Source organism: Castor canadensis, chromosome 11, assembly GCF_047511655.1.
Source record: "Castor canadensis chromosome 11, mCasCan1.hap1v2, whole genome shotgun sequence".
NCBI lineage: Eukaryota > Metazoa > Chordata > Mammalia > Rodentia > Castoridae > Castor > Castor canadensis.
Window position 1 is genome coordinate 45,901,889 of NC_133396.1, and position 240,983 is coordinate 46,142,871.

Consider the following 240,983-nt stretch of genomic DNA (forward strand, 5'->3'; position numbering starts at 1 on the left):
ATAACATTGTTGAGTTACTATGATAGCTTAAATTTTTTTTTATTGCCCTGGGATCAAACCCAGGGTCTTGCACATGCTAGGCAAGCTCTCTACCACTTGAACTATGTCCCCAGCCCTACTTCATTAAGTCATGTGCTTTGTCTATAGCCAACTTTCTGCAAATATGTGGACAGAAGATAGCTGGTGAGATTTGGTTTCCTTTGTCCTCTCAAGTCTTATTTTTTGAAGTTTAACCAAGGTTTAATTTTATAATAACAAGATAAAGTAGGGAGAAGTCAGGGTGGGGGGGAAGAGAAACATCTGTTTCCCATAGAGGCAGTAAAGACTCCTTCCTCTGAAGTCTTTTTTTTTTTTTTTTTTTCAGTACTGGAGCTTGAACTCAGCCATTTTTTGTGATGGGTTTTTTTGAGATAGGGTCTAATGAACTGTTTGCCCAGGCTGGCTTCGGACCTCAATCCTCCTGATCTCTGCTTCTTGAGTAGCTAGGATTACAGGCATGAACCACTGGCACCCGGCAAGTCTTCATGATTGTTGCTTCTGTTCAGTGCTCCCTCATGGAATCGACCTGACATCATGATCTGTGAAAATGGTTTTGTTTGCAGTGCTAGGGATTAAATCAAGGGTCTCATGCTTACCAGCATCATGCTTATCTCTAACATTGAGATATCCCCCAGCCTGAAAATAGTTTTTGAGGAAAAGTCATGCCACAACAGACCTGTTTCTTTGAAATGCCTCTAAGAACTCTACTTAAAAGAAAGAACTACTCTGCATTCTATATTCCCAGCCACCAGAAGCAACTGTTGTACACTGATGCCTCTGTGGTTTGGAACTTGCATAGGTCAAGGGTGTGTTGTGTTCTTACAAGAAATCTCACATATATGTACTTAAACATTGTCCCATACAGATTTCCTAGCAGAAAACAAGATTAGATAAAGAGTAGTTCCAAGAAAGTTGTAGTTGCTAGGCCTTAGCAACTACATCTTAGGTCTCTCAGAGGCTGGGATTTTGAAACCATCTGCTCCATTGGTTACCAGCTGCTACCTTGTGATGCATCAGTTACCTTATCACTATGTCATTGAAAGTTTGGCTTCCCTGAAAACATTAACTTCTTGGGGTCTGCAATTCACTGAGGGTTTTTGGGTTTTATTTTTGCTTTCTGAAAGACAGAGTCCCTTTCCCCTCCGTAGTGTTGGGTTATTGGTGAGTCTGAAGCCCCTGAAGAGATACTAGTCCAAGTCCTCAGCCTCCCCTGAAGAGATACTAGTCCAAGTCCTCAGCCTCCACAGAGACCACTCACCTCCAGCCTTGGACATTTTCACAGTATGATATACCCCTTCCACACACACACATCCAGACTCTTCTACTGCCAAATGTCTACATATGCTGTGGGTATACCATTCAAAACACACAGAAAAGCCAGGCACTGGCGGCTCACACCTGTAATTCTAGCTACCCAGGAGGGAGAGATCAGGAGGCTAGAGGTTTGAGGCCAGCTCAGGCAAATAGTTCTTGAGACCCTACCTCAAAAATACCCAACACAAAAAAGGGCTGGTGGAAGTGCAATGGCTAAAGTGGTAAAAGTGCCTGCCTAGCAAGCATGAGGTCCTGAGTTCAGACCCCAGTACTGCCAAATATATATATTCAGAAAGCCAATTTGTTGGACACCTCTCTAGGATTTTCATGGTCACTGAGTTTCTCCTTTTCAACAGCAAGACAGCCATTCTCATGCAGTTTAAGGGATTTATTGATGTCTCAGCTAACCCTGCTACCCCTTCAGGACATTTCAGCCATCAAGATCTTTTAAGAAGCCCATTCCCTACCACAGGAGCCATGCTACTTCATTCTCTGCTAAACTGTCCTCATCCAGTGTCTTTTTTCTTCAGCTCCTCCACTTTAGTAATGTAGATCCTCATGGCATCCATCTTGGACATCCCTTTATTCACATTCCATGCCTCCCACTTAGCTTTGGCTTTCACATCTGAGGCTGGAGGAGAAGGGATGTTGCAGTCGCCCTGAGTGGCTTGTTTGTAAAAGCTGTACACCAGCAGTTTCTCCTCATCACTCACAGGACCCTTCAATTGCTTGATCGCAGCGCAAGCCAGTTCAAACTCCACTTGGCACATTAAGAGTACCTACCGCAGGTAGGGCTCCTCTGTCCTTCCTAGGTGACAACTGGTGCTAGAAGCTGGGGGGTGGAGAGTTGGAAACACATAGGCTGATTATTAGATCTTGGGAAGAACAGAAAAGGAGAAACAGTGAAGAACAATGGGTGTGTGTGTGTGTGTGTGTGTGTGTGTTATAAAGTATGGATTGCAAACTAGGGGTCCACTGGACTGGATCTGCCCAACTGCATTTTCTGGGGAGCACTACCCATCAAAATTTCAAAGGTGCCTATGATCCAGGAAAATTAAGGATCGCTGCTGCTGTCCAAAGGAGGCAGTGCGGCATGAAGAGTGAGGGCAACCGTACGGTGCTGGGCGGGAAGCGAGACCCGTGGCTCCGCTGAAGAGCGAAATCTCCCGAGTGTGGCGGGTGTGCTGGTTAGTGGACAGCCCTGGGGAAGGGCACCGGAGTGCGTGACCTGTGTGCGGACGCTGCCGGGGTTCCTGGGTGAGGCTGAATGCGGGGCCAGAGGCTAATGATCGGATCGCCTGCATCAGGAAGCAGGGCTGGGCAAGGTGGCCCTGCACAAGGTACCTGCTGGTGGGCGGCCGGGAGCCGAAAGGGGGCGCTGTGGGCTTGGAGGCCTGGACGCCGCGAGCTCGTTGGCGAGGAGCGCGCGTGCGCGCGGAGCGACGGGCAGTCTGCGCCGGACGCCCGGGAGGGGGGACTAGGCGGGGTTCTGGGCTCCGCCCCCCAGCACCGCCCATTGTGCCGTGGCGCCTGCGCCGCGGTCACAGCTTCGGAGTGGGAGGGGCGGCCCCGCGCCGCCACCACGTCGCCGCCATGGACCTAGGTGGGTGCTCGGCTCCCCTGCCCCGGCCCGCCCGGGAGGCGCCTCGAAACGCTCAGCCTCGGCTGGGCGCGGCCTGGCGCGCATCTCCTGCTGCGCACGCCCGTGCGGGCCCCGGCCACAGAAAACCTCCGGGTTGGGGAGGGTTTGGGGGTCTGGAGGTGTCCTTGGAGACCGTGGGTCGGGACGCCGGGCTCCAGCCGCAGCCCCACCGCTCCGTGGCTCGCCTTTCCCCCACTCCTGGCCCCTTAACAACACGGGAAACTCCCTAGCGGCGTGAAGTTGGATCCCTTGAGACGGGGCCGGTGCACGTGCTTTGGGAAATGCCGCGCTCCGAGGACACCCGGAGGAGCCACGATGTCCCGATGGCCTAGTTCATCGAACATGTACTAAGTTCTTCAGCACGTTGCTTAGACTTCCCGGCCTCCTCGTCCGTAAAGCAGGGCTATGATACCGTCTTCCCCCAGAGTTTTGGGGAGTTTTAATAACAGTTCTCTGCACACCGCGGCGCTCGTCATGCTCTCAGTGTGGGGAAGGCGTGCAGCAGCGGAGGTGGCACTTTTTGAACCTGATCGCAGCTTGGTTCAGAGTCCTCATAGCAAGGTCTGGGAAAGGAAGGGCGGGGCTGATAGAGATGGAAGGCCCCTTGCTAAGCCTTGCCACCCTACTGTGTGCGTTCTCAAAAAAGGGTAAGACCGGGAGGCTGTGCTGGAGAGCTGCCTGGAGATGGGCCAGTAATAGGCTGTGGAGAAGTGTTGTGGTCCCTGTCCCTTCAGTGGTGGGATGGCATTTCAAGTCCTACCGCCTGGGTGTTTCTGTCTCAGCTCTACCACTTTGTGATTGAGACACCTTGAGCAAATTGTTTCTGAGCAGCCTCCCTTCTCTAAAACAGCAATAAAAGTCCTTAAAAGGTTAATTTGAAGATTAAAAAGATTCTTATAAGTGTACCTCCTAAGCACAGCGCCCGCCAGAGTAAGCAGTCACTTAACAAATGTAGGAAGTGGGCACTCGGGCTGGAGGCATGATTCAGGTGGCAGAGCACTTGGGAGGCACTGAGTTCAAACTGCTGTACCGCCCAAAAAGAAAGTGGCACCAGCTGGTGATAAACTATCATTAGTGGGTCGGAGGTGTGACTTAAGCTGAGGAGCATCTGCTTGGCAAGCTTGAAGACCTGAGTTCAAAACCCCAGTCCCCCACAAAAAAAAAATTATTGATAAAGCACCTGGGGTTTCTCCCAATTTTTTTTTTTTTGGAACTGAGGTTTGAACTCAGGGCTTCACATTTGCAAAGCAGGTGCACTGCACTACTGCTTGAACCACACCTCCAGTCCATTTTGCTCTGGTTATTTTGGAAATAAGGTCTCCAGAACTATTTGCCTGGATTGGCCTTGAATTTTGATCCTCCCAATCTCAGCCTCCCAAGTAGCTAGAATTACAGGTGTGAGCCACCCTACCCCCAGCTGTTTTTCTCCAATTATTAACTGCTTGTGGGACTTTTCAAGCAGTATGTATACATAATGTCTAGAATGCTGGTGTTGGGGGTCACACATCTCAGCTGAACTGGTGGTGCAATAAAATTGAATTTGCATAGTCAAGAGGAAGTGTATTTTGGGGCTCTTGGCTAGCAGCCTGAGCCAGAAAGAAGGGCCCTAACTCCCAGAGAGACCCTCTGAACAAGATAACCCTGGAAGTCTGACTCTGCACATGAAGCCAAAATAGATTGCCTTCACAAATATTGCACAGGGGTGTGATCGCTGGCCTTTTGTGCCGTAATTGTCAGTATTTTCTCTGCTGACTCTTGGCTTATGAACATGGGCAAGATGTGCTCTTGTGAGAATGAGTACTGAGGGAGGAATAGCATCTCTGGGCCTTAGAAAAGGGCAGAGGAGTCAGGAGCACTGCAGGGTGAGCAGTGTTTGCACTCGGGTTTTAGCTTCTAGGCCAAAGGAAACATATTTGATAAAAACTATGTCCTGTCCTTTTGTGTTTCTACGATGGGGAGACAAAGAATAGTGACAAGAATCTGGTCCTGCCAGCAATGGAAAGGCTTTGGGATAGCAGTACTTATTAAGCATTGAATCAGGCTCTTAAGAGCTGTATCTTAGTTAACCTTTTACCCTCTCCCATGCTTGAAATATGGGATCCAGAGACAACAATCACAACCCAGTTCCAAGGGCGTGACTTGTATGTCATTTGATTCTCACAGCTATGCCTTGATGTCTGTATTATGCTCACATGTACAGAAGGGAGGCTCACATTACTAAGTTCACTTTCGGGTGGCAGAGTTAGGATTTAGATCCATATCTGACTAAACTTCCCAGCCTTCCTTAAGTCTCAATTCATAGCTCACTGAAGGAGTGATTTTACTGTCTTACCACAGCATAGTACTTCTTGTATCTTATCCTTGGTTTCTGCCACAGAACCAGGGCCGTGAGTAGTTTGTCCTCTAACCGGAAGAGGCTGTGGGGTGAACTGTTCCCTGAGAGGCAGGAGAGTGTTTGAAACCTGTTCTTGGCAAGGCTATGAGAAAAAAGAGAGGTCAGGGATACTGGCCCACGCCTGTAATCCCAGCTAGTTGGAAGGCAGAGCTCTGAAGGATCATGGTTTGAAAAGGGGTGGGGAAGTTCTGAGACCCCCCATGTCAACCAGTAAGGTGGGCGTGGTGGTATGCACCCAGCTACAGGAAAAGTGGAAATAGGATTGTGACCCAGGCAAAATGTGAGACCCTATTGGAAAAATAACTAAAGCAAAAAGCTCGGGGCAAGGCCCAAGTGGTTGAGTGCTTGCCTGTCAAGTGTAAGGCCCTGAGTTCAAACCCCAGTACCACCCTCCCCCCAAAAAAAAAATCAGGGAAGGCGGAGTTGTTTGATTGCTTCTGAGCCACTGGCTCTGGAGCCTGTGCTCTCCCTAGTCTCACCATCACTGAGAGCCTCAGCTGTTAGGTCTTCTGATACATATCTGGTGGCCCTGTAGTTTGACACTGTCCTTAGGCTGTCTCTTTTCTTTTTTTTTTGGTTCTGGGATTTGAACTCAGGGCTACACCTTGAGCCACTTCACCAGAATTTGTTTGTGATGGGTTTTTTTTCATAATAGGGTTTCGCAATCTGTTTGCCCAGGCTGGCCTCGAACCGCAGTCCTCCTGATCTCTGCCTCCTGAGCCACTGGCTCCTGGCTTAGGCTGTCTCTTCTAAGCCCTTTTTCCCAAATTCTCAGCCCTTTGCTGGCGGGTCCAGCCTCCACAGCCCAGCTTTTCCTTTCACACTTTCTGAGGAATTGTATTCACCTCCTTGGTTCCAGTGAGCCATTCTGGGGAGCACCTCCCAGGCTCACTTTTCAGGCCTTTCTTCCTGAACTTCCACTGCTGGAAGATACCTGTTAATGTTCTACCTCAGGCTCAGTAACCTATATGACTTGTCTTCCCTGTTAACCTGTTCTGAGTCTATCCCCTATTTCTAATGGCACTTGTTATCCTTCCAGCTCTGCAGTAGCTCTTATCACCACCCCTTCTTCCTCTCCTACTGATGTCTTTTCAAGCCTTATCCTCTCTAATCTTGATAATGACACCTAGCCTAATAACTGCTGTCTCTCTCTAACCTCTGCATATTATCTTGAAGACTTTTCACCACACTTTTACTCGGTTTCTCTTTGTACAGGGCCCTTGAATATCTGTGAAGAAATGACTATTTTGCATGGGGGCTTCTTGCTGGCTGAGCAGCTGTTCCGCCCCAAAGCACTGGCACAGTTGACCAAGTCTGACTGGGAACATGTTGGGCGGCCCATTGTGGAGGCCTTGAGGGAGATCTCCTTGGCTACAGCCCATTCCCAGCCGTTTGCCTGGAAGAAGAAAGCTCTGATCATCATCTGGGCCAAGGTCCTACAGCCCTCCCCTGTGACCCCCTCTGACACTGAAACTCGGTGGCAGGAAGACGTATTCTTCTCAGTGGGCAACATGATCCCTACCATCAATCACACGGTTCTTTTTGAGCTGCTGAAGTCTCTGGAAGCTTCTGGACTCTTCATCCAGCTCCTGATGGCCCTGCCTACCGCTGTCTGCCGCACAGAGCTAGAGCGCTTTTTGGAGCACATGACCATTGACACTTCTTCCAAGGATGTAGCTTTCTTCCTTGATGTCTGGTGGGAGATGATGAAGCACAAGGGCAATCCGCAGGACCCCCTGCTCTCACAGTTTCGGGTAATGGCCCATAAGTACTTGCCCTCGTCAGACGAGTTCTCCCACCCTCCAAAGAGGTTTAAGTCAGACCCAGATGTGTGTCCAGCCATGCCCCTCCTGGCCATGCTGCTCAATGGACTGAAGAAAATCCAGAAGAGAATCCTGTCTGTGGGGATGAAGTGCTGTGCATTAGCCAACTTGGCAGACATGCTGACCGTGTTTGCTCTGGAGGATGACCCTCAGGAAGTGTCTGCAACCATGTATCTAGACAAACTGGCCACAGTGATCTCCGTGTGGAATTCAGACACCCAAAACCCATACCACAAGCAAGCACTGGTAGAGAAGGTAAAGGAGGCAGAGCGGGATGTCAGCCTGACCTCACTGGCCAAACTCCCCAGTGAGACCATTTTTGCGGGCTTTGAGTTCTTGCACAGCCTACTGCGAGAATGGGGGGAAGAGCTGCAGGCCATGCTCAACAGCAGCCAGGGGATGAATTACGACAGCTACCGGCTGTGCAACAGTCTGACATCTTTCAGCCAGAACCTGAAGCTGTACCTGGATTCTACCAGCTTGTCCAAGGAGGAAAGGCAGATGGTCTCTGAGCTGGCCGAGTGTGTCAAAGACTTTCTGAGGAAAACCAGTAGGGTTCTGAACAACAAGAACTTTGACAACATCACTGCTTCCATCGCCATGGCCATCATTGAGCAGAAGATGGACCGGCACCTGGAAGTGTGCTACATTTTTGCTTCTGAGAAGAAGTGGGCCTTCTCAGACAAGTGGATAGCCTGCCTGGCTAATAACAGGTCTCTTTTCCGAGATCCAGACTTGGTTTTGAGGCTGTTGGAAACAGTGATGGAAGTCAGCACAACTGACAAAGCCATCCCCCAATCTCAGATCAAGCAGGTGATTAGCTTGATCCTGGAATGCTATGCAGACCTCTCACTACCAGACAAAAATAAAGTCCTCTCAGGTGTCTTACACTGCTGGGGACGAAAGGGCCTCACTGAAAGGCTGTTGGCTTACTTGGAGGGTTTTCAGGAAGACCTCAACACAACATTTAACAAGCTCACACAGAGTGCCTCTGAACAGGGCTTGGCTAAAGCTGTGGCCTCTGTGGCCCGCCTGGTAATACTGCACCCAGAAGTCACAGTGAAGAAGATGTGCAGCATGGCTGTGATCAATCTTGGCACCCACAGGTTCCTGGCTCAGATTCTCACTGCCTTCCCTGCCCTTAGGTTCACAGAAGAGCAAGAACTGAATTCATCCACCACGTTCTTGGTGTCATGCCTCAAAGAAACTGTCTGGACAGCAATCTCTACACCCAGGGAAGAAAAGCAATTTTTGGAGCTCCTGAGCTGCCTGATGAGTCCTGTGAAGCCCCAAGGGATTCCAGTCGCTGCTCTTCTGGAACCAGACGAGGTGCTGAAGGAATTTGTCCTGCCTTTCTTGATGCTAGATGTTGAAGTGGCAGAACTCAGTCTGAAGATCTTCATCCAGACACTAGAAGTGAGTGCAGAGGAGTACTGGCTCCAGGCCTGTTCCCCGTTCCCCCTTCTCTTCAGTTTGTGCCAGCTCCTGGATAGCTTCAGTAAGTACTGGCAGCTCCCCCAGGAGAAGCGATGCCTCTCTCTGGATGGGAAGGATCAGGTGATCCGCATCCTGGAGCGCCTCTGTGAGATTGTATTAGCCAATGCAGAGACATTCTCCCCCGACACCTGGATCAAGTCCCTGTCATGGCTCCACCGTAAGTTGGAGCAGCTAGACTGGACTGTGGGTCTGAGACTGAAGAACTTCTTTGAGGGCCACTTCAAGTGTGAGGTGCCAGCCACACTTTTTGAGATCTGTAAGCTTTCTGAGGCTGAGTGGACCTCCCAGGCCCACCCTGGGTATGGGCCTGGCACGGGGCTTCTTGCCTGGATGGAATGCTGCTACATCTCCAGCAGCCTTGCTGAGCAGATGCTATCTCTCTTGGTGGTGGATGTGGGCAATCCTGAGGAGGTCAGATTGTTCAGCAAGGGCTTCCTGGTGGCCCTAGTGCAAGTCATGCCTTGGTGCAGCCCCCAGGAATGGCAATGCCTTCATCAGTTGATCAGGAGACTGTTGGAGAAACAGTTCTTACATGTCCCTTACAGTTTGGAATACATTCAGTTCATTCCCTTGCTCAACCTGAAGCCCTTTGCCCAGGAGCTCCAACTCTCCATTCTCTTCCTGAGAGCTTTCCAGTTTCTCTGCAGCCAGAGCTGTCAAAACTGGCTTCCTATGGAAGGCTGGAGCCACGTGGTTAAACTGTTCTGCAGCAGTCTGACCAACCTCCTGGACTCAGTTAGGTTGATACAGTCAGTGGGCCCCTGGGCCCAAGGACAGGACCAGGACTTGACTCAGGAAACCTTGTTTGTATATTCCCAGATGTTCTGTCATGTTCTGCACATCATGGCCATGCTCCCTCAAGGAGTCTGTGAACCACTCTACGTGTTAGCCTTGGAAGTACTCACCTGCTATGAAACCGTAAGCAAGACCAACCCTTCTGTTGGCTCCTTGCTCCAGAAGGTAAATGAGCAGTGCTTCTTAAAGTCCATTGCTGAGAATATTAACCCCGAGGAGTGGCGCCAAACCCTGCTTCAGAAGATCAGCAACTTCTGACCTTTGCAGGGCAGAAAATAGTTGGGCCTCAACATGGTGGTTCTGTAGGCGTTAGAGCTAAGAAACACAAATTTCAGTTATGTGAGTTTGTACAAAAGATTGTACACCACAGTAGTGGTGTAAAGAAAATAGTTTCTTAGGCATTTGTAACATACAAACTATAATAAAAATTCTCTTTTGAGTCTTTCTCAGCAATAGTCTGGGATTAAATTAGTTGTGTGTGTGTGTGTGTGTGTGTTACTGGGTTTGAACTCAGCCACTCCACCAGCGATTTTTTTTTGTGATGGGTTTTTTCAAGATATGGTCTCTCAAACTACTTGCCCAGGTTGGCTTTGAACCATGATCCTCCTGAGTGGCTGGGATTACAGATGTGACCAACTGGCACCCAGCTAATTAGGTTTAAATTGCTTTTAAGATCTAGTACGTGCCTGTAATCCCAGCACTCTGGAGGCTGAGGCAGGAGATTGTGAGTTCAAGGCTGGCCTGTGGCTACATAATGAGACTGTCTCCAAAAAAAAAAAAAGCAAAACAACAACAAAAGCAATGAAGACATGTTTGTAACTGAAATTCTCCACCATAGATTTTGATAAGCCCAAAGGTGGAACTACCAAGCAGAAAAAAATAGTATGTGTGTTCTTTTACAATGAGACTCTTCAAGAGTCAACATTTAATCTTTTTCACAAGGTATCTTGGAAAGGGTAGCCCAAACTATTCCTCTGATTGGCCTTATGATTTGTGTGCTGAAGAGGCCTGCACCTTTGTAACAAGAGGATTGAACCAGGAAACACAATTTTAAGGGGCTGGATGGATGATCTCAAGAACTGCATGTGTTCTGTGGGGAGGACTGCCATTGCGGCCCTAACTCCATTGGGGGCACACAGAATGACTAACCCTAGGGCAGGTAAACAGATGTGTGCTTAGAGGATGGGTATAATTACCTTCTGCTTGGGGCAGGGTTGTCCTGGATATGATGTATGAGTAGGATTGGAGAATGGTGTGTGCAGAAGCAGAATGAGAATGTAAGGTTCCTAGGGTATTACAGAACTGTAAGAACTGATTGGGGAGGTATTTTGGGAGACGAGAGGGGAAAGATAGCCCATCACCTCCTCCATATCCACACCCTCATTCAAAATGGGGTACTACTCAGGTTCCCTCCCCCACCTAAAGTAAACTTGGCTCTGTGAACACAATCAGGATTCACCTATGAAGAGAAGAAAAGACCTAAAGCTATGTGTGACCACCAGGCTTGAACTCTGGGCACCTTCAGTATATTCCTGGGACCTGGAACCAACATGTCAAAGTAGGAGCAAGGTCCTGGAGGCTGAAAGCATCAACACAAACTGTCAGTTACATGCACAGGAACTTCACACAGCATCCAGATTGGGTCAAAGGATGGTTCTTACAGGAAGTCAGTGTTGATGTAATTTGGGAAATTAGTGCAATTTAGTCACCATATGGATGACTTACAAAGATACATTGATAGCAAACAGTAAAAAAAAAAAAAATAGTTATTTTGTTTTTAAAATGGCACCTGTTAAATGCAGTCAAAATTTGAGACTTACATAATCATTCAGTCCTTTTAAAGTTCACGGACAATGAATTATAAGGCACTTTAAAAAGTCTAGCTTTTTACTACCACTTCAAAAAGCCCATCCTAGTGGATAAGGAATGATTAGTGTTGGCTTCATAGGTTCCTATTTGCAAACAGGTGAGGGTGTCGGTCCATAGAACATGCTTTGGTCAGGCTGGCTGCCCTCTTGCTCTCCAACCTTTTGTGGCTAATTGGCAGTATACTCAACACAGGAACCGGCCTGGCTTATTAGGAGGCTCAGGGAAAGGCACTCTAGTCTAGATGAGCCACCTCCTGGTTTGGAATGGAGCAGTCCATTTCCACTTCATATGAAAAGGACAGCGTCATAGTGGGGTTACAGTAAACAGCTACTGACACTGTCATTTCACTTTGCCCCACAGTTACATGGAAGCAACGTATGCATGTGTAGATAGAGAAGGGAGCAGTGCTTGTGACTGCTTGCAATAAGCTCGCAATTTTGATAGTGGCTTTTTTTTTTTTTTTTTAAACAAGTCACCCTGCAAAGGTGCTGGCCTCTGTTGGACTCCTGACCTAACTCAAGTGCTTCAGGTTCCCAGCCCTGCCTCCTGCCCCACCAGTGAGCCTTCTGACTAGAAGTCAATAGACATGGAAGTTCACTGTTGTCACTAGATGAGAAGATGAGGCAAAGAACCATTAATGAGCTATCTAGTACACAATAAAAAAAAAAAAAACAAAAAACTACATATCCACAATGATTTTCCCAGGCCAACAATGCAAGACAACATTATTTCAAGAACCAAGTCACCACTTGCTTTTACTGGCCCACTATTGTGGATATTTCCCTGAGTGGTTGGAAAGGTGGGAAGCCACCAAAATTTGGGCCAGGTGTGTGCCAAGGCACTTACCACCCTGGTCCACCAACCTCCACATCCCATGCTTCCACCTCCCGAGCTCTTCAGATAAGGCTGAGGGAAGGAACCCCAGGCTTGTATTAAAACTACCTTGCTGCCAGTGGAGGTCTGACAGGATATAATAGTTGTTACCAAGAAAAAAGTGCTTTTGCAAAAAGGCAGGTTAGAAGAGGGAGGTAACAGAAATATCTTTTTTAGAAAAACAAATCCATCTACTTATCAAGACTCAAAAGGCTAAGGCCATCCAGGGCACAATTTGGTCCATAGAATACTGAGTAGAGGCAGCTAGTGTGAGGCGGCAACCCTCATTGCCTAATTCCTGCGAACAGCTAACTCTCCTTTTTGGTTTGGGCAGTGTCAAAGAGCCGGACCGCCTTCTTGCACAGCAGAGAGAACCAGTAGATCTGGGGAGCAATGAGGAAGGCATTGGCCACGTTGCAGTGGAAAGGGATATTGAATGGCACTTGGAGCAGGCTTAGTCCCTGATGTTGTCCATAGGCCCAGTACATGAAGGGGAAAAGAAGGATCCGACAGCAGAGGAAGGTGGTCAGCGTGAGGATTCCGTTCACCTTGTAGAGAAGTGTGTGCTGCTGCTTTAGCTGCAAGGGAAAGGGAAGGAGAACGGAAGGTCACCAAGAGGATGGGGCATCAGGGAGCGACTAGCCCAGTCTTACATCAGGAAAGGACAGTGGGCACATGTACTGACCAAGGCCTAGGCTGTCAAATTCTTTGACTTGCATACTTGTAGAGAAGATTACAGAGCTCTGTTGGATTTAGACACACATGTGGCCTCACAGTTTTCCCAATATTAGGTTGAATTTGGTCTAAGTTACCCATCTGATGAGTGTAGAAAGTGGATTAGAGAGAATCTGTAGCTAGGGAAAAAATACAATCTGTATTAAACATACAGTTTCATCCTCAGACTGATCCTTAAGTCTGTTGAAGGGTCTCTTATCCCACTATTCTTAGCCTTAAGGGATTCCTCCATACTCCACAATCTCCAAAGTAAAAGTGGAGTCTATTCCATCCTGCACTATTTCTGCCATTTCATTCATACATGCCTGAATTAGAATTCTGCCCAGTGACACAAATGGAGTGCTCAGTTCTGCCGTGAAGATGCAGCCAACGAAGAAGTCCCCAAGGTCTCCCCGGAGCCTCTGCAGGTAAGGAGAGGAAAAAAAGGAAAAAAAAAAAAAAAAGGTTAAGAAATCCCTAGAAGGAAAATTCTAACTAGGGTTATTGAAGGGAGAGACAATGAAGGGAAAGAAAAGTGTTAATAGGCAAGCACAGACCCAGTTACTATTCTGCTGCTTCCATAGCAATACCACTTTGATGGTCCAGTCCCTAGGCTCCAGAGGCAAGATCCAATATGCTCACTGGTCACACACCAAGCTTTCACTGAATTTCAATGACAGCTGGAAGGAACTCTACTTTTGTGTGTATCTTAACTTAGTCCTGCCAAAGGCCCTGAATCTGTTCAGCTCAAAAAAGTATGTACTAGATGGTAGAGCCCCAAAGCAATCAAGAAAGACTCCTTTAAGAACTGGATGCATTCTACCTCACCTTTTTTTCTTTTCAAGAAAGCAATCTGGGGCTGGCAGAGTGGCTCAAGTGGTAAAGTGCCTGCCTAGCAAGCGTGAAGCCCTGAGTTCAAACTCCAGTACTGCCTCCCTCCCCCCGCCACCCTGCCCCGCAAATAAAAGCAATCTGGCATAGCAGGACACCTGTTCTGTCACTGAGTATCACTGAAAGATCAGTAAGATCTTTGAGCCCCTGTTTCTTCATCTATGGCATAGAGCCAATAATTTCATTTAGCAAGCTATGAGCTTTTAAATCAAGTGCCTGGCAGGCACTCAGGAATTATGAGCTTCCTCTCTGTATTCTCATGTCTCTTCCTTGTTCATAGGTTTTTAAAGGAAAATGGATCTGGAAAGAAATCATTAGGCTATAGACTGTCTTTCTCTCTTACAAAATTACTCTCTGGCACTGTTACATTGTTTCATATTATATTTTATTGAACTAATATTATATTGAACTAAAGTTACAACCTCTGACAAATGCAAAGAAATTACAGAAGGCTGGGGGACTGCTAAAAAGAATGCTGTACGAAGTGTCGTGAACATCTCAGATTTGATGATTTTCCTCCGCTATTCGCACATGGAATTGACCTGCTGAAGCATGGTAGAAGAGCAGAGGAAAAGAGGGACTCCTGACTCCTAAAGAAAGAACCAAACACCCAATTCTACAGGAGAAAATGAGTGACCAAGACTGCTGTCCTGCAGGGCCATACCTGTGCAACTGGTACAAGGACAAACAAAATGACCATATGGTGCGTGATCATGAGGCGGTTTTGACTCAGGAAGTTTCGAAAAGTGAGGGTACGTCTGAGGTTCTGGTCTTTGGTTCGGCACCAGTCACAGAGGTACATGGCGCAGGAGTCATAGATCATGTACGGAATCAAAAACCAGACATATTCTCGGGCGAGCCAGTGCCTGAAAGCATAGAAATGGTCTATGAAATAATTATGGTTGTCAGTTACGAAGCCAAACCCTTCTCAAACGTGTTCCCTTCGGCTTTGTACTTAACCAGCAGTTTTTACCCTCAAATGTTTTTACATTGAAGATGCTGAGACTGAGAAATACAGACAGTGAACAACTTTCTCTAAATTACAAGGCAAATTCATGAATGTTCAAGGCAAAAAGCAGGAATTCACTCTGCCCCATTGTTTAAGGAGCTTCCTTATCTATAATAGATTTCCAGCACTGTTTGATGTAAGTTGACTTTGATAGAGATAAATTTACAAATGATTCAACAGCTCCACCAAGAAAGTTGTTAGAAGGTGTTCCAAATCACAAATCCCATAATTCCAGTTCAGCTCCTCAGTTGCTCAACAGTTGGGAGTTTACAACTGAAACTCCTGAATCTACGTGCTTTCTCCTATATCTGTAATGAAATCCCATTTTAAGCACAGTTTCTGGGAAGCAGCAGAAACTGTACTATAGCTAATAATTTTTCTTTTTGTAGCACTGGGGTTTTAACTCAGGACTTTGCACCTTGCTGGGCAGGCACTATACTGCTTGAGCCATACCGCCAGTCCTTTTTCCTCTGGTTATTTTTGAGATAGGCTCTCACTTTTTGCCCAGGCCAGCCTGGACTTCCATCCTCCTATTTTGCACTTTCTGCCATGGCTGGGATAACAGGCATGCACCATCATGCCTGGCTTTTATCCATTGAGATGGGGTCTTACAAACTTTTGCTTGGGCTGGCCTGGAACTGTGATCTTCCTGATCAGAATCTCCCACATAACTTGGGAGGACAGGCGCACGTCACTGCACCCAGCTCCCACACAGTTCTATCTGTTAACAAAGGTATGTCTGGGAATGAGCTTGGAGTTCAAGGACCACATTACAGCAATTAAACACAAGAATAGGGGCTGGTGGGCATTGGTGCCTCAGGCCTGTAATCCTAGCTACAAAGGAGGCAGAGATCAGGAGGACCAAGGTTCGAAACCAGCCCGGGAAAATAGTTCCCGAGACCCTATCTCGAAAAAACCCTTCACAAAAATAGGGCTGGTGGAGTGGCTCAAGGTAAAGGTCTTGAGTTCAAGCCCCAGTACCACACACACACACACACACAAAAGAACAGGGGCCCAGACAAGAGTCCAGGATCTCATTTACTTGTTCAATGGGATTGAACCAATATGTGCTGAGTCAAAATAATCATTTATTTCTGTCCTAGAGTAGATTAGAAGGAAAAAGATCTGTAATGTTCTCCTCAAATGATAAACAAGCATTTTTATAGAAGCTTTATGAAGGAAACATCTACATTGAAATCATATAGTATGCTGGGAAGGATTTAGAGTCACTGAGCACATTTTTATTGAGTGTCCATTAGGTAGAGGAAAGGGATTGTATGGTTCTCAAACTACCTGACTATCAGAATCACTTCCCAGAAATTCTAAATTGTACATGTAGGGCCTCAAATCTCTACTTTTAATCTTGACTCGGGTGATTTCCTAAGGTGCCAGTCCACTGAACTGGGAATATTCCGAGGGTGCCACGTGAGTTTCTGTTCCTGAACGACTCACACTTACTACGGAATAACTAAATAAGGAATAAAGTGACATAGAGGCAAATAAGTAGCTATGGCACATATAATACACTTGCAGGTGAATTAATTAGTCAGGCTCCATTTGAATAAACAGATGCCCAGCTATGGTCTCATTTGCCTTCTTGAAGCAATTCCAAATAACTATAAAGATTGGCTGAAATCTAAGTGTTTTTCTCTCCTTTAGTGGAACATAGGGTTTTAATATTTTGTACCCAGTACCAATTCAATAAGGTTTGAAATTGGTGACTCTTAGGGAGTACTCCTGGAATATTTATTAGCAAGAGATCTAGATTATCATCTTAACTACCAGTGGCCTGTGATTTGACTTTCATGAAGATGACAGTCCTTGTCTTCCCTGGCAGAGTCAATGTGAGAATTTAAAAAACTTAAAGTATGGAAGTTCTTTTAAATACGAAAAGTACTATCCAGATGTAAATGTTCCAATTGAGAAAACTGCCTAGAACTATGACGTAGGCCTTTTAGGGGTCTGGAACCCTGTAAGAATCTGATGAAGTGGGCACTGGTTTCTCACACCTGTAATCCTAGTTACTCAGGAGGCAGAGATCAGGAGGATCATGGTTCGAAGCTAGTCCAGGCAAATAGTTCAAGAGACCCTATCTCGAAAATACCCAACACACACACACAAAAAGGGCTGGTGGTGTGGCTCAAGGTGTAGACCCTGAATTCAAGCTACAGTACTGAAAAAAAAGAAAAAAATCTGATGAAAGCCTTGACCCTATAGCACTGCAGTGTAAATTTTGGGGAATTTTATAGGTACCTCCTCCTGTGTATACACATTCTTTATGAAGCATAAATAGAAGACATATAATAGAAAAATATTTTGGTGTGCAATCTGTGAGTCCTGAAAGCCTTTGGAAAAGACAATCTAGGTGCCCTTCATATAAACTTGTGCACCCATGTAGAGATGGAGGGAACAAAAAATGTGATGTCTATCTGTTTTCCAAACAGAGAATCTGAGGCATAAAGACACATGAAGGGAGGACTCTGAAAACCAAACATAGGTCTGCTACCCTGCTCAAGCCACTAAAATGCAGGGGTTCTGAGGGAAACACAACCACGGCAGCATGGAACTGTAAGTTAATCATGTGAGAACATCTGAAATGCACAGCACTTGCTCAGTGCTCACCTTCATTAACTCAAATATGAGACCACGTTTGTCTCAGCTTTGTCTTTGCAAAGAAGGCTGGTTTCTAGTTTTACCTGACACACTGTGGGCAGTGAGGGAGCTTGCTGCATGATCAGAAAATGCTCAAAATAAAAATTGGGACTGGGGGGTGTCGCTCAAGTGGCAGAGCAAGTGCAAGACCCTGAGTTCAATTCTTAATACTGTAAAAATAATAAATAGGCTACAGGTGTGGCTCAAGTGGAAGAGCACCTGCTTTGCAAGTCCTGAGTTCAAACCCCAGTCCCTCCAATAAAAATAAATAAATAAATAAATAAACAAAATTAAACTCAGCCATGCAAATGCTGTTAGCCTTTGGTATATGCAATCAAGGTCATTTGGCCTATCCTTTCTTAAGCATCTGCAATTCATTGCCAAGAAGTGGTTTTGCTTAAAGAGGCATAGGAAGAAAAGCATGAAAATTGTGACAGCTGGATGAAACCAATTAAAATTGCAGGTCACAGACAGGCATCCTACAGGTGCCCCACAATTTCCTGTCTCAACAGATGAGGAGGAGGACATTAGTAGAGTGGATGTGAGAGAAGAATCTGGAAAGACTATGCAGCTTTCTCTGCAAATCTGATCATCACCCTTCAACTTAGCTGTGAGAAAGTAAGAGTGGTTCTAAGATGACAGGTGAAAAAAATGGATTAAAAAAAGTGTCACCACTTCCCAGGTGTAACTACTAAACAAAATAGACCACTCTAGTCTTAATTTAGGATTTGTCTCACTGAAGTTGCAGATAGATGCACATTTCCTGACCTGCTTTGGGAATGACTTCTACAAAATGCACAAGTCAGACTTCTGAAGGCACCAGAAACCTCATTACCTTTAGCAAAGCCAAAGGAAACACAAGAGGAGCATCTACCTGCAGGGAAGCGGGGGTGGACTGGCTCCTGCCAATAGGAGAGCACCACTAACAGTACATATCTCCAATAATGAGAACCCAGTGAGATAACTAAAAGAACCAAAAGCCAAACTCCTGCTTGTAAATAGTTTTCACACTTGTGAAGAACTTGAGTCAACAGCCACAATGTCCTCTAACAGGTCACCTAAGTCAGCCTCAGACTCCTGCTATCCAGCACGTCTGCACTTACCCTTCAGTTTCCTCGCTCCTCAACTGGGGATGCTAAAAGAAGAGAGGAGAACAGGAAGGCACTAATGAGGGTGCCCAAGTTTTTCCGCTGGTCAGTCATCTACCTAAAAGTATGATAAAGAACTAGTACCTGGGAGCCACTAAAATGTGAAACCTTCACAAAAACTGCTCAGCCCTACTATTTGCACTTCGTCCACTTGGAATGGGATATTACCTGTCTGAGACCACGTTGCTGCAGGAGCGAATGATGACGATCCCTGAGCCGGTGGCCAGCACAGCCTGCACTGAAGAAACCACCCTACCGCGGCAGAGAAATGAAATAAAGCGCGCTTAATCCAGAACTGCGGACAGCACAAAGCCGAACTTCAACCTGACTTTTCTCCCGGCAGAGGAAAATGGCAGGACAGCCGCCGCGCCCCGAACCCCAAAGCAGCTGGCAGATGTGGGCAGCAGGCTGGGGGAGATGCACACGCCCTTCCTGCCCCATCCCGACTCTCCTGCACGGCCCTCCACCCGTGTCCCCTCTCCCTGCGCTCAAAGGGTCTTCGCAAAGCTCTGGCCAGCGCGACGAGAGGGGCAGGGAAGCGAGGGAGGCAGCCCCCTCGTTTCCTGTCGCCCCCCTTTTCCGCCCTCAGCCTAGCGCAGGCCCGGGCGCCGAGCAGCCGCGCGCGGCCGGTGGGGAGGGCAGCTCCCCGGCCCTGGGCTGGCGGGCTGGCCGCACCCTGTACCTGGTACTGATCATCACGCAGTCGGCATAGGTCCATTCGGGCCGCGAGCGGCGCAGCGCCCAGGTGCTAAGCGCGAAGAGCCCCGGGAAGAAGAGCGAGCCCCAGGCCAGCGTCAGCAGCATGGGTGCTGCGGGTCCGGCCGCCTCGCTCGGCGCCGCTCGGCGTGGCTCAGGTCGGCTCCGCGCAGCACGGCGACTGGCGCGGCCCGCCCGTCCCTATTTCTAACCTCCACCCTCCGCCCCCGCCCCGGCCCGCCGCGACTCGGGCAGCCGCTGGGCACTGGGCGCTGGCCGCCAGCCCGCAGCAAGGCCCTCCGCGTGACCAGGCGCGGCGGCCGCGATAGGCGCGGGCCGGCCGGGCGGGGCGGGGTCTCGCCGCTGCCGCCCCTGGGCCCTGAGGTTTCCCCGGGTTCCCCCGGCCGGGCGGCCGACGGTGGGCGGTGGCCGGCAGTTGTCCCCGGCGGTGTTCTAGTCTGTGGACGCTGCGCCGTGGACAAGCGGCACGCGAGTGGCCGCGGGGCCGACGCGGTGGCGGGAAGGGCCGAGGCTCCCGGGGCTTCTATTCCGTCACCGCGGACGCCGCCGCCTCTCCGCGGACCTGAGGTCCTCCCAAGCTCCGGGCGAAGGGGGCTGCTGGGGCCCGGGCAGAGAAAGCGGGGCAGGATCGTGCGCTCCGCTGGGACCTCCCAACTCCAAGAAGTGCCTTCTGAGTGCCAGCCGTGCGGTGGGCGTCCCTCACCGGGCACGAAAGTCTTGGACAGGTGGGCTTGTGGCCATCTGCCCGCCTGGCCTCTTCTACCTAGCACTATTGCAGCTAAATGGGAGTCCTAAAGAAGTGGCTTTCTGCACGTCAAAGATGTCTCCAGAGGGGATCGCCCAGAAAGCATGAATCCAGCGGATCCTGTCGGTACTGTGTCCTTACTGCCACTTGGCTTTGCCTTCGGAGTTACTGAGAGTCTTGGTAACTTGTTGTTGACTGCGTGTCCTTATTTAAAAGTTCTCTGGCCAGATTCCCTAAACTTGCATGGATTGGAATCTGCCTCATTCTCACTTAGCATCAATCACACGGGCCAGTACAATAATTCCACTGTTACTGGCTTCTCTGCTCTCGGGACAGACATTTTACTTTGGTCTATATCTTCCACCTAACAAATGTGGAGGCCAAATACACTTCACTTATGCCTAGTACAATCAAAAGGTACCGTGGGTCTCTTCAAATAACCGGCATACAAATTGCTGACCAAAGTTCCATTCAAAGGCTTTGTATGGAAAGCCGGGCTCTCTGGGCCACGTTTCCTCAATTGTGGATTGAGGAGGTGGCTGAATTACAAGCGCTTCAAAGCTCTTACAGCTCGAAATTCAATCTATGACCGCTATTTAAAAAAAAAAAAAAAAAAAAAAAGCAGATGGTCATGATACCTTTTGATTGTACTAGGCCTAGTCAGGTGTATTTGACCTTCATCAGGGTTTGAAGCCAGCCCCAGAGAAATAGTTCGGGGGACTCTATTTCGAAAATATCAGTCACAAAAAAAAGTAGTGGAGTGGCTCAAGGTGTAGGCCCTGAGTTCAAACCCCAGTACCAATCAATCAATCAATCAATCAATAAATAAATGCAGCTACCGATACAGAGATATATAGAGTGAACACAGCTTTTGATTGTTTCAATTTGTGTTTAACTATTGAGTCTGACGTTTCTCAAGTTTAACAGATAATCTTCCTTTATTATTAACGTTATTATTAATTAGCCTTTTAGGTGAAAACATCTTCATACATGTTAACACATGTATGAAGGGATTTAGTCAACATTAAGATAGCAGAAAACCCAAAGAACCCTGACATTTCATCAGCTTAGGACGTCTCTAACTCCCATATTCACAGCTTACATATTTGGTGAAATGAGGAAGCCACTTCATCTTGGCATCAAGGTCTCTGGTAAATAGGAGGCTTTCTGTATTTTCACATTTGTATGTGGACAAAGAATAGCTAGCTATCTGTAAACTTTCCATTCTTTCCAAAAAACCCACATCTTTCTGCACTCCACTTCCTATTTCCTATTTCCTATTTTCCAGAGAGTGACAAGTGGTTACTAGTCTTCCCTGCCTTCCAAAACCCTGAGAGATTGGCAGCACGCAACACATATGCTAACAATTTCAAGTGATGGAACCAATCCATCCTGCACATAGAACCTGTTTGTACAGCTCTCAAGGTGTCTTTATGAAATGGAAACAAAACAGCAGATGTTTCATGTATAGAACTAGCAAGTGAGATCAGTTTCCAACACCATGCTAATGAAGTCACCAGAATGTATAAGCTGACTCACCGTAAAGCCAACAAGTATAGACTTGAACCGTGGCTTTTCAAGTAATCAAATCCCTGTGGGCAAATGATATAGCCGAATCAAAAGCACCAATTTCTAGGGGGCAGTGGGGGCATTAAGGCTTTATTATGTTTTTGCTTTTGTTTTTGTTTTGTTTTGTTACAGTATCAAGGCAAAAAAAAAAAAAAAAAAAAAAAGCCTGATGCCGGTGGCTTAGACTGTAATCTTAACTACTTGGGAGGATGGGATCAGGGGGATCACAGTTCAAGGCCAGCCTAGGCAAATAGTTTGGGAGACCCCCAACTCCAAAATAAGCAGAGCAAAATGGACTGGAGGTGTGGATCAGGTGGTAGAGCACCTGTTTTGCAAGTATAAACCCCTGAGTTCAAACTCCAGTTCCATCAAATGAACAAACAAAAACTTCTACATATCCTTCAAAAGATTTTTTTTTTTCCATGCTAGGTATCCAACCTAGGGCCTTACACATATTAGTCATGCACTCCACCACTGAGCTATGTCCCCAGACCCCTATAAAAGTCTTGTGTCAAATGTTTCCTCCTCCAAGAAGGTTTCCATATCTCTAGGCAGATTTATAAATTAATTTGCTAATCTGCCATTGCATTTGAGTAGTAAGCATCTGCTTCTTATTCATATGTATGTTTTCCCCTCAAAGTTAGCTTTTTTTTTTTTCTTGAGACAGAGTCTTGCTATGTAGCCCAGGCTGACCTGAAACTATTCTTTTGCCTCAGCCTCTCTAGTGCTGGAACTACAGGTGTACACAACCACACTCAGCCAAATTTAGCTTTTTGAAACAAAGAGTTATGTCTTTGCATTTTGTATCATAAGTTAGGTCTGAATCCTTTCTAGGATTCAGTAAATGATCCTTTTTAAACCTAATGTTTATTGACAACTTACTATATGCTAGACACTAGCATCAAACACTTGTCTTGTATTAGATCATTAAATCCTCACAACAAATCTGTTATCTTCACTCAGAGAGAGAGAGAGAAATGAGATTCAAACTAGAGCAATTAAAAAATTATTGCAGGTTACATTGTTGGTGGCAGAGTTGGGATTTGAAGTCAGTACTTTCTGCCTTCTAGGTCAATGTGCCTTCAAATCTGATAAGCAAAGAGAGAGTGATAATCTTTCACAATATAGCTTTGGGTTAATGGCCGCTATTCTTAGTTGTTTACTTCCAAATATAAATGTGTTGGGTGGAGTGTACTGGCTCTGATGCTGCTATTAGCACTATTTTACATTTATACGTAACTTTATCATTTTTCAAAGCACTTATCTCAGTTCTCAAAGTAACTCTGCAAGGTAGGCTGAACATATTAGCTTCACTTTGCAGTTGAAAAACCCTAGGTGGCACCCCATGGAGTGACAAGGCACAAATTAGAACCTGGGCCTCCTGATTCATGTTCTAGGGTAATTTCACTACTTCATGTCATAGTGTTGAGATTTAAGGAGTTTGTCATTTTGTTGCTTGTGTGGATTTCAAGAGTGAAAATTGGGCAACTAGCTACCAAGTTAAAACTCATTTACCAAATTCAGAGTCTCACTTCTTGAACAGGGAATTTGTAAGGCTCCCAATTTGGGAGGGCTATGAAGGGACTCTTCTGAGAGGAACTTTTTCTGAGAAAAGTGGTCTTACTTTTTGGTCCCATTACTCTAGGCCCTACTTTGGACATCATTAGGGGACAGGATTCAGGGACTCGCCACATGATTGCTCCCTGGTTTCCCCAGCCTTAAACTGAAAATACTGTATTTATTACTCGTGAAGTACTTGAGAATTCTCAAGTGAATAGCATAAAATATGATATGTGGTTACTCCCCTTGATTAAAGACACTGTTTCCCCACGCCAAAAAAAAAAAAAAAAGCTTCTACAAGGAAAACAACCAAGGTTCACACACAAAACATTTTCACGTTGAGCTCTGGAGAATTGGAAGTCTCTAACCATTCATCTACTTAAAAACTCCTAACAGAGAAAATGAAACCCTATTCTGAAATAAAACGTTTTTAGGGCCATACTTCATTTCTGCATTAGGGACAGTTTAAGCAGAAACAGAGTAGGAAAGAGGACAAAAGAGAAATGAAGTGATAGGAAGAGACTCGAGAAAACTACAACACAGGAAGATGATCCAATGAAAGGACCAAAACAGATGTAGTTCTAGGGAATAAAAGGACCAAGATCCACCCTGAGTCACAGAGACACAGAGGTATAGACAGACCCAGAGAGTGGCCTCACGACAACGGAACAAGAGGAACAGGATGGAAAACATAGAGAAAGATGGAATGAGGCATACAAAGAAAAAGAAAGCCACAGCTATTTATGGAACATCATTCCCTTTAGATTAGCACCAACAAAGCCATATTGCATTTAAAGAAACATGGTACAATAAGAAGCTAACTTGCTCTTAGGACTGAGGAGTGGACAGGAAGAAGGTAATTACCCTCCTCTTAATTTCTCCTTCACTTACACTCACTAAAGACCTGGTCATCCCAGCCCTGCACTTTTATGTGCATGTGTTTCCCCAGACAGTAGGGATGGTCAAGGAGGCAGCCATGGCAGACAGCGCTGAGGATGGGATCAGAGAACCTGAGTTCCTATCTGGCTCTGCTACCCATAAGCTGTGTGAGATGGAAAGAGCAACTTAACCTCCACTTTAAAATTGGGGGAGGGGGGATTCCTTTACCTGCCCTATAGGGTAGCTGGGAGTTAGGTGAGAAAATATTTTTAAAAATACATGTTAAACTATGCACTGGGCACAGGCAAAGGATTATTATTTATCTTGGGTCCCTGTTGTTAAACTTCCCCATAAGTATTATGGTTTGGATGTGGAACGTCCCCTACAAGCTCATGTGTTTCAAGGCTTGGCCCCCAGTGCAGCAGTGTTGACAGGTGGAGCCTTTGGGAGGTGATTGGATCATGAGAGCTCTAACCTCATCAATGGATTGATTCATTGATGGATTCGTGGCTTAGTGGGCTATTGGGAGGTGGTGGAAATTCTAAGAGGTGGGGCTTAACTGGAAATAGGTCGGTGGGGGCATGCCTTTGAAGGGCATATATTATCCCTGTCCCCTTCTTCTGCTTCCTGGCTGCCATGAGGTGAGCAGCTTTGATCCACCTAGTACTCCGTGCCATGATGCCTTACCACAGGCCCAGAAGCAATAGTGTCAAATGACCATGCACTGAAACCTGTGAAACCATGAACCAAAAGAAATCTTTCTCATTTAATTTGATTTCCTCAGGTATTTTGTCATAGCAACAGCTGACTCATACACATCTATTGAATTTAAGGTACCCTAGGCTGCCCTTAGCTAGCCAACCTCCAGACTTCAGCTTTTTGAGTCTCCTAGACTATTTGCAAAAGCAAAATGTGAGTCTAATAAGCATAGTCACACCCAGCACATGGTTTCTGCAAACAGTGACCACAGCTGCACACTACAGGGAAGTCTTTGCTTTTGTACACAACGGTAACAATCCTGTCGATAAAAACCATAACTTACACAAAGAACTGACTATATAGTGCTTTCTTTTGTGTGTTGTTTTGTATTTTCCAAAGTACTTTCACACACACACATTTTTTTGTGATAAATGTAAAAAATTAGCTTGTTTGCCTATGGTCACACCTATTAAAATTAAGCACTTCTAAACTCAGATTTAAAAAAATTTCAAGGACATTGAACCAGTAATGAAATTACCTTTGAAATGAGCCAGTAAATCCCTATGAACAAACTCAGTGCCTTCCCAAATTATCAGAATAATTTATGGTATCTTCAAGTATCATAGGTAATTTCATAAAAGATTAATTTTGCTTATTCAAGTCAGATGATTTCTTTCAGTTTTCTGATCATAAAAGAATATATTAAAAAGTAAAATATGCCCACTATGGAAAATAATAATCGCAAATCGTGCCATCACTGAGAGATAGCACTGTTAACATTTTGGCAGAATTCTTCCCAGTCCTCTTTTTTATGCATTTGTTATATATTTAATTGAGATGATGTTTTAATACTTCAGTTATAAGCATTTTCAATGTTATTAAAATTTTACAAATTTCACTTTTAATAAAATACAAGTAATTTGATATTTGAATTATAGTTTATTTTTCAAGGAGGAGAGGGGAGTGTAGGTTTCTACTTTTTCTTTTTTTTTTGAGATAGGGTTTCACTGTGTAGCCCAGACTGGCCTTGAACTCTCCATACTCCTGCCTCAGCCTCCTAAGTGTTGGGACTACAGTTGTGTACCACAACCTGGTTTCTATATTTGTTCACAGACCAACACAGACAAAGCCTTCTTTTCTGGCAACTTTAATCTTAAAAATATTCAGAATTCTATCCTTATTAGCATTCAGTTTCTGTCTTTAGAGTGAGCATTATAGTAGCTATAGAAACCCAAGCTTCTATTTAAGTATCTAGTTTTTTCTTTATGCAGGCTAAAGTTCATTAATCCCTTTAGTAAATAGTGCATTTATTTAGGCACTTGGTATTTATTTAAGAAATGAATGAAGGAAAGCCATTCTTTGTGAAAGAATTCATTCTTTGTGAAACTAAGTCTATAGTGGTAAAACTAAGCACAGCTAGTTTCAACTCCAAGTGTTATTTCTCAACAAGACTGTAAGTAAAACTCAAATGACCAGAAACTAAAAACAATGCAGAGAAAGCCAATGAGCTACAAAGACTTCAAAGCCTTATTTGGAAAGAGATGTTCATTATAAACAGCAATAAGGACCCCAGCCCCAAGTTCATGCCCTATGTGGCAGCCAAATGTCACCACTTCTTTCTAATGGACCTCAAGAGTTATTAATGGTCAGTTTAAAGTCTGGAAAAACTGTTGAGTTGTAAGCCAGGCTGAAATACATTTACCCCAGAGGCAGCCAGGTAGTGTGATGAGCTGCGTGGTAGAGGTCTCAAAAGGTTCAGAAGGCTTTAAATAATATTGGTGCAAGATGAAGGCCAGAGAGTGCTTGCTAGTCAAGATGCCTTACCTTCTTTCTTTTATGTGTTCTAAGTCCATCGTTTCCTATGCAGTATCTTCCGAGGCTTGACTGCTTTGTGCTCAATGTTTTCTACTTAGATTAAAATCTGCTACCATATAACACTATAATTGGGCCCTGGCCGATACAATAGTACACACATAAACTCTGAAGACATGTCAACATTGGAAAGGAAGAGAAAGCTCTATCACTATTTTCTGATAATATACAATATTGTATGTATATTCATCAGGAAAAATAAAAATCAATGAAATATCCATTAAAATAATTTGTGTAAGGTGGTAGCATATAAGATCAATATACAAATATAACTGGCTTTAACTATGAGCTATGGATATCCATTAGAAAACATCATGAAAAAAGAAGACCACTTATATGACTGGTTTTATACCTAATGAGAGATATACAAGACCTATATGACTTTACAAAACTTTGCTAAAATACATAAAGCCTAAAAATGGAGAGCATAGACCTATAAGGGAAAACACTATTGTAAACATGTTGATTTCCCTTAAATTAGTCTATAAATTCAATGCAGTCTTTTTTGTTTGTGTGTAGGGGGGCAGTTTACTGCCGATTGAACCCAGAGCCTTGTACATGCCAGGCAAACACTCAACCACTGAGCTATATCCATGGTGACTCAATGCAATCTTAATCAGAATCCCAACTTGTGTTTATAAATGAACTCAACAAATTCCTTCTAAAACTTATGCAAATTAGAGAAAATGTAAAAGAATATTCAAGAAATATTTGAATAAAAGCACACTGGAGGAGGGGAGAAACTTATACTACCATCCATCAAAATGCCCTACAATTTACTATAATTAAAGCCTGACACCAGTGGCTCATGCCTATAATCCTAGCTACTTGAGAGACTGAGATTGAGGGAGATGATGATTCAAGGTCAGCATGGGCAAACAGTTCGAGAGACCCCATCTCCATAGTAAACAGAGCAAAACAGACTGGAGGTATGGTTCAGTGTTAGAGAGCTTGCTTTGCAAGTGCAAAGCCCTGAGTTCAAAACCTAGTCACATCAAACAAACAAACAACAAAAATAGCATAGAAGAAACAAAGAGATCAATGGAACAAAATGGAGTCCTGAAACAAACCTAAGTTTTACTTGTGGCAAGTATATCACACTTCTGAGTAAAGGAAAGACTATTTCAGAAAACCACAGAAACCATTAGTCTTCCACTTGGAAAAATTAGAAAGTGGAGAGTGTCCCCCCCCACAACTCATGTCCACCCAGAATCTCAAGATGTGACCTTATTTGCTTATTAAGGCAAGAATTGAAATGAGACCATTGTAGGTTAGGGTGGGACTTAAATCTGATGAGAGACAGACACAGACACACAAAGACACAACGAAGAAGTAACATGAAGATGGAATGAGAGAATGGAACGCTGAGTCTACCAGTAAGCCAACCAATGCTAAGGACTGCTGGTAGCTACCAGAAGACCAGAAGCTGAGGGAGAGACATGGGAGGATCTCCCTCAGAGCCTCTAAGATAGAATTATCTCCCCAACATGTTGATTTCAGACTTCTGGTCTCTAGAACTGTGAGGAAAATCTCTTTTTGTCATAAGCCACCTAGCCTGTGGTAATTTGTTACAGCAGCCTTAGGAAATGAATATAATGAATACAATGTCGTACCACACACCAAACAAAACCCCAGAACGAGGGAAGCTGAAAGGAGGATCACAAGTTGGAGGAGAGCCTGGGCTACAAAGAGAGACCCTGTTTCAAAAAACCAAAACCAAAAGGCACTATTAGGTTAAAAGACATTCATAGTACATAGCATAGTAAGGGTTATTATCTAGAATAGTCAGATGTTCTACAAAGTATTAAGAAATGCAAATAACCCAAAATAAGTATTCAAATGAAAAAACTCAGAAAATACAAAGAAATGCAAAAATGTCAATAAAACTTTATAATACTTAAATAACATATCCAGTGTGCTTCACAAATAAAGCCAATAGAAGATAATATGTACTAAAAGGATACAGTATTTATTGTTTGTAATAGCAAAACATTAAAACAACCTAAATATCTAGTAATATAGTACTTAAAGGTTTTGCAGTATGTTCAAACTGTGGAATACTATATAGAGTTTAAAAAGAGAATGAGGGCTGGGCTTGTAGCTCAGTGGTAGAGCATGTGCCTGGCATGCATGAGGCCCTGGGTTCAAACCCTAGCACTGGAAAAAAAAAAAACCCAAAAAACTAAGAAGAACTAGATCAATAATGCAGAGAAGGATCTCCAGAACATATTAAGGGAAAAGAACAGGGAAAAACCACATTCTTGAACAATAAATACAGTGATGTATATATATAGTTTGTGATCTTAAACAACTAAAAATGTGATTGGTAATATACAGCTATATAATCACACAAAGAAAAGTTTAGTGTGAAAAACTCCAAATTGCTAACAGGATGGCCTTTGGGGAGAGGAAGTGTGTATGTGTATGTTTGTTTTGAGTGTGTAGATGGAGTGACGGTAATAAAGAATGACTTTTGCATTTTCCTCCACCTACTTCCACATTGCTTGAGTTTTTCCAATAAAAATGACTCATTATTTATTATGTAAGTAGAAAGGAAAAACATAATAATCACCTAGAAAGTAATGGCACTGAGTACTCTACATCTGTGGGATGCTGTAGAATACTGTTTAGTACTGTGTGCATGTAAGTATTTTGAAATATGTTAGAAAAAGACTTTTTAGTGGTTCCCAGGGATGAAACCCAAACCCAGAACTTTGCACATGACAGGTAAGTGCTCTACCCCTGACCATCATACCCTATCCCACGGTTAGAAATAAAGGAAGAATAGTCTTGAAAAATACATAAGAGGTAAGATTTTAAAAAACACAACATGCATATAACATGCTTTTGGCAGCTTCATTTTTTGAAGTGTCAAAGCATCACTTAAGGTCTTGGGAAGCAGTTGATTTGTTTTTTTCAAGCACTATGCAACAGGATGTTAAAGGAGAAAGAGCAAAAGTGTTCAAACAGGAACACAACAGAGAGTGGTGTCAGTCTCCTTGTTCTACTGTCTTATCCAACCCAAAGACTTCGGTGAATACTCAAAATAACATATATGGGAACATTTATCCATGCACAAAGTACTACACAAATCCACTGTATTGTATTCGTGCCAAAACCATCCATTTTCATATAGTATAGTAAGTTACTGCTTTAGCTCACTGAAAGCAACGCGTAAGTGTTCTTAGGCCAGGGCAGCGAGGAAAAGAGAAACTGAGAATAAGTTAGAACTTTCACAGGTAGTTGAAAGTGTGTGACTGGCCCTAAGGAAAGAAATCCAAATTTTGGGATATAAAAGATTTGAAAACTAATGATGGCTTGTGAGAGTTGTCTCTTAAAGCAATGAATCTTGGTAGGGGATGAATTGGGGTAGAGTAAGTTATCATAATCTTAAGCAATATTAGGAAACACAAACATTTTACTGTTTTTTAAAGTAGACCTAAAAAGGTTTAGCTGGACAAAAATACTCTTGACTGGCAGAGAAAGAATAGCATTGATTATATCAATGATTATGAAATTAGAGGGATGAGGATCATGCCTCTTATCAGAGCACTGTGTGTGAGAAGATTTGTTCCCAAGATTTTTGTGCTTAACAAAGGTTTGGCTAAAAACAAACAACAATAAAAAAGTTCAGAAATATTCAATCCTCTATTGAAGTTGCGTGCAAATGTAATGCAAAAATTTCTCCCCTGGAGAAAAGACTTTTATAAGACCTATATAGAGTTATTCAGCTCCTCCACAGAATTCAGGCTAAAAAAAAATCTACTGGCTGGGGGTGTGCCTCAAATGGTAGAGTGCCTTCTTGGCAAGTGTGAGGCCCTGAGTTCAAACTATCACACATATACACCCACAAAAAAAAGTCCCCTACTGGTTTAGACTAGAAGTGTGGCAGCTACAGACTCAGCTCAGGAAACCTGTCAGAACTTAGCAGCCAGAAGTGGAACCAAACAAACAGGAAAAGCGGGCTCAGAATGGCTGCAGTACTGTTAAGATACTTAAAGAGTTTTAGATAGCTATACTGTAATGGTTGTATGAGTTAATATCAATTTTATGAAACAAATTGTCACATATGAGACTTGCACAAAAAGGTTTACCACTTTGGACTATATAATTGTCACCTGGCTGAGTAAGTGATGGGATTATAGAGTAAAACCCTAATGTCGCCAATGGGAAGGGTTTTAACCTAAGAGCATGTGGGAGCCAGCACCCATACATGACTGAGAGCCTCAGCTATGACCGTGGGAACAGGGGAACTGCTGAAGCTAATTGGAGATTACCATCTGCTCTGCAAGAATGAACATGCATGGAGAACCAGAGTACCAATCAAAACAAACTGGTGCCTTAGATACAGGGAACATTCTGAGCCATCCAAATGTCAATCAAAGCAAATGCCACTGTCCAGGATATTCAGAAAAGTCAGGAATGAGGGACAGCTAAAGAACCAGTCATCATGAAAAGCCAAGTGCTAAAACAGTCCACAAAGAAGCACCGAGAGAACATTGTGAACATTTCACGTAGAAATTAAACTACAGGGAATTCTTCTACCACAAGATGGTCTGGGAGTTTTTACCACCCAGTGTGACAAGAGGACTTAAATGTGGTTGTGTTGGAGAGCCTAAGAGAGCATTTCGAAATTTGTGGGGGCTAGTTTTTGCTATATCAGCAAAAAACTGAAAAGGAACTATCTATGAGCATAGACCAGGTAATTCAGACATCCTGTAACTGTGTGTGCGTGTGGGGGTGGGGTGTGTGTACAGTACTGGGGACTGAACCCAGGGTCTCATGCTCTATCACTGAGCTACAACCCCAGGTTGCCTGCAATTTTTTAGTAAGAAATTTGTAAAAATGAATAAATAAATAAATAAATAATTTAAAAGCCCACCTATTTAGAAGGGAAGGTGAAATGGGATAAAGACACTGTCTTGCTCTTATAAAAAGAACATATTCTGCACATTATCTACTCAATCTATTAAGAGTATAAGATACCTTAAAGCAACTGAGGCCAATAGGAAAAGGGGAACAGGTACTAGAGAAAAGGTTAGATCAAAAAGAATTAACCTAGAAGGTAACACCCACGCACAGGAAATCAATGTGAGTCAATGCCCTGTATAGCTATCCTTATCTCAACCAGCAAAAACCCTTGTTTCTTCCTATTATTGCTTATACTCTCTCTACAACAAAATTAGAAACAAGGGCAAAATAGTTTCTGCTGGGTATTGATGGGGGGGGAGAGGGAGGGGGCGGAGTGGGTGGTAAGGGAGGGGGTGGGGGCAGGGGGGAGAAATGAACCAAGCCTTGTATGCACATATGAATAATAAAAGAAAAAACTAAAAAAAAAAAAAAAGAGTATAGCTACCTCAGAAACAGCAAAACTGGTTGCAAATTTAACAATAGCTGAGACTCTTTTTTTTTTTTGTGGTGCTGGGGCTTGAACTCAGGTCCTTCACACTGAGCCTCTCTACCAGCCCAGTGTTTTGTGATAGGGTTTTTCGAGATAGGATCTTGTGAACTATTTGCACTGACTGGCTTTGAACCTCGATCCTCTTGATCTCTGCCTCCTGAGTAGCTAGGATTACAAGTGTGAGCCACCAGTGCCCGGTTAACAGGGTTAGAAACACTGAAATTTTTTTTTCTTTTATTATTCATATGTGCATACAAGGCTTGGTTCATTTCTCCCCCCTGCCCCCACCCCCTCCCTTACCACCCCCTCCCTCTCCCCCCCCCAATACCCAGCAGAAACTATTTTGCCCTTATTTCTAATTTTGTTGTAGAGAGAGTATAAGCAATAATAGGAAGGAACAAGGGTTTTTGCTGGTTGAGATAAGGATAGCTATACAGGGCATTGACTCACATTGATTTCCTGTGCGTGGGTGTTACCTTCTAGGTTAATTCTTTTTGATCTAACCTTTTCTCTAGTACCTGTTCCCCTTTTCCTATTGGCCTCAGTTGCTTTAAGGTATCTGCTTTAGTTTCTCTGCATTAAGGGCAACAAATGCTAGCTAGTTTTTTAGGTGTCTTACCTATCCTCACCCCTCCCTTGTGTGCTCTCGCTTTTATCATGTGCTCATAGTCCAATCCCCTTGTTGATAGTAAATACCATTTTTTTTTTGTCTTTTCTTTTTTGGTGCTGGGATCGAACCCAGGGCCTCACGCATGCTAGGCAAGCGCTGTACCACTGAGCTACATCCCAGCCCCTAGAAACAGAGGGGCATGACATTTAGAGATCTCCTGGGATTTCATAAACAAAGGCTGTTTAAATTACTTAATATTTTATTTTTATATCATTAAAACCAAATTGAAAAAAAAATTTGAGACAGGGTCTCCCAATACAGTCCAGGCTGGCCTTGATCTCTGCAATCCTGCCTCAGGCTTCTGGGTGCTGGGAAGGAGTCCTTTTCCAATTCATCCTTCTTCCCTTGCTTTTTAAAGAGTATGGTCTTAGCCAGCCAGCATGTGAGTCTATAATACCAGCTACTGAGGAGGCAGAGATTGGGAGAATCATGGTTTAAGGCCAACCAGGGAAAGAGTTAGTGAGACCCCCATTTCAACCAATAAGTGTGGCGGCATGCACCTATGGTCCTAGCTACATGGGAAACCAGAGGGCTCAAGGCCTGGGCAAAAAACACAATACCTTATTGAAAAAATAACTAAAAGGGCTGGGGGTATGGTTCAAGTGGTAAAGCACCTGCCAGCAAATGTGAAGCACTGAGTTCAAACCCCAATACTGCCCAAAAAGAAAAGAAAAAGAGTATGGTCCAAGGTTTGGTTTTGCTTTATTTTAAAACATTAGAAAACTGATGTATGCCTTATGTGGTGATATTTTAAAGTAAAAAATATAGTGGGGTTGTTTTGTTTTTTTGGTGGTACTGAGGTTTGAACTCAGGTCTTCGTACTTGGTAGGCAGGCGCTCTACCACTTCTACCACGATTCCAGATAAAATATGTTTTCTATAATTCTTTGTCATCAACTCCACTGCCTTGCAAAACAGGAAATTCTTTTCTTAAAAGCCCAACTCATAAGAATGTCAAATGCTCCTTATTTTCATATCCAAATTTCTCATATCCATAAACTTCCACATTGTATTTATCTTTGTATCATTGGGGCTAGCAGAGTGGCTCAGGTGGTAGAGTGTCTGCCTAACAAGCATTAGGCTCTGAGTTCAAACCCCAGTTCCCCAAAAATAAAAGAGAAGTAAATAAAGTATATCATCTGTTTTTCCAGGTTTCCTCATGTTAAAGGTATCCTCCTTTTTTGCTTATCATAAATAGTTTAACTTGTTATTGTGTATCCTAAAATAGTTCTTTTAATCTAGTGTTTACCTGTACTTCTACTCTTTTAATTCCCACACTTGTACTGCTTAACTCTCTTAAATGCAAACTTACCTTCATTAGTTTAGCTACAAAGAGAGAGAAGGGATATAATGGAGGTGGGAGCTTCAGAGAAAGAAAGGTCTTGGGTATATGGGAAATGCAAGTTACACTTGACAATGGATGTATAAAAGGATAATCAGTGATTATCAGATAGCATGAATTTGTACTGGAGATAGTCACCCTGCTTTCAGATTCTCCACAATAATGCGGGCAGCTCAAAAGCAGAGAGAAAAATGAGGGACCAGGGCTGATGAAAAGCATGGGGAACCTAGTCTCTCCACTCTCTGCTAACAATCCTGCAGAGGCTTTCCATTTCTCTCTCTCTCTCTCTAGAGCTGTGGATTAAACCTAGGGCTTTGTGCATGCAAGGCAAGTGCTCTGCCAGTAACCTACATCCCCAGCCCAAGGCTTTCCATTTCTTTTTGTTTTGGCAGTACTGGGGTTTTGAATTCTGCTACTTGAGCCATGCCTTTTTTACTTTAATTATTTTTCAGATAGGGCCTTTTGGTGGGGTCCTACCTGTCTATGCCTCTCTCTCTCTCTCTCTCTCTTGTTTCTTTCTCCTCCTCCTTCTTTTTTTTTTTGGTGGAACTGGAAGTTGAACCCAGGGCCTTGTGCTTGCTAGGCAGGTGCTCTACCCACTTGAGCCACATCTTCAGCTTTAGTTATTTTTGGGATAGAGTATTGAGTATCAAGTTTTTGGCCAGGCTGTCCTGGATTTTGATCCTCTTATTTATACTTTCCAGATAGCTAGAATCAGAGATCCCAGCTTATTGATTGAGATGGGGTCTTGCTGACTTTCTGCCCAGGCTGGCTTTGAACCTCGATCCTCCTGATCTCTGCCTCCCAAGTAGCTGGATTACAGATGTGAGCCACCTCTACCATCTAGATCTTCCTAGTTCTCTGTCCTCCTCTCCCTGACTTTCAAAGCCCCATCATCCTGGTCAATCTCTTTCATCCTCCTGGCTTTTGCAAGGAGGTGTTCCTTTGCTTTGTCTCCTATCCTCTAACCCTTCCTTTTGCTTTAGCTTAAAATTTATCACTTCCCCAGAGAAGCCTCCCTGACTCCCAAGTCCAACATGTCTCAATACAATTACTTAACATACATTTTCCATGTCTTTCATTAGCCTATCACAACTATATGTTTATTTCTATGGATATCCTTTTGTTTTTTAGATGGACATGGCTTTGTGGAGGTGGCATTTGATCTATGTTATTTATTGCTCAATTCCCAGCACTTAGCCTAGTGCTGTCATTAATAGGAACAGGTGTTGAATGAATGGATGGATGACAGAAAGATAGCTATAGCACCTTGGGCAAGTTTCTCTCTGTTGGTTTGTTTACTTTAACTAGATCTTCATTTCCTCATTTGTTAAATTAGGATAATGATAACTACAGCCTCAGAATTGCTGGGTAGGTTAAAAGAGACAATGCATATAATATGCTTGACACAGTGCTTGGCATATAGTAAAGGTTAGGAAATTTTAGTTATTATCAACGTCATTAAAAATAAACTCTGTGAAAACCAGGCGTGGTGATGCACACCTGTATCCCAGCACTCAGGAAGTGGAGGTAGGAGAATTTCCAGATCAAGGCCAGCTTGGGCTACACAGCAAGACCCTGTTTCAACAACAACCACAACAACTCTATGAGAAACCAAAATTCTTACACATTACTGGTGGGAATGTGAAAATAATAGGATTTGAAAAACAGTTTACCATTTTTCTTATAAAGAAAAATGCCATACCATATAGCAATCCCACTTCTCAGTACATACCCAAATGAAATAAAAAGTTATATTTGCACAAAAAAATCTACACACAAATGTTTACAGAAGCTTTATTTACAATTGCCAAAAACTGGAAACAATCCAAATTTTTTAAAACCATGCATAAACTGCAAATTACGTTATGCTAAGTGAGAGAAGACAGACTCAAAAAATGACATATTTCATGAATTTATATGGAATTGATATGACATTCTGGAAAGTCAAAACTCTATAAAGACAAAAATCATGTCCGAGGTTGCCAGAGGATGAAGTGGGCATGAGAGGACTGAATGATGGGAATACCCTGGAATGTATTTTTATCAAAACTCATGGCATTGTAAACTTAAAAGGGTGTATTTTACTGTATGCAAATTATATCTTAACTTAAAAAATGAAAAAATATCCAAGGCAGGTAGATAAACTTGCCTTTTCCTTTTTAAAAATGGCACTTATATATTCTGATTTTAAAAGTCCTGCATGTTCATTGTAGACAACTGGGAAAATGCAGAAAAACAATTTTTTTGCAATAATTTTTTTCTTTTTTCTGTTGGTGGTACTAGGGTTTGAACTCAGGGCCTTAGGCTGGTGCTCTCCCACTGAAGGTACTCTGCCAACCTATTGTTATCATTTTTATAAGAAGATATGCACACATACACACACACACACACACACACACACACACACTAGATCATGCTGTACATTTTTGTTTCTGAATTACATTGTGCACATTTTCCAATGTCATTAAAGAATTTTCAAAACCATTTTGAGGCCAGAAGCAGTGGCTCAGGCCTGTAATCCTAACTATTCAGGAGGTGGAGAGTGGGAGGATTGAGATTCAAGGCCAGCTGGGGCAAAAAGTTCACCAGACCCCATTTCAACCAATGGCTGGGCTTGGTGCATCTGCCTGTCATCTCAGCTACACAGGGAAACACACACAGGAGGATCCCAGTCCAGGACACACAGGCAGAAAGTGAGCTCTACCTCAAAAATAACCAGTGCAGAAAGGGCTGGTGGAATGGCTCAAGTGGTAACAGACATGCCTAGCAAGCACACGGCCCTGAGTTCAATCTCCAGTACCACCAAAAATAATAACAAAAACCAAAACTATTTTGAATCAGTATTCTACTGAATTGCTGTTGTGTGTGTGTATATATATATATGTGTGTGTATATATATATATATATATATATATACACACACATATTTCATTTTCTATGAATAGCTGATTTATATATATGTATACATATTTTTTATTTTTATTTATTTATTTTTTTTCCTTTTGCAGTTCTGGAGCCAGAATCCAGGACCTGGGGCAGGTTAGGCATGTGCTCCACCACTGAGTCACACTCCTAGTCCCTTGATTCATATTTTTTGTGTGTTTGTTTTTCTTGATGAGTAATTGAGTTTATTAGGGGTTACTTAGACAGTGATGGATAACTTAAGAATGTCCAAGCCCTCCAACAGTGATAATTTCACCTAACTCTAAGTCTACATCAGAAATAATGCAAAAAGTTATGCTTACACGCCACGAAGTAGGTGGCAATGCCTTAACCATATGCGTGTGGTGGGGCCAGAGGAGCTCTTCCATCCTTGCTAAGGGGAGTGCTAATCTTCCCTCCTTTCATACAATACTGGCTCATATTTTTAATATCCCTTTGTGGTTAGAAACTACATCGTTTACACTTTTTTTTTTTCAGTACTGGGTTTGAACTCAGGGGCAAGCCACATCTCCAAGCCCTGTTTACACAATCATTGCTTGTCAAATTAAAAATAAAAGTTCAATCCCCAGCACTACAAACAAACAAAAAAAATTATATTGTTTACATTTTTTTCTTTACAATAAGCAATTTTAATAAAACCATAAAAGCTCAGTGGGAGCCAGGTGGGTGGCCCGCAACTGTAATCCTTGCTACTCTGTAACCCTTGCTACTCAGGAGGCAGAGATCAGTACGATCGCGGTTGGGGCCAGCCCTTGCAAAAACCTCTAAAAAAGTTCAGGAGACCCTATCTCAACCAATAAAAAGCAGGGCGTGGTGATGTATACCCGTCCTCCCAGCTATGCGAAGCAAAAATAGGAGGATCCCAAGCCAGACAACCCCTTTCATAAAATCGAGATCCTATTCTTAAAGATAACTGTAGCAAAAAGGGTTGGAGGAGTGGCTTAAGGGGTAGAGCGCCTACCAAGGGCAAGGTCCTGAGTTCAAACTCCAGTACCAAGACAGGTGTGGGGGAGTACTTCTATTTAGAAATTACTGGAGATGAAACATTTGGGGAAAAAAGGAAAAAAAAAAAAAAACCCTCAATGTAGCAGGATGACCCTCCCATCCTGGGTTTTCACAATGTTGAACAGGTAAAGCTGCCCTTCCCTTGGCTGCAACTCCCTCATCGTTTAAGTGTCTGCAGGAAAAGTGGTTCCACAGGTGACCTGGCTTCTTTCTCCCTCTGTGCTGTAGAAGGATTAGATTACCTAATATTTCCTGTATTACGAGTTTCAATTTGCATAGCGCTTTTAATTTTCACTCAATGCTTACAGCATCCCAGGGCAGACGGAGTAAGTCCCACACTTACTAGGAATGCAGACAGGGATCTGGCCCCTCCCCCATTATTATTCGGTGTCAGAAAGTAAACACTTCCACAGTGTTAGGACACTGCCTCTTTTTTTTTTTTTTTTTTCCCCTCTCCCAACAAGGGAGCTTTGGTCACCCCTAGAAAACCTTGCCTAGTGACCTGGCACACAGGGAACTTATCTTACCAGGTGGACACTGCCATCGTACAAACGGCCTTGGCAACATCGCCACTTACCAGCCGGGGTCATTTCACACCTGATGGTAGGGGACACCTACTGCCACTGACCAAGGGGGCCCAGGGAGCAGAACGAGCGCCGGCTTCGCGGCCCGGGGAGGTTGCGGTCCATCCGTCATGACGCTGCTGGGGCCGCCACTCGCTGGGGCGTCCGTCTGAAGGTCACTCTGTCCCGCGACCCCGGGACGTCAGCGGAGGCGGGGGAGGCGTGCCCCAGGAGAGGCGAAGAAGTCCCCCGCCATCTTAAGAACAATCTGGAGGCAGAGGGGGCCCAAGGCTAAAGGGACACGCCAGGACAATCCAGGAACGTGACAGGAGTGCATCCAGAGGCCAGTCCTCCACCTTCCCAGAATGCCCGGGTTCCCGGAAGTGCCCGGCTTCCCGGAAGTGCCGGACTGGCTGTCAGAGCAAGGGCGCTGCAGCTGCCGTGTTGCAATTCTGGAGCCTGCGTGACCGTTGGGGGTCCAGGGGCGTTGGGGCGGGGTCAGCAGTAGGCTGAGTGGCGGAATGATGGAGGAGGAGGAACTGGAGTTCGTGGAGGAGCTGGAAGCCGTGCTGCAGCTCACTCCTGAGGTGCAGCTTGCCATCGAGCAGGTGAGCGTTCCGCCCCCTCGCAAGCGGCGTGCGGAGGATGCGGTGGCGAGCGGTGGGTCTTGCGGCCTTTGCCTGGGAAGGTGGGAGCTGGGCGGAGAGGGGAGGGCGAAGGTTTGGGGGAGGCGGAGGTGGGGTCGGGTTTCCCACCCAGGGAGGGGAGAGCGTCCTTTCTAGGCCTGGATTGTCTCTGGATGCTGGCGCGTCCTGGTGGGTCTGTGCAAAGAGCTGTGTTCTTGAGAGGACGAACCTAGAAGATGGGACTCCCAGAGCGGCAACCTCAGATTCTGGGGTCTCATTCATTTACCAGGCCAGTGCTGTTTCTCTAGCTGTCCTCTTGTGAGTGGCTTGGAATTGGCAGGGGGTAGACTTTAATTTCTGAAGCGAATGGACAGACAGAGGGACATGTTGGAAAATGACACTTTTTTCCATATAAATGCTGAGGATTCCTGCAGTTTGGGTTAGGTTGGAAAATATTCCTAGGAGTCCCTTCTTCCCTGCAGAAATTCTTTAGTTGACTAAATTCCTTTATCAAGTTTATAAAAATTTCAAGGGTAATGATACTGCACTTTAGTGATTTAGGCCTTGGTACAGGGTTTCGCTCATGATGAAGTGAGAAAATCTTCCTTAAAGTAATTGCCATGGTGTTATGATGTAAGAAAAGGAGGGTTATGCTTCATTTAATGGGCACTGGGAGATCTTCCTAGGGGAAGCATTTCTTCTACTAATAACTAGCATATATTGACTGCTAATACTTACCTTGGGTCTGCCGTTGTACTAAGTAATGTGTTTGTACTGTTTTATAGACTTGGTTGTGTGTTTTTCAAGGAGTGCTTTGCTTACTCATATATACCACGTTTGAGACACACTGAAGATGCCAGACCACTGGGCAAAGCTTTCAGTATTTAGGCCACAGTGCTCTGTCACCCACCGGCTTTTGCCAGAAAAAGGCATACATTTCAGTTGCTCTTTGGATCTAGTGGGCTCAAATGAGAGAACAGAATACATTCAGTTACTGGTCAACAGGAATTTCAGAAGATCACATTATTGCTCTTTTTATAGAATATGTCTGGGCTCTAGATATTTATCTAGTAAGGAGACATCTTTCTTTTTCTTTTTTGTGGTACTGGGGTTTGAACTCAGGGCTTCACACTTGGAAAGCACCCACTCTACCACTTGAGGCCCAACTGCCCATTTTGTTCTGGTTATTTTGGAGATGGGGGGGGGGTCTCTCAAACTATGCCCTGACTGGCTTCGAACTACAATCCTTCTGATCTCAGCCTCCCAAGTAGCTAGGATTCCAGGCATGAGCCACTCTAAATGCTTGGATAAGTAGATATCTTGATGTCTAGATGAACTTAGAATTTTTTTTACTTTGGTAGTATAAAATTGAGTAAAATTCTGCAAACAATTATACAATAGCATACTTGTAAAGATTAGTGATTGTAATGAGTTTGAAGAGGTTGAAATAATGGAATCATATTTTACCCATAGATTAAGTTCCAAAATCATTGCATAAAGTGAACATTTCTGTAGATGCCCTTATGCTTGAAATTCCTTAAATTGCTCACAAAGTACAGTATATAAGTCTCAGTCTCTCTCTCTCTCTCTCTCTCTCTCTCTGTCTCGATGGTGCTGGGGATTATACCCAGGGCCTTGTGCATGCTAAACAAACACTCTACCACTGAGCTATGTGTTGTCAATTTTCTCCTCAGCATTGAAGCCAATCACTCTTTTTGTAGTTATCATTGGATGAAGTAGTTGTCTTGGATTAGGGGCTTTGTTTTATGAAAACACATTAAACGTTAGAATAACACCCAGGTTCAGTAAGAGGAAATTGAGACCAGTTTAAGGAAATGGATAACTCACATCTCTTACATCATGTTCACAGTGGGGCATACACTCATGGCAGGGACAGTTCCCAGCACTCCCTCTGCTGAGGGCTTATAATTGAGATTTTGTAAATTACATGTGCAATGCGATATATCTCTGCCACAGGTGTATATTGCAGAAATAGAAGTGCTAAACATTTTAAACAGACAACACCTTCACTTCCTTCTCACCTCCCTCACCTTTGCCTCTCCTCGACTTCATGGAAGTCCTAAACTCTTCTATCAATTGTCTTTAACGTCTCTTAGGAGACATTTTGATTCTTTGACATTATATTTCATTGGATGGCTTCTTCTATGAAGAAGTAGTTTTCCAGAATTATAACTATGTTGAGCTGGTAAAATCAAGTATCCAGGGGATTGTTTGACTGATTCTGTAGTCCACCTTGTTACATGTTCTTCATGTTGTGACTTTTGAAAGGACTTAGGTGTATTTCTCAGAAGGTGGCTGTCTTTATTCTGTTAACTTGAATGTCAGCTTTGCATTTCTTTATACTTTTTGTTTTTTAGTGGAACTGGGGTTTGAACTCAGAGCTTCTCATTTGCAAAGGAGATACTCTACTGTTTTCGCCACACCTCCAGTCGATTTTGCTCTTGTTATTTTAGAGGTGGGGTCTTGTGAACTATCTGCCCTGGCTTGTCTTGAACCACAATGCTCCCGATTTCAGCCTCTCAAGTAGCTAGGATTATAGGCATGAGCTACCAGTGCCTGTCCTCTTCACACTTTCTGAAGCATAAAAATTGCTTCAATGTGGGCTGGGAGTGTGGCTCAGTAGTAGAACACTTGCCTAGCATGCACACGGCCCTTAGTTCAGTCCCTTGCACCATTAAAAAAATGCTTAAATGTGTTATGAATTCTGTTGCTGAGACATCATTGAGACATGGCACATCAAGGCTTCCTTAATATAATGATGCCTCAGTCAGTTTAGACTCATACTACATAATGCCTGCTGACTTTTCATTGTGCCAAGATGTCAAAACTACAGATGTTGAAAATTAAAGATTTACTTTAATAGATGTTTTATCGAGCATCTGTTTCTTTAATAGTTTATCTATTATGTGTGAGCATTATAGAGTGGAAAAAATTTTTTTGTCTTCTGGGAATTTACTACCTAATGCAGGGGAAAGAAAGAATACATAAAACAAAGCAGACAGATCATGCTTACTTTTAAATCCCCTGTTTAAAAAATTGTTTTTTTAACTCACAAAAATTATGTATAATTATAATGTCTAACATGATGTTTTGTATATAATCCCCTGTTTTTATACAGGTATTTCCAAGTCAGGATCCTTTAGATCGAGCAGATTTCAATGCTGTGGAGTATATTAATACCCTCTTCCCAACAGAGCAAGTAAGTATAGAGTTTTAGGTTTCCTTCATTTCAGAGGCTTCTGGCTCATCCTAAATGTTGTGATCGGTATATTATACTACATAATCTAAGGGCCCTTGTAAACAAGTAAATGTTAAATCCAAATTAAACTCCACTGTAACCAATCAGGTCAGTTAGTAAATTGAGTTAGAATGAAATTCTTTAGTGAGCGTACTATTAGTTAGCAATTGTAATCTTAGATTGTAAGAACCTTCTCACCCCCTTACCCTCCCCACCCCATCTCCTATCAAATATTGAGTTATAAATTGGAAAATGGAAAAGATATTTTTTTCTTTTGTGGGACGGGGGTTTAAACTTAGGGCTTCGCGCTTACAAAGCAGTTACTCTAACACTTGAGCCACACCTCTGGTCCATTTTGCTCTGGTTATTTTGGACATTGGGGTGGGGGGGCATGTCTCATGACCTACTTGCCCTGTCTAGTCTCAAATCATGATCCTCCCTATCTCAGCCTCCCAAGTAGATAGAATTACAGCCATGAACCAGCCACCAGCTCCCCACTAAGATTTTTACAACATAATAAGGAAAAATGGGAGTGAGGCAGGCGGGATAATCCCTGAGTCATGATGCAACTTTCAGCCCTATTTCAAAATGTAAATTTTTACACTTTCTGTTTTATATTGTTTTGTTGGATGATTTGCCTAGACAGATGGGTTTTGCTTATAGTATACCAGACTTAGAAGCAGCAGAGCTGGGAGCAGGGCGGCTAGAGTTCTGCTGAGTTTTTCACTTACTCACTCAGCAAACTTTCAATGGGCATCTGCCATGTGTTGTCAGTCACTGTCCTGGGCATGAGGATACAAAGATGAATTAAAACACATCCTTTCCCTAAAGGTGCATGATCAAGTAGGGGCATACTGGTGAATGCTGTGAGAGGATATGACACAGTGCACTAAGGACTAAAAGAGCCATTCTCCTCAGGAAAATCAAAAGCTCAGGTAGCCCTCTGCCGAGTCTTGAAGGATTCACTTATTTCTTCATTCAGTCAAACTCAGCAGTCACCTTTTTTTTTTTTTTTTTTGTGGTTCTGGGGTTTGAACTCAGGATTTTGTGCTTTCAAGGCATGCGCTCTACAGCTTGAGCCACTTCTTCAGCCTGCCCATCACTGTTAATATATTGATGTCCATCCTTTCAAACTTTTTCTTCTTTTGAATTCAGTGACAAAATTATTTCTTCTTAAATGCATTTTGACATTTAATTGACACAATAGTATCTGTACATATTTATGGAGTATAGTGTGACATGTTAATATAGACATACAATGTGTAATGATTGGCCTATATATCACTTCAGACATTATTTCTTTGTGTTGGGAACATCCAAAATCCCCTCTAATACTATTTAGAAATAGACAATTAATTATTGTTAACAATAGTTATCCTACTGTGCTATAGAATGTTAGAAGTTATTCCTCCTATCCAATTGTACCCCATCCAAAATTTTTCTTATAGACATTAGTTTTTAAATAGTTTTAAAGTGATATACTACAGGATTGTCTTTTTGGAGATTTCACAAATAGCCTTTTTTGTCAAAGCAGAATGTGAGGAATTAGCCAGAGGTAGACATTTGGTAACACCTTGCATAAAGCTAGCAAGTTTAGCTATGTAAATGTTTCACTTATCCCACCTTGTCAAGAATTCCAACTCAACAAAACAAAAATAAGGGTTAGATTTGAAACCTACATAGGAGACCACCAGGTTCTCACCTTCTCCTGAAATAATTGTGTACATATTTGTTTTTTAAACTGTTTAAGGAAGCACAAGACATTTATTGTTCCAAAGACTCCATTATATGTTTTATCTAATTATGCCTCTACTAGGCTTTGAGTTCAAACCCCAATGCCACCAAAAAAGAGAAAAAGAAGGAAGAAAAACAAGAATAGGTTTAGTGTCACTTTCAGAAGAGAACTATGGATGGATGTATTTCTGTTGAGTGGCAAGTGCTTGTGTGTCTGTGGCTGTTGGAGACTGGAACAGGTCCCTGGATGTCTCTCTTTCACCAGGTTCAGGTCTGGAGAGAGCTCAGCTTTATGTACTTTTACAGAGCTCCTCAGGAGGTGCTGAAGAGTAGTCAGGTTTGGAAATAATGATTTTGGAAACCTTTTTAGTCTCCTGCAAGTAAACTGAAGACAATCATTTGATGTTTTCATTGGAGATTTGATTAAGGGAAACTAGATGATATTTTATGAAAACCTAGTATAATCCTAGTCCTCAGGAGACTGAAGCAGAAGGATTGCTTGAGCCCAGGAGTTAGAGACCAGTCTGGGCAAGTGGATAAAACCCAAGGCAACAAATTACTTATCATTGCCACTCCTCCCCTTTGTTTTTTTTTTTGCAGTGCTAGGATTTGAACTCAGGGCTTTATATTTGCTACCAGGCACTCTATTGCTTAAACCACACTTCCAGCCTTTTTTCCTCTGCTTATTTTGGAGACAGGGTCCGAATTGCTCAGGCCCAATTTATTTCTTAAAAAGCCATAAATTTTCATAGAATAGTAGAATGTAACGAACAAAAATACTAATAGTGGTTGTATGCTTCTGGGACCATGGGGTGATTTTACTTAATGTTTTGGTTTTTTTTCTGATAAATGTGAATTATTATTAAAATTGAGGCAATACTTTTCCATAATGAAAACATTTAAAATTTTATGCAATTAAAACTGTACAACTCCATTACAACTAAACCAGATAGATGAGTCTTAAAGAGAGGCTGCATCACCTCCACTTAGGTATCCATCTGGATACCCACAGAGCTGGCCCCAACTCCAGGGGAAACCCTCTTCCATAGTTGAGGATTCCTGCCATAGGGCAGCACTGAACTGATGGGAGGGAGTGTGTCATATCTGCCAGTGTTTTGAGGTGCAGAAGAAGTAGGTCATGAACCATCGCCATGAGAGGTAGCATGGGAAAGGAAGAAAAGCAGAGACCTTGGAGTCAGGCAGATTCCCACTTACTCTGACTGCCATGTGTCATCTCCATGCCCTTAGACAAAATGTCTGTACTTCCCAAATCTCAACTTGGAGGGAGGTAATATTGTGTCTCATATGACTGAGAAGAGTAAGGGAAGTGATTTCTGTAGTGTCTAGAACAGTGTTGCATAATGAACCCGTATTAAATGTTAGCACCCTTTCCCTTTTGCTTCCCCAATAGAAAATCTGGAAAGTAGAGGGAAAGCAGTCAGCATGGGTCTACCTAACAGTCAACAAATGCTAGAATTATAGGATATTTCTTTTTCATACTTTTAATAACCTTATTACTGGAGTGCCTGAATTTTCAAATGTTTCTCTCCTGTTAGCAGATATCAAAGCAGTCTTTTTTGTTTTTTTAAAACCTCCTTGCCAGTGTCTCCATGGGTGGCAGAATGATCCATCAGATAAATATGGGCAAATTTGCTTAACTTTATAGGTATTTAGGTTGTCTCCAGGTCTTTGCTTTTTGAAATGCAGTTAAACATTTGACTGCATAAATATTTGGAATTATTCTTGGAATAGACCTTCTTGTCTAAAGATTATCAAATGTAAGAAATGATTACTGTACCACTAACAATATTCACTGATGTGGAATGACCTCCAAGTTACATTGCGAAGTGAGAAAAGTACAGTACTCTATGGATGTGCTTTTAACACACAGACTGTATCTGAGAAAGTAGAAAAGAAGCGGCTTAGAGCCTCTGCCTCTGGGAAGGAGAGCTGGAGTCAGGCAGAACAGAGTGAGAGGAAGCCCGGCATTTTACTATATGCTCTCCTTTACTATCTGAACATGTATATGTTTTAAAAATTTTATAAATATTTTTGCATTTGCAAAAATATTTCCCATATTCAGAAAAATAGTGTAGAGAATTCATGGCCGTCCTTCACCCAGATTTCCCAAATAGGAACATTTAAAAATAGTTGTTTAAAGATGCACACACAAACACACACACATTATGAGTTCCAAAAGAGATAGGCAGGTCAGGACCCGTTGTACCCATTTTGCATATGAGGAAATAGAAACTCATTTGTGATTTAAATTATACCTTGCCCAGCTTTGAAGTGACGTAGTCCTGACAGAATCAGATTGTGTTGAATCCAGTTGGATTGGATTCCTCAATGAAAGTCACTTCTCCTTTCTGAGCATTATCTTTACCTCAGACTGTTCTTGGATGGATCTCTGACTTGCTCAGAACACTGAAGAAATGTGAAATCCCAGTATGACATGTCAGGGACCTGTTTCTCTACCAGAACTGCTCCTGGAAGGATCCTGGCCTTCTCCTGCCAGCAGAGGGAGCCAGCAGCATTTTATTAGCACAGTTCCTAAACCACCTCCACTTCCTTCTGAGGTTGAATATCTGTTGTTGGAGAGGAAAGATTTATAAAATCGTATTTTAAAAACTTTTGTTAAAATAGTGCTATTGGATTGTACTTTCTGTCTTCCAGTAGGGGGCACCATCTCTTCACATTTGCCCATCTCTAAGGTTGGAAATGGTCCATTTTTGTCATTAGCTTACAAAGAAAATCTTTATTATAATTACAGTAGCAGTACATAGTCAAAATAAAGTAATTAAAAATACTCATAGGCAAAAAGAAGAAAACTTTGGAATCTCTTCATAGATTAAAACTACTAATACAGATTTCATAAATTTTAGCCAATAGTATATTACAACTATTAGCGTGTATCCTTCTAGACTTTTTTTCTAATGGATCTATGTACATAAAAATAAATTTATTTAGTTGTTGAAATATAACATAATATAGAAGAGTATATAAATCTTTTTTTTTTTTTTTTTTGGTATAGCCCAAGCTGCACTCAAACTCACATCTTCCTGCCTTAGTCTCTTGAGTGCTGGGCTTAGAGGCATATATCACGACACTCAGATTGAATATGTAGATCTTAAGTGAACAACCTGATGAATTTTCACAAAACCCAGATCAAGAAATAAAACATCAGCAGGCCTTCCTTGCTTCTTCACCATCACTATCTCCCCTAAACATAACCACTATATTGCCTTCTAACACGAAAGAACAGTTTCAACTATTCAACTGTGTAGATATACTCATATAGTGTATATCCTTGGACCTGGCTTTTTTGTTAATAAGATTTATTCATGTTGTATGTTCTAATAGTTCATTTCTTTTCTTTGCTGTATTTTTATTGTATTATTTGTCACAATCCTATATAACAGGGCTTAGCAAACTTTCTGTCAAGGTCCAGGTAGAAAATATTTTAGGCTTTGTAAGCCTTGCAGTATCTGTTATAACTCCCCAGTTCTGCTCAAAAGTGGCCATAGACATATGAAGTGAATAGGCCTAGCTGTGTTCCAATTAAACCTTACAAAAAAATGGTTGTTGGGCTAGATTTGACAGTAGTTACCAACTATTGCTTTACTTTTAAAAGAGAAGGTAAACTTGGTATCCTACTGTGAGATTAAACTTTTTTTGAGATTTCATAAATAAGCTTTTAACTCATCATTTTCCTGTGAAAGAGGAATTCCAGGAAGTGAAATAACAGCTGGGCACTCTTTCTTCTTTATCTTAGTCTCTGGCAAATATAGATGACGTCGTGAACAAAATTAGACTGAAAATAAGGTAAGTAATACCATGTGATCATTAATTAATGAAAAGTATATTGTTAATTTATATACTTACATTCTGAGTCACACTTTTCTATGACAGCACTGAAATCTCAAATTAAAAAAATATAATAGCCAGGTGCAGTGGCTTGATCCTTGTTACTCGAAAGGCAGAGATCATAAGGATCACAGTTCAAGGTCAGCCAGGGCAAAAAGTTATTGAAACATCCCCCCCCACATCTCAACCAATAAACCAAGCGATGTGGCATGCATCTGTGATCCCAGCTATGAGGGAGGCATAAAAAGGAAGATCAGAGTCTGAGACTGGGCTTGGGCAAAATTTCGAAACCCTACCTAAAAAAATAACTAAAGCAAAAAAGGTTTGGGGCATGACTTAAGGGATAGCATGCCTGCCTGTTCAAACCCTAGTACCACCAAAAACAAAACAAAACATAATAGGTGGGTATGGTGGCACATGCCTTGTAAATCCAGCACTCAAGAGGTGGAGACAGGAGTATCTCTAGTTTGAGGCCAGTGGCCTCAAACAAATAAATAAACAAGGGCTGGAGATAAAGCTCAGTGATAGGGCACTTGCCTAGCATGTGTAAGGCCATGGGTTCAATTGTGAGCACAGAATTACAGTTAATTCTTTTATGAGTCTTGTGGCAAGGAAATTGATGCTTTAATAACCAGTCTTTAATTATTCATAAAAAAGGAAGGAGAGGTATAATAGAGTCAGTTCAAAATAGTCAATTATAAAAGGAGACAAAAACTTTGCTATGGTATTTTTAATGGTTTTATTTTTTGATAGATTTATATTTTTTTGTATTCTGAAAGCTCAGATACCGAGCTGGGCTTATATGAGCTGGGCTTATATGTATGTCCTTTAGTTACCTGTTGGCTAACAATGTCAAATCTGATGGTGGACCTTGGTGGTGGCCCAGGATTAAACATTGTAATTAACTTGGGACGTGATTGTCTAGGTTGATTATCAGATGTCCTCCTTGCCCAATAGCTTTGTTCTGGCCTATTCTTGTCTAGGTTTATGATTTTGACACATGGTAGGTGCTCAATAAATATCTGTTCATTATTTTAATACCTCAAATATAGTTTTAGGTTTTTGTGTTTGCTTTTAACTTTCGATGAGGTTAAAAGCAAAATGAATCCATTTTGAATCCAGCATATGACTTTTTTTTTTTCCTACAATCTTTGGGTTTTTCAGTGCAGGGCTCTGCCCATGAATATATTGTTTCTTTGGTGCTTACAGAAGCACAAATAAGCCTCCTTATTGTTTTGTTGGACTTAAACTGTAACAGTTCTACTAGAGACCATAATTCCAGTGTTTGAATAGAAAATGGAAATTCCTGGTGATACAAAGATCACTTGTGGAGCTAGGTATTTTCTGCCTTTCACTACCTTTAATGGATTCTTCAAATGAAAACTGAAACTTACTGATACAAATTCCTCTGGTTGAGGTGCTATTAAAAGGATTTGTCATTCCTGCGGTGTTGAGCCGCAAGGGCAAGAGGATCTGGAAGTCATAGATCTGTCTCACACACGTACATGATCAGGACACAGAAGGCAAGTACTGATTGCATGTATTCCCCTGGCTTCTGGATCCTTTTAAGGTCACTACTGAGGAAGGATTTTGTATGGGGTAATTTGAATTCTCTGACTTATTCTTTGTTTTTTGTAATGGAGTTTATTAAAAGTTAGGGAGGGGAATTACAAAAGGGATCATGGTGGGGCCAGATGGAAGTTGCAAACAGAGCGTCTTTTTTTCTTTTCTAGGTGCTTTTAAAACTTATGCTAGCCCATGGAAAGGGAAGAACCTAGTGATTCCCAGCCAATAATTGATGAGTGGGGAGGGGCACGGGTGGTCCCTGGGCCAGGTGAGGGCAAATTGAGTTGTCCCTGAGCTAGGGTGTATCCCTAATCTACACACATTTGCAATTGAAAAGAAGGCTCAGAGAAAGAGAGGAATGTCTAACATGAAATACATATTTTCTAAGAGTCCCGAACTTTCCCTAACTCTTGCCTCGATATCACTCCCTCAACCCTGACTTTAGATTTGGCCTGCAATGTGACTTAATGTTTCATAATAAGATTATTTCATTCAGTGCTTTATTCCATGTGGAAAAGCCAAGGTGCCCATCCTTCAAATTCACCCTGTACATTCACTTTCACCAGAAGTAGAGAAGGAATATGGGTCAAGATAACACTGGCATGAGAGATAGGGAAAGTGGGAGAAATAAATATTTTTAAAGTCTAAAGATTTTACTTGCTTTGGTAGGAAATTGATTTAAACACTCAGGATTAGTGGGCACTTTATACAGCCCCTGTGTTTTGGAGAAAACATGAACTGAATACAATTGTATTTAGCCCATGAGTAGAGACTCTACCAAAGAATATCATCTTACTGGGCGTGGTGTGGTTCTGAAAGCCTGCAATGCCAGCTCCTTTGGAACAGGAAGTAAAACGATTTCTGTCCCAGGCCAGCCCGGGCAAAATCAAGAGACCCTATCTTATTTAGACTCTGAATGTAAGGATGGGAGTACAGCACAAATGGTAGAGCACTTGCCTACCAAGCATGAGACCCTGAGTTCAATCCGCAGTATTGCTTAAAAAAAAAAAAAGGCAAAAAGACAGAATTTCACCTTACCTTTCCATAAATTTCTAAAATCTCACTTATTGATCCAAGTATTCCCACTTAGGAAATTTTAGGAAACTCTTGTTTATGATCATAATTCTTAACCTTAGCTCTTTGCATTCAGTAACAAACATGAAAACTACAAACAACAGTGTCTTGAGGTTACTCAGCTGGTCTGGGATTTGCCAAAGACCCTCTGCAGTAGGGTCAGAGGACCTCATCAGCTACTGGTCTATGCAGTCTGCATGGTAGATGTGCCTACAGGGCAAGTCGGATGAAGTCGCCATAGATGAACTCTATGTGGCAGATCACACACACTGGCCCCTCCTCCTTGACTCCCATTGTTCCCTGGTAGCTGCTCTAGAAGGCAACTTAATTTAGCTTCTTAAATCTGTTGCAGGCAGTTTCCCATCCTCCAGGACCAGGGTTGGTGATCTGGGCAGAGTTCTGAGTCATACCCTATACTAAGGTCAGACAACACAAGGCAGCCAAGTCACTGTCACCACTATGTAGCTCAGTACATTGTTCTCTCTCAAGAAAAAGCCTCTCTGACTTAGTCTTGTAAAACTTCTGTAACTTTGTCATTCTGGATTTACTCCATTAAAAATACTAAAATTTTATTGGTCCTTTTGGACAGCTCTGGATAGTAAGTAAAAACTGCCAAGTTTTTAAATCAAGACGACTTACTAGTCTACACTAGGCTTACCTTCTTTCACTTTTGTTGTTGCTCCCTGAGTTCAAAGCCTTATTCTCATATTGCTCCAGTTTGTTTGATGTTCTGGATAAGTAGGTGCAGTCTGCAGAATTTTTAGACAACTTACTAATTTTTTCTTTTGGTTCACCTAGAATAGAGATTATTTAAATGATTTGTGTCCTTTAACTTTTTTGCTAGGAGACTGGATGACAACATTCGAACAGTTGTAAGAGGTCAGACAAATGTGGGGCAGGATGGAAGACAAGTAAGTAATTTATCTCTCTATACAAGTAAATTCTCCTAACATTTTTTTTTTTTGGTAGTACTAGTACTTGGGCTACTAAGCAGGTACATTATCACTTGAGCCACACCTTCAGCTCATTCTAACTTTTGGGGGAAGGAGAAAGGACTGGAGTTTGAACTCGGGGCTTTGTACTTACAAAGCAGGCACTCTACCACTTGAACCACACCTCCAGTCCTCATTCCCCTAACTTCTTAAAGACCCACACCAAGTGCTCTCAGAACACTTTCTTAATGATCTGTCCCATATACAGTAGGAAATGTGCATAACCTGCCACCCATATAGCAGGAGTAGACTACCCAGGCCAGCCATGAACTTTCACCCATTGCCTCTGAGACCAGGATCATTCATAGCTCACTCTAGATGGGGACTTGCAGGCTGCAATGAGCAAACTGAAGTGTCCTTGTCTTTTACCTTAGTCTCTTTTCAGACATTTCTTGTGCCTTTATTTTGAGTACTATGGCTAAATAAAGTTACTGCTTTTGTCAGCTAAGTGTCAAGGTTACTGCAAAAGTAACCTGATGTAACTCAGTTCCTCATACCTAGATTTGCTGGCCAACAGGTAACTGGGTTCATTTCAGAGTTTTATAGTTTTTTTTTTTTTTTTTTTTTTTTTTGATCTAGGACTGTTGAGAGGGGATGGAAGGTAAAAGAAGCATGTGGGAGGAGATATTTGTCAATGATTGAAGGGCCAGATGTTATCTATTAGCCATTTTCCTTTTTATTTGGATTCTGTTCTGCTGTTTAGGCATCATGTTTCAGAAGTGGCTGTCATAACAGAAATGCTGAGCATGCCTTCCAGCCTTTCTCTCTACAGTGTCTGGTCCTCCCTTTTCAACACAGATTCACTTAGGTCAGGAGTGTGTTGTTGTGATGGTTCCAGTTCTGTTATTTGTCCTTGTTGACATTTTTTAGTAAGCTAACTTCTGAAAACATTCATCTTGTTGTCCAGATTTAGGGTAGGGGAAGGCTGTAGTCCTATGTAGAAATTTCCTCATCTCTAATATCCATATTTCTCTGCTAGTGTATTATAGGATTTACAAGTCTCTTTCTGTTACATTTTTAGTTTTACATCTTTCTTTCTGTTGATACTAGGGTTTTGTTTTGTTTTGTTAAAACGGTACTGGGGTTTGAACTCATGCTTGCTAGGTAGGTGCTCTACCACTTGAGCCATGCCTACAGCTTTCCATTTCTACATTATATGAATTTTTTCCCCACTCTTAATAGTCTTCTATTGTCCTTATTAATAAGTAGTTTATCTTTTTCCTTGTTATCATAATCAGTTTTGTTTGTAGATAGATGAGTTTCCTAAGGTAGATTCTATTACCTGGACTCTTCCATGGTCTTAGTCCTTATGGTCTTAGTCCTTATTCCTTTGTTTTTGTCTACCAAGGTATCTCCATGGAGCACAGTCTCCTGGCAGATGGAGCCTATGTAAATGGGGCATGTACAGATAATGAAAGAGGTACAGAGTACCTTGTAGACTACTACATCCATATTCTGCTGATTAACTTTCCTAATCTATTTTTGATCATGTCATTTGCCTCTTCAGAAACCTCGGTGCCTATTGCCTTACAGTGAAATTACTTCCTTTGCTTGCCATTCAAGACTTCTGTCTGCCTCCCAATTTTGTCTCCTCTTGTGCTATATCCCTACTGAAGACCTAGAGCTCAACAAGCATGCCCTGTGATTTCTGAACCCGTACTTAGTACTTCTTTGTGCCTGAAATGTTTTTTCTTTCCTTTTTCCCAATAGCTACATTCTAAATCTTACCCATTTAAGGGCCAGCTTCTTTTATGATGTTTTTTTTTAACCTCATCTGGATCACACCAAAGGAAACAGAATTTTAGGACTAGAAAGGGACTTGGAATTCTTCTAGACCCTCCTCTTCTATAGAGTGAAAATTGATTATAGGCATTATTATTCAATCAGACATGTGTCCATGAATTCCCATAGCCCTCTGTGTGTGCCTTGCCTTGGGTTTTGTGGTCTTCTTTGACTTACTGGTGAACACATCTTGTCCCTTTTATTGGTTTGTAAGCTCCTTGAAAGTAAGAGACACTCTTTGTCTTTCCTTTTTTTATGAAACAGAACTTGCTGTGTGTTCCAGGCTGCCCTGGAACTTGTGATCCTTCTGCCTTGGCCTCCCAACTGCTAGAATTGCAGGCATGTACTACCACACTCAGCCTTTCTCATCTTTATATTTCAGTACAAGTAGTTCACATGCAATAACATTTTAATCAACTGTATTGCATATTTAGTGTGCATAAAATTATTAATTGCAAATAAACAAAAGTTCTTGTCCATAAAATATCACTTAATCAGTGTTTGTTTGAATAGTCCTGTAAAGTAGTATAAAGCTTGATTTGTGTATGGGATTTTTTTTTTTTTTTGTGGTGCTGGAGATTGAATCCAGAGCAAGCACTCTACCACTAAGCTATGCCCCCAGTCCTTGATTTATGTGTTAATAGTCTTAGTTTACTACTATTTGGAGTAGCACTACTTTTTAGTGTGATTCAGCCTATATTACAATGGCTCACTAGAAACCTTAAAATACTTGAGAGTCTCAGATGTTTAAAATTCTAAGAATAGCTGGGCGATTGTGGCTCACACCTGTAATCTTAACTACTCAGGAGGCAGAGATGAGGAGAATTGTGGTTTGAAGTGAGCCTGGGCAAATAGTTTATAAGACCCTATCTTGAAAAACCCATCACATGAAAGGGTTGGTGTAGCGGCTTAAGGTGTAGGCCCTGAGTTCAAACCCCAGTACTGTAAAAATAAATAAATAAATAAAGCAAATGATTCATCAGGACTATGTAGATATATATTTTTGTTGCTTATGTTTTTAACCTGTGGGTCACTGAGTAACAGTAGTGGAGAGTAAATCAGACCTAGAAGTGGGTAAGCTCAGGAATGTAGCTCTCCCCACCTTCACCTGGTAAAGGGTTACAGGGTGCTGCAGAGAGCAGGTCATATTTCAGAGAGCAAGACCACATTTTCAAGAGTGTTTAGATAGCATTTCAATGTGTGATGGAATTTTGTATTCGTCTCCTTAGAATCCAGACAGAAAGGAAGCCCAGAAGAAATAATTGCTTTTCCTGCATGCCCTTCATCTGTCTTTTCCAACAGTTTGTAATGCAAGCTAAAGTGGAGACGTTTTTTCCAAGGAGCTTTTGGGTCCTGTCCTTGTCAAGTCCTAGGGATGAAAGCTTTACTCTGGCTGGTGGTTTGCTGAAGGGAGTCTCCATTTGACTGGCACAAAATTGGGAGAATTATGGATGTTCCAAAATATTGAGTTTTATAGGTCAAGAGGCCCGTGTTCCCCTCTTCCCTGGAACACAGGAAAAGTTTGCTTTCAAACTTGTTTCCTCAGCTTCTGAGTAACACTCAGGAGGAGAGCAGCAATATGGACAAAAGGAAGTTTGCCTTTCATAAATTTAATCTTGGTTGCATTCAACCAAACAGATGTGCATTTTTATCTGTGTGGATAAGGGACACATGTTTACTCATATTTATATCTTAAAAGACATTTTTAGCAGAGAAGTTCTTTTTAAAAATTATTTGGAGAAAGGGGGATGATTTAGAAATTGAAGATACAGTGAGGCCATTTCTTTAGTTTCTTGAAATTTCTGAAATACCAGCTGCTTGGTTAGTACTCTGCTAATCATTTTGCAGTCTTTGGTTGTTGACCACTTCTTATATGGTCGAATTTGACCTGTCTAATCTGTGACTTCTAACTAAAAACTGATGTTCTTGCAGAGTTAATATGGCACTGAGTCCTTCCCACCTGTTGAAGTCATCAGTCTAAAGCTTTAATTAAATGTCCATATGTTTGAAATTTTGTGGATAAAATGAGTCAGTTAAACAAAACAAGTACATGATCTGATATATTATGAAATTCATCCAGCTTCCCAAGAAGTAAAATGGACAGCTTAAAGTGAGTAAAAGAAGAATGGGTTAAAGGAGGAAAAAGCTGGCATGTGAAATTTCAAGAGGGGCCAAACTTTGACCAACTCCCAGTTGGCTGACTGAGAATGACCATGACATGTCTGCCACTGGATTTCTGTCTCTTGAGTAGAGAACTTAGCTGCAATGTGGCCATTTCTTTGATTGGACCATGATTAAAGTTTGGAAAGAGAAGAGCATTATTACTGGTCTCTCTAGTTCTGCACACTGAAACTTTTGATTTGGAAGAAGCTTTAGATAATTGTAGTGCAAGCTTCCTCCCAGCTCAGGAATTCTTTTTGTGATACTGGGGTTTGAACTCAGGGCCTTGTGCTTGATAGGCAGGTGTTGTACCACTTGAGTCATGCCCCCAGACCTTGGGAATTTTTTATATAGCTTCTCTAACATTTCATTATCCTGCAGAAGCTTGGATACTTACAGTGATGGGGAGCTCATTACATCATTTGCCCATGGGACAGACTATTCCAGTTTTGTACAGTTTTAATTGAAAGAAACTTCTTTCTTAGACTAAACTGAAATAGTAAAATAGACTTCATTGTAACCCTCATTGGTCTTAGTTCTGCCAGCTGGACCAGTGTAAGCCTAATCCCTTTTCCTTATTACAGCTTCTGAAATTTAAAATGGTTTTTATGTTCTTTCATAAGTATTCCTTTTCAAATCTAGCTATTCTAAGTTACCTTAACTTTCTAATATGATTTCCAGGCCTTTTATCATCCCAGTTACTTTGCTGTGGATAGTAGTTTGTCAGCATCCCCCCCTTAAAATGTGTTTCCCAGAAGTGGACATACTATGTGAACAAGGAACAATTTACTTCCTCGTTAGAACAAAGAGGGGTCTTGAAATTAATTGTAAATTGTTGTATGGATAGACCTATTTCTAAAGAGAAGACTTACTGATTTTTCTAAATTCTCTTAGGAGCTTAGGACTTTTCAAAAGTTCAGAGCCACTGGTTCTTCCATTACCTGGGATTTGGTGTAATTTTTGGCAGCTGTATCACACCATTGGCCTCTGTTAAGGTGACAATTACCTGCAACCCCCAGGTAAAGTGTGGCAGTGGATGCCCACTTAAGCAGGCTGTTATGCAATCCATATCCATCTGCTGGAGGAGTGAATGCCATGTCTAGAGGTGACAGTCACACATCCCAATTGTTGTCATGTCTGAATGCAGGCCTGAAGTTGCCAGATCTATTGGTTTTTCAAGAGAAGCCAGAAATACAGACTTTTATGTGCCTCTCCCAATTTTAAGTGTTGGCCTAGTGTTTTTCACAACACTGCAAAGGCCAAACAAAATACATCCTTAGGCCAATAGTTTTCAATAATGCCCCAAGTCTTTTTCATATGAACTTCATTTAAACTTTCTCTTCCTTTATTTGTGCAAGAGACTGTTTGAAATTAAGCACTAGACTTTATGTGTCTTAGTTTTGGTTTTATCTTGCTAGTTTTGCTTGATTGTTCTAGCCTATTGAGACCTTCTGGTATCTTGAGCCACCTTCCTGTTTTATCTTTAGCAGATTTACCAGACATACCTTCTATGTCTTCATTCAAATTGTAGATGAAAAGGTGATACGGGATAGGTTCAGAGCCATGTGGCATGCCATTAGAGATTTCCTGTTCTCTCTTCCTCATTCTCCCTTTAGTACAAAGAAAACACAGGATTTCTACCTGTTCTTAGGTACTGTCCAGGGCCATGTTTCTTAATCTTTCTGTCTCGATTTTCCCCAGAAATGGAGGCCAATAATACTTGGCTGCTTCATTTTTCATAGAAATATTATAAAGATTTGTGAAATAAATCAGGAAAGCTTGTTGCCTTCCAAGGAGAAGGTATAAGCTGCTTTTCATCATAAAAATTAGCACATCATCAGATGCAAGCACAGTGTTCTACAAGACTGAACTAGGCAGGTGGTGGGACCGCATACCATAGTGTTGACCTTCATTATGTGAGAGCTTCATTATGTGAATTTGTTATTGTCAGCTCACTTGTAGGATGGTTTATATTCTTACCCTCCATCACTTTAAATTTATCCTTTCTCTCATCCTCTTTTGGGAAAAAAAAGCAAAGCCCATTAATTAATGAAATTAAAGAAAATAAATAACATTAGTTTTAAAGACACTACAGATAATTCTTTTAAAATGGCAATTGCCACTTGCTTTCTCCCCCTAAAACAAATTGTCTTGAATGTGATTGAGCTATTAAAGTATCAACTTAGCCAGGCATGGTGACTCATTCCTGTAATTCTAGCTACTTGGGAGGGTAAGATTGGGAGGGTCACGGTTTGAGGTCAGCTTAGGCAAAAAGTTTGCAAGACTCCATCTTAGCAGAAAAAAGTTGGTTGTAGTGGTATACCACCTGTCATCCCAGCTATATTAGGAAGCCTAAAATAGGAGGATTAAGGTCCAGGCTGACCTGGGCAAAAAGCAAGACCCTATGTCAAAATAACCAGAGCAAAAAGGGCTGGAGGATTTGCTCAAGCACTAGAGCACCTGCCTAGCAAACAGGAAGCCCTGAGTTCAAAAAAAGTATCAGCTTATGTTTTCCCATTAGTGGCTGAGAATAATTGTGCCTCCTTCTTGCCTCAGCCTCCTGAATAGTTGGAACTAGAGGTGCCAACTATGCTCAACTGTGACTCTGTGCCCAAATGCTGTCTTTTCCTCTCCTCTCCTCCTTTCTCCCCCACTCCCTTTTCTTCCCCTCCCCTCCTCTCCCTTCCCCCTTCCCCTCCCTTCTCCTCTCCTTTTATTATTATCATTATCGTTATTATTATTATTTTGGTGGTACTGGGATTTGAACTTGGGGCCTCACTGCTCTACCACTTGAGCCACTCCACTAGCCCTGTTTTGTGATAGGTTTTTTCAGGATAGAGTCTCATGAACCATTTGCCCCAGGGCTGGCTTCAAACCATGATCCTCCTTATCTCTGCCTCCTGAGTAGCTAGGAGTACAGACCTGACTCACTGGCACCTGGCTCTACCGTTATCTTTATGTCTCCCACTTCTTGAGTCAATTTCAGTGACTGTAGATTCTGGTTTTTTTTTTTTAGTGGTACTGGGGTTTGAACTCAGGGCCTCAAGAGTGTAGATTCTTGAAAATAACTTCATTCAGATCTGTATCATCCTATGTCTCCATTTCTATTCTCTTTACGTTCTTAATGTTGTATTTCCTCTTTTCCCCCACATTAAACTGGTCACAATTTTTTAGGCCTTTTCAAAAGACTTGCACTTAGATTTACTGATCAGGGCCTTTTGTATGCTAGGTAGGCACCCTACCTCCGAGCTATATCCTTAGTTCCATTTCAACTATTTTTAAGTGTAGAAGTGACATTAATTACATTCACAGTGTTGTGCAACCTTCACAACTTCTATTTCCAATGTTTATATTCATCATACCAAACAGTATGATGAATATTAAACAATAGCTCCCCCAGTCCCCTCTAACCTTTAATTTCCTTTCTGCCCCTATGATATGCCAATTCTAGGTACTGTATATAAATGGAATCCAACTATATTGGACCATTTGTTTCTGGTATATTTCACTTATGATGTCTTTAGGGTTTACCCATGTTGTAGCATGCATCAGGACTTTATTCCTTTTTATGACTGAATAATATTCCGTTGTGTGCATTTACTGCATTTTGTTTTTCAACATTCATCTGTTTGTGGAGACATAGGTTGTTTCCACCTTTCAGCTGTTGTGAAAATGTTGCTGTGAACATTGGCATATCAATATCTATCCCAGTCCCCACTTTCAGTTCCTTTCATTAAATACCTAGGAGTGGAATTGCTGGATCATATGGTAATTTTTAGTCATTTTAATATTTAATCTGTCTGGAAACATTTTTCCATATTGTGATCTTTAATAGTTTTATCTTTTTGTTCAGACACAAATGCATTAGTGTAAGCATATTTCCTATTTTGTCTTCACAGTCCATTCAGACTGTGTTTCAGATAAGCTGCAGAGTCTTAAGCTTTTGTATTTATAATAATAATAGAGATGCTCTCCCCACACCAAATAAACCCTCCCTGAATTTTTCTTTTATTTAGGTAACAAGTCCAGCAGTTGGACTATCGTCTTCCTGACCTTAGAAACACAAGTCCCACTTATCTGTAATGTGATTATTGAAAATAATTTTAGGAATATAGTGTGCCAAGAAGGAATACTGAAGTTTATTAGTCTTCTGAGCCATCTCCATATAAATTGGCACTCCTCCGGAGGCAGGAAAGGAAGGTCAAGCATAACTTTTTGCCATCTCCTTGTTTCCATGTTAAAGGCAGTCACACATTTACACTGGAGTCTGCATCTACAGAGGAAAATGCTATTCATCACTGCTGTAACTGCTCTGGCTCTTCCCCAGGTCACTCTGGCTTTTGATTGCTGGTAGTTAGAGATGTAAGGAAAATTGCATCCTCAGCTTGAGGTTGTGCATTAGAAAATTGTAATATTTCTGCTGACAGGGCAAAATTTTCCTGGGTTACAAGCCCTTGACACAAGAAGTCATTCAGATGTGTTAGAACGATGGGTGAGAATTTGAAACCCTGCCTTCATGTAAGAACTTGGCCTCCATTTTCCTCTTCCTTCTTTTATTCATAGAAATACAATATTTAGAACAATAGGAATTCAGTGCTGCTGTTGTCCTGTCAGCATGTCAATTAATAACTCCCGGTGTTCAGGAATCTATAAGAAAGCTATAAAATTTTATTTGCTTTAATTTGGAGTCTCTCAGGTCTCCTATGGAAGGAGACTAACTTTGCAAAACCAGAGACAATGCTTTTTTAGTCTGCTTTGGTTCATTGTTTTACAGTCATCACTATTAAAGCTTCAAAGTACACAAGAAAGTTCTCATCCTCAATGTAGTATTGATTCACATGCCAGGATTCTGATTTATTTTCACTGTTACAGTGTAGACTCTGAACAGATGCTGGGTACATCTTTAGGTATTGTTGTGATACTTAGAATAAGGATGTTAGGCAAAATATATTAGTGCCTCTCTCATAATAGCTTCCAGTTAATAGGGAGACATTACTTCTGCAGGTATACATACTGAAAAGAAAATTGGATGATCCAAACACTGTCTTTTATAAAACAAGAGAAGAGGTGAATTGAGGGGTCTTTATTCCAATTCAGACCTTACTACTAACTCTGTCTCCTTGTCACACTTGAGCTTTTCTTGCTCCCACTTACATGGGAAAATAGCTTCCTGATAGGATAACACCATAAACTAGGCCAGGTACTGCTTCTGTTAATTTAGAACTGTATACCTTTTCTACTTTTCATTGACAACTTGGAGATTCTGAACTTTGGAGATTTCTAGTGACTAAATAAGCCTCTTGTGGGCAAGTTCCAGTGCTACTTGTTAGCTATATTAGTCTTTTGTGATTAATTTACTATAAGCAAAGATGCATTTTGAGTTGCTTTTATAGAACATACATTTTGAGTCATTTGTCTGGATCTGTAATGCAAATGTTTTATTATAATACCCATATGTCTATCTTGCATTCTCCAAGATGTACTTTCATATATTGCTTGGTCTGATCCTCAGAAAGCTGTGAATTACACCATGTAAGTGTTATCCTCCCCATGTTACAGATGAAGAAGCAGGCTCAGATAGCATGTTCTTTCTGTGACTTGCCCAAATTCATACTCAGAGAGTTAATCATAGCCCCAGGTTTTCTTAGTCCCAGTATGCCACATTTTTGTCCATACCAAATTCTTTTCTTTCTCTCTCTCCTCCCCCCCACCCTCTTTTTCTGTCTTTCTCTCTCAGAGGTGCCGATAGAACCCAGGCCTTCAAGTGTGCCAGGCAAGTACTCCACCACTGAGCCACATCCCTAGTCCCAAATTCTCTTTTTAAACAGGAACAGATGCTTGAAAGGGAAGCAGGGTGCCCCTTTTACTCACTGTAGAATCTGAAAAGTTAACTGATTCACAAGGGAATCCAAACAATGGCAGGGAGAAATGGCTTTATTCACTAGCTGGGTCTCTCCCAGAAACTGGACTAAGAGAAGAACCTGAGGATGAAAAGAGAACTCTGTGCCACTGCACAACTGTGGTACTGAAAATATAGGAACTATTGGCATCTTGAAGAAAATGAGTAAAATTGGAAGAACAGATGATTCAGATGAAGCCCCAAGGAGATCCATTCCCAAAGGATGCTCGGTACAGAAGGTTTCTCTAAAACTCATCCAGATGTGACCAAAAAAAGGGTGTCTTCTCCTGAATGGAGACCCACTATACAGATGAGAATTACTAAGAATTAAAATTAGAAGTAATATTAAGAGATGGGGAATTTAGAATGAAACAAGTAACTTCTGACTTGGCAGAAGTCTTAGCTATTTGTGGGAAGTAGTCCTTTGTTAAACTTGGACAAGTTTTTCTTTAAATGTGCACCGTTTCCTAAAGTATTGAATTTCTGTGCCTTTTATTCAGCAAAAGCAGCTGAGGCTTGAGCTTAAACATTTCCTTCTCTTTTGCTATTTGGACTTGCTGCCTGAGCCCTCATCCTTAGGGGCCGCATTCCATCAGGGAAGCTGCACATCATGACTTTGCCACTCCCAGCCATTTCAGGGGTAATGTTTTTGAGCTATGGGTGATAACAGATATAAGCAGAACTTTCAAATGTAAATGTTTAGTCTTGTTTGGGCACTGCTGAATGTGTGTCCCAACTTCATGTTGTTATGTTAACTTCTGGCTTGTCTCCTAAAGACAATAAAAAATGAGCTCTTTGGCTCACATTTTCAGTGGATGTGGTTTGCAGAAATCATAAATAAAAGTAACTTATGTGGAACAGAGCATTTTAACAAATAAGGTGAGAATTACTCCCTTTGCTCCTTACATTCTTTTGGTTCACAAACTTGGAAAGAAAGCCATGCTTTAAATAAAGCCTCATTATACTCTAGGTTTCTAAATGAGCTGTGGAGGAATCTGTATCAATACCAATGAGTGTCATCTGATGGGCACCCATCTGGCATCTGACTAGAGCTGCCAGACCTAGAAGGAGCTGGTGTGCTATAGGATGCAAGGAAGCACAATTCTGTATACACACAGCTAGCTGTTTATGGCTTCGAAATTTCTGTAATCTCTACTGCTGTTGGGCATCATCCATGGGGAACTGGCTGCACTGTTACTATTGCTGAGGCCTCTGAAAGCGTCTCTTCTCCAGCTAGAGATGCCCTGTTTCCATAGCAATGGCCTGGATGGTGCCTGGGTGGCCACTAGTATCAGAATGGACTTTCCATAAATAAAAGCTACTTAACCTTAGGTGTCTACCTTCAGTGGATGTCATTAGGGCCTCTGTTAGGGCTCATCAGGTGTGGTAACCCTCAGCAGTTTCTCATGTCTTGAGAATTCTCTTGCTTACCGAATGATGCTGAATGATTCTGTAGACATACTTCTGCATACCATTGTATTTGTTTGCATTCATTCATTGTGCCATTCTTATCTTACTGATCTTTAAAGACATGTCCCCTAGCCTGGCATGATGGTGCATGCCTGCAGTACCACCACTCAGGAGGCAGAGATCAGGAGGATCTCGGTTTGAAGCCAGTCCCAGGCAAATAGTTTACACAAAACAGCTAGTGAAGCAATTCAGTTGCTGCCTAGCAAGCATGAGGCCCTGCGTTCAAACCCCAGTACTGCATGGAGGTATTTCTGTTCTAGAAATTATGAAACTATCCCTTGTAGAAGTCAGATGACTTGACAGATTACATAGTTAAGTGGCAAGGCTGCACCTCAAATCCCAGTCTTCTGGCTCAAAAATTCTTGCTTTTAACCAATTACAGTGTGTCAACTTTCCATGCAATAGAAAAGGGAACCAGCAAGTAAATGTAAAGATGGAAAATAGAAATGATAGCAGAGTGTTGGAAAAAGTGGAATTTTCTTCCCAGTAACCTTGAATATTAGCACCTTATTTTTATAAAGAGCAGTCTAAAGTCATGCAAATTCTTCTGAAAATGAACAACTTTTTCCTGCAGTGACAGCAAAGGGAATCTTAGCTTAAAATCTCTGAGAGACTGCCTGTGGGTTCATAGAGCCAGAAGGGACATTTATTTCTAAAAGCATTTCCATTGGGTCAGAGCCTCTCTGTGTACACAGGTGGCAGACAATAGGTCTGCAAAAAAGAAAAAGAAACAAAAGGGAAAGAAGCAGTAGAATGAGTTCCATATCCCATACTGCTTCTGTTATGTATGTGATCTGGTATGGCCTTGGAAGCCTTTCTACTTTAGGAAGCAAGGAAAATTGGGAGTAACAGTTACAGTTAGTGATGCACAGAAATACCTGGATATTTTAACTGGTTTTTGAGTCTAGGAGGCTAGCTCAGTCAGTTGCTTTGCCATGTCCTGATTATAGACTTTGAGTTACTAGAGAGAGGACCACTGTAGGTAGTAACTGCTGCCCAATGACACTGTCAGATGCAGGCTGCAGCCATGCTCCAGGTCTTAATTCAGAGACTCCGGGCAGAGGGAAAAACTCAACATGGATTGAAAGCAGACTTTTTGGGGTGATTAGTTCTGTTTTTAATCCACATACAGCTTGGAATGGAAAAGTAGCCACATTTTACTTTAAAGAGTGTCTAGGGACAGTGCCAGAATCTTTCTTTTAGCACATTTTCTGATTGCCCAGATAGTAAAAGTATTTTAGCATTTAAAAAAAAAAATCCCTTGGTTCTTCTAATTACAAGTTGCTCTTTTGACTGTCCTATTGATTTTAGAGGTTAAATATCAAATATTAGTCTATATGTTGGGAATAGACTTGCCTGACAGAGTAAATACTTCAGAGGAAACTTTTTTAACTCTGGAAAATGAATTATATTAAATTTCACCAACTTTAGTACATCATTATAATGAGCAAAAGTATTCCAGCCTGAAAAAAATCTGGCAGACCATTTATCTCTCTTGGAGACTGTGAAATGTAAGCTTGTGTGAGTCTTATTTGTTTGCTGGAAGAAAAAAACTGGTAGATTCAGGGGAGATAGTTCTGGCAGGACACTAGCTTGGGAGGAAGACAGAACTAGGGATAGGAAGGAACTCTTTCTCTGGGAAAGGACCATGTGAACTTCTGCAGATTAGATCTCAGGATAGAATGTGGCCCTTTTTGCCTTCCTTGCTGAGTAGCATTTGTTTTTTAGGGTATTTGGCTGTGTTTTCATCAGCATGTCGCCATAACATGACCTGCAGCATCACAGAATTCCATGCAAACCATGCCAAAGAAAGTCAGTCCTTTCTGGTGGTCAGTTGCCTGCAAAGCATCTCTGTGGTACTTTTTCACACCATGGCCCCACAGTTTTTAGAAGCCTTCACTGAGCTTAGGGTTTACTGACTCTGGTGCAGCATCTTGGGCATTAGACCCCACATTTGCTAAATAGATACTCTCATTAGAAAGCATGATGCTAAGATTTTGAACTACTGATTGTAATTGAATCTGAATTTAGGAATGTTACATGCTGGTGTGAAATGTTGCAGATTGAGGGTTCTTGCCTTCACAGGCCAGAGAACTGGCTTGTGAGGCAGATTGACTCATGAGACAAGGCCGGTACACAAAGTAGGATTTATTAGAGAGAAAGAAAAGGCCACAGTTAGAGCAGTGCAGCGGAGCCCAGCCGGGGGCTCCCTGTTCAGGTAAAAGCTTGGGCTTTTTATGGACATTAAATCTGGGTTAGGGTAAGGGTTTGGTGGGTTTTTTGCATTGGCCGTGGATTCACGCGTGCGGGCTCTCTTAGATGAGCTGGTCTGTTTGTCCCAGACCAGTCCTTTAGGTTCCCAGACAACAGGAAGAATGGTGGGTGTCAGCACACCTCATGCAGAGCAGTGGTCTCACTCCTGCTAGTCATGTATGTGCCTTGTGGTATTTTTAATCAGTCAACAAAGATTTGTTGAATTTCAGCTTTGCTCTAGGTTTAGGTGAATGTTGTAGGTAACTCAGGGAAGGAGGGTATCATAATTATATGGAGATAGTAGTCATACATTGGGATTGTCCTCACTAACTGAGTGTGGATTTTTGTCTTAACTATAGGGCACATGAGAAAGCCATTCATGCCCTTGGTCCACTCTTCAAAGGACACATATAACCCTCATAGACACCTACACACTAAACAATTCAAAAGCATTATTTTTGAAAAGGCCTTCTGTTCTGTAACTATTCCATTAGCCCCTCCCCACACTCAGCTTCTCTCCCTTCTACTTAATCATTTGCATAACAGACATGGGCAAACACCTCTTTATTTTTTTTTCTTTTATTCATATGTGCATACGATGTTTGGGTAATTTCTCCCCTCTTCCCCCCGCCCCCTCCCTTACCTACCCCACCCCCTCCCTCTCCCCCCCCACCCCCTCACTATCAGGCAGAAACTGTTTTGCCCTTATTTCTAATTTTGTTGAAGAGAGAGTATAAGCAATAATAGGAAGGACCAAGGGTTTTTGCTGGTTGAGATAAGGATAGCTATACAGGGAGTTGACATGTGTGTTACCTTCTAAATTAATTCTTCCTGAACTAATCTTTTTTCTAGTTCCTGGTCCCCTTCTCCTATTGGCCTCTGTCACTTTAAAGTATCTGCATTAGTTTCTCTGCATTGAGGGCAACAAATGCTATCTAGTTTTTTGGGTGTCTTACCTATCCTCACACCTCCCTTGTGTGCTCTTGCTTTATCATGTGATCAAAGTCCAATCCCCTTGTTGTATTTACCCTTGATCTAATGTCTGCATATGAGGGAGAACATATGATTTTTGGTCTTTTGGGCCAAACTAACTTCGCTCAGAATGATGTTCCCAGTTCCATCCATTTACTTGCGAATGATAAGATTTCATTCTTTTTCGTGGCTGCATAAAATTCCACTGTGTATAAAAATACCACATTTTCTTAATCCATTTGTCAGTAGTGGGGCATCTTGGCTGTTTCCATAACTTGGCTATGTGAATAGGGCTGCAATGAACATGGGTGTGCAGGTGGCTCTGAAATAACCTGAGTCACATTCCTTTGGGTATATCCCCAATGGTGGTATTGCTGGATCATAGGATAGATCTATGTTTAGATTTTTAAGTAGCCTCCAAATTTTTTTCCAGAGTGGTTGTACTAGTTTGCATTCCTACCAGCAGTGTAAGAGGGTTCCTTTTTCCCCACGTCCTCACCAACACCTGTTGTTAGTGGTGTTGCTAATGATAGCTATTCTAACGAGTGAGGTGGAATCTTAGTGTGGTTTTAATTTGCATTTCCTTTATGGCTAGAGATGGTAAGCATTTTTTCATGTGTTTTTTGGCCATTTGAATTTCTTCTTTTGAGAAAGTTCTGTTTAGATCACTTGCCAATTTCTTTATTGGTTCATTAATTTTAGGAGAATTTAGTTTTTTGAGTTCCCTATATATTCTGGTTATCAGTCCTTTGATGTGTAGCTGGCAAATATTTTCTTCTACTCTGTGGGTGGTCGCTTCGGTTTAGAGACCATTTCCTTTGTTGAGCAGAAGCTTTTTAGTTTTATGAAGTCCCATTTATCTATGCCATCTCTTAGTTGCTGAGTTGCTGGGGTTCCACTGAGAAAGTTCTTTCCTATACCTATTAGTTCCAGAGTATTTCCTACTTTTTCCTATACCAACTTTAGAGTTTGGGGTCTGATATTAAGATCCTTGATCCATTTTGAGTTAATATTGGTAGATGGTGATAAACATGGGTCTAGTTTCAGTTTTTTGCAGACTGCTAACCAGTTTTCCAGGCAGCTTTTGTTGAAGAGGCTGCTTTTTCTCCATCGTATATTTTTAGCTCCTTTGTCAAAGATAAGTTGGTTATAGTTGTGTGGCTTCATATCTGGGTCCTCTATTCTGTTCCACTGGTCTTCATATCTGTTTTTGTGCCAGTACCATGCTGTTTTTATTGCTGTTGCTTTATAATATAGTTTGAAGTCGGGTATTGTGATACCTCCAGCATTGTTCTTTTTACTGAGTATTGCCTTGGGTATTCGTGGCCTTTTGACAAACACCTCTCTAAAAATTCCTCCCTTCACCTCATATATTGTCCCATGTTCTTGTCTTCTCATAGCAAAAACATTAAGAATCTATACTACGGTCCAACATACTTTTTCTGTTAAAGGCCACATTGTAATTTTTTTTTGTCTTTGCAGGCCATGTGGTCTCCGTTGTAGCTATTCCTCACTGTCACTGTATGGTGAAAAGTAGCCATAGATAATACCTAAGGGAATCCGTTAGGGCATGTTCCAAAAAACTTCATTATTTACAAAAACAGGTGGCAGACTGCATTTGACCCTTGGGCTGTCATATCCTGGGCCCTGCTCTCCATGTCATCGTGTTTTCATTGTCTACTCCCATCACGTCCACCCCCCGACACACACACACTGAATCTGCTTTTGGCACTGTCATTAGCAGCTCCCCTTGCTATCAGTGGCGACTCTGTCTTAATCTACATGGGTTTTCTACAATGTAAGACATGATTGCTCTTTTCCTCTTGCACTTTTGTTTGGCTTCTGTGATACACTGTTCTTGGTTTACTCTCATGACTCATGTTAGAATGCCTGAGGGCTCAATGCTGGGCCCCCTTCCCTTTCCTTCCCCTCCCCCTCACTTCCCTCTCCTTCCTTTCATTCCCCTCTCCTCCATTTACCTCCCCTTTCCTTCCCTCCTCCCTTCCCCTGGTGTATGGCATGTATTTGCTACATACTTGTTGATGATTGAAGGAATAAATGAAATGTTCACTGACATGACTGACACTCAGCTACCACAGGAATTCAGAGCAACAGTTCAGCTATAGGTCACCTTCAGTACGGGACCATGAAGTACATGTGTCCTACACATGTGTAGCGTTAGCATCCTCCCATCTCCTCTCCTATTGCTGCCCCTCCTCACAGAAGATACTGTGGATTGTAATACTTTTAATGCACAACATCCATCTTTGTAGCTTTTTATTTTCATAGAAACATTTGACTCACCTTTAGCTTCAAGTATACCTTTCTGACTTCATTTCATTGGTTTCCAAGTGGGACACTATAAATGTCTTAAATTTATAGTCTTTAAAACTATAGAGTCCCCATACACAGTCCTGAGTTTTTTGAAAGTACAGTTTTTTTGAACTTCCTTATCTAGAGCTTTCCCTAATTCAGAGCCACCCCTGTCTCCATAAACTTTGATGGTTATTGTGCACACACACAGAGAGACAGATGTGTATGTCCTATTTATTTCTTGTCATTGATAACATGTGTAGTAATCACAAAGATAAATAGTTTTTAAATTAAAACTTTATGGTGAAATGAAAATTGGTAAGAGACTGTAGTATATGACCATGTCCAAATGCTGGACTCTAACTTTCTCCATTATTTTGGTACAGTAAAATTGTTGGCATAAGTATAATGAATCAAGAGAGCTTTATGGTAATTTTCTTTTGAGGCTGGAATTGATTATAGTGTAGTGACTGGTGCTGCTTTGCATTGCTTCTCATTTTTCACTTACTTCTTTTACTCTAGGCACTTGAGGAGGCCCAGAAAGCTATTCAACAACTCTTTGGCAAAATTAAAGATATCAAAGACAAAGCAGAAAAATCAGAGCAAATGGTGAGTTTAGTTTTCTTCCTAACTTTTTTGTACCCAAAGAGGAAGTTAGCTTCTCATCCAGTCATAGTAATTATGGGCTTTTCCTCCCACTTCCTGCCAACCACAGTCATCCACATCTCTAAGCAAGTCCCTGTGAGTACATTCCTGATTGATTCAAGGGACACGACTGACCAGGGTGACTCACCAGTCATGCCGCATTACATTTGCTGCCCTGTTTTCAAATAAGAAAACTTTCCTTTTTATTTTTTCTCTAAAGTAGTTTACTGGTCATTTTGGATGCAGTTCCTTAGCATTTGCTTACATGGTGTGTTTCTCAGTTATGATAATATGCTGCATAACCTAGAACATGAAACTGGTCCTGAGTCTGGGAGGTGGAAGGTATTCTGGCCATGATACATGCATATGGTTTTGACTAAGTTCTTGCTCTTCATATTGGTGACCCCAATGATATACTCAGAATGCCATCCTGCCAACCAGGAATCCAGCATTCACCCACTGCTGCTCCAGGGGAGGCACTGGGGTGTGCTGGCAATGTGTCCAAATTCCAGTTTCTTCAACTATAAAATAAAAATAAGAGTGTTTCCCTCACAGGGTTGTGAGAATTAAACATATGAAGAGCAATGAACAGAGTTTTAGGGATTCAGATCTGTGGTCCTTCCACAAGGATGCAGCACATTCACCATTAACCAGGTGTCACTGAAGTATCTATCAGATTCAACTTTTTTTTTTTTATTTTTTTTTTAGAACAGGGGTTGAACTCAGGGATTCATGCTTACTAGGCAGGTGCTCTTACAGCTTGAGCCACTCCACTAGCCCTTTTTTGTGATGGGTTTTTTCAAGATAGTGTCTCACAAACTATTTGCCTGAGACTGGCTTAAACCTTGATCTTCCTCATCTCCTCCTCTTGAGTAGCTAGGATTACAAGCATGACCCACCGGCACCAGCTCAGATTCAATTTTTGCTAAAGTTTATTGTGTTCAATTTTTTAGTGATCAATAACCTTGAGATTCTAATCTGCTATTCTGGACTATACTCCCTCTTCCAGCCAAGGAGGGATGTGATAATAGTTTGAGTAAGCTACTTCTAAATTTTACTTTAAAGCAGTTTGCTTTTCTGGACAGTGAGGGAGGAGCTGATAATTGTTGAGGTCTCTTAATGTGCCAAGCATGATGCCAGTTCCTTTATACAAGTGATCTAGTTTATTCCTCTTGACAACCTTATGGGCTAGGTTTTACTATTGTCATAATTTTTATGATTACTCTTTGTATACATGAGGAAACTGAGACTTAGTGAGGCTAAGAAACTTGACCCTGACAGAGTTGGTAGATGATAGAGTTGGAATTTAGCACTAATCTGCCTGACTCCAAAACCCACCATGTCATGTTCTGTTCTATTCTGGATACCCTTAGGTGACAACTGAGGTTAATTAACCAGACAATCTGTTCTGCAGAATAGTCTCACATAAGTTTGACCAGAGCACCCTGTGTATACCCTACCATTTAAAGGGTTTCTTTTTGTGAAGAATAACAAGTAGTTCTCTAAAACAGTTTCTCTAAAGCAGCATAGGATATGTGATAGGAGACCCTGGAAATAAAAAAGAGTAGTCATGCCTAGCGTAGAGCAGCGAAGGCCTGAATTAGGAGTAGAAAGGATGAATAGATTCTTGAGCTGGGGCAGAGAAAGAACATTCAGGATATAATGGCTAATGGATGCAAGGAATGAGAAAAGGCATCGATGACTGTGACTTTGTGTTTATGTATATATGTATATATTTGTAGTACTGGCGATTGAGGCCAGAGCCTCATGCTTGCTAGGCATGTGCTCCATCATTTAAGCTATGCCCCTAGCTCTTTTGTTTTTATTTTGTTTTTGAGACAGGGTTTCATTGGTTTTTTTCCCCCCCATAGCGTCAAACTCATGATTTTCCTGTCTTTTCCTTCTGAGTAGCTGGGATTATAGGAGTGCATCCCCTCCTCTGGTGATAATTGTGACTTTAAATACAGTGGTTAAGGCCCCCAAGGTTAGAGCTGGGTGTGGTGATGTGCCTCTGTCATCCTAGGTACTCGGGAGGCTAAGGCAGGAGGATCTCAAATTCAAGGATAGCCTGGGCTACATAACAAGATCCTGCCTCAACAGCAACAGCAATAATAACAAGGAAAAAAGCCCCTGAGGTTAGGACTGGAGCTGAGGAAACCAGAAGGAAGCAAGGGATTTTTTTTTTTTTTTTTTTTTTTTTTTGGTGGGAAGTAGGATGATTCAGTGCTATAAGTGGGTGATCAGATTTCAGGGCCAAACTCCTATTTGTGGTCTCTTAGGCCACTCTTGATCATTTTGTGCCTGAGCTCAATTACTTAGTAAGGTGGTGGGCTCTTAACCTTTTTTTTTTCCCAATGGAAAAATAGGTCTGGGGTGGCCTGAGAGTTATGGAGGGAAGGCAGGCTTGATGGAAAGTACCAGAGAAAGAAGCTTTGACTCCTAAGATCCAGGCCAAGCTTGCAGGTTTGTAGGCATAGAATGGAGCTATGTAGGCCACAGTCTTTGCTAGAGTGGTCAGACTCTGAAAAATCAGGTCACATGCATTTAACTCACTACCAGATTTCTCACTTTAATGAGAGATGTATATATTCAATGACTAGAATATTTATACCCGATATTCAGGGCACTCCCTTCCTACCAGGTGTCACAGAACCTGGGAAAGCAATTTCCATTAATGTTTCTTGGTTATCATGGACTCAGTCTAGCGGAAGAGTTCACCTACATGCTAGTAAAGTTGCAGGACTTTCCAGACTTTTCTGTTGAATCTGCTTTCCCAGTTACTGAAATATGCTTGCATTCCCAGATAGAATTTCGCTTTCTTGAACCTGCTGGAGCAACAATGTCAGAATTTTACTCCCCAGATTGCCTTCTAGCTCTGGAATACTGTTCCTTTCCTCTTAGATATTGTTGTAGGACAGCTCAGACAGAGAGATGGGGCACCAAAGCTTTTGGGAAGCAAGTTTATAAGCATGCTTTCAGCAACTCAGCGGATTCGTATCCAAAGGCTGAGTCCCGAGAACAAAGGGGGCTTTCCTTATATACCATTTAGAGTGGGTTACAGAAATGGGAGGTACAGCTTGTCCCATACATAGTCACATACTGTTTCAGTAGCCATTTTAACCTCTGGGGCTAGGTGACCCTTCTCTGGTCTCACCCCAGTTGACATTCCTAAAATCCGGTTTTTTTGTTTGTTTGTTTTACTGTTGCACTCATTATCTCTCACTATTCCTCATTATCTCTCATTATCTCCCTTCCTCCTCCCTGCCTTCCTGCTATACTGTTACAGGGGTCATTTTAGTCTTCATGAGATTTGAGAAAAAGTCTTTTCTTTGCTGGTAAACAGGCAATGAACCCTGGTTCCATTAATAAAGACCATCACAATTAGCTGACTAATACTATCCATTTCTGCTGAACCCACCCTTTTCTGACCTTATCAAAGAGATGTGTTGGATTTTGCTCCTGTACCCTGTGTGCTTAATACTGCATTAACTATTTGGATCATTCCATTGAGGGTGAAAACAAAATTCATTTCTTTCTCATAACCAAGAGTTTTGTGACCCTGGGTCAAGCCTGAAGAAATGCCAAATTAATTTTTTTTTTCTTTTTTTAAGACAGGGTTGCCCTCGAACTCATTGTGTAGCCCAGACTGGCCTTCAACTTGGCAATCATCCTGCATCAACCTCCTGTGTCTGACATTATATATGAATGACCCAAATTAAATTTAAAGGGACTGTTGGAAATTGTTTTGATTTTGTAAGAATGTTTGCATTTTGTACAGGAGCTAAACTGAGGTTTTTACTCCCCTCCCCCTCTTTCTTTTTTTTCTCTTTTTATTCATATATTCATATGTACATACGTTGTTTGGGTCATTTCTCCCCCCCTTCCTCCCTCTTTCTTAATTGCTTCAGGCACATTATCTTTTTGTGGAGCAATTTGCACATGGTTCTACATGTTTCTTAACCTTTTTTCTCACTTCTGCTCTTTCTCAATATTTAGGTGAAGGAAATCACCCGTGATATTAAGCAGTTAGATCACGCCAAACGCCACCTGACCACCTCAATCACAACACTGAACCATTTGCACATGCTGGCAGGGGGCGTCAACTCCCTTGAGTAAGTGATACGAACTTTCTTGTTGGATCTACAGGAAATCCATCACATAAAGAAAATGGCTTTAAGCTGGAGGCATGGCTCAAGTGGAAGAGTGTCTGCCTTGCAAGTGTAAAGCCCCAAGTTCAAACACCAGTTCCACAAAAAAAAAGAGAAAAGAAAAGTTCTTCACTTTCTATCAAAGAAAGCCTCACTATCCTGCCCCACTTTTGGCAAACTGGCCACAACTGTTCAGTCATTTTTGCTTTATGCCTTCTGGTGTTGAAAACTTAACAAAAAAGTGAGGTGCAGGTAATGTGAAGGGGACTCAGAAGCCACATGAAGAAATTGGTCATTTACATGTGGTAGATCTATGCTAGACAAGGTGACTCAAGCCCAGAATCACTTCCCACAGCCTGTGCCTTGGCAAGTTTTCTTGCCTCCATTGGGCTGGGTTGCACTGTAACCAAAGAGATTATTTGAAACAGATCTTTAATGTATCACTCAACCCACTTTTTAAAACCCCTTGTTCCTTCCTATTATTGCTTATACTCTCTCTACAACAAAATTAGAGATAAGGGCAAAATAGTTTCTGCTGGGTATTGAGGGGGGGAGCGGGAGGGGGTGGAGTGGGTGGTAAGGGAGGGGGTGGGGGCAGGGGGGAGAAATAAACCAAGCCTTGTATGCACATATGAATAATAAAAGAAAAATGAAAAAAAAAAAAAAAAAAAAAAGGAGGGCGAATATAGTCTATACATATATGAATACGGAGCACTGAAATGTGTCAAAGTCACCCTAAGAAAGGAGAGGGAGGGAAGAGGGAGAAGAGTGGAGGGGATGAGCCAAATGGGGGTAATGTATGTATATATGGAAATGTCACAACAACCCCTCCTGTACAACTATTATATACTAATAAAAATGTTTAAAAAATAAAAAAAAAAAAAAAGAATTAACCTAGACGGTAACACACATGCACAGGAAAAAAAAAAAAAAAAAAAGAGTAAAGCAAGTGTAAAGTTTATTCAAAAGATCAATCCACTTTTTTAAACCTATTTTTTTCAGCCGGGCACTGGTGGCTCATGCCTGTAATCCTAGCTACTCAGGAGGCAGAAATCAGGAGGATTACAGTTCAAAGCCAACCTGGGCAAATAGTTCAAGAGACCCTATCTCAAAAAAAACCCTTCACACAAAAGGGCTGGTGGAGAGGCTCAAGTGTAGCCCCTGAGTTCAAACCCCAATACGGCAAAAAAAAAAAATGTTTTTCAAAGATAGTAGCTTCCTGTTTGATTTATCGAGGGAATGATACACGAGCACATTAGAATAATGTTAAAAGAAGTTGCTAGTTATTTACCACAAAACCCAAGCCTCCTTTGCTAGCATTCCAGTTCACCTCTGTGGTCTTTCTCAAACTGAGGATTTGCCCTGCCTAACCTCAATGTAATTGCACATATGGAGAGATAAAAAGCATCTTCACGGAAATGCAGAAATGGTGGGAGTGGAGGAATGCACTGAAGGAAAGAGGAGAGGGGCAAATCCTTCCTAAGCTCTGCTGGGCATAGCCTGGGTATTGGGGTCTGTGGTCCATTCTCCTTTGAGGAGCAGGGCAGCAGGCTGGTGGAACTGAAAGAGCAGTCTCTCTTGGTCCTTCTCCAGGTGTTAGCAGGCAGTGGTAGCAACATCACACTTTGGCTTGAACTTGGTCCTCTCTTTTCTAATGCCTCATAAGGGAAGTCATAAATTACACATTTAATGTGTAACCCCTACCCTAATGAAAAATCTGGACCTAATAGTTTGTTCTTCCTTGCTGTGTATAACTGTCGATTTTTTCAGCATCTTTAAGCTTCATTAACTTTAGCAGTAGGGAATGAAGACATCTCTGACAGAGTTGCTTATCATTGTCTTAAATATGTACAGATTTGAATGAATATGCAGATGCATGCAAATGTCCCTTGTTGTATCCTAAAAAGATGGTTTGCTTAGATAGTAACATCTCTATCTTCATTCTCTGTCGAAAGCTTGCTAGTCCTGTAATACCCAACCCAAATCCATTATTGCCCAGGTTCTCCTCCCCACCCAGTGAAAATCCAGCACTCACACATTCTTTTATAGCCTCCATAACACAAAACTTGTACTTCTATTTGGAACTTAGTTCATCCCTCTTGTTATTAGTTAGATGCATATTTGACTCTAAATAATAAATGATGTCACCTTGAGGATTTGGGCCAAGTTTTATTATTTTCTCCCCTCGGGTACATAGCACCATATGTATTCAGCACTTGGTAAATGTTTATTAAATTGAGTTGATGTCTGTTTTTTAAAATAGGTTGTTCCACATCTGTATCCTTAGTGTTTTTCTAGAGTTTCCAATGTCTTATTTCTTTGCAGAGCCATGACCAGGCGCAGACAGTATGGAGAAGTTGCTAATCTCCTTCAAGGCGTAATGAATGTTCTGGAGCACTTCCACAAGTATATGGGTATTCCACAGATCCGGCAGCTTTCTGAAAGGTAAAATGTCATTGGAGAAAATGGTCTTTTTTTTTTAAGAAAAGATGTGCCAGGATGTGCTTCAGTACTGAGCTCAGTATTTCTGTTGTCCTTTGATTGTAGGAAGCAGCTTCAGATGCTATCTGATCCCACTGTATGTACAGTACCCCTTACTCTGTCTTCGGAAGCTACATGTGTGAGACAGTTGTAGTTACATGTATGCACAACTATCAGATGTCCACGTGTATGAAGGGAACTGTTCCAGTTATTTCCTTGTAACAAAACTTGTTGGCTTAAAACACTGATTTTGCTGACCTAGTTCAGTGGGAACAGTTCATCTGTGTCTCATGTAGCATCAGCTGAGGTAGCTTAAGAAGGGCCTGGAGGAGTCATTGGCTCACTGCCATGGCCAGCAGGTTGTGCTCACTGTCTGCTGGGAGCTCAGCCCATCTATGGACTGGAACCCCTTTATATTAGAATAGCAACAGGAAGAGCACCCAGAAGGTAGAGACAGTCACAATTGACAAATGCTAATTGTTCTTGAAACACAGAAGGTAGCCCTGGACAGCAGTTGTTTTCAATTCTGCCAGTTTCTTTATTTTAATTACTCAAGTAATACATACTTTTATTTTAAGATATCTAATACACAGATAAGATAACTTAAGTTCCCTTTAGCGTCACCTCAAATCCTATTGCTCTTCCTAGAGCTAGTGACTATTACCGACTTAATGGATATCTCTCCAGATTTTATTTGCAGAAGTCTATAGTTCTGTTTTGTGGTTTTGTTTTGCTTGCTTTTATTTTTAATAATGCTTTTATACAATATGCTTTATTCTGAAATCTAGCAACATATTTTAGAGATTTTTTTTTCCACATCAATATTTATGAATCTTTTTAGTCAGCTTTTAAACACTGTGACAAATACCTGAGAGAAAACAACTTAAAAGTAGGAAGGATTTATTTTGGCTCATGGTTTCAGAGCCTTCAGTTCATGGTCCTTTGCCTCTACTGCTGCTGGCCCAGGATAAAGCAGAATGCCATGGTGGGATGCATGTAGTGGTCCAAGCTGCTCACAAGCTGCTCACCTTGTGCAGATAGGGAGCAGAGACAGAGAATGCCTTGCTAGCTGACTTTCTCCTTTTTTTCCCTTTCATTCTATCTGGGCTGGCAGTCTATGGGATGGTGCCACCCACATTCAGGGGCTTCTGCCCTCCTTAGTTAATCCTTTCTGTAAACATCCTCACAGATACCCAGATGTGTGCTTTACTAATCTGCTAGGCACTTCTTGTCCAATCAAGTTGACACTCAAGATGAACTGCCACAGATCTACCCCATTCTATAACATATCCCAGATTATTTAACCATTTTCAGTTCACTGGATCATTTGTTTCTCACTTTTTAAAATATAATTCCTTTCACACATAGTACAACTACTTTTCTAGGGTAGATTCTATGTTATAGGGTTATGTGAGTTTAAAATTTTAGTAACTGTTACCCATTTGCCTTCTAGAAAAGCTCTATGTAGTTATTGTACCATTTGCATAGTACTTGAGTACCCATTTCCTCATGCCTTTGACAAATTTGATACTGTCAGTTTTCATTTTTATCAGTCTGGTGAAAGAAAAATGGTATGTCATTTCTTTAATTTTCACTTCCTTGGTAGTTACCAAGGATTAGCATTCTTTCCATTTGATGATTAACCATTTGATTTCCTTTGTGAAGTGCCTGTTGATATCCTTGGCCTTTTAGAATATTGAGTTATTTGTTTCTTAATAATTTGTTGGAATTCTGTATATATTCTGGATATCAATCCAGAATATACAGATCTGTCAGATCTGGGCAGATTTTACCTATATTACCTATTTTAGAGGTAAATCTTTGACTGTCCTTTCAGCTTCTTCTATAGTAATTTGATTTCCTACTTCCTTTTTTTATTTTAAAAGTTGTGGTAGCATAAAATTTTCCATTTTATTCATTTTTATTTTATTTTGGTGCTGAACCTTGCACATACAAAGCATGTGCTTTGCCACAGAGCTTTACCCCCAGCCCCATTTTAACCTTTTTAAGTGTACAGTTTGATGCCATTAAGTACATTCATATTGGGCAACCATCACTACTATCTATTTCCAAACTTTTTCATCATTCCAAGCAGACTGTGTACTTCTTTCTTTCTCTCCCTAATCCCTGGTAACCTCTATTCTACTTTCTGTCTCTATGAATTTTCCTATTATTGCTACTTCATATAAGTAAAATCAAACAATATTCTTTTGTGTCTGGCATCTTTCACTTAATATAATTTGCTCAGGGTTCATACATATTTTAACATGTGTCTGAATTTCTTTTTTAAGGATGAATATTCTATTGTACTTATATACTACATTTTGTTTATCTATTTGCCTATTGGTGAACACTGGATGTTTTCACCTATTAGTTATTGTGTAACAGCACAGGCATTTCTAACATTTGGTATTCATTGTTGTCTACTCAATACCTAAAGTCAATCTGATTCTTATTCCTTTATAAGATGACCTATTTTTTGTTTAATTTTCTTTTGCTTTGAAAGCATTTGAGATGTGAGGACTGACAGTTGGGAATTTCATAGGACATGAGGTTCTTTTTTCATTTTTATTGCTTATTATATTTTTAATCTAAAGACTCATGAGTTTCTTAAATTCTAAGAAATTATTCTCTTTTATTTCTTTCTTTGCATAGTCTCTGTGATTTGTTTTCTCTGTGCTCTCCTTATAGAATTCCTATTACATGAATATTGAAATTTCTAAGTCAGCTGCCCTGTTTCTGAATTTTTAAAAAATATTTTTCATCTCTTCGTCCTTTTGGGCTTCTTTCTAAAAGAATTTCTCAGCTCAGCTTCCCATTTTGATTAATCACTTGTACCCATTTTGCTATTTGGGCCAGCTATTGATTTTTTAATTTAATAATCCAGCTTTTTAATTTCTAGGATATCTAGCTGATTGTTTCTTCAGGGGCATAATATCCTCTTGACTCTTTCAAAGAATTTAAGTCATATGTATCTGAGAGGTTTGAATTGCCTATTTTTTCTGTCCTCTGATATAAAGTCTTCAGTTTGTTGAACACGATGACTCTTTTTCTTGGTAGTAGTATTTTTCACATGTTTGATGATTCTTAGTTAAAAGCTTTTTTTTTTTCATCTTTGACATTCTCTATTAGTCTGATCAGAAATGCTCTTTACTGCCACTACTATTGGGAGAAAGGTGGGGTATGCTACTTGGCTAAGTGTACTATTTAGTAGTAGTAGTAATTCGTCTTCTCTTTCTCCTTCCCGTCTTCTTCCTTCTCCTTCCCCTTCTTCCTCCTCCTCTTCTTCTTTCTTTTTTCTCTTGAGACAGGATTTTGCTATATACCCATGCTGGCCTTGAACTCACAATCCTACTTCAGTGCCTCCACGCCTGGCTTATCACACAGTTTCTTTAAAAAAAAAAAAGGTGGGGCCAGACCTGCAGGAGCTACTAGGTGGGTATGCCAAGGGCTGATCTCCTGGCCTTGGAAGTTCCCTTATCTCAGATGTTATCAGCACCTATGGCCACTGCTAAGGTTCTCAGACCCAGTGGCTGTATCCTGTGACTAACTGAGCATTCAGGTAAGGATGCAGATGTGAATATTGGATGAGATACTTCTATGGTGGGAGCTCAACATATCCTGCTAGAGGTTGCTCCATGGCACTGGCCCCTGCTCTAGATATTCATCACTTCAAATCTTGTCCTATCAGGGAGTCTTCAGAGTATCTAGTCAACCACTTCTTTTTCTTTCTTGGGTTCAGACTTTGATTCACATATTTTTATAATTTCTAAGGATCAGAGGCAGGAAGGGAAGATTTCAACATGTACTCCATGTGCCATCTTATAGTGGAAATGCTAAGGAACTGTTAAGGAATGTCGGAATAGAGCTTGGCAGAATGCTAGGGAAATCACCACCCTTTCCCTCATCCTTCCTAACCATTCACACTTGACAGCTGGCTGGTTGCCATATTGGACTGGGGGATGCGAAACAGCCAAGAAAGCTTCATGAATACAACTGTTAGCTGCAGGAAAGGAGGATGCTTGGATGGAGACAGCAGAACTGCTCTTAATGGGTAGGGAAGAGCCAGAAAGGCTGTGTTTCCTGCCCTACTCTCAGGGTAACCCACTCATTAATTCTTTTCTTTATCTACGTAACAGACATTTACTGTGTACCTTCTATATGTCTGAGGCCTGTGCTGGGACTCCAAAGGTACCTCAAACTGTCCACTATTTTGGGTTGGAGGAAAAAAACACTAATAAAAATTTCTAGTATAGCACAGAGGCAGCAAAACTGGTATGTGCTATACAAGGTGTATAGGATCTCAGAAGAGAAACTGAAGTTGAACTGAAGATGGGTGGCATAGAAGAGTCAATTTAATCTGAATCTTAAAGAAATCAGTAGAATCTTATCACTAAGATAAGAAGTGGTGGGAAGGGATATGATATTGTAGCACTTTGGCTACACAGGTAGATAGGGTCAGAATTTATATGCCTTGTTAAAGAACTTTATTCTTTTTTATGTAGACAGTGAAAGCTTCTAAGCAGAGAGGGGGCATCATCTCATTTGTAAAAGTATAGTGGGTTATATGTACAATGGTAGAGTTTAGGAGAATATTGTAGACTAGAAAAGATACATACCTTTGAAGGGAGCTGACAGAGTGGCTCAAGTGATAAGAGCCCCTGTCTAGCAAGTGTGAGGCCCTCAGTTCAGGCCTTAGTGCCACCAAAAAAAAAAAAAAAAAGTGTCTCCTAGGCTGGGAATATGGCTCAAGTGGTAGAGCGTGTGCTTAGCAAGCATAATGCACTGAGTTCAAACTCCAGTACTGCCAAACACAGACAAACAAACCTTTGAAGGGGATGTGCTTGGCAGTTGGCTACCAGTTGCTTGTATTCAAGGGGCATCACTGATAGTAGGACTATGTCAAAACAGAATTTTATTTGTAAAAAGCAATATAAGAATTTGACAAGGGTACCAAGACGATTCAATGGGGTGAGAAAAACAAGCTTTTCAACAAATAGTGCAAAAGATTGAAGTTGATCCCTAACCTAGCATCATCTATAAAAGTTAGCTCAAAATGTATCCATGACTTAAATGTAAGACCTGTAACTATAAAACTCTTAGAAGAAGCACAGCGCAAATCTTCACAACATTGGATTTGGTCTTTTTTTTGAGGGGGGATATGACAGCAAATGCATAGACAAGAGAAAAAAATAAATTGAACTTCAGGAAAAGTTTTTTACATTGTGCATCAAAAGCCATTGTCAACAAAGCAAAAAAAAATCTACAGAATGGCAGAAAGAATTTGCTAATCCTTTATCTAATAAGGATTAATATCCAGAATATATAGAGAACTCCTAAAATTCAACAACAAAAACAAACACCTTAATTCAAAAATGAGCAAAACCCCAATTTAAAAATATGCAAAAATATTTTCTCTCAACCATTGGCTGCCTTTTCATTTTGTGTATTATTTTCTTTCTGTGCAGAAGCTTTGTAGCTTGATGTAGTCTCACTGGTTCATTTTACTTTTGCCGTGTTTGCTTTTTCTATACTCTTTGCTTTTTAATATTTTTCAAAGACAGTTTTATAAATTTGAAGAAACTTTGTGATCACTGTTAGACTGACATCCCCTTTAAAAAAAAAAAAAGGGAGAATCCACTGTTCTATCAATATCTTTCAGTTCCCTAAACCTTCATTACCATGTAGGGTTGCTGCAAACACAGGAGGATGTACTTTTCCTTTGGTTTGTTCACAGCCTCTATTTGCAATGAATTTGTTAGGTCAACCCAGAATATGTCCTATTAAGTGGCACTAAAAAGAAGGCAAGTTGACAAAGCTTCTTGTTTTCAGTGCTTGAGTACAATAGTTTTTTAAAGAGGTACCAAAAGTTTGAGCGAAGTCCAAACTTCTTATTTTTAGCCTCATTTCTGGTGAATTTTCCTCCCTTATGTTTACATAGTGATGGTAAAACCATCTGGAAATGATAGAAATAACTGTTTGTGTGGAGGGAAGAGAAAGGCAGCAGAGTTACACCCTATGCATTGCTCCAGTTTAATCTGATATCTTGCTGTCTATAAATCGTAGAAGTCATATGAAAGGCTATGTTCAAGTCTTAGCCTGTCCATTTGAAATATGAAGCCCATGGGCCTTGATTTGCTGTTACTTCCAACTACCCTTCTGGCAAATGCCGGAATGTTTAATGTAGCGTTGAAGGAAAGATTTTTTTTTCTTTAATATCTTTACATTTCAAATCCTCCTGGCTTAAGCATATCCCTGAAAGCAAATGTTTCTAGTCAGTCAATATTTCCTGAGAAAGATTAGAAGACTCTTGCATTCTTTTAAAAACTTTGAAAACCTCACATATGAGAGAAGCTTGGCAGGTTGGGAGGTCACATGGTGTGGTAAAAAAAGAATTAAACCAGGGAATGAAGAGGCCTGACTAGTTGTTTGACAAATTCTTTCCTAGCTTTCCTCTCAGTTTAAACTATGAGGGCTATTGATTGTTATGTTAGTTTCCATCACTGTAACCAAAATACCCAAGAAAAACAATTAAAAGAAGAAAGATTTATTTGGGCTCAGTTTCAGATGTCTCAGTCGTGGTCACTTGACTTTGTCACTTCTGGGCCTGGCGTGGTGAGCCAGAACATCATGGCAGGGAACATGTGGTAGAGCAAAGTGACTTACCTCATGACAGACAGGAAGCAGAGAGAAAGAGGAAGAGTCTGGGGACAAGGTATGCCCTTCCAGGTCATGCCCTCCCCACCATGACCTCCTTCCTCCCACTAGGCCCCACCTTCTAGTTTCTACCACCTCTCAATAATACCATCAAATTATAAATACATCAATGGGTTAATACATTCATGAAGTAAATGTCCTCATGAGCTAATCACCTAATAGTACTACCAGATGGGACCAAGCTTTTAACATGTAAGCCTTTTGGGGTGCACTTCATAGCCAAACCATAACGATGATAAAGCCTGTGATCTATATCTTACCCCAAAATGCCCAAGATGGTGTTTGGGTTTGCAGGTACCATCAGTTATGTCTACAAAGGAATGGTTTCTCTTTCTCCTAAGTCATTGGTAGACACTTCAAAAATTATTGCTAGAAACAGTAATAAGCTCTGGGGCTGTTCTGAGTCGTGTCTATCCCCTCATTAAAAAAAAAAAAATCCCAGCAGGTTGCCAGGTTCTCCAAAGTAGCCAAAGAAATTGTAGTTTTGAGTTGTTCACTATTTCTAGAAACCTCATAAAATCAACCAGAAGTAGTAGAGTAGAGACCAAGAAAGGAACCATGCTATTTTATGGTGCTTTTAGCAAAGATAAAGTATTTGCTTCAGGTTTAGAGCAACACAGCAGCTGCCTCAGAGCCTAGTTGCACTCTAGCTTTGAGCCTGGCTGTATAAGCCAGATATCACCAACATCAGGCAGTTGAAGGGGAACGAGGACACAATGGGTTGCAGGGTGCACTGATGCACGCTTCCTGTACAATCCCGGCTGCTTCTCCTCTTTCATTCCAGCCAACAAGTATTTCATGAGCACCTAGTATATAAGGAGACCACCAAAGAGCCAGCCTCCCCTTTCTAACTTGTTTTTTCCTTGCCATTTAGTCTTCCTATTCACATTCTCCTGAACTTAATCTTCATTCAGAGGCCTTCACTTTTTTTCTTTCCTTTTTTTTTTTGGTGGTACTGGGGTTTGAACTCAGGGCCTACTGGCACTCAAACACTTGAGCCCCCCCACCACCTTTTGTGTATATGCGTGTTGTATTTTTGAGATAGGTTCTTGCTTTTACCTAGACTGTCCTCAAACCACAATCCTCCTGATCTCTCCCTCCTGAGTAGCTAGGATTATAGGTATGATCTCCTGGCACTCGGCCCAAGGGCCCTCACTGTTTTTTTGGGATGGGGTGGGGTACTAGGGCTTGAACTCAGGGCCTACACCTTGAGCCACTCCACCAGCCCTTTTTTGTGATGGATTTTTTTCGAGCTAGGATCTTGCGAACTATTTGCTCAGGCTGGCTTTGAACCTTGATCCTCCTGATCTCTGCCTCCTGAGTAGCTAGGATTACAGGTGTGAGCCACTGGTGCCCAGTGCCTTCCTCTTGATGGACAATTCATTTGATCATTTGGCATTTTTTCTTTTTACTTTAGAGGGCATTCTTTTTATTCATTTGTTTAAAAACTTAGGATCCTATTTGGTTTCTGGGTTAAAACAAAAACAAATCCCCAAACCTACCCTGAAACAGCCTAGAGCTCTCTTCTCATTCTTTACCCTGAGGAGTAGGAAAGTTGTACCAGAAATCCAGAATGGATTTATGTTTGATGTGGGTGCTATTGTATAATATTTTCCTGAGGTATAGCCATCCCTGAATTTTATAGATTAACATATATATTTCACAGCAGGTAAACAGTGGCCTAGAAGAAATATGGAGACATAGAAAATCCATCCTGGGAATAAAGCAGGAAGGAGCCTGGTCCTGGTTATAACCGCTAACTACTGTGTGACCTCTTAACTAGCACACAGCTCTCTCCCTTCCTGGGTGATCTCCTGGACGATCTCTAAAAACTTCAGCAGTTCCAAGTCCTGTGGATTGGTGCATAATTACTTACAGGTTTTTAATTATTCCAGGCATTAATATGTTCTCTTTTTCTCAGAGTGAAGGCTGCTCAGACTGAGTTAGGACAGCAAATCCTGGCCGATTTTGAAGAAGCATTTCCTTCCCAGGGTACCAAGGTATTGTTTCTCATTTTCCCTCCAGTTTTGAGATATTATCACCATCCTCCTCTGGTGCAGACTTCTGCAGTTACCATTCATTCATCATTCCAGAAGTTTGGCTGGCAGTGGCAAATATGCTGAAAGTTTAAGCTAATGAGACCATCCTCTATTTTAAATACCCCAAATCAGTGTCCTTCCAGCATCAAAAAGTGAGGATTTGTTTTGGTTTAATTTATGTGTGTCAAACCTTGTATTTTTGACTGCCCTATAAATTCCTTTTTCATAGCTGTGTTAAAAAAAAAAATCCTCAAGCCACAATGTTTTTTAGGATTGTTGCATAACTTACTAGTTTCAGTTTGGTGAAAAGACAACTGGGAGGAGTGTCCAGGGGGTTATGTAACTCAGAGCGACACAGTTCAAGACCTGCTTTTAATGATCAGAAAGAATCCTGGTCTCTGGAAGTAATGCCTGTTTGTGCTCACTGTTGTCGGGCTTTCACTTGTGAGCTGTTGGTTACACTTCTCATGCATGCGCTTCCTCTCCCTTGCCTGTCACTGCAGTGGGTAACTGCCACTAGCTCCATCCTTCACATTGTAGCAGATGTCATCTTAATGTTTTGCATGTGTTGGAGAGAGCAGAAGCCTCAGAAGCTTTTTTCCTCTATTAGTTGAGCTATTTCGAGAGAAAGAGTCATTCAAGGCAGAAATGAACCAAAGTACACAGGCCAGCAGTGTTCCTCGCGGTACGTTGTGGGTGGAGACAAGGATATATATTCCCTTGAGCCAAGGTGCATTTCCTGGATCTGCTCTGTAATTCAATAACTGGAAATATCCTAATCATTTTTGCTTTGTGCTCCGTAAAAGAATCTTGGGAAGTGGGTGGGGCTGGCTACCCTAGTATTGGGAGATTACCTTCAGAGTACTCACATTACACAGGAGATTACTTTCTGTAGGAAACCTGTTCTTCATTTTAAAGGCTATATTTTGCAGCTGACTACTAGTAATCAGATATTTATTTGTAAAGCATTTTTGTTTGAGAACTGCATCTTCCCAAGTTACCTTACGTAGTTCAGGGAGAGCTTAGGTATTGGAAAGCCATTATTACTATTGACCACATGAAGAAAGCAATGATCAGTGAAGGAAGAAGGGATTGTGAGGCTGGTTGATGGTTGTGAGCTCTGGTCTATTCCAGGCCAGGCTGCTTTCCTGTGCTCTGCTACCCCAGCCCATTTCAAGAAGTTTCAAAAGGATGTAGGTGAAAACCATTTTGTTATTTAACCATGACCTGTTCATAAGTTAAAATGGTTTTGTTTAATGACCTGTCTCCTTTTTCCCTGCTCAGAGACTTAAATGGGGTTCGCTGTTAGGAGGTTTTTGTTGTCCATTGTTTCCTCTTTAAAGGCTGTTGACTTTTCTTAAAAGTCTTGTGTTATTATTACTATTTGCAGATGGGAACAAGATGTTAAAAAAAAAAAATCTGGTGACTCAACGTCTGTAATCCTAGCTACTTGGGAGGCAGAGATCAGTAGGATTACGGTTCGAAGCCAGCCTGGGCAAATAGTTCTCGAGACTCTATCTCAAAAAAATCCATCACAAAAAAGGGCTGGTGGGGTGGCTAAAGGTGTAGGCCCTGAGTTCAAGCCCCAGTACTGCAAAAAAAAAAAAAAATCTAAGATAACCTAGTAAATTTTTTGTAAATGAAAAATCTGAAGCCATGTTCCTGTAAATTTGGTGCGGGTTCTCTGTCAGGTCAAACATTTGCATCAAAAGCTGGAGATGAGCAATTGGTGCGTTCAGCAGGGAACAAAACAGCCACTTACCATGGAGCAGGCCCCATTTTAACAGTAGGTCTCAGGAAGGTTAGGTGGCACTCTTGAAATACTTGAGCTTCAGGTGAGATGGGAAGAATTGAACAGAATTGAGAAAAATGAGTAATAAAATTTGGAGCTGGTAGACTGGCTCAAATGAGATAGCGCCTGCCAAGCAAGTGTGAGGCCCTGAGTTCAAGCCTGCCCCACAAAAAAAAACAACAAAACTGGAGACCCTACACGAAAATTAAGTAAAGCCAAAAAAAAAAAAAGTTAAAAAAAAAGAAAAGGGCTGGGAGTGTGGCTCAAGTGGTGGAACAACGAGTAAGCATGAGTCCCTCAGTTCAAACTCCAGTACTGCAAAAAAAAAAAAATGCAATAAAGATTTGGAAGAAACCTATCACCTAACGCAATTCCATTACTTTTCAGATGAAGTTGAGTAACTCCAAAGCAGCAGGCTATTTAACTAAGTCAACAGTAGATTCCAAGTGTTCCTTGTACCAAAGAGACCACTCAACCACATTCCTTCAATGATTTACTGTACAGGAAGTTCAGTGAGGTGGCCTTGCCTTTAGTGATAGCAAAGACTTGCATCATGATGCAACCTTGCAGCCCCTAGCAACTCTCCTGCTTTCTTTTCACCTTTGGCTTCCTTTCTGGGCGGTTGACTATCAGTGAAACAAGGCTGGTAGTTGGGAACTAGGTTTTAGGTTTTAAAACTGCACTGTGTTTGGCACAAATATAACCCTCTAAAAACAGGAATCTGGCAGTGTGGCAAAAGTGGAGTGACACCAGTGCCATTCTGACTTTCAGTCCTCTTTAGCAGAGTCTGCCTGAGAGGCTGCTGGCATTCTGGCTCTTTAGGTCTTGTTCAGCTTTGGTACTCACAAGTAAAATTTTCTGTAATCCTTGCTGGCCCTGTTTTCCAGAATGTCTCATTGCTGATTCACAAAGTAATTTTTATGTTGGCTATTGTGAGACTAGCTTAATAATTCTTTCATCAAGAACAAGTAACTAAAATATCTATCCACAGGAGAAAGAATGAGTGTCCAGGGAGAGGGAGTAATAACAGTAAGAGAGAAACAAGAAGTAGCAGCTGTCAGAGGCCATGAGATTTAAAGGTTGTTTCTGGGGTTTGAATGGGTGCGTGTTGTTTATTTTACTAGAGATCAGGAGGACCCAGCAATGTCCTGCGAGATGCGTGTCTGGTTGCTAATATTTTGGACCCCAGAATCAAACAGGAAATCATCAAAAAATTTATTAAACAGCATCTGTCAGAGTATCTCGTACTTTTTCAAGAAAACCAAGATGTAAGTATTGACCAGATGAGGTAAATGTAACACTTGAATTTTATTGAAAAGCAAGTGTTTCCGAGCCATCGATTTATGTTTTATTAGTACTACTCTGGTAGTGTTGATTGTTGGACTGTGAATCCTAGAGGATGACTTTACAGTTCACTGATTCCTAACCACTTTGAGATCACTTTGGAGAAATTAATGAAAGCCAAAGATCTCCCCAGAAAAGTGCACCTATGCATAAAACTTTGCATTCAGGAAATTTACAGATCCCTGAAACTCAGTCATAGACCCCATGTTAAGAATCTGTGGATCAAGTAAGTAGGTAGCAGAGAATCTTTTAAATGGCAAAAAACATAGAGGTTGGCATCTTTGTCTTGTTTCTGCTTATTTGGGTAAAATGTCATCACTACCTCTAACACTGGGGTGGTTTATGTTTCCCACCTTCATGAGGTCGCCTGGCTGGACAAAATTGACAGACGCTATGCCTGGGTGAAACGCCAGCTTGTGGACTATGAGGAGAAATATGGCCGAATGTTCCCACGGGAGTGGTATATGACTGAGAGGATTGCAGTAGAATTTTGCCACGTGACAAGGTAAATTCTGCTCTGCTGGCTATGGTGCTGATTGAATTTTCAAAATCAGTTCCCCAGTTTCTGTGGTTCCACATTGTTCTGCCAATTGGGTACCACTACCAGATTCCATGAAACAATTGGTACCTCCCATACCAAGTGTAGCCCCAGCCTGGGCTCCTTGCTTGGCCCCAGGACTTCACTATGGCCTAGACTTTGTCTCCTTTACCAGCTAGTAGTGACTTCTTGCTCCCACATTTCCCTCTGCGTCTATATCGTGTATGCCATTGTGCAATGTATATATTCATCATTGATCTCCTGACTTGCTAGATAGGTATCTCTTTAGAGACAAGGTGGTCTCTACTCACTCAGAAAATATTTGTTGAATGAATTTCCCTGATACAGTGTTTATAGTCGCTGATTAATATTCTTGAGCATTCTAAGCTTTTTTGTTATTGGCACTGGGGTTTGAACTCAGGGCCTCACACTTGCTAGGCAAGCCCTCTACCACTTGAGCCACTCCTCCAACTCTGTTTTGTTTTGGATATTTTCGAGACAGGGTCTCACAAACTATTTGCCCTGGCTAGCTTCCAACTGTGATCCTGATCTCTGCCTCCCAAGTAGCTATGATTACAGGCGTGAGCCACTGGTGCCCCACTCTAAGCTTTTTATATTATCTTTCCTCTTTTTCCCTACCTCTCTCCTTCCCTTTTTTCCTTCTTGCCTTGATTGATAATACTGGGGCTTGAACTTAGGGCCTCATGCTTGCTAGCCAGACACTCTACCAATTGAGCCATGCCTCCAGCCCTTTTATGCTTTAGTTATTTTTTTGTTAGGATCTCCCATTTTTGTCCAGGACTGGTCTGGGATTGCAATCCTCCTACCTATGGCCTCTCACCTACCTGAGATTACAGGCATGAACCACCACACACAGCTTATTTGTTGAGATGAGGTCTTGCTGACTTTTTGCCTGGACTGGCCTCAAACTGCAATCCTCCTCATCAATCCTGCCCAAGCAGCTGGAACTATAGATATGAGCTACTGCTCCCTGATATCTCTCTCTCTCTCTCTCCCTTTTTTTTTTGGTGGTGCTGGGGTTTGAACTTAGAGTCTTCCTCTTGCTAGGCAGATGCTCTATCATTTTGAGCCACACCCTCAGCCCTTTGCTTAGCCTAAGTATTTTAAAGACTTCCTCTCATTCATCCTCTCTACAGTATCCACTAATATAGCTCAGGCCACATCATCCATTTGTGTTGAAGGATGATAGCCCAGCAAGGTTAAATTAGTATAACCATAATCAGTAAAGTCAGAGCCAAACCTTTTTCTTCTTGCAGCTATCCCACAACAGTGGTGGTAACTGGTTTTTATTATTTATATATTCTCTTCGAATAGTACACAGTTTTATTGGACTCTAGGTTAATAAGAATGAGAAAAAAGGCCTGTATTTTGTGGTGCTGGGGATGGAACCCAGAGCCTCACAAATGCTAGGCAGATTCTCCACCACTGAGCTACATCTCCTATCCCAAGGGTTCTTCCTAAAAACCAGAAAGTACCTTCAAATTGCACACTGTAAATACATGTGGGACAAAATGTTTTTACATGATACTGGCTTTATTTTTTTAAAGTAGACTTTATTGATTAGAGCAATTTTAGGTTCATATCAAAATTGGGCTGACAGTACAGAGATTTCCCATATACTCCCTGCTGCTATACACACTCACACAAAACTTCCTCCATCATCCTCCACCAGAGTGGTACATTTGTTACAATCGAATCTACATGGATAGCATTTTCACTCAGAGTCCATAGTTTACATTAGGGTTCACTTTTGGTGTTGTACCTTCAAGGTAGCTATTGTTTTAAGAAACACATTTGCTCTCATAGATTTAGATCATAGATACAATATTTATTAGGATAGATATAGTATTGATTTCAGATTAATTGCAGTTGTCACCTTGTAAATCCTAATTAGCAAAGAGAGTAAATTGCTTGAGAAGCTGTTTACTAATCTTTAGCCCTTTAGATTTGCCAACCTGGCCTGTGAAAAATGAAGCTGAAGGAGATTGGAAGTGTACTAATGCCAGCGAGTCTTTGTGAACGTGGGCACCTCCTATTGTCCTCTTGGCCAAAGGCAGTGTAGCACCAGACTTTGATTGTTAGAATTTTGACTAAAGTCCTACAGATACATCACTCTCAAATAAGCTTAGAAGCTCTTTGTCTGATTTTTATCATTTATTTGTGTGGGAAGATGATGAGAGCTTGGTCCTTAAGGACTTACCTGTCACTGTTCCCTGATAACCTACATTCTGAAACAGAATACCTGCACAGGCAGGAACCTTTCACATGGGGCTTCCGTCTCTCACAGGTGTCCAGGGTCCCTGTTCTAGGTGGAGATGCTTATTGAACTCTCTGGAAGATGAAGGACTTTGTAACTCAGTAATTCATGATTTGTGAACTTATGTAAGATACATGCATTTTAATAAAATACAAACAGGTGCCTCATATATATTATTAACAAGTTATTGAAAGGTTTGAAGATACAAACATAGTAGTAACCATGTTATCAAGATTGGTATCCATAATCCTTGACTTTTTCCTCTTTTTCGGTGAATAATTTCATCTTAAAATCTTTTTTTACAATGTATGTAGTAATCTCCCCTGATCTGTGGTTTCGCTTTTCATGGAAGATTTCAGAAATAAATAATTCATAAGTTTTTAAATAACTTTTATTACAGTATATTATTATAACTGTTCTATTTTTATTATGAGTTATTGTTAATTCTTACTTTGCCTAATTAGAAATTAAACCTTATCATAGATATGTATGTATAGGAAAAAGCATAGCACTTAGACTCTGGTGCTATTCATGGTTTCATGTGTCCAAGGTCTATCTTGGAACCTGTCCCTGTGGGTAAGGAGGACTATTGCATTTCTATTCCCCAGGCCTTAGATTAAGTTAATAACAGACTTCAGGGTTTGAGATGGTCATGCCTGTTTTTTTCCTACTTATAATTCATACTTTGTCTTATCTTGAATGATCAATCTGTTTGATGACATTCTTGTGTTTTTATTTTGAAGGGCAGAACTTTCCAAGATCATGCGTGCCAGAGCTAAGGAAATTGAGGTGAAATTGCTGCTTTTTGCAATTCAGAGAACAACTAACTTTGAGGGGTTTCTTGCAAAACGTTTTTCCGGCTGCACCCTGACAGATGGAGCCCTGGTAAGACCTTCCTGAGGGACCTGGACTGGGAAATCCATGGCTGGGGTGGCTGGTTTCACTTCATTGTTCAACTGTATAGTGAGTGATTCCATCCTTTGACTGGGGGACATGCCACTATGCCCAGTTTTAATTTTTTTTTGTTTAAAGAAGGAAAATGGACCAAATAAGTGATTTCCAAACCTTTTCTTCTGATAAAATCTGATGTGGACTCCAAACACAATATCTCACATTTTCCAAACGTCTACTGTATGTCTCACACTATGCCAGGCACGCTTCCTCCTTGCTTTGCTTTATCCACTGTCGGAGGTACATGGTGTGCTCATCTGAATCTCACCTGAGGTCACAGATCTAATATGTAAAAATAAAAATCCGGCTAACCCCAAGCCAGGGAGTAAGGGCAGGTTGGACCTAGATTACCACTCATTTGTTCATCCCTCACCTCTACTACCTTCTCCAGCTCCCATCTTTCTAGTCCTATGATGCCCCATAAGACCTACCTCAGCATAGGTGAATCAGGGGCTGACCAGCCCCTCAGGACTCCGGGCTGAAGAGTGGTGGTGGCAACAGCTCAGTTTTAAGGCAAGATCACAAGGTTCTCGCAACTTTATTAAAATAAAATACAAAAGGAACTATGAAACAACTCTTTCCATACTTAACCAATAAAATATATAGATACTTTTCTGCATAGTGTTCTAAACTGATTTGTTTTTAGTAATGGGAGAAATATTCCATGCAACAGATGAAAATGTCCTTTAAGAAAATGCAAGTCAGAAAAAAGGAAGAGTTAACAGAAATACCATTGAAGGAAACATGGTCTCTCCTGAGAAGCCCCTGCTGATTTCTTCACACTGGTTTCCTCCTTGTCCTACCCAAGCCATGCTTCTAGGCTGCTTTTAAGCAGAAACAATGTTGGATTCAGCTCTAGAGACTTGCTTGAGGACAAGGAGGTTTAAGCATTGAGCCCAGGCTCTAACCTAGGAGCAGCCCCTAAGTTCCCATGGTCTCTGGTAGGGCAGGCCTCGTACAGCATAAGACAGGCTCTGTGGGCCAGTAATCCAGCTCACCAGACAAGAAACAGGTCCCAATGCAGGATGCTTGAATAACATTTATTCCAAGTGCCTGCTTTGAGCCAATCTTCTCCTCCATTGGCTGGATCCTACCTCTGGTGGAGTTTTGTTTTACATTTAGAGGAGCTTTGGGATCACAGGAGAGCAAATGGCTCTGTTATGTCTGATGACCAGGGTAGCCTGTAAATGTAGGTCTGTCCCAGGACACACTAAAGATCTCACCTGCTCAAACCCCCACACCCAGAGGTCAAAAGTGCTAGAATATTGTGGGCAGGGAAGGACCCCCTATAGACACACTAGGGCTGGTGAGCAGGGCAACTGTTCAGAAACTGAAAAACCCACACAAACTCGCTTCAGTTTGCAAAGACAATGCTTTTTTGTAGAAAACAGGTATACCACTGTCACAGTGACAGTAGCTGATTGTCAGTCCCCTTCCGTCTTGAGGGGTCAGGGCTTTTTTTTTTTTTTTTTCTTTTATTATTCATATGTGCATACAAGGCTTGGTTCATTTCTCCCCCCTGCCCCCACCCCCTCCCTTACCACCCACTCCACCCCCTCCCGCTCCCCCCCCTCAATACCCAGCAGAAACTATTTTGCCCTTATCTCTAATTTTGTTGTAGAGAGAGTATAAGCAATAATAGGAAGGAACAAGGGGTTTTGCTGGTTGAGATAAGGATAGCTATACAGGGCATTGACTCACATTGATTTCCTGTGCGTGGGTGTTACCTTCTAGGTTAATTCTTTTTGATCTAACCTTTTCTCTAGTACCTGTTCCCCTTTTCCTATTGGCCTCAGTTGCTTTAAGGTATCTGCTTTAGTTTCTCTGCATTAAGGGCAACAAATGCTAGTTAGTTTTTTAGGTGTCTTACCTATCCTCACCCCTCTCCCTTATGTGCTCTCGCTTTTATCATGTGCTCATAGTCCAATCCCCTTGTTGTGTTTGCCCTTGATCTAATGTCCACATATGAGGGAGAACATATGATTTTTGGTCTTTTGGGCCAGGCTAATCTCACTCAGAATGATGTTCTCCAATTCCATCCATTTACCAGCGAATGATAACATTTTGTTCTTCTTCATGGCTGCATAAAATTCCATTGTGTATAGACACCACATTTTCTTAATCCATTCGTCAGTGCTGGGGCATCTTGGCTGTTTCCATAACTTGGCTATTGTGAATAGTGCCGCAATAAATATGGATGTGCAGGTGCCTCTGGAGTAACAGTCTTTTGGGTATATCCCCAAGAGTGGTATTGCTGGATCAAATGGTAGATCGATGTCCAGCTTTTTAAGTAGCCTCCAAATTTTTTTCCAGAGTGGTTGTACCAGTCTACATTCCCACCAACAGTGTAAGAGGGTTCCTTTTTCCCCGCATCCTCGCCAACACCTGTTGTTGGTGGTGTTGCTGATGATGGCTATTCTAACAGGGGTGAGGTGGAATCTTAGTGTGGTTTTAATTTGCATTTCCTTTATTGCTAGAGATGGTGAGCATTTTTTCATGTGTTTTCTGGCCATTTGAATTTCTTCTTTTGAGAAAGTTCTGTTTAGTTCACATGCCCATTTCTTTATTGGTTCATTAGTTTTGGGAGAATTTAGTTTTTTAAGTTCCCTATATATTCTGGTTATCAGTCCTTTGTCTGATGTATAGTTGGCAAATATTTTCTCCCACTCTGTGGGTGTTCTCTTCAGTTTAGAGACCATTTCTTTTGATGAACAGAAGCTTTTTAGTTTTATGAGGTCCCATTTATCTATGCTATCTCTTAGTTGCTGTGCTGCCGGGGTTTCATTGAGAAAGTTTTTACCTATACCTACTAACTCCAGAGTATTTCCTACTCTTTCTTGTATCAACTTAAGAGTTTGGGGTCTGATATTAAGATCCTTGATCCATTTTGAGTTAATCTTGGTATAGGGTGATATACATGGAAGGATTTTTTTCTTGAGGGCTTCTCCTTTAACCAGCATTTATTCACAAATGTTTTTCAAGCTTTCTCTTTATGCAGGAGCTTGGAAAAAGATAAGAAATGGAATCAGATAGGTGCTTATGATATAGTAGGAGAAAGAAACCTGTAATAAGTGCCCCACATAAGATATGAGCATGTGGTAGCAAGAGTTGTCCCCATGATAGCAAATACCAGGTATGCATAGCCCCGTGCTAATAACCTTGACTGCTGAAGCCTGCAGGCTATCCTGTAAAGACAGATCAGGGACTGGGCTGGAGTAAAGCGTTTATGGAACAAGAAAAGTAGAAATTATGGAACTTCCGTCTCATACCTCAAAGCTTGCACCTCCAAGGAAAGGAAAAAGATTAGTCTTAAATTTCAGAGATCCTTCTTTGATAATGTGACGGGTCCAGCAAGGGCTCAAAAAGGGATTTGTGCAGGCAGATGCAGAAATGCGCTGGACTAAAGCCAGACTCCGCCCAGAGTAAACGAGACGGCTTGGCTATCCTATGCCCTTACTGTTTTGGAGGTCCTGGGAATCCATATGATTTAATCAGTGGGAATTAACTTGCTATATGAAGAATTTTGTCTTCCTGTATGGACTTGAGATCAACTGCCATCATAGCCAAAAGAATGAATTCTTTTAAAATTAAAAATTGTTCATTTCTTGGCAAATTTTTGGTTTCATTTAGCAGCATAAAAGTTCATGGAATATGTCATTTGAGTTAATTTGAAATCTAAACTCCAACTAGTAATTCTCTGTGGTCTGCAACAGCTGTAAGGCAGGAAGGAGAAGTGTGACCTGGTTGGCTGTGACAACAGGGCTCTTGTATGAAGGCTATGTTGTGCCAGTAGCTGCTGTCCACAAAGATGTGTTCTTTTGCCATAGCGAATTAATCTGAGCAGCAATGTAGCACCCTAAAAAGCAGAAAGCTGCATCCACACCTTGGGTTTCTATTATAGCATTCCCAGCAGGTACGTGCACAGTGGCTGGGCTTATTGTAGGCTGGAAAAGGAGGAGCAGCTCTATGTGCCTTCATATTGGTAAGTTGATTGGCCTGTCATCAATTTTCATTTCCTGGAGACATCCCTGAGAGACAAGATAGTGGGACATGATGCCCCTGCTGGTTGTAAGAAACTGTTTTATTAGGGTTTCAGTCCTGTGCTCTTATTTCTCTTTTATGAGTTGTTTCATTAAAAAGGGCACAATAGCTAGGCAGGTAGCACATACCTGTAATACCAACACTTGTGGGGCAGAAGTTAGAGGGTCTTGAATTTGAGGCCAGCCTGGGCCAAGACCCTATCACATTGGGCATGGTGGTTTATGCCTGAAATCCCAGCTATTTGGGAAATGAAATTGGAAGGATTGTGATTCAAGGCCATCCTAGGCAAAAATTAGCAAGACCCCAGTTCAACAAATAAACTGGGTATAGTGACACACACTGTAATCCCAGCCATGTGGGATGCATAGGTAGGAGGATCAAGGTATATAGGACAGCCCTGGGAAAAAATATGAGACCCTATCCAAAAAATAATTGAAGCAAAAAGAGCTTCAGGTATGGCTCAAGTGGTAGAGTGTTGCCTAGCAAGCACAAGGCCCTGAGTTTGAATCCCCTGAACCACCAGAAAAAGAAGTGCACAATTCTGCCTTATTTAACTCCTCATCCCTAAGCACTAGGAAAGCCTCCACTTACTCAGCCTTTCCCTGTGAGCTCTCCCTGTATGCCAGAAGGTGTGTTGAGCTGCTTTTCTTTTGCTTGATAACAGAGAGCTGAGGCTTGCAGACATTAAGTAACACTCCTACATGGTAGAGCTTGGACTTGAACCCAGTCGGTCAGATCCCAAGCATGTGTCCTCACCATGCACAGGGGCCCCATCTCCATTAATGGCAGTCCAGCCACGCAGAGGCTCAGGACAGTGAGTGATCCTCAACTGCTTTCTTTCCTTTTCCTTCACATCTGCTCTCAGCAAGTCCCAGTGTCTCTCTCCCTTATATATGTCCCCAGCTTAGTCCAGCCCCCCATAAGCCCTTGCCTGGAACAGTGCAGTGGCCTCACAAACTGGTTTTCTTGTTTCTGATATAGGCCATTCTCCCATGGCAGTGGAATGATATTTTAAAAATCCTTATTAGACATGCACCTGTAGTCCCAGCTACTCAGGAGGTCGAGCAGGATCACTCGAGCCCAAGAGTTCAAGGCCAACCTGGGCAACATAGAAAGATCTCACTTAAAAAAAAATCCAAATTAGATCCTATCATTTCCCTGTTTACTGCCCCCCACTGCTGTCTTGTAATAAGAAGAGCATCTTACCATGGCCCACAAAAGGCCATGTGTTTGGGCTCCTCTACGGCTCTGACCCCATGCCACTATCTGTGTGCTTCCCAGGTTCTGTCCAGCCTTTGCACCAGATCCTCTCCTAAGAATGTGAGTCTCTAGTTTTTGTCTAATTAGATCCTTCTTCCTTATTTACATCTTTGATCAACTTTACCTCCTAAAAGAGGCCTTCCCTGACCATCCTATGTAAAGAAGCACTTCCCACTCTCCCCCAACCTCCCAGTTTCTAAATTGTATTTTCCTCACTTGTCTGTCTTACTCCTGTTGCATCCCTGGTTCAAGGAAGGAGCCTGGAATAGAGTAGATGCTCAGGAAGTAATTATTGAACAAATAACAAACACATGCTTCTCCCTGTGTCTAGAAAGCTGTGCCCCACCCCACACTTCCTGTCCCCCTTGGATACATAGCTCTGGGGCATCTCTCAGTTCTGGCTCAGACATCTTTTCTTAGGGAGGCTCTCCCTGACCTCTCCTGCAGGCTTTCCTAACTGCTTTTTCCTCAAGGCCCATATTACATGTTTGTGTGGTTACTTGGTTAAAGCCTGTCTCCCCTAATAGATTGTGAACCCCATGAGGGCAGAGTAGGTCTGCCTTGCTCATGGCTTTCCTCGAGTCACATCACACCTGTCTGTTGAGTGGATGATAAAGGAATGAATCACTTCTTTCATACTGTGTGTCCTAAGTGAACAGGCTGGGGGTTTCCCACCTTCCATAATGCCTGCAGTAACTTTATCAGTGTGCGAATGGGTAGGCTGTGGAAGTAGGAAGGAAACCTGGCAAACTTCTGGCCAGGCAGCACTGACAAATGGCCTGTGCTTACATTGCCTCAGATGTTGTTCTGCTTGTTCAGTGCTGCCTTTTATGTTGTCTTCTTCACTCAACGCTTTGCACCAGGGAGAGGAGAGCCCAGGAATCCCCTCAGCTTGTTTCAGACCTGTTATTAAGTTTTAAAAATGAAGTCCACCTGATATGAAATGGCAACATGTTTTTATAAACCCTAGTGGACTTAGTAATGGGTGAGGAACATTTAACTCAAACATTCGGATCCTGTTTATGTCAGTGAATGGTTTTGAACAAAGCCTTAACTTTAGCTAATTGACTTGCTCTCCGTATCCACAGAACAGCAAAAGTTTCAGAACCAGAGTGATTCAGCTCAATTGTGTGATCCCCAAACCTGCTAAAGCCAGTAAAGTTGGGAATTTAATGCTAATAACTTTGCTGGGTTCTTTTAATTTTTTTTTTTTTTGTAGTACTAGGGTTTGAACTCAGAGCCTCACGCTTGCTAGGCAGGCGCTCTTACCTGCTTTTTTTTTTTTTCTTTTGAGATGAGTCCTTGCAATGTTGCCCAGTTATTGAAGCTTAGGCTTAGTAGCTTACTTTTCTTACTACTCCACTCTCCCTAAAACACCAGCAGCTCTTAAAAAGATAACTGAAACTGGGTGCGATGGCTTACATTTGTAATCCCAGCTTTTTGGAAGACTTAGGTAGGAGGATCATGGTCCAAGGCTGGCCCTGGGCAAAAGCATAAGATCCTATCTGAAAAATTGCTTGAGCAACAAAGGGCTGGGGGCATGACTCAGGTGTGAGGCCCTAAATTCAAGCCCCAGTGCTGGGAAAAAAAAAAAAAAAAGACAACTGAAGCTTAGAAATAATTGCTTTCTAAAAATGTCTGTATATTTGTAGAATTCTTGCCCCCAATAGCAGGTAATGATTACCTTGAGCTAATACATCATCACAAAGCTTTCTTCAGGCATGAAAGCCGTTCTGTATCTACAGAAGATCCTGCAAGTATTTTGGGTAAGAATTGAGTAGTTTAAATAAGTGTAACTTAAAGCCCAAACCAGACTCAGTGTGGTTTTGCTTGTTGTGTTTAGGTTTTGCTTTGTCTGTAATGCCTTCAGATGATATTCTGGCACCTGGCAGTCATTCATACGGTAGTCCATCTGCTGTCCCTTTTGGCTTAGGGATTAGTTCAGCTTGCTCCAGTGGTTTATACATTTAGAAACTCCCTCTCCACTTAGCTTCTTGTCTTCATCACCTCATTCCCAGCACCAACAAAACTTTTTTTTTTTTTTGCAGTACTGGGGTTTGAATTCAGGACCTACACCTTGAGCTACTCCACCAGCCCTTTTTTTTGTAATGGGTTTTTTCAAGATAGAGTCTCATGAACTATTTGTCTGGGCAGCTTCAAACCTCGATCCTCTTGATCTCTGCCTCCTGAGTAGCTAGGATTACAGGCATGAGCCACCAGCACCTGGCATTAAACCCTTTTATCCTTTTTGTTACTTGACTTCTTTTCTCCTGAAACTCCTAACACCAGGGCATAAACAGAATCACTAGGTCAAAATTGTAAAAAAAAAAATTCCAAAGAGCTGTCTAGATCTGTAGTTGCACTGGAATTAGGATCATCAGTGACCCTCTTGTATATCAAGTGCTTCTTACAGGGCTTCACATTTTATTATATCCGATCCTTCACATAGTCCTATGACTATAGCCTCATTCAGCAGATGGAGCTCCCATGGCTCAGAGAAGCTGGACAGTTTGGCCAACACAGCAGTATTAGAACTGAACCCATGTCTTGTACTCTCAACTTTCCACTAGCCCGTGATCCCACTCAATGATCTATTTTGAAATCATCATCACATTCCGGAACTGGGAAGTAGTTTTTCTCGAGATGGTTTCTGTTGTGGTCATTGTAATGGGACTTATTTGGGAAAGGACTTCTGTCTACAATCTAGAACACAGCTGAGTGCCAGTGGCTCACACCTATAATCCTAGCTACTCAGGAGGCAGAGATCAGGAGGATCGCAGTTCAAAGGCAGCCTAGGCAAATAGTTCACAAGACCCTATCTCAAAAATAACCAACAAACACAATAAAAGGGCTGGTGGAGTGGCTCAAGTGATAGAGTACCTGCCTAGTAAGCATGAAGCCCTAAGTTCAAACTCCAGTACCACCAAAAAAAAAAAAATATATATATATATGTGTGTGTGTGTGTGTATATATGTAATCTAGAACACATGAAGTTCGTTTTGCAATTTGTTCTTGAATTCACATCCATCTGGCATTGGATTCGTTCACATTTATATTCCTTATAGATTCATTCAAATTTATTGAGCATATTTTACATGCCAGGCACAAAGATAGGATGGGGACAAGACAGACATGATCCTTGCCATCATGGAGTCTTGTGGGAAGAACACAAATGAGCAACTGCAATATTTTAATAAACACCTAGATAGGAACATACATGGTGGGGTGGGAACACCTGGCAGGGCCATCTTACCCAAACTTGATAGATGAGGAAGGCTTCCCAGAAGAAGATCTTCACGTTGAAGACTGAAGGATAAGTGAGACTTGTAGCAGGATTAGAACTGGAAAAGAGTAGGCAATAAAGTTTCTAAAAGATAGAAATTAATGTGAAGGCCTGAGGGTGAGAATATACTCCATGTTGCCTCCATTCTTGTTCATGAGATCAGATTTCATGACTTAGCTGTTGGAGAGATTTGGAAAAAGCAGATCATTAGAAGGCTTTCAAATATGCTCAGAATATGTCTCTTATGTCTTTTTAATAGAAAAAACTTGAATCCCCACCACCGTCTACCAATCCCTTCCTGGAAGATGAAGCAACACCAGAAATGGAAGAGCTGGGAATGGAGAAAGGAGAGTTAGACCAAGTGAGTTCACTTGTGCTGCATGTAACCTATCTGATATTCCTTTCTGAAAATGGATTGGCTTGCTTTAGATACAGTCCTTTTCCTGTTAACAACATTCAGAGATCACAGTGGTGGTGGGTTTTATGGAGGGTCCTTATGCGAAAGTATATTCAGAAAATAGGAAAAAAGCTGCCCTTCCTGCCTCTGTTCTCTGCTCCCAAAGAGATTCCTCTGCAGCATTTAGCACCACGCAGAAGCTTAATCATGTGGCTAGGCTGGCAGAATTTTGCTCTGCCTCATTCATCATCTTAAGAGCCCATCAGCATAGATTTCCATCATATTCTCATCTGGTACCATGATGATGTGAGAGGCTGAAAGATCCTGGGGAAGTTAGCAGCACCTAACTGGGCTGGAAGAAGCCTCCCTGTAGCATAAGTTGATCACATTAGGTCTAGAAGCTGTTGGGGGACCTGGAAATATCAAGGCAACCAATAGCATCTTTGGAGATTTACTTTTCAGAGCACACTAGTGCTTTTAATTTCCTTCAGACTTTTCTGTTCAACTCTAAATTTCTTCTTCCTTCATTCTGCAGAATGGTGTTTTTGTTTTACTGCCATTTTATGGCAAGAGAGATTAGAGCAATAAATCAGACTGTTTCCCTTTTGGATTAGTGATCCTTTTTAATTTTCCACACTTGGCTGCTAGAGGATTATTTTACAATATTGTTTTGCTCCAGACACCATCAAAAGGGAGGTGATTGGGAAGACCAGCTTTGGGAAACCCATAATCACACACTTCACAGCTAACCCTGCATTCCTAGCATGGTGAGGGCAGGCATGCAATGCTGGCAGAGTCAAGAGAGCAAAATTCCCAGAAGCACTTAAATGTGTCTGGTCCATTGATTACATAATTGTAATAATATGTAGAGCTCACATTTTTTGGTGCTTTATAACTTAAAAATCTAACATGCTTTATTTCATTTTGCTTCCACAATGCCTGCCTCTTGTCTTATAGGTGATGAAACTACAGCAGCTTCAAGAGGCTAAACCATTTGCCCAGAGTTACATAGTTTCTAAGTAGAGGAGCTCAGATGAGAAGCCAGATCTATAGTCAGAAGCTAGGATTCCTTTCCCAGGTTCCCAGGGCTCTTTTTTTTTTTTTTTTTATGCCTTCATGTCTCATTAAAAATTGCAGGCCAGGGGCTGGGAGTGTAGCTCAGTTGTACAGTGCTTGTCTAGCATGCAAAGGCCCTGAGTTCAATCACCAGCATCACAAGAAAAGTGGAAGCCAAGCTGGGGATGATGACACACATCTGATTCCCACACATAGCAGACTGAGTTGAGAGTGTGATAAGTTTGAGGCCAACCTAGACTACATAGCAATGAATAAAACTAGAGGCTCTAGAAGTGATACTCATAAATAAAAGTGAATCAACAAAACTGAAGGGATATCTTGAGGCTGTATCCCAGAGATGTGTGAGAATAGATGTAGTTAGTCTAAAGCCATCATATAATGGACTAGTATGGGAGAAAAAAAGATTTCTCAAAAGAGCAGCTCTCAAACTGGATGCTGGTAGCTCATGCCTATAATCCTAGCTACTTGGGCAGGATGAGATTGGGAGGATCATTGTTTGAGACTAACCTGGGCAAATACTTCCCAAGACCCCATCTCCAAAATAACCAGAGTAAAATGGATGGGAGGTTTGTCTCAAGCGCTAGAGCATCTGCTTTGCAAGTGCAAAGCCCTGAGTTCAAAACCCCAATCCCACAAAAAAAGAAGTGCAGCTCTCCCATTGTAGGAACAAGGACTCAGGTCGGAGAAGTCTCATTCTTCTGGTGTGTCTTCCACTGTTACTGGGCCACCTGCATCCTAGCAGCTTGTGTTGTGCAGTTGTGCCACATCTCCCCGGTGCTAGTGGCTGCCATTATCATGCTCAGTGCTTCTCATTCTGGATGTCATTACACTGAATTATGACAGAGCCCCCATTGCCTGTAAAATCAGCTTTGCCAGGAGAAAATACTAGCCTCTGACCTGCCATTAACTGATCATATGACCTTCTCTGGACATCCTTGCTTGTTTTATCTTTAGAGAAGGCTAATGGTTTTCAAATTGTATTCTTCCATGACCAATTTAACAGATATCACTGTGGGAGTTAGGAGAGTTCTATTCTGAGTCATTTTGTTGTGGACTTCCAGGTAAATTTTTTTTTTTTTTTTTTTTTTTTTTGGCAATTCTGAGGTTTGAACTCAGGGCGTTAGCTTGCTAGGCAGGCACTCTACCACTGGAGTCATGCAGTCCATAAAATTTCTTTTGAATCTGAGGTTTTATATCTGTTTTAAAAGGAAAAAACAAAAAATCTAAGCTAAACAAAAGCCCCTGAACTAGATGATCCATCAGTAATTCATGGGCTGGTCCTCATTTAGCACTAAAACTCACATCCTAGTCACTAATGCTTCCCTTCATGTCACCCAACCTCCCACTGTCTCATCAGTACTCTCTTGCCTGAGGTTGGTTAGGTGGAGCCCTGGGATCTCTCTCTTCTCAGAAGCTTGTTGGCTTCTGGAGTTGGGTAGGTGAGCAGGAGGCCTTCTGGGGTAGAGAGGGGCTCCACAGGATGTTAGCAGGGAATCAGCCAGAGGTGGTTGGGGGAAGGCCCCTGCCTATTGGCTTGGGTTACCCAAGTCATTACCTTGCTGCAGTTGATAAGCAGTTGGTCCTCAAGGTAAGGGTCAGTCCCTGCTCATTACTGTAGTTTATGCCTGGCTGTTGGGAAGGGAGCATGAACTTGAAAAGTGGTATTCAGTTTCGGAGGGCTTGAACAATTAGTTTCCAGGATATTCTTGGTGATATTAATACATTATATGTAAAGCCACCTGAAAAGGGACCAAGGGTACCAAAAGAAGGAGAGAGAAGAAATTAAGAATTTCTGGTTCTAAAATGTACCCTTCTGGTGATCCAAGCAGTTAGATTTAATCTGTTTACATTGGATAGTAATAAAAGGAAATGGGACCAGCTGCAGACCTCCTTACTGTGACAACAGTAACCTTTTATTATTCCATCAAACTGCAGGAGGAAATAGCTTAAACATCTGCAGCTTTTGGACAGAATTCACACATGTAGAAATCCAGCCTGAATGCCACTGCTAAATGACTTAGTGTATTCTTTAAGCTGAGCATCAGTGCTCTGGGAAACTGCATAGTGCAAAAGAAGACACCAATTTGAGCTGAAATTCCAACACCTACTAGCTAAACATGAGCACATTCATAAAGCAGCTATAGGCAAAAGGAAGCCCTGTGGGGAGAAAAGTAAGAAAAAAGAAACTTAGACACACTCTCCCATTATTCTCCTCTTGCTTCTTCTCCCTCTGAAAACACTGCAAGAAGACTTAGGTACTGTGTTGTCAGGACCAAGTGGCCTGTCCTCACTGCAGCCAAGCCCCATTAGTGGATGGAGTAGGGTATGTGTGGGTCTGGGACTCCAGTCCTGTCTGGTCATGCAGCTCTGACTATTCTGTGGGGCCTCATCAAGATGGGAACTGTGAAGACTGATCTAGATGAGCTTGGGAATATCATAAGCCATTTTCTTTTGTCATTTAGGGTCTGTATTTTATATTTACCAATAAGCCTTTTAGACTTATTCAGACAGATTTTTTGTTTTAAATCATGTATCGCTTTTAGGTGTACATAAAAAGAAAACTAGCCAGGTGCCAGTGGCTCATTCCTGCAATTCTAGCTACTTGGAAGGCTGAGATTGGGAGGATCACAGTTTGAGGCTAGTCTGGGAATAAGTTCATGAGACCCCCATCTCCAAAATAACCAGAGCAAAATGGACTGGAGGTGTGGTAAGCAGTAGACTCCCTGCTTTGCAAGTGTGAAGCCCTGAGTTCAAACCCCAATCCCACCAAAAAAAAAAAAAAAGAAAGAAACTGTTAAGAAAATAAATACATTAATATATTCCCTAAAATTTCTTCACATGCAAGGTCCAGGTCTTTGGAGTCACTTGTTGAAAAAAAACTGTTTTGATTGGGTGTCGTGGCTCATGCCTGTAATCAGCTACTTGGGGTAAAGACTGGGAGGATTGCCTGGCAGAAAGCTCAAGAGACCCCATTTCAACCAAAATAAACTGGGTATGGTGCCGTGGGTCTGTCATCTCAGGAAGTGTAAATAGGAAAATGGTGATCCAGGCTGGCCTAGGCATAAATGAGAGACCCTGTTTGAAAAATACCTGCAGCCAAAAGGGCTGGGGGTATGGCTCAAGTGGTAGAGCACCTGCCTGACCAGCCCAAAGCCCTGAGTTCAAACCCCAGTACTGCCAAAAAAACCCAAAAGCTATGTTTTGTCAGACATAGGACCATACACCTATAGTCCTAGCCACTCGAGAGGCTGAGGCAGGAGGACCCCCTTGAGCCCAGGAGCTTGAGACCATACAAGACTCTGGCTCAAAAACAAAACAAACTAGAACAAAAAACCTTTATACTTTGAACTAATCATAGACTCATAAATTGTGAACATAGTACAGAAAGGTACTGTGTGCACATCTTCCAACTTCCCCCAATGGTGACAGCTAACAAAAGAATGTAGTCCATGATCACAACCAGGAGAAATCAATCCATCCCCCCTTTTCTTATTGTTTTTACATTTACTCACACGTGTGTACATTGTTTGGGCCACCACCTCGCACACCCCTTTGTACTCAGGTCTGCACACCTGTGTTTTCACATAGTGTTGTCTTCTGAGCCAGGGTCTGTTGGTGACAGAGCATTTCTTTGTGTGTGTGAGAGAGAGAGAGGAGCGGGGAGGCAGGGAGGGAGGATGAGAGAGAGAGACGGACAGACAGACAGACTAGGGATTGAGTCCAGTTTTTATTGGTTGAAATGAGGTCTTATTAACTGGACTGGCCTCAAACCTCAATCCTCCCAATCTGCCTCCTGGATATAAGCATGAGCTACTGTGCCCAGCTGTGTGTGATTTTTCTCACAGAGCATCCATTCCCCCAAATTTTTGGTTTTTATTCCTTCCTTTAAAAAAAAAATAACTTCAAACTTTGAAAAAAGTTGAAAGACTATTACAAGGAACTTCCAAATACCTTTCACCTAGATTTAGCAATTGTTAACGTTTTCCTACATTTACTTTATCATTTCCTCCTAGTTCTTCCTCCGTCCCCATCACCTCAAACATTGGAAGTGTTTTAGACAACATAATGTCCTTTACCCCTAAATATGTCAGCATGTATTTCCTGAGAAGGACATTCACTTACAATAGCATAGAGGAAAACCAGACAGTTTAATGTGGTATAACACTGTTCTCTAATCTATAGACTATCTTCCATAATGCAGCCATTTTAAGGTGATGAATGAAAACATTGTCAATAGTTGGGAAAGTGCACATAAAATAGTAAGGCATTGAAGCCAAGTACAAAATATACATGTTGATTTAATAAATGAGAACATTCCATGTTATGTAAACTCTCATTTATAGTTACCAGAAGTTATTCTGCAGAAGTGTAAATATTTTCTTCAAAGGAAGAAAAGAAATTTTAACAAAAGGAATAATAAACTGGGTGTGGTGATACAAGCCTATAATCCTAGCACTCAGAGACTGAGGCCGAAGAATGGGCTACATAGTGAGTTTGAAGCCAGCCTGGAGAGAACCTGTCTCAAAAAGAGAGAGAGAGAAGTAATTGTGATTATATCTTAATTCCTAAGAAGTTACCTATATATAATGGCCATATTTTTCAAATATAAAGTTAATATAAAGTCAGGCTATCTGATCTTACAAAGTCAGACAAATTGAATGACATTTTTCTGTTTATCTTCAAGTCACTTTATCAAAAAAGATAAAATAAAAAACTGACTTAGCAAAGAGAACAAACGGATGAGGACTACTCACTTATTACCTGCATTCTTCATTTGGGTCCTCAATTTTAAACTCCCAGAACCACAGAAAAGCTCCAGGGCATCTGTGCACTGAGCCCTGTGACTCAGCCTTGTGCTTTCTCTGAGGCCCTCTTGCACTCTCAGCTGAGGGTCTGGCTTTGGCAATAGCTTCCAGATGATGAGAGCAAGCAGGTAACCCAGCTTGTAGTTACTGTTAAAAAGGCCACAGTTCCTAGAAATGTTGCCAAAAGTTTAAAGACATGGAACTCTTAGAAGGTGAAAAGGGAAAAGAGCTGAGTGTGAGATTGGATGGGATGTGTTTAAAGTTGGCATTTAATTTTTGGTGATTACTATTAGTTTTTACAGATGTTTTTAACCATTGCAATGTTTTATAAACAAACAAACAAAAAGATAGAAAGCAGAGTGCTGGTGACTTACTCCTGTAATTCTAGCTACTTGGGAGAATCATGGTTCAAGGCCAGCCTGGGCAGATAGTTCAAAAGATCTCCATCTCCACAATATTCAAAGCAAAATGAACTGGAGATGTGGCTCAAGTTGTAGAGTGCCTGCTTTGCAAATGGGAAGCCCTGAGTTCAAGCTCCAGTCCCACCAAAAAAAAAAAAAAAAAAAAGATAGGAAAAAGTATTTGTCACAACTTTTTTTTGAGATGAGATTTTGACCAGGTTGGTCTTGAATTCATGGGCTCAAGCAATCTTGCCTCAGCCTCCTGAGTAGCTAGAGCTTATGTTAAGTATTCTTACTACACATAGTAATGATAATAATAATAGAATGGGGATGGGAGGAGTCTTTGAGAAGTGATGGGTGTACTTAGGGCTTTGGTGGTAGTACTAGTTTATTCCCAAACTTACTGAGATATATAAATTATGTGTTCTTATCCCCAAACTCATGAAAATATATACATTCAATATATATAGCCTTTTATATGTCAGTCATTCCTCACAAAGTACTCACTACAGTGCTTGCCTAGTATATGCAAGCCCCTGATACAGTCCCCACACCACAAGAAAATGAAAATGGCTGTGAATGATTCACTTCAAGTATGTCGAGGTGTGCAAGTGATAGCCAGTGTGTACTTTGCTATTAACACCAGCAAGGTGCCTTTGGCTTAGAGTCCTTCTGTTGACATTTGACCATAGAGTTGACATGTTTTAAGAATAGAAAGTAATTTTTAGAAAGACCCTTGTTTATTTTTTAGATTCTGGGGAAGGAATTAAATAGCCAATACGGTTTTTAAATGCTTGCCTGCCTAGTGACCTGTTTATTGGTGGTTTCCAAGTATTAATATGGAGATCAGCATCATCTAGTCTAAAGTAAAAGATAAAGACAAGCTATTCCCCCATCCCCACACCACATAAGGTTACCTGCAATCCTTTCCAAGAAACATATGCCTTTATGCTGCCATTTTATTCTTACAAAATTTGGGGATATAAACTACTTTATTTTAGGAATTTGTGGTGAGAATAGAAAAAAAGTTGGCAACCTCTATTGGTCCCACACCCTTCTTTTTCTTAAACTATTTGTTGATAATGCTCACAGTATAGGAAAGAGTACAGGAAAACAATAATGTAATAGAAAAAATTCCAGTTTAGGAAAGAGAAAGCTTCACTACATGCCTTTGGGTGGGCTGTTAAGACCCCAGACCTCCATTTCTTGAGGTTTCATACATGTAAGTCTACATGAGATTATTGTGAGGAATAGATGAGATGTTATTTAGTATTGAAGTGCTTGACCCACAAAAATAGCAGTTACTAAATGGTGAATATTAGAATTAGATTGTGTGAAAACACTTTATCAATGCTAAAGCACCATACAAGTACAAGGGTCTGTTATTAGCCGGGATTTAAAATTTTAAGACATCAGTCAGATGATGACTAGCTTCCAAGTTAAAAATGCATGTTATCAAAGTAGAATTAAATCTTTCATCATACACACAAGTAAACGGTGCTGAAAAGCTGGTGTCTTGTTCACAGACCAGGATGAATCACAGTATAGGGAGTGTTTCCACTTCCGTCACATCGAGTGTTCTCTTATCCGTAGCCATGGTCTTTGAAATTGCTTGAGAATTTGCAAAGATTGTGCAAATATACAGTTTCTTCTCTCTCTCTCTCTCTCTCTCTCTCTCTCTCCCTCTCCTTTATAGCCAAAGAAGCCTAAAGCCCCAGACAATCCCTTCCATGGCATTGTTTCCAAATGTTTTGAGCCTCATCTCTACGTGTACATTGAATCCCAGGACAAGTAAGTGATGAACATTTGCTGTTTGTTTTCTGCCTACATTTCTAACCACCACCCCCCGCCCCCCGCTTAACATATAATATTATATAATCTGGAGAAGGATGACCCTCCTTGGAGGGTCACTTAGGACATTTTTGTATCTTTTGAGAGTTATCGTTTACTTTGTCTTTAACTCTCAGAAGCCTGAGTTTGACTATAATAAGCTTCCATATGGATCCCAACCCTTCCCATGTGAGTATGGAGCCCTTGCTGAGCCCTGACATGTGTCAGCCCACAAAGCTTTACAGTGTCAGGCACTGTAAATCTCTAAAGTATATGTTTTCAAGTATAATTTTATTTTTCGGGCTGGTGGAATGGCTCAAGTGGTAGAACACCTGCCTGGCAAGCATGAGGCCTTGAGTTCAAACCTCAGTACCACCAAAAAAAATTTTTTTTTTAGATTTTACTTTTCATTTTGAAACAATTTTGACTGTCAAAAAAGTTACAAAAACAAGATAAAAAATTCCATCCTTCCCCAGATTATTAATGTTATATAATCATAGTTACCAAAATCAAGAAGTCAACATTGTCTTACTAATGTCCCTTTTTCAGGTCCAGTACCTAATAATCATGTACTTAGCTGTCAGCTATCTGTAATTTCCTTAATGCCCCCTACTTCCTCATCTTTTCTATGTCTTTCATAATGTCAGCACTTTTAGAGAGTATCGACCATGGTTTTGTGTAACACCCTCAATTCCAGTTTGTTTAATGTTTCTTCTTCTTTTCTGTTTTTTCGTTTGTTGGTTGGTTGGTTTTTTTAAACAGGTCTCCCTGTGTTACCTAGGCTGGTCTCAAACTCCTGGGCTTAAGGGATCCTCCTGCTTTAGCCTCTAGAGTACCTGGGATTATAGGCTCACTTCACTGCACTCAGTTGATGTTTCTTCCTTATTAAATCCAGATTATGAATTGAGTGTGGTGTCACAGTCTGTAATACCAGTACTCTGAAGGTGCATTGCACCAGGTGGCATAGCCTGGGTGACTTATCCTATTGCTGCTGATGTTGACTTGCATCACTTACATAGGCGGTGCCTGCTAGCTTTCTCCCCTCAAGGTACTGTTGTTCTCTTTGTGATTATTAAGTATCTTTTGGGGAATACCTTGAGACTATGTAAATATCCTGCTTATCATCTTTACTTTTGCTCACTCATCAGCATCCCTTGATGATTCTTTTCTTCTTTTTTTCTTTTTGTGGTATTGGGGCTTGAACTCAGGGCCTTCGCCTTGAGCCACTCCACCAGCCCTATGTTTGTGAAGGGTTTTTTCAGGATAGGGTCTCGAGAACTGGTTGCCTGGGCTGGCTTCAAACCGTGATCCTCCTGATCTCTGCCTACTGAGGTGGCTAGGATTACAGGCGTGAGCCACCAGCGCCCAGTGATGATTCTTGCCTGAAGCAGTTATTACTGCTGTGTTTGCCTAATGTTGATTGACTGTTTCCATCATTTCCTCTACTGTAAGGAAGAGTTTTCCCTTCTCCCTCATTTGTTTGTTTATATCAATATGGAATCATGGATTCTTAGTTTATGGATCATCCATTTACTATACATGCTTTTCACAAACTCACAGACTCCAAAATTTTTGGAAATCAGCTTACAACAGCCCAGTTTTATCACAGCCAGAAGAGGCTATTCATGTTCCAGGGACCATTGTTGATGTGGGGTTGTTAACAGAGGAACAGGACCCCACAGCCAGAGTAACTGTTGAAAGTCTTTTCGTGCTATAAGAGATTTTGGAAAAGTTGGGTTTCTGGAGCAGGGCAAGTTGCCCAGGACAGGCTGGCCTGGGCTGCGAGGCCTCCCAGATGCATTTAGAAAGGCAGAGTGGCTCACACAGGAGAATGACAGCAGCTGTGAGAAAGTTCTTGAGGGTACTTCTCTGGGAAAACATTTAGGCCCCACTTTGCCCAGTCCCATTTAAAATTTTTTTTCTTTTCTAATGCATTTGTCATGGGTTAGAAAATTCTTATTTTCAAATACGTTTTCAGGGCAAACCATGGGATTAAGAAAATGTTTAAAGTAGAATCACTACTTGGGGCAGTATCATTATTCCCCTACTTGATTTTGTAGATTATAGTCAAAACTCTACCTTCTCTTCTACTCTTTTTCTTATTATTACCAAATACAGCATATTAAAATCCCAGAAAATAAACTTTGTAAAATTTTGCATACGATCTATATTAACAAAAACAAGGCCCCCTAATAACCCCCTCCAAAAAAAAAGCTCCTTTTCTCTCCTCCTCTCAGTTCAGTAGGCATATGTTCAGCAGAATCACAGTAATTGTTACTATTGTTGTTTTATACTTCAAGAGCACCCTGTCTTTGGTATTCAGAAAGTTCCCTCCCCAGGCTGGGGGTGTAACTCAGTGGTAGAGCACTTGCCTACCATATGCAAAGCGCTGGGTTCCATCTCTGACATCACAAAACAAAAGTTCCCCCCAGCCAAGCACTGTGCCATGCATCTATAGCCCTAATGACTTGAGAGACTGTGGTGGGAACATCATTTGAGGCCATCCTGGGCAACATAGTGCAATCGTGTCTCTAAAATCAAAACAAAGCTGGGCATGACGGCACACACCTGTAATCCAGGATCAAGAGGCAGAAGCAGGAGGATAGTGAATTCAAGGCCAGCCTGAGCTCAGTGAGTTCAAGGCCAACCTGGACAACTTGTGGAGACACTATCTCAAAACACACACAAACAAAAAAAGCCAAGCTGGGCATGGTGGTGCATACCTATAATACCAGCTACCCAGAAGACTGAGGCAGAAGGATCATAAGTTCAAGGTCATCCTGGTCCATGTAGTGAGTTCAAGTCCAGCCTAGGCATCTTAGCAAGACACTGTCTCAAAAAAAAAAAATTAAAAAGGCTAGGGATGTAACTGTGGTAGAACAGTTGCCTAGCATATTCCAGGCCCTATAATGCAAAGCAAACAACATCAAAAAGTTTTCTCCTAGGAAGTTCATAAGATACCTCTGAGAGTCAGGAGAAAGGACTGTTTACCTGTTAGGTAACAGGTCTTCAAGCAGCCTACCTGGGTGACTATTTTCAGCTAGAGCCTCATCTCTTACCCAGATTTTTTTTTTAAAGGGCATGGTGCTTGCTAGGTAGGAACTCTACCACTTGAACCACACCCAGGAGGGGTGTGCCTTCCTGGAGGGAGGGGAATGCCATTTGTTTTTGAGATATAGTCTTGTAACTTTGCCCGGGCTGGCCTTGAATTTGAGAACCTCCTACCTCATCACACCCAGTTCCCCAAATTCTTCTAATTCTTATTTCCAAAAGGCTTGAAAGCTATTGAGCCCAGGGTATAAAGCGTATATTTGAGACAACCACGTCTTTTCCCTAAGCCTCCCGGGTCTAAAAAGTCACTTTTCTGAATGATATTAATTCTGGATCACTTCTCAGCCTTTTGGCTAAAATGAAGTGTTGTATCTGTTTTCATCAGTTTAATGTAATAATTCTGGTGTCCACTTTTCACATGGCCTTGATTCATATAAGTCCCTTCATCATTCATGATACTTTGGACAAAGAACCAGGCCTCCTTCCTCAGCTTCTTTGCCTCTCTGTGAAAGATGTATCTCTAGCCATTCTTCCTGTGTCTGGTCTCACTAAGATGTTTCCAAGCTCCAGGGAAGCAGCAGGAGCTCACCAGGGGAGGGTACAGAGTGAGCAGCAAGAACTTGAGAATTAAAAAGAAGAGAGACAAAATGATGCCTGAAGCAGTTCACCTTCTGTAAGTTATAGAACCCATTGAAAACCATAGATCTTCTTATAAAAACCATTCAGTAATACCCACATACTAGTTTTGAGTACAATTTCAAGGGGCTTTAGGAAGCACTTTCTCCCTCTAGTCAGAGAATCCTTAAGCTTGCAAAGTAAGTCAGTTGGGGACTGATTTTGTGCAGTTACCATCTTGCTGTAGCACTGACTCAGATATCTGCAACAGAGAAAAATTGTAGACCTATCACAAGCTCCCAGAAGACAGAGACCCAACCCAGCACAGTGGAAAGAGCAGGGGTCTTGGTGCCACACAGAGCTGTGCATTTACTAGCAGAGCTAGTTTGCTACTTGAGTACGCTACTTAAGAGCTTCCAATTTGATTCGTCCTCTCTACAATGAAGTTAATAATGTCACAGGCTTTGTAGTGAGGGCAAAACAAGATGATTCGTGGCCCTTGGCAATCAGTAAATGGTGCTCAAGAACTGTGCCTGCCCTGCCCTCCCCGTGATCTTGTTGTGATTCCTGTGTGGGTGGGTCGCTCGCTGCCTTAGTGTTGCAGGTTTCCTGCTCAGCTTCCCAACCTGCTCCAGCCAAAAGCCAAGCAGCAGTAGGAGGGCTGCAGAGCCAGTACCCAAGAAGGACACAAGAAGTAGGTTCCTACTGCCACCTTGGTAGCAGATTGGGCTAAGATGTCCTTATAGATTTTCTCCCTCTTAATTATGTTCAAGGAGGACATGCGTATATCTGCTCCTTGAGAATAGTAGTGATTTCCTATGGCTGACTTCTTTTTTTGGGGTTTGAACTCAGGGCTTTGCACTTGCAAAGCAGGCACTCTACCACTTGAGCCACACCTCCAGTCCATTTTACTCGTCATTTTGGAGATAGGGTCTCACAAACTGTTTGCCCAGACTGGCCTTGAACCATGATTCTCCCAATCTCAGCCTCTCAAGTAGCTAGGATTATAGGCATGAGCCACTGGTGCCCAGCTTCCTATGGCTAACTCTTATGGAAGAGATTTCTACATCATCCCTGCCTTCACGTCATCCTGTGGTATTCTCAGTCAGGGAAGTTAGTGGTGACTCTTTCTTCCTATCTCCTGAGTTCCCTATGATAACTTTTGTTTAAGCAGAACTCTCCACCCCATTTCTGGATCTGTCAAGTGTAGGGTCTCTCTGCAACTAGTTATGCTTATAGTTTATTTTGAATTAATTTCAACTTACAGAAGAGTGAGAAGAACTGTATATAGAGTTCCCGTGTGTTCTTCAGCCAGACTCCTTGGTTACTCATCTCTCCCTTCTCTCACATACACATACATGCTCACATGTATATGCACATGCATCTTTTCTGAACCATTTGAATTCTCAAGTCACAGAAAAGGTATGCCATTACTCCTTAACATATCAGTATACATGTCCTGAAAACAAGGACCCAACCTACATAACTACAGCGCAATCATCAAAGTCAGGGAATTCACAATGATACAGTATTACCATTTAATCCATAGACCCCATTCCATCTCACCAGTGGTCCCAGTCATGTTTTGTAAACAGATCAGGATCCACCCCAGGATCACAGGTTGCAGAGTAATACCATCTCTTTGTCATTCATGACCTTGAAATTTTTGAAGCACATAGGCCAATTATTTTGTGGAATGTGTTTGGACTTGTCAAGTTTCCTCATGATCTCTACAGAAGGAGGTTCTGTGTTCCTCTTAGTAATTCATATTAAGAACACATACTGTCAGTGTGTCCCATATCTCAAGATGTTCATTTTTATTACTTAGTATCAATGTTTGCCAAGTTTCTTATTTATTAATAAGTAATTAACAAGTGTTCAGAGAAAATGTAAAACTTTTATTTTTCCTCATGTTTCCCTTACTTATTTTACCATCCATTGGTAATTCTCGCCTGAATCATTGCTAAGATGGTTGCCAAATGGTAATTTTTTTCCACTTCCATCATTTCTTTTACGTTTATCTGTTGGTATTATACTTTAAGAAAAAGCTTTTACTTCTCTCTTTTTTTTTTTTTTTTTTCTTTTTGGCAGTATTGAGGCTAGGACTCAGGGCCTCCTGCTTGGTAGGAAGGCACTCTACCACTTGACCCACATCCACAGTTCTTTTTTGCTTTAGTTATTTTCTGGATAGGGTTTCATATTTTTGTCTGGGGCAAGCCTCAGACTGTGGTTCTCGTACCTCCCTCATATCTTGAATCACAAGCATGTGATCTAAGATTATGGACCACCTTGTTGGTTGAGAGGGGGACACAGATCCTCCTGATCTCTGCCTCCTTGGTAGCTGGAATTATAGTCACAAGACATCACACTGAGAATTTCTTCCTCATTTAACTGTGTCAGTACAGCTCATGAATTCCTGTTTTATTCAATGTGTTATAGACATTACTATCTTCTTGCCTTTTACTTTATATATTGGAATAAATTATATTACTTTTGAAAAGATTCAAAAATAGTATAGACTTCCCATATTCCCTTTGCTCTACTCCTCCCTAATATTAAAATCTTACATAACCATAATGGCAGGAACTGTCCAACTGCACAGTACCTGTTTTAGGGTATGAAAAAACTTCCTTGTGATTCCAGTCATTAGGTCATTATGCCATGCATTCCTTTTTCCAGGAGCCCTACACGAAGATCTGACCAAAACTCAGATTAGTATTCGATGCTTGGAAGAAATGATAAACATTTTTTGAAAAAGTTTGTATCTCATACTCTGAGCCTTGCACAGTGTTTGGTTGGATTGGCTCATCTATTCAAAAGTAATAAACCTATCCATTCCCACTGGGGTGCCTTTTACTCTTTATCTGTGAAACATGGGCTACTCTTTCTGCATCTTGTATGGAAGCATACTGACGCAGAGTAGAACATGGCAGGGCGGGGAAGGTTTCCTCAACTTCTTTATTTCTCATCTACACAAGAGGACAAGGCCAAAAGTAACTTAGTGGACAGTTTGCGAAATGTAGATCTTTAGAACTTTTTTCAGTGAAAATTTTCTTGATGCTGTATGCTCCTAATTAGTTATAATCTCACTTGTTGGGTTGTCTCTGAAATAGCAAATACATATGTGTCCAGCTCCTGGAGGAGTATATGAATGATTAAAATAAAAACTCTCCAGAGCTCCAGCTGGTTTGGAGATTCGACTGTCTCCTGAGTGGAATCTTTTGCCTTCTGTTCCATGTTCTCCACTGTACAAGCCACCAGCCATCTCCACTTTTGCACTGCTTCATTCCCATCCTTAGGAACAAAATGCAGAGGTTAACCAGCTAAGTCTGTACTGGGTACTAACATGAAGATTAGCCTGACAGAGAAACCTGAGCAGTGAGTTGGGAGCATGAACATTCTCTCTGCTGTTAGGAAGCTATGATTGTAGACATGGAGCTGATCCTACTACTATAAAACAAGCACCTTTTACTCTTGGTACCACCTATAGCTTATGAGAGGTGACTGGATGAGTGCTATCTCAGGGAGGATTCTGGAATCAGTGGTGGTGGTATACACCTATAATTCCTGCATTCAGGAGGCAGAGGGAAGAGGATTCCCAGATTGAGGCCAGCCTGGGCAAGACCCTATCTCAAAAAGTTTTTTTAAAAAAGCAGGATTCTGGAATTATCTCATTGATTAGTGAAAAAGAGCTGGTGTTGGTTAACATCACCCACTGTAGCCGCAGGGTGGGAGAAACTTGGCATATTTCTTGCGTTTTTGGCATCCTTACACTGTACAGTAAAGTGTTAAGAACCAAGTGGCAGCGAATGGCAAATGTTAGAAGTTCCAGTTGAGAGTGAGATGGTGCAAGTTGGCATTGTGCAGATGAGGCACTGAGTTGAGGAGCTGAGGTGGAAGGAGAGCACTTTGGCCAGAACATAATAGGTAAAGACTCAGCAATGGGAGGAGCAGAGCGGGGGCCACCGAGAGGTGACTGTGGAGAAGAGGTCTGCTGAGGAGTGGGAGAGTAAATGGAAAAATGGAGCAAGAAGTTGTAAGGAATGGGGTGATGACCTTTCCAAGGTCAACTAACAAGGTCTTTCTCAGTTTTCTGACTATCATCACAGACAAAGACCTAGCCCCAGCCTGAAGCTGTTTTGAGAGTGGAGTGTCCACATCTGGATATAGTAAACTTTGAATAACAAGAGCACTTGAGTGAAATGTCAGTTTTTTCCTATTCCTGCTAATTGATGCTGTGTGTGGTTCTTGTCTTTTTCTTCCTATTATATAAATATATTTTAAAAACACAGCTGGATTCCTGTAGCCTTAGCCAGCAGGCTAAAAAGGTACCACATGTCAAAAGCAGGGCCTCCCATTGTCCACACGGCACAACTGTGTAGAGGAAATTATTGCAACCTTGTTGGATTCTAGCTCCAGATGACTCAGGGTAACCAAGGCAAATTCAGGGATATTTGAATGGGAATTGGAAGACAGATCACAACCACTGCCACTGTGACCTGGGGCAAGCCGGGAGCTGCTCCTAGCTACTCTTCTCCCAAGATTTTTTCTTTTATATCTTTGATTCTGAAGGTTCTAAGAAAAAAAAAAAACTGAAAACTGTGTTAGGAAGGAAACACTAAATATTTTTTTACCATCATTTTTGTTCAGGTATTTATCCCTGGGCTACCTTTAGGTCCGTGATGTCTAAATTTTTGCTGACATCATAACTTTTGTAAAGGAGAGTGGTTAAAAGCACAAGGCTTAGAGCCAAGCTGCTTGGCTTTGAGTCTGGCTCCCCCACTTTCTTGCTATATGACCTTGGATAAGGTGCTTAACTTTTCTGGACCTAACTTTTTGACAAGGAGGACAGTAGCAGTACCTACTTGGCAAGGTTACTGTGAAGAACACATGAAGTTCAATAAGATGACTATAAAGGGCTGACAGTGGTACATCACAGGGTTTGGAAAATGATCATTGTCATTATTGTCTAGGGTCTTATTTGTGGAAGGGGGGAAATGGTACTGAATGTTAATAGGACCACTGTACTTACTTAATGGCGGATTCTAAACTTGACTTTGCCACTAAGTTTTGTGACAAACTTCCTAGGTCTTAATTTTCTCAACTTCTGGAGGAGCCAACAATACTCTACCTCCCTCACAGGTCTTGGAGTCAAATATGATCATGAAATGCCTTGAAAAGTATGAAGCAGCACAGAAATGCCAAACTTCATTGCTGTCATTATTGTATGGGGGGGAGCAAATGTTGATAATGATAAAAATAGGTCCAATTTTAAGTTTAAGAAGCATCAAGGTACTGGAGGTGTGGCTTAAGCAGTAGAGTGCCTGCCTGCAATCAGGCAAATCTCGGTACTCACAGCAAAAAAAAAAAAAAACACATCAGGAATGACTGCTTGCAGGATCAACTTACAGACATCACACACAGGTGCATCAGCTTTATCTTTCTTGAAGTAAAATAACATTTAGGTTTCTTCCTCCTAGAAACCTTGGAGAGCTGATAGATCGGTTTGTGGCTGATTTCAAAGCCCAGGGACCACCTAAGCCCAACACTGATGAAGGGGGTGCCGTGCTCCCCAGCTGTGCTGACCTCTTTGTCTACTACAAGAAGTGCATGGTGCAGTGCTCACAACTCAGTACTGGAGAGCCAATGATTGCTCTGACCACCATTTTCCAGAAGTACCTCCGAGAATATGCTTTGAAAATCCTCTCTGGCAACCTCCCCAAGTGAGTCCTGTTCTTCTGGTCTGAGTGATGAAGTGAGATTCTCAATATTCCTAAATATGGCAATCTCTAATGGAATTCACTTTGAAGTTGTTTACTGAACTGCTGAGAGCATAAAGGAAGAAAACACTCTTACTGAGTTCCCATGGGGCTGTCACTATTTCCTCTCTAATGACATTCCACAGCTGATTAAGACCATTAATGGAGATGCCCACCCTGGTGCCAGTATAGGTCACCCTGTACCATGGTGGACTCTAGGGAATCAGTCCTGTTACATGTATGCATTTAATGTACATGAATTCAACAATAGCTACTTGGCAAGAAAAGCAAAGTGATGGAAATAACTATTAAGCAGCATGGGCAATTTCATTCAAACTTCATTCGGTGTGCTTATGCCCTGGAGTGACAGGTAGGAGGCTTGAATCTGATTTTCCCATTGTTTGACTAGGTTCTAAAGTCCATCTGGTGGTATGTGTATCTTGCTATATGGAACAGTCTGATGTGTAAAGACCTGGTAGGATTTGTGGGGAAGGGGCCACATAGTACAACTAATTACAGTGACTCCAATATATTTTGAGACATTAGAAGACTGTTATATTGCTTGTTACTTCAAATAAGTGGATCATTCAACTAGGGTTTTAGAGAGGTTTTGGTCAACTATAATAGAATATGACCTAACATAATGCTTGTGAATTTAGTATTTACAAATCATTCCCATGGCTAAATTAATAATTCTTGGACTATTTCTATCATTGTCACTAAAATGGGTCATGGTAGGGAGTTCTACATTATTTAGAAGAAAGAGAATAGAATCCTATTCAGTACAGGGGGTCCTACTGGTGAGAATTTCTTTATTATAATAAAAATTATTTTTAAATTTGTAGTATTTTCTGTCTTGATTATCAAAATAATATAGGTTAATTATAATTTAGAAAGCCCAAGGAAGAAAATTAAAATCACCTACAACCTCAATACACAAAGAAAACCTTCTTTAAGTTTTTGCCACATATTTTTCCATTCTTTATCAATGTGTACAGAATGGTGATATGTGTGCTCTTTGTTTCTTATCTAACAGAATTGAGACTGTACTGATAGTGTTATGCCCTGCCGTGAGCATTTTCCCATGAGCATTCATCAGCATAGCTGCTAAAAACAAGTGGCATACTCAGCAGGGGGTTTGTTCACAGGAACCAGGGCAAGGTGAAAGGAAGCAGCCGAGGACTCTGTGAGCAATTGTTGCCACCTTAGAACCCACCAAGGAGCTGGGGCTGTGCACCAGGGCTGCCCCATGGAGACTAGAGTCAACTGCTCTTTGGTCTCTTGAGGTGGTTAGGACTGGGGCAGGAACTGTGTCTTCCCATTCCCTTCTGTACTCTTCTCTTCCTCAAGCACCACATGTACAGTCTCATGCAGAATTTCTTAACTGAAACAGTTGGGGAACCAGCTTTTGTGCTACGGGTGATCCAAAATGAGTTCTACATTATCAGGAAATTCCAAGCTAAAGCACGAGGCAGCTAAGCAGCCTCCTCTGCAATTATTGGTTCATGATAGCTAATAGGACTGATTACTGGCTCAGACTTGGAATTGCCTCTTCCTATTCCTGATGGTAAGAGGATCTAAACAGATGACAGTCAAGGTGAGGTCAGGAGGAAAAGGACTCATTGTACGTGGATTTATTTGGACTCTGACCAGCCATTTTTCTTTGTCTTAACATACGCAGTTTCCGGTTCAGGAAGCAAATTATTAGAAGTTCCTGCCTTACCAGTTCCCATTCCTTTTCTCTAGAACCACCAGCAGCAGTGGAGGACTGACCATCAGCAGCCTCCTCAAAGAAAAGGAGGGCTCTGAAGCAGCCAAGTTCACTCTTGAGGAGCTCTGCCTCATCTGCAGCATCCTGAGCACAGCCGAGTACTGTCTGGCCACCACTCAGCAGGTGAGCCGTCCTGGTTTGCCCACACCACCTTTTTTTCTGAACTGTCCAGGCCACAGAGCTCAGGTGAAGGAGCATGAACCTCAACAAGGCCACATACAACCGTGGGCGGACCAGTTGGCTTCCAAGAGAGGAAAATACCACCCAGGCAGCCATTTCATAAAGGGTCTTGTTAAAAGGAGACTGGGCAAGAAAGTATGACCAGTCTCCTTCCTAGAGTTGTGTAAGCCACCCAGTGGGTGTGACCTCTTAGAAGTAGGTCAGTAGCACTGCTTCCCTTGTGAGAAAAGCAATAATTAACTTAGTGGTACCAGGACCCAGCCTTTTGTGGTGATGAGTCAAACAGTTACTCCATTCTCATAAAGCAAAATCCTTTAGGCTTCTATGTGTCTCCTGAAATTTTATAGCTTTCTCAATCTGCTGAGACAAATCACCATTGTTTGAGAGACTGACGTTGAGGAACTGTGAAGCAGGAATGGGTGATGTCTCTACTGGAGTCCCCCGAATGGCAGTTCAGCAAACTGATTTAGCAGAAGGAAGACCCAGAGTAACTTTCCATTCAGCCTTAGATATGGGATTAGAAGATCTTTTCCTTATGTAGTCTGGAATCCTCCTAAGGCTCAAAGAAAGGAAACAATTCGGGACGGTTCTGCTCATCCACTTTTTTGTGTTTATTTACACACATCTAGATCATAAGAGGACAGTCGTAAAAGATACTTCGGGCATTCCAGCTTGGCGCTCCTGTGAGCCAAGCTACAAATACAAGAAATGTCCCTACAAAGACTCCAACAGTTTAGAGTCAGCCAGCCAGAGGCAGTCAAATGCACTACTTGGGACATAGTCACATAGTGTTACATAGGGAATTATTTGTAAAGGCTTGACCTTGCAGCCAGAGACAGTAACCCATTTAACCCTAAAACCCCCCCAGGACATCAGTATCTGAGAGGACACTATTTAAGTATTTTAGTGTGTGTGCAAAAAGAGAAAGATGTATATGGTCAATTAATTTTCAAAAAGGTGCCATGTCAGTTAATTAGAAAAAAGAAACCTTTCTAAAGATCATGGCTACAAGTATTTTAAATATGGAAAACAACCTCAATCCTCATCTCATACCATATAAAAAAACTAATTCAAGATGGGTAACAGACTTAAATATAAAGGCCAGAATCATAAAGCTTCTAGAAGAAAAACAGGAAAAGATCTTTATAACCTTGGTAGCCGAAGAGTCCTTGGTCAAGATATAAAAAAAATACTAACCACAAAAATTTGGCCGGCCTTCATCAAAATTAAAAATTTCAACCAGGCACTTGTGGCTCACACCTACACATAGCTACTTGGGAGGCTGAGATTGGGAGGATTTCAGTTCAAGGCCAGCCCAGGCAAATAGTTCAAGAGAACCCCCCCCCATCTCCAAAATAACCAGAGAAAAATGGACTAGAGGCATGGCTAAAGCAAGTGCAAAGCCCTGAGTTCAAACCCCAGTCTCACCAAAAATAATAATAATAATAGTAATAATAATAATTGAAGAGATAGAATAATAGAAGAGAATAAAGTAAGCAAAACTGATCATGTAATGACAATTGGTGACAATAGGCACTTTAGTATATTCTGTATTTTTTGTAAATGTTTGAAATTTTTCCTATTAAATAGATTTGGTGGGTGGCAGCACTAGGGTTTGAACTCAGGGCCTCACACTTTCTAGGTAGGTGCTCTACCACTTGAGCCACTCTGCTACCCATTTTTGTGATGGGTTTTTTTGAGATAGGGTTTCTCAAACTGTTTCCCCAGGGCTGGCTTTGAACTGCAGTCCCTCTGATCTCTGCCTCCTGAGTAGCTAGGATTACAAGCATGAGCCACCAGTGCCTGACCCTATTAAATAGATTTTTGAAGTCAAATACACTCCTAAAAAGTTTCAAATATTATAGAAACATATACATGAAGGATAAAGTTTCCCCATAATCTCATCCCTTAGAGTAACTATTGTTATCTATATAGGATGTATATTAGTATATCCTTCCAAACGTTTTTTGTTTACCTTTTTAAATACAAATTTGTCAAAGCTCTATGTGTTACTATGCTTCCAGCGAGCAGCATTGTTTTCTCTGTAACTAAATCATGGACATTTTCCACGTCAGCATTATCTTTGTTTTTAACACCTGTCCAGGGTGTTCCATTCATTCTTTCATTTCTTCAGAAGATCTCTATTAAGCACTTATTATGTACCAGGCACTGTGTCTGGTGTTAATTAACAGAGGTAAACAGTGGACAAGTGTCTTTCTATTAAGAAATTTTAAAACTAATGTTGGAGACAGATGATAGGTAACTAAGCCAAGATTTGTTTCATGATGTTAGAAAGGAAGTAAGTGTCAGGCAAGGAGCTTGGAAAGGTTGGGAAATGGGGTGTGGCAAAATAGTGGTGCTGCATAGGAGAGGTGTGCAGGGAGCGGTTCAGGAGGAGGAAATAGAAGGGTGGAGTGTGAAGGTCCTGAAGGAGAAAGACTCTAGTGAGTCCCAGCAGAAGCTTAACCCACTAGGTAGAAAGTAGCAAGATGGGGCCATTGGGCTAGAGAGGATCCAAACCATGGTTAGAGGTTTGGGTTTTATTTTTCAGTGCAATAGCAGAGGCTGCTGAAGATGGCAAGCATAAGAAGTCTGTGCCATGAAGCATGTCATCAGTCCCTTGTAGAGATACATGTACAGTGTTTCTAGGTTTTTCAGTAGTATGAACCAACACTAGACTGTGAACTATTTATAAGACGAGGATTGAGCGCATTCAGGGTGGTATGGCGTAGACATGCAAGCTTTTTAAGAACAGGATGTCATTTGATTTGTTTACTGTATATTCCTTTACTCTGTTGAACAGCCTGGCACAAAATAGGCTTCCAGTAAATATTGGTTGAGTTAACGAATGCTGAAAAGCATCTTCCACATCTCTACATTATTCTAATTATTTCTTTGAAATGCATTTCTAGATGTGAAATTGCTAGGTTAAAAGTTGTTATATTTAGGCACAATGGCTCATACCTGTAACCCCAACTACATGGGAGGCATAGATAAGAGGATCATGATCTGAGGCTGGCCCCAGGCAAAAAAAACACCCTACCAGAAAAACAACTAACACAAAAAAGGACTGAGGGGGGTGTGTGTGACTCAAGTGGTTAAGCACCTGTCTAGCAACCATGAGCCCCTGAGTTTAAATCCTAGTACCACCAAAAAAAGGTTGTATATTTAAAGTTTTGCTTTTTAAATACATTGCCTTCCAAAAAAGTTGCTCCCATTTATACAATTCTAAGAGCATTATTAAATTTAACACAAAAGCATTTATTATTCTTACAGTGAGTCTGATAGGTTTGGGAGTGCTAGGATTAATCAAGTCCTAGGGATGTATTTGGGTATTTGCAGTTCCTGGGCAATTGTACTTTTCGCTGAGGCTTGAGGAGCATGTGAGTATTTCTGTCCTTGCTATAGGTTAATGGAAGTGTGGGTGTGTTTCTCTGATTTACCACCCTGTCTCTAACTCCTTAGCAAGGCAGAAGCCCATAGTAACTCAGCAAATATTTTAACTGATTTTACTGCCACTTACCATTAAAGGTTTCCAACTTTGATAGGCAGATATACAGTTCATGGAGCAGGGGACATCTTAAAATTGAGACCTTTTCAAAATTAATCATACAAATTATCAGTGTGCCGTAGGAAACAGGCCTAGCACAGTGCTAAGGGTATGGTTCTCAGGAAGTCTACTTCTGGCTCTCCCACTTACTCTCTTGAATAGGCTACTCCAATTTTTCATCTGTAAAATGAGGATAATAATAGAATCTTCCTCATAGAGTTGTGAGAATTAAATAAGTTACATGAAATGTCTAGAATTATATCTGATTCATCAAAGTTGTTAAAGGTTATTATTCTGATACTCCTTTGGTTCATCATTAAGTGTGTTTCTATTTCTCTTTTTCTAACAGCTGGAAGAAAAACTGAAAGAAAAAGTTGATGTAAGTCTGATCGAACGAATCAATCTCACAGGAGAAATGGACACATTCAGCACGTATGTACCTTGTATGTGTTTGCTCAAGGCCTGTCCTTCTCCTTCATGGAGCAGTACATGTCAGGCTGGTGGCTGTAGTCACTACAGAGCCTAAGAGGTTTCCAGGGTCTTCTGTTAGACTGGGATTGTGCTCCACTAGCCACTAAGAAGCATTAGAATTGCTGCAGCCCATTCCTCCTCCTCCAGTGTGCTCTTTTTTAATGATTTTATTGGCATATGATGGTTGCACAGGGGACACACTGTTATATTTATATATGTGCTTAAGATATATCTTAGTTGGATTTACCCCCTCCATCATTCACCCTCTTTCCCCTCTCCCCCTTCTTAAAACAATTTCAACAGGTTTCATTCTTCTATTTTCATATATGGATACAAATTACATCCACCATATGCACTATCATTCCCCTTTTCATTGTGCCTAACCGCCCCCCCACTGGTATCCATCCCTGGAAAAAATTTATTTTTCCCTCCTGTCCTTCTTTTTTTTTTTAAGTGTATATTGATAGTCCAAAGGGGTTTACTTCAGGCTTGTATATATTGTGCTTTAATCAAATTAACCCCATGCCACCTGTTACTTACTCATTCTTTATCACCATGTGTTATATTATATTCATATAGAGAGGAGTTGTTTCAATATTTTTAATTCACTAACATTTTCTTTCTTTATCTCTCCCACTGCCCTCCAGGGTGTTCTTTTAGCTTACATTTTATGGGGTGGATCTTTATCATTGCATTATCTAGAATAACAAAGAGAAGAAATAGGGCTGGTTCAGGGCCTTCCTACCTAATCTACAAAGGTCTAAGCTCACCTTTTGTTTTAGAATAGAAAGCATAAATGGTGGGATTTCAGCACTTAAAGTATAAGAGTATGCATGTGGGTATATTTGGGGGCTGAGGGTAGACTCTAAGAACTCACACAGTAAAGCCTTCTTGGAATATGTCTCTCCTTGCTATGACCTTGCAGTATCTTTGCTGTTGTCAGCTCCTGTCCTACTGCCATCAAATGGAATAATGATGCACCAAACGTGAGCTTTCATTCAACCTCTTGTTGAGGAGAAAAATCAAAATTGTCAGTTCATTTCCTCCCCGTTTCCTTTTGGTTTTGTTGTTGTTGTTGTTAAGCTCTGACTTTATAAAACAGGTACTTCTAGAGGAGAACTCAAATAGGGGTGGCAGTTAAGGGGGACTAATCATGGAAGTTTGGGTCCTGATTAGGTGGGGATATTCCAAACAAGACCAGAGCCAACAGCTTCTTTATTATCATTAGTTAAAACTCAAGCTTTTATGATGAATGAAGGATCAACATTTTACACAGGTGCCTAAACATTAGGAAGGGCCTGTCAGTCATTCCACCAACAATTCGTTTTATTTGCAGCGTCATCTCCAGCAGTATTCAGTTGTTGGTCCAGGATCTGGATGCAGCCTGCGACCCTGCCCTGACTGCCATGAGCAAGGTAAGGTTTAGGAACTGGCATCTTCCTAGACTTCTGAGGGCAGTGGAGATGTTTTTCTCAGCACTTGCTTGTTAAGTGGTTCAGGCTCCTCGTCAGTGCTTCAAATGTCAGCTGAGAGACAATGGAAAGAAAGACCTCCCTGACTTCTCAAAAGCACTCACTTATTTTGCATCTTAGGTCATTGCCTGTCCCTTTGAGAATGAGACAGAGAGCAAATATGTTTGGTGAGTCTAGAAGATATGTTGATTAGCATCTGACATACGCTAAAAACCTTAATGTGGTCTTACCAGAATGAATATTTTTGTTAGCTCTAAAGCAGTCATTTCTGACTCATTCTTCATTCTTGCTCACTGAGAGGTTCTTCAGTTCTTTCTGAGCTCTGGTGCCAATGCAAGATTATTTGACTAGTTTGTGGACTCTGGTTTTCTAAAATCCTAGTGATACCTCAGTCAGCCCTCAGCCCCTAAGTTCCCCCCTTTGGCACTTACCATGTACTACCTCTTGTTGCTGTTTTTGGATTTTATGTGTCTGATTGTGCTTGTACCTTTTCTTTCTAAAAGAAATGAGAACTCCTGCTGGGTGTAGTGCTCAGGCCTATAATCCCAGCACTCAGGAGACTGAGGCAAGAGGATCATGAGTTCAAGTCCAGTCTAGGCTACATATTAAGTCCCTGTCTCAAAAAGAGAATGTGAAGTCCTTGAGTATATAGACTATGTTTTGTACCACTCTCTATCTCTTATATTGTCTTGAATATTGAGGACTCTCAGGTTTGCTGATGAAGTTGATTTTTTTTAAACCCAGCTAACAGGAAGCTACCCACTGTAGAACTTTGCAGAGCATGGGTTGGCAAACTATAGCCTGTGGGCTAAATTTGGCCCACTACATGTTTTTGTACATAAAGTTTTATTGAAACACAGCCATATTCATTCATTTACATACTATCTATGGCTGTTTTTCCGGCTTCAACCATAAAATTGAGTAATTGCAATAGAGACCATATAACCCACAAAGCAAAAATACTTACTATCTGATCCTTTACAGAAAACATTTGCTCATGCCTATTTTAGAGTCATGGGCTCTTGTGGCTGTCCTTTTTTTTTTTTGTCCTTTTTTTTTTTTTGTGGCTGTCCTTGGGGACTCTTGCAAATTCTGGAGAAAGAACTTTTCTGGAACATCTCTCAAGGTTCTGTAAGCACACATTTGGTCTGAATTTGGTTTTGCAGTAGATTATAAGTGTTTAACAAAAATAGGCTTAAAACCAAAACGTAGACTTTGGGATTTTAAGGAGTAAAGTAGGAAGCTGTGAAGTAACTGACCAGTCACATGCTAATAGGTATTTGCCGGTCCTCAGTGTCCAGTAGTGCACTCTAAGCAGGCAGGTGGGGGCCCTGCCATTCTCTAAAAAGAACATAGCCATGAGGATTCATCCTGTAGGTGCTGATTATCCCCTAGCTGCTGGTGAGCCTTCTCTGCATCCTGCATGTGATCTTTTCCAGCTGCTGTCTCTCCTGAGCTGCCACACACTTCAGCCTGGAATGCAGCTGGTGAAAGAATTTTCACGTTGACCAAAGGAAGAGTGGAATGTTTTTTTCTCAGCAAAATAACACTTGGAGTGGGTTTAACACTCCAGGTGTTGCTTATATGAACTGTCAGTTCATTAGGTAGATTTCCCTCAAGCTTTCCCCTACCTCACCATCCATTTCTCCCCCAGACCCACACCAGCAAATATTAACCATACCTCCAGAATCTTTTGTTTATATCATAGGAAAACTCACAGACTTGGGAACAAGCAGCTGGGAGGCCATTACTTTTTGTCAGAGTCTTCTGGAGTTCTAGCAAAATGAAATCCATGTGATGAAAATAAACATGCCAAGTGGTCACAAATTGATTCAACATACACCCTCTGTTATTTGTGCCTGCATCCTGTTACATGTAGTTTCTTCTAGGATTTTCTAAAAACTTTTGTGGTAATGATTATCTCTGCCTCTGATTTCATCATTTTTGCTGCTGGTTGGACGGTTCAACTTAGACTTTTCCTATCACAGACTGGGAAAGGGATAGCCATTATCCCCGAGTGCCTGGATTCTAGTAGGTGAGGTACAAGAGATGGGGGAGGTAAGAGGACTGTCCAGATAACTATGATATAAGGTACAAGGAGATCAGTACCATAAACAAAGTGCAAAATTCCATATTCAAGACAACATGGTATAAGACATGCTCCATATACCTAAGGAATATCTAGAGACACTTAACTTGAGTGAATTTGTCATTAGGAGTCTATTCCAAACAAGGTGACCATGTGAGCAAAGGTTTGCAAAGTTATCAAAGCTTGGAGTTCCATCAAACCTGCCAACTCAATAAACATCTTGGGAATACCATGGAGGCTTTGTACTTAAACAAGGCTAACCTCAGGGTTTTATACTCTTTTGATTCTGAGAAGACTCCAAATCACCAATGGTACAAATAAGTGTGTTTTGTATTAATGAGAAAAATGTGAATTGGGCTTGCGAAAATGGAGTAGAGTTCTTGGTTGATTCTGAGTTTATGGAGCAGGCTTCCTTAACAAGATGGATGGAGTTAGGCAATGTGGCCATGTCATTCTCCTGAGAGGTGACCAAGATATCAGGTGATCTCCTCCTTAGTTGGCATGTAAGGCTTTCATTATTTGTCCCTTGACTCCTGTGTCTGTAGACTCCAGCCTCTGAACCATTTCACTTCCTGAGTGTACATTGCTTTTTTGTGTTTTCTGTGCCTTTCCACAATCTCTTCTTTCTGCTTAGAATTTGTCTTCGCACTGTGTTCTTCCCTACAAGCACATCCTTTAAGATTCAGTTCAAATATCTGTCCCTTCTTTTAAAATTGAGTTATGATTTACATAACGTGATTTACCCCTCCTTGAATGTGTAGTTTAGTGGGCTTTAGGATATTCACAAGGTCATGCAGCCATCACCAGCTAATTCCAGAACATCTTCATCACCCCAAAAAAGACCTCCCATACCTTTTAGCAATCACTCCCCATTCCCCTGACAACTATACTTTCTGTCTCTGTAGATTTTCCTGTTCTGGACATTTCACACAAATAGGACATTTCACACAAACAGGATCATCCATGGTATAGCATGTACCAATACTATATTCCTTTTTATTTTTTTCAAGTGCTGGACTTTGTGTTCATACACTCTACCACTGAGGTATACCCCATAGTCTGTTTCATTCCTTTTTATGGCTAAATAATATTCTGTTGTAAAACGATACCACATTTTGATCTATTTTTCAGTTGACAGACATTGGAGTTTTTTTTCCACTTAACTATTATGAATAATGATGTGAACATTTGTATACAAGTTTTTGTGAGAATATATGTTTTCTGTACTCTTTAGTGTATATCTGAGAGTAGAATTGCTGAGTCATGTGATAATTTTGTTTAACATTTTGAGGAACGGTCAAGTGGTTTTCCAAAGTGACTTGCCACCAGCAAAGCAGGAGGGTTCTGATTTTTCCTATTATTAAAATGATGGCCATTCTTGTGGGTTTGAAGAGGTATCTCATTGTGGTTTCAGTTTGCAATTCCCTGATGACTAAGATGTTAAGCATGTTTTCAGGGGCTTATTGTATATCCTCTTTAAAGAAATGTCAGTTAAATCCTTTGTCCATTCTTCCTATTGTTGAGTTGTAAAAGTTCTTTCTTTCTTTTTTGTTTTTCATGTTTCTTTGATTTTTTGGTTTTTGAGACAAGGTGTAGCCCAGGCTGGCCTTGAACTCTCCATCCTCCTGCTTCAGCCTCCCAAGTGATGAAAGTTCTTTTTATAGTCTTTAGTAAATACATGATTTGTAGATATTTTCTCCTATTCTACAGGTCATCTTTTCATATTTTTTTGGATAATGTCCTTTTATTTGCTGAAGTCTAACTTATTTATTGTTATTGTTGTCGTTGTGCTTTTGGTGTCATGACTAAGACACTATTGCCTAATTCAAAATATAAATATTTACTAAATGTTTTCTTCTAAGAGTGTTATACTTTTAGTTCTTAACATTTAGGTCTTCAATCCATTTTGAGTTAATTTTTGTATGTAACATGAGGTAAGGATTCAACTTCATTCTTTTGCATGTGGATATCCAGCTTTCCCACCACCATTTGCTAAAACAGTCTATTCTTTCCTCTTTGTGTAGTCTTGACACTTTTGTCAAAAATCATTTAACAGGAGCTGGGCGCTGGTGATTCACAACTATAATCCTAGCTACTCAGGAGGCAGAGATCAGGAGGATCAAGCCAGCCCCAGGCAAATAGTTTGCCAGATCCAATCTTGAAGAGCTGGTGGAGTGGCTCAAGGTGTAGGCCCTGAGTTCAAACCCAGTACCACCCAGAAAAATCAGTTAACAAGGAATTGGGGTATGGCTTAAGTGGTAGAGTGCTTGCCTAACAAGTGTAAAGCCCTGAATTCAAACACCAATACCACACATACACTCACAAAAAAAAAACCGTTAACCAAAAGAAAGAGAGAGAGAAAGAAAGAAAGAAGGGAGGGCGGGAAGGGGAGAGAGAAAGAAAGGAGGGAAGAGAAGGAAGGGAGAAAGGGAGAAAGGAAAACACCATTTTGATTATCACTTTGTAGTAATCTTTGAAACCAGGCACTGAGTCCTGAAGCTTTGTTCTTCCTCAACATTGTTTTGGTTATTCTGGGCCCCTTACAATGTCACCATTTCTTCTCTCACCCAGAGCATTCTTCTTTCAAGATACCATAGTTCCTGTGCTCTCTCTACTTTATTACACAATTATTTTCATATCTCTGTCTTCCCTGTTAAGCTTTTAAAAGCTTGAGGTGCGTGTTTTACTCCATGGCATAGGCCAGTACTTGATTTCTAGCAGCACTTACTGAATGACTTAGAAGTAAAGAAGACATGATGAAAGAACTTAAGGACTGTAGACATGCATTTGACCAAAGAATAGTGACAAATTGTGACACAGATAACTACTGAGCATATTGACCTAGGTGGAGCTAGTATCCTGGATGTCTTTGTGGAGATGACAGTAGCTGAGCCTTCCTGAAATCTAGCATGGAGCAAGCACTGCCGAGGATGCTCCTCAGAGTACTTGAATAGCAGGACTTCTTCAGCAAGGCAGCTGACTGAAGAAAGGGCAGAATTAGGAATGCTCAGGCACCACTGGTAGCTCCCCTAAGTGTGGGCAAGAGCCTTGTGGTTAGTCAAGAAGAGGAGAATATGGAGTGGCCAAGATTGGCAGAAGATATATACAGGCTGGGTGGGTTGGCACAGTCTGTAATCCTAGCTCACAAGAGGCTGAGGCAAAACAAAAGGTTCAGTAGTTCCAGGCCAACCTGGGCTACATAGCAAGAAATCAACAACAATAAAAAATACAGCCAACCAGGCATGGGGGTATACATATGTAATCCTACCACTCAGGTGGCAGAGGCAGGAGAATCCTAAGTTTGAGGCCAGCCTGGGCTATATAGAAAGATATTGTCAACAAATAAATGTGACAATGATACAAAATCGGCTGAAATAACTTCCTGAGTCAGGAGAACAGCAAGTCAGTATGTGCCCAGCACTGCTAGCTTCATGCAAGTGTTTGCACATTCTTATAAGCTCTCCAGGCCTTCACAGTCATCTTGACAGATACCAGGGTTCAGCCAGGGTGTGGTGGTTCTCATCTGTAATCCCAGCTACTCAGGAGGTAGAAGCTGGAGGGTCTCGAGTTCAAGCCTAGCCTAGGCAAGTTATCAAGGCCCTGTACCAAAAACAAAATTTTTTAAAAAAGGGCTGAGGGCATGGCTTAAGTGGTAAAGCACTTACTTTGTAAGCATGAGGCTCTGGGTTTAATCCCCAGTACTTTTAAAAAAAAAAAAATCAGGCTTTAGCTTTTCATGGTCAGACACTATGACTTCCCCCACAGGGAAGAAGATGTGTTGAACAGCCAACCCAAGTATTCCAGGCTGCTTTGTAATTTTCCCCTGATAATTAATTAACTGTCCTTCTGATGTATTTGCTTACTTGTTTATTTCTTTTTCACACCCAAAACATACAGCTTACAGAAATAAAACCAAGTCTCCTGATTCTTGAGAAGAAGGTTGTTTGGAGTGTTTGGGTGGAAATTTGAAGAGTTTTGTCTTTTAGAAATAAATTCCACAAATTCTTGGGAATTAATATGTCTGATTATGGCCTTACAAGTAAGGTTAAAAAAAAAAATTCTTGGCCTCCTGAAAAGGCAGCATTGGTCCCTTAGTCCCATGGTCCCCTCCTCACTACGTCCTTTTACTAGGGCTTCTCGCTGGGTTGAAAGAATCTAAGTCTCTTCAAAATCAAACACAATTAGTTTTTTCTCATTAATGGCAATTTTAGAAGAAGACAAAGAAACTGAATAAATTAAATTTCCTTACAGTCTGACATGTAATTTCTATTAGGTTTCAGGATGGTGAACACGTACTAATTTAGGAAACTGCATTGCTATCCCCCAAAGACATTTCGAAATAGCGAGAACAGTCCTCAAATCTGTTCTTATTTTCCTCAGTCATTAAAGTGCAGATCTATTGCAGAAGGCCCTTGAATGCCATGGTTAAGAAATCTGCAAGTTCTCTTTCCACTTATAATCAAGACACATCTTTCTTTTTTCATAAAGAACATTGTATTATGATAAAAGGAAACCACTCTCATGCGGTTTTATGTGTGAGGCACTATGTTAGAGCATTCTGTGGTTATCTTTCAGTAATAGATAGTGAACATTATCATCATTCCAGTTCTATAGTAGATAGCTTGCTCAAGCCCCACACCTAGAAGATCACATATGCAGGGTTAGAACTCAAACCAGCTCATTCCAGGTTTCATCATCTTGGGTATGAGGGCGATCCAGCTGTGACATCTGTCACCCCATTGACCACCAGGGTTGACTCGGCTGATCTGGCTGGCTAAGCAGGTGTCCCCTTCCTCCCTCACCGCTCCATGTGCATCCCTCCCGAAGCTGCATGCTCGGTCGAAGAGGATAACCATCTCCAATACAGGAGGTCCGTTCTCTGGTCAAGGGTATATGAGTAGCTGCGCTCCCCTGCTAGAAGCTCCAAACAAGCTCTCAAGGTCCAGGTTTCACTGTCTTTTTTTTGGGGGGGAGGACTGATATTTGAACTCAGGGCTTTGTACTTGCAAGGCGCTCTATCACTTGAGCCATACCTTCAGTCCAAAGACACCTGTCATGCTGGCACATTTCTTGTCTTTTTTTTTTCTAGTAGTACTGGGATTTGAACTGAGGGCCTCATGCTTGCTAGGCAAGCACTTTACCACTTGAGCCACTCTGCCAGCCTTCATCGTCTTAAAGTACTATAATCTGCTGCTTCTCTTTAAAATGTATTTGATTTGTTTACTTTTCATAACTATTTAGGTTATTTTCAGGTCCTCATATTTATAGTCTGATAATGAGCAGCTGCTCATTATCACAGACGAGTGTGTGTGTGTGTGTGTGTGTGTGTGTGTTCTGAACATTCAGACTGTTTCTGGCTTGGGGCTTTGTTTGTTTGTTTTGTTTTTGGTGGTACTGGGATTTGAACTCAGGGCCTCTCACTTTATAAGTAGGTGCTCTACCACTTGAGCCATACCCCAGCCCTTTTTCCTGAACATTCAGAACTTCAGATTAATTATCTTAAATGAAATTGCAGAGGTCAAAGGCTATGTAAATGCTAAGATTTTTTTGTAGATATTTTCAAATCGCTTTTAAGAAAGGTTATGTATGTAAAATCACCTTCCCATTGGCTCAGCAGTGAATGGAAATATACACACACCTCCTTAAACCTTTTGTTATCTCACTTTCTATTTTGGATCATCTTGATTTTCCCTTCTAGGAGTTAGGAGCATGTATCCCTTACCAAAGAGTTAAAACGAGTCATTCCTTCCTCCTCCTCTTACCACCACCATTCCCATATCATCTGTATAATCTCATCCTTAGTCTAGACATAGATTTTGCTAGCCCCATTTCTGCAGCTACTTTCAGGTTCATTTGGGGTGGTAAGTCTTCTTTTGTGAGATAATGGTAAAGTGGAAAGAACAGGCTTTGGAGTTAGACAAACCAGTGTCTGGATCTCAGTCTCACTAAGTGCTTATGCCTCACTAGACAAGTCACCTATTGTCTATAAAGCAAGAGTAACAATGCCTCCTTCACTGCATCATTGTAAGCAGTAAGTTCATGTGACAAGGTTGATCACAGTGCCTGTACACAGTATGTAGTCATAAATACTCCTTCCCCTCTATTCCCTACAGAGTGCTGTGCATGCAGAAGGTGCCTATAAAACAAAGCAGATACTTGCTGTAGAAGTCACAGTAGCCCAGATAAGCGTGAAAGAGTGAGCCATGTGCATGTGTGCCTGAGCAAAGTCCCTCACTCAGGGCCCTTGGCTCAGCAGCCTAAACCACAACACTAGACCCCAGTGGCCAGAAATGTTCCCAGAGTCCAAATGTCTGAGACTGTTCTCTGTATCTCTAATTCAGTGATCAAAATTAGTGGGTGGGAATTCAAATTTTCAGTTGAGGAAAATTAGCTTCTCAGAAGACTTCTTTCCAAACTTTATATAGCAATTGAAAAAACAAAAACAAAAACCAGATCTGTAGTAAGCTAGCTGTGAAGCTGTGTTGTCACTTCAGTCTTCAGTGGGTTGGTCAGAATGCTCTGCTACTGTGGGCTGTCTCTGGGAATAGTGATTATCTGTCACCCTTTCCTGTGAAGTGTCAACATGGACCACACACTGCAGGCAGTAGTAGAACCCTGGGGATGCTCTGGGCCCTACATTGTCTCCCTGCAAGTAAATACAGGGTCCTGGAGGCCTCAGCTGTTATCATCTTCTTTTCCTTGCTTGCTGTTCCTATCAGCCCTGCATCTTAGGTACTACTTTTTTTTTTTTTTTTTTTGCAAACTGTTTCTTCTTGTTTATATAGTACCAGTTGAATACCATCTGGCCTTCAACCCCATCCTACCCAGCCGCCAAACAAAGAGCACAAAAGGAAAAACTTTTAACTTATGGAGGAGTAATTTTAAATGCCAAATACAGAATTAACTGGCAATACTGAAATCTTGTTTCGGCTGATAACTTTTCATGATGCTTGTTCTTCCAGGGCTTGTTTCTTTTTTGAAAGACCTTTGATCACTGCATATTTCATTAGCTTCTTTTGAGAAACAGGGCTTACCTTGAACTATCCAGCTAAGTGCTTTCATTTGTTTTGTTTTGTTTTTGTTTTTGTTTTTTAACAAGTGTTGAGCAAGAAGCCTGGTATAGTGTTTAAGCTTTAGACAGACCTGGTTGTCCCCACTCTGTCATTTCCCAGCTATGTAACTTTGGACAGTTTAATTAATCTCTTTGAACCTTTTAAGTTTCTTCACCCACAAAATTATTGTCAGGCCTAACAGAGATCATGTATGACTAGTAAATGAAATGATGGATGTATAGTGCCAAACAAAGCACCATATACATGATAGGGCAATTAAAATCATCACCCAAAACTGTAAGTGATCTGGAATGGCCAAGGGCAGGCATCAACCATCTGAGGCAATGTCTGGACAGAATCACTACTAACTATATTTTGTTCATAAAAAAATAACAATAGCCAGGTACTGGTAACTCATGCCTGTAATCCTAGTACTTGGGAGACTGAGATCAGGAGGATTGTGGTTTGAGGCCAGCCAGGGAAAATAGTTCATGAGACTCCATCTCCAAAATAACCAGAGAAAAATGGACTGGAGGTGTGGCCCAAGAGGTAGAGTGCCTGCTTTGCAAGCACAAAGCCCTGAGTTCAAACCCCAGTCCCATAAAAAAAAAATAGTAAAAGCAAGGGTTAGGGATGTAGCTCAATTAGTAGAGTGCTTGCCTAGCATGCATGAGGCCCTGGGTCTGTCCCCAGCAAGAAAGAGAGAGAGAGAGAGAGAGAGAGAGAGAAGACGGGGTGGGGGGAGGGAAGAAGGGAAAGAAGGAAAAAGCAAAGTCAAATTTCATTGTTTTCTGGTACTTTAAATTATATTCTTTATTAAGCTGACATAAATTTAAAATCATGAATCCATTTTTGCAAATACACTTCTTTTAACTTGACCATAACTGGCTAAAATATTGAAGCATATCAGATCTTTTCACATCTATTCTGCACATTGACACACCTGACTTGGCCAGTGGTTATCAAGAGGACTTAGATGATACTTACATATATTCAGTGGGACCCAAAGAAACCACACATCCCAGGCTTTCTTGCTTTAGGGTCACTTTGTAACCAGTGACAGTGTGTCATTTTATAGTCTTATTCTGTCAATGGAGAACTGTAATATTTGAATAATTATATATAAACTCTTTTAAAATCTTCAGATACCCAATGCTGCCAATGTGGAAATCAATAGTCATTTCCGTGGGGAAACTTCGTGTTGAGTAGAGGTGAAGGCATGAAGCCCTGCACACTTCACTGTGTTTACTTGGAACATTCTGCTCCAAGTCTTACAGCAGAGCTGGGGAAAGGAGGGTGAAGTATAGACTTAGCAGTACCTGTCAGTCTTGACCTCACCTTATGAGCTCATAGAAAATCAAGAATGCTCATTGTTTGGAAGGGTCAGAGATGGAAAATAAAGATGGAAAAAGAACCTCTCAGGAAAACATTACCCGTAACCAAGGCATTCATATTAGAGCTTTCAACTGTTTCTTCATTGATTGTCTTTATTTTGTCCCAGTGAAAAATTTTTCTTTTTCCTGCCAGGCAAGGTGGCACATGCCTATAGTCCCAGCTATTCAGGAGGTTGAGGTGGGAGAATTGATTGAGACCAGGAGTTCAATACCAGCCTGGGACAACATAGCAAGAACCCATCTCAAAAAATCTTTTTTCTCTTTTCCTATCTGGAGTGTTAAAAACAAAAACATAAAACAAACAGGGTTTAAAACAGGGTTTCACCATGTAGCCCAGGCTGGCCTCAAACTCGTGATCCTCCTACCGCCCAAGTACTGGGATTATAGGAATGTGCCACCAACCTCAGCTTTGAAGGCTGGTTTCAAAGCTTTGCATAAGACTTCATGTAGCTGGGTCTTGTTTCCTTAGCTGTAAAGTAAAGATGGTGGTCCTTCTGCTTTTCCGTGGTTCTGTGCTTACATATACCTAAAGCTAAGAATCCAAATATTTGCTGACTTGGAGAAGCCTAAGGACAAAGCACAGTCCTTCGAGCTTTCCAGGGTTGTAATCATCCACACACCATAGGATTCTTTTAAACAAGTTATCGGTGTTGAATTTTCGTTTCCCCAAGGGTTCTATAAAAATAGTGTTTTCTTGCCAGAAACATCAAGGCCTCAGAACTACTGACCTGCTCTGTGAACAGAGCCTATGGGTTGTGTTTGTGTTAGGTTTCAGCACGCCATCCAGCTTCACTTTAAGAGGCTGACTCAGCAGGGCTTCTCCACACGTTCCCACTCTTGTCAGGATCCAAGTGTCCACTCCCTGCCAGCTGGGGCAGGCTGGGAACCAGTGCTGCTCTGTGTCCCTTTGTGTTCTCAAGGGAGGAGAAACGCTACAGTGTTTCCTCTTTCTGCTTTCCAGGGCATATCTCCCAGTTCTCCTTGGGATGTCAGAACTTGAGCTCTTTTTTGTTCCTTACCAGTCAAAGACTACATCAATCATGTCCTGATGTTCCTCTCCCCCAATCCTGCCATGTTCCCCATGTTGCCATCATACCCTCTGACCTTTCCCTAGTATTTGCCAGATATCCTCTTCTCGTTCCCTTTATTGAAATCCTGCCATAATCCCAAAGGTTTAGGAATGTAATATTCTATGCACAGACCTTTTTAAATGTTTATGTTTTTGTTCAGGAAGATTTCAAATATATTCAAAAGTAGAAAAAGTACAGTAAATCTCGTGTGACCCAGCTTCAGTAATTGTGTTTCATCTGTATCCCCATGCTCTCTCTTCAACCCCAGTGATTTCAAAATAAATTTCACATACTGTAACATTTCTAGTTTCCTTTTTAAAGAATCCCAAACTCCTCCCAATTTACTTAAGAGAAAGGTATAGATAATTCTTTTCCAGGCTTTACTGCATTTAGCTCAATCGCCTCTCCGATCCCAGAAACAACATGTGCTTGGATGTAGACATCCCTCCCTTGTTCTGCTACAATCCCTGCTGGTAGAACATTTGTTGAAAGAATAGAATCCTTACTCTTCTGCCTAGTAAGGGTTCTATTACAAAATGGCAACTTAGATGGGAAAGGAAGGCTGTTTGAAGCCCTCCTACAAGAACCAGGAAAGATGCCTGAGTTCTACTCCACTGTCAAGAATAAGGTGTAAACTGGATATGGTGGCCTGCACCTGTGATCCCAGCTATGAAGGAGGCATAGGTAGGAGGATCAAAGTCCAAGACTAGGCCCAGACAAAATTAAGAGATCCTATCTTTAAAACAACCAAAGCAAAAAGGGCTGGGGGCATAGCTCACCTAGTATAGTGCCTGCCTTGCAAGCACAAGGCCCTGAGTTTAAACTCCATTACACACACACACATACACACACACACACAAGACAGAGTGTGCATGTTTTTGTTTATTCATTCAGACACTACATTACTAAATAGGTAAGACAAATTCCCCAAGACAGAATGAGCTAATTTCTTTGATACCAAGCAGTGACCTGATTTCCACTCACTCTTTGCATTCCCCAGTTGACAGATGACACTGTTCCTCTGCAAAGGATCTAAAGTCTGGTTCTGTCCATCTCTATTTCAGATGCAGTGGCAGAATGTGGAGCATGTTGGTGACCAGAGTCCCTATGTGACCTCTGTCATTCTTCACATTAAACAGAATGTCCCCATCATTCGTGACAACCTGGCTTCCACACGGAAATACTTCACTCAGTTCTGCATTAAATTTGCAAAGTAAGTTCTGGAGCATTCTCATCACTGAGTTAGTTTTTTTTTTTTTAAATAAACTTTACATTTGAGAGCAATTTTAGTTTCATAGCATAATTGAGCAGCAGGTATAGAGATTTTCCTTATACTCCATGCCTTTCCCATGCCCAGACTCCTCCATATCAACCTTCCCCATGAGGGCTGTGCATTTATTGTAGTTGATGTGCTCCTACTGACACATCATCACCCAAAGTCTGTGGTTTCCCTTGGCTTCATTCTTGTACCTCTCTGGGTCAGACATATCTGTAATGATGTGTGTCCACCTTTATGGTATCATACTCAGCAGTTATTTTAATGCCACACTTATTACCCAGCATGCTCATAAGGCAAATGTACCTACCATCCAGCTGGGGCTCATTCTGGCTCCTGTAGACAAACTAATACTAATCTGCACCCAAAAGGACCATAAAAATAAAACCAAATGTGTTGCTTAAGGTCACATATACAGTAACAACAATACAATCACCAACTATATCAAGGCAACAAAAATGAGTTGAAGATCCCCTTAGTTCAAACTATATGTGCACAACCACCCCTTGCCCCTGTTTGAGTAATTAAAATTGTTTTTCAGGACTCTGATGTACATATTTTGTCCCTTAAGGGTAGGATCCATCAGTCGTTTTTCTTTTGAACCTTTTCTTCCTCCTTCCCCATAGTACTTATTACTGTGTCTGCAAGCATTTATCTATCTGTAGATGTTCTTGAGTCCAGGGAAAGTACTAGAAATTAGGAAGAACAAGTCAAGGAGCTCCATTGCTAAGGTAGACAAAGCAAGCACTGAGCTGCATGTCTTCCTGTCACATCCTCGTGTGTGGCCATTTCTGGCTTGAGTTTTGAAGCAAGGAAATAGTTTGGTCCTTTGCCAGTCAGCATCTGGCTGCAGTACTGTTTCCCATAAGACCAGGCAATGATGAGGGCCAGCGTCTCCTTGGACTAATTATCAAATGTGCATTTTGGCAAATTTCTCAGGGAAGAGCTTCAGGAAGGTCGGCCCTGTCCAAGCTACTGTATTTGGGTTGTTCTCATCGAGGTCCCAACTGGTGATTCAGGACTCCAAGTTTCTGTCCTCCCCACATCTCTCCCAGTTTGTATTCAATTAGGGCTTTCCCTGTCTGACATAAATAAATCCCTAAGGAGTAACAATAACAGTGGCTCATAGAGTTAGCTTTAGTTTCTACCTTGTCAAGAAAGGATAGAGTGGACTCCCCAGGGAAGCATTTGTTTTTGCAGTATGGCAGATGGACCAGGAGTTGACATTCCCTTCTCTCTCTGGGTGCTCATTAATGTGCATTAAAAGCATTGCTGATAAATCACAACGTGACACTCCCCATAACCGCAGGTAGAATTGTCTCTGTAAAAATTCACTGTGACTAGAAATCTCCATTGTGGTCATCCAAGTGTCTGATTGAGCTTATGTTAGAGTAAATAAGGAATCTATTGCTTAGCTGGTCCAAGCATTGGCCTCACATTCTCTCCAAACCCTTTAATTTTATTATTAAGCTCACATTGAGTGAACTGGGAATAGGATGCCCATCTACACATCTGGAAAAGTTCAACCTGGAATCTAGAGTGCATTTCTGTTTTAATCCGTGGTGCCCTCTCATCCTTGTAAAGTTTCAGCCCAACTCTAGAATCTTTAGAGGTAAGGATTATGCGCTGACGCTTACCAGCCAAGAGCAGTAACCACCACCATGCTCTCCTGATGGCCTGGAGAAGCCCTTGACAATTAACCCATCACACTGCTAGGATGTCTTCCTCAAAGACATGTGTGGCCCTTTTGCTTCCCCAGCTCACCTCTGGCATGCAGAGCCAGGGCAAGGACACAACCACACCCTACTCTGATGTGAGATGACTTAAGCTACCAACTGTGTGTGCACACTTGTGACTCACAAATTCAGCCTCACATTATTGTTTGGTTTTTAGCACTGAGCAGTCCCTTCCAAATGGTCCCTTGTTGGCACCACCCCTCCCCCAATCAGCAGGCCTGCCCTTGGATCTGACCCCTGGACTGGAAGTTTGTTCCTGAAACTTGCCCTCCTGCCCACCAGTGCAAAGTCCTCCCTGGCTCTTTTGCCTCCTTTTGATTTCTACAGTGACCACAACCATTCCTCGCTAGACGTCAAGGTTACCCCCTCCCCTGGTTGAAACTGCAGTTTGAATCACAAACGACTTCCCTTATCCACTAAGTTGACACTCCTTTATTCAGTAATGGAGCTATGATGCATCTCTTACTAGTAATTGGGAGGATAATATGAAAAGTCACATGGGAACTGGTACCTCACTGACATTCAGACAGCCATCCCTGCTGCCGTTATTAAAACATTTACTATTTATTCAGTATGTATTCACATGAGCACCTCCTGTGTCCCAGACTCAGGATTAAGTGATTTGGCTCAATAGATATAGTACCTGCCCTCATTTGCCTAACAGTTAACCATGAAGGGAGCTAGGCACGTAAGCAAACACGTGTAATAAGGTATGTTAGATGTTAGAGGCCTAGAGGACTCTGAGAATGTGGCGGAGGGGACTGAGGAGGGACTCTGTAGAAGAGATGTCCTTGAGCAGGATCAGAGAGATGTGTGAGTACTGACCTTCAGAGCCTCAGGAACGGACATTCTAAGCAAAGACCCAGAGACAGTGATAGCCTCTCACCCAGGTTGAAGCATATGGTGCCAGGGCTCAGCATGATGGAACTGAGGGCAGAGAATCCAGCTGTGGTGCTGCCTGTAGTTCCAGCTACCTGGCATGCATGCTAAAGTTGGAGGATCACCTGAGCCAAGGAGTTCAAGACCATCCTGTCAACATAGCAAGACCCCCATCTCAGAAAAAAAGAAAAAGAAAGAAAGAAAGAAGGAAGGGAGGGAGGGAAGGAGGGAGAGAGGGAGGGAGAAAGGAAGGAAGGAGAGAAGGAAAGGAGGGAGGAAGGGAGGGGGGAGAGGGAGGAAGGAAGGAAGGAAGGAAGGAAGGAAGGAAGGAATGGTCTTGTTTACAGGCATTATGAGTTTTAAGGCAGGGAATTGGTCGTATTTAAATTTGAAATAAATGGCACCTACTGGTTAGAGAGAATGAGGCTGAAGGTGGGGAGACCTATTAGGAAACAAGTGAAAGAGTTCATTGTTTAAGTGATGGGGAATGGGGTAGTCGGGGGGATGATCTGGGAGATCAGGGAAAGAGCTGGTAACTGACTAGATGTTGGGGTTGAGCTGAGGTGAAGTCTTAACTACCCCTTTTCTGAATTGGTGACTGGTGGACGAGATCCAGTCTACTGAATCTGGAGACCAGGGCGGGACTAAATATGTATTGGCTGGGGTTGAAGTTCTGCTGGCCATCCCATTAAGATGTCCAGTAAGCATTTAGCTATTTGAGTGAACACAAGAATATAAGAAACAATGTGGAAAGTTGAAGAAAGAGGATGACCCAAACCTGGGAGCAGCACTAGAGCAGCGAGTAAAGAGGTGGCAGCTGCCTCTATCTAAACCTACACATTCTGCTCTATTTCCATCCTTTCTCCAGGGTTCTGGGCCCTTCCCACCTCCCATCAGCTCATTCTAGATCTTACCTTGATTATCAACATGTCTGATCTTACCTTGATTATCAACACACCTTCTGTTCTTGACTCAGGCCTTGAAGCTTTTTCTAAAAGCCTCCTGACCCGCTACAATTTCACTCTCCCTTTCCCCCCAAACATTCAGCAGCAGCCCACCTATCTAGGTTGCCACTTGGTCCTCAGCATGTTTTGGAAGATCACGTATTTTGTTTCTTGATCTAGCAGTTACTCCCTTAACAATTACTTCTTGTTTTTGCATTAAGATCCAATATAAGCTGGGCACTGGTGCCTGAAATCCTAGCTATTCAGGAGGCAGAGATTAAGAGGATCACAGTTTGAAGGAACTGGGCAAAAAGTTCGAGAGACCATCTCTCGAAACACCCTTCACCAAAAAAAAAAAAAAAAATAGGGCTGGTGGAGTGGCTAAAAGTATAGGCCCTGAGTTCAAGCCTGAGTACCACAAAAAAAAAAATCCCATATATATTCTACTCTTACATCTGTTAGGATGTTTTCCTAATAAAAGCCTTGACTCAAATTGATGAGAATGGTAGGTAGATTTTATTATTTCATGTAATTGCAAGTCCAGAGGTAGGACAGATCTGAGAGTGGTTGATTTGGAGGTTCTACTATCTTTGGAACCAGCTGACTCCTCAGAATGGTGGTAGGGTGGCAGCTGTAGATGTTACACTTACTCACAACAGTGCCCTAAGGAAGGAAAGAGAGTCTCACTCTGTCCTTGCTGTGAAGTCCTTCCCTCCAATTGACTGGACCAGCTCCAGCTTAGAGCACATCCCGCTCTCAGGACCAACAAAAGTCACCACGGGAAGGCTGTGCTCTGACTGACTGAGGCTAGATAGAGTTCACCTCTGTAGGGCTGGGGATGTAGCTCAGTGGCACACACACACGCACGCGCACGCACACGCACACACACACCCCTTTACCTCTGTAGTTTAGGATGGGATCAACATTTCCCCAGCATCCCAAGCCCATGGAAGGGAGTGGAGCCTTGGAAAAAAGTTCCTGGAGTTCTTTACTGGAGAAAGAGTGAGTCTAATTTGTCACTTCTTTTTTTTATCCACAGCTCCTTCATTCCCAAATTCATCACCCACCTCTTCAAGTGCAAGCCAATTAGCATGGTGGGAGCAGAACAGGTGAGATGAACTTCATATTGGGTCTTTGCCTTACGGCTTTTGTCTTAAGTCCAGCACATGTCCTGACAGGCCTACTCTGGAGAAATAAAATGACTGGATTTCCTGTTTGGGGACCAGACCACTTTCTTAGTCTATTCACCCATTTATTTAAAAATTTTTGTTGAGTATCGACCAGGCATGGATCTAGATGCAGTGTATGCACAGTGAACAGGATAGAAAGGTTTCTTCTTGGGGGATACTCACATTCTAATAGGAAAAGGAAGAGGTTATGCAAATTAGCTAATCTGTTAGAAGATAGTTTCAACCTGAGATAAGTGTGCTGAAGGTATAAAGAAAGGTTATGTGAAAGTGTCTTTGGGGCATGAGGGAGGAACGAACAGCTTTAAATTAGTGATCAGAAGAGGTTTCTCCAAGGGCTAGCAGCTGGAGAGAGCAGGAGAAAATGTTCCAGATAGAGGGAGCAGCAAAGATACTGATGGTTTTGAATCCATAATGGCTGAGGCAGAGACCACTTAAGAGTCCAAGAAGGGAGAGCTTAGCTATTTGGTACCAAGAAACTTTGATCACCTCACCCAGGAAGCTCCTTTGGTTGGCTCCCCTCTGCTGTCTTCAGTTCTGTGCTTCAACACAGCTCTTTTGCCAGGTGTGATAGTTCACATCTGTAATCCCAACACTTGAGAGGCTGAGGCAGGAGGATCACAAGTTCAAGGCCAGCCTGGGCTACACAATGAGACCCTGTCTCAAAAAAAAAAAAGTTACTTTTCTTAGTTTGTATCATCTTGACACTGATGAATTGAGTTATGTGCTGCCGCAAAGTCATCTTTTTCCTCTTCAGATTGTCTAAAATTTAAGTTTGAGTTCAAAGCACTTCAAGCTAAAAAGAAAAAAAACAGTAATATTCAGCCCCTAATTCTTTCAAAATATCACTTAAATGCAAACTATTCATAATGCTAATCAAAAATGATTCTCATATTTATTAAAATGAATCTTCTGTAGACTTGTGTGAGCACTTAGGAAACATGTGAGGAGATTATATAATTCAAGACATTTCCATATATCCTGCCCTTCCACCAAATGAGGTGACATGATAGAGGCTCAGCTCTATCACAACTCAGTGACTTGTCCTCACACCAGCTCTTCTGCTGTGCTGGTCCCAGGCCTGCCATGTGCCATAAGGCATTATGGTCTCCCATGCAACATCAAAGCAAATATGCAACACCTGTGAATAGCAAGCTTTCTTGAGACTAAGTTCAGGGTGCTTTTATCCTCTCCCTGTTAAGCACATGGCCTTCCAGGGTTATGAAAAGGCAAGACTGTGAGCATTCAGGCTGTGAGCTCTGGAATCACAATGGTCAGAGGCTGGCTGGATCCTATGTTTGCAACATAGCATCTGTTCGTCCTTAGACAAGAGGCTTAACCTTGCAGCTCTTCACTTTCTTCACCTATAAAACAGGGGTGCTCAGGACCATTTCACAGAGTAGTTGTGAGGATTATTCAAGACAGTGGGCTGGGTGTGGTGACACTCACCTATAATCTCAGCACGTAGGAGGATTGCCAACCTGGGATGCATCGCTAGACTCTGTCTCAAAAAAATAAATAAACACCTGTAATACTTGGGAGGCTGAGATCGGGAAGATCGCAGTGGAAGACCAGCCTGGGCAAAATGTTCATGAGACCCCATCTCAACCAATAGCTGTTGAGTGTAGGTGTGTGTTTGGGGTAGGTACACACCTGACACTCCAAACTATGAGAAGGCTGTGATCTAGAGAATCGAAGTTCCAGGCCAAAAAAATTTGCAAGACCCCATCTCAAAGGGTCCCAGTAACAGAGAAAAGCCTAAAATAAGAGGATCACAGTCTAGACCACCCCAACAAAAAGCAAGACCCTATCTCCAAACTAACCAGAGCAAAAATGTCTGGAGGTATGGCTCGCACTGTAGAGTGCTTGCCTAGCAAGCTCAAAGCCCTGATTTCAAACCCTAGTGCCGCCAAATTTAATTTAATTTAATTAAAAAAAAAAAGACAGGGTCCATATGTGCATCGTACAGGTCTGGCACATGGTCAGTGCTCACTAAATGCAAGCTCTTAGTTACATTCATCTTCGTAAGACCAGGGACATGACCTTATTTGTCTTCATTGTCCATCTTCACTAATACCTCTTCCATACACAGCCTGCATAGAAACATCTAGTCAGTGCTAGTCACCAGCTTTAGTTGGAGTCAAAAAAATGTTGTATCAGAAAATTCCTTGGGAGATCAAGTGGATTCAGACACTTGCTAGGCCTGACCGCACCAGTTTGTGTTCAGAAACCCTGGAGCCTGCATATCATAATCACAGAACTCATTCTGTCCGTGGGAAGCTTTCAGTTTCCTTAGCGCATGTCTGCTGGGAATTCATTCTGCTCACCAACTTGTTGTGTGATGTTGAAGGGATGTGGAGTGATAGAGATCTGTGTATTTGGGAGAAGCTTTCTTAGTTACGTTTCTGTCTGCAGACTTGACAAAGCCCCTGGAAGAGAAAGCTGACTCATTGAGAACATGTTTTCATGAGTTTGTGGTTTTGCCAAGGCCTTGTAAATTGGCTCATTGTCTAATAACCATAATGTGTTCATGTTGTCACATGAATCCTATATCATGTCTATTTTCCTCAGATTTTTCTCTTCTGCAGAAAAAATAATCAGTTTGGTCAGTGTTTATATTTGCTTAGAGATGTGAGTGAGAAAACCATCTGCTAGAATTGGAAATTATCTCATAAAGGCAAAAATAAATCCACTTGATCTCCCAAGGAATTTTCCGAGACAACATTTTTGCCTGGAGTTTATAATAGTAGATTCTGCAGATCCAACATGGGTGGGCCCAGAGGGCAGTGTAGTCCTTGAGAGATCCCTAGCTGACGTTCAGATTTAGCTGGGCAAAGGCTCAGCTCAGGCATCTGTGCTCTAAAACCCAAGCTGTCAGGTAACTGGAGGGTCTGTTCACTCAGGCAGCAGGACACTAGGAAACAAGAAGTCGCCAGGAGATGTTCATGGACTGAAAAGATTCTGCCTCATGTCACCGTATGGCTGTAATCTAAGCCTTCACAAAAGCAGTGAAATTCAGAGCTAAGATTTAGCCTCATCTCAGCTATGTCTGCTGTACAACAAAGTGCTAGATCCTAAGTTGAGGTTCTGCTTCAATACTGACAGCAAAAATGGAAAGGGGATGCTGGGTGCTGGTGACTCACGCCTGTAATCCTAGCCACTCAGGAGGGAGATATCAAGAAGATCGTGGTTCAAAGACAGCCTGTTCAAGAGACCCTATCTTGAACAAACCCAACACAAAAATAGGACTAGTAGAGTGGCTCAAGTGGTAGAGTACCTGCCTAGCAAGTGTGAGGCCCTGAGTTCAAACCGCAGTAGCCCCCATAAAAAGGGGGGAAGGGGGAAAGGAGACCCTTTTCTGCTGTCTTCTCATCCTGATTACTATATAAAGTGAGTTATTGTTCTTTGGGCCCCAGAAGCCTCTTGAGCAATTGTGAGGGCATGTGGAATTGAGCCATTCCAGAATTCGTAATGCTACTTGCTGATTTGTGATTTTTGGAGAACCTTGTGGGACTTACAGGGTAATTATTTAGTCTTGTGCTGTGGTGTATAACTGAGCATACAGCAGAAATGGAATCTACTTGCCCAAACTTACAATACAGAAAGCAGCACAGAATGGTGTAGGAAAGGAGACCTGAGTCCAGTCCTCACTGTGCTGTTGATGGTCCCTATGGTCACTAACAGTTGCCTCCCTGCTCTGGGCTCAGTTTCTCCTGTTAAATAAGAGCCCTGAACCAGACACTCTCAAAAGCCCCTTCTAGTTCTATCATATTGTGGAGTGTAAAATACTTTGAACAATATACTTAAGTCTGTAAAGCTGCTTCCTTTTCCTTTGTATTATCTTTGTATGCCATATCAAGGGACTGGGGGGTGTAGCTCAGTGGTACTTAGTATACACAAGGCTCTGGATTTGATCCTCAGTACCACAAAAACAAAGAGTGTTTCTGGATATATACTAAATTAACAGTTTTTAATTGCAGTAAAATGTACATAACATAAAATTTACCGTTGTATCCATCTTTAAGTGCAAGTTCAGTGGCATTAAGTATATACACATTGCTGTGCAACTATCCAGACTATCACTTCTAGACTTTTTTTTTTTTTTTGTCTTTCCAAACTGAACCTTTGCACCCATTTGTTGCCACTCCCCACTGTTTCCTCCCTTTGGCCCTTAGCAATCACATTTACTTTCGTTCCCTCTGAAGTGACTCTAGGTATCTTAGGTAAGTGGAATTAGACAATGGTCATCCTTTCGTGTCTGTCTTGTTTCACTAAGCATAATGTCTTCATGGTTCAGGTGTACTGTAGTGTACATCAGAGGTTCCTTCCTTTTTAAGGCTGAATAATATCTCATTATATGTATATACCGCATTTTGACCATGTTGACTTTTGAACTCACCTAACTCATAACCATCTCAATTGAAAAATGCTTAAAGCAAATTTTAGATTTTTTTTAAAAGCACAAATATCACTGCTATCATGGTGTAGTGTATATATCATGGTAGTTGGAAAACTGAGAAAGTAAATGGTTACTCTTGGGCAACCTCTTCTAGGTAAATGGTAACTTCTTGGTGTTTTGGCGGTATTGGGGGTTGAACTCAAGGCTTCATGTTTGCTAGGCAGGCACTCTACAGCTTCAGCCACACCTCCAGCCCATTTTTAAGTAGTCCTTAAAAAAATGGATTGATAAAATTTAATACCTATTTAATAATTTAAAGAAATGGTGAACCTTATCAAAGTAGAAATAGAAGGGAAATTGGTGAATCTGACACAGGGTATGGATTACATGTTGTATACATTGGTCAAAATTACACAGCTAAAGAGCTGGGGCATGGGTCAAGTGGTAAAGTGCCTGTGTAACAAGCACAAGGCCCAACTAAGAATTGTACATTTCATTGTATATACATTTTGGCTCAAAAAAATTGAGTGATCCAGAGAAAGGGAATATAGCAGGATTTCTCATTGTTTGCACTGTTGACGTTGGGGCCAGAGAATCCCTTGTTGTGGGGCAGGTTAAGCAGCATGCATTATTTTTACCCTCTAGATGGCCAAAAAGTTATACTCTCAGGTGTGACTGCCAGATGTTGCTGGGGGTAGGGCAGGAAGCAGAATCACTCCTAGTCAATTGCACTGTATTCAAGACATTGATGAAGAATGACAGAATGGTTTTGATCGTTGATGCTGGGTCCTGAGCACAGAAGAGCTCATGAGACCAATCTGTATACTTCACAGGTGTTTAAAATTCCCATCCTAACGAGGTTTAAAAAAATAGGGTTCCACCCCAACACATACCCACTCATGTGTCATCCAAAATAAGATTTTATTTGGGGAATTGATACAAAATTCCATGCCTCCTGGAATTAAACTAGTTTCCTTCCAGTTTGGTTTTACAATACTGGGTACAGAACCCAGGGCCTCGTGCATCCTAGGCAAACTCTTTATAACTGGGCTGTGCCCTTGGCCCATTCCTCGCAGATTTTCTGGCTGCTGAAAAGCTGAGCTTCTTCCCTCCTCTCTGGGGCATGTGTGCTCCAGCCCAGGAGGTAGGACTTCTCCTGCTGCAGAACACATTTTCTTTCTGAAGAGCCTCTGATGCTCTTCTCTACCCATGCACTGTTCCTCCCTCTTATTAAGCTCTGACCCAGCTTGATTTCTTGAAACCATCCTTCCCCCTGAGAGCTCCAGCCCCTCCTACCACTCAGTCAAAAGGGTCCTTCCTCCCTTTGTGCCACACACAGCTAGGAGGCAGGTCCAGCCACACCCCAGAGAAATTCACAGCAAGGGAACTGAGAGGACTTACTAGCACTGAACAAGCACGTGAAATAGATGAACCAACTAATGGGAAAAATTACAATGGACATCATGCTTAGTGGCCAGATACAGAATGCCATTCTCTCAGGGCTGCAGGCATGGCTCAAGTGGTAGAGTGCTCGCCTAGCAAGTGCAAGGCCCTGAGTTCAAATCCCAGTACAGAAGAAAAAGAAAAAAAAGATAACTAAGAACAGCTGGATTAATCTCAAGGAAAAATAACAGCTGAAGAACATAAACCTCAGGGTATCCAGACTTACTTTATGCTACTGTAACTAGGACAGAGTGGCACCAGGTCAAAGAGGCCAACAGAACACACTGAGTTCAGAAATACACCTGTGTGTAGGCACTAGATTTTTTTTTTACAAAAGTAGCCTAATAAATCATGAAGGGGTGAACTTTTTAGTAGATTATGCTGAATGATTGTATATCCATATCAGAAAAAAATTAATCTTGACTTTTACTACATACCATATACAAAAACAATTCCAGTGAGGATTTGAAAAACAGTTTGGCTGTTTCTCAAAGAGGTAAACAAAGTTTGACCTAGGAGCCAGCAATTTTATTCCTAGGCATATGCTGAAAATAACTGAAAAATTATGTTCACACAGAAACTTGTATACAAATGTTCATAGTAGGCAAAAAGTAGAAACAGCTCAAATGTCCACCTGACAATGGATAAATAAAATATTCTATGCAATTGAATATTATTCAGCCATTAAAAAGAATAAAAGACTCATTTATGCTACAAATGGATGAACCTGGGAAACATTACATTAAATGAAAGAGGCCAGATACAAAAGACTACATATTGCATGATTCCATTTATATGAAATGTCCAGATAAGCAAATCCATGCAACAGAAAGTAGATTAATGGTTGGCAAAACGCTGAGGGAGCAGAGGAAAATAAAGAGTGACTCCTAATGGGTAAAAGATTTCTTTATGAGGTGATGGAATGTTCTGGAACTAGGTAATGGTGGTGGTTGTATAACCTTGTAAATATACTTTTAAAAATATTGAATTGTACACTTTTAAAAGAAATTTTATGGTATATGAATTATATTTCAGTTTAAAAAAAATAAATTCCAGTGGATTATGGGTCTGAAACTAAAAGGTAAGGCAATAAAGCTTCTGGATGGGAGCATAAGAAAATGCCTTTAAGGCAAAGATTCCTTAAACAAGAGATTTAAAAAAATAAAAGATTGGTGGTGCACACCTAGAATCCCAGCAGCTTTCAAGGCTGAGGATTGAGAGTTTGAGGTCAACCTGGCTGCATAGTAAGACCCTGTCTAGGGAGGAACAAAGGAAAGGAAGGAGAGAGGGAGGGAAAAAGTTTGGTTATTTGGAGCACTTAAAATTCACAACTTCTTTTTATCAAGATACCATTAACAGAGTTAAAGGGTAACCCAAAGATATAGAGACAGTATTTGGAATATGCATAACTAACAAAATAGTCATATTCTAAATTATATTTTTTAAAGCCTCCAACAAATCAGTCTTAAAAAGAAAATTAAGGTTGGGAACAGTGGCTCACAGCTATAATCCTGGCCTACTCAGAAAATGGAGATTAGGAGATCACAGTTTGAGACCAGCCTGGACAAGCAGCAAGACCCCATCTCAACCAATAAATGTTGGGTGTGGTGGCATGTGCCTGTCATCACAGCTTCCCAGGAACTGTACAGAGGAGGATCATGACCCAGGTGGGCCTTGGTATAAATATGATACCCTATCCCAGAAATAACTAAAACCAAAAGGATAGAGCCCTTGTCTAGCAAGCCAAGTACTCAAGCCACTCAAACCCCAGTATTGTCCCTTCCCCCCCAAGAAAAGGATAATCATCCAACAGAAAAGTGATGAAAGACCTTGAATAGGTACTTCACGAAAAGAATACCTCTAAAGCCAATAACAATCATATTAGTCATCGGGAAATGTAAATTAAAATCAGTGATATCAGATAACTAAAATTTTTGAAAAGACTGACAATACCAAGAGTTGGCAAGGATGTGAAGCATCTGGAATTTGCGTGGCAGGTAGGAATGGTGATTGGCACAGTGGTGCCAGAACATTAAACACTATACAGTTATCATGTCTGCCCCAGATCCTTCAGTTGTCTCTTGTGCTCCTTCCACCCTCGAGAAATGAGTACTGTGAGCACCAAAAGACCTGTACACAGTGTTCATAACAGAAACCAATATATGGTGGTCGAAGGCAAAAGAGTGATGACCTTTTTGGGAAGAAAGAAGAACACTGACTGGAAGAGGGCACGCAGGAGCCTTCAGGGAGGCCAGAAATGTCTTGTACCTTCAATCAGGCACTAGTACATTTGTATTCATAAAAGGTTATGAGCTGTATACTTGAGATTTGTGTACTTGAATGTATGTAAGTTATACCTAAATTTTTAAAAAGGGAGAAAGAGGGTTGAGGGTGTAGCTCAGTGATAGACTGCTTGGTTAGAATGCACAAGGTCCTGGGTTCCATCTCCAACACCAAAAAAAAACAAAAGAAAAGAAGATAGAGGTGAGGAGAAGAAGGAGAAAAAAACAGGGTACCTTGGTCCATCCATTCTTGATATCTTGAACTGTCTCCCTGTGCTATGTCAATGAAGAACTGGGTATATAGTTCTTTATCTTGTCTACTCATCTCTACTGGTAGCCATGGTGACACACCCCCAGCCCCCCCTCCCAGTGCTACACTGCAGGAGGCTGTTGAAGAAGTAAGAGCTGCAGGATATGATGATACATGCCTGTAATCCCAACACATAATCCCAGCACTCAAAAGGCTAAGGTCAAAGCTGGCCTGGGCCTCAAAAAAAATGGGGGAAGGAAGGGTCCCTTCCAGAGGTTTCCATTGCTGGGTGATGACTTTTCCCCAGGTACAGGCCAACCTGCAGCCCAATAGCAACATCAGCTAGCCAACACCATCCCAAAAATCACCTCTGAGTACAAATTTGGCCCATATGTTTTAAAGTATAATTATTGTTGTTTTTTTTTTCCTACTAACAAATAAATGCTAAGACATGACTTTGGTTTTGACAGGGTTCTTAAAGTTTGCTGCATGGATGACAAAGTTGAATCCTTGCCAAACTTCAAAAGGCATACTTTTAAAAAAAAATATTTTCAGTTAATAAAACTATAGAAAAAAATAAATAAAAGTATAGAAAATAATGTAAAGAGCACCAGCCCATCACTCAGCTCAGTGAAATCTGTGACATGTTCCCATATTTGCTTTAGTTCTTTTTTTACTTAAAGTAAATCATTATGTTATTGCTGAAGCCCCCTATGGATCCCACCCTGCCATTATCTTCTCTGTGCCCAGAGATTTTTATATTCTTATATGTGTTTTGGTATTTTATACAAGTATATATTCCCAACAGATACATGGTTTTGTTTTGCTTATTTCTGAGCAAAAAATTGCTCAGATAATTATACTATACATATCATTTCCCCTCCTACTTTTTTGCTCAATTTAATGTTTTTTAAGATTTATTCATGTGGATATATATCATTTGTATTCACTTATTTTAACTTCAGTATCATTTTCCATTACAAAAATATTCCACCATTTGTTTATTTATTCTACTTTTTATGGACACTTAGGTTTTTTTCAGTCTTTAGCTTTTACAAACAATGGGTGCAGAAACATTTTTTTACATGAATGTTATGGTTTTAATATGAGAGGTCCCCCACAGACTCTTGTGTTAAACACTTGTTGCCCAGTTGGTGGTGCTATTTTGGAAGATTCTGGAAACTTTAGGAGGTGGGGTCTAATTGGAGGAAGTAGATCACTGGGGGCAGGTCTTTGGGGCTATATTTTGCATGTCCTTTCCTATATGCCTTCTCTCTGCTTCCTGTCCACAATGAGGTGAAGAAATTCCTTCTCATATCTTCGTACCCCCATGATGTTCTGCCTGAGTGTTTGAGGTCAAGCATCTGTGGACTAAACACTGAACTGTGATCCAAAATAAGCCTGTCCTTCCTTAAGTTGTTTCTGTCAGGTGTTTAGTCACAATGATCCAAAAAATAACTAACACAATGGACAAGAATTTCTAAAAATGATAAGTAAAAATGCTGTGTTGTAGGTTACGTGTATCTTCAATTAAGAAAATATTACTGCATTTCCCCCAAAGTATTTGAATTAATTTCTTCTGTCACAAGTGTGAATTTCGATGCCATATCTATGCTGACACTTTGTGCGTGTGTGTGTGTGTGTGTGTGTGTGTGTGTGTGCACACGCTCACGGTGCTGAGGATTGAACTAGGGCCTTGTGCGTGCTAAGCAAGTGGTCTACCACTGGGCTCTACCCAAGCCCTGGGCTTTTCCTTATTGATGTGTATGAATGATGTGCTCTGCCTTTCATTCCTTTATCAATATTACGTTTATCTTCTTATTTGTGTCTTGTCTTTTGCTTTATTTGAGTGTCCTCTGATACGGATTTCTTTTATTTTAAGATAGTATATTTTTCAATCTTTGCAGTGTTTGACATTCTTCTCTATCTGCAAGCAATAAAAATAATCTCTGTGCTTCTAAAAGTTGTAAAGTTTTTCTTTTTATATCCTGAATTTTAATTCACCTGGAATTGAACATACTTAATTCTTTTTCTTTGAGACAAGGTCTCACTATGTTGCCCAGGCTGGCCTTGGACTCCTGGACTCAAATGATCCTCCCACATCAGCCTCCCAAGTAGCTAGTACTACAGGCATGCACTACAGTGCCCAGATCAAGCATGCTTATTCTTTAGAGGCATACATTGGGTTCCTTTTGAAGTGGTGCAGTGCAGTTTCCATGGGGCTCCTAGAAGTGGGTCTTGGGCCATTTGTGCTGTTCTCCTTGGATGCTGTGGTACCATTCTCTTTCAAAAAGCAAACATGGGCCGGGCACCAGTGGCTCACACCTATAATCCTAGCTACTCAAGAGGCAGAGATCAGGAGAATCACAGTTCAAAGCCAGCCTGGGCAAATAGTTCTCAAGACCCTATCTCAAAAAAACTTATATAAAAAAAAAGGGTTGGCGGAGTGGGTAAAGGTGTAGGCCCTGAGTTCAAACCTCACTACCAGAAAAAAAACAAAGCAAACGTAGGCTGGCAGAATGACTCAAGTGGTAGTGTGCCTGCCTAGCAAGTTCGAGACCCTGAGTTCACCCTCGGTACCATCGAAAAAATATTATATATGTTTTATATGTATCTCAAAAAGCAAACACTATTATTGTAAGAATTTTTATCTCTGAAAATCTGGAAGGATCCAAAATGCTCTGGCACTTTTCTGGCCTGCAGTCAAGTGATGTATGAAGTTTAGGCCTTGGACTAAACTTTGACTAAAGCCACAGTCCTGCCTAAAATTGCTCTGTCCTTTGGGTAGCCTTCCTTAGCACTTGTTGAGAGTAATATTTCTGAGTTACTCTGAATAAAACACTGATGCCTTCCCCAGTTCCTTACACCATTGTCAGAATTATAATCACAACAACCATTAAGTTAATAGACTCTCTCATTAATTAGTTTATCTTTAGTTGTTAATTCTGTGGTCCCAAGCAAAGTACAGGGAAAAGTGGGGATGCAGAACATCGTGGGGCATGAAGGGAGCCCACTCCTCACCAGCTTGCTGTAATTATGAAAGGCTCTCCAAGAGTAGTAGGCAGTGGCAAGTACAACAGCTGAGTTTGGTGGTGACCATGTGATTCCATTCTTATAAACCATCTAAAAAGGCTAGAGTAAACCCTCTGGCTTCAGCATTTCTTTTGTTTGCTTGTTTGTTTGTGTATTCATTTATTTTTTTCCCCTGATCTGGGGATGGAACGAAAAAACTCACACATGCTGGGCAAGTGCTGCCCCACTGCTGTACTCCATCCCCTGGCTTCAGCCAATTTTGGTCACCAGGATTGACAGGATGGCTGCAACAGAGTCAGGAAAACCCATGTACTCTAAGCCAAAACTGCCCAGAGGCATTAGCTTACCCTCTAACCTGGCAAACCTCTGAGATAAGTAGAGCAAGTTACCAAGCCCTGGAACATTGATAATTTCATCTATAAAATGGGAACAGTAACTATCTTAATAACACAGGGTCTCACCTCATGAAGATGAAATGTATGAAACTTTCCTAGCATCATTCCTAGCAGTTGGTAGTCCATGAGGAAAGTTAATATCCTTCCAGATCATTGGCCAAGAGAACTGGAACAAACAGGAAAAGGTGGGTTGTTGCTAGGATACACGTAAATTCGGTTAAATCTCCTACCTCTTCACTAGCATCCAGAGAAATTAAAAATGTAGCAATAATGAGTAAGCAGCTTTTGCCTAATGAATAAGCAAGATTTTTATGACAGTTTTCAGTACTTATGAGAGCAGTCTTTGGCAGGCCTGTAAACAGGTATGTTCCATTTGGAAAGAATGTATCAGGAACCTTTAAAACATCCTTATGCTTTGTCCTGTCTCAAAGACTCTCTCCTAAGGAAATGTCATTAGTGCACTTAAAATATGTGTAGGAGGCAGTCTACTTCAGCATTTGTTGAACAGGAGAATGGTTTAATGTCCTAAACTTATACACACCATAGAGTATTGTATTGCCCTTGAAAATCATCATGTTTTTAAGACTAAGACTATCAAGATGGGAAAACAATGTAAAAACATCATATATTAATTAGGAAAACCAGGTTATAAAACTATAAACACACAATTCTGATTTTATTTTTTTATACACATACAGTGACCAGCAGGAATTATACCACATCAAACTGTGGCTTCTTACATTGTTTTTTCTGGGCAATGGGAATTACAAATATTTTTCTTTTATAGTTGTGTTTATCTGCAGTGTATTTCGTGTACAATCAGAAAAATGTGATTAATCTGCATGGCTCCACTAGGTGTTTGTCCCTGGGAAAGTGTCTATAACCCTCTGCTTTGCCCCACAGCTGCTGCTGGACACCCACTCCCTGAAGATGGTCCTGCTCGACCTCCCGTCCATTGGCTCACAGGTGGTGAGGAAGGCACCTGCCAGTTACACTAAGATTGTCGTAAAAGGCATGACCCGGGCAGAGATGATCCTCAAGGTGATGGTTGTATCTTCCATAGGGATTCGGTGCAAAGGGGCTTGGTTGTGTATTTGGTCCCCTCTTCCTAGGAATTTGGATTTTAAAAGCCCAGGTTTTTGGCCTATCCTTCCAGTCCCAAAGGATTGTCCACATTCTTTGGGCTCATCAGATATTGTTAAAAGTCAATGGACAGTTACTGGTGATCAGTAATTCTTTCTGACAAATGAATTCTTTGTTGTCATGGGATTCTGTTAGCTAAGACTGGGAGTTAGGTGGCACTGTCACTGTGAATCAATGTAGAAGTAAGGGATCCCTTTGCTTCTCAGCAGGAATTTCAGGCTCAGCCATCAATTACTCCCTTCTGCATAGCTTTTTTGGCTTTCTATGCTTTGCACCTTTAAATGAACTCCAAACAGATGGTGTAGTAACTGAATCTAATCAGCAAATGGGTTTTTTAAAGCCTCATTTAACAACAGATTATACTTCCGGGCTGATGTCAAAAGTGTCTGCAGCCTGGAGCATCTGCCTCTGATTTCCACCTGTGCTTGTTGGGAAGAAGGGGAGGCTAGAGAACAAATGATATAAGGTCTGGGAGTCCCATGCCTGCTGGCTCTTCAGGCCCGTTTCCCACACAGAATGACTCAAATGATGACAGAAGCAAAAGCCAGCAGCATCCACAGATGCTGTGGAACCAAACAACTTTCCTGCACAAACCTTGAGCCATGGCCTAAGGGTTTCTTCCCCAGTGGTTTGTTCCAGGGAGGGGAGCATGCAGTTTGGGAATTATCTGCAAAGGACTTCTTTTTTTTTTTTTTTTTTTTTTATTGTGGCACTGGGACTTGAACTCATCTTGAGCCACTCCACCAGACTTTTTTTTTTCATGAAGGGTTTTTCGAGATAGGGCCTCACAGACTATTTGCCTGGGCTGGCTTCAAACCATGATCCTCCTGAACTCTGCCTCCTGAGCTAGAATTACAGGCATGAGCCACCAGCGCCTGGCTGAGAGGACTTCTGAGGGAACTCCACCCTGCCTTTCTTTGGTACATCCTGAGGAATTGAAAACAAAGTCAGTCCACTGGGGGAAGGAAGTCAGATACCACATTCCAAAACCAAGTGGAAATGAATCTGATGATGGCTATGCCATATATTTGTGTATAATTGGTAGTTTAAATGAACGTGGTAAAATGAAGGTCCAGATTTCAAGTCTTCAAAAGAGTGAGATAGCTTTGGGAATTTTATTTTTGAGAACAACCATTCACATCAGTTCCTTCTGCCTCCTGTCTCAGGAATAGACAAAAGGGGCTGGCCTCCTGCAGGAGACCCTCTAACAGTGTTTTCCAGAGGATCCTGATGTTTAAAAAAATGTCCATTCAGCCTCCTGAATGAATTGGACCCAGGAATCTGTACATTAAAAAAAAAACCTACAACACACCAGCTCTGCAGTGGCTCACACCTGTATTTCTAGCTACTTGAGAGATGGAGATTGGATCTCAATTTGAGGCCATCCTGGGTGAAAAGATTCAAGTGACCTCATCTCATCCAATAAAAGTTTCGTGGAGTTGTACATAGCTGTCATCCCAGCTAGGTGGGAAGCATGGTCCAGACCAACCCAGGCAAAAACATGAGACCCTATTCGAAAAATAACTAAAGCAAAAAGGGATGGGGGTGTGTGGCTGAAGTGTAGAGTACCTGCCTAGCAAGCACAAGACCCTGAGTTCAGTACCACAAAAAAAAAAAAAAAAAAAAAAAAAAATCCCAAGTGTAATCTTGGGAGGCTGAAGGATTATAAATTCAAAGGCATCCTGAGGTAGATAGTAAGACCCTGTCTTAGATAAACAAATAGCAAGCCAGGTGATGTTCACAACTCAGCATCCTTTAGAGACATTGCACTAACGGAATGTTAAGCTGAACTAGGACATTGCTGGCTTGGTGTTGCTGCTCTTTCAGGAGGTCCTACAAGATCCTCTTTGTAGTCAACAGACAGGTAAGGAAAGATGACCCCTACCCTCCAACTGCAAGTTCTCTCTAAGAGCTTCTCTTGTCCCCTCTCTTGGTAGGTGGTAATGGCCCCTCATGAACCGTTGGTGGTGTTTGTTGACAACTATATCAAACTCCTTACGGACTGCAACACAGAAACCTTCCAGAAGATACTGGACATGAAGGTGAGTTCTTTCTTGTTTTGTTCACCTGTATTCATCCTTCTCAGACTGGTTAGTAGGGCATTAGCTGCAGAGGGGCTGTCTCAAAATGCAGTTTGCCAGCCCTACCTTGCACACTGGATTCCAAAAAGCCTTTCCAGAGACCAATCCTGGCCCCATGAGTTGCAGGCTCCTGAGTCCCTGCTGCTGCTGCTCAAGGGAGTGGAAGGAAGAGCAGAATTGTCCTTCTTTCCATCTGTACCTGTCCCTTCTCTCTCAACGCCTCTCTCTCCTACCCCATCACTTTGTTTTTCCTTCTTTTTTTTTCCCAGACCACTACCCAGGACTAGTAATTGCTGTGAAGATTGTTTTGTTCCTTAGCCTGGAGTAATTATTCTGCAGACCCAGGCTAACAGCAGGCCCAGAGGTGCACTTTCTCTGTGGGCCACCTCCTGACCCCCTCCTTACTCTTCCCCTCAGGGTCTGAAGAGGAGCGAGCAGAGCAGCATGCTGGAACTCCTGCGCCAGAGGCTGCCCAACCCACCCTCAGGGCCAGAGGGCTCTAGCTCACTGTCCCTGATAACACCCACACCAGAGCAGGAATCGTCTCGCATTCGCAAACTTGAGAAGCTGATTAAAAAGAGGCTGTAGGAGCCCACTGGGACTCCACTGGCGACCCTCAACTCCCAGTTCCTGGAAGCCCTTAGGACTCTCAGAAGCCAAGTGAGGGCTGGGTGATAAAAAGGCAGTTTAGATGATCTCTCACTACTGAAGCAGAGGCAGAAATGGGTGAAGGTCCCTGTGGTTCGCTTGCTGTCTCCAGGCCACTCTTGACTCGTTGACTCGTGTCGCCTTACTACAGCAGTCCCACCTTCCAACACAGGGTCCTACTCCCTACTTCACACCTGTGCTTAGGAAGCTTGGCTCTCACCCTTTCCTCCTTGTGTCCCTGTTTGAGATCACCTCTGTAGCCAGATGCCAAGAGTTTTCCTCCCAGGTTTCTCAAAGAGACCGTAGGGTCCGAGTGAATGAAGTGACAGATTATAGAATAGGACACTAGCCTTTCTTAAAGGCAAGGTAGGCGTGTGCACTTTTCCATATAAGTTGCTGTTTCCTGGTACATACCTTGCTCCTGGCACCTTTCATGACACAGCCAAGTTTTCCCCCATGGTCGACCCATTTCTCTGTAATCCCCAGAGGAGAGCTCCCCCTGTGCCTCCCCGAGGAGGACTTGTGCACCAGGCCTTGGCAGCAGTGTCCTGTCTGCTGTGCCACTCCTGACCTGGAGTGGAGGAGGACCCAGAGCTGACTTAGCGAGAGGGTTCTGCTTGGTGCACTCATTGAGCTCCATAACCAAACTGTTTCCTGCATTTCACTCTGCACCTGACTTCTGGGGGAGGGATTGCCTTCTACATGGGGAAACCAGAAAAGCTTTCCTAGAGCTTTCTCAGCAGATGAAACGGTGGGAGGGAATAAATAGGAGGCCTGTACCATCGGATCTCGCCCTGCTCATTCATTTTCAAATCCAGAGTACTTTCCAGAGTCACTTGAAACAACCAAGGTAACCGCATGCAGTGCCAGAATGACACATCCTCATGCTTGCAGCAGTAAAGACGGGTCCACGTATATTGACCTCACATACCAGGCTCAGAACCTGTCCTGCTCTTGCCACCCACCACAGGCTCTGGATGGCAGAGCTCTGCAGAACGAAATCGCCCCACAGAGTAGCTTTGGTCCTCTCACCACCCTGCATCTGGGAACCAGAGAATTGCTCTGATTCTCCTGGCTCCCTTAAAACTAAGGCTCAGTTAACCATGATCACAACCTCAGGGCAACCATATTGGTGACAATTTTTGTTCAGGCATTTGAATTGTTGGCCAGGCAGGTCAATACTGAAGAAAGTGGAGCTCTCTTCAGAGAATGCACACAATAGGCCTCAGGACAAAATTGAGGTTGTCAGACCTGGGTTTGGTGGTACATGCCTATAATCCCAGCATTCAGAAAGCTGAAGCAGAAGGATTGAAAGTTCTGGGCCATACTACATAGCAAGACCCTGTCTCAAAAAATACAGAAATGTATATATATATATATATGTATGTGTGTATGTATGCATATACATAAACATATATAGAGAGAGAGATACACACACACAAATTGATTATTTGTCCCCCCCCCCTTTTTTTTTTTTTTGCAGTGTATCACCCTGCACTGTTCCCCTGCCCTCTCTGTCAGCCTGTCTTTCTGACTCTGTCCATTAGTCCCAGGTTTGATGATGGTCTTCATGTCTTACTTTTGCAGTACTGGAGATGGAGCCCAGGCCACGTGCATAATCAGGCAGGCGCTCTACCACTAAGTTGTGTTTCAGCCCCAGAGCCTCCTTTCTTTCCTTAGCTTCCGGCCTAGCTTGCTTGTCAGCAGGACGCATGTATTGAGCATTTCAAATTCGAGAACACAGAAGAAAAATGTTGAAAGAGGTGTGACCTTTAGAAAAGATGCTAAATTAGAAAAGCACAGGAAGGGTGGGGAAAGGGGGTTGGGAACTCAGCAGCAGCTCAGCAGAGGGATTCCTCTGTGCTGTCCTGTGTCCTTGGTAAGGATATGTGGCCTGCACTATTAAAAAGAAGGGACAGTGGGCCTGTCTCCAGACAGCACAGCCAATTCAGCCACCTGTCATCGACCTGGGGGAGCTGGAGAAGCCAATGGGCTCCTGCACCTGGTTCTTGTCACTCAGTGTTTACAAATCCACACTTCTCTTTTTGGCTCATTCATGAGGGGCCATTTTCTGGATGTCTCATAATGGCATTGAGATGTCAAGCTGCTGTTTTTCCCAGTTGGTGGTCACAGCCAGGGAGGTTGTTTTCTTGATTTATTACATTGTCAGTAATCCCCAAGGAGCCAACAGATGTCAGGAAGAGTTATGTTAAATGTCTCCTTGATGGGAACTGAGTACTGTGTGTGCATCCTGTGGAGACAGGGCCTGTCTCTCACCTGGGAGATGCATCAGAACCACTGGGGCCCTTTTAAAAGATGCAGATGTCTGGAGACGGAGTCAGTGCGTCTGCAGTGGGGCCTGGCATGTAAGCTTAGAAGCTCCATAAGATTACAGTTGTCTGTCAGTGTCCATGGAGGACTGTTTCCAAGACCCCCTGTGGACACTAAAACCTGTGGATGCTCAAGTTCCTTATGTAAAATAGCACAGTACTTGCATATAATGTGAGTATACCTTGCTGGTACTAGCCTTTGAACTCCACCTTACACTTGCTAGGCGGGCACTGTGCCACTCAGAGCCACAGACACATCCCTTTTTCCCTTTAGTTATTTTTTAGAGAGGGTCTTGATTTTTACCACAGTGCAGGCCTCAGACAGTGATCCTCCTTTCCTAAGCCTCCTGCTAGGACCATATTGCTTGAATTGGCTTCAAACTGTGAACCCCCTGATCTCTGCCTCCTGAGTTGCGGGTACTACAGATGTGAGCCACCATGCCCAGCTCTTCTGTATACTTCACATAATCTCTAGATTACTTATAATGCCTAATACTATGTGTATGCTACGTAGTTGTTTTATCATATGATTTAGGGAATAAATCAAGGAAAAATGTGCATGTTCAGTACAAGCGGGTTTTTAAATTTTGTATAGTGTTTGGTTAAATCTACAGATGTGGAACCCACAGTTTTAGAGGGCCAATTATTTAATATTTATTCCTTGCTAAGAACCATTTCAACAGAAAGAAATTTGCTTATTGAAGGATTCCTATAGCCCATTTTCAAAAATGTTTGTGTTTCTGGATCCCTAAGTAGTATAACAAGTATACAGTTACCAACACGGTTTTCGCCAATAGCTAGCAGCTTTTGTTTTAAACTTAAGCTGATGGTCAGTTGAGCTCTTCCTATACTGATTAAGGGTCTTCTTTTAATAATGAAGCCCCAAACAGAAGCTTTATTTATTACCACTTTAAAATAACATCTATAGGGCAAGAGATGTGACTCAAGGGGCAGAGCACTTGCCTAGAAATCACAAGGCCCTAAGCTCAAACTCCATTACCACCAAAATATAGATAGATAGATAGATAACAGCTAACAGCTTCGCAGCTTAGCCAAACTGAGGTAGTGTGTTCATTCTATCCTCAATTTTCCAGGACTTCTTTAATAACCAAAAAATAGTGATGGCATGTGCCTGTAATCCCAGCATCTGGGAGGCTGAGGCAGTATGATCACAAGTTTAAGGCCAACCTGAGCTACATAGCAAGACCCTAGCTCAAAAAAAAAATTTTTTTTTGAAATGGCTTTGTTGTTGAAAACAAATAACTCACTATGGCTGTTATTATAGACAAGATTTCCGAGATAGCTGGCTTAGAGGTGCCAAGCTGGAGAAAGTTCAATGTGGACTGTACCTGTGAAACACAGCCCTGGATTCAATTCCCAGCACTGGAGGAAAAAAAAAAAGGCTCTGGCAGAACAAAGGACTAGCACCCAGGTCTCCAGCCAGTGTCCCAAAAGGGTGCCTGCTTTCCTCCCCTCTAGGCTGGCTCCCCAGTGCAGATCAGACAGGAGTGAGAGCAGAGAAACCAAGAGCAAGGGAGCAGTGCTGGGCAGACTGGGTGAGAGAGAGCAGGCCCAGGCAGCTTGCCGAGTGCAGGGATGTTACCCAGACCCATCCCATCCCCACTGCTGTTGGACAAGCAGGCCTGCTTCCCTGTTTTCAGAATGCAAGGGGCGGTGCCAGAAGTTCACAGCTGGAAATGCAATTCCTCTCCCTAGGAAGAGAAGTCTCAAAATAACTGGCTTGCTTGAGGGTGAAGGCAAGTGTTCCACGCTTCTCATCTACTCCAAGTCAGATTCCTAAAAATAAAATCATTAGAACTGACTGCAATGGCCGTTTAAACACTAGCCTTGGAAACAGACTCATGAAAACCCGGCAGACATAAAGACTACCATTACATTTTACATATGAAATCAACTTTCCTCATATCCATCAAAATAACCTCTTGGACCCTCAGAATTCTACACCTTTGGGAGATCTGAAATTTTTTAAAATAAAGGATTGCTTTTTTTGTGTAAATAGCTCTCATTTTGCCCATCTGGAATTGATTTGTTGGTGCATATTGGAGCACAAAATACTGCAGTTAATTAAAGTATTACTGGATGTCATTTGCTAGAATCCCTTTCCCTACTGCTGACAGAACACACAAGGGACTCTAGGAAAGAGTTAGCAAGCCTGAGAATCTTGCACTCCCCTGCTAGCAAGAGCCTTTCTCTCTGACACAGGCAGGTGACTGTGCCCCTTCCCTGCCAGTTTAAGCATGCAACACACAAGAAGAGAAGGTGCCAGTGCTGCACCAGGCCTGTCCCACTGCGGTGGCAACCTCTCTCTGAGTGTGTGTAAAGTTCTCCTCCTGGTTTGGAATCCTCCTTGTCCTGACTTTCCACCCTGGTGATTTTTCCCTCCCTACCCTTCGCGTTCCAATCTCAGCCCGCTTTCCATGTGACTGCCAAGCGATCCGCTCCTGGATGCAGTAAGTTAATCCTGTTTCCTTCACAACTGGGTGAACATTTTGCAATGAAAACTTTTGGGGACGTTCTGATGTTTCAACAGTGGAAAATCTGTGCTTCCATTAGTCTGGCCTTGAGTTCTTTACCTAGTTTCCATTCCTTGTCATCACTAGCTCCCCACTTCCATGGGGTAGCCAGGGATCAACCTCATGAGAAAATAAACACTCCCAGATGACACACCCAGAGGGCAGTGTGAGATAATTTGCCTTCTCACCTACATAATCAGGAGTGGGAGGTGCTGGTGAGCAGTGGCCTCTGAAGAATGTGCCCATCTGAAGCCATAGCAGATGGGGAATGGAAACTTCCACAGAAGCTGTGCTCTGCAGGTCTGACTCTAGCACTTTGACACTGGGCAAGTCATTGATTTCTGAGCCTCGGTTTTCAACATCTGTAAAAGGGGACTATAATCAGTAAGAGCTGTGAGGTCACACAAGCGCCAATTGAGTGTATGGTTCTATAAGCCACAGGTAGTGGGAAGTGGGATGGAAGTGTTACCAGACTCCATGACCAGAGTCTGTAGCTGGCAGCCTGGCTGGTTGGTGTAATGCCATGTGGCCCACTTGTTCTCTCTGGGCTGACTTTAATCAGATGGCAAAGTGGCGATATATCCTGCTGCTGTGTGCGGGCTGCATCCGTAGCAAGTGCCAGAATATCTAGTCTGCCTTTTATGGTGATATCCATCTTACTCAAGAGCTCTAAAACTCGACATTCTGTCTTCCCCTTGCCCTGTAGGCTGCTGCTTCTGTAGCATTCAAGGATAAACCTGTAGATACAAAGGAGAGCTTCCTTCCTCCTGATGGTATTGGCAGGGCTGCCTGTCATGGAAAATGGGACATCTTTCCTTTGAATGTAAGTTAAGAGGGCTGCCACAGGCTTCCTTCCAAACAGATTCTTCACCTACAGTATCTGCTCTGCAGGCTAGACTCTTGCTAGTTGCTCCTTGAAGGGGCAAAATTCTTGCCTGCACATCTGTTGTTTTTTGTTTTCTATTTTACTTTATTTTCTTTGACTTACTATGTCCCCCAAAACTAAACAAGATTATCTTGAGACAGGCAGTCCTAACTGTGAAGGCTGCAATTCACAAACTAGATTATTTTACAGTTCCCTTTCAAAGAAAGTTGGACCTTTCCCAGGGCCACCTGAATCCCTGTATTCATCTGTAAAGTCCCTTCCTGGCTGTCTCAACTCCCTTTGGGGACACTGATTCAGGAAATGTGGAGTGATGAGGGTGATGTTAAAATAAAATAATGTAGGGCAAGCCTATGATCCCAGCCCTCAGGAAGTTGAGGCAAGAGAAAGAATCAAGAGTTCGAAGCCAGCAAACACCATAAAAAACACTGTAGGGCTACACACACACAAACACACACACACGCCTAGCATTAGTACTTTGTTCTCTTAGCTTCTGCTCGGTAATCAAATGGAATTTGCACAATTTCCGTGCCTCCTCCTGTTTTGGGGTAATTTTTCAACAAGTGAAAAATTAAGAACAGCTTCTCAACAAACCTCCCTCCACTTCCGGGGCCAAGAAAAGCATTTGCATAGCACGCTGCAACTTTCCAGAGTACCAGGTGAAGTAGTGGCTTCCGCCGGGTTGCTCTGTGCTAATGGAAAAGGAAAGCGCTTCTGAGGCAGCAGGAAATGCCAGCTGCCAAAGACGCATCCCACAGGCTTCTTCACCAAGTCAAGTGCTGTGACCCGGCAGCAACCCCAAAACGCTGCAGCAGGCAAGCAGTGTGCTTGTGTAGAATAACTTGTGTTCACACACAGACACCCCCGCAAACTCGTACCCGGGTCTGGCGCACCCTTAAGTCATGTTCAACAGTTCAGGAGTTCCAAGTGCTGTCCCCGAGCTGGTGAACTCCGCCTCGATAGTGTCTTCCATCAGGGGAGGGTCTAGGCGCCCCATGCTGTCTGTATATGTTAGGGAGCACAGGAAGAAAGCGGGGAGAGGAGAAGGGAAGGCTTCCTGAGTATTTACTGTGCTCTGGATACATTAGGGCTCATTGTTATATCTCTAGGGATCAAAATTGCTGTTAAGTAGGCGTGATTGGCTCCATCTTACAGATGGGACCTGAAGGCTCAGAGAGGGAAAGTGACAAGCCTATGGCCATATGGCATGGATAGCCAGGATATATGGTGGGCCAGGGTTTGGCTGAAGCTTTCTTCCACATCTGGGCACCAGTAGTTTTCAAATTTATGAGACCAGATTTTACATGGACCCTCACTATACAAAACAGGTAAGAGAATGTTATTCATATATGAATTTAAATATTTTTTAGATAAGTCAATGAGAATATTGAAACCATGACAACAAATAGATAATATTTTAAATCTAAAGTTGTAGATGACAATATATGTTTCAACCACAGCATCCAATTTATTTGTTTGTTTTGATTGCAAAGAACAGTAAAAACTTGATTTGATCCAGCAAAGAATTTGCAAACAGACTCGGTTTCTTTAAACAGTCCTCCTTCCAACCGCAGGTATTTTAATTCAACAGAGGCGCCAAGAGACTGTCCTGAAGTCTATACGGACACCTTAGGGGCTCCGCCAGCTCACGTTTGTGCCTGTGACACTTGGGGGATGCATGCTGTGTCGTTACAGTTTTTAAGGTTCTGTTTTTAGAACAGATGTAAAATAAGCATTTTTCAAGTGAAGTTAGAAGCCAAGCTTTGAAGCGGCCCTTCCTTCTGCCATCAAAACATCTCTGAAGAATTTGAGATGTTCGGTATTGGTCTAGAAGCTGCTTTGTTTTTCTGACCTCAGAGGGGAGGAAGTTGATACTGTTTCCTTAGCAGGAAGGAGCACCATTTCATCTGAAATGCACCACCCATTCCACAATAGCACCTGAACTGTCTGTCACCCAGTAACCCTGGAGGCCACCTCTTGGGCAGAGGGAAAGGACAGGGGAGAGCTCTGCTGAGTAACATTCTAAGATCCAGACAGTGTAACCAGCAAGGTGTGAGAGGCTTAGGCAACTTTTGAAAGCTGCCTCCGCGATCGAAATCCCCACGGCACCATGGGGCCTCATCTGTCCACATACGCAGTGCTTCCCAACCTTTTGGGGGCTTGAGATACAGACATGACAACAGCACTGTGGCGAATCAACAAAGAAGCTAAGGGGGCCTAGGCCACGGGCCTGGGGACTATGGGTGCTTGAGAGGCCCCTCCCTCCCTCCGCAGCCCCAGGCGAAGATCAGGTCAGGAGCTGGGCACGTCCATGCACCACAGGAGCAGCCCCAGCTCTCCAGTTGGGAAGCTGGAGCACAGAGGTTGGTGGCGTGTAGGTTTATTTGCTGTGGCCCTCATTTTGCCCACCCCCTGCTATGAAAGGACTAAGCTGCCCTTGTCCACTCCATTCGGACCTTAATGTTCCCTCGCCGCTGTGCTGCTATGGGTTCTCCAGGTCCTCAGGCCTTGGCTTCTTTTGCCCTCTACCTGCAGAACTAAGCATGAGTCTCCACACTTCCTGGGTCCTGCTGCCTTGAGTCACCTTTGTTAGCATTTCCAAGGTGACCCACACCCATTCCCTCTTAGAGTTCAGCTTCCTTCTCAACTCTTCCTAAAGCTTCTCTTGAAGAGCCTCTTGCCAAGCTCTCCTTCCCTTTGCACTGGCTGTGTATCTGAATCATCCCTGCCATTCTCCCTTAACTCACACCTTCCTTTACTAGTTCCCAGACTTCCTGGTCTCCCTCACTGCTGTCCTTTTCTTCAGCCAGACCCAGAGGTTTTAGGCCTACTACTCTTTTCTTTTTTTTGCAGCACTGGGATTTGAACTCAGGACCTTGTGCTTGCTAGGTGGGTACTCTTACCACTTGAGCCATATCACCAGCCCTTTTTTTGGTGATGGGTTTTTTGGGGTTTTGTTTTGTTTTGTTTAAATAGGTTCTCACAAACTTTGCCCAGGCTGGCTTCAAACCACAATCTTCCTGACCTCTGCCTCCCAAGTATCTAGGATTAGTTGTGAGCCACTGGCACCCAGCTCCTCCTATTGTTTTCATTTCATCCTGCTTCAGAAAATTCACCCATCACCACAGGAGTGATACCAGTGCCTTCTCAGGTCCATCCACGTTTTCTCAGGATACACTCAGCTCCTTTCCTGAATTGCCCTTTTGTAAATGGTACCCCTTCTCTCCCCTCAGTCTCAACACCTTAGAGTCAGTTGCCCTTGACAGTCAATTGATTGCACAGGCAACATGGAATGGAAAGAAAGTCATGGAGAGTGGCAGTCCCAGTGAGGCATGGGAGTAGGGCTCAGCGTGCAGAAGGAAACGCTTTCTTCACGGTCTTCTGGGCGGGCCAGTTGCCTCCTGTGTGCTGCCGTTCCTTTACTGTACAAAATACTGCAGTAGTAATACTCATTCTTCAAAGTACAACATTAGCGCCGGCCACCGATGGCTCACACCTGTAATCCTAGCTACCCAAGAGGCAGAAATCAAAGGATCAAGGTTCGAAGCCAGCCCAGGCAAATAGTCTGCAAGACCCTATCTCAAAAAATACCCAACACAAAAATAGGGCTGGTAGAGTGGCTCAAGGTGAAGGCCCTGTGTTCAAACCCAGTACCGCAAAAAAAAAAAAAGTACAATATTAGTATTCAAGTTAACAAATTAGAACACTGAAATAAAGGTCCTACTCTCCTTCACACTCTCTGTGGGGGAGGGGAGAGTGGAGAGCACTTTACAAAAAAGTTAATATGAATATTGGTGTTATATTTTCTTCAGTCTAACTATGTCTTGGACATCTTTTTTCTCAGTGTATCTACTTTCTCTTTTCTCTTTTCTTTTTTTCTTTCAGCGAACCCAGAGCCTCACATGCTTAGCAAGTTCTCTGCCACCTGAGCTACACCCTCAGTCCACTTAATACTGCTTAATTCAGAGTATAGCATCACTTATTTCTCCAGAGCCACTGTTTGAATGTATGCATCCCTCCAGAACTCATGTGTTGAAACTTAATCGCCAATGCAGTAATATCAAGAAGTGGGCCTGTAAGAGGTGATTCAGCTGGGCGCCTGTAGCTCACGCCTGTAATCCTAGCTGTTCAGGAGACAGATCAGGAGAATTGCAGTTCAAAGCCAGCCTGGGCAAATAGTTCCTATCTCAAAAATATCCTTCACAAAACAGGGCTGGTGGAGTGGCTCAAGTTGTAGGCTTAGTACCTCAAAAAAAAAAGGTGATTCAGTCATGAGAGCAGAGCCCCAGGAATGGGACCAGTGACCTTACAATGAGGGGGGTGGGAGCTAGTCAGCCCCTTCTGCCCCTCCACCTTCTGATTAATGACAAGGCACCATCGTGGAAACAGAAAGCAACCCTCACCAGATGCTGATTTTGGACTTTTCTGATCCAGAGCTATGAGAAATACATTTCTATTATTTACAATTACCCAGTCTGTGATATTTTGTTACAGCAGCACAAACAGACTGAGACAGCCAATTTCCTATCAATAGCAAACAGGGTGTTTTTTTTTTTCTTTGCTATTAGAAACACGTCAGTGAAAATCTTTCTGTAAATTCTATGCCTACTTGTGCTCACATTTTTGCAGGATTAGCTCTTAAAATTGTTGTTTTCCTTTAAAATCTTAAACAAATCTTATTTATTTATTTTTACACAATCAGAGAACAGAGCAGAACAGGTCCTGTCTGGGGGTTGGTAATAGTGAGAGGGGAGAAGGAGGTGAGGAAAGGGTATAGGAGGGTGAATATGGTGCAACTACTGTGTACACAAGATTATAAATGTAAAAATTATAACTGTTGAAACTATTCCAGGATTGGGGGGAGGGGGATAAAAGAGAATGATGGAGGGGAGAATTCGAGTATGATATATTTGATATATTATAAGAACGTTTATAAATGCCACAATGTACCCCCAGCACAACAATTAAAAATGTTTTTTCTTTAGGCACTAGTTCCAGTGTATGTTGTTATAAAAAGAAAAAAAAAAAAGACAAAAGGACATGCATATTTACTTTTTTTTTTTTCTGGTGGTCCTGGGGTTTGAACTCAAGACCTCACACTCACTAGGCAAGCGCTCTACAACTTGAGCCACTGTGCCAGCCAGGACATGCACATTTAAAAGGTTGCTAGCTCTTGCCTAAACACCCTCTGCGAAGCGGTTCAGCTGTATGCTTCCACTGACAGCATGTGGGCACCCACTTCACATCCTCACTCACCTGGGATGTTTTTTCTGCTTCTTGAGCTAGAGGATATAGTTGCAGCTCTCTCTGTAGAAACCCTGTAAGCAGAAGTTCCCTTTTGGTTTTTATTGCACAAGAACAAATGTGGCCCAACCAGGGCTGTGTCTCACAAACAATCTTCCTCATTCAAGGTCTGTTGAGTAAGAGACCCACAGCTTCCCTTGGCTCAGGGCTCCTGAAGGGCAAGCTTTGTTGGTTCACTCATGAAAACAATGTTCATCCTTTGTACATGTAGTGAGGGAATAATTAGATATTAAAGTGGGTATTTTTCCATTCCTTCGTTACCTCTACTCTTTCCCCACTACTCCAGCAGCAGGTCCATGGTTTTACATCCGTATCTTCAGGTGCAGATGGTATAGAGATAGCTTTTGAATTCACATGTCAACTTTTGCAATGTAGAGATGAAAAGTCTCGAAAACGTGGCTATCCACATAGGAGTGTTAGAGTGCCATTTTGTCTTGGATTGGTTTTGCTTCTTATTCTAAACATGAGCCTTTAATTTTTAAGCACCAAGATCTGGGCAAACCTTGCATACGATCCTCGCCATCATTGTGAGGATCGTACATCTTGACATAAATTGTTTTTTCCCATAAAACAAAATGAAATAACCTGATTTTCACCAGCTGTTGAGAAAAGAAAAGGCAGAGCAGCTATGACTTGATTTTGAGGTTGGTAGGCTCCTGAGAAGAAATGCATAGCCCTATCACTCTGGACTAGACCCCAGTGGAAGAGGAAACCCCATCAGCTTGAGGGCATTCCCAATGTAGAAGCCATCACCTGGCTTCCAGCGATGAACCTGGGAGGCGGTAGCCATTGTGAAGTCCCGTGTTTAACAAGACACCAAAGGAAGGGAATGAGTGTCTGAGGGACTTGTCTGGCCAGATAAGGATGTGCCACGCAGAGCCCCCGTCCCACCCTCCATCATGAGCAGTGTTGGCTGCTAAGAGTTCCCAAGCTCCCTGAACTCCCAGAAGCAGTGAAAGGACCAGGCTATTGGGCGAGATCTTGGGTTGGGACATCTAGGATGCAGAACAGATGACATACAAACATCAAAAGCAGGTGGCATGCAATGGCCCAGCAGAACAAGAGAGGTAGGAAGATGATCTGGACCAGGACTCACTGCCAACCACCTCATCCTTGCTGCCATGATGTTATATAAGCTTCCCAGACCCTACCAGACAATAGGGAAGGAAGGGCAGTAATTACCCAAAAGGCACTGTGTTAGCATCCAGAAGATAAGAAAGCTAGGCTGAGTTAGCAAGACAGTTTCCCAATCTTGAAAGAGAATTATGCATGTGGGAAGGGGAGGGAGTGGGGTGTGGGGGACAGGACTGTTAGCTAAACTGAGTTCAGTAAAATAAACAAATAGAAAAAAATTAACCATTTGTACACCAGAATATATAGTCACAAAACAATCCCCATTACAGGTACAAGGAAGACCTGTTTATCACTGTGCACTTGGCATTTCCAGCCAGGAGCACAGTGGTCCTGAGCCAGCCACCTCAACTCCTGCTTCCCCTGGTCACTTCCAAAGGTGTCTGGAGGGTGCATCTCCAGGAACAGAGCAGAGGGTTGAACTTGGGGCCCTTGCCAGGTCTGCAATGTTCCCCACCCAAGGAAGCTAAGCCACAGATTTTCCCTTAAGATCAGGTCCAAGAGTGTGTTATGATTTGAATGATAAATGTCCCCCGATATGCTGAAGGCTTTGTCACCAGACTGTGGTGCTATCGGGAGGTGGCAGAACATTTAGGAATTGAACCTAGTGGGAGTTATATGACTAGGGATGTGCACATTAAGGGAATATCGGGACACTGACCCCTTTTTCTTTTCTTTTTTTGCTTCCCACCTGCCACAAGGTGATCAGACCTCCTCTGCTATGTGGTTCCACTATGATGTGCTGTGCCACCACAGGCCCAAGGTGATAGGGTCAAGTGACCATGGACTGAATCCTCTGAAACTGTGAGCCAAAATAAACCCTTCCTCCTTTAAGTGGCTTGTCTCCCATATTTGCCAGCAATGGAAAGCTGACTGACACAGTGTGTTAGGTAAACTCCAGGAAACACTACTGGATTCCAACATGGCCTTCAGTCTCACAGTTCAGGCAGCCGAAACATTCCTGTGTGCAGCCACCAGAGCTCCCAAGCTTGGCCACAAAGCAGGTGCATTCATACAGAGAGCACCTCTGGTCTACTACTTGGTGACCCGCAAAGGGGCCCATAGAGCTCCCACCCCTCCCATCTCCTACCTCCCCCCCAACTCCCTTCTCTGCCTGTCTATTTCTTCGACTAGAGCTCAGTCTCTACTACCACTAGGAACCTCCCTGAGCTTCTCCCCACACCCTCCTCTCTGTGCTCCACACTCTGCCTGACACACACCAGGCACAGGATGGTAGGTGTTGAATGCATGAGTCTGGTGAGCACACAGATGTGAGCATGAAGACTCTAACCAAAGCAGATTTTGGTCAGAGCTGCCAGTCTGGGCAGTAGAGGAGCAATGGATTTTTGTTGAACAGAGCCAGTATATTTGCTGCTAAGCAAAGTCGTTGTTTTTCAGTTCTGGAGATCGAACCCAGGGCTCTGCAAATGCAAGCTCATGTTAGACTGCTTCTTTTATGCAAGTGTGTAAAGAACAGTCAGGCATTGAGTCCTGGATGGCCCTCAATACACATCCTGTTTCAAGACTGAAAGCCAAGCCTGATGAGGTGGTACACACCTATAATCCCAGCTAATTGGGAGGCAGAAGCAGGAGGATAGAGAGTTTCAGGCCAGCCTGGGCAAGTTAAACTCAAACCAAAGGGGTAAGGGTGTAGCTCAAGTGTTAGAGGGCTTGCTTAGCATGAGAGAGACCCTGGATTCAAATCCTACTACTGGAAAAAAATTTTTTAAAAAGACTGAAGGCTAATCTTGGGATTTGGAAAATAATGATGTCTGATATTCTGGAAACTCTTGCTTCTGATACAACATGCTAACAGCAGAAGGCCTTTTCCCTGACGCCTTACCCAGCAGATCTGGTCCCCAAAGCCTGCCAGGCAGTCATCCCTAAGGGAGTTAACCCATATTCCAGACGCAACAGAGGCCCCCTTTCAGTCTTTGAAATGCAAGGCACTGGGATGGGATTTGGGTGATGTTTAATGAGTGTCCAGTGGGGCTGAGGCCCAGCCTGAGCTAAAGATGGCTTCTTTGCATACAGGACCTAGGAGCCTCTTAGAGAAATCTTCAGAGAAAGAGCTAGAAGTCTCCTTAGACCTGGCTCAGAAGATAGGGAGAGAGATTTGGAATTCAAAGGGGGTATTTATTTTACTAATATTTGTCTCTTATTCCAGACCTGTAGGGTTCACATTTGAATCCTGGGGCAGAGAACAGACATAAAGGAAGTCGCAAAGATACTCCTTCGGGATCTCTGTACAAATACAAGCAGGAAGGATGAGGGGTATGGTGCAGAATGCCACATGACCCCAGCCGCAGACCCATGGGCTTCCCACCAGCAGCAGCACTGGCAGCGGGGCCTGGCAATGGGCAGAGGAGCAATACCCATGGTGGCTCTGCCGCCACCACTCCTAGGCAGCTGGCGAAGCTGATGATGGTCTCAGCCAGGGCAGCCGATGGCAGAGCCATGGTAGGGGGAGGATTGTAATGCTACCAGAAGCCAGGACCCTGGGGACTGGGGAAAAGAAGAGAAATGAATAGCAGGCATCCCATGTGTATGTCCAGATTTATTCATGAGCTGTGAGAGACTCCTTCATGGATTTCTGGAAATATTCAGTGGTTGGGGGATCCTGCCGAAGAGCAGGGCAGTCAGAGTCCAGTCAACCCCCTGGCTGTCATGGCCTGGGAAAAGCCAGTGACATGCCTTTCCTTCACACCAAATTCTTCCCCACTCCTACCTAATCTTCAGTGAAGACCCAAATGGAAAAACATGTCTTCAGAGGCCTGTGAATGTCTTGTGTAAGTCAGGAGCAACCAGCAGTACATCATACCCCCCAGCCCCACCCCCGCCTGGAACAAACTGGCTCCATCCCTTCCCAGCAGCCCCTGCAGACCTAAGTCCTCAGCACCCTCCAGGCTGCCTTTGGAGTGTGGCCTTGTGGTCCATTTAACCCTTAAGGATAACAATAGCACACCCTTCTATCACACCTTTCAGGCCAGGAGCCCAAGGCTTAAACTCTGGTTGCTTAACGCAGGGCTATTTTTCTGGCTTACAAGTCCTTGTCCAGTCTGGATATGCAGGACAGAGCCAGGAGTGCAAGTGTATTGATACAGTTCCAAGGAGGCTATGTGCCCCAGCTCTTTGCAAAATCCCATCTGGTTTTATTTTTCAGAGGCCAAGGAAGGCCCTTTTCTGTGTAACTAGGGAGCATTTGTGAGATTCAGTTCCTAGCTTACAAATAGAAAGGCTCCAGATGGAGCCATATTTGACTGGTGTGGGGCTCCCTACCCGTGGGGACAGTGGCCTGAATCCATGCCAGCCATTCTTAATGTTTGCCTTAGTGTTGCCAATTGGCCTCTGGCAACACCCATCTCTCCAACCAAACTGGTGATCTTCCAGTTGAGAGATCAGAAAAAGGACCTGGCCTGGTCTCTTAGGCCTACTTAGCTCTGAAATTGCCCCAGGGGCTCAAGGTCATTAACTGACCTTACTAACACAAGTGCATTCACTCACGTGGTTGTGTTGGGTTAAAGCATGGCTTTTTCTTTCAGTACCCTTTTTTATTGAATATGACAGGCCCTTTCAATATTCCTTTAAAACGATATCGTTAATCTCCAAATACTTAAGGAACAAAATTTAGTCCTATTTTAGAAAGACTTATGTGTAAAGGGTATACAGAAAGGAAAGAGGGGAGCACAGAATGACCCAGGACCCACAGGGCTGAGCTGCAAGGTGCCGTGGACCTGGGCTCAATCCAGAGGCTGGGCCAGGAGTGTTTTTAATCCACTGTCTGGCTGACCTTGCTGAAGACAGGCTGTTCCACAAAAGTGAGCAGCCTCTATGAGGCGCCCATGTGGGCATCAGCTTAATTCGTGTGGAAAAAGACAAAAATGCAGGACTGGCATCCATTGTCAGGCAGCTTTTGTTCCTTAGTCCCTGCTGGGAGAGGCCTCAGGCCAGAAGCCAAGTCCCATAAGGACACGGTGTCTCTGTGATCCAGACCTAAGGATGATGGCCCAACTCTGAAAGGACAGCTTTGAGAGGAGGACAGTCTTTTTTTTTTTTTTTTCCTTTTTCTTTTATTATTCATATGTGCATACAAGGCTTGGGACATTTCTCCCCCCGCCCCCACCCCCTCCCTTACCACCCACTCCGCCCCCTCCCTCTCCCCACCCCCTCAATGCCCAGCAGAAACTATTTTGCCCTTATTTCTAATTTTGTTGTAGAGAGAGTATAAGCAATAATAGGAAGGGACAAGGGTTTTTGCTGGTTGAGATAAGGATAGCTATACAGGGCATTGACTCACATTGATTTCCTGTGCGTGGGTGTTACCTTCTAGGTTAATTCTTTTTGATCTAACCTTTTCTCTAGTTCCTGGTCCCCTTCTCCTATTGGCCTCAGTTGCTTTTAAGGTATCTGCTTTAGTTTCTCTGCGCTGAGGGCAACAAATGCTAGTTAGTTTTTTAGGTGTCTTACCTATCCTCACCCAGGAGGACAGTCTTTACAGAGGCGCTGTGGTCTGCCTTAGCCATCACTCACCCCTGACTTCTAGGGGCACCCCAGCTCTTCCTCAGAAGAAGGCCTTTCTCTCACCGCAGGTCAGGACGGATTATGGAAGAATCTGTACCTCTTCTTTTTCTCTCTCTCTCTCTCTCTCTCTCTCTCTCTCTCTCTCTTTGTCTCGTAGGACGTAGCCCAGGATGGCCCAGTACCTTTCCCAAGTTTTGATTAGTTTTTAAAGAAACATCTTTTGGAAGACATTCAAAATAAGATGTGATGTGGGTGAAGAGGAGTCCGGGTTGCAAGGCTCTTTAACAGGTTCTGGTAAGTTTGCACTTGAATTCACTGCTCAGGGCTGAGAAACACAGGTGACTTCCATAGTCTTTGCTGCAAGGTTCGTATGTGGTTACACAGTACAGCTCCTGCTCTCCCACTCAGGAGGACTGACTCCAGGGCAGGTTGGCTGCTGCCTCATCCCCAAAAGGAATGCCACGTGTTCCAGAAGAGCAGGCAGGATATCTTGGCTTATGGGGGTGGGGGGTACATCTGAATGATTCTGGGACCGAGGTTCTCCACCTCTGCACCTCTGCTTCTCCATCATGGGTCATGGAGCTCAATTCCCCTTCAAGCCTGAATCTTGCCACACGTGCAAGATTTTGCACACGTCAGTGCTGAGCATATCTTGTAAGGAGGCCACGGTGGTTCTGGAACTCCTTGGCAGTTTTCTGAGGCCAGAGGATGTCCTCTGGGTTTGGGAAACCTGGCCTGGTCTCCACTTCAAGGAGGTTGTTCTTGGGACTCAGACAGAAGTCTCATAGGATGGAGGTCAGTGTTTGGCTGCTTTCTGGAGTTCATTTGGTGGCTGTTATTCCCAGGGCCCAGAAGCCCCTGTGAAATCCTGGGCCAGCTGCTTATGGACCATGGTGCCAGAAAGGAAGGGGTGCCTTAAAGTTGTCCCCAGGATTTTCTTGGGCCCTCTAAAGCTGGCAGCTTTGATGTCTCCAGGTATCTTCTGCCAGAAAGTAGATAACCTAAGCCCTTCTGAATTCCTCTCAAAAGATAGCAACGCTGGCTCCTCCCAGGCTTCAGGCTTAGCAAGTCCCAGTGGAGGCACCTACCAGGCTCCCCACAATAATTCACATGTAGATGGAGAGTGGCTGTCCTGACCTAGCACAATGAACTTCCTCAGTCTCTCCTCCATCTCTTCTGGGCTGATGACCTTGAAGGTGACTACCTCCTTGGAGCAGCTGCCATCTTCCTAGATACCTTTCCCAATTTAACCAGGCTCTGAAAGACTGCTCAGGATCTGCCTGGGAATATGTGGTGGGAAAAGTGGCTCTACAGAGCCATCTCTCATAACACAGAAAGCAGAGATTTTTTTCCTCTGATGTCCTGGGGCTGGGCATACCTGGGATGTGCAGACGGTGGAATTAACAGGATCAGGGAGATACTAGCAGCAAGGAACATCCTTGCACTAGCTCTTGGTCCAGGTCTGTGCACTGTGGATTTTGGAACCTATTCCCACATGCGTTGAATGAATAAGTGACCGCCCAGCACACAGGCAGGCACCAGGCTTTATGCTCTGTGGAAGGAATGATCCTGGCTTTCTGTTCCTAGCAAGCCTCCTTGTACCAGCTATGTGACTTGGGGCAAGTTTCCTTACCTGAAAGTGATAGGTGGAGAGGAAGGACTGCTAAGCTGCCAGCAGATCTGCTTATTCTAAGTTTCTACATTTGACAGGTCTGCCCCAAGCAGGACAACTATCATCTCTGCCCTTTGCCTTCACAAGCATATCAGTGGGGCTGGTACTGTGGGCAATGAACAGAATGCACCTTTTCTCTAGACAGGGGAGTCCCTTGGACCGGAGTATGACCCCTCTTCAGACTAGCACCCGCTGTGTAGATCTGGCAGAGGCTCCAGATCCGGGTCCTCAGCAGACCATCAGACCCCCAGGGAAGTGTGGTGATTCTGTACTTGCTGTGGATCCTGGACATCCCTATGGAGTAGCACTGGATTCAGGAACATCCCAGCCCTACAGCCAGCATGCAAGGAGTTCCCACTAGGGAAGGACTTGTCTGCCAAGCCGAAGGGTTTTTTTTTTTTTTTTTGTCTGTTTGTTTTGTTTTTAAGAAGAGATCCCCTTATGGCACGCAGGACCGAATGTTCCTATGAACTGTGCCCCCTACTAGGGAGACCCTAGTCCCCGAGACAGCCGATGGGCAGCCTGCGAACTAGTCCATTTTGGAGGTCCGAGTCTGCGTCCCCACAGAACTTCCAGCTTGGTTGTGGCCACAGCCTGTTCAGCTGAGCACCCAGGGAGGGAGTGAGCTGCGTCCCCCGGAGCCCCAGGAGTAACAAGTAGGCCTTCCTTCCTCCGGGATAGACGTGAGAGCCAGAGCCCGCTCTGCTGAGCCAACAAGAGGCTGGAGCCATACGAAGCGCATTAACTATTAATAATTTCCAGTTGTTTGCTCGCTGCCCCAGGCCTCTGCAGTCTGGGACTCTGCTCTGGCTCCCCTGGACCGTCAGGTCTGGAGATATTAGCGTCTCCTTGGCTCTGCTGGAACGGGGCAAGCCGTCAACGCGCCCCCAGAGCCAGAGCGCGAGCATTGTCCCCGCGCCTCTCCTTGCCGGGCCGGGAAGCCTTGCCCGTGGGTTGCGAGACTCGCTCGGCGCCCCCCGTGCGCGGCGTTCGGCGTCGGGACGGGCTGGGCGGCGGGAAGAGCGCAGCGCAGCGCGGGCGGCGTACGGCGGGAGCGCAGCGGCCTCTGGCGCCCCGCCGGGCGGCGCGGTCAGTGCGGGAGGCAGGGCCGGGCGGGGGCGGGGCCTGGCAGGGGCGGGGCCGGGGCGGGGCTGGGCGCGCGGCGGCCGGCGAGACTCTGACCGCGCGCGGGCGGCGGGGCAGGGAGGGCGGCCGGGAGGGCAGCTGCCCCGGCGCGCGCGTGTGCGCCCCTCGCGGCCCTCGCTCAACCGCGACCTCCGCGCTGAGTTTCTGGGGCCCCGCCACGCGCACAGCCATGGTTGGCCGGCTCAGCCTGCAGGATGTCCCTGAGCTCGTGGACACGAAGAAGAAGGGCGACGGCGTCCTGGACAGCCCGGACTCGGGGCTGCCCCCCAGCCCTAGCCCCAGCCACTGGGGGCTCACGGCGGCTGGGGGGAGCGGTAGCAGCGGGGAGCGCGCGCCGGCCCCTGGGGCGCTGGAGCCTGACGCAGCGGCAACCCCCGCGGCCCCGGTGAGTGGCCCCCACGCGGACTCCTTCCCTTCCCCCAGCCCACCCATAGCGGGCCCGGGGACCACCGGCGATCGTGCCGCCCCGCCCGGGACTAGCTGTCGGTTCCTCCACCCGCCCGTCGAGACGGCGTGGCCATCGCCGGGAGCCCGGGGCGGGAGCGCAGCGAGAGCCTAGCCAGCTGGAGCCGGTGGCTGGAAAATTGTCATCGCCTGGGAGGCGCGGGAGCCCCAGGAGAGGCGAGCCGCCGTCTCCTCCCTTCGAGGTGGCGGTCCCCGGGGCTGCCAGGCTGTGGCTCGACCGCATTCCTGTCGGGGCAAGGCGGGTGGGGCTCCCGGGACACCGAAAGGGAACTCTAGTCCTCCCCTGACCGTAGGCCCCTCGGCTTTGCCCACAGCAAGCAGCCGTTCCCAAGGCGGCCTCCTGGCAGATACTGGGGAGGGGTTATGCTCTGAGCTCCCCCATTCACAGAGTAAACGGGGCCAAACCTTGGGGTCTTTGGGAGAGAGGCACTCCATGAGCCTCCAGCCTTCTGGTGGCCCTCTGCCCTGAACACCTTATCCAGTGAGTGTTCTGCAGTTAATGAGAGGCAGGGAGGCCTTCAGATGGCCAGAACTTTAAAAGTACTAATCTTTTTATTTTAAAACTTATGTAAAGAAAAAACTTCAAGTCTCCTTTGCCTTAGGAATCACTCAGATGGTGGTGTTTTTTTTCCTTTATGTAGAGCTCAGGGGAGATCACATCCTGCCTGCAGTCAGAGCGCCCTGGGAGGGGTTGGCTGTCCCCTCCCCTGGCTGTGAAGTAGTCAGAGGCAACGTTTAAGGACCCCATGGAGCTCTGATGGTGCATGGCTTCTTGACCCCTGGCTCTGTCTCAGCAGGCCCAGGACCTCTTCTTACTTCATTCCAAGTCTGCTTGCTTCACCTTGGCCTTCAGCGCTCTCCCCACCTGGCCCTTTTTCTAACCTCTTCCATCTGCCCTGACAGGCCAGACACACAGTGGTGCTTTGGATGGTGCTTCCTCCACCTGGGCTGCCTCTTATCCCTTACCTCTCCCAATAAAGTTCTGCTGGTCCTTCCATGCCCAACTCATTGTCACCTCCTGTGGAAAGCCTTCCTTGATGCTTTCCCAGAGCCTCTCCAGAGCCAGTGGCTTCATTTCCCTGAGGGATCTTGGGAATGGTTCTGCTATTCACAAAGCCACCCTGCCCCCACTCACCGCATCCCTCCTTACCTGGAGCACTCAGGGAGTGTCTCTGGTGGGCAGGAATGGAAGGGCAGAGAAGGCAGGGCAAGGGCAGCCAGTGTGTGTGAGCAGAATGTTGGAAAGTAGCCACCTCCTCCTCTGGCTGCCTCAGCCCACATCCCCCAGGACTGCCTGGGGAGTGCTACCCCGCTGTTGGGGAGTGTCTGGCAGCCAGAGACCTAGGGGCAGAGCAGGACCCACTGTCGCTGTTTGGAGATTGTTTCTAGAAGGTCTGCAGCAGCCAGCCACATCTCATTTGCCCCACCTCCATGCAGTAACCTTGTTTTGAACCCACATCCCCATCCCTGGCCTGAACTCATAAAACTTACCACCCAAGTCCAGGAGGACCCTCTGTTTCTCCCTATCTTGGTCTTCTTTGACTTCTGTATATTTCCACCCATGCTCCACTTGATACCTTGTCCTGATAACACGATAAGGGTCTGGTAATATTTGCTTCTTACTCTGTCCTGGGAGATGTGGGGTGGGACTGCCACCTCCACACCCTGGCCCAAGTGTAGCTCCTTCTCTCAAATTAGGCAAAGAAAATGACAGGTCCCAGAAACCTAGGGAACACAAAAGGCTGCTGAGGTCACTCTGCACTGGGCTTAGTTTTGCATACAGAACACAGAAGCTGATTCTAGCAAACTGGGTGACCAGGATGGAACTGTCCCCTCACCTGATGAATCAGAGCACCAGTGCCTGGACCACGTTGGGGACAGTCACCCTCCAGGGTGATGTGCTCCGGTGCCCTGAGTTTTCTGGCTCATGGAGGGAGAGAACATTTTGATGTTCCTTACTGAGTTGCTGGATTCCTCTGACTAGGACGGTTGTGAATCTGACAGCTGCAGAGGCAAAAGAGCCAGGGGATGTGTTTTTTTATTTTGTTTGTCTTTGGCCCTTCAAAAGTGTTGCTCAGACAATGACAGAGAGGGTGCCACATAATTAAGGGTTCTACAGCACTAACCTTCAGTTTGCCAGGCCTTTCTCACTGTATGGCCACTCTGGCTCTGGCTACTGTCCTGGTGTGGAACTTAAGTTCGTTTCCTCTTTTCTGCCTTTCACAAAACTACAGTGATGGAAGGAGGCAGTCCTTGCCTTGGTGAGCAAATAAGATTACAGGGCATGTGACACGACTCTTCTGAGGGCACAGAGCACATTCAGAATGAACCTAGGATTTGAATGCAGACCTCCTGGCTCCCTGTCCAGTGCTTTTCCCTGGCAGACCCAGAATAAGGGAAGGGACACAGGTCATAGTGGGACCAGCTGGCTAGAGGCTCAGCTTCTGTGGGGTGCATGTGTTGGCCTGTGGTTCTCTAATCACCTTTTCCTTCTGGTAGAACCCTGCATCTCTCCCCAACACACTGGCTGTTGGCTGCTCACCAAGGCTCTGCCCCCTGTCCTTTGGCGAAGGAGTGGAGTTTGACCCCTTACCACCAAAGGAAGTAAGGTAAATATAGCAGGATCCGACTTGATTTTATTTCTTAAATTTTCATTTTCATTTTTTGAGTCCAGACATAATTGCTTGTTATTTAAAAAAATTAGTTAATTGTGAACATTTATCAAAAACTAGTTTGTTGGGTACTTTTTTTTTTTAAGTACTGGAATTTGAACTCAAGACTTTGACAACCCGAACCACTGGGGGATATTCTTTAGGATTTTTTTCCTCCTGCATTCTAGCTAATCAAATGTATAGACACTCTTCTTAAAATAAATATGAGAGCGTATGATACATAAAGTTCTCCAACATGCTTTGTGCATTTCATGTATCGTGGCCATTGGATGCTAAAAATTTTGTTGACTATCAATTCTTTCCAGGAGCTGTTTCTCCCCATCCCCTCTTCAAGGCGCTGTGACCTTGTTTCATGTTATTTTTGTCACTGGGCAGTGCTAGTCATCCTCTAGGAACGATCTCCAGCATGTTATCGGGCAAAGGGTCATGGAGATCTCTGTTAAGGATCTGTCATTTTAGAGAAAGTGCTCTTACTTCTGGTGACTGAGGATTTTGTAGCTGGCGTTTCAGTTGAGTTTGCACAAAGGGCCCTTTGATGTGAAACAGATTCATCCTTTGGAGGTGAGCAGTTAGCCTTTTAGTCCTGTGAAGCTTGTATTTCCAACAAAGTGGGGTGTGGCTTCATGGCATCAGCTCTGTCCTGCCTCTTCACTACTTGCCTAAGGAGAACAGACATTCCCACCTGACTCACAGAAAAGAAGTCAGGTTCTCACCAGACCAGGGATAAGGGGTGGCAAGGGCTGATAAATGTATCTCTATGTGACCCTCATACGTATTTTAGTATCTGTGAAGTTGCAGTGAAGTCATTGATGCTTTGCCTAGCACATGCAAAGCCCTGGGGGTTCTATCCCCATCCCTGCAAATAAATAAATAAGCAGATTGCTGCTCCAGCACAAAATGGCACCAGCACCTACATCTCACTTTCCCACTGTGCTCTCCCACAGTTGTTGGGAAGATGAAATGAGAGCCCGTGGGTAAGGCACTCAGAATGCTAGTGCCTGGCACATGGTAAGTATTTGTAAACTCCACGCCACTTCTCACTGGCATAGCCACATCTCCATGTTAGCACCCCGAGAGAGTCAGGGTCACAATCAGGAACCTTTGGGGCCCCTAGCTCTGAGGGGTGGCTTCATGCTGCCTTATGTCTCCCCTCCAGGTACACTTCCTCGGTCAAGTATGACTCAGAGCGGCACTTCATTGATAACGTGCAGCTGCCCCTGGGCCTGGCAGTGGCGTCCTGCAGCCAGACGGTCACCTGTATCCCCAACTGCACATGGCGCAACTACAAGGCTGAGGTGTGCTTTGAGCCCCGCCACAAACCCACACGCTTCCTCAGCACCACCATTGTCTACCCCAAGTGCCCCAAGATCATCTACACCACCACCCTGGATTACAACTGCCACAAGAAGCTGAGGAGGTTCCTGTCCAGCGTGGAGCTCGAGGCCTCAGAGTTCCTGGGTAGCGACTGCCTCTCGGATGAGTGCTGACTCGAGACGGCTGGCTGGGGTCCAACCAGCTGTTCCGCTGCTGTCCTGGTCCCCAGACCACCCTGGGGCAAGCGGGACAACATTGTCCTTGCACATTATTCCAGCCCCAGAGGAGTCTAACCTGGAGATACCTCTAAACCCAGCCATGGGAAGAAGAAAAAAACTCACTGTATCTTATAATCGTGGAGATACTTGGCTTCGTTTTTTCATTTTCAAATTGTTTTTAAAAGGAGTAGATTTCTTCCTGTTGCAGTTTCCCCAAGGTCTCAGTTGGATGAGAAAATGAGGGAGGGTGGAGGTGAGCTCTCCCTCCCAGTCCAGTGTGCATGAGGAGCATGCATGAAAAGTCCCTGGGGTGCAAAAAAGTGAGTTGTAAGAAATTTCAGCCCTGGGGGGATCTTCACTGCTGCAGAAGGGGAGTGAGTTCAGTGGGTTGAGACATCCACATGTGTCCAGTCTCTGGAGCATGGAGTTCCATTCCATTTTTATTTCCACTTTGATATGTATTTCCTATTAACCAAAACTCTTGGAATCCTCTAGATCTTTTTTACGATACTGAACCCCCTCCTCCCCCCAAACCACAATAGGAGATGCCTTCAGAAGGAAAACCCACCCTGTTCTCTGTCTGCGTCGGTTTGGGAGCAGTGGCCAGGTCTGGCTCCTCACAGGTTGGCTCCAGGAGCGGCCCTGGCAGAGCCTTGCACACTTGGCATCTGGTTAATGTCTCTGCAGCCTTGAGTAACTCTCTTGATAGGTATTTTGGGGTTTCAAAATGCTTTCCCATTTTTTTCATAAGGCAAAATGTAGCGGAGGGCTCTTTTTGAGAGAAACGGCATTTTAAAAGAATGCTTTGGAAAAACACTTGTTGGGACTCCAGGAGGAAGGTTTCCATGGACGGCCATGCTGAAGGCTAACTGCCACCAAGAGGCGGATGTCCATGTTTCTGTGACCTGGATCGTCACCTGCAAGTGTCTACATGGACTCATCCTTAGGATTTTGGTGGTGTTGAAATTGCAGAGGAATTGGGTCTAATCCAAAAAGCAAACGATCTTGCTTAATTACCCTCCCCCGCCACCTCCATGTTAAGCTAAGGTGAATTCAAAATAGAGAATGATGTCACAATTCAAACTACAAACCCAAACATTTCTTTTTTACCACTGTATACAAGGAAGTGACCATGAGTCAGGCATGAACCAAACATGTTCTCCAGCCAGTGCGTGGCACCACCTACAGCAGCAGAGACTGGGCTGGATGGGTATAGCCACCACCCCCCCACACCCCCAGCCCTGGTCCTGGCCCCAGCCTTTGCTTCTGAGAACCTCCTGCCAATCCCTGTCATGCTGGAGAAAAGAAAGTGGCAGATTTTTCCCCCAGTATTGGAAAGAACAGACTGTACATATTTCCTTTGAATAAATCCAATGTCAAGTGCTCCAGGGTTCCAGAGTAACATAAGCTTGGCCTCCTATCGTATCTGGGTTTCTGTGGATGACTTCCATCTGGCCTGAAAGCAGAATTAAGAGCTCTCTGGGTCCCCTGGAGCCGCAGCAGGGACTTTTGTTATCTTGGAAGCAGGTGCTGTGATAGTCAAAATCATTTAAAAGCAATGAAACCCTCTAGAGCCATGCTGTCTGATGTCCTCTCCAGACAACAGCGTCTGGCCTGCTGTGCTCCTAAGGAACAGGACACGTCCCCTCGTCCCCTCGGATGGAGCCGCAGTCAGCTTTATGGTCCCAGTTTGCCAGGGATCCAGTGAGGGGGACATTCTGGGACCCCACAATCTCCTTAGTCATGTGCACAGCAATGAATGCTGCCTGCCTTGGGAAAAGCAAATTGTACAGCACTCATTGGCAAAAGTGGGTTTTCTGTCTGACTCTAACATTGAAGTGGTAAATGTAATTTGAAAATTATGCTAGAATTCCCAAGGCTTTGCTCTGCCCCGAGGCTGGATGATCTCAGAACGACATTGTGGGCAGTGTGGCAGGAGAGAAATGTGGCCTTTGAACATAGTAGTGTTTTGAGGTGTCCTTAAGAGATTTTTTTTCTTTTTTTGTCTTAGAGGGATTGTGTGTTAAGTACAGAACCTGAACTATATCAGTAAAGTAAGTAGACATGAGGGCTGGCGGATGTGTAATGAGAGTGGAAAAGCAGGTTTTATTTTGTTAAGTTAGCCGCTGGGGAGCCAGCTGTCGTTCTTTCTCATCTTCTGTTCCCCCAACCTGCTTGCTGGAAGTCGCAGAAACGGAAGGAAGCACGTGAGCCCCTGTGGAACACTCCAGTCGGGTCAGATGTCGCCGGTAGGTTGATTAGTGTTAGTTTGCAAAGGGGAAGCAGTGATTTTTTTCAAGCTTGCTGATTTAAAAACTAACATTCCTAAGTGTGTGTGAGACATGCAGTTTGTTAATTAAAAAGCTTTTTGCTCAGTCTTAAATTATGGCTTTTGTGTAATAAGGATAATTTGTATTTTCAGAAAAAAGTTGTTTTTCCTTCAAATTACAGACTTTTAAAGAGACTTAAGTTGAACAAGTAGCTTTTCATTTGACTCTTCCTGATTTTAACCTTAGAAAATCCAAAATAGCATTTGACAAAAACTATGTGGAAAAATTACCTTTGACATCTGTCTCAGTCTAATTTTCTTTGTGACTTCTCCATTTAGTAATAAATTATCTAAAAAGTATAACTGAGACATGCTTTTTTTATTCAAAGTAAAATTTATAATGTTTGGTTCTGCAAAATGAGGAAAACACCCCCTCATTTTGAGAAGTTTTAAGATGCAATTATATTTAACAATGTTAATATGCAGGTACGAGAAGATTTTTCCAAGGAGTTGCTAGACAAAAACAGCACTTTTTTTTTTCTTTTTTTTGGTGGTACTGGATTTGAACTTAGGGCCTCATGCCTGCTAGGCAGGTGCTCTACCACTTGAACCTTGAGCCACACCACCAGCCCTTTTTGTATCAGGTATTTTTGAGATAGGGTCTGTTTGCCCAGGCTGGCCTTAAACTGAGATCCTCCTCATCTCTGCCTCCCGAACAGCTAGGATTATAGGCGTGCACCACTGGCACCCAGCTCAGGTTTTTTGTTTTTGTTTTTGGCAGTACTGGGGTTTGACTCAGGCCTTCATGCACTCTACCACTTGATCCACACACCCAGCCTCCGCAGACAGTTTTAATAAGGGAATTTGATTCCAAAATGGGTGCACACTCTCCTCTATCTACGATTGGGGATGTCAGGCCATTTTTCCTTCCCACCTCCCCATTCAAATTGCCTTCCCCTACTTTCCAGGAGAAATGCGTGCCTTGGTCTAAGCCACCCTTAGTTTTATTGGGGTACAACAAAAAGCCTGTAGGCAATTGAACAACAGGACAGTAGACCCCACCATGGGAGCATGTCTGTGGGCATGTAATTCTATCATGGATGGAGCATGGTGGAAGGAGCAAGGTAACCTGGGTGGGGATGGCCTCAATCCCTGTATCTCATGTAGGGAGGCAGTGTGAGTAAAGACACTTTTTATTTAATGCCTGTTTTGCTTCAATCTCAGACTATTGCTTTCCTGGTGGGAAAGTCCTGGCCGGGGGGCAGGGTGGGAGAATAATATCTTTTCCTTAACCTGTTGTAAGGTTCATAGCTAAGACTTCTGTGGCAAAAGATTAACAAGAAAAAAAAACCTACAGACTGACTTAATACAAGCTTTACATGACTCCAGAGCCTTCAGAAATAAAGACCCACAGAAACAGGAAGGGGGCCAGGCATTGCAGTTCACAGCTGTAATTCCAGCTACTCTGGATGTGGATGTAGGAGGATTGAGGTCCAAGGCTGCTTGGGCAAAAGCTTGAGGTCCTATCTGAAAAACAAAATCATAAAGAGCTGGGGGTGAGGCTCAAGGGGTACAGCGCTTGCCTAGTGTGAGGCCCTGAGTTCAAACTCTGCACCTCCCCTCCAAAAAGAAAAGACATGGAGATATCTGCATATTTTTTTATGGACACTCATGCAGAAGTATAACTGGAGGACAGAAGGTCTGGTCTATGGTGATGGGCTGGGCTGTGGGCGCTTAGCAAGCCCTGTTTGTTCAGATTCTTCTTGGTGTGCCTATGTGACAGTCTTTCCTTTCAGGGTTTAGGACAGGACACTTGTCACATGAGGGTCTTCAGGGGAGAAGGAAGCACGTCAGAGAGAGATCTTTCTAAGTTTTTGTGGCCAGTTTGCTTCAGGGGAAGGAGGAGAGACAACATATATTCAGAGAGACCTTTCTGCTTCTGCTGTGTGCTCAATGTCTTGCAGCTTAAACTAAGCAGCATGCAGGCTGGAGGTGTGGCTCAAACAGCAGAGCACCTGCTTTGCAAGCATGAAGCCCTGAGTTCAAATCCCAGTCCCACTGAAAAACAAAAAAGCACAGTATGCCTAAGTACCAGATTTTGGAGTAGCACTTCCTGTACCGCATCGGTCAGCAAAGCTGACCAAGGATCAATAGGAAAGATTGAAAATGGAGGCCTCTATTTCATTCCAGCATCAGAGACAAGGCCCTGAATCTTAGCTATTTGTCTGTGACTTATGACTTGGAAATAAACAAGGAAGCAATGTGTAGTATCCTTATTTTCTAGTCTCTTCTTTATTTTTTTTAATTTTTTTTCAGTGCTGGGGATTGAACCCAGGGCATTGCACTTGCTACATATGCAATCTACCAGTAAGCTAGACGCCCTAACCCCCAGTCTCTTAATAGAAATTAAGTCTAATTCAGCTGGCTAGGATAATAAGGCTAATTTTGCCATTAGTTTATATAGTACAAATTTTCCACAAAATGAATTGTCTAATCAGCAATTCCAAGACTCTAGAGTGTAGAGAGAGTCGAAAGTGGATTGAAATTAATAACATTTCAATTGCCCTAACTTTTTAGTTGTATCAGGAAGCTGGTGCCCCCAAGAGCAAACTAGTAAGTGTAATTACCTATAATATGATAACTCTTAAGAAATGTGTGATTCTATTGATTAGGTAACAAATCCAATTGCAAGGAACAGCTCTTCACGAAATGAAACTGATAATTTTATCTGAGTATAACGCAATCAAGCAGTTTGCTTTATCACTGGTTCCAGAAGTGTTTTCTTACAAATAAGGTTCTACAGTCAGGAGTTTGGGGAACGAGAGCTAAACACTGCCAGGCGTAGTAATCATTTTACCTGTTGCAAGGTCTGTGGCTGATACCCCTGGAGCAAGAGACAGAGCCCTGCATCATCAGCTTCTGCTGCAGGACGGCCAGCTCAAGGTCACAGTGACCTCTGGCAGTCAGCGTTTAGCTCTTGCTTACCGAAGGGCAGGTCTGCACCAGGCCAGGTGTTGAGTTCAGGTGTTGACTTCACTTGGCTTTGATGCAGTCTAGGGAAGTGGCTTTGTGCACATTCTTCTCAGCGCAGAGATCAAAAGCTTCCAGAGGGACTGGGGTGTGGCTCAAGAGGTAGGCACTGGCCTAGCAAGTGTGAGGCTCCGAGTCAAATCCCAGTACCACAATAAAGAAAATTTAAAAAGATGAAAACTCAATACTACTACAATACAAATTTTTTAAAAATTTAAAAAGCTCCCAGAGGAGCCAGGCGATGGTGGCTCACGCCTGTAATCCTAGCTACTCAGGAGGTAGAGATCAGGAGGGTCATGGTTTGAAGCCAGCCGGGCAAATAGTTCTCAAGACCCTATCTTGAAAAAATCCTTAACAAAAAAGGGCTGGTGGAGTGGTTCAAGGTGTAGGCCCTGAGTTCAAGTCCCAGAACTGCAAAAAAAATTTTTAAAAACTCCCAGAGGAGCAAATAGGAACGTCCAACACTTAAGGTCTACAGAGAGAACTGTCACCTCATTGCTTCCACCCACACTCTATTGGTCAAAGCAAGTTACATGGTCAAACGCAATACAGCGGGTCAGAGAACCACACTGTCCCTGTGAATGTGAGGGAAGCAGTGAATATTTGCTGAATAATAATCTACCCCAGACTTTATTGAGGTTATGTACGATGAGAATCTTCAAAAGAGAAATACAGCAGTTTCCACCATAGAATCCATGTGTGTTTTATAGGATGTGTTTTGGGGTAAACTTTAAGAAATGCTCTTTTACTGAGCGCTGGTGGCTCACTCCCATAGTCCTAACTGTTCAGGAGGCAGAGATCAGGAGGATGGATGTTCAAAGCCAGCCCGGGCAAATAGTCTGAAAGACCCTTTCTCATTAAATAAATAAATAAATAAATAAATAAGGGCTGGTGGAGTGGCTCAGGGTGTAGGCCCTGAGTTTAAGCCCCAGTATTACAAAAAAAAAACCAGAACAGGGCTGGTGGAGCAGCTCATATGGTAGAGCACCTACCTAGAAAACGTGAGGCCCTGAGTTCAAATGCCAGTACCACCAAAAAAAATTGCTATTTTGTCTTTAGTAATCAAAGTCTAGTAAAGATAACCAAAGTTGTACTAGATACTTAATACAGAAAGCCAATGACATAGACGTCGGAGAGCTGAGCCAACAACCCGATCACAGTATCTAGAAGAAGCAGCTACCATAATAGGTGTGGGGGTGCACAGCTGCAATTCCAGCACTTGGGAGGCAGACAGGAGAAGAGTTCAAGGCCAGTCTGGGATACTTAGTGAGACCCTGTCGCAACACATACTTACCTTACCAAACAGACACAGATGAAATATAAAATCTGAAATATATATACATATATATGCATACACACAATATACAAACTGTATACATAAAATATTAAAGGAGATATATTAAAGAAATTGGTTTTTCCCACAGACGAAACTTCAGGCCTGGATGGTTTTTACTGGTGAAGTCTATCGTTCGCTCAGGAAGAAGCAACACCAATCTTGCACAGGCTTGGGACTGTTTCCAATTTGTTATGGAAGAACTTGTTCAAAACCTGACAGGCACCGAAAGAAAATTATTACTGTAGCCAGGCGCTGGTGGCTCACGGCTGTAATCCTAGCTACTCAGGAGACAGAGATCAGGAGGATCCTGGTTCAAAGCCAATCCAGGCAAATCATTCATGAGACCCTATCTTGAAAATACCCAGCATAAAAAGGGCTAGTGGAGTGACTCGAGTGAGAGAGGACCTGCTTAGCAAGTGTGAGGTCTTGAGATCAAACTCCAGTGTTGCCAAAAAAAGTTGGAAGAAGAGAAAAAAGGTGATCTTCAATTTAAAAACACTTGAGAGACATCAACTAAATGCCAGTGTGATGTGTAGGCTTTATTTGGGTCCTGATTCAGACAAACAAGCAAACAAAATTATTTATAGAGCTGGTGGAGTGACTCAAGTGCTAGAATGCCTGCCTAGCAAGCATGAGGCCCTGAGTTCAAACCACAAGCCACAAAAAAAAAAAAGAAAAGAAAACCACCCTTGTTTATAAATATAGACACAAAATCCTTAACAAGAATAAGCAAAGTGGGGGGGGATAGGAGGAAGATGGGAGTTGAGAATGATGGAGGGGTAAGTCTAATTAAGATACTTTGTAAGCATTTATGTAAATGTCACAATGAAACCCCCTGTGCAACTAACACATGCTAATAAAACTGGGCTGAAATTGTAGCTCAGTCCAGTGTTTGCCCATTACGTAGGAGGCCCTGCGTTCAACCCCAAGCACCACAAAAAACTTAATAAAAGAATATCATCAGAAGCCACATTAACAAAACTACAATGGCATGTCCTTTTTCTGTAATCAAGTACTTACAATACAAATTCTATAGAATATAAAATGTCAGACTCCTGGAAAAAAGTAAGTAAATCAAGCCAAGTATGGTAGCATGTGCCTGTAATTCCAGCACTCAGGAGACTGAGGCAGGAGGATCATGAGTTCAAGGCCAGTCTAGGCTACATAGCAATACTCTGTCTCAAAACACAAACCAAACCAAACCACATCAAATCCAGTAACACATAGAAAAGATAATGCTTTTACGTATCTGATGACTAAAAGAGGCTTACCTCGGGAAAGCAGGGTTGGCCTAACATTTGAAAATCAATGTAATTCACCATATTCACAGACTAAAACAACAACATAGAACACACAATTACCTGGCTGAATAGAAAGGAAACTTTTTTTTCAGTGCTGGGGGTGGAGCCCTGGCCCTCACACACACACACACACACACACACACACACACATACACGTAGGCAAGTGCTCTACCACTGAGTTACATCCCTGGCCCTTTTTCTTTTCTTTTCTTTTCTTTTGAGACAAGTTCTCACTAGGTAGCCCAGGGTGGCCTTGAATGCACAATCTTCCTGCCTTAGGCTACCGAGTGCTGAGATTACAGATGGGTGTCACCACACCCGGCCAGAGAAACATTTGGTACCATTTGACACCCATTCATGATAAAAGCACTCAGCAAACCAGGAACAGAAGGAAATGTCCCCCACCTGGTAAAGTGTATTCACAAGCAAACTCTAGCCACCATCAGACTTCAGGCACAACAGTGGTGTTACCCTCTAGGTTTTGGAAAAAGTGAGGACATTCATTCTCACCACTAAATCAACACTGAGCTGTAGTGTCCTTTGCAATAATGCAGGGAAAGTAAAGATAATACAGGCTAGACAGGAAGCAGTAAGCTTTTCCACGTCTGCAGACGGCATGAGCTTCGTGTAGTTTCATATTCAATGGTGAAGTGCTGAATGCCATCCCCTGAAGACTAGAGCAGGCAGGAATTGCCACTTTCACCATTGCACTAAAGGTCTAAGCCAGTGAGGTCAGACAATAAAAATTAAGTATTACAACTGCAATGGGAGAAGTAAAACTGTCGCTGCTCCCGGGGAACAGGATTGCTATGTACAGAAGCATAAGAAAACATTTAAAAACTTACTAGAACTGATAATTGAACATATCAATGTAGATCTATAAGAATTAACTGTGGCAGCTGCACACACTGGTAATCCTGGCACTTGGGAGGCAGAGGCAAGAGAAACATGAGTTCAAGTCCAGCCTGGGCTGCATAGCAAAACCTTGTCTCAGAAAAAAACAAAATGAGAGTTGGTAGTGTGGCTTAAGTGGTAGAGCATCTGCCTAGCAAGTGTGAGTCCCAGTTCAAACCCCAGTACCACCGATAAGTAAATAAATAAATAAATAATAAAATCACTTGTGTTTCTATATGCTAGTAATGAACCAAGGTGAACTACAAAGATTTATAATAATATCACAACTCATAACAAACTTAGGAATAAATACATCAAAATATGTACAAGTCTTTACATGGAACACTTTGAGGATTGCAGAGAGAGATTAAAGAAGATATAAGTAAATGAAGAACTATACCACGTTCCTAGAGACTTGAGGTAGATGTCAGCTCTCTCCAAACTGACCTAGACTCAAGGCACTCCAGTCATAATCAGTGAGGTGCTTGTTTGGTTTTTAATGAAAATTAAAAGTTTCTTCTAAAGTTATGTAGATATGCAAAGGATCTCAAATAACCAAAACAACTTTGAAAAACAAAGCTGGAGGATTTGCATACCTGATTTCAGGTTTTATTATAGTTACAATTATTGAGCTGGCAGAGTGGCTCAAGAGGTAGAGCGCCTGCTAAGCAAGCGTGATTCCTTGAGTTCAACCCCCAGTGCTGCCAAAAACATTAAAAATAATAATAAAGTCAAGATGGTGTTGTTTGTCATAAAAATAGACAAATAGCGCTGAGGGTGTAGCCCGTGGTACAGCACATGGCCGGCCTGTGTGAGGCCCCAGGAGCAGTCCCCAAGCACTAAAAAAATAAAAAAAGGCAAATACAATTGAACAGAATAGAGTCATGAAACACAGCTATTGCAAACCGGGTTTGACTAGAGATAGTCAAGCATTTGATGGGAAAAGGGGAGCATTTTCAGCAAATGGTGCTGGAACTATATGGATAGCCATATTGGAAAAAAAAAAATCCAGCCCCATGCTATAAGCAAAATTTAATTCCAGATAGTAAAAATATTCAAGGTAAATTTAAAACAAAAAATTTTAAAGGAAAACCTAGAAGAAAATCTTTAAGACTGGGAGTGTAACCCTAGCTGCTCAGGAGGCAGACATCAGGAGGATCACGGTTTAATGCCAGCCCAGCCAAACAGTGTAGAAGACCCTATCTGGAAAAAACCCGTCACAAAAAAGGGCTAGTAGAGAAGCTCAAGGTTTAGGTCCTGAGTTCAAAGAGGAGGAGAGGGAGGAGATGGAGACGAAGGAGAAGAAGAGAAGGAGGAGAGAAGGAGAGAAGGAGAGGAGGAGAGAAGGAGAAGGAAAAGGAGCAGCAGCAGCAGAAGAAATTAATTTGCTTTATCAAAATTTAAAACTTCAGGGGCTGATGGAATGGCTTGTGTGGTAGAGCACCTGCGTAGCAAGTGTGAGGCCCTGAGTTCAAACCCCACTACTGCAAAATAAATAAATAGATAAAGAAATCTGCCAGGCAGAGCAACTTATGCCTATAATCTCAGCACCTGGGAGGCTGAGACAGGAGGCGTGAGAGTTCGAAGCTAGCAAACAAAGAACTCCAACAAGTCAACATTAAAAGCAGAACAGCTTCACTAAAAATGGGCCAAACCCTTGAACAGACACGCTATGAAGGGAGATAAAAAGTATGCACACTGCTTGGGAGGCAGAGAGTGAGGCTTGTGATCTGTGCCCAGCCGATCTCAAGCAATAAACTGGGCGTGATCCCTGCTATGCAGGAGGCTGGAGGTAGGAAGATCGGTGGCCTAAGCCCAGCCCAAGGCGGAAAAGGGAGACCCTACCTTGACAAATAAGCAGAAAAGGGCTGTGGAGTGGCTCAAGCAGTAGAACACCTGCCTAGCAATAGTGAGGCCCTAAGGCCAAACCTCAGTTCCACCAGAAAAAAAAAAAAAAAAGATTCGCGCATTCTAATGTGATTTTTGTAATTTTTATTCCAAAAAAAAGAGAAGCAGAAAAAAGTTAACAATGTCATGGAGGGGGTGGCGGATGAAAGTGCAGATGAAATAAAAATGGTGGGATGTGAAAGATTATAGAAACTGGGGGACAGGCCTGTGGCGTTTCTTCATTCTGCACTCACTTGGTGTAGACAGTCGGCCCTAGGTGGTCATGGAGGATTGGTTCCAGGTCCCCTCAGACACCAAAACCCACAGATGTGAGTCCCATGTGTAAAATGGCTCAGAATTTTCATGTAACCTGTCTCCACTCTCCTGTATATTTTAAAACATCTCCAGATTGTTCATAACACCTAACCCCATGCAAATGGATGTAAAAAACTCTTCTACTTATTGTCTAAGTCTGTACATGTTTCATACACATGCATTTTTTCTGAATATTTTCAATCTGCTGATGGCTGAACCCACGGATGAGAAATCCACAGATACTAACGGTTAACTTTACTTAAAACTTTCCATAGTAAAAAGTTAAGCTGGTGAGTGGCTCAAGTGGTAGAGCACCTGCCTAGCAAGTGTGAGGCCCTGAGTTCAAACCCCAGTACCACAAAAAAAAAAAAAAGGCTTAAAAATGGCCAGGCATGGTGGCATATCCCAGCTACTCAGGTGGCAGAGGTTGGGAAGATCATGGTTTGCTCCTGGCCAGGACAAAAAGTTAGAAAGACATCATCTCAATAAGTAAGCTGGGTGTGGTGGTACACTACTAGAATTCCTGCTAGGTGGGAGGCATAGGTAGACAGATGGCAGTCTGAGACTGGCCCTGGGCAAAATGAGAGACACTATCTGAAAAATAACTAACACAAAAAGGCTGGTAGAGTGGCTCAGATGGTAGAGCACCTGCTTAGCAAGAGCAAGGCCCCAAGTTCAACCCTAATACTGCCCCCAAAAAGTGCATCTTTAACAACGCTTCTATCACTCAATTGATACGCCTATAATCCCAGATACTAGGGAGACTGGGGCAGGAGGAGCGAGAGTTCCAGGCCTGCCTGGGCAACTTGGCTTATACATATTTATAAACTAGTAGGAATAATCTAGCAACAAGAGAGGAACTGATGGTGCAGAAAGCAGAGAAGGAAGAAAATTCTGGGGTAGGACCACGAGTGGGGAACACGCCAGTGATCAGAGCAGGAAAGAAGTCCTCACCAGGACCGTGAGGGCCGGAATGGGGCCTTCATCATCACAGCCTGCCCTGCGTACCCGGTGCTGGCATACATTTGAAACCCAGTGCATGTTTGCCGAGTGAATCAAGTAAACATCCATTTCTAGCCAAGGACATTATACAAACAGTATGCAAAGAAAGCCCAGGAGAGAGCAGAGCTGGCAAGAGGAACGGGAGGCAGGCCAGGCAGGGCGGCTGGGGGTGTAGCTCAGTGGCAGAGCGCTCACCTGGCTTGCATGAGGACTGCAGTAAACAAATGATTCCAAAATAGTTATTAGCAAGAATAGAAGCCATTCAAATTCTCCCCAGGACTAAACCTTCACAAATGCTTTGGAGAGCTGCAGCTTTTGACAGGCTAGTCTAAGGGAAGCCATTGCTCTCAGTTGTGTCATCCAGGGGGCAGGAACAGCACCAGGCCCTGCCCTTCATGGGCACTGGCTTCTTGTGCAGAATAAGCAGGAGGGGTCTTGGGGGCGCCACACTAATGCTGCTAATTGTGAATCACTGTGTTCCTGTTCTTCAGAAAGGCTTTGTGCAGATAATTAAGAGAAGCGAGCAATTAAGGGTATCTTCCCCCACCAGCATCCCACCTTCCCACCCACCACTGCGCTTCTTACAAAGCAAAGAAGGCCCTAAAAGTTGGTTTAAATGAACTTTTCTGTTCATTCGTGTTCATTTGCATCTGCTTATTTTCAAGAGTGGGTAGGGCTGACTGCAGTATAAGACACAGGTAGAGAGGATAAGGGTCGGAGAGGGAAGGGACGAGCCTGCAGGGGACCAGCAGCAGAGGAGCTGCCACAGCTGAGAACAAGACTTGGTCCTCAGCTTTCCTCCAGGCAAGGCTGAAATGGAGAGCTCCAGTGTGACAGTATCCAGCTAAAGCATGCCATCCCTCAAAGGACAGGGTCTTTCCCTGGTGCTAAACTATGAGAGGTCTTTGCCACCATTTGCAGCTATACAAGGGACACAAAATAAAAAGTCCACAAATTCTTTGCCATACTATTTTCTGTTTGGCACTTGGGAAGGCAAGCATGGCATTTCAAATCGGCAATAACCCACAGTGGGATAGGAATACATAGACTCTGTGCCAGAAGGGCCTCAATTCAAATCCTGGCTTCACAGTGACTAGCCACGTGACTTGGCAAAGTCCCCAAAACTAGAGATAACGACAGTTCTTTACTCCTAGAAATTCGAGAAGTAACTAAGTTGATGTGGGCCTCGTGGTTCGAATCGTACTCGGCATGCAGGAAAACACGGTGCAAGTGGACGGCGGCGTGGCTCACCTGGCAGAGGCTGGTCTAGAAGAACAAGGCCCCTGAGTTCAATCCCCACTACTGCCAAAAGAAAAGCTTACGAGCGTTTACTGTTTTAATTATCTTTTGGCCTGTCATCTCACTCCCAAGAATGTATCCAAAGCCCTGGAAAACTGCGCTGAAATGTGCATATAAGGACATTCATTGCAGAGTTGTTTAGAATAGCCAAAAACATAGGAAACCAACTAAAGGTTCACAAGCAGCAGATTGAAGTAATAGTCCACACAATGGAAGTGTAGACGGGGATGTCTGTTTAGTGACTTGGAAAGACATTTGCTGTATTTTTGCTGGAACCATTAAAAGACGACACGTGTGTTATTATACCATTAGTTTTATTTTCTTGCATGTGGATGAATGAGTGAAGAAAGACTGGGAGAATATACCAAACGATGAGGTGCACTCCAAATGATAGGACTGTCAGGTGTTTTAAAGCTGTTTGCTTTGTTTTGTTTTAGTTATCTGCATTTTCTAATTTGCTTGTAATGCTCACTCATTTCGTGTATAATTTGAAAAGTAAAATCTGAGTGTCCGAGAGTCCCAGCAGACAAGGTCAGTCACCTGTCCCAATGCACCAAAGAGACTAGTGGTGAAGGGCAGAGAAAGGAGAGCCATTCGAGTGGGGCCACACCAAGTCAGGAAGAGCAAATAATGGTCTTCAGCGACCCCAAGTCTGTCTTCAGGGCACTTCCAGACCATCTATGAAGGGGCAGAAGCTTGCCATCTGTCAGACTGTACTGTGTTTGATCATTAGTTCAGGAGAGGGGCCTTGTTTCAGTAAAAATGTCATTGCTGGGGGAAGGAGCATATTCCACTCGTCACAAATGTTGATCCATCTGCCCTGTTGGTTTTGGGGTACAAGATGACTGCAGAAGAGAATGACTAAGAACAAAGGACACAGGTACAAAATGGAGGCAGGGATGCCAAGCTTTTCCCCTGCTTTTAGTCACCTACTGGACATTTGCAGGCCCAAGTGAAGAGCCAGTGCTTTTAGCAACAGCAGCTAACCCCTTGTTGCAATGTCACTCTGCTTCTGGTGATGGACGTGTGGAAATCAGAAAGTGAAAGGGTCGGCCTGTCTCTGCCTGCTTGTTGCTGCTGTCTGCAAGCTAACAGCCGGCTGTCATTTCATGGGTGTTGACTAAACATAAACCTTTTGGGTCTGAGATACAGGGTGTCTTTGTAGTCACAACTCTCGCATTTGTGCTGTTGTCCCCAGCCTCATTTTCCACAGGGCAATGCAGAGAGGTTCCAGGCAGCTAACACCAGACTATAAGGGATTGCGTTAGAGGAAGGAGCGCTGAGTTTAAGAGTCAGAATCTTCTAGATTAGGCAGTAAGTAAATCTGCCCTTTGCTCTGGAGGGAAAACACTATCTCTGTCTTCTAGGGCTGTTCCTCATACAAATATCCTTTAAGAGAGAGTTTGGAACAAACATAGCCAGTGACTGTCTGCATCAAATCCCCTCTGGGGACCTGTCTCCCAACAGAGCTTCTCAGATGTCATCTGCATTCGAATCAGCTGGGGATCTTGTTCTACTCTTGTTAGGCTCTGATTCCTCACGTCAAGTGTGCATGAGATGGTGGGGTCCTTTGAGTCTAAGAAGGTCCCAAGTCATGTTGCTGCCTCTGGTCCCAGGGGAACATTTCGAGCAGCGGGGCCATGAGCCCCCATCCTGAAGGCCAAGGCATGGGAGAAGCTACAGGCCAAGGTTGCTGAGCTGAGCCTGGAGTGCTGGTTCCATTCGTGCTAGGAGTAGTTGAATGACTTAGGACTCCTTTGGGTGACCATCAGAGATCAGAGTGAGACAGGATAGATGCAGGGAAAGAGGCCACTTTAAGGCTAAAGATTGATGCAAGGGCAGATCGGCAGGATACCAGGTGACCACTCAGGCAGCAGAAAATGAGACCTTTCTAGAACTGCTGGGACCAACATGGCCACAGGGACAGTCAGCAGCTGTCCTTTGTTTCATTATTAATGGCATTTCCGTATTATTAGCATTGCAGATTTTGACTCTTCCCATCCTGCATTTGTAATAGGTACTTAGAAGCTACTTTTGCTGAAAAACACAGACATTTTACTTGGGTCTGCAAATGTCCCAAGGGTGACTGACTAAAAGCAGGGTAAAAGCTTGCATCCCTGCCTCCATTTTGTATGTATGTCCTTTGCTCTGAGCCATTCTGTCCTGCAGTGGCTTTGCAGCTGCCTTGGAATCTAGAAAGGACAGGACTGATGGGAGAGCGAGCCACCCCTGCCAGGCTGCAATGACTCTTACTGTGACAAGACCCCACCTGACCAATCCTGAGACAATGAGCAACCAGGCCTCACTTTGCCCAGGACTGTTGAATTCTGCACACCTCTCACCCCTGCCCCAGTTCTTCCTCTATTTAAGCTTAGCTAAAGTTCACGTCTGTACCCCAAAGATGGGCTGAAGTGCTTACTTTGCTTCTCCCCATGGTGTGCCCGTGCCTCGTAATAAACCTCCTTTCTCTGCTGAGCAGCACTACTTGTCTCCTTATTTGACGTATTGGGGCGAGTGGCCGCGCAGACCTGAGGTGTGGAACCCCTGGAGTTGGGCCTCTGACCTAGAACTCTGGTTACACATCTGACACCATGACACATCTGAAAACCTCAAACAAGGACAGGAAAGGGGAGTAAACCCTCTTCTGGGGATCCCCACACTCCATCCCCACAGCGCCCCCACAGGACTTAATTCATTAGCGGATCAGTAAAGGTGTCATCGAATATCCTGTTATCCTCCCAGCCTACAGGCCCATTCTCTCCCAGCTCCTACAAAAATTGTGCGCCTTGTGGCACAGGCAGCCACCATGCCTGCCCTATTAATTGAGATGGGGTCTCACTAACTTTTTGCCCTGGCTGGCCTTGAAACACGATTCTCCTGATCTCTGCCTCCCAAGTAGCTGAGATTACGGGTATGAGCCACCACAACTGGCTTTTCTCATGCCTTTTAAAAGACATGATCGTCTCTGAGTCCCAAATCTGCCTGTCCCTTCTGAGAACTCTGGGTGGGCCTCTGGGTGGGACTGCACTTGTTCCCCCAGTGTATTGAATAGGGTGTTGCCAAGGTACTGGCAACAGTTTGGGCCTCAGTCCAGATATGGTGCTTTTCCTCTGGGGGCAACAGGTGGATAAGGTGATGTGAACATCCTCCCAAGTTCCCTCAAAGGAAAAGGAGATAGCCTGAAATTCCTCCATATGTTGAGTGGGAGTTTGCTTTTGAATGGACAGACTCACAAGCTAATGTCATCCAACAATATACATGGACTGTGCTACATCGGGGTCTCCAGATAACCCCCATTCATTTGGTAACCAAGAACTAAGAGTGGGCTGGGCATGGTGGTACATGCCTGTAATCCCAGCCATTCAAGAGGCAGAGATAAGAGGGTTGAGGCCAGCTGCAAGAAAAGCTCAAAGACCCTTTCTGAAAACAAACAAACAAAAACACTAAAAACCAAAAGGACTGGAAGTGTGACTGAGTAGGTATAACCCTTGCCTAGCAAGTACGAGGCCCTGAGTTCAATCCCCAGTATCTAAAGTTACAAAGTGAGGCCTTTTGTAATATGCTGATGATATCCTTGTATGCAGTCCCACAAAGAGAGACTCAGATAACAAGTCTGTGAGGGCTCCCAACTTTCTAGGGGAGAGAGAGTATCAAGTCCTGCCATCTAAGCCCAAATTTCAAAACAAGTTAAGGTATCTAGGCTGTGTTCTGACCGCAGGAGAGAGCACCATGTTGTCAAATGAAAAAAAAAAAAAAAAAGGCTAGGCCTCCATGTACTAGGAAACAGCTAAGAGCCTTTTTAGGAATGGCAGAATCCTATTCCATATGGACCCTGGACTTTGGGCTACTTGCAAAACCCTGATGTAAAGTCCTAGAAGAGCCTGAGGGTGAGTCACTCGACTGGACAGCAGGCGAAAACAGGCCTTTGAAAAAATTTAGGGGCTGGTGGAGTGTCTCAAGATGTAGAGCACGTGCCTGGCAAGAGTGCGGCCTGGAGTTCAAACCCCAGTAGCACAAAAAAAAAAAAGAAAGAAAGAAGGAGTCACTAACAATGGCAGTTCAATTTGGGAGGGTGTTATTGGTCGGCCTTGCCTCCCTAATCTGAATCCCACTGTTCTTAGGACCTTTGGTAGCCAATATTTTATTCCTCATATTTGATCCTTGCATTTTCTTGGGGGGTGTGGCACTGGGGTTTGACCTCAGGGCTCACCTCCAGTCTATTTTGCTCTGATTATTTTGGAGGTGGGGGCTTGTGAACTGTTTGCCTGGGCTGGCCTTGAACCACTATTCTTTTGATCTCAGATTCCCAAGTAACTAGAATTACAGGTGTGAGCCACCATCTCCCAGGTGGTCCCTGCATTTTTAATCTTGCAAAATTTTTATCTACCTCACAGACTTGGATAATTCGGTGCTAACATGATGGTTCTGACCATCATTGGCCCCATCCCAACCTCAGGGCCACCTGCGGTGCTTCTGACTCCCTTAGATTAGACAGCCAGAAATTTCTGCTCCCTCGGTAGGTAGAGTCAGTGGCCCTGACCTCAGCGTGAAGAAGTCTGGAAACTGAATCATCACCCTTTTACAACTCTTTTTCTTTTGCAGCACTGGGGTTTGAACTCAGGGCCTCATGCTTGCTGGGAGGCACTTGAGCCACTCCACCAGCCCCCTTCTGCAACTCTTGAAGATTAAAGAACAGAAATTTCTGAACAGAGCATGAGGCAGGCTGGATAGCACAGAGAAAGAGGCGACAGCAGAGCTGCACAACAGCAGAACATCAGGTGACCGCTCAAACAGTGAAAAAGACTTTTCCAGAATGTGCTGGGACCAACATGGCCAATGAGATGACCTCTAACTGTCCTTGCTTCATTATAATGCCATTTCCATATTGTTAGCATTGTTGTTTTGCCTGTTTCCATCATGCATCCATCTGACATCCAAAACCCCCAAAGTGCAGAAGAGGGGAGTAACCCATCATCCAAGAAAACCCTGACCCATTTCTGGACCTTAGCTCACGAATAATCCTCTCCTCCATTAAAGTTTGCCCTTAAGATGTACTGTCCCAAACCCTGGCTGGTGCAACTCACTGTGAGAACACCCACACTCACCCCTCCTATAGGTACTTTCACTTTTTTTTTTTTCCTGAGGTACTAGGGTTTAAACTCAGTGCCTCATTACATCAGTCCTATTTTTGTGAAGCGTTTTTCTTTCTTTCTTTTTTTATTGTTCATTCATTTATTCATATGTGCATACATTGTTTGGGCCATCTTCCCCCCTGCCACCCACCCTATCCTTTTCTCCCCTACCCTCCTTGTGAAGGGTTTTTTGAGATAGGGTCTCGTGAACTATTTGTCTGGGCTGGCTTTGAACCGCAATCCTCCTGTTCTCTGCCTCCTGAGTAGCTAGGATTACAGGCTGAGCACCGGCGCCTGGTTTTCACTGTGTAATAAAAGTTCTTTCCCATACTTACCTGGCAGGGGAGATACCATGATCATGAAGGTGGTTTTCCCAGGGCAAGGCTTATCCATTGCACTCTGGATGTGCTGACCCCTGCGATTTCCCCAAATGTGGGAAACTCGACTGCATAATTTGTGGTAGTGGGGGACTGCGTTTGCGCTCTCCCCTGTAAACAACAACAACAAAAAAAGTTCTTTCCCAATTTCTTACATTCTTGCATTGTCTTATCTCTGAATTTTTTTTCTGTTGATGACAAGAACCTGGAAACACTGGGTAGAGGTGTCAGTCTCCATCTCCCTAAGGCCAACCAAACCCTCGTCACTGGCAACAAGAGGGGACAGCTCAAGTCAGTGGTTTAAAAGGCTGGATTTGACCATGATCAAGTGCAGTTTCATCTGAGGACATTTCCCCAACACTCTTGGGGTGAAGAGTCCTGCCTCTCCAGGCTCCTTCTCTCCAGGGAGCCCAGATGCCCAGTGCTGGGCTGCCTGTCCCTCTTTCTTGCCACTGTTGCTGAGCTCTGGGACAGGGCGCAGTGTGGCCCCCACCTGCCTAAGGAGCCTGTCTCATCTCTGCTCTTCTTAGTCCCCGTGTGACCCTGGGCAGATCCCTTTCCCAGTCTGTGCTGGTTTCCTTGTGTGCGAATGAGATCCTAACTCCCTAGCAGCGGAAATGAAACTTTTGTTTGTTAAGTGACTAACCATGCTGGGCAGAGACAGACTGATAATTCTGTTATCAGTGTTCTGGCGACAGCCAGCCGAGCATGGCACATTTACCATTTGCTTGACAAATATCTCCTAAAAAGACAATTGCAGATCTCATGTCAAATCTCTTATGAGTTGTGTGATTTGAGCCAGTCATCTCTTCCCTCTAAACGTCAGTCATAAAATGAAGATAGTAATTCTACTCAGATAGCAAAGTGAAAAAACTTATAAAAAACAAAATGCCGTAAACTGTAACAGTTCCAATTAAGGTGGAAGACAGGCCCAAAGCCCAGAGCAGGAAAACAGTAACACTAGCTAGGTACAAGTCCTGCCATGAGCAGAGCAAGTAGACACCATTCAGTCCTTTCTTTTCCTCCCCCCAGTTTTATTGGCATATCATTGACAAAAATAAGTTAGCTAAGGTTCTATCTAGCTCTAAACTCACCCTGCAGCGACCTCAGCCCTGTAGGAGACAGCGTCCCTGGTAGAAATGATTTAAAAGCTTCTGAGCACCATGGGGGATATCTGATAACCAGATAAAATACTGCCTCTTATGACAAGCTTGGATTTGGGATTTTCCAGTCCTCAGGTAAGGAGTGAGACAGCCCAGAGAAGCACAGCTGATAGCGAAGAAGGAAGATGTTTTAGCTGACTGCTGCTGCGTAACAAAACTATTCTCAAATTTATGGGTTAGCTGGGTATGGTGGCTCACACCTTTAATCCTAGCTACTCAGAAGGCAGAGATCAAGAGGACTGTGGTTCAAAGCTAGCCCAGGCAAATAGTTTGTGAGACCCTATCTCTAAAAATCCCATCACAAAAAAAGGGGCCGGAGGAGTGGCTCAAGGTGTAGGTCTTGAGTTCAAGCCCTGGTACTGCCTCTGACTCTGGATCTCCCACAAACCTGGGATCAAGGCACCGGCCATAGCTGCAGGCATCTCAAGTTCAGATGATGACAGCCTCAGGTTCTCCCACTGTTGGTTCCTTGCCATGGGGGACTCTCTTTAGGTGGTCTAGATCATGACAGCTGGCCTTCCCCAGAACAGTAGCCCAGTAGCCCTGAGAAAGGAAGAGAGCAAGAGAGAGAGAGAGAGAGAGAGAGAGAGAGAGAGAGAGTGTGTGTGTGTGTGTGACAATAGGCTTTACAGAAAAATTGAGTGGAAAGTACAAACATTTCTCACTTTTTTACTCCATGTTGGCTTGGATCCCAAATGTCCCCTGAAGGCTTGTGTGTTGGCTGATGGCACAGTTGGGAGGTGATGGAACTTGTAGTAGGTGGGGCCTAGTAGAATGAAGTCAGGTCATTGGGGGCATGCCCTCAAAGAGGATCTTGGGATCCTGACCCCTCCTGCTCTCTTTGTCTCCTGCTTCCTTACCACCATGAAGGGAGCAGTTTTGCTCCCCCCATGTGCTCCCCACTATAGGCCCAAAGGGTGGGGCCAAGTGACCATGGACTGAAACCTCTGAAACAGTGAATGAAAATAAACCTTCCCTCCTTGAAGGTGATCTATCTCAGGTATTTTGTCACAGCAATGGAAAACTGCCAACACACTCCCTAAACATCTCCAGGTCTCTCGGTGATGACCAGCCCACATTATCATGGTACATTTGCTGTAACTGGTGACTCAATACTGATCCATTATTTCAGTTGAAGTCTACATCTCACATTGGATTACTGTTGGTGTGAATTTTGAGTTTGAACAAATGTATAATGGCATATCTCCGCCATTGTTGCATCACAGAGAATAGTTTCCCAATGTTAAAAAGTCCTTGTGTGCCACCTATTCCTTCCTTCCTCTTCCTCCTAAACACAGTCTCATTTTGTAACCTGGAAGTGGCATATCCTATCACTGTTGCCAGATTCTCTTTCTTGGTGGCACTGGGGTTTGAACTCAGGGCCTAATGCTCGCTTGCAGGTGTTTTACCACTGCAGGCTGGGACCAGCCTTAAAGATTGACATCTACCCCTCACCCCCTACCAGCAAGGCTTCACCAGAGCAAGTGAAAGCCATCAGTCCTATTATTACTAAACAGAGCTGGGGGCCCAAAACCTCTGCTCCTAACCACTCACGGGACCCGAGGTTGCCAAGCATTGTTTATCTTTGGTTAATGGATTCAGTGGCAATGGGCAACCATCAGTAGCTCTGGAGATAAACATGCAGTCTATCCAGATCAGTGAGATTAAATCATGCCGTGCAAGCCACTCCCATGACCCTTGATCAAGCTTTTTAAAATGAATCATTGTGAGCACAGTGTGATAGTGCACGCCTGTAATCCTGGCATTTGGGACACCAAGGCAGGAGGGTCTTGAGTTTGAGCCCAGTTTGGGCTCCATAGTTAGACTTTGTCTCATTCTTCATTTGGGGGTCAATGGACGAGTCTGTCTACTTGGCATCTCTCTGGGGAGTCACTCTGAGTCTATAGATTCTGTAACAATCTGTTTAGGTCCGATGTCAGGGGGGCTGCCCGTTCCCCACCCCCCCTCTTCCTCATGGTTCCCTAGGACTGTGCATCCGTCAAATCTCCATTTCCGTATCCACTGTGATTAGTGCACTGCTGGGCCTCTGACTCTCACCAGGCCAGAGACGTCTGGGAATGATGTGGACACTGGGTTAGGGACATTGAAGTCACCCTTTTTTTCTTCCCAGAACTGCAAGAATGCCAGTGACCACCTTTACCATCCTGTGATGAGGCCCTGCCTGAGCATAGAGCAAATGCAAAGGTGATGAGGTGAGATAGACAGAGAGAAATTTTGATCATTCAGTGTGACCTCCTGGATCTAGCCATGCCTGAAACCAAAGCTAACCCTGGATTGGTGGCTTTATAAGTCAATCACTCTCCTTTGTCCATATGTCAGTTCTCATTGTGTTTTCTGGTCATTGCCACTGGAAGGGTACAGCCTAGGTATGAGGCATTTGGGTTGGAGGCACTTCTGTGCCCCACCTCGTTCTTCTTTTGATGTCTTTTTTTTATTATTATTCATATGTGCATACAAGGCTTGGGTAATTTCTCCCCCCTGCCTCCACCCCCTCCCCTCTTTTGATGTCTTAAGCACAGATTCTTCTTTGGTGCCAGGCTCCCACTGTGCCATCCTCCCGGGTCCACAGACCCCTCCCCAGAACCCCGGGCTTTCAGACCCTAGCTTCATCCCTCCTACTCTCTCTCTCATTCCAGACCTCTGTAATTGTGGGTTTGTTTGAATGATATCTGCTGGTTACACGCACTGCAGTCTGTCTATCTATCTGTCTGTCTCTCTCGTAGACCAAGAGGTCTCATTGTGATATTTCTATACATGCATGTGATTTACTCTTTCTTAGCTCCCTTTTGAAACAATTTTAGCTATTTAATTATTTATTTTCACACCTGTGTGTGAAAAACTTTGGTCACATTCACTCTCTTTTTCCTCTCCCCCTCCCACTGTATCCCCCGTCCCTGTTTTATACTCATGTTATTTTTTAACACCTAGATTCTACATATGAGAGAACATGCAATATTTGTCTTCCTCCATCTGGCTTATTTTATTTAACATGATGATCTCCAGTTCCATTTATTTTCTTGAAAATAACATAATTTCATTCTTTTTTTTTTTTTTTTGGTGGTACTGGGTTTTGAACTCAGGGCCTCACACTTGCTAGGCAGGCACTCTACCACTTGAGCCACTCCACCAGCACTTTTTTTGGGGGGGATCTTTTTTTTTGAGAAAGGGTCCTGCATCTTTCATTCTTCATAAAGAAGAATGAACTAATAACTCCATTGTGTGTGTGTACACCACATTTTCTTTCTGCATTCATCAGCTGATGGGTAACTATGCATAGATTTCAGCCATGTTTCTTTTGTAAAGGTCACCCTTCCATGAAGTGAGGTCCACACCAGCAATCAGGACAGTTTCTCCAGGGGCTGTGTGGCTATGTCAACACAAAACATCATTGGCCGGGCGCTGGTGGCTCACACCTATAATCCTAGCTACTTGGGAGGCACAGATCAGGAGGATCGAGGTTCGAAGCCAGCCCAGGCAAATAGTTCAAGAGACCCTATCTAGAAAAAACTCCACACAGGGCTGGTGGAGTGGCTCAAGTGGTGGAGTGCCTGCCTAGCAAGCGTGAAGCCCTGAGTTCAAACCCCAGCACTGAAAAAAAAAAATCGTTGGTCAAAATATTTAAACTAGATTGAGTCCTGTAATAGCTGCTTCATGTAATCACTGCATTTGGTTCTCCTAACACTAGAGTAACTGTTTCCTTCCCTATTTTCAGATGAGTAAAATAAGGTTCAGAGAGGTTAAATGATTTGCCTGAGGTCACACAGCTAGTATGTGGTAGAAAGCAGATAAAATCAGTTCTGATGTAAAAGCTCAAACAAATTTTTTTTGCTGGGACTGGGGTTTGAACTCAGGGCTTCATGCTTGCAAAACAGGACTCTACTTGTGGAGCCACAACTCTAGTCTATTTTGCTCTTGTTATTTTGGAAATGGGGTCTTGGGAACTAATTGCCTGGGCAGGCCTCAAACTACAATCCTCCTTATCTCAGCCTCCCAAGTAGCTAGGATTAAAGGCATGAACCACTGGAGGGCACATGAGACACCAGCTCAGTCAGCCCCCACTCCCTCTGTCTTTACCTTGATACTCTGGGGCATCTATAGGTCCTGTAGGTGCTGGACATGAGCACACTTCCTGTCCCCTTCTCTGTGGACAGCAGTGTGGCCAGGCTTGGTCTCAGTACAGTGTCCTTGGCAGGCCTGGCTGCCAACCATTTTTCAGGGTAGGACTCTTCCAAAAGTCTCTTTAGAACAGGCCTAGTGGTGTTGTCTGTAATCCCAGCACTCGGGAAGGTGAGCAGTAAGATTGAGAATGCTGGAGAGCAACCTGGGCAACATAGCAAAATCCTGTCTCAAGAAATAAAAGAAAAGAAAAGTGCTTTCAGTATATTTTGCTAGCGCACAATGGCAAAGATGGGAGAGTTTGTAAGTGGTTCCCAAGGGTGAGAAGACAGCTGCTCTGGCAGCCGAGGGCTGGCAGGGACAAAGACAAGCACTTCGACTTAGCGTAAGCGTTCTGCGAGGTTTTGCATTGGCTGTAGTCTTCCCCTAAACATGTTAACCCCTTCAACGCAGACCTCCACTTCCTGTGGTGGTCTTCTGTCCCCCGCAGGAAGCTGATACTAACCAGTCTGTCTGCATCTTTGTGTCTGAGGGCCATGTCCCCAGAACTGAAGGAGGTTTCCAGCCCCATGTGGTGTGGCAGGCTAGAAATGCCGGGAAATTAACACTGGCCCTCAATCAATGCTGTGGGGACTATAAATGTCCCGCTCTCTCCGCCTCACTTGCCATAGGTCTGAGAGCTGGTCTTGAGTTGTTTCCCATACTCCTCCATGGGATCAAGATACCCGTATGAAAGTGGCTTACTCCTGTTGCCTGGCTGGTCTCCCACCTCTCCATTGTCTTCACCTCACAAAGTCTCCTTGCATTTGGATCATTATCCAAATGCAGGGCTTGCTGATGGGAGAGTGCAAACCAAGACAGCACACAGTTCTTCCTCAAGACATGCTTGTGGGGCTGGTGGAATGGTTTAAGTGGTAAGAACAACTGCCTAGCAAGTATAAGGTCCTGAGTTCAAACCCCAGTGCCACCAAAAAAAAGAAAGAAATATTTGTGGAAGGGAGGAATATAAATTTAGGATAAGCAGTTTTAGTAAGGCATTTTTTTTTAATGCTCCAGAATTTTGCTTAAAATGCCAGGTTGGGGATATTCGGAGAGGACTGTACTTATAAAAGAATCGATACTCCTTTTGGGACCTCCCAGGAATGAAGCTCCAGAACTCACTGATTCCGAAGGCCACGTAAGGGAGTGTATGTAATTAAAACAAAGTCTCTAGGATAATCAAAGCATTTTTCCTTGGGCATACAGATGCATGTACCATGTGAATTTTATCCAGAAAATTAATTTGAGATGTAGACTGTGTAACTAGGGCTGGCCACAGTGGTGCACATCTGTAATCCCAGCTACTAGGGAGGTGGAGTCAGGAGAATCGTGGGTCCAAGATTGGCCTGGGAAAATCTTGAAGCCCTATCGAAAATAAACTAAAAGGAAAAAGTCTGGGGGTGTGGATCAAATGGTTTGATGGTTGTATCACCATCAAAAAAAAAAAAAAAACCAAAAAACCGAACTTACATGATCTCCACACATTCTTTTCTTTTCAGCAGCAGATCAAGATATCTAGCTGCAATGAGGTATTACTTAGCAAAGAGAGATCTAGTTTATTTAAGATAAGGCGATTTTGAAAAGCACCGTGTTCGCCTATGGCTGTGGACATATAAGGGCACCTTGGCGAAGGAGAGGCTGGCCTCCGCTGCACGCTGAACACACACAGGTCCTTCAGGTCTGCTCTGATTCCCCTCCTCTCCTTCTCTAACACAGAAGCGTGTGCAAAAGAGGATGGAGAGGCTTGCCAGCCTCGCCAGCTTTCCCAGCCTCACTGATAGGTTTTACTCTGGCAGAACAGGGGACAACAAATCTGTGCACAGGAGTGGTGTGCCGAGGTTTCCTTCAAAGTAGTGATGCGGGGGGCTCGGCTTTGGAGGTAGACTGCCTGCTGCTGGAGCTGCAGTCTTTGTCCGACAGGTAAGGTAAGTTCTCGGGGGTGTCCTCGGGGCAGAGATCGGAGTGGAGGCCCTTGAGGGCCGAAATCCTGTACCGCTTCCTCCGGTTCAGTTTATATATGCGAATTCTTTCTTTTTCTGCTTCTGGATCGGTGAGAATTCCATCCCAACGCAGACTTTCATTGATCTGGTTCGAAAGGCTCTTTTCTATTTCTGCGAAGTGGGGGAGACTCCTGGTGTAGGAGTAGGCAGGCGTGTGTTGGTTTTCTTCTCTGTCCTGTCTGGGTTCTGCCCTCAGACTGTGGTCTTTGTTGGGATTTAGGATGTCGTGGAAGGATGAGGAAAGTGGCTGACTCTTCAGGCCCCGACTCTGGTGCTTATCTATTGAGCAGAGGAGGAGGTTAGTGTCTGTGGCCATCGCTGCCCTCAGCCTGCCTGGGAGGAGGCCAGGTTCCCAAAGATGACAGGGGGCCGGGTCTTCTCTACCCAGAGCTCAGAGGTCATGTCCACCAGCCTACCTGTAGAGTTTGGCCATTTGGGGGCAGGAGGAATCTTTTTTCCTTTTGGGGGTGCTGGAATTAAACCCAGGCCTCATGCATGGTGAGCATGTGCTCTGCCACTGAGCTACACCCAGTTGGGAACCCAAGAACTTCACTAACTTGCCAGTGTCACACAGAGAGTGGCAGAGTCAGATCAGAAGCTGGCCTGGCTTACTGTCCTTTCTTTCACTATACCCTGATGTCCCCCACTTCGCCTCACCACTTGCTCCCCAAGGAATTTCCAGGCCTAGGAGGCTATTTTTTTTAATATTATTATTAATATTATTAATTAATATTATTATTCATATGTGCATACAAGGCTTGGGTCATTTCTCCCTCCTGCCCCCACCCCCCTAGGAGGCTATGATGCTACACCAGTCTAGACTCTTTATCATGGCAGAAATGGAGAATGACAGAAAAACTTTCCAAATCTGACGGATGAAATCAACATCAGGCTAAGTCAGAAACGCTTCTGCTGTGTGGCTTGTGCTCTTCCCTTCTCTCTTCCTCTCTCTCTCAACATTTCAGAATGTATGACATGCACAAAAAATACTACAAGTTGTGGTTCTTTCATCTTTCTCTATTTGTGTGTGTGTGTGTGTGTGTGTGTGTGTGTGTGTGGTACTGGGGTTTAAACTCAAGTCCTTACACTTGCTAGGCAGGTACTCTACTGCTTGGGCCACTCCTCCAGTCCTTTTTTGTATTGGGTTATTTTTGAGATAGGGTCTTTTGAAGTAATTGCCTGGGGCCGGCTTCAAACTGTGATCCTCCTGATCTCTGCCTCCCGTGTAGCTAGGATTACAGGCGTGAGCCACCTGCAATCTAGCATCATCTTTCTATTTTTTAGGAGAAAGAGATTCCTCCCTCCAGGGAACAAAGGGAGTGGGAGAAAAGAAGGGAAAATTCTAACTTGACATTTCCTTACCTTCCTAATTCCTGAAAACTATTTGGTGTCCCCTGCTGACAGTCTGAGGTACATGCCCCTGTAACTTCTACAGTCAAAAGCTACACCAAAAAAAGTCAATAAACTTCCTGGTTTTGCTTTGTAAGATACACAGAGGGCTTTTTTTCTGTCCTATAATACAGATTTTTTTTCTTACTACAATTCCACCTGAAAAAGCAATTATAACCTTCCTAGTCTCTCCTTCTCCAAACTATGAGGCTGACATGGAGAAGACGGTTGCTCCTTCTGCTCCAGCTCTGCACACGAGACCTGAGGCCCAGAAGCTTAAGCCCAGGACTAGCCATACTGGAGGTCAGGGCCACACCCCTGGTGGCCAAAGACACTGAAGTAGACCACACAGGTGACAAGGGACTCACAGCACTCCCAGGCAGGTGCATTCTGTGTCACTGCTGTAGTCTCTCCTTAGGATGGGACACTCAGTGCCCTGGGCTCTATGAGAAGAGCTTGGTGGACTGGTGTAGGGACTCCAGGCCTGTGGCATGTGCACACACGTGAAAGTGTCGGTGAGAGGGAGGAGTTCCTGCTTGAGTATGACTGTATGTGTACATAGGAGCTGGGGTTTTTTCTTGGCGGGGTGGGGGGAGTCTATGCATGTAAGTGTCTAATGATACCTATGTGTGTGTAGACTGTGAATGTGTGCATATGGCGGGCACCTGCATTTTTTTTTCTTTTTTTCCAGCACTGGGGTTTGAACTCAGGGCCTCACGCTTGCTAAGCAGTTGCTCTTACCACTTGAGCCACTCTACCAACCCCTGGTACCTGTGTTTTAGGTGCATTTGATGGTGTTATATGGTGAAGGGGGTCAGGGATTATGAGAGGATGTAGCAGTGACTGCTGTGATGCTGTCTATGCTGTCCACTGATGCATGGTGAGTGGAGTCCACGCAGGGAGGATTCTTTGTGTGCCTTTACTTGGGTGTGGTATCTACACAGCAGCCAAAGGCAGGTGCCCCCAGTGTATAAGGGAGTGGGGAGGACCTGTGGGAAAGGCAGGAGCCTGTGTTTCTGAAGAGGAGTGAGTGTGTCAGGGAGTGTCTTCAGGTGGGCAAAGGAAAGTAAGGGGGTCTCTGTAGGAAGGCATAGTTTCTGTGGGGAGGGTGTTTAGGACTGTGAGTCTGGGCTCAGAAACTAGGAACTGCGAAAGTGTCGGTGTAAAGCTAAGTCTCTGTGTGGACCTGGTGACTGTCTCTGTGTGTTGTTGAGGGTCTCAGTGCAGGATGTGAGGTCTCTATAGTATTGGGAGGCTGCTAAGTTAATGGAATTTATAAATGGGTCTCTGTACTTCTGGGTTGAGGATCTCTGTGGGCACATGGACTTTATGGGCAGAGCTGGGCATCACCATCCCTTGTAGGGCAAAGCGGGATGGAGGGGAGGCATCTGATCTTGATAAGATTCTGTTTCTGGTCCGACGTGGTTTCCAGGAAGAGAGGCGCCTCTGGGAGGGACGGGGCGGGGGTCCACGGAGGGGATCTAGGTTACGGGAGCTGGAGCAGCCGCGCTAGCCGCTCATCTTACCATTCCCTTTACCAGGCCCCTTGGTCTTTTTCTTCTTCTTTTTCTTCTTCACTTTCCGTTTGGCCAGCTCGGAGGCGGTGCCCACAATGGGGGGCAACCTGGACCCCGGCGAACCCGCAGCGCCGCCCTTCTGCGTCTCTTCTTCCTCGTCGTCGTCCTCGCCCTCTTCTCCGTACCCGGCTGCCCCGGCCCCACTGCGGCCGGCCATCGACCCCTGGACCGCGACTTATGCCGGGGCAGCCCAGAACCCGCCCGGGACCTCCTGTCTCCATAGCAACCACTCACGCCGCGCGTGCGCACTCAAACAGCGGCCGCCCGCGGACTCGGCTGTGAGCATGCGTGTTTCAATCCGCGCCTTTCGTACTGGGGGCAGCACGGAGGGCCAGCGCCGGCAGAGAGATCCAAAATCCTTGCTTGGGCAGGCACCTCTCCTCCACTCCTGTGCCTTCTAAAGTTCTATTTATTTCCGGGCACCGGTGGCTCACGTCTGTAATCCTACCTACTCAGGAGGCAGAAATTAGGAGGAACACGGTTGGAGGCCAGTTCGGGCAAATAGTCCTCCAGACACTATCTGAAAATACCCAATATAAAACAGGGCTGACGGAGGGATTCAGGTGGTAGAGAGCCTGCCTAGCAAGCGTAAGGTCCTGAGTTCAAACTCCCGTACGGCCAAAAAAAAAAAAAAAGATTATTTATTCTTAAGTAAAATTTTATCACCCAAGTTCCAGCCGGCATGGATCCTCCCTCTTAAGTGGTCTCTCTGCTTTCTAATCCTCCCCACACATTCTTTGTCCACACAGCCGCCGCTCTAGCGGCTTTTAAAGACAATTGGAGCTAGGAATGATGGCACAGCTATGGGCTCAAGCTTTTTTTTTTTTTTTTTTTTAATGCTATGTTTTCTTCTAGGAGCTATATGGTCCCGAGTTTAAGGTTAGGTCTGTGATCCATCTCAAATTACTTTTGTGAATAAAGGTAGAGATCTACACTTTTGTAGAAAATGTTAACTGTGCATGTGTTCATTTGTTTCTGGGCTCTTTTTGTTCCATTGTGGTTTGTCTGTCCTTACCCAATTCCACACTGTTTGGGTTATTTGGCTTTAGGGAGCTCTCACATCGTCGAAGTCTTTCAACTGGGTTCTTTTGAATATTATTTTAACTGTTCCACAGTTCTTCTACGTGCACTTTCAAATCTTGTTTTAATTGTTTTTGAGATTTTGATGAGGGTCGCACGTAATCTATAAACTTACTTAGTGAATAACAGTCATTGGTATTGACGCACGCACTGTGTGTGGACACATTGCTCGGTAATGGGCCCTTCAGTTGGTTTGTGAATCTTAGGTGTCTTCTGTCCCTCCACCCACTGGTGAATTCCCTAGTGTGTCCAGCACAGTTCTGCACACAGGGAAGGCTCAGTGTCTGCCTCTTGCCTGCTTCTGTGCTTAGGAACTAAGTGAAATGTAAATGACAGAAGTCCTCTGTGCAACTGACTAGCTGCTAGTTCAGACTAGCCCAGTGTGCTTTGCAGAAGCCCTTCTGTCCTCACCCTGGTGCTCACAGACAGGTCCTTGGAAGGGCTGGCTGCCCGCTGCCTGTCTTCCCTACTGGCTGATCCTCCTTGCCTGAATGCTTAACTGGCTGGAGCTAGCTTGGCCATTTCCCTCCCACTTTTATTGAAGGTTGCATGGAGGTTGTGTGGAGCCAGCCAGTAGGCCATAAAAGAGAAAAGTCACCTCTGGCAGAGGGGTGCATTTTATGAAGAATCACAAAACCTGATGTAGGGAGGGCTATTTTAAGTGTTTATGGGTATTTTAATTGTACGTTCGTCTTCCTTTGATCGCCAGTTGCCATCTCTGTCTCCTGTCCTAGCCAGAAGTCTTCAATCCACTACAATGGCAGTTCCAGCCTCATCACGCCGTCAAAACAGCTCCACGGGCCACCAGTGTCTCTCCATGTCAGAGTGCACTGGACAACCTCTGTCCTGGTGCTGCACCACTTAGGAACATTTGACGCTGCTAACCACTTCTCTTTTCTTTTTTCCTTTCCCTTTTTTGTTTTTTTGAGACAGGGTCTCCCTCTGGAGCCCAGGCTAGCCTTGAACTTATGATCCACTTGCCTCAGCTTCCTAAGGGCTGGAATTATAGGTTTTCCACGACCACACCCTGCTCCTTTCTTTCTTTCTTTCTTTCCTTTTTTATATTTTATTTTGAAATTTTTCTTTTACTATTTCATTTTAAATATTTTTGTTAGTGTGCATTAGTAATACAAATGTGGTATTTCCATTCACATATATAATGTGCTTTGGTCAGATTAAAACTCCCCCTTGCTCTTTCTTTTCCCTGTTCCCCTTCCCCTCATTTTCAACAGTTTTTAGTGGGTTTCATTATTCTGTCTTCATCCATAGAATGTGCTTTGGTAATATTCATTTCCCATCGTTCTCCCCCACTCTTGCTTATCCCACCAACAATCTCACATTTACATTCGTGAGATATATACATGTGTGTGTTTTTAGGTCTCTGGTCCATGCATGAGTGAAAACTTGTAGTATTTATCTTTCTGAACCTGGCTTATTTCATTTAATATGACGATCTCAAGTTTCATCCTTTTTCCTGCAAATGACATCACTTCAATCTTCTTTATGCCCAGCTCCTCTTTCTTGAAATATTCTGTTTGCTACTTTTGGGACACCCCCATGTGTTCATCGGCTTTCCCCTACTATAACAAATAACCAAGATAAATCAACTCATAAACAGAAAAGGGAGCCAGGATTGGTGGTCCATGACTAATCCTGCCACTTGGGAGGCTGAGGCAGAAGGAGCACAAGTTCCAGGCCCATCAGGGCCATCCAGTGAAGCACTGACTCAAAAAATAAAGAAAGAAAGAAAGAAAGAAAGAAAAGGCCAAGTATGGCGTTTCACGCCTGCAATCCTAATTGCTTGGTAGGCAGAGATCAGAAGGATCTCAGTTTGAAGCCAGTTCAGGCAAAAAGTTAGTGAGACCCCCATGCCAATTAATACCTGGGCATGATAGTGCAATACTATAATCTCAACTATTTGGGAAGCATAAATAGGAGGATCATGATATAGGCAGCCTAGGCAGAAATGCTAGACCCTATCCCCAAAACAGCCAAAACAAGAAGGGGTGGGGGTGTGGCTCAAGTGGTAGCGCGCCTGCCTAGCAAGTGCATGGTCCTGAGTTCAACCCCCCAATTCCATCAAAAAAAAAAAAAAGGTTATTTTGGTACACCCATAATTGATGATTCTTGTCACCTTGGACTATAGCAACACATAGAAGCCTGAGGTGGAACAAAACCACTCACCTCCTGGCTAGGAAGAGAGAGAGGAAGAAATCCACAATCCTTTCTGAGGGCACACCCCCAATGGCCTAAGACATCCTTCTTGGCCACACTTTTTAAAGTTCTTACCACCTCCCCATGGCACCACTCTGGGAGCAAGTCTTACCATATGGAGCTCTGAGAGACTCTTAAGACCCTAACTGGGCTGGCAGAATGGCTCGAGTGGCAGAACAGCTGCTTAGCAATGTGAAGCCCTGAGTTCAAACCCCAGTACAACCAAAATAAAACAAAAGAAGAAAAGACCCAACTGTAGGGCCACACTCTGACCACTTGGTCTCTTTGCGGGTTAGTGTCCTTTCTCAGCCACTGGAACATCGGCCGTCTTCAGAGCTCGGCCTCAGGGCTCAGTTCCTGAAGCTCTGCCTGTACATTTTCTTAAGGCTTTCTCGTCTACACTCACAGCTGCAACCATTTCCTGTCCTCTGATAACTTTCAATTTTCTGTCTTGAGCCTGGAGCTCAAATTCCAACATCCAACGTCCAGCCTACCCTCCATCTTGCCCAGGCATACTTGGGCCAGACACCATTAGTTGCTGTATCGGTCCTTTGTTGGTTTGGGCTCCCCCAAAAGCAAACTCTCAGACACAAAACTGAGTGCAAAGAGTTTATATGGGAGATAATCCCAGGAAACACTGGTAGAGGAGTGGACGTGTGAGACAGACCCCACGCACAGTCCTCCCAGATTGCTGAGAGTGGTGCTGCATGCTCAGAAGGACCCCAGCTAAGAGGTCATAGATCCCAGAAGAGCAAGCTGGCTTCTGGAGGCATGGAGAATTTCTAGTACTTTTGACTTGCTCTACACAGAACCCATACGCTCCTGCTATAGCCAGAGAAAGCCTCGGGTAGAGGTGCAGGTGTTTGGGGGATAAAAGCCTTAGTAGTTAGAGGTAGATGGCAGGGGCTCAGAGTGGAGCTGACATGGCATTGCAGTTGACCACGAACCTTGACCTCCCCCCGACTCCCCGCCCCCAGCTCTGGTCTCATTCTGGTCCCTGGGCTATAACTACCCCATCTTCAGGGGAGGATCCCAATGCAGCTGAGTCATGTGACATCCCAGTCCCTTTGCCAATGGTATGTTTAGAATAGAATTAAGCACCCCAGGCAGTGACACTTGAAGGACTTCTCTCAGAGGCCCTTGGAAAAGTGTTCCTCTTCTCTGGCTGGCCACTATTTTGTGTGTGGATAAGGAGCCTGTGCCTGTGGCTGACATCTCCTGACAGTGATGGAGTTGATCTGAGGACAAAAGCCATGTGCCCCAGGGAGAGAGAATGTTCGGGAACCCCGTCCTAGGAATGTACCCTGGAAAAATTCCTGCGGATGGCCATGAGGAGTTGTCAAGAAGGTTCATGTTGGCAATGTTTATAATAACAAGAAACTAAAGGCAACATGGAACATTACACACCAGTGAAAAGATGACCTGTAACTCCAACAGGGCTTCCTTTAAAGTTGGGAGATTTGAAGGAAGACCCAGGCATTACCCTGACTGCCTTCATTTTGTCCCTCTAACCTGTTGTCTTGAAGTCGTTTCTCTGTCCCAGTTTCCTGCGGCAGTTCTATGCTAAGAACGGAAACTGCTCCCTAAGCAACATCTGGAAGATGGCAGCGGGACTCCCACAGGACCCCCAAAAGCAGACACAACTAGACACAGCCCAATGGGATTTACTGTGCATCTAAGCCCTTGGCTCCACTTGCGACCTTCTCCTAGAGACGCCTAAAGCTTTTGTGAGTGGGGAGAAGACTTCTGGACCAACGATCTTCCCAGGCGGCTTTCCTGCTCTACTGCCTTCTTTTTTTCTCTTTATCTGAACTCTAGAGGCAGCAGGTGACCAGACCTGATCCCCCAAGAACCACAGAATCAGGGCTCTGACCAAAGACTCCCACAACACAACTAACCCACAACATGGGTGAGCCTTGGGAATAGAATGTTAAATGAAAAAAGGGACATTTCAGAGAAGTTGGTGCCTGAGCTGAACATCAAGGATGAATGGGAGTGACTACTCAGAAAAGATGATCTAGGTGTAACCAGAGTTCAAGGCCAGAGGCCCAACTCCAGGGACTCCTGGTCCTGGCACTCAGCCCAATACACCAAATAAAGTGACAAGTCGTGGTGCAGGGCAGAGAAAGGAGATTCTTTATGTGGCACGGGCATGCCATGAGAAGAGGTAAAGTAAGCATTTCAGTCCGTCTTCAGGGTACAGACGTGAACTTTAGGTTTAAATAGAGGAAGAATTGGAGCAGGGAGCATAAAGTCTGCCTAATTAAGCAGTCCTGGTCCAAGTTGTCTAGTTACTCATTGTCTCAGGATTGGTCAGGTGTGACCTTGTCACATAAAAAAGTCATTGTTGCAGGGGGTGAGACAGGATGTTTATCCATCAGTCCTGCCCTTTCTGGACTCCAAGGTAGCTTCGTGGTGTCTGCAGAGAGAATGGCTCAGAGCAAAGACAGATGTAAAATGGAGACAGAATTTGCATGCCCAAGTGAAGAGCCAGTGCTTTTAGCAAATATTCTATTTGTTACTTTTGGGACACCCCATGTGTTCATCGGCTTTGCCCTACTATAACAAGAGAGACACTAGCTCAAAAATACCTAACAAACAAACAAAAGGCTGGTGGCATGGCTCAAGGTGTAGTCCTTGAGTTCAAACCCCAGTTCCACACACCAAAAAAAGAATGTTAGCCAGTTTTGTATTTATTAACAACTTCATTTCAGCACATATGTCTGTATGTGTATGTACACATATATACACTATTCTTAAATTCTTTGAGCCAGTTTCTTCATCAGTGATATGACTGAATAAAATTTTACATTAGAGTCATGACATGCCCTGTAGTTTTTGGAAACTATAATTTAGCATGGAAAGGAAGTGCTTTTTACCATCTTAAAAAAACTAAACTAACTTTTAAAAAAAAAAGCTTAAGTTGGGTATGGTATGTAGCCTATAGTCCCAGCTACTCAAAAGGCTGAGGAGGGAGGACCACTTGAGCCCAGGAGTCCAGGTCAGCCTGGGCAACATAGTAAGAGCCTGTCTCAAAAAGAAACAAAAAACCTGGTGCTGGTAGCTCATGCCTGTAATCCTAGCTACTTGGGAGACTGAGATTGGAAGGATTGAGGTTTGAAGCCAGCCCTGGCAAAGAGTTTGAGACCCCATCTCCAAAATAACCAGAGCAAAATGAACTGGAGGTGTGGCTCAAGCAGTACAAAGCTTGCAAACACAAACCTCTGAGTTCAAACACCAATCACACAAGAAAGAAAGAAAGGAAGGAAGGAAGGAAGGAAGGAAGGAAGGAAGGAAGGAAGGAAGGAAGGAAGGAAGGAAGGAAGGAAGGAAGGAAGGAAGGAAGGAAGGGTGCGTTAGAAATAAGATCCCCAGAGACCACAGGGGTCACAAATGAAGACACAGAAATAGAGAATTATCTCAGCAAGGAAAAATTTTCTTCTGCAGAAGGGTGCATAGACACACAGGAACAGCATGCACAGAGGGGCAGGCAGGCAGTCTGTCCCTCCTTTTACTCCTGACATGACTGACCTTGCCTCTTGAGCTGGATTGGTCCAGATCAAAAGTTCACAATCTTCTCTGTTGGCTGAAATTCTGTACTAACCGGGGGAAGGATTAAGATACACAGCGTGGAGGGCAATTTTTTCAGGCAAAGGGGCTGAGCAAGAATCCGGAAGAACCCAGAACTACAGACAGTGCAGGTTATTAAAATGGCAAAAGACACTTTGATAGAAAAGACTGCTATCTCACAATTCCCCCCTCTTTAATATATATTCTTTTCTTCAAACGCACTTAACATTAATTGACTTTCTATTTCAGCTGTGCTTAACAACAGTGGGTGTGGCACAGGTGTTCGTTTTGTTAGAGCAGCTTCGATGAACCGAACAGTCAATCCTTTACACAGGGAATAATACAGCACCCAATTAACGTCATGGCCCCAAAAACACCAATGAGGGATGTTAGAATGGAGGTCATCACTCCTTTCCATTTTTCAAACATTGTTCTAGCCAGGTAAAAAGGGGGTCACCGGAAATGGGAGCAGAAGCGTCTGGACGAGCAGTCCCTGTTGAGTAAGGGAAGACAGAGATGAAGCGAGATCGAGCTCATAATTTCAGAGAAACTGATCCATAAGCAAAGGTAACATTCCAGAAAGTTACAGTACTATCCTCACAGTCAAATATAAAGAAACTTCCACCTTTATCGTAAGCAACTAATGTTTCTTGAACTATGGCTCCTTTAAATAGTTTTTCTTACAGCTGGGGTAAACTTACAGGCCTTTATGGGGAAGAGGAATGCCCCCACAGCCTTGAACACTTTTACCCTAAAATAATAGGCTGCATTGCTTTTTCCTTACGAGGACTGTTAGTTTAAATTTTTACCTTTACAGTAAGATTTAGCAAAGCTTGTAGACCTCTTACAAGCTTAAGGAGACAGTGTTAGTGCCCCCAGAGAGAATTAGGTTTGTTTTTTTTTTAATTGACCAAGTGTTGGTCACTTTAAACTTTTATAACCTTAACCCCATAAACTTTTGTGTAGTATTTAAATGAAATTTAGACATGCAGTCCACACATTTTTAGCATGATAAATGTATTAAAATCACTGGAAAGACATTCAGTTAGGACTCAGTTTCCTAAAGAGTCAAAACCCTGATGAGTTCTATAAGCAATATTTTGACTTTAGGAAATCCTTTAGATAACTCAAATTATAGTCAACTTAATTATGCACATAAACTTTATAAACTCCATCTATCGTGCACTTTTAAGACTTAGGCCCTTTATACAACATTCTGAACCTCCTAATGGTTTGTTCTTGCCCCTCTTCATCTAGAACAATCATTAGGACAAACCTTCACAAAATTCTTTCTCATCCAAAAGCACTTTCTCCCTTTAACTTTTTTCCAAACACATACTCAATACTTTTTATATCCTTTCCACTTGTTGACTTTGTAAACTGTATTTTAAAAGAACTTTTATAAGAATTTTAAATTTAAATAAAAATTTTTTTTCAATTAGCCTTATTTTTACTACATAAATCCATGAAGAAAGGCAGTTTTAAACTGTTTGGAACTTAAAGACACTTCCAATTATGAAAAAGTTGAATGTAAGATAGGATGAAACAGATCAAGATTACTGCCCATAAAATAATGGCCTGTATTTTAGTTAGACCTGGTTGAAATAAAACCTTGAAAAACTGGTTTTTCTAATACGTAGTAGCAGAAGAGGTGCGGGAGAGAAGAGACCAGAATCAGCAATTCCTTTATATTAACGCTATAATAAGAATCATGTTAAAGTTGTTTAAACACACACATATGCAAAAATTTTTAAATTAGGCATGCCATAAATGTCAATTTAAGCACTCATAGATGACTTGAAATTCCAGAACAATCATAAATGCAAGACTAATAGACATACACACAAAGACACATAAAAACATCTAGAGTGCACTCACAAAAAACCTTTTAGGGGGTTGCGGGGGGAGGAAGGAGGCAGGAGGGGGCAGGGGGAAGAGATGGCCCAAACAATGTATATACATATGAATAAATTAATAGATAAACCAAAAAAAAAAAAAGAAATCTCTTAAAAAAAAAAACCTTTTAAACCATGGGTAAGTTAGAATTTTCCTTAGGGTGGCATCAAGATAAGCTCAGGGCCTTTAATTTTTATGCAAATCACGACAGATCTCTTTCAACCTCCTGCTTTAATATGTACCATCCCTTTCCTGCTAAAGACCAAAATAGAATCCAAATTTCCCTGTCAGACAAACTTCAGAAATTTAAAAACAGTTTAAAAGTAACACAAATGGCTCAAAATACCAAAGTTGCAATTGGAGTCTTTTAAGGCCAATTCTGAGGTGTCAATGTTAGGTTTGGCTATATATCATTATTTTTTTTAACCCTTCCTTTTTAAAATTTTACCCATTTAGTAGTACCCTTAGTGTAGTAAGCAATGCTGATAAAATCCTAAGGGAGAATCGTCAGACTGAATTTTCTCCTATGCTGTCTCAGTTTGTGTCTGGAGGCAGCTCTTTTTAATCATTGCACCTCCCAGTCCTTATTGATGGGTTCCTGGACTTCCCCATCCTCTAGGGTCCCCTTACTGTTGCAGGAACCTCAAACTGAGTTATGGGACACTGAGGCAGTTTAGCAGGAAGCAACGTTTTATTGTGCCAGCACAGACCCAGTGGACTCATGTCCAAAGGCTGAGCCCCAAGAACAAAGGGGTCTCACCTTATTACCCTTGCAAGCAGGTTACAGAAGCAAGAAGCAAGGTCTAACCCATATATGGTTGTATACAATTTTATTGGCTACTTTACCCTAGTGTTACATGACTTTCCCCCTCCCAGTGCTACGTGACCCCCTCCACGTTCAGATTCCTCAGGTTTTATCTCTCTGCAATGCCATCCCTACCTCCCTGCTACTTTATCAGAACTCAGGCCTAGTCTGTTTTCTTCTGATCCTCCTTCCTGCTACGTTATTCCCCCCTGTGACACTCAGACCCACCTAGGGTCAAAGAGCATCATCTTGATCTAGGGGTTTGTATTTCCATAGCATCATTACATGTGTGCCCTTTTTTTTTATAATGAACTCTATAATGGTACTGGTAGACTGCAATACCAAGGGAACCAGGCCGGGCAGTATTAAGCATGGTCCTAGGATTAGGCCCATTGCACCTGTCAGGGTTTTAAATCCTCCTATGGCAGAGAACCATCCTCTTTAAGTCTGGATGGGGACATGGGCAACTTTTTCTTTTTTTATAACCTTTTTTTTAAATCATTAATCTGTAAGCAGCAGTTGCGTAGTTTAAATTTTCCACAAACTCTTTCCTCAGAAACCAGCACATCTTAGTGCTTTGTTTTGCCAGCAAACTGAGGGTGCTTGCAGTTTCATTAGTTATAATTTCAATGACAGCCTGCAGCCTATGATGTGGTTGAGCATATAGATAGGGGTGCGATAGCCCCAGAACCAATCTTCTGCCCAAGTGGCAGGACCATAGTACTGGATGATTCACTCAGGAGGCTATTTATCATCTTCTTAATTGTCAATTTATAAGGCACCCATTTTGTCTATTTAATCTTTTTTTTATATACGGGGACTCTCAGTTTTTTCCCTTGTCTGCAGGGAAGCAAGAAAAAGGATGGTCTGATTGAACCTAGCATGTAAAACCCAAACCACCTGCGAGGTGCACTGTATAAGCTTGCTTCCCACAGATCCAATACAGCCCTCTGGGTGCTTTCCAATCTATGTTTGCAGTAAGATTGTCCCAAGCTTTCCTGAAATTAGAGAAGCTGGCCAGAGGGTGGGGCTAGGGTTCTGTATGGTTAGGATTTCCCCATCATTGGGTCTCTTGGGCAGTATAATTCCCAATGATGGAAGTCTTCTTTTTTTTTTCTTTATTCATTTGTTCATATGTGCATACATTGTTTGGGCCATTTCTCCCCGCTGCCCAATGGAAGTCTTTAGGAGCCAGACGCCTTTCCTGTGTTTTGGGAAAGCAGTTTCATTATAAAGGCTCCTGGTGGATCCAGGTCCCTTGCTTACCAAGGCCAATGGTCTCCCATGTTGGTCCCCCACAAACATAACATGAAGTGACATTCAGTGTCTGGGCTATAGACTCAGTCAGTGAGAAGAACAAATTTTTGGCCTTGGTAGAGATGGAAAATTTACTCCTTATCTCCTCATTAAAGAAGAGTTCCTTGGTCTGAGGAACTCTCATGGGTATCAGTTACTAATCTGAGATGCATCAGACTCCCAGGATCAAGGCCCTTTTCATCTATTCTTACACTAACTACATGTTCCTGAGTCCAATCAGATGGCTTAAATACCATGCAATTTATAGGGTTACAGGTGCCAGGGGTGCAGTTAGGGGCAGTTATCTGCTTGTGAAGGAGGGCTTCGTGTTTTGCCCTCTGCCATGTGGCCCAAGAAACACAACCCCAATAAGGACAATACTAAGAACCCACATCATCCCATGGCCAAGAGTTGTCTCCCCAGTGCATATACTTATCATTTGACATATAGGCACCTTCCCAAGTCAGGCCCTCACAGACTCAGCCTGTACCTCCATATCCACCCTTGTCTATGGCTGCACATGCATCAAAGAACATTGACACTGGTTTATCAGGGCTAAACACTTGGGTGCAGCTGATGAGGTTCCCAGGGTTGTGGATGCTCCTGGTCTCTAACCATTGCTCCCGAGGGCGGTAAGTGGGGCTGAAGCAGATATGCTGATTACCATGGGAGCACACTAGATAGGTGTTATGGTTGTGTGTGTATGATCTGATGACAGAGCCTGCACAGGAAGAGTAAGTATGGAAAAGCAAAGTCCTAGTGACAACACTTCCTGCTTGAGTAGTATGTATACATAGGTCACAGGAGGAGGGCTCTGGGGCCGTGAAGGGAGATCAGATCAGCAACAATAAACAGTAGTTATGCATCCTGCCCAAAAGAGATAGAAGAGAGCTAATAAAAACCTTTCACCGTGAGTCCAGTTGGTGGGGGCGGTTTCTGATAAACCTATGGTGAAGACTAGGGTGAGAACTACAGCAACAGATACAGATGGGGGTGACAATGTATTACAGTAAAATAACTGGCATAGAAAACAGTCCACTGTCCCGTTGGAGAGTCAACTCCTCAAGCTTCTGCTGTGTGTAGACTAGTCAGCTTCCGGAAGTGACTAGAGTAGTGCTGTCATCCCACCCTCCGTGGTCCCAGGTTGCTTCCTAGGAAGCGGAGTCCTGCCGAGGGAGGGCGTTCCAGAAGGTGATCTTACATGGTGAAACTGGATCAGGGATGCACTCCCATTCGAGAAAAGCTGGCTTGGCTCGACTGTGGTGGATCCAAGGAGCAATCTCTGCTACTTTAACTGCGCTGGGAGTAGACAAGACAACAACAAAAGGGCCCCTCCAATGGAGTCTTAATGATTGAACATTTTATTCTTTTACCCAGACAATGTCTACTGTTTTTTTTTAACTGAGTAGAATTACCATGGTAACATTATATTATCAGTATATATGTCCAAGAAAACGCATTGTTTTTTAAAAAAAGCTAAAACCACATGATCTTTAAGTATCAAAGGACATGTTTAGAGCCAGTAAAAATAGCTATTTTGTCTCTATTTAAGTAGAAGACCCTGTCTAAAAATATGAGTTTGTGTGTGGAAGGACTTTAATGCCAGATAGCCACACACGCATAAGAGCCATTTCCTCACTGTTCTTGGTTATTTTGAGAGGTCTGGCACCAGTGACTCCATTTGAACTTTGACAGCACTCCCCCTTTGTCTCCAAACTGTTTGTCTCTGAGCAGTCTCTTTGAAGATCTGTCTCCCATCCAAGTACTAACCAGGCCTGACCCTGCTTAGCTTCTAAAACCAGATGAGATTGGGCGCGTTCAGGGTGATATGGCCATAGACTGAAGATCTGTTTTGTTTGGTCATTTTTTTCCCTCTTAGTGAGGATTTGCTCTTTCATGGATTTTGTTTGTTTTGTTGGGTTTGGTCCCACATCAGGGGGGAAATAATGAGCAGATCAGGTGGGAGTCTGCCAACTAGACCCTTTTGGCAAATTTAAGCAACAAAGAGGACTAGAAAGAGTGGCTCTTAGGCAGCAGGCCTCTAGACAAGGACAGTACAAAACAAAATCTAGCAAAAGCAGATGTCTAAAAAGCTAACCTGGTTGTCACATAGCACTTATTAGAGTCATTTTTTATGGACTTGATTGTAAATGCCCCAGAAGGATCAGAACTGTAATGATGGACATTTTAGCAACTAATAGAACAGTATATCAGTACCACTTTTTGTTACTGTGTTTATCTAAATTTTATATTTTAGAAGGTTTGATATACTTGAAAAACATAAATATATTTAGTATACAGGAACCAGCAACAGCATCACAGCTCTATAGAGGTTTTATATATACATATTAGTTTAGCTGTTGCTCTTGAAGTAAAACCTTAGATTTTTTCATCAATTGGGGGAGGAAAACAATGTCAGTGACCCCAAATATTCCAGGCACAGACACATATAGGATAACAACTGCATTAGAATCACCCAAGATAACAATAGTTTAACCATGAGGTCATCTAGAAAATTTTACGTAAACCAACTCTTCAATGAACATGACTCAGTTACCTTAGTAGTCAAAACCCTTACAAAAATCACCAGAGAACACAGGTATTTATGGGGACTACCAAGAATCATGGCTCAGATGTTCATAAGGGATCACATCCCAGATTGTTGACATTAACAGATGGTTCATGACATAGAGCAGGATCCCACCAACCTGTAGTCAATGGAGGCCCCCTAAAATAACAGGCCCAATCTGGCCATCCCAGGCCAAAAATTCTCTCTGCCTGCCATATGGAAGGAGTAGGACTAACATCACTTTGTTGACTCCAATAAAAACTGGAGGTCTTGACTTCCAGTGTAGTGCTCCTTTTTGAGTTTTTTTTTTTTTTTTAAGTACCCTTAGTGTAGTAAGCAATGCTGATAAAATCCTAAGGGAGAATCGTCAGACTGAATTTTCTCCTATGCTGTCTCAGTTTGTGTCTGGAGAAGGACAGAAGGAAGAAAAAACAGAAATGGAGCCGTGCATACTCACATCTGTTCCCTTTATTTGGGACAATTAAGGACAGACGTCTCCTTACATCTTAATGAGCATGATGAATTAAACCTGCAATGATTTTTATGGAGGCAGCTCTTTTTAATCATTGCACCTCCCAGTCCTTATTGATGGGTTCCTGGACTTCCCCATCCTCTAGGGTCCCCTTACTGTTGCAGGAACCTCAAACTGAGTTATGGGACACTGAGGCAGTTTAGCAGGAAGCAACGTTTTATTGTGCCAGCACAGACCCAGTGGACTCATGTCCAAAGGCTGAGCCCCAAGAACAAAGGGGTCTCACCTTATTACCCTTGCAAGCAGGTTACAGAAGCAAGAAGCAAGGTCTAACCCATATATGGTTGTATACAATTTTATTGGCTACTTTACCCTAGTGTTACATGACTTTCCCCCTCCCAGTGCTACGTGACCCCCTCCACGTTCAGATTCCTCAGGTTTTATCTCTCTGCAATGCCATCCCTACCTCCCTGCTACTTTATCAGAACACAGGCCTAGTCTGTTTTCTTCTGATCCTCCTCCCTGCTACGTTACTAGGCATATTGAGACATAGGACTAGGATCAAAGGGCAGGATTTTAAGTTAAAAGTCTCTTTTAAGACTTCAGGTTTATCCCCAGAGTGTGCTCTTTAAATAACCTTTAATTATAGTTTACCTTGTGTTACAGCAACTCTGTTATTTAGTCAAACCTTTTTGTGTGTGTGTGTGTGTGGCACTGGGGTTTGAACTCAGGGCCTTCACCTTGAGCCACTCTACCAGCCCTATTTTTTGTGAAGGGTTTTTTGAGATAGGGTCTCGTGAACTATTTGCCCTGGCTGGCTTTGAACCACGATCCTCCTGATCACTGCCTAGTCAAACCTTTTAAAGAAAATTCAGAGAGCCTAGTTTTGGGTGGAAAGCTGACATCCTACATCCTCTGGAGAAAGGATACTGGAAGCACGAGTCCAGCCTCTTAATTTGTACCAAAAAATAGTTTTTTTTAAATCAGAATCTGCATGTCAGGCAAGGAGAAAGGGATTACACCTCCTATGGCATTGGTGATATCTGGCTATCCTAGTTAGCATGGAAAATATAGAATGAATTAGCCCATCAAGAGTTAATTCAGGGAAGGAGTCCCTTATAATCACAAAAAACCCCAAATGCCTTATTGAATCCATAACAGAACCCAAAAAGGGGGCTGTCTTGTTCCCTTTTAGCTAATGTAACAAACTGGAATACTAAGGTCCCAATTTTAAACACATGGGCATTTGTAGCAGATAAAGAAAAGCTTAGACAGGAAATTGAAATTCCCTCTCTAGTCCCTCCAGCCGCTGTGCACATGAGGCAGAGGACGTGGGTCCAAAATCCCGACCACATGGTGTCTTGGACAGGAGAGGGAATGGGCTAGCCCATGGTTGCCCCTGCAGCGACCTGGACATGACCTGTTCCCTCTCCTGGTCTTGACATGTCTGTGATGGGAAAAGTGTCCCATCTTAAAAGCAAGACTTAAAGGGATTAACTGTTAGTAGAGAGTTTAGACAGATTTAGAGATTTAGAATTAGGCGGAAAACAATCCAGGAGAGAAGCAGCTCCCACCCTCAGCCACGTGCCATTTCGATTAGTTTCACCCTCCTTAGAGCTCTTTTTGCTTGTGGTGTCCCCATCCTAGTCTACTTGGTTGGTGAGAAGGCGGGCAGATGCTCAACCTCCCTAATTTCCTGGAAGGGTCTCGCACAGTACCCCATGCACTTTGTCCATCCCTGACCAATTCCCTTGCAGGGTGACATCCAGTTGGTGGCACTACTTGGCAATAAGTAGGTCCGTATAAGGCCCCAGCTAGGTCCGAATGGATGCCATTAAGCTGTATGTAGCGGCCTGGACATCGACGGAACTGCGGACTGGGACGCCACAACTGTCCTGTGTCTCAGACACGTTTCATTAACTCTCTTGCAACCTATGGGATCTTCCCTGACCACCAAGGAATACTTTGCCAGTCTATGGCATTTTTTACCTTGACCCATGCACGGAATTGCTTGGTCACCTCGGTGCTTGCTAAAACTCTTTTTCTCTGCGTTGCTAAGATAAGTCAGGCCTGGAATGGATGTCCTGTTCAAGAGCATTGGTTCTCCAATATTCCAAAGCCACTGCAATGAGGCAGAGGGATGTGTCTCCCTCAGGGAAGGGGCTTCTGAGCACCTCTTCCAGATGGAATTATCCCAGACGAGCCCCCAAATTGTTAGAAATAAGACCCCCGAGGACCACCAGGGTTACAACTGAAGACACAGAAATAGAGAATTGTTTCAGCAAGGCAAATTTTACTTCTGCAAAGGGGACACAGGCACACGGGCACAGCACACAGAGGGGCAGGCCGTCTCTCCCTCCTTATGTTCCTGACATGACTGACCCTGCCTCTTGAGCTGGATTGGTCCAGATCAAAAGTTCACAATCTTCTCTGTTGGCTGAAATTCTGTACTAATTGGGGGAGGGGTTAAGATACACAGCGTGGAGGGCAATTTTCACGGGCAAAGGGGCTTAGCAAGAATCCGGAAGAACCCAGAACTACAGACAGTGCAGGTAATTAAATGGCAACATACACTTTGATAGAAAAGACTGCTTTCTCACAGAAGGAAGAAAGGAAGGAAGGAAGGAAAGAAAGAAAGAAAGAAAGAGAGGCCAGGTGCCAGTGACTCAAGCTGCAATCCTAGCTACTTGGGAGGCTGAGATAAGGAGGATCGTGGTTCAAGGCCATGCAGGGCAAATAGTTTGAGAGAACCTGTCTCCAAAATAACTGTAGGTGTGTCTCAAGTGATAGAACACCTCCTTTGCAAGCTTGAAACCTTGAGTTTAAACCCCAATCCCACCAAAAAAAAAAAAAAAAAGGAAAAAGGAAATAATTTTAACTTCTATTTATTCATCTGGAAAAATACTCTGACCCTGAAGATGTGCAACAGGAAATGGGAAATTTCAGAGAGCAGCTGTCTGTACATCTTCTGTCAGGCCAAGTTCCTTGAAGTCAGAGAACATGACATATTTATCTTTGTTCTTATAGCTAAGCCAAGCTCCTGGCGCAGAGGTGTCTTCTTTGAGTTCATGAATGAGAAAAATAGGGGTAATGGAACTTACTAGATGATGCAAGTATGTTCCTATTTGATAGGTGAGGAAATTGAGACTCAGAGATGAAAAGTAACTTGTTCAATCTGTGAACGATCCTTAGTTATTAAATTGGACCTAAATCCTCATTTCCATTCTGTGTGTGTGTGTGTGTGTGTGTGTGTGTGTGTGTGTGTGTGTTTGTGTTCTGGCCATGGAACCCAGGCCTTGTATGCACTCTACCACTGAGTGGCACCCTAGCTCCCAGTTCTCCGCATCCTGCAGGTGAATAGTAAACTTGACCATTGTGTTCACTGGCTACCAGGCAAGATGAAGGCGTTCTCTTTTATCTGTGTCCACTTCCTTGTTTACCCTTTTCTCCTTGTGGTCTTGGTGACTGTTACTGTTATGGGCAGGTGAGAGCTGAGGTTTCTCTCTCTGTGAGGATCAGGTTTTGTCCTTTGGCTGGTGCTGACATGATCATGCCTTGGGGAGAGATTGTGGCTTTATGCCTTTCTGCTACCTGTGCAGCCCAAGCCCCCAGATGGCTGTGGGACTGCTTGCTGTTCCCAGCTCTGTCCTGCCCAGACCACTGGTGTGGCCTTAGGGCCATGTTCACTCATCATCAGCACCAACCTTAGACTTGAGCGGAGGAGGCTTCATCCCAGGCTTGTGCCCCACAGGGTTCTGCTCGGCCTCTCCTTCTACAGTGTTTCCCTAAGGGACAGTGATTCTGTAGTGTCAAGGAGTCCTGCCCACCCATGGTCTATCCTCACCTTCCTTCTTCTAGCTCACCATCTGAGTACCTGGGAGCTTGGATTTTCTTGCTTGAATGGCCTCTGCCTCAGTCTACCCTCCTGAGTAACCCTAGGCCCAAGGGTAGCATAGATGGAACCCGGACAAGTAGACTGAGGTGTTTGGACCCGAGCTCTCAAGAGACCTTCTCAGGGTGGAGCTAGGAACAGGAAGAGGAAGGGGCAGCTGGAGCAGAGCCCCAAAAATTCTGAAATTCAAAATTGAAATCTGGCCTTCCAGATTGTGAGGAAGGTATACTTGTCAAGGTGGGGGAATAGTACATATTTTACTTAGCAGTTTGTCAATTTACTTTATAACATTCTGTATTTACACAGATGGTACGTGGGTCTCTGTGTCTGCTCTTGCCCCGGGCTTCACGACTGTTTGACGAAGGCCTGTTCTTTCTTTTTCCTCTGTTATATCATTGCAACCCCTTCCTGATTTTCATTTCATACCTCATAGCACCTTAAGAAAAAAAAAAAAAAGGAAAAGATAAAGCTAAACCCTAAAACCGGTTAGAGAAATTGCACCAAACCCATATGGTGGTGACTCTCTGGCAGCTTCAAACTCAGGAGGCAGCTGGACTTAGGCTGATGTGGTTCAAAGCCCAGACAGTGTGACCTGGAGAAAGAGGAGGAGTGCAGAGCAGCTCCCAGCTTGCTACCCTGATCTTCTTCACGGCCCCACTGGGCCCCTTGTGTTTCTCCCACACCTGAGCATCTCTGGGCTTAGTCCTGGCATTTGCTGCTTCCTCCCTGCTGGAGGAAGGGTGGTGCTGTGGCTGGGCCTCACCCTTGCTGGGTAAACACTGTTCCCCTGAGCTACATCCCCAGCCCTGTTAAAACACTGTTACCCAAGGTTTGCTCCTTCCATTCAGATGTCACCTTATCAGAGAGGCCTTTCTTGACTACACCCCCATGAGCTTACCTTTGCTGTCCTTATTTTCCTTCTCTATAACATTTAACGGTGTTTCTGTATTGCCCAGGTGTCTCCAACACCAAAAGCAGTGCCCAGTTTACCACAAGCACTCAGTAAATATGTGCAGAACAGTATTAATATATCCACATATGTATATGTTTGGAATGTCGCTAAAAGAATACATAAGAAATAAGGCCAGGCAAGGTGGCCTGTGCCTGTAACCCAGCTACTCAGGAAGCAAAGATCAAGAGGATCATGGTTCAAGGCCAACCTAGGCAAAAGTGAGTGATAAGCCAGATACGGTGAGTTACACCTGTGATCCTAGCTGCAAGGGAGGCATAAGTAGGAGAATACGATCCAGGCTGGCCTGGACATAAATGTGAGACCCTGTTGGAAAAATGACTAAAGCAAAAAGGGCTGGCAGAGTGGCTCAAGTGGTAGAGTGCCTAAATCCTCTCCTTTCCAAGTAGCTGGGATTATAGGTGTAAGCCATTGTGCCCAGCCCTGTTTTATGTTATTCTTTATGTTTTGTTTTTTTTTTTTTAATGGACTGGAGTTTGAACTCAAGGCTTTGCATTTGCTAAGCAGGCACTCTACCACTTGAGCCTTACTTCCAGCTCTTTTTTGCTCTGGTTATTTTGAAGATAGGGTTCTCGATTTTTGACTAGGCTGGCCTGAACCTCGATCTTTCTATTTTAGGCTTCCTACCATAGCTGGGATGACAGGTGTGTGCCACCATTCCCAGCTTTTTTCCATTGAGATGTAGTCTCTCAAACTTTTTGCCTGGGCTGGCCTCAAACTACAGTCCTGATCTTACCCTCCCACATAGCTAGGATTATAGGTGTGAGCTGTTATGCCTGGCTGTAAAAATTTTTAAAGATTTTTTTCCAGCTTGTACTTTTCATTAGGAGCCTTTTATGGGCTTGTTATGGGCTGACTTGTGTCCTAACTCAGATTCATATTTGGAAGTCCTAATGCTCAGTACCTTAGAAAGTGTCCATATTTGGATGTAGAATCTTTAAAGAGATAGTAAAGCTGGGCACTGTGGTGCACACTTGTAGACTCAGCTACTCAGGGGGCTGAGGCAGGAGGATCACTAAGCCAAGGAGTTCGAGCCCACCCTGGCCAACACAGTGAGGCCCTCAACTCAAAAAGGGGCTGGGACTGTGCCTCAGGTGGTAGAGCACCTGCCTAGAAAACACAGGCTCTAAGTTCAGACCCAGTACAACCAAAAAAAGAAGAGAAGAAAATAAAAGGAAAGGAAAGGAAAGGAAAGAAATGGAATAATGAAATGAAATGGCTGACTACGATCTCAGACTTTAGCCTCAACACCGGAGGACAGTACAGGACTGTCATTTAAGCCACCCAGTCCACTGGGCTTCTTAGGCACCCGAGAAACAAAGCCATTCCTTTTGTCCTCTCCTGTCTCTCCTCCTCTTAAGACCATGGCTTTATTTTTTTGCTTCCTGTTCCTCCCCTAATACCTGGCTCTCCAGGTGACTTCCTAATCTGCTTAACCACCAGAGTAGAGAAAAGCAGCATAGACACAGAGTGAGAGGACTCAGGGGTCTTTCATTTGTGGAAGAACTCATGTTCATGTCCCTCCCCCCATCTCCCAGTTCTGGCATTTTCAAAACCCAACTTTCAGGGCCTAGGCCCAGCCTGTGGAGGAGCTGAGGCTCTAGAAGGAGAAAGTGAGAGTGAAAGTGCCAGGGGCTAGAGGAACCTTTGGACTGATCAGAGGCGTGGTAAGGAAGGGCCTGGTGGGAGCTCAAAGGAAGTCACCCATCTGCCCCCACATTCCCACTCTGGGAGGCTGTGTTCTCTCTCGGTTATGTACAAACTGCTTTGGTTTGAGTGTCAGATCTGCTACCTTATTAGCTGTGTGACCTTGGGCAAATTACTTAAACTTTCTGTGCCTTAATTTTCTCATCTTTCAAATAGTCATGATAAGAGTACTTGCATCCTAGGGTTGTTGAGGAGATTAAATGAATTATTTGAAAAACATTTAGCATAGTTCCTAGTGCACATGTAGTGCTGTATTTTGTTTTGCTTTGTGTTAAGAGAGATGGGACTGAGTGTTGAAACACTGAAGAGAGAGTCTCAACTCCAGGCTGAGCCCAAGGGATGACATTTGATCTTTGAAAAAGCAGCAGTTCAGTGCTTTTGTGCAATTGGCCAAGGCCAATGGTAGTGACACCTAGCATCCAGGCTGGGCATCCAGGCCCGGTGTCCAGCCACTAGCACTGAGGTGCCAACCTCAGGACCTTGCTTTGCAAATGCAATGACCTGGTGACTATTTAAGTCTGCTCCAGAGATGGTGCCTGGCCGTTCCAGGAGTGTTTCCCTTCTTCTACCTGTGGAGAGCTGAAAGGCTACCTGTCACCCTCTGGGCAGTCCTGAGCAAACAGCTCCTCCCCAGGATCTTGGCCTTTCTAGCCCCCTCACACTGGCCTGGGTGTCAAGAGAGTCCAGGGGTCGAGCCTGTGACATCCAGGAAGGGTGGTAGCAGGGGTCTCAGAAGAGTCCAGCAGAGGAGACAGGGCTGACACATTCTCAGGTTGACCGGGTATTCAAGTGGGCAGTGTTTGAAGTCAAGAGCTCTGCTCTAGGGATTGCTTGCTTGGAACCTTGGATCCATCCCTTATTGGCTCTGTGACCTTGGGTAGGTAATCTCAAATGGTTCCCAGCCTTGCTTCCCTTCCTCAGGTTGCTGCTGGGCGCTCACATTGCAAGCCCCAGGAAGCTGGGACCCATGCACCTGCTATTCCGTTCACACAGCCCCTGCCCTACCCCATAAGCAGTGAAGAGGAAGCTGGGCCCCTCTTTGAACTTTAGTTTCCTTTAAACTGTCAGTTGCTATGCCACCCCCAGGCTGTTTCTGGAACACTAAGATCTAAGTTTCTCCTGTGCTGGTTACTGTTGATTTATGTTCCTGTCCCCAGAAGAAGTCCCTGGAGGGCCTCTCCCTTGGAGCAAAGGAAATGTGACTGGTGCTTGGTGCCTCTTGTGCAGTCAGATTCCAGCTTTGTTGGCTGATGGCCTGGCCTTTGTGTCTGCCTTTGTGGGTGAATCCTGCAGGCACAGAGGGAGCCTCAAGGCTCCACTCCTGCAAAGTGTTAAGAAAAGCAAAGCTGGTCATTAATTAATGGAGGCAAAGGCAGATTTTATTCAATGCTAATACAGCAGAGGAAAGAGGCTTCAGTAGGAACGTGAGATCAATTCTGATCTGTGGAGAGGTGTCCTGGCCTTTGAAAGGGGAATACAGGGGAGGTAATTGGGATCATGCAGTCAGGGAAGTGAAAAATGACAAAAAGTGGCTGAGTGGTCATATCACCAGGAAGGTGTTTGGATAGGAATTTTCCCATAGGCAAGGGGAATAATCTATTCAGTTTCCCCATCACCTACTGGAGTCAAGGTCCTTGAAATCCATGACGAAAAGCATTTTGAAGGGTTTCACACAGAAAGGAAACTCACAAATTGAAAGTCCAACAAAAGTTTATTTAATACAGCAGGGAGAGATGAAAAGGGAGAAAGGAGTACTCCCCACCCTCAAAACACAGGAGGTGGAAGCAGAGGTTCAAAATGGTGGTCTCTGTTTTAGGTATATTTATGCCATTAAGCTGGGGATTCAGCCTGAGCCTTCACCTACACACTGTGCTGGTCATGACACCTAGCATCCCCTAATCATTTTGCTAAGTTCCCAAAACATGGAGACAATGGGGGTAACATTTGGAGAATTCCTTTCTAGTCAGAGAATCTGTTCACCAGACATGCCTTCCATTGAGTTGTCTACTTATTCATGTTGGAATTGATAACCCACCGGTGCCGAAAACAGACACACAAGAGACAGAAAATCTTGACAAGGCAATTTCTCTTGATCAAGAGGGTGCAAGCGACATGCAAGCACAAAATGGCTGACAGTGACTCCTCCTTATATCCCTGACGCAGTCGTACCTGCCCCTCACCTGGGCTTTGTCCAGGTAAAAGGTTCACAGTCTTTCCCGATTGGCTAAAAGGCTTGGGGGATGGGTTAGGGCATGCAGTTTGGTGGGCAATGGAGTTGTACAGGAATCCGGAAGAAGCAGCAAGGACCCTTTAAACATGCAAGTCACCTAAGATGGTGACCTGAAGAATTTTTAAGTAATCTAAGAGGTAACAAATACTTTGATAGAAAAGATCATCTTTCTCACACTCAAGGGGATTCCAACTCACTTAACATCTAAAGGAAGGGTGGGTGATGGAAGGAAGGCTTGCAGCTTTAATGATTTTTAGCTTTACTTTCTGGTTCTGTCTGTCTGTTTGTCTCTCTCTCTCTCTATATATATATATATATATATTGTTTTGTTTTGTTTTTTTTAATTCCCTGTTACCTTATAGTCCTATCTATCCTGTCTCAGTCAGTATTCCTGTGATTAGGCCTTCTGATCTGCTAATTGGCACCTCTCACAGGGACTGGGAGACAGGGGCCTACCCTGCAATCCTGATGATTACATTTCAAAAGAATAGCTCTTAGGTCCTAGAGAAAGGCATTCCTGGACTCTGAGTGTATATATATATATATATTATACACACATACATACTTATATATGTGTCTCAAAGAGACAGAAATGGTTTCCAATTTTAAAATAAAATTTTTCAACCAAAGGGAGGCCCACAACCTATGTCAGGTGTTGGCTGGAACAAATGGTAAATTCTTTTGGCAGCCTTAAAGTTTTCTAAATAGGAGCTTGAGGAACACTGGGTCATCACAGGGACAAGACCTTCAGGTGCTACGAGCCATGTTAGAGTTTTTCAGGTCTCGTGTGTATGAGGGGAGGGAGGGAGGTGAGTAGAAATGGTGCTTCAAGTTGAAGTTCTCATAAGCCAAGGTCGTGGCCTAGTCAAGAAGATAGGTCGGAAGAACCTGACTAAAGTTTGGTCAGGAAAATTCTTTGAGGCAAGGAGAGGAAATAAACATGAGACCTTATTAAGAAATAATGAAAGCAAAAAGGGTTGGGGGCATGGCTCAAGTGGTAGAGTGCTTGCCTCCCAAGTGCAAGGCCCTGAGTTCAAACCCTGGTACCACTATCAAAAAGGAAGGAAGAAAGGAAGGAAGGAAGGGGAAAGAAGGAAGGAAGGAAGGAAGGGGAAAAAAAAGGAAGAAAGCCAGCAGACAGATTTTCTCTTATATGGTATTCTGACTAGATTCCCAGGTCTTTCTGTGAATTAACCTTGGTGTAAATCAGAATCCTTGGGAGGACTAATTATTAATTAAAATACATATTTCAGTACCTACACCCTATTCACTGGTAGGAACTGGGACTCAGCCTGTGACAAGCCCTCTGGTGCTTCTGACCACAAATTAGGCCATGTTTGAAAACTGGTTTAAAAGACAGAAGTGGTGGTACAGCCCTATAATCCCAGCACTGAGGCAGGAGGATTGCAAGTTTGAGACCAGCCTGGGCAACATAGCAAGACACTGCCTCAAAAAGAGACCGTGTAATTCTAGCTACTCAGGAGGCAGAGATCAGGAGGATTGTAATTCAAAGTCAGCCCGGGAAAACAATTTGTAAAGGCTGGGGATATAGCTCAATGGTAGAGCATTTGCCTAGCATGTGCAAGGCCCTAGGTTTAACCACCAGTACCAAAAAAGAAATGACAAAAAAGAAAAAAAAAATCCTCATTTTTTTTTTTTTAGCCTGCACAAATAGTTCTTTTAGCCTGTGCAAATAACCCTATCTTGAAAAAACCCTTCACAAACAGGGCTGGTGGAGTGGCTCAAGGTGTAGGCCCTGAGTTCAAGCCCCAGTACCACACACACACACACACACACACAAAGGAAAGAAAGAAAGAAAAAAAGCTGGTTTAAAGTAGAAACATAGTCTCAAATAGACACATGCACAACCAGAAGCTGTCTTTATCCAGGTAATGATCCCTTGCCCCAGAATTTCCAGAGTCATTGTGCCTGCCAGGCCTTGCCTTGTGCTGCTATTCTTTTTTTTTTTTCTGGGCTCACACATCTCCAGACTGCATCCCTACAGCCTTCCCTGATTGAGCGTTTATTACCCAGTCAGCTCTGAGACTCCCAGACATTTATCTTGATCTTCAGATCACTCTGAATTGTTGGGGGCTCAGACCACCTCCCTACTGCCCACCTCTTTTCTACAGCCTGGAGTCCAGGGCTGTCTTTGGAGCCAGGGTCCCAAGCACTCATTCCTGAGCAGACAGGAACACACATGTGGGTGGGTGGGTGGAGGGGTTAACTTCCCTTGGTTATTGTAATTTATTAATGAGAAAAGGCAAAGAGAGGCTGGGAGTGTGGCTCAGTGGTAGAGTGTATGCCAAGAATGCACAAGGCCCTGGGTTCAATCCCCAGCACAAGAGAGAAAGAAGGAAAGAAAGGAGGGAGGGAGGGAAGAAGGAAGGAAGGAAGGAAGGAAGGGTCCACTAGTAAAGAACACACCGCTCTAATCTCATTCTCTAATAAAAGGATTCACAGCTGCTTGGAGAAATAATTGATCCTAGGATTGGAGCAGAGAAATATATAAAATGAGTCTTGAACCCCTTGCAATATCATCACATAAGGAAGTAATCACCTTTCCAACCCCAAAACCAAAAACTGAAGCCCCAAGAGCCTCCATGGAAGTCAGAAGTATACGGGAGCCAACTGAGAGATGCCTAATAGTCAAAGGAGGAAGAATCTAAGAAAAATAAAGTAGAATTGGATTATAACCCAAAGTACAAAAATAAACATCCATGAATGTACAGACATAAATCAACGACTGCATGAATAGATCAATGGGGAGCAAGAGACAAACCTCCCAATAGTTTCTGTGGATGCCCACCCTACAGGAGGAGTGTAATCTCCCACTTCTCCAGTGTTCTCCCAAGAGCACAATATGGAATGGGGGAAAAGAGTAACACCTCCTCCATCCTCCAAGGTGATCAAGATCATCACCATAGCGACAAATCATGTGGATAATATGTACTCCTAATATGATAATGTGATAAAAACCTCACAGGTTCTTAACTTCTATTATCCTCCTCAAACTCAGAAGTCCAGTCTAATCATGACAGATTCCAATAGATGGGCATCCTCCTGTATGCTTGACAAGTTCCTTTAGCTTCCCTCCATAGCTGGGATGCCCAGCTTTTTCTGTTGAGGTTTCACAAACTTTTTTTTTTCTGACCTAGAACTGTGATTCTCCTGATCTCAGCCTCATGCCACTGTGCCAAGCCATTTGTTAAGATGGGGGGGGGTCTCAAGAACTTTTTGCCCAGGCTGGCCAGGAGCTACAATCCTCCCGATCTCAGCCTCCCAAGTAGCTAGGATTATAAGCAGCCATAACTTTACAGCAGGCATCGCACTGTGCAGTTTTCCTCTGTGTTTCTGTTCTCTCCAGTTAAAATGATCTTCCAGAAAAGCAGGCATTTTACACCATCCTCAGTGCATATCCAATTCACATACCACACACCTGCCATGGTCTCAGGAATGCTGTGCCTTTTTGGCAGGTTAAAGAACCAATATAAAGACGGAACCAAAGAGTATCCTGGGAAGAAACCCCCTATTATATTTGGTTTTCTTTCTTCCTTCCTTTCTTTTTTTCTTTTTTCAAGACAGGGTCTCCCTATGTAGTCCTGGTTGGCCTTAATCTTGCAATCCTCCTGTCTCAGCCTCCCAAATTGGGATTACAGATGTCACTACCACACCTGGAGGAAAGAACTTACTATCTAGATGTCAGCCAAGCATGGTGACTCACAGCTGTAATCTCAGTTACTCAGGAAGCAGAGATCAGGATCTCTGTTTAAGGCCAGACTGGGCGAAAAAAAAAAAAAGGTTCATGAGACCATATCTCAACAAATAGCTGGGTGTGGTGGCCCACAGCTGTCATTCTAGCTATCCAGGAAACAAATAGGAGGATCACCATCCAGGCTGGCATAAATACGAGACCCTATTGGAAAAACACCTAAAACAAAAAGGGCTGGAGTTGTGGCTTAAGTGTAGAGCAACTGCCTAGCAAATGCAAGACACTGAGTTCAAACCCCAGTACTGCCAAACTGCCAAAACACTCTCTGTCCTCTCTCTCACATAAAGAGAATATATATGTATATATGCATACATGTCTATATATGTATATATATATATATAGAGAGAGAGAGAGAGAGAGAGAGATGAATGTCAATCGTACTGTGGCTGAGTGACCCTGCTATAGCTCCATAGTTACCCCAAACTCTAGAGGCCAACCTATCTCCCCCCAAACTACCTTTTGGGGGGCACTGCTTCTGGGGCTATGGGGGGGACGGCAGTTCAGTCAACATGCTGCCAGGGAGAGTGCCATTTTGCAGCGTCCTGGATTTCTTGGAGGATCTTCTGTGTGGGGTGGTGGTGAAGGGAAGGAACAGGTAGAGTTAAAGACTGCCACATTGCCGGATGTCATGGCTCATGCCTGTTATCCAAGCTACTCAGGAGGCAGAGATCAGGGGGATTGTGGCTTGAAGCCAGCCCAGGCAAATAGTTTGAGAGACTCTATCTCAAAAAAACCCAACACACACACTGAAAGGGCTTGGTGGAGAGGTTCAAGGTGTAGGCCCTGAGTCCAAAGTCCAGTACTGCAAACAAAACAAAAAAAACAAAAAAAGACTAGCGTGTCTTCTCATAACCCCCAGATTTGGTAGCCACCTTGGTAGCTCCCCTCCCAGGGAACTCAGGCTGCTGCTCTCAGCAGGGAGGGGGCAAGGATCTGAGGACCAGCTGGGCCTTTTCTTGGAAGCCTTTGGTGAGGGTGCTTATCACCTATCCATCTCAGTTGGAGGTTCTAGTAGGCATTCTGACACAACCGAAGTGTCTCATCCAACTACCAGCATTCACATTTCTTTGATGTTCATCCCTCTCTAGCATGTAAGCTGCAGTACGCAGAAGCTACCCTACTTTGCTCACAGTATCTGTAACATAATGCAAGGTAGTGACTATCTGCTCATGAGTGAATGGCGATTCCACCTCATTTAGAAACCAGGAATCTTTACAGCTGGCAAGATCATAGTTATGTATCTACATATCTATTCCTACATCTATATCTATCTACATACACACACACACATTGGTAGTCCTTGGGATCCTTTCTTCTTTTAGGTAGGGTCTTGCTGTTACAGGAAGAAGTCTCATAGCCAAACTCCTGGGTTTCATAGGTCAGATCTGGCCACTCACCCCACACACCAAATAAAAGGCAAGCGATGGTGGAGGGCAGAGAAAGGAAAGTTCACAGTGGTACAGGCAGCTGCAGGAAGAGGGAAGGTTGAAATAGGAGGAAGAATTTCGGGCAGGGGAAGAGATTATGCATAATTATTAAACAGTCCCAGGCCTAGGTGTGTTCAGGTGGTCAGAGTGGCAGCAGGTGTCCTGGCAGTTCACTGTCTCAGGATAGGTCAAGTTATAGATAGGCCTTGTTACAGTAGGAGTCATGGCTGCCTGGCAGGTGGTCTGCCTTGCAAAGGCTCTGCTATTCCTTTTCTTCTGGACAGTTTCCTTCATCTCTTGTTATAAAGCTATTATCAATCTGTCCTATCCTTCCTGGGTTATGAGGTGGCTGCAGGACAGAATGACTTAGAGCAAAGGACACAGATACAAAATGGAGGCTGGGATGCCAAGCTTTTCTCCTGCTTTCAGTTAACTCATGGGTCCAAGTAAGGAGTCAGTGTTCTCCAGCAAAAGCAGCTTTTAAATACCTGTTACACTGCTGTGTTGTCTTGGTTAGCCATAAACTTGCAATCCTCCTGCCTCCACATGCCTATAAGCTGGCACTACAGATGGCTTGCCATCATATCTGGCTTTTTTTCTTTCTTTCAGGGCTGGGGATTGATGCAGGGCCTTTAACATGTTAGACAAGTGTTCTATCACTGAGCTACACCTGTAGTCCCACCTGTAATCCATTAGAAGAAGTAAATGGGGCACCAGTGGCTCACACCCATAATCCTAGTTACTTAGGAAGCAGAGATCAGGAGGATTGTATTTCAAAGCCAGCCTGGGCAGGCTTTGAGAAACCCTATCTCGAAAAAAACCCTTCACAAAAAAAGGGCTGGTGGAGTGGCTCAAGTGATAGAGGCCCTGAGTTCAAACCCTGTACCGCCAAAAAAAAAAAAAAAACACTTTGCTTAGGTCAAAAAGTAAAAGAGGTGAGGCCATTTTGAGTTT

At 43.2% G+C, this 240,983-nt stretch overlaps 6 protein-coding genes, 3 non-coding genes and 1 pseudogene across 14 annotated transcripts; 6 read left to right on the forward strand and 4 right to left on the reverse strand.

The window, feature by feature from the left end:
• Positions 1-420: 420 nt before the first annotated feature.
• Positions 421-2,834, reverse strand: LOC109682591 (diazepam-binding inhibitor-like 5). Its single transcript, XM_074046557.1, has 2 exons — positions 2,698-2,834; positions 421-2,185 (listed from the first exon to the last, which is right to left on the reverse strand). The coding sequence occupies exon 2, from the start codon at positions 2,121-2,123 to the stop codon at positions 1,860-1,862; it is 264 nt and encodes an 87-aa protein (XP_073902658.1). The 5' UTR covers positions 2,124-2,185; positions 2,698-2,834; the 3' UTR covers positions 421-1,859.
• A 3-nt stretch (positions 2,835-2,837) lies between these two features.
• Positions 2,838-10,331, forward strand: Gemin4 (gem nuclear organelle associated protein 4). The gene is made up of 2 exons (XM_020157932.2): positions 2,838-2,956; positions 6,606-10,331. The coding sequence occupies exons 1-2, from the start codon at positions 2,947-2,949 to the stop codon at positions 9,761-9,763; spliced, it is 3,168 nt and encodes a 1,055-aa protein (XP_020013521.2). The 5' UTR covers positions 2,838-2,946; the 3' UTR covers positions 9,764-10,331.
• An 823-nt stretch (positions 10,332-11,154) lies between these two features.
• On the reverse strand, positions 11,155-38,986 carry Tlcd3a (TLC domain containing 3A). Of its 5 annotated transcripts, none has more exons than XM_074046554.1 (5): positions 38,643-38,986; positions 18,830-18,913; positions 14,517-14,718; positions 13,288-13,383; positions 11,155-12,825 (listed from the first exon to the last, which is right to left on the reverse strand). In XM_074046554.1, the coding sequence occupies exons 3-5, from the start codon at positions 14,673-14,675 to the stop codon at positions 12,556-12,558; spliced, it is 525 nt and encodes a 174-aa protein (XP_073902655.1). In that variant the 5' UTR covers positions 14,676-14,718; positions 18,830-18,913; positions 38,643-38,986; the 3' UTR covers positions 11,155-12,555. The 5 variants fall into 5 exon arrangements, with proteins under 5 accessions (XP_073902655.1, XP_020013519.1, XP_073902656.1 ...); XM_020157930.2 differs by lacking the exon at positions 38,643-38,986 and adding an exon at positions 19,344-19,572; XM_074046555.1 differs by lacking the exon at positions 18,830-18,913.
• On the reverse strand, positions 37,347-37,472 carry LOC141414545 (U6atac minor spliceosomal RNA). The gene has a single exon (XR_012439561.1). It is a non-coding gene; the product is annotated as a U6atac minor spliceosomal RNA (small nuclear RNA).
• A 12-nt stretch (positions 38,987-38,998) lies between the features above and the next one.
• Positions 38,999-161,686, forward strand: Vps53 (VPS53 subunit of GARP complex). The gene is made up of 22 exons (XM_020157928.2): positions 38,999-39,236; positions 42,394-42,474; positions 48,023-48,072; positions 51,599-51,665; positions 69,118-69,204; positions 73,237-73,352; positions 75,714-75,833; positions 84,508-84,586; positions 87,542-87,685; positions 88,124-88,266; positions 91,321-91,462; positions 100,372-100,473; positions 108,489-108,583; positions 117,769-118,011; positions 119,794-119,941; positions 123,898-123,980; positions 125,356-125,434; positions 138,161-138,309; positions 142,971-143,040; positions 155,824-155,961; positions 158,001-158,105; positions 158,562-161,686. The coding sequence occupies exons 1-22, from the start codon at positions 39,150-39,152 to the stop codon at positions 158,730-158,732; spliced, it is 2,499 nt and encodes an 832-aa protein (XP_020013517.1). The 5' UTR covers positions 38,999-39,149; the 3' UTR covers positions 158,733-161,686.
• On the forward strand, positions 108,928-109,000 carry Trnaa-ggc (transfer RNA alanine (anticodon GGC)). Its single transcript has one exon. It is a non-coding gene; the product is annotated as a tRNA-Ala (tRNA).
• Positions 112,007-112,125, forward strand: LOC141414222 (U2 spliceosomal RNA; annotated as a pseudogene).
• Positions 161,687-178,341: 16,655 nt separating the features above from the next.
• On the forward strand, positions 178,342-190,587 carry Rflnb (refilin B). Of its 2 annotated transcripts, XR_002212017.2 has the most exons (4): positions 178,342-178,698; positions 181,278-181,387; positions 182,607-185,231; positions 189,706-190,587. XR_002212017.2 is itself a non-coding variant. In XM_020157927.2 (3 exons), exons 1-3 carry the CDS (start codon positions 178,483-178,485, stop codon positions 182,935-182,937), a joined length of 657 nt encoding a protein of 218 aa, XP_020013516.1. In that variant the 5' UTR covers positions 178,342-178,482; the 3' UTR covers positions 182,938-185,614. The 2 variants fall into 2 exon arrangements, 1 of the variants encoding a protein (XP_020013516.1); XM_020157927.2 differs by lacking the exon at positions 189,706-190,587 and having other exon boundaries at positions 182,607-185,614.
• An 11,187-nt stretch (positions 190,588-201,774) lies between these two features.
• On the forward strand, positions 201,775-201,938 carry LOC141414146 (U1 spliceosomal RNA). The gene has a single exon (XR_012439230.1). It is a non-coding gene; the product is annotated as a U1 spliceosomal RNA (small nuclear RNA).
• A 6,037-nt stretch (positions 201,939-207,975) lies between these two features.
• Liat1 (ligand of ATE1) lies at positions 207,976-212,323 on the reverse strand. Its single transcript, XM_020157902.2, has 2 exons — positions 212,079-212,323; positions 207,976-209,442 (listed from the first exon to the last, which is right to left on the reverse strand). Exons 1-2 carry the CDS (start codon positions 212,284-212,286, stop codon positions 209,009-209,011), a joined length of 642 nt encoding a protein of 213 aa, XP_020013491.1. The 5' UTR covers positions 212,287-212,323; the 3' UTR covers positions 207,976-209,008.
• Positions 212,324-240,983: the final 28,660 nt, after the last annotated feature.

Excerpts from the sequence above, each read along its gene's own strand:
- LOC109682591 (XM_074046557.1), bottom strand. The coding sequence starts at position 2,123 with ATGTGCCAAGTGGAGTTTGAACTGGCTTGCGCTGCGATCAAGCAATTG.
- Tlcd3a (XM_020157930.2), bottom strand. The coding sequence starts at position 19,465 with ATGCTGCTGACGCTGGCCTGGGGCTCGCTCTTCTTCCCGGGGCTCTTC. Across the intron at positions 18,914-19,343 it reads TGCGTGATGATCAGTACCAG|GGTGGTTTCTTCAGTGCAGG; the intron begins GTACAGGGTGCG and ends CTGCCGCGGTAG. Across the intron at positions 14,719-18,829 it reads AGCAACGTGGTCTCAGACAG|GCACTGGCTCGCCCGAGAAT; the intron begins GTAATATCCCAT and ends CTATGCTTTCAG.
- Vps53 (XM_020157928.2), top strand. The coding sequence starts at position 39,150 with ATGATGGAGGAGGAGGAACTGGAGTTCGTGGAGGAGCTGGAAGCCGTG. Across the intron at positions 118,012-119,793 it reads CTCTCTGGCAACCTCCCCAA|AACCACCAGCAGCAGTGGAG; the intron begins GTGAGTCCTGTT and ends CCTTTTCTCTAG. Across the intron at positions 123,981-125,355 it reads GAAATGGACACATTCAGCAC|CGTCATCTCCAGCAGTATTC; the intron begins GTATGTACCTTG and ends TTTTATTTGCAG.
- Rflnb (XM_020157927.2), top strand. The coding sequence starts at position 178,483 with ATGGTTGGCCGGCTCAGCCTGCAGGATGTCCCTGAGCTCGTGGACACG. Across the intron at positions 178,699-181,277 it reads CGGCAACCCCCGCGGCCCCG|AACCCTGCATCTCTCCCCAA; the intron begins GTGAGTGGCCCC and ends TCCTTCTGGTAG. Across the intron at positions 181,388-182,606 it reads TTACCACCAAAGGAAGTAAG|GTACACTTCCTCGGTCAAGT; the intron begins GTAAATATAGCA and ends TCTCCCCTCCAG.
- Liat1 (XM_020157902.2), bottom strand. The coding sequence starts at position 212,286 with ATGGCCGGCCGCAGTGGGGCCGGGGCAGCCGGGTACGGAGAAGAGGGC. Across the intron at positions 209,443-212,078 it reads GGGGCCTGGTAAAGGGAATG|ATAAGCACCAGAGTCGGGGC; the intron begins GTAAGATGAGCG and ends TCTGCTCAATAG.